We start from the raw sequence: 288,358 nt of genomic DNA, 5'->3' as shown, positions 1-288,358 counted from the left end.
TTTAATCATGGATCGGGTTGTGGTACTCAGCTGTGCGGGTATGGGCGGGTGTGGGCACACTGAAAAGAAATGATTTGGGGATTTATTTAAGTATAAGAATCCCTTATTGATCCCCAAAGTGAAATTCAATTGTCAGGCAGCTCATCAGTGTTCATTTACTTTTTAATATAAAATAAAAATGATTGTAAAAGTCTTTCATGCATATTTCTTTTCATTGGATGAGGTTGAAAAATAAAAGAATGAAAACAAAATTTTAATAAAATAAATTATTCTCACTGTGGCCAGAATTTATACAAAAAGAAGGCAGTCTACTCTTGTTCAAACTCAGACTGAAAAGTGGCACAATAGGACAACCACACAAATAACTGAAACTTGACCAAAAGTAAAAATAAAATAACAAAATTATAATTTTTCATATTTCACAAACCAAAAAAAGTCTTATTGAAATTCAATCTGAAAAGCGACAATGACAAAGAAAACAACAAATCTTTCTTTTTCCATCTAAAACCTTGGACTTTAGACTCAAATGTCAGTAGAACTGTATCCATATAAACCAACATGATAAAATTATTATAATAACTAATAATTTATTGACAGAGATCATTTTCCCCTCACTCGGTTTTTGTCCCTTCTGTGGGTGACGACTGAGAGACTGTGTGTGTGTTTTACTGCTGTTGTGTTGCCCAGTGTGTGTATTTTATTGGGTTTGCTTTTGTCATTGTGTGCATACATAATGTGATGCTGCTGCACCTGCTCTGCAGGAGCCCAGAGACAGTGCTCAGCCCAAGAACACGTCAAAAAGTCACACATACAGTGCAACTTCGATAGAGAGAATTGTGGTATTGAACAGAAACCCCCACAGGTGTAGCAGTGACCGAGGAGGGTCGGTTATTTCCTCGCAGCTCAGAAACGGACAACAGACTGTGAGCTGCTGTACGAGCGAATGAAGTGCTTTGGGAATGCAAAACAACGATGACAACCAATCACTGACGGAATAGGGTGGGCTTTAGGCTGCCCACCCAATCGCAAATAAGACCCAATAGTAGTGTAGTCTGTTATATTTTTCTATTGGATAAATGTTTTCCCTTAACTTTCTATTGGGTGGGCAAGACAGACATTTGGGTGGGCTGAGCGCAAGTACCGTTGCATCCCTAACTTCAATAGACTTTATTGTGAACACTCTAATGATAGCTAGGTCACATTTCAGTATTTTAAAGTAGAAAAACAACATGTAGCTCTGTAAACATATTTTTGCGTTGGCTTCATTTTAAGGTCCTTGCCTGTTAATATATAGGAAGGTCAGTGAGAATAAAGGTGGTAAACACAGCAGGAGGGGTACTGTTTGTGTACGAATGCAATAGGAACAGTAGTAGGTGCAGGAGTGGTAGTAGACATAACAGTAATAAAAGCAGGTGCAGTACTTGTATTAGTAGTTGTAATAGGGCTAGCAGTGCAGTTAAAGTGCTGGCAGAAACAGCAGTATAGCAGCAGTGTGGCTGTCTCAGTGGGAATGGCTAGACAGAGCAGCAGTATGGGAGGAGGAGTGACAGCAGAACAGGCAGTAGCAATAGCAGAATTATATGCGGTGTGGCTGAACGAAGCTGTGACTTCAGGATGTCATCAGTAATGAATGTAATTAGCTCGTCAATGCTACGTTAGATTCCAAAATTGATGTTATATCACAAATATGATTAACAGCTACCGCATAAGGGCACTGTACACACTATACTAAGAGGGGATTTTATTATTCAGTGTTCACCAGTTATAAAATATGCTGGTTGCATCTAAACTGGGACAAAACTCGCAACGTGCCACAGGTCTTATCATTTTATTTAACCCCATATTTAACATGTATTGACATTATTTAACCTTGTTTAACAACTGAGTAAGCCTGCTGAGATTAAAGCTATTTTTCCACAGAGACCTGGCTGAGAAAGCAGCATCGTGAGCTGCATGCACATGTGGAAAAGAAGCAGAAGCAGTAGTCATTTCACAACTATTAATGATATCTAGACTCCTGTGTGCTTTGTATATGTGTAGTTACAGAGCTGTGTCTGTCCAATTACATTACATAATAATATATTCTTATATCTTCACTTGCTACACAGTTAGATTGCTTGTTTTGATGTAACTGTAGCGTGATTTATACTTCTGGTGATGCTTCTGGCCTTGATTCATATTCAACTATTTCACCCAATAAAAATATTTGGAGGGAAACTGAATCCATAAAAAAAAAAAAAGTTGGATATTGATCAGACTGACTCTTCTCCCTACAGGGATTCAAGACTTTCCACTATAAGATCTGCTGCCCCTAAAGTCTTGTCTCAGAATTCACTGACTTTCCTATGAGTTATAACAATTTCAGTTCAGGCCAGTAATTAAACTAGATTCTGGGCACTTTCTTTGAAAAACCTACTCTGAGGGGTTCATTTGAATTAGCTGTAACTATAAAAGGAAAGAAACTCAATATGTGTTTAAGTGTTAGAATATTTTGCTGTTTTTCTTTCCATAGTACAATCCTTTCCAACAGGCAGTTGAAATCCTGAAGCTTCTTAAACCTACTAAAGTTACCAGGCAATAACAGCAAATCTACAGCCTGTGTTGTTGAGTGACTGGGGTGTTTTAATATGTGATTTCCGATTCAAACCAAAAAATTTACCAATTGAGGCTGCAGTTTTACGAGGCACAATCACTGCCCTCGTGTGAGTCCGATGGTTTTAAGTGGAATGATGTAAGGACTTCAGTTTGGAAACATGTTTCCATATTGAAGGATAGACAGGCTCTCCAGCTCTGATTAGAGATGTTGAGGTTAAAATTTCCTGATGTAGACTTTTCTGAAAGGATTTCCTGTCCTTCATCAGAGGTATTACTGGTGTTGGTATTACTTGCAGCCTGCAGCTTCAGGGGTCACTGTCTGTACAACTTAAAGCCAAACAATTATATTCTGCTAGAAGGAGCTGTTAACCCACTCACACAGAGTTTTCATTTCTTATGTTGTTTGTTTAGATGTTTGACCCTGTCAATAATACAACCATGCAAGGAACACTCATCCTTCCTGGCAGAAATTGTGTAACTGAGTCATTTTCGTGGGCTCCCTCACACAAACCTGCTTTTTCAGTTCAGCCACAAATATTCTATTGGATTAAGGTATTAAGATATTTCTGGACCAGTTACCCCCGACATCTTTATAAGCTCCTTGACTGGGATGTTTTTGAACCTGTTTGAACCAAATTATGTTAATCAGTGGGAGTCTGCACACATTTTTTTTTCCTGAATGACTGTATGTCTGTGTGGCCTTACTATGGTTATTTTTGTGTAATATAAATGAACATGGTACCTTCAAACTTTTTGCGATATTTTCCAAGGAAAAACCAGACTTGAGAAATACTTTCCATTTTTTTCTGAGGTCTTGGCTGACTTTTTAAATTTCTTATGATGTCAAGCAACAGATCAGCCGGTCTAAAGAGAGATGTTAAAATACAGATATAAATATACTGTGAAGTCAGTACATTAATTTCCTGATACTCTTCAGACCTATTCAGACTGTGATAAAATGCATACAAGCAGAAATTAATAATGATCTCTACTATTATTCTGAGATCTGAAGTTGTAGACACAAGGAATGTATACTGAAATGAAATTCATCAGATTGCATTCAGCGAAGGTGTAACTTGTGACCTTAACTGTGTCATCCACTTTTGCTTTAATAGTGTACATAGAAGCTGCACTCCCACATAGATGAATTTAATCATCATTTTCTGAAGTCAGCCCTCTGTATACCTTGGTGACTAGTTCTCTAATAGTTATAAATATATTAGTGCTCCCTCTCACAAATGTTTTTTTTTTTGGTGAAAAAATATAATAATATGATATTTAACATCTAGATTTATCTTCATAATTAAAATAAAATAGGATTATTCCTGGAGAAGTTTATAAAATTTGACTTTTACAAAGCTTTGTGAAAAGTGTCAGTCATAAAGACATAGATGCACAAAAACAAAGTAAAAACCCAAGATGAAAATGATGTAAAAGCTATAGCAAAGAGTGGCAACTGGTGCTAAACTGGGCTGGGGAGGCACAAGAGAAATGAACACATTTCTGTGCAATATTTACATCAGCCCAACTGAAGGCCCTCGGCAGTTAAGTGAAACCCTCCTACACATTGCAGGACCTAAAACCTTGTTTCCAAGGTGTCAACCCCACAGACATAACCTCTTGACTAGGGACGTGAATTCCCAACACTGACGCTGATTCGATACGTATCTCAATACTCTGCCAGTGATACGATGGATTAACAAGGCAGTGAAGCCCCCTGCCTGTACAACACGATATAATTCACCCCTGCAAATCACTGATGATTTGACTTAATACAATGTGATTCAGTTCAATACAATTTATGATGAGATTCAACTCAATACAAAGAATGTACAAGCCCACATCTGGTTTCTAAACAACATCACAATTCTTTTGTCCTCTCTCTTTCCTTGTGAAGGATGTATTTGATACTTGATTGTTTTCTATAAAGCAAACCAACTTAAAAAGAAGATGCAGTTCAATAGAGGGAATGCACAAACATCACTTCCCCCCTGGGCCACGCCCCTCTAAGTCAGACTGAGTGGCAAAAACAAACCGGCTCAACATGACGGAGCATAGCAGTAACTACAATGAGACCGGGAAAAATGTGGAATATAATATGAAATTAAAGACAACTGGACTCGACATGGATCCATACAAGCTACCAAACAACAAGTGGTCTACGAACACTGATATGTGGCCGGAAATCACGTATCCTGACATTTATATGAACCTGATTTAAACGCCGGGAAAATCCACAATGCAAAGGCTGAAAGCATACAAAAGCCAAAGAGTTGTTGACATCCTCGTCATCGTTAATCAGAGGATTACAGCTGGTGAGTGCTTTCAATTCAACATACTATTGTTTTTGAGGTTTTATGTCAGTGCAGATGTATTTTCTTAGCGGTGATTGCCAAGGTAAAGGCCCAGCAGTAGTGCTCACAGTTCACTACTGATTTACTGGAGTTGAACCCAAGTGAGTGGATGATCTACTTGTACTTTTGATACTTAAGTATAGTTAACATCACATACATGATACAACACAGCTACAACAGCTTTGTGCTAGAGTACCCCCTTATTTGGAAAACTAGGTTAGCCTCAGTTTAAGCTAGTTCACAAATCATGTAGAGCACAAGGTTCAGAATCACACAACTGAAGACAAAAACGTTTCAGTTCTGAAATATAGAACTAAATGACAGATGCTAACATTAAGAGCTTTACTAAGAAGAAACGGTAGCCAAAATGATGTGTAATTTAAGGTATGATTTTACGGAAGAATACAGCATAAATTAACATTACCTGACACAAATCCAGGTTTCGTTTCCTGGATTCCAGTTATTTCTCTGAATTGCAGCGATCCATCTGCTTCTTCTGTCTTTGGCTTTAGGTCACCGCTAAAATGATAGCTCAGAGTGCTTTTTAAATCTCTTCATGCAATCAATGGCACAACAGCTCTTCCCCATTTTTTAGACTGTTCTAAAGTTTTCGCAGTATTCAAGCCAAAGCCGCTACTCATCTCCCTCTTTCTGCCACTCAGTGGATGTAACTGCGGTGACTTCCGCTAGCGGTGACGTCACGTGCATACCCTCTATATGGTACAGACAGAGCATTGTTTTATTCTTAATAAACACTAAATCATATACAAAAAAATATTTTTTTTTCATTACATTTGTTTTAAATCTCATTCTCTACTTATACGATACATTTATTGATACAGCTTCTTTTTGGTCTCTTCATAAAAAAGGTAGGCTGAATATCTCCTCTTCACCTGTTGTCTCCTTCCCTCCACATTTGCTGTTTACTAACTGCGGCTGTGCCACCTGGCTCTCATATGTTTCAATAACAAAACACCAAAAGATCGTGATGATGCATTCAAGGCGCCTCGAAAACACAGGTGCAGAGGAGATGAATTATATAATAATCGATGTAACCATGGGTTTTACCGATGCAAACACACTAAGAAAGATACAGTGCGCATTTAGGCCGACAGTTGTATCCAATGCACACTGAAGCTACCAGTGCAGTGACATCGCAAACACCTGTCTCAGACCACCAGTTCAAACTGGTGAATCTCTCCATCCCTACTCTTGACTGCAAACCCCTGACTCAAATGGTGCTGATGGTCCTATGTAAAACACAGAGGTGGAGGCAACTAAATGATGAAATGTACTGGACAGGACTAAATATTGTTACCTCTGCCATTGGTAGCAAGTTAATTATCTGCTTTATGTTCATTCTGGAGTCCTGAAATAGGGGTGGACAATATGGCAAAAATATCATATCACAATTTTTAAATGTTAAAATGACAATCTCGATTTTATCACACTTCTTTACTACAGACGAACATCCATTCAATCTCATAGTCATATCTGTGGATAATTTAGAAAAGAAATTTGGCAGAAAAACCCTACATACCTAAATAAAAGACAGCAAGATGAAGTAATGTAAATAAAATTACACAATGAAATGCTCATTTAATTCATCATTGTTTTCATCAGTGAAGAGCCCTACAAAATGTCATGCCAGTTCATGATGTGTTTTTGAAAACCTGGGTCTGAAGGAAACATGAAATTATATTTTTGGGTCTTGAGCTAAAAAAGTTTAGTAACCACTGGATTGCTGAATTGGGAGTTGCTAAGTCAGTTTAATTAACACATATTTTGTCGTTGTTTCCTAAGATCTGCTAACTTTTTTGTTCAATAAGACTAATACTGTGGCCTTTAACTCTGTACTGGAATAATCCAGCAGAATAAAATGGTGAGCAGCATGTATAAAGTGTCACGCTTATGTGTAACCGGGAGTGTTTTGAAGATTTGGTCCTGTCCAGACTCTGTCCATCCATTAAAAGAGCTTGATCTGAATGGGTTGTGAAGGTGTTGAGCATGACACACAATTTTCCCTAAAGGATGATCCCCTGTGTTTTGCTGAAGCCTTGTCTCCTCGAATCCAACTCCGACACCCTTTCTGACAAAAATTATTTAACAGTCCTTCATTTTTAGTGCCGTGGGCTTTCTGTCTCAACTCCTCCTGTTAAGCAAAGCCTCAGTGTCAGGGGAGTTAGATTAAAATTCACTTTGCAGCAAGGATACAGGCGAGGATAAACCTGTCTAAACTGAGTTTACTCACCTTTTGATTTGCAGAATTGGGTTCTAACACTTTAGTCTGGCATAAGTCTTTATGGGAAATATTCAACAGACCAATTAAAACATTTATTATGCAGCTTGAATGAGGTACAGATCTTCATTTTCACATTTTCTTTTTGCAACTACAGTCATCTCATGTTGGCCAAGACACGGTTGGTAGAAAGGTTAGGGGTTAATCCTTTAAACTCTAACCCAGTGGTTCCCAACCTTTTTTAGCTCGTGACCCCATTTTAACATCACAAAGTTCTAGCATCCACAGACATTCAAAATGAAGACTTTTTTTTTTGCTAAAATTAATTTGTTTTTGATCATGTAACAGTTTGCTATACTATGTTGCGAATAAAAGTTAATTTTAGATGACATTTAGTCTATATAATGTTTATTATTATGGATGCAGGCAGAAAAACCAGGTGTAGATTACTGCACAAAGTGAGAATTTTATTTTCCTTGGTCAGGATATGTACAGTCAGTCCAGCTTGTATTTTCAAGGCTGACAGTTAATACTGAACAAACAAGAACTCAAACTATGAATTATGAAAGAGCTGCAGCATCTGAAACTAACCACAATGAACATTTGAAAGATAAACAGTCCCACAGTGCTTCACTTTCAGCTTCACAGTTTGTCATGTCTTTTATGGATTGTGATTGTCGCTGTCAACTCACCATATATTTTCTATTAGTAACTTTTTATTTTTGTCAATTACTAGAAATTTTAGGCGACCCCACGTGGGGTAGAGAAGAATAGAATACTCTTTATTATCATTGTAACATGCGACATGTACAACATTGGGTCCCAACTCCAAGGTTGAAAAACACTGCCCTAAGCCTAAAATGGTCCACCTAGACTTTTTTTTCTTATTTTGACTAACTAAAAGTTCAGAAAATATGCCGTGAGTGAGTCCGTTTGCTCATTTTTCCAGAGCACTTTTTTTCCCGGAGCTTTTAAAATCTAGCAATCATTTACAATTTACTGCATGTTATAACACTGCTAAAATGGCCTCTTCAACTTCTAGTACAGATGTGAGTGAAATGACTGTAATGACCCAATAAAGCCTATAAAGTGCAACCACTGGAATTTTTCCAATTGCACAGACAGTGAAAGAGTTACAGCCATCCAAACTGTTTACGTGCAGGGTGTGTCAGCAGTGACACATCAGGTTTTAAAGAGTTAAATCCTCCATCAAGTAGGCTTCAATATTTACTCAAAAATAGATGTGTTTCAGTCACTCAGACTACTTTATTTGAAGCAGCTTAATTTGCCTTTAATCTCTAAAGGTTTTCCCTGCAGTTTAAAACAGAACATTTTCCAGAATTCACTCGCTGTTTTTCATTACTATGGTAGTGATTTTCTGACAGGGTCCAGCATGGCAGGGTAAAAGAAAATGTGTTGTCTTCTTTAAATTGCCCTTTATTGGAGACTGATCACAGATTAAGTCACCACAGCACCTAAGGGTTTTCAATCCCTGTTATGGTCTATTTTTCCTAATAATGAATTAGAGGTCCTCTGTCATGATCAGATGTTTCTGAATACAGTGCATAGAAACACATAACAGCAGTTTACCTAGCAATTGCCAAAAAAAAAAAAAAAAAGTGAAATGAGAACTGATCTATTAGTATGACTCGGGCAAGAGCGGAATTGCTTCAGTCCATTTTTCATCTCTTTCTCAAGATATTAAATGATTCTGCCCCCTCTTGCAGGTAATTTTGATCCCTAATATGGAGGAGTCTATGACGGTCCTTATTTTTTAACTTGAACCTGTCGCAGAAAACCCATTAAAAGCACCACTTAACATTGCTGGAGTGTGGCGCTGTGACACCAGGTGTGACCTAAAAAAAGGTAGACGGCATAATTAGACACGGCAGATTCAGGTCGGAGAGGGCATCAGTCTCCGTTTCGCTCCCCTACAAATTAACGACAGAGTGGATGTATTCAAATAATGAATCCTTTCTCCCTGACGAAGTTAAAAGGAATGAGTTGCACAAGACCAGAGGAGAAAGTGGGAATCAGAGTGTTACAAAGAGCTTGAAAATCAGATGGTGTATGCCGACAGAGTAACATGGCTGGTTTTTTGAATATCAAGTGAAGGCTTTCTTTCTCTGATGAATACATATGGCCAGGGAGAAATGATGTATCCCTCCTTCCTGACTGCAATGATGATGCCCAATGAATGTGAAAGCAAAGCAGATGGTAGCCCACACATAGACCATGACTGTTGTCGCTGCTGATGGAAACGAAAGATGATAAATCTGAGCAATAATCATCCTTAAGGAAACAGGTACTTCGACCTTTTCTTCTAAACATGTCTGGATAGTTTGAGTTTTGATTTTCTGTCTTTTGCCACAAAAATCAAGACCCTTGAATCTTCACCTTTCACCACAAGCAAAAATGAACATATTCTCAGCTGTGAAGTGAAGAAGGTTTCCATTAATCTGTTGTGATTTTAATTTTCCTCTTTAATCTCATCATGGGATCCTCTGGAATTATGATTTAGGAACATTTCTATAAACATGTGACAACGTTTTTGAGGTTGTCTTAACCCTTTATAGAGCACTCATGGAAATTCTTTGAAATTCAAATTTTCAACCTTAGTGTGTTATTGGACATCATCATCTACCTCCTTGTCGGCTGGCGTGACAACAGTCTCCTCCTCTTGCTATAAAACATCCAAGCAGCACTTGCTAAAAAGTAAACACATGCAATAAAACAACTTTTATAAGGTCATGAACTGACAAAAAAATCACTAATATTCTCGATTTACAGCTTCAAAATGTCTATAAAATCTCTCTGAATCATGACATTTTGTTAGAAAAACCAACACGGTTCTTGACCTCACTGAGGCACGGGATTGGCTCTATATTTAATGTTTGCTGAAATTACCAAAAATAGTCACTTGCCCGATAAAATGATAAATTAATAATAATAATTCATAATTCTGATAAAAACACTAATAGTATAGATATAAAACCAATGACTGGACCTCTTTGAATATAACAAAACAGTGTTACCTATACAGTATACTTGCACCATTACACTGCACTAAATGTATCAATTCATAGGTGTAATATTATATCAAACCATCTTTTACTTGTATCATACGACGCTTAATTTTTCTTCTGTGGAATCTGAGATACCTGTTGCATGGTCTAGTACTTGAGTAAAATGTATTCAAACTCTCCAGTGTCTAAGATGTTTCACAAGGCAAGGATTTTATGTAAAACACACCTGTCTCATTCACCTGAATCACATAAGGTTGCAGAACAGAAGATCATCCCATATCCACTAATTAAGACCCCACAGATTTGTTCTATTTTAACTGGACAAATCTGAATTTTAAACAGCAGCGGTTAGTCAGAGCTCTGTCCATAGGAAGTTGGATAATGCATTGCTACATTACAAGAGTGGATTCGGGGCCATTTAAGGTAAAAGGGAAGATAAATGGCAATAGAGGAGCACAATTAAGAGGTTTTGCTTGTAAGCTTTTTGTTTAATTTGAGAAAATATCATGTTTTTCTCTTGAATTTAGAACTTCTATTTGATTTCCCCCCCTGAATACCAATCTGACTCATAGTTCCATTTTATGCTATTTTTTTAACACACTGTTGCACTTCAGACTTTATACTGTGTGAATATTATTGGTATCACCTCATTTTGTAAATATTAAACACAAATACCTTTTGTTTGAAATGTAAATAGTACCCCCTGCTACTTGCACAATGATGAAGTGTAGTGACTAGTGCGACTGTGTGGTATTCAAAGCCAGGTTTAGTCATCCATAAATCCATCTGGGTCGACTTGGTGAATCAATCCAGCTGCAAATCTGACCGATGTTAGGAATCCTTTTGGTAGCTGTGGTCCTTATCTAAGGCTGGTCTAGATACAGGGAAGAGGTTCAGTGTCTGTGAGCTCTGCTGGCATTGTTCCAGTCCATCGGCAAGGAGATCGGAGAGGCCCTCCTGTATCACTTCAGACACACAGTTGCATGCATTCAGATCTGCCTGAAAGACCAGTGAAGTATGTCAGAGGGGATAGACTGTGCCTGCAGGCCTATGAGATGTAAAATTCAAGAGATGCAGGCAGTTTGGTGGCTCAGCCCAGTTTAATCTTTCTGCTCAGTGCCCCTTGTTGAGTCGTGCATTTTTATTAAGTCCCAATGACAAGGAGTGAAGAACTGTGGCATGCATATTCAGAGCCAGAGACGCTTCTGTCTATCCTCCACCGAAACTAATTGTTACTGTGCCCATCCAAGCGCTACTGCCCTGATTCCCTGTGCATTCATGTAGTTTTACAGCAAAGCCGGCCTGCTGACAGGCTAAACTCTGTTACTTGGTAGATGCTGGTACTCAGGTATGACTCTGTTGCCACCACATTGAGAGGGATTGTGTCGAGCTAAGTGTTGATATACAACAAGGCTAGAGAAGGCATCAAGCACAAAGAGATTCACCATCTGACTCAAATGTGCACATGTTTGCACAGGGCAGCTGATTGGGAGGACGCAGAGGGAGCAGATGCTGTTCTGAAGAGACCCTGAACAGCATACAAAACACCTGCCTGCAATGACAGATCACCTGTGATCCTAGAGAGATACAGCAGGCGTTCAGCCACAGTTTGAGATGTCACAGGAGGTGGCTTTGGCTGACTTTTTCTGAGATAGATTTTTTTTTTCCTTTTTACAAAGGGATGAAAGATTGAGCATGACCTGTGGTTTAAAATAGCCCTTTGACAGTATCTGCGGCTCTAAGATGAATGGGAGGGATTGTGGTAGAAAAAAAAAAAATCATGCTGGTACACCTTTCTCTGTATACTATGACAACACTTTGTCATGTTTTTCATATAGGGGATTTGACTTTCACTTACTGCTTTTTTTTTCTACGTCTATTTGCAGGTAAGTCAGTCAACATGTCTCAGTCCTTGCACCTCTCAGTGTAGTACATAGTCAAGGCTGCCACCTTTTGTCTTGAAGGTTATTCACGAAGGGAAGTGTCACAGTCAATCAGATCCACACCATGCTCTCAGCATAGGTGACAGATCATTACAGTCCCTTACAATGGCACCTCACCATCCTTGTGCACACTACTTAATTAGGTAAAAACAAATTATGCGCTCAGAGCCGTTCACTGAGCAAGAGACAAACAAGATGAAGCATTGTGTCTTTGCTTTTTTTTCTCTTTTCCTTCTTGCTCTTTTCTTCTTGTATCTATTGTGTCTACTCCCCTTTGTTTCTGTTAAGCATGTCTGAGCTGCTTAGCACAACATCACCCACTGTGACACATAAAATTAAAACTGCTATGTTGATTATATACATGCAGAAGGTAAACACGGTAGAAAATGTGCACACGCCTCATGTGAAATCTTAAGAGACAGGAATTCAGCAAGCTTTTCCACTGGGATCTTTGTCCATTTTGGCTCAGTCGTATGACACAGTTGCTGTAGATTTTTTGGCAGCACATTCATGCACTGAACATCCTGTTCCACCTGATCCCAAAGGAGCTCTGTTCGGTTTAGATGTGGGGACTGAAGAGAAGTTACTGTCATTTTTCTGAAACATCTTCATACTGCAGGAAATCTCCATATGAATACAAGCAGACTAGATGTTACGACCAAGCTCTGTGGTTACCACTGCCTTATGTGAGGTTTGCTATTAATTTGAGCTGACATTATTCTTGTATGTATGGTTTGCACTTTTTCTGTATTCGTACATGTCTGTCTGGAGGAGCCAACACTAAATTAGGAGGATTTTTTTTTTTTTTAAGAAAAATATTCAGTGTATATATAGAGCGAAAGATAGAGAAATAGGAAAGTGCAGAAAGAACACTATGGCTGTAAGGTTTATTGAATTGAAAGGTGACACTGTACAGCAATTGTGCAGTCCCCTAGGGGTGATCAGGCCACTCACATTATTGATTAACCCCCTATCCCCCCTTTCCTTTCTCCTCCAAATCTCTCCAAAGCAGATTGCTAACGATCAAGATTTATCACATGGAATCCAATAATATTATCTCCACAAGGAAGCTATCAGAAGCCTTGCTGTGTGGATTAGCTAAGGTTGAGTTCATAAGAACCCTGCACTCAAGTGGGTAAAATGATTGCAGTCGACAAATTCAAGAGTACAGAGATTGAGCCATAGGGTCTGAGTGTAACCAACGCCTCATCTGTACCACATCTAAGAATAGAGATATTTATATAGAGAACAGCATACAATTTATGACAGATTCCTGAAGAATTTATTTAGGCCAGGCATTCAATGGTGTGACATGGTGGAGATGAGAGGGAGGAAAGCACAAAAGGGAGGTTGAGAGAAGCACAGCTCTACAGTCACAGTCATGCAGCTGTTGAGATAAGTATCTTAAATGCCAGTTTCATTATGTTAAGAGGCTACTCTGAGACACATCGTGCAAACATGTATAGAGCTATTTTCCACATCATCCCATCTAAATTTACCAAGATTGTGTTTTCATACTAAACGGTGGCCATTTCTGCCGCCCACAAGTGTGCCAGAGCTTTCTTGAGCTTGACAGCTTGAGGCTGAATTTGCAGAAAGATGGCACATGGCCTGATTGGGCTGTAGTTTGGACAGCTGCCCTGACAGACGCTCTGCAGCCCAGGTTTTGAGCAGGATGAAGGCCAAACGCTGTGCAAGCTTCCCTATAGGCCTGTCTGACAAAATTCTCCGCATATGGACGTCTGTCCTGATATTTAGCATATTTATTGTTTAGTTTGTGGCTCCAGAGCCTCAGACAATACCCTTGAACTTGCTAAATGTTGTTGTTTAATGCTCAAAATAGAAAACTTTATTGGATCTTGCAAGGTATTATTTGAAACCGCTATCATCATCAGTCTTGAAATTGTAATCAACATTGATTGAGGACATGGGTCTGTAATTATGTTACCTCCTACCTCCCTGGTTATAATATCCTTACTAATGGTGGCACAACATTGCCACGAAGTATCATTTATTCCTAGAGACACTTCCAACATGTCTCATACATCCTTTTGAAGGTAATCGAGTGCACAAGTTTGATTTAGATCTACAGGGGCAATCATCCTATTCACCTTCTGCAATCAAGGCTGTGTCATTTTTCTGGTTTGAAGGGAAGTGAAGTATGTAGTCTGCAGTCAGTGATGCCTGCAGCCTTTCGGCCCGGCATTACAGCAGCAGATATTAACAGGGTGCAAGGAACAATAACCCTTGGTATGAACTGTCAGCAGCACATTGAAAAAGAGCAAATGAGCCAACCATCAGTGTCACCGGAGGGCTTGGTGTGAGCATAAATACCCAACAGGAAACCCCATTGCTTAAACACCCTCGCACTATACTTTGGATAACTGGAGGCTCTTTTTTTTTTTTTTTTTTAACTTCTCTATTGATGGATTCCAGTCAGGACCATTGACATTTTTCAAAGTATGTTTTTAAAATGCTTACTGAGTAAGGTAAAGGCCAAATAGCAAGGTTCCACCAGGTAAGATGAATCAAAGCGCTGAGGTGCTGCCAGATGTTCTTTGGGAACATTAAGGAGCCGATCGGATTAGTGAGAAGAGCAGGTGGTCACCCAGATGTTTTAAGCATGTGTGTTGAGGTGGAGCCATAAGCCTCAGTGTCTTTGATTAAAAAGTCAGTAGTTATTTACTCAACACTCTTCAGATGGCTGGCAGTGCAGTCGCCCAGACTGTAAAATGGAAAATTTAAGTCAAGTCATATTTAGCTCTAAAGTGCCTTTAGCAGGCAGGCCAATCACAACATGTTTTGAAAGGGACATGTGCTGATAAAAAAAAACATAAAATACATAAAAGAGGAAAATCACAAATAGAGACAGAGTCATGGCCTGTTAGTGTGTGTATGTGTGAGTATCTTGGGTTTCTTCCAGTTTGTTATTTTAATCCACAGATAGCCATTACACTGTATCTGACATGGACAGATTAACCTTTATCACAGCTATCCGGCTGAATGGGCAAAGTTAGACAGCTCACCAATACAGAACAAGGAGAAAGGGCATTTAAAGTGCCGTTTCAAATACCACCATCCTGGTGATTAAGCCTTGCCTGTTGAGCCTCGCGGCTAGCCTTTTCAAATCAAGACGATGTTAGTTAAATATTTTTGCAGTCCTTTTCTTTCTACTTGTGTTAGTCTAAGAGTCTTTGTAAGCCCGCAGGACTCCAATGCAGCAGCAAAGCAGCTGTGAAGGTCAATCTCTTTGCAAGCAGGTTCTTTTTCATACAATATTCATCAAAGCCTAATTTCAAATGAAAGAGACATGACATGTCAGGCTTAAAATATAGAATGTCAGATATAAGAGAAGAACAAAGACTGCCTGTGGCATAGTTTATTTAGAATTACAGATGAATGAGATAAAATATTGTCTCACTAAACAATGCTTTATACCTACTGTTTGTCCTTCATGGACAGTTAACCTAGTCACTGGATCTGAACATTTCATTGGTTAGCCTTTTTGGACCTCTTTGAGCATAACCATAGTCTCCTTCCTATTGGCTCTGTTTTGGTGATAAGAGAATTGAGGCTTATTTTGCCGCTACTCTCTCTGGAAGTCTAAGAACATCTGTTAAATGTGTAAACTCTTAAGCCATGCTTGGACGGAATTAACTACACCTGTATTTGTATTCCCATCCATATCTAACATGCCAGCAATTTTTATAGTCACACCGGTACAAAATGCAATCCCCATTTTCACCCTCTCTTAAATACACAGTAAAAATAACCTCACATAAAACCAGACTTGGTTAAATTGACGTCCCTGAGGTTTTTTGGCAAACTTGCTCCCTCCCAAAGCATATGGTTAGGAGCCATCTGCTTCAAACTGCACCTGAAAGTAGAGTAGTACTCAGTTCACCCCAGATTAACAGTAGACCCAAGGACTTTTCTTGTTCTTTTTTGGTAAAGCTTCAGATTGCATTAATGGAAGTTTAATTTAATTGCATATTTAAGTATATTTTGGCTAATACGATGAAAGAAACATGAGCTTAGGAAGTAAAGGCTCATGAGAGACTGCAACTTAAATAATTCCTACTTGAGATCCAGTCATGTAGTGTAATACCACTAGTATTCTTAAAATAAATACACTTTATAACTTAAATTAATTCATTTTTATAGTCTGAATCAGAAAATATTACTTAGTATGAAAAAAAAACCAATAAAAAAATTGAAGGCTATGAATGTGTTGCCTTCCTGTCCACACGTGACATATGGAAGTAACATGGAGAAACAACTGGTCAAGTTGCATGTTAGATCGGACAATAAAATTAAATTACTGCTATTTATGCGCTATACTGTATCTATATTAAGCTGTATGAAAAGTGAATGAGTAAAAAAAAAAACACCTTTTCTGGTCTCTGGTTTCTGGATTTTTTTTTATTTTAAGACGATCAGTTGCAACAAAAAGCACTTTCAGACAGTGAAAACAAGGTGTTCTTTCATAGATCTGTAAACAGTTTTATTTTCGTCTTTGTTTACTGGTTTTCGCTCTAACTTGATGCTGCTGAAAATATAAAAGGTCAAGAAAATATTAGGTCTTCATCTTTTTTGCCAGACAAAACAATATGTTGCATTTGTGTTCACATTCACTGATAGATAATATCTGTTCATGTACATTTAGAGCTGAGTTCAGTCCACTTTATGTAAGCTCGTACTGTTACATGAAATAATATGACTGTAATTCATCCTTTTATGGCCATTGCTTTAATCCCCTTTGAGTGTGTTTTAAGGAGGAATTGATCCAACCATATACTTTAGATGTTTTAAACAAGTGCTATGATATACCCCAGCACTTCAGTTCTATATTTATGTCCATGTGCAGAAAATTCCAGCTGATTAGATGTTCAGTTGACATAGATGCTCATCAAAACTGTCATTAGTGACAAATGGAAATAGCCCTGCTGAATGTCCACTGATATTGAATAGAGACACTTTGCTGCAGGTTGAATTGATGCCCTCATCACCTTTACAGATGACTTGCTTCATGACATCAAGGTCAGCAGGTTTGCGTCCATTAACCAGGATGCACAGTGGCCTTTGAAAGATAAATGGTTTGTTTCTGAAATTATGATGACTGAAATGTTCAGCTCAACTAAATGGATATATAGAGGTAAGTGAATATTGAATTTTAGCCCATTATATTTTATCTACTCTTTCTTCTGCCAGATTAACATCAATAGCAAATAAATTAGATGAAGCTCACATTTTGAAAACATTTAATGGGACACCAACACAATCAATTCAAATAAAGAAGATGATCAGACATGAGGGATGATAAGAGTATAAAACAGATATATCAGGTCAGAAATGAAATATATTAAAATGCATACAAATTCTGAATTAATTTCAGTTGTTCAACAAGAGAAGTAGTTCACGTCAAAAATCACTAAATAAATTACTGAGACAAACCAGATTTTAAAGGCACACCTAAGACATATTGAAATAAAATTAGAGCAGTTGTTTGTCACTTTCTGTCAAGAGGCCAGAAGGATTAGTCTTCACATACAATAACACATTTGATTATTACTATTATTATCATTTCAAGGCAACAAGCAACAAAATCCTGCTAGAATAAATAAGAAAAGGTGATTGTTTCCACGACCTTAATATTTAAGTGTTTTTACATATTGGATTTTGTTAATATTTACTTTTGTCACTGATTCAATAGTGTAGAAAACAGGGTTTTGAGTGAATTTAGTGGAGAGATTAAAGGAGTGATATTTTGCTTTTTTAAATGGAATTATGCATTTTAAAACATTTCCCTGTGGTCTACATAAACTGTAAATGCTATGCTTGGGTCTGAATTATTCATTCATTCAACTCCACAGATCCATCCTCAACCTTATTTCTGAGTAATGACACCAGAAAGGTGGTTTTGAGCGCTGGCCCTTTAAATGTAAATGAGCCACTTCATGCCCCACCCCCTCCAGGTTGTTGACTGTGCTGCTCTGTCCTATTCAACCAACACCTGAACATTTAGGTAATCTGCTTAAAATTTTGACATATTTTCAGTATGGACTACAAAAAACGAAAAAAAAACTCGATCGCATTGTTTTTTACATGCGTAAGGAGGAATAAAAACACTGAGGAAAAAAAATCTTAACTAAGGTTCTTACAATTCATGCATGAAAGGGTAAAGAAGGAATTAAAACAGGTCGTAGAAATCCACTTGATTTTTACCAAAATGAATATAAAGATAGCTTTGCAGCACCTGGAGGATTCAAATTCAACCTTCATGAACTGTTAGGGTCCAAATACACAAATAAATGAACCAAAGAATAATAAAAGTGGGTTTAGTAAAACATGACCCCTTTAACACTTTGTGGAAGAGCTAAAAAAAATATGGAGTAGATTGTATTATTTAGTCTGTATTCATATTGCTGTATGTTAATACACAAAACATTATGTTTAATTTCTTGACACAACATTATCTGTCAATGCATTTAATGCTCATATTTAATAAACTTACAGTACATTTTGGAATCCTTGTCCTCACCTCAGAAGAAGCTGTCTTTATTCACAAAAATGTCTTTTAAGTAGATCATCATATTTTGTGTAAATGAAGAACTCATTCTGACTTTATATGGGACATTAAGGTACTTCCTATGGTAGTACTTACAGTCTGTAGTTGTAATTAATAGTAAAAATGGCACTTTTCAGTGATAATTAATAGTAAGATGTAAAATGTATGTTGCCTCAGCAGTTCTCTTCTAATGGCTTAATCATGCAAGAGAATGTATGATCCAAATCACCAAAGAAATATTAATTCACATGTATTTTTACACTTAAGGTTTGTGTGCCCATAGGTTGCCATTCCATAAAAAAAGTGATTACAAATGTTTAGCTATTTCAAGTCAGGTTAACTTGAAACATGTAGGAACATCTGTAATTGAGACGGTGGACGCCATTAAACTAAAAGGTCTTGATTTTATACACACTGAAGGTACAAGCTCTCGAGACTGCTGCTGTGTCCTAAAGACATCCTGCTTTGTCCTATTTTTGACTTTGCTGCCTACTTACTTTTTGAAAAAAAGAAAGAAAAAAAAGAAAGAACAAGAAAAAAAAATGTATTTGCCAACACACAAGGCATTAACAGAAGAACAACCACCTGCATCCTGCACCACAATAACATCACATGCCAGGGGGAAGTTGCATAATTGAGGCTTGGGTGACTCAGTGCCAATAGGAAATAGGGCCTAGAGGCTGTGTAGTGTTGGTTCAGGTCCCTGAGTTTGAGCAGATCAAAGTAGAGGCCGACTTAATGTGCTTGTGACTCAGTGTAGAACATCGCTCATTGATAAACATGATCTGCATTCACTGCCTTAGAAAATGTCAGAAATTGACCAGAGAGCTGACTCAGGAGCCCTGGCCACACAAAAACCAAGGTACTGAAAGGACACATAATCCATTTTAACACAGGGATTCAGAACCTGTGTATGTGGAATACAGAGAGCTCTTGCCTCTTTGGTTTCTTTTTTTATTTCCCATTACATTTCATTACCTTTCTGAGGCTGCTGATTCAAGAGTTCACATTGAGCAATGCTTAATGGCAAGAATAAAGACGGGAACAAAGACGGGACAGAGGAGCTATTCTTAAACCCATATTACACTTGCAGTTCTAAATTGTAGTAGTTTTGTGAAATGGCTGCACAGGAGACAGTGTGTCTGTTTGGGCATTACAGACAGCAATTTGCCTGTAAGTGGACACAGTGGAAGAAATAAATCTGATGTCCTTTAGAGCAGCAGTGTAAACTCCTCTGTCTGGGTTTTTATCCAGATAATGAATAGAATGACCTTATACCCTTTTTGTAACTTCACTTCCAAATGTACATTTTTTTTCTTTTGCTGTTCACAAGAAGTTGTTTACTGAGTGGAGGGTGAAGCGTGTTGTTTTGAGTGGTGCTAAACTGCAATGTTTACCCAAGATTTGCAGTCAGAAGTGTTTCTGTTTGTTTGCTTGGGCAACATTGCACAACATTAGCTCTGTGGTTATCACAGTGAGTCTGCAGAGTTCATTAATTGTTCCATACCAGAGGCCGTTGAATCACTTTGTCATTTTCTAATTTGGTGTGCCCTGTGTCACTGCTTTTAGCCATACTTCCCTATTTTGTTTTCCAAATCTAATTAGAGGTTTCAAAATGAACAAATGTAATGAATGACTCAAAATGGACCAACCGACAGAAAGAAAGTTACTTTGCTGGTGTATTCAATAGTACACACTGACTAGGTATTGACTGTTAACCACCCTTTTAAAAGCTGAAAATGAATCACAGTGTATCTCAGAACATAAATATACAATATGCAGGATGTACAAAACTGTTCTAAAGCATTAATATCTGTACTCCTTCTGTACTGCTAAATGCTTAATCAAAGCAACACTGATTACACACATATGCAAGATAACATTTCTGTCTCAACTGCCGTAACATTAAATCATTTCCAGTTCAGAAAACAATGTACATGTTTAGTTAAAGTATTGAAAGTACTGTAGTTATCTTTAATGAACACATTTACATTAATTACAGGTTTGCGACTGTCTTATCTGATCAGGAAAGCTGGTCTTGCTCACCACCCATCCACCACCCTTCCTCACCTTAATTTTCTGCATCACTACATAAAGTGCATAGTAGATCCTGCAGTGGCGCTGAATACAAGCTCTGTACATAAATTGTCAGGAACTTAAACAGGAGGTAGAAATGCGGGGGTGGGAGGGTGTCAAATTTTCAGACTACACACCTCTCACATCTCTGTCCTAATCAACGTATCGAAGGTAAAGACAGATGACCTGATGCTGTTTTGTTTCAGTATGGAAAAGTGATGCCAAAATATTGTGGTTATGAGAGCTACTGTGATGAACCATGGAGCAGTAGAGTCGTGTCAGATGGAATCATTGCAATCAGTAATTACAACTGTCAACACACATTTCATCCCCTAATATTTTTGAAAATACCTGTAATAAGCCATTGATACCAAAAATATTTTCTACAACCTGTGGCATACAAAGATAATCCAGGAGTTATGTTTTATTCTAATCTGCTGAAAGGTAATTAGAATATACTATAGTTTATATTTCTTCCTCCTCCTTTTCGAATATGCAAAATTCAGACTTGTACATACTTGAAGATAGATTCTGTTCCTTTAAATGATATTTTGTTTTTGTCTTAATTTGGTTTGTTTTGTTTTATTTTGTTTCTTTGCATGTTCTAAATAAATAAATAAATACATACATACATATATACATACGTACATACATACATATTTTTGACTTTGACTTTTGAACTTAGACTGTCCAATCAGGATCTAATGCAGCTTTTCCACTGCTGGTATCAGCTGGACTCACCTTGAGTCAGCATGACTTGACTTGCATTTCTATAGCAGGTGTAGTACTTGCTTAGCATGACTGGCTGTTGTAGCTAATGTAAAATAGATAGATAGATAGATAGATAGATAGATAGATAGATAGATAGATAGATAGATAGATAGATAGATAGATAGATAGATAGATAGATAGATAGATAGATAGATAGATAGATAGATAGATAGATAGATAGATAGATAGATAGATAGATAGATAGATAAAAACGTAATTGATAAACGATCTTCACAAAACAATGCCGGCACACCGCTCTTGTTTTGCTGACTTGTCTTTCTCCGTTGACATAACTGACAGGGAATCTGAAATGCTCCCAAATTGGAGACATTAGAGAAGATGGAGGGTCTTCCAACTCTGACTTTGTACCTGTGATGCTGCTCTGAGCTGCCATACTGGTTCACATCAGGATGTGTATGGTGTGTGTACTGCTTAGACATCCGTCCACCCTGCTCATACTGTGTGTGTTCCACGTCAAGGTTCGTGTGGAAACATAAGGTTAGTGTTTGTGTTCTTCACATAGGCTACATGTGTTTGTTCAGTACACCTCCGTATTGTATTGAAGGCCCCGAACCGAAACGGTACAAACGAGTGCACCGTTAGACCCCCAATAGATAGATAGACAGACAGACAGACACGACATATTATTTGTTAAATGTAGCATAAACTAATGTAGCATAAATTATTGTGATGTCATCTTCCATGTGACTGCAGCTATGAGTGAGGCAACAATGGAGGAGGCTTTAATATCTAACTGTAAGTTATAGTTTCTAAAATAACTTTTTTCAGGCAAGAATATAAGTATTTATACTTAATTTCTGTGGTTTGCTCATCAAAATAGAGCGTACTTGAAAATTTGCTCCAATATTCACTAACTTTGCTTGGTATCCCAGGTCTTGACATCGCAATGCTTTGCTCATTGATGCAGCAATAGCTCTGGCTCAATCTTTGATTTACAATGGCTTTATATTATGATCTTAGTATTGCCTTAGCCTGCTTAGAACCTTGGCAAATGTTGGTATTTCTGATCCCCGCTGCTATGCAGTGGAAATGCCACAGGTCAAATTTTAAAGAATCCAAGCAAAACATTTTTGAAGTAGCTTTGCACATATTTTGAGGTTATTAAATAATATAGTTTGATAAAATGTGATGTCTTGTGAGCTGTTATTTCTGTTCTTTGAGTTTCAGTATTTAAGTGGATCTGAAACCATTATTTACAGCATAGAGGAATGGTTACATTTTCATGCTTGTAAACTACTATATTTACAGGGTGGGGAAGCAAAATTTACAATATTTTGAGGCAGGGATTGAAAGACAGTGTATGACCAGTTAGTTTATTGAAAGTCATGAGAATTTAAATCTTCAAATCATATTTTACTGCATTTTTAATGGTCTTGTTTTCTACCTCAATTCAATTGCCATTTTTCTCATGGATTTGGTTGGATCCTTTAGGATTTTGGATTTGAGAGCTTTAGTAAAAGCTTTGGTACATTTTTTGTTGCTTCCTCCACTTCCAGACTTTCTCGTAATAGTTTTGCTCATAGTCATTCTCTTCTTTACATTATAAACAGTCTTTATGGACACTCCAACTATTTTTGAAATCTCCTTTGGTGTGACGAGTGCATTCAGCAAATCACACACTCTTTGACGTTTGCTTTCCTGATTACTCATATGGGCAAAAGTTTCTGAAAAGGTATGGATAATAGTGTTAGGTATGATTATGACATCAATATATGTTTGGTTTCAAAACAATTGATGTAGTGCCTGCTGAGAAAAAACAACTAAATGTTCATTGTAAATTTTGCTTCCCCACCCTGTAATAATACGTACTTGTAAAATCAAGACGATACAGTGCCAGAATGTGAATGTGCAGCTCTCTCCTCTTGGTCCAAATCAAATGCATTATATAAAGATACATGGACCTGATGCCGTTTCATACCATTTCAAGAGAAGCCACATCTGTGATTAGCCAGACTCTGCCTCACAGGGCAGCTTTTCTACAGCAGAACATTTCTCCAACAGAAATAGGTAGAACTTTTGTTTCCCCTCAGACCACTTGAATTACAATGCGCTGAAAGGTAATAATGGAATTCTTGCCCAAAGACACCAAAAGCACTTCAGCTTTAAATTTGGTGAGAATGGAGCTGATTTGTATTCATACCCTAATAATAATTCCCCCTCTTAAACACAAGCAGCTTGGTCTAGAAGTCTTTTTCTTGAGCATTTTAGGGTTAACCACCTGGCTGAGTACCTTGTTCAAGGACACATTGATGCTTGAAATTGAGAAGGCTCCACTTTGACTTTCCTTACCCAGATTTTTCTGTCTAGTTGCCCCATTGATAACTGTGACCCTCTGATCACAAGGTTTCTACTGCACAGCTGCCCTAATTTTAATAAAACATAATGTCTAAAATGATCCCCTACTGGGAGATAATCTAAAGCAAATTACCACTATCATCTCTATCAGTCTTAATGCGGTCTCATCCACACTACTGAGTGATATTATGGCTGTTGTTAAACGTTACAGTCATTAATGACAAGCCGTAACTCTCATTGTGCTGCTTTAGAACCGCAGTGATCGAACTAGATCATTTGTTATGCTCATCGGCTCATCAATCATTCACTTCCTAGAGCCATATAACATTGGCACAGGCTGACAAAGCTTCACACAAGCCACTATAACCTAGCACAAGAAAATGACTGACCGACTGACTGATACTACTTTGACATATCACCTGCCAATGTAGATTTACTACCTGACTTGAATATGTACTTGTTTATTTGCTGGTTAACTGGATGTCAAACCTACCAAGTCCGTGTTTACAAGGAGACTTCGTAGTTCACTGTGTATCTGACTGATCTACCTAGTATTTGACAAATGGGCCGCTTGACAGATTTACTGAATGGTTGAGCAACTGACTGACCAATAGTTTTACTAAGTGGCTGCTGGTTGACTTGCTTAGCCTACTGGATGCGGAGCAGATCAATTCCTAGGAGAGCAGAAGTTTCATCTAAACCCAATTGGCAGAGGGAACACTAATTACCACCACGAGTCACGGATACATGTTTTGGTCGGACGTCTCGATTTCTTGTTTCCTTCTGAATACTGATTACATTCCAATGCGAGAGGAGGCCTTCTCGCCGGCCTACAGATGAGACTAAAGCCTGTTTCTTTTGTTCCAACATCACAATCCTCAGAGAGCGCAAGGATGAAAGATAGATAGGAGGCAAAGTAATGGAGCTGTTGACTTTGTTGTAATTAAAGAAGACAATGACTGAAGTTGTTAATCAGGCAGATGAATGTCTCCCTCTCTTTCCTCTGTGTATGGATAGGAATGCTGCATGCACTAAGCTGATGAGAGAATTACAGGCCTCTCACTGTATTAAATAGGATCATGGAATGCTCACGTTTTATCGGGATTATACTCCTGAAAAAAAGATCAATACGTTCTTCTTTTTTATTTAATAAATTATCAACATTGCCATGGAACACTGAAAAGCAATCCTTTAAGTACGGTATATTTTCCTAATGCCTCCCCATAAACTTAAGAATAAACATATGCTGTTTGCTCCTTTGACATTTTTCTTCGGTCTGTGATCGATGTGTAACTGTGTAGTGATTAACTGTCAGGCATTTGCATGGTGTCCTTTCAGTCTTTCCCTCTACAGAGAGCGGACCTGAAGCCTTGTTAGTCAAAGATGGCTTAATTAGAGAGCAGTACCAGAGAGGGAGTGTGATGATTATGCATTTCGGTCGGTTCTACCTAGATTTACCTCTGTTTCTCACTCTTTATTTCTCCTTATTATTGATCTTTGTGCCCTTTCCAAGGCCAACATGGTTGTTTTGCCCCAACTTCACTTCCATATCAAGCGTTGTTGCATTCATTGGTGTGTTTGTGATGCTTGTATGAGACACATTTAAGATAATTGGATTTTTCACATTTCATGGAATTGACTGACGTGCATTCCCTTGTGTCAGTCAAAAAAAAAAAAAAAAAAAAAAATCACACATAATGCTTTGATTATGGGGTGCATTTGCAATGTCTCACAATGCTTATGCAATATCATAATGAATGTCAAAACATTTATTTCCCCCCAGAGTTGCATCAGTTTTTTGCCAAGATCCTTAATTGATGATAGGAGATGTGGACCACTGTGTAAAGTCTTATCCTAAAGATTCTCAATAGGCTTCAGTTCTGGATACTGTGATGGTCAATCCGTGTGTGAAAACATACTCTTGCGCTGCCCGAACCACGGTTTCATAGTTTGAGCCTGATGAATCCTGACACTGTTGTCATGACAAAAGAAAAAAAAAAAAAAAACCCACTGATGAAAAATCCTCATTCAATATATTCAGGTAATTGCTGACCTCATTTTATGGACTCAAAACGTTGCTGAACCTAGATCTGAATACCTGAAGCAACCCCAGATTATCACACTGTCCCTACAGGTTGTGCTGTTGGCACTAGGCATGATGGGTAATCACTTCAACTGCCTTTCTTCCCACCATGGCTATGGAACAGGGTCAGTCTGGACTCATCAGACCACTTGACCCTTTTCCACTGAAACACAATACAAACTTTATGCCCTCTAGTAAACTGGTGGTCGTTTACATTACTCACTGCATCAGTTGGGTTATATAACTATATTAATTACCACAATAATTATCCAGTGGAAGGCTATTACGTATTTATTCAGTTTAGTCCAGGTGAAAAGACACTGGATAGTTTGTTGATATGACTGGATTATATAGTACAGGAGGTCCTCGGGTTACAATGAGTTCCGTTCCTACGCTGGCGATGTAACCCAAATTTCTGCGTAAATCGGAATTAACCCTTTAATACCCCCTGAATACCCCCTAAATCTCTAAATAAATATCCAAATACACGTATTTCAGGCTTTGTCCTTAATAATGGTCGCCACGGTCGACCGACTGAAGCCTAAGGCTTCACCGAGGTTCGTCGGCATCTCGCCTTTTTCCGACCTTTTGATGATATCCAGCTTCGTTTCCATCGTAATGGTTTTCCTCTCGGCTGGACCAGCATCGCTAAAAGATCCTGCTTTCTTTTTTGGGGCCATGATGTGAAAAAGGAGGGTGAAAAAGGCGAGGATACCGAGAAAATTACGGAGCACAAACACAGACACTCTTCACTATGGGACTGGAGGCAAACTGGCGGACGAGACTCAGGCGTTGTAAAGTCGAAACAGCGTAGGTCGAGTACCGCGTAACCCGAGGACCTCCTGTATACTGTCTTGCTGTATAATCCATTTTTATAAAGTTATAAATCAATCAATCAAATAATCAAATTTTATTTATATAGCACCAACTCATCACAAAAAATATCTCCTGACACTTTACATATAGAGGTGGTCAAAGCCAGACTCTCAAGCCAAGATATGCAATAGAAATGAATACAACTGTGGCTGAGTGTCACAGGAGTACAGGATGCTCTGAGAGACAACTTCTATGCTTTTTATCAGTTACTCTGACAAAAAAAAAAAAGAAAAATATAGCAAAATTCCTTGCTCATCCTCAATGCCCCTACCCTTATAATGTACCAGGTAATGGCTGCTCATCCACAACTTGGCCTTATATATATATGTCAACGACAGCAGACCTGGCATTTGCAGAGGTCACACTGGACAGATATTTTACTGACAATGAGATTTTGCAGTGACAGTAAACCATTTGAAAATCCAATCATATTAATCCAATGTAATCTCTTATTCAACTGCTGATTTAATACAATGTGGGGCAACGGAAGAAAGAAAGGAATAAAGAAAGGAAGAAGGAAAGCTACATTTGTTTCTTTCCGAGAGTGAAATGGATAAAATGAGACATGTGGTGAGAGGGAGGTAGTGAAAAGGAGGGAGAGTGTAGGAGAGAGATGGAAATTGAGGAGATGCAGTGAATCAATGTGCTTGTCACATCTCCATCCCCTGGGATCCATGTTTTTTAATCTAATTAGCCAGCCGGGTCTTTGTGTTGCCTGTCTATCAGCAATGGCATCTCAAGGTCAGATCCTCCTTCAGAGGTCTGTAGAAACACCAGTCCTGTTGGTATTCAATTACAGCTTAGCCTCAGACTCTTACACTCTGCATCCGACCTGTCTGTTCAGCAAAGCATCCAGTGCAAACTCTCACTGTGGGTTTCTTATGCATTTCAGCTCCAAACATATACACACAGTCTGCTTCCACTCTGATTACGCTAATGCATACTCATTACAATTTAGAGGAATATTTTAGGGCTGCACAGAGCTCTGCATGTAAATCTCAATCAGTCAGTTGGTGAGTCAGTCAATTAGTCAAAGTATCATCTGCATGCATCTCTATCTACATAAATCTGTCTGTGTGTCTGTCTGGTATTGAATGCAGTGAACAAATTAACATCTGATCTGTTTGACAATGAAATTATCAATCACCAAGTTCAACTCAGGGGTCGTAAAAGCAGTGCGGTCTGTACGCATAGGCAGGAGAGTTCAGAGTCATAATAATACGCTAATAGCTGTACAGGTGTCAGGGCTGTTGAACTCACCAGAAGACAAGAAGAGGGGATTCAACGTCTTGAAAGAGAAATATCCATCCTCAGGTGGTTGAGTAGATCCTCTGTCACTTCAACAGGGCAGAAGTCAACTCCTCCGCTACTAGAATGTTGGAACATTGTCAGCTCTTCTCAGTGACGGTCAACAATTGCACCTGTGTTGTTTGATTCTGTGGTAGTGTTATTATTATTATTATTATTATTATTATCTTTTTTTTTTGTAATTCAAGTTTTTATTGGAGTTTTCACTTGGTACACAACAATCATACAATGTTGCTTAATGTTAACAAACAGGGCTTCTATACATACATGAAAAGTATCAATAATGTAACAAAGTGTGGAAGTTCTTAAGAAGAAAAAAAATTATAATAATAATAAAATAAAATAGATAAACACTAAAGGTAGTGGTTAAAACTGGTAGTGTTAATTTTGACCAAAACATTTTTTTGACACTTAGTTTTTATTAATTATTTATCATTTTGTCATACAGAACATACACTACATGAAAAACTAGATTATCGACCCCGTAAACGCCCGCCAACTTCAAAGATTCCCGGTAATTATCGTGAGTTTACAGAAAAGTTCAGCTGTGCCGGAAACTGCCGCAAACGGAGCCAACGGGGGAGGAGGAGCGGGGCGGGTGTGGGGGCGAGTGGGTGCGGGGGTTAACAGCTCGCAGAGGTGTGAACGACCCTCATTTACATTTGAATGTCACTGGTGCCTGCCATGTCCGACCACAGACACACATTGGATGTTTTTTTTTCTTTTTATAGCATCCCATTGAATGTTACCACAAAGGACAGCTCACATGTGATTGGTCATCTGTGCAGCATTATAATATGCCCCACCCATTAAAAATATTATTATTATTGTTATTATTATGTTTATTATTCAGATATTTATTTACATATTTATTTATTGTTGCAGGGTAATAATTCACATACTGAAAACATCACCACCAATATCAATTAAGAAAGAACACGACTGCCAAGATCATGTTAAAAAATAAAGACAAGCTTTAATAAAATGTAGAATGCAAAAAGCACACTTACATATTTAAGAAAACAGTGCCAACACTCTCAAATTAAACAAACTTAGAATGTCCACAGTCAGTTCAGTCAGATGTGCTGTCCTCACAACATGTGACTGTGCAGCTACAGCCACAAACAACAACACAGTAGAGTCCAAACAAGGCTTTCTGTTCTGAGCTGGAGCTTCTCCTTTACTTGACGTTTTCATTAACGTTTTTGTAACTGCAACATATAAAATACATCCGACTTAAATTACTAACAGACAGTTATTATTAATTACTCTGCACACGTAATGCACTCACATCATTAGCTTGAATAGCATAAACGTTAGCTTTATTACACGTTCACAGAACAGTTTCAATCAACCAACATCTAGAACCTAATGTTGTTTTCGGATATATACACTTACAAAGAAGAAAATTTTCCAAGGCACACAGTAGTAGAGCACACTTAGCGAACACGAGTTTTTCTGAACTTTAACTGCAGAGAAAAGAACGAACGGAAATATACGGCAAAGATCATCTCTAGCAAAAGAGCGCTCACTCTGTATACAACCTTAGCGCACAGCGAACACAAAGATCCTTAAGGAGAAGACATCTCACTCCTATCAATTCTTAAGCCAACTGCATTTTAACAGATTTTAACTGATTTATCTATTATCAACTTATTGTAACTTATGAAAGTAATTTATACAACGTATGAAATAAGTTTGATCTTTGACCTAAAAACATCACATCAGACAAGTGTTGGTGCCATCTTCTCTGAGGGTGGTCCAGTCCAGTCTTCTGTGGTGGTAGAACATGTGTTGGTTCTGCTGTAGTGTCTGTGGTGGTAGAACATGTGTTGGTTCTGCTGTAGTGTCTGTGGTGGTAGAATATGTGTTGGTTCTGCTGTAGTGTCTGTGGTGGTAGAACATGTGTTGGTTCTGCTGTAGTGTCTGTGGTGGTAGAACATGTGTTGGTTCTGCTGTAGTGTCTGTGGTGGTAGAACATGTGTTGGTTCTGCTGTAGTGTCTGTGGTGGTAGAACATGTGTTGGTTCTGCTGTAGTGTCTGTGGTGGTAGAACATGTGTTGGTTCTGCTGTAGTGTCTGTGGTGGTAGAACATGTGTTGGTTCTGCTGTAGTGTGTGTTAGAGTGCAGCTCAAATGTTAGAGAGCTCCAGACTCTGGAAGGATGGAGGTCTTACAGTCAACCTAGATGTCCCATCAGCAGTGCCATCTTCTTCATCAGACGTCATATCCATTGTGATCTCCCTCCATAAATCTCCTCCTTGTTGGCCAGTTCAGCCTCTTTTGCCTCCAGCTGCTGTACAGACAGAAGTACCATCAGTGCTGCACTGTGAGGCTAACAGTAGTAGGATGTGGTGTTTGTGATAGATTCAGATTAAACACAGATTCTTATAAATCTTACCATCTTTCTTCTCTGCTGTGGGCTGAAATGTTCATGGCTTCTGCCTGGACTGTTAGATCTGGTTGGCTGTATGTGTAGTTCCATTGGACTGTTTCTTTATGTCTTACAGGCCACTGGAATTAAAATATACAAGTTAGGAAGAGTAAAAAATAGATGCATAGGATTATAACAATAGAGAAACAAAACACAACAAACTATTAAAGTTACTTAATCAACAGGACTCCACTTTCTACTCCATTCAAGCCTGGACTTGCAGCTGGAGCTGCCATTAAATGAGCAGTCACCGCTTCACTGTGGGTGAGCTCAGTCTGAAAACCAAATAGAAATAGTTCAGAAAAAGCAGACATTAAAGGCATACATTTACTTCTATAGAGCAGAATGGATCCAGACTCTTTAAAATCTTACCTTTGCTCTGGTTCATACCATCTGTTGTTTCCTTCACTGTTTTGCAGACGGCGCACACCTTCCTAAAATAATACAAGACTAAGTCACTTTGAGGAACAAACACCTCCAGGTTCAAGCAGGTCAATGTGACAGATTCATGACTTTAATCAGTTTCACAAGTCAAACCACACTATCATACACTGTGCAATTAACTAAGAAAGTCACACTAAGATAAAATTCCCACCTAAGTAGCACACATGTAATAATTAATTGAATATATACTTACCACAATTTTTGGATTGTGCTCCAGCCTTTTTCTGGTTCTTGTCCACAGTCTGGTGGCTCATCCAGTGTCTGCCTGGTTCAAGTCAGTGAGTTGTTGTCTCACCTCCACTGTAAACTGCTGTGTCATGTACGACTCCATTTGCATTTGTATACCTCACTGCAGGACCATTTACATACGAAAACCTCACATAGCCCAAGGGGCTGGGGAGGGGTTACTGCCAAGGCTCTCTAACCAGAGGGGGGGAATTCACGGCAATTCCCGGCAGTTAGAGAGAATTTTCTGTGGTGATTTCAAATTCCCACCAGTAGGCGTTAATTTCAAGTTCCACAGCAATTTACAGGGACGTTAACTGACGAAAACCCCACTTTTCATGCAGTGGTAATAAAAAAACAATCGGCAACAGATAATAGTCACAATCTAATAGTAATGATAATTTAGGTTACAGTTACGAAATAGCAATTAAGTTACCTAATTAAATTTTAGAGCAGCAGTTTATATAGCATTTCACAGGACTATGAGACAAACCACCAATTAATTGTTTTTAAAGAAACTAATCCATTTGCCCCATCTTATTAAGTAAAGTTCAGCTTGCAGCCTCAGCATAAATGTTAACCTCTCCATTTTGTGAATTTCACCAACAGTTTTCAACCAGTCCTCCAGCACCGATGGATCAAGCTGAAACCATTTACAAGTGATTGTTTTTTTTTTTTGCTGCAGCACCAAAGATTTTTAGAAGGTATTTATCACTTATTGTCAAATCATCAGGAAGATCTCCTCCTGGGTTGCTGTAATTTAAAACCCCAAATCTGTTCTATTTTTATTCCAACATCTTTTCAAAAAGTAGTAATTGTTGTACAGGACCAAAAAATGTGGGTGTGGTTTGCCTCTGTGTCCCTGCAACTCCTCCAGTAGACCAAAACATTTTTTATTGTCATTTAGTCATCTGAGCAATTTCAAATTAGTGTGGTCAGTTGCTCAAAGTTTAGTACACATTATTCAATTAAATGCCATTGAAGATTGAAAAAAGGATGTTTTTAGATTCCACTTTTGAGGCAGGAAAAAAGGAGAAACTTTCAGTGTGAGCCACAGAGCATCCCCATTACCAGTCACCTAGCCCAGAAACCAGACACATCTGCGTGAGAGTAAACGTTCACTTCCACTGGCAGATCAGTCTGGCACTGCTCCCATTCAAACTGATTTCCACTGAGTCTTGACAGGTTAGAGCCAATCGCAACTATTTATCTGATATGGGGCAGGTCAGATGTGCTTTGATACGATGACAGGCTGCACCTGTGACTACTGCCGGTCCAGTTTTTGCCTGTGCTCATTGCTCTGTTTGGCTGTAGATTTAATTACATCAAGATATTTTGGTTTCAGTCTGTTGATGATGCCCCTGGAAAATCAAAAATAAACTCTTCTTCTCATTTCAGAGTTGGTCCCACGATGCTAAGCGATCACTAATCTGGTCCATGTGACAACTAGAGAGGTGAGTAGAGAAGAGCCACACACTGAGATTTACCTATGGGAATAAATAAAAGTATGTAACAGATTTTAATATTTCATTGTTTGCACTGATTATTCTGAATAATGCATCAGTAAAGGCTAACATACAGATGGACAGACATGGACACGGTGGATGCGTAGGTGTCCTTATATTTGTCACTGCGCTGTGCTGGGTCTGAAGCATATGGCTGTTGCTGCCCTCTTTTTGTGCTGTAGCATAATCAGTTATGAATTTGTGTTTCAGTGTATGAAAAATGTTTGCATACGAGTATGTGAAAAGTGTCATTGCATGAGACTCACACTCTGTGTGCACCTTGGCAGCACTGTTAAGTGTGCTTACCTGCAAGAATTCAAAATGACTCATCTGCAGATATTGCTCCAAGGACACATGTGGTTTGTTTTCCTTGACATCAGATGTAAAGTTTCTTCTCTTTCTCTCCGACATTGACACTATACAGTTTATGAGACATGTAGTAGTGTATGTAAGTTAATTTCCTGCAGGGTAGATTTGATGGGGCACATCCATCCTCCCTACAAGTTTTATGTCGATCTTTTTTCAAGTCGGTCATCCCTAACATTTTCATTTATTTCTTTTTTCTTGGTGAAGTACATATTTTATCATAGTTTTTGACATCAGGCTTTTATTTAGTTAATGCCTCTTTTTCATCAGTAAAATAAGGTCGCTGGTGAAAATTCAGGAAAGAAAATGAAATGAAATTGACACTGCTGGCACACCTGTGAACCCAGGGTCTCCTCCACACTTTGTCTTCTGTCATTCTTCTCTTAAGTGTTTGGATTGAAGAGGGGAGGTTGATTTTAATAGCAGCACATGTCATCACCCATACTCCCCCTCCTTAGAGAGAACACTTTGGAAAGTTGCCCTTCAGGGAGACCTGCTGTGTTAGGCAAGCAGGACCCTGATCCACCCCTCTCTGGAGGGGTCGATTGCTGGACCCTTTAGTGAGAACTATGCAGGATCCCCAGGCACCGTAGGGCTGTCCAGTCCTGTTGGGCCTGTTTACTGTTTGTTGTCTGGCTCACCAGGCAAATCCTTACTCAGCAACAGCCCAGGACATGCTTCGAGCCTTTCCCACTGGGCTGTGAACAAAATTCACCAGGTACATATTTTGTTAGGTGTGCCTCATGTTTAGTGTTTACGTCCTGAGTGAGGGCTCTAGGCAGAGGTTACTGCCTACGTTCCATCGTTTGTTGTATCTTGTGGTCAGCTTAGTTTGATGTAAGAGGTATCGAAAAGTTGCCCCGAACACATGAAATATGCAACAGAGTAGAATGTCTCGATAGAATAGAAACACACAAGGTTATATTATAACCTTGGTTTTCTTCATAGATTTCAGGCCACTCATGTTTTGATCAAACTGTCAGTAATTCCATGCCCACTTGTGGGCTTTCTAGCTAAACTGAGGAATGTGACTAGTGTCTAAAAGAAATACCTACAAGGGGTCATTCACCCAGTATATGAAATATGTCAGGGATTGGAGAAGCCGTCTCTTTACTAAGAGAACCAAGGTTATAACATCTGCTCTTTCAATCTGTCTTTAGTGTATAAATTAACCTCTGCAGCACTGATCTAGCCTCTACTGGCAGTGTTGAGATGACAGGGTTTGTGGATTCACCTTGTGCAACACAAGTGGTAATGGTAATGCTTCGTGTAGTGAAGCATTACTGTACTTTAAGGTGCATTAGATGAACTAAAGCATGGATAAATGAAAGATATCCTATTCTATCGATCTCAGAGGGCCAAGGAGAGCAGCCAAACATCAGCCCTGGCTCCAGTCTGGCCTGGCACATCGATTTTACAAGTACCTAATGCAATGTCCCCCATATCACTGCCAAGCATGAAATGCATCATAAAACAGTTGCATTGTGGAGGCATTTTCTGGCTCATAAAATAGCCAAACAGAGAGGAGCTCTGCCAGGCAGCTGCGACTGCTGGAGATGTGAGGTCTGTTGCTAAAAACACTGCTGCCCCTAACGCTGACAGGGTCAGTAAAGATCTGCTAAAGACTCAGAGATCAATGGATCAGGCGCTTAGTGGAGAAGCTCCATGATAAGAGACTGTAATCCCTGTGGGGAAATAATATTACCAGAGAGCAATAGCACTTACGGTACATAGACAGTATTAAATTCGTACAATGCAATCCGTTATACAAATAAAAATATTTTACTTGCGTAAGTAATAGATCTATAGATGAACAGAGAACAAAGAGACTCATCAGTGTGTCTTTCAGCCACCTTCCGAACCCTACAGTAGAAAATGATTGCAGCCATGTAAATAAGGTCAGAGGTTCAGTCCCTGGTGTAATTAATGTGTCTTTGAACAGCAGAGTGTCCTTGATCAAAGCACTGAACCTCACTGATATGAAATAAATAGCAATAATCTGTGTTTGTTAACATGGGCCGTATTCAGTCACACTCAGGCAAATTTGTGCTTTGTTAGGCAACCCTGCAGAGGAATCCTTATAGTCTATCAAAACCTAGAACATTTCTTCATTAAATACTCGATGACATTAAAACATTTTACTTCTCTCTTATCCTCTACCTCTTGCACATTCACTTAAAACACATACAGTAGACTCTTACAACAATAATTCATCTCTGTCATCATGTCTGATCATTTGTCAGTGTGTGGTCGTGTATGTGTATTGTGCAATGCCTCTGCCCGCTGCCTATATTTTCTATTTTCTTCTTTTTTTTCTGTTTTTGGGACATTTTTGTGTGTTGACCTTCAGGCAGTGAATTTGTACATCCAACCAATAACAGTGTTCTCAGCATGTGCAATCAAAACCATATAAAAACGCAGCAACTCTGGTTCTTTCTGCTCATCTCACTTAATCCTCCACTTTTATTGTGGTGCAGCTCTGTCTGAGAGACAAAATTGTGGGCAAAGCGCACTCTGACATTTGTCACGTGTCTCACAGATCTGTCTGTTGGACATAGACCGCAGACAGGATGAGGAAGTGTGTGCGTTATGTGTATGTCTTTCAAACACTCACCTACAGTTGTGTAGTAGTGTGTTTGTTTGTGTAGAACATAACTGCTGTAAAGCCATCCATCCACCCACCCACCCATTCATCCACCCACCCATCCATCCATCCATCCATTTTCTGAACCACTTAGGGCTTTTTTCACACTGCATACCCGAGTCTGTATCTGAGGACTTTGGACCCCAAAATCTGCTACTGGTGTATTGCAGTGTGAAAGTGATCCTTGCCCAAGAACGGATGCGGCCTAATCACCATGAGACCATAGATGGCACTTTTGTTGTCTCCTAAAAAAGCTTCGGATCCACGTGGCATGGGCTCACCTTAACCGACTGAACCACTCAGTGATATATCAAGGACAATGAAAGTCACTCTTCTTCACTTTGCCTCAAACTAGCTAACAGATAGAAAAGTAGTGCCTGTCTTGCTGCCATTGTAGACAAATGAACAGGACAGCCGCTCGGTTGATGATGCAAGGGTTTGTCTTCTTCTGACTTCCACATTTGTTGGATAGTGACAGAATTCCTTCCACATCGCCACCTACTGTTGTAACACCCACACATACTCGGGCGCAGACCGCGGTACATGCTTGTGAATGCAACATCTGCAGAAAAGGTGTGAGCGTATCCAAGTACAGCACAGATCCGGATACCCAGTGTGAAAACACCCTTAATCCACAAGACTGTCGCAGAAATGCTGGAGCCTATCTAAGCTACCAACAGGCGAAGGTGGGGCACATCCTGGATGTGTTACCAGTTTATCCCATTCTCACATTCAGACCTAAGGGTGAGAGATTACAAGGTACACCATGTCTTTGGACAGTGGAAGGAACCTAGAATACCTGGAGAGAACCCACTCAGAACATGCTGACACTGGAATGGAACCCTTCTTCCTGTGAGGTACCAGTGCTAACCACTGCACCGCCTCTAGCTTATATACTTATTTAAATGTAGGGATTGTGTTTGGAACCCTTAAAATCAATATAAGTTAATAATATATCCTTCTTACTGTTTTCTACTTAGTAGTATTTGCAGTAGCCAGTAGTAAATCATTTCTCTACACTGTGACATTCCTTTTCTTTCAGATGCAAAGCTTTATCTGATTGATGGGGGGCAACCAGGTAGTGACTTCATCTAAATGCTACAAGCATGGCCATGTTCACACATGACTGAATTTCTTAATTAGTGTCTCATTCAGATGCCTGTGCCTCTTTTCTCCACAGGATCAAAATCATTGTGTTATTACGAGTCAAACCATGGGGAGTGGGGGGGAGTGGGATATGTGTTTTGGTCTCTGAGCTCTCCAAAAGCTAGCAGCTCATGAAGTTTGTAAACACACAGAGCTGACAGATGTTGGTTATTTTAGGGGTGTGGGTTATAAAGACAACATTTACAGCTTATTGTAATCGCCACATGACTTGAAATCAAGAGGTAACATGGGACATGCTGCTTTTTTAGGGGGGTGTTTCCTCTGCAAAGCCCCTAAAACAGGTTTGATGACTGCAGAACTGGCTGGCTAACCGTGTGACAGAATAAGCATTAACCAGGATGAATATTAATATTCATTTTCCCAGCATTTGTGCTGAGACCTGAGCTTTCTTTTTTTAAAACATTCTTGCGTCCTCATTAATTTCTTATAGTATCTGAATATACCTAGAGCATGTATCTGTTCTTATTTGCAGAGAGCACTCTGCTTCAGCCATTTCACACATGACAACTTTTACTTTAAAAACCATACTTGCTTAAAATGGCCATGTAAAATAAATATAGTGAGTCCACAGGTAATATGTGCATTGCCGTCAATGAAATATTGAAAACCTTTTTAAGTATAAAATCGGCTGCTTTACCTGTGGGCTTTTACAGCCACAGTGATCCTGGTTGGCTGTCACAGCAGAGCAGCTAATGGAGATCACACACGCAACACTACACACATACTCTTCCTTTTGCTCTCTCTTTTAGAATGCCAAGCTCTCTCTCTTTCTCAGCAATTTCCGTTCTGCAACAGGCCTTTGCATTAAAAATAGAGCTTTATTTAGAGTATAACATTTCAGCCATTTAAGCTTCATAACATTTGTGCCGAGAAATACCATTGCCAACCATCTCATTAAATTGCATAAATATTTGTAGACTGTAATCTTTTCTTCATCAAATGTACAAAATCAAATGTACTGTATGTCAGCACTGCACCTTGATAACCTGTCTGTGAATGTCATATCAGGAGAGGACACAAAGTCCATTTTTGTCAAAGACTTGTCAAAGTCCTCCTTGAACATGCCAGAGTGCAGACGCTGCTGCCAGTCTCTACCATTATACCCTGCATATATTCTGCTGATGCAATGCTTGGTTGTCTTATGCAGGCTGAAAAATATTTTCCGCTTCATCAGATAGCTTGCCAGACTGCAGCACAGGAATAAATTCAACCGATCACTGGCAGGATTAAACAATTTACCATGTTAAATAAATGCCCTTGATTGATTATATTGTCAACTAGCATCTCTGATACATTGTTTTCATTGGTACAAGCTCATTGAACACATACGAATTCAATTGGCTTTCAACTGTGATATGAGGAAAATAATCACAGAAAGGATTCTGCAGTTTCTCTTAAAAAAAAGAGAGAAACCTCTTTGGAGTACTGCAGTTTAATCTGTATACCTCTCAGTGTTATTCACCTAAGTAATTTTTCACCTCAAAAAATTTTATGAAAAGGGTCACACAGTTTGTCTTAGAATTTAGTTGTAGCTAACCTGATCCACAACCAGTTTTCCCTTCAGCAGTGTGTACTACTACTGAATTTGAAACTTGCTTTTAATGATACAGTTCACCACTATGCACAACTTAATTAGAAAATTTAAAAGGTAAAATGGGAAAAGCCAAAACAGGAAAAAAAAAAAAAAAAACCTAGAAGGCAAGTATGTAGCAAGATATTCATCCAAAAGCATAATACTGTGAATTAAAAATAACCTGCCATGGAATGGACACCACATCTGTGTATTATGGTAAATCCTTCATGGGAACTCATACTTAGATGGGTGGAGAGGGTCAGGATTTTGTGGCTGAAACAGGAGCCTCCCTGTCTCTGAGGTAAGACAATCTGGCTGACCTCTGACCTCTTCAGTAAGGAGGCAGACATCGGGTCCATGTGGAGAGCAAATTACTCTTCCTGTCTGACGCCGGCATTGTCAAGATATCCTTGTGAGGAACATTCCATAAAAATAAATATTTTCAACAAGGACATATTAACAGGACTGTTTTTTTTTCCCCAGTATTTTATTGGGGTGGTATTTTTTCATGGCTTATCTAGCATGTAAACATCCCTATTAGGGTCAATAAACAAATTTATCTTCCATCTTCCAGAGATAGTCAGCTGTTCTAGTTCACCTAGGATCGGAGACATGATGAGGTCGTCCTTGGTCAGCGTGAGGTGTGGCAAGACAAACAGGCAAATGTTGGCTATGCAGAATGAAATAGGATGACAGAAAAAGACCAGAGGATTTGAATGGAAACTGGGTCACATTTTATATTATCAGAGGCTCTCATTGTAAAGATGAAACCATCGTTGAAATGTTTAATAATCTGAGGCAGAGGGGCAAAGAAATTCTATTAAATCCAGCATATAAACACAGTGTTTATGAAGAAACTAGGTCTATATAAGACCAGGGACACCTATGATGTGTACCAAAGCCAGAATCAAATGAGAACAATGTGTAATGCGACTGACAGAACAGAAGTAAACAATTGCATAGTACTGTAATAAATGATTGTTACAGCTTAATAATGTGTTTGGTTACAACCTGCAGTTTCATAAGACTGTGTGTAATACATTAAAGTCTTTTTCACACATTTCTAAGTATCACTTGGCACCTTGGTTGGCATCAGTAGTTGCAGAAAGCGTCATTTTGTGTATTTCATGCATATTAACGCACGACACCAAGCTGCTTTTTATACACCAATACCCATTAGTGTTCAAGTATAATAAATAGTAGTATTTCCTATTTAGTTTTGTAAGACACTAAGTCACAGAAAACAGTCCCGGGAGTGGATGGTGAGGAAGCAAGACACAGAAAGACCAAGAGATGCACTGCCCAGCTAGGTTAGCAAGACAGATGGAAACATGCACTGCAGCTTAACAGTACTGGTATTTTCTGATATCCAACTCGGAGAAGAAAGAACAAAAGGTTACAAGTTTCAAGTTTTTCCTTTGATTTACTGTCATTGTGTTTTATTTTGTTTGTTTTCATAAGCAGATATATATTCTGCTTTATGCTCTTGTAAAAATTATAAATGCAGTTTACATCTACTTTGACAGGAGGGGGAGGTGAGGTCCTTGCATAATTTGCAGAACACAACATAACTTACATACCAAGTGTCTAAGTCTACCTGACAGTGTCTCATATCTTAAATAGATCAGTATAATTATTATTGTTCTGCTAGATTTTTAGTATATGTGATATACACTGACAGCGAAATGGAAAAAGTAAACAACTGTGATGGAGGTTAATTTTCCTATTTTTATATTGTTTAAATATATGATCACCTGAGTAACTGATGTCATATTTGTTAGTTTGATTAACCTGATGTACTGAAAAACTTTCATTTTCTAGATCGCCAACATTACAAGCATCTAATAGTATGAAGTGACCCCCCCCACCCCAAAAAAAAAAAAACAAAAACAAAATTCTCTGACTTTAAGCTATTCTCATAATTCATTGTTGTGTGTTTTGTTTCTTACATTTGTCGACATAATTGTACAGTGGAGCGAGGGAACAAGTCAGACAATATTTTCCTAATAAGCCTCTCTATCAGCCAGAGGGAGCCGAATCTGCAGCGGAGGAGAGTTTACGTTTTTATCTGAGAAGCGCGTCTAATGACTCTTGGTATTTGCCCTGCGGCGTCAGAGCAAATGTACGCCTCCCAATTCAATTTCAAGCACACTAAGCACATTTCATTCAATGATAATACACATCAATAATCATTAGGGCGTGGTTTATTGCTAAATTATCATCTAAAATTGGAGGAAGCTTTTTGTTGTGTTGGGATGGGGTGTGTGAGAGAGAATAGGATTGTCATAATTAGGATTAGTAGTTATATAATTATATTTGTACCATGGAAATTTGGGTACCTGGTTTGCACGTCACATGCTTTGCCAAAAATTCTTCAGACTTACAGAACAGTCTTACCATATTTTAGTTTATGGTGGGTCCAGCTAGACAGCACTTGAACTCCAGATAAGCAGACAGAATAAAGTCTCATTGCACACTTTGAGTCCTGAATGAATGAACAGAAAATGAGATTAAAGCACAGGACAAAGATAAGAGGAGAAAAAATGCGGTTTAGGTAATTATATACCATTTACAATTGCTTTGCCTCCATCTTCATATCAGAGTTTCACTCAAATGTTTTTTTCAAATAATACAGGGAAATAAATGAATTTCTAATTTCTTGATAAAAGTGATTTGTATTACTGTTAACCCAGTCATTACATCTGCAGTTTTGACTGTGAATAACACTGTAGCTGAACAAGGGTCCTTACAGAACATAAAAAGTAAAGTGCAGTGAAGTGAAATCACAGTCATCATGTTGCTGTGTATGAAAACAGCATTCACTGTGGGTTAGAATCACACAATACACTATCGTATGCACTTTTTTACAGTTATACATTTTATTTAATGAGAAAACAGGCTTTTGTAAATCTTAATCTATGGAAATCTGCAATCTTTACAGAAGTAACTATTGATCGCAATTGTTATATCATTTCATTACATGTTGTTTGTCACATGACTTATAAATTCACTCTTTCCACTGAACTAGTTGAAAAACACTAACAGAAGAGTAGGGGAAAAAAATCGACATGCTTCATGCCGAGGTTTATCTCAGACAATTAGTTTAATAGTGTGGCTTTTTTTCTCTTTGAGTTAATTTTCACTACAAATGACATTGTAACTAATTGCAGGCAAGCGGATAATATTGATTTGTCCGTTTCAAGATTGGGATTGTTTGAAAAGTCTCTGGAGAAATGTTTGATGCCTTATCAAGATTTGAGCTTTATGGCTGAAAAAATTCCATTGTGCAGCGATGAAAGGGCAGCTAAATCTGTGAACTAAATAAATGGTGAGAAAGTGGCGTTAAAAAGAATGGGGTCTTAAAATGAGGGATTTTATACAGAAAAAAACCAGTAAATGCTTTAATTGTGTTGGGAGAAAGTAATCATTTCTTCAAGATGAACTCTTAAATCATACTCTTAAAGTGTAATTATCTTTCCTTTCTTTCATTTCATTTTCTCTTATTTTTATGTTTTATCAGATCTCACTGTTCACATAATTGTTCCGAGCCTGTTGTCTTACAACAGTGGATTGTGTCGTGGCTTTAAGCCTGAATAATGTTCTTGATGTATATGTGAAGCATTCTCTTATATCAAGACTCAAATACATGTGGCTCAAAGATCAAGGTTGACTGTGAAAATAATGACTCGTCTTTTATTTTTTTACTTCACTGATAAGACTAATCATCTCTGACAACATGGATAAACTCGACTACATATTACATATATACATGGATATATTCTTCTGCAGAAATAGAGGGGATCAAGCATTCCAAGCTGTGGCTCTGAGACTTTGGAATACCCTGCCACTGCATCTTAAACTCGACTGAGTTTTTTACAAAGCAACTGAAGACCTTCTTATTTAGGGTGGGTTCTATGAACAATGAATGAATGAATGAATTATTTTTTATTACTGTGTCTTGCATAAGAATATGCCCAGCCCTTTCATGGGCTTATAAGACACCAATAATATAAACCAAAGACCAAATGCCAGACAATAGGCACAATAGATATACAAGACAATGTACTGACCTATTTAAACAAACACATCTGCTTTTTCCAGGCTTTACAAAACAAATAAAGTTAATTTATATACATTTGAACTAAACAACCATGTCATCTTGTCATCATCAGTGCTCCAGAACATATCAGGGTTTCGGATAAACATCTCATTAAACAAAGAGGCTCTCAGTTCATCATATACAAAAGAAAAGGTGATTCATTTTCCACTTCCTCCAAATCACATAGTCCACAAAGTCTGTTTTCTTCTGGGATTTGGGTAAATCTCCCAGTTTCTAAAGCCAGGGGAAGGATTCCTGTACACAATTGAGCATTTACGGACTTATGGTTCCTGGTCAATCTTGCGCATATGACATAAAACTTTATTTTATATGTGTTTTTCAGTTGAATGTATGTCAAAGGATTCAAAGGAGTTTATTTGTCATTCCATCACAAAGAAAGAATGAAACTGGTTACTGAGGACCTGTATTAGCCATATCAATAGAATAAATAACTAATAAATAAATGAATACATTAAAATCGACTAAAACTAAGGCTAATTTTAAAAAAATAAGTAAAATGTACATCTAAAATTAAACTTTAAAATACCTACATAAAATAATGGCACGTATTTACAACTTAACCTAACCTATACACACTAGATGCTGAAGTACAGTGCAAACGGCAGAGTGAAGTGAAAGGTGCAAAGAGGCAGTGCAATAAGGTGCAGTTAGGTACTTGTGTATCTGTCCCCGTCTGCAGCTTCAGTTTAGCCAGGACCCCATTCACCTATTTTTCTTCAAAAGTAGACATTAGGTTAGCTCTGATCTTGTTAATGCTACATGAACATCTGGTTTTATATTTTTATGCCTGTGTATGTAACTGTGTGTTTTTATTGCCTATGTATTTTACTTCTGATTTTATTATAAATCACTTTGTAAAATCTTTCTGCAGAAAGTGCTGTATAAATACAGGATGGGGAAGCAAAATTTACAATATTTTGAGGCAGGGATTGAAAGACAGTGTATGACCAATTAGTTTATTGAAAGTCATGAGAATTTATTTGCCACAAGAAAACTGACATAATAGAAAATGTTTTTGTTCTATGTGTCCTCCTTCTTTCTCAATAACTGCCTTCACACACTTCCTGAAACTTGCGCAAGTGTTCCTCAAATATTCAGGTGACAACTTCTCCCATTCTTCTTTAATAGTATCTTCCAGACTTTCTTGTAATAGTTTTGCTCATAGTCATTCTCTTCTTTACATTATAAACAGTCTTTATGGACACTCCAACTATTTTTGAAATCTCCGTTGGTGTGACGAGTGCATTCAGCAAATCACACACTCTTTGACGTTTGCTTTCCTGATTACTCATATGGTCAAAAGTTTCTGAAAAGGTATGGATAATAGTGTTAGGTATGATTATGACATCAATATATGTTTGGTTTCAAAACAATTGACGTAGTGCCTGCTGAGAAAAAACAACAAAATGTTCATTGTAAATTTTGCTTCCCCACCCTGTAAACTTTTATTATTATTATTATTATTATTATTATTATTATTACACGAATTAACTCTATTACATACTATATATATGCATGGATAAACTCTATTTCTTGTGCTCGTACCAGACGCCTGCATTTTAATGAAATTATTCAAAAAGTGGCATTTCTTTGACATTACTGCAAATTATAAAGAAAAGAAATGAACATAAACAGATCTTGTGAATTAGTTTCAGGGATTACACAAAAGTGATACACAGGAGCAATAAAAGATACGCTCATATCAATACTGTTTATATTAGAAACAACAAATGCTTTGTAAAACTCTGCGGCTCTAAACACAGGCTTCATCAGCGGTCACAGCGGCAGATTTATGAATTAAGCATGGCAAGGTTACTGACCCTCATTTCCATGACTACTGTTCCTACTGGCAGCGGTTGCCCTCATTGGGTGGTGAGGGTGGGAGTGTGTGCGTGTTTCGCGACATAGTCATTCATCTCACTGGCACCTGTCAGCACCTGGCTGACCTACACCCATACAAACGTTTTAATGAGTGAATCCATAATATGGTCAACCTCTGCAAGGGCTGTTCAATACCAGTTCCTGATTGGACAGCAGTCATGGGACCTGTGGTAATTACCAGACTGTGGCCATTGTCAAAGAGGCCTTCATTGACAATGCATCAAATAAAGTTTATTTTCTAGAAGTCTACATAAATAAACCTACTTAACTCCATTATCACATAGTTATTACCTTGATTTTGTGGCAAGAAAATCTAATTATCTACTTTTTTGCCTCAGTGGGCTTGAAAATAGTGTATATAGTACAAGGATGAAGGATAAAACTGCTTTGGTTAAAACACTGGGGTTTGGTTTAAATATTAATAAACACTATGAGAGTTATTTTTTCTCTTAGACATTTTCTATATTGAACCAAGTCCTTGTGTCTTCCCCTAAATCTAAACATTAAAAATTGAATGATGTTTGCTGATACATTGAACAACTTATACTTAGGCCCAATCCCAATTCACCCCTTGGCCCTCCCTCTTACCCCTACCCCTTGGCTCTTGCACTTGTCACTACCCCTTGAAATGGAGTTGCAAGAGGTAGGGGTTGAAACATCCCCCCTATGAAATGAGACCACCCTTCACGACCTGTTACGTCATCAGCAGTCATCGATGCCGCTATAAACAGATTTGACAACTTTGTTTCTGAAATAATTCTCCATGCTGTCAGCAGCTGTAACTGTCTCTGTTGCATGGGCTTTGGTCATCTTTTTGTGGCTATCAACTATAAATTGCAGAAATGTGGTCTATAACATATTGAAACGGCATTAAACGGTCGATCAAATGATTGTTTTATGAAGAAAAAACGTATATTTGTGTGTTTCTTTCATTACACTGCTGCACTTTTTGGCTGTTTACCTCCATCTTGACAATGATTCAAACAGAATTATGGGACATTTCTCATACCCCTCCATTCATAGTGTGGTCCTGAAAAATTTCCGTTTCAAGGGCTATACAACCCTCCATCTTAGCGCCCCCCCCCAAAAAAAAAAAAAAAAAATCTAATTGAGGATAGGGACAACAGTACTCCTTCACATGCATGCGCAAAATAGAGGGGTAAGGGGGAGGGCCAAGGGGTGAATTGGGATTCAGTCATACCCTTGCATTCAGGAGCAACATTTTTGCGACTTTGAAATTGTGTTAATGAACAACTTAACATATTCTGAGAACACCATAAGTGATCCAAACAGTAGTTTATAACACAGTACATTAGCCATTGCAATTGATTTCCATATGAACATTATTTCCAGGGTTAAGTCCGGTGTTAAAATGAGTGTAATTGTGTTCATTTCACAAGCTAGAAAGTAGTGATGTCCCAATCTGGATTTTTTTGCTTCCGATCAGATCCAATTTTTTTTTGGATTAGTTTTGCCAATGCCGATCTGATACCAACTTTTTACCATGAAATTTTGATTTAATTTGGAGTCATTATTTATAGGTTATTATACTATTATTTTACTTGAGATCACAATTGGGTTGAATGTGGAACCTGAACTAAAACAAGTATGACACCTTTGACTCTTAATGACTTTAGTATAATTTTTGCACTTTCCAAATTCATACCGTGGGACAAATGAGAACTTTTGGCAGGCCGGTTTTAGCTGCAGGCCGTATGTTTGCCCCTGCTTTAGCGTGTCTATGCACAGGTCTGTCCAGGTATTATATGGGGGTGCATTCTGTGCCGTATGTTAGTGATGCACGGATCAGCGGGTTACTCGTCGGTCAGGTTGGGGTGGGTCAAAAGAATGTCAGTTTATTTGCGGAGCAGGTTGGGTCGGGCCAAATAATTCCACAAAAGCCCCATGGGTTGAAAACAACCTGACTATTGTACGTACCTCATAATGAGTACGCACAGATCTTAAAGTGAGAGTGAACTTATAGAGGCTTTACTAATTCCTCTAAGCCTCCCACCGTTGTGCAGCTTTTCCCTACCTTTGGAAACTTTGATTTGAGGGGGTAGGACGTTTGTTTACCCCCCTCAGAACCAGGCCCAGATCGGCCTGATCTCGTGACTAAATCCAATCTGATCTTCTAAAAAATGCCAGATCAGCAGCTGATACCGATCTGTAGATTGGATCGGGACATCCCCACTAGAAACATTTCCTTTTGTGTATTAAAAAAAGAGTACAGCACACAATAATGTAACACACTGCAGTTCAGGCTATAAAACATGCCTGTATGTGCGGGAATCAGTGACTGTAAAATGCTGGTGTCAGAGGACTAGCACTGAGTCACATTTCTACCTTATTTTTTTGTTTTGTCACAAATATTCCCACGTGTACCTGTTTTGTTCCTATCATGATGAAATCTGCGAGAGGTGAGGAAATTCAGTCAACTATTTGAGCCTAGTCAAAAAGGTTCTGGGGGACTGTGAAACATGCTGCTGCTTTGAGCTTTGGGCTGAAGTCATTTCAGAATTGTAATTTTCCTCTTTTCTCTGCAAGCAGGTTACCTATAACCACTCTGTCAGCTTTCTGAAAAATCCTCGGCAGGGGATTGCCAGCTATAAAGTGTGCATTAAACAGATCTATCATGGAGCCAGATCATTGGCTGGGACTGGCACTGGTGTCCAATAATAGAGTCTGCTTTCTCCAATTTCAAATGGCAGACAGGGAGATGGGGACAATAAACACACTTTACCTCTGCACATGCTCTCTCTCCGTCTGTCTGCAACCACTTTCTCTATTACAGTCAACCATCAGATCTATCCCTTTCACACCGGACACCGAAGGTTTTTTCATTTAGCCTAGCTATGATTACGTTTCCATTTGCTATTGTCATAAGAGGGAAAAAAATCATCAGAACTGTTCAGACTTGTTCTTTTATTGTGTCACTGCACTCACTCTAACCCCGCAACTGGGACTGATTTGCGTATGAATGTGTTTTTCTGTTTTAATTTTGTACCTAGAGAACATGAAATGGATCTGTGGTACATATAGGTGTGCTTCTTGAACCCAATGATGGATTTGCAGCAGGGAGGACAAAAGAAAAGGATTCTTCCTTTCAAGTGATAGAAGTGAGGCTGTTAGAGACAGGTTGCTCAGAGAGCTGTGGGATTATTCCAGTGTTTCATGTTAAACGTTATCATGGGCAGACAGACTGATGTGGGCTAAAACCAGAAATGCATCACAACACCTCACCAAGGTCAAGCACTTTCTCTCTGTCTCTTTGCCTCTCTCTCTGTCTGTCTCCTCCAGTCGTGAGGAGATTTGTTCAGGAAAAAGTGAGATGAAATGTCAAGAGCAGAGTGATTGCCTGGGAAAGGGAGATCCTAATTAACTCTCTCTAGTGGAGATCTCCCTATACCTCGCTCAAATCGCGTACGCCCGTATGAATCTTTCATCTCATCCTCCTTGCCTGGTCTCTGAGGACACGGCTCCGCTTGCAAAGCCAACTGAGGAACAGAGGGATACAACAAATGCAAAGGTCAAAAAATAAACAGTCCTGCTAAGAATGACACACTGTCTCCTGGGGACAGAGGCGAGCTGGAGGCCAACCCTTCCAGGACTAAACCCTAAAGCACAAGAAGTTCCACGGCAGAAGTGATATCAACTAATGGTCTGTCAGTGAAAAAAACAATATCGAACTAAGGGTTGCTTCCATGGTCGATGCTGTCTGTTTGTGTCCTTACTTTTTATGTAATTAGTAACAGACTTCGGTAAAGGAGTCCAACTGGAATTGTTTTGTGCTATATGGGTCACTTGTTTGAAATCACAGTATGTACTTATTTATTTTTTACGTTTATTTTATATGTTTAGGTGTCCTTTATGCTGGCTATTTGTAGTGTTGTAGTACTCAAGATTGGTCTTGGTCTCGAGACCGCTTTTTTATTGTCTTGGTCTCGTCTCGGTCTTGGGTGCATTTTTACTTGGTCTTGTTGTGGTCTCGGACTGTGCGGACTCAGGATTTTAAGACGAGACCGGTCGAGACCACCACTGTTAAGTTATTTGCTCATGCCACTGATAAGAGCGGAAAGGGATCTATTTCATAGCAACCAGTTATTGGTTGCTTGATTTGTTTCCCACGGTTCCTCAGCAACGGCTGCATACAGACACTACCCCCACCCCCACGCCCACCCCCTCCCTCGCGCATGCAGTGCAAGTGAAGGAAGACCAGGAGAAGGTGTTTACATGTCCAGTAGCAATGATGTCTGCAAACTTGTTAGTTATAAAGTTTGGTTTCCAAAACCACAAATAATACATCTGTAAAACGACATGCAAAACCAAACTGAACCAAAAACTGAGACAAAAAAATAAGGCATATATATTCATGGGTTTGTTTTGGATGGTGAAGACATTTGAGTGTTTTGTCATTGCATTTTATTCAGGCTTGGTATGTTACCATCATTTTAATGCTGTAATCCTGTGAATGAAACAGCTGCTGTTTGGTTGATAGATGCTGGATTTTTGACACAGAAAAATAAACTAAAAATTGAGATTTCCTGCATTGTGTTGCTTTGAAAAAAGTGCCGAGACTATTTGTCACCATTGTTGTTACTATAAATCAATCTTAAAAAAGAGAATTCTTACTTTGGTTACTCTTCTAATACGTTTTTATTGTATGTACGGTCTTGGTCTTGACTTGATCTCGACCCTTAAAAGTCTTGGTCTCGTCTTGGTCTTGGAACCCTCTGGTCTCAGAAATGTCTTGGTCTCAGATGGTGCAGTCTTGACTACAACATTAGCTATTTGTACAAAACTTCTGTTAAAACCTCTCATCTTGTAGTTTATTTAATACATCATAAGTGTTTAAATGCATTCATAAGCCTTTACATCCACAGGGAGATTGTGGGCAAACTATTAACTGAGCTCCAATGAAACTGCTTTTCACATGCATAAATTATACACTTGGCCTTAGACAGCTTATTATATGATTATATTTATTATTATATGATGTTACTTTGATAAACAGTGGACTGAATCTTTGTACAAAACCTGATATTAGTGGTGGATTCCAGAAACAGAACTGTTTATCCAGTTTTCTCAACTAGATAACTGATTTCAGAGAGGCACCTAAAATTAGCGCATCTTAAGCAGCTGAAGTGAATGACTATCATGTCTTAGTGGGATGAGCTTATCTCCATTGCTCATACATTAACCAAGACCAAATAAAAAATAAGAGCATTTACCAATAATGGCACTTCCGTGTTATGACAAACATAGTTAAGATTCTCAATTAAAACAAGTAAACTTCCAAGTAAACATCATTAGTAGAAAAAAGGAAGAAACCAGAAACTTTGCAGTTAAACAAACATCTCCTCTGGAAAAAAAAAATTAAGTATGAGTGGAGCAAATTGAAGCTTCTTTAAATATCAGAGATTCGGTGGATTTGTATGTAAAAAAAAAAAAAACACTGAGAACCGGGAGGTTTTGCATCTGTTGGAGGCCCACAGAGTCGGCCTCTCCAGGGGCTGATCATAGGCAGCCTCCTGCAGAGTGCACTGATCAAAGGAAACCAATTATATCTGTAACAGGAGCGACACCTTTCTGTAAGTGCACTGTAGATACTGACTGGTCTCTAACAGATTTTTTTTTCATTCTCTGCTCTCACATAATTTGTAATGTGCCACAGAGATATACCCTGTTCTTATTTGCATTTGTGTCAATCAATCAAATAGTCATCAATCAAATTTTATTTATATAGTGACAAATCATAACAAAATTTATCTCATGACATTTTACATTTAGAGATACTCAAAACCAGACTCTCAAGACATTTTACAGAACCCAACAGAATCCTCCAGGAGCAAACACTTCATCACTGATTAGTTCCTTTATCATTTTAAGTGATCATGCAATATAATTCATTTAGTAACATGCAAATCCTAAATCACGTATTATTATTCAGTCTAAACAGAGCCCTGTATTCATGTATGGTGCAGGCTTTTGACGAAACCAATCATGCATTAAATTGATGGAGCCCTTTGCTGCTCACAGCATATTGAAGAACGCCGTATCGATAAAGGTCAAGTGCTTCAGTGAAATGTACTGAGGTGCCAACAAGTCATCCATCAAACAAGACATGGATGTGGCATGCATGTGAAGGCAGGTTAGCCATAACCTCATCGGGGCTCAGGGTTGATGGACAGGAACCACAGAAATACCTGTAAATCCATCTGCATTATTCCTGTTATCCGTATTATTAATAATATGACTCTAGGTGTAGACATCATTATTATCTTGCAGACAATGCATTGAAAAAAGCTTTAGAATTCTTGTGGGTATGATATATTATTGATCTGCACATGGTTCAATGCACTGGCAACAAGTTAATACAGTCCTTTTTTAAAATCCTGCAGAGATGAATCATGATTAATGGAGCCATTTTGCCTTGCTCATGTTTTATACACATTAAGGCCAAATAAACTGTAAACCCTAGTAAATGCCTGCCCAGCTTCTGGTCTGAGGTAGCACTTGATTGAATGAGATACAGTCTGGAAAGAGCAGAGTCTTCCACTGATGTTTATCGAGGAGGATATTGAAAAGGGAATGGGTTCTGTATTATTTGATTTTCTGACTGAGCCAGATTTTTACCCTCTTGGTAAAATTGCATTTCCTGGAAGTGTGCATACTTTATCAAAATCTTGCCTTTCAATTTGTGTCAATGTCCATTTTTGAGGTGAGCAATATACATGCATTCGCAATAAATGAAATAAAAAGTCCAAATTACATCTTAACATATTTAAAACCAATGTGTTCATGGTTGCTTTACAAATTTATACACAGAGGCGGCTCAGGGTGATATATAACGGACCGTATATTATTCAAATAGAACTGCTGTTTGCTGAAAGCATCCTAATATGATATAGTGTTTGTTTACTGCCTGCTTATACTGTATATGTCTTCCACCGTCAAACTGCTTGTCGACAGGAATTGTGTCTTAAATTTAAATGCGAACATACTTTATCTGCTCTGATACTTTCCTTACAAACACACAGGTTAGGAGCAGTGTTTTCACATAATGATTGCTCTTGCATTGTGCTGATTATTGAATGACAGGAGTTATTTCCTGATAACAGGGCTTCCGCTGCTGATGTTAATGCAACACTTATGTGGAACAGTCCCTCTTTTTACTGTTGACATTTTTTAGAGGATTTTGTGAGCTTCAATCATCCTCTGCTGCATCCATCCAAGGCACAGAGTGGATTTTTTTTTTTTTTTTTTTTTTTTTTAGGTTTAACGCCACTAAAGTATAACAAAAAGACAACTTATAACAAGTAAAACAGAATGAAATATTACCTGAGTTACTTTGGTCGACTTTGTTTACCATTTTGCACACTCTATGCCTTAGATTAAGAAGTGAATATACTAAAATGTCAAAAAATGCAAACATCTTTTTTTTTTTTTTTTTTTTTACCATCTGCCAACACACCACACAGTACTTTTATGTTTGAGAAAACATACACTGCTTTAATGCTCAAGAAGAAAGGAAGAATCTGGGGCAGTTTTTTTTTTTTTTTTACTGTGGTTATCCTTTAATTTGGGGGTTTCCAGCTCTCCCCTCTTGTGTTTTCATTTTCTGAGTGAGATAACCTCTGCGATTGGGACTAACTGCAGACATAGATGCTTTGGCGTTATGCCTTAACCTGGTAAAAAGACTAGTTTAGATTCATTTCACTGTGGTATTTCCATTGGTAGATTAAAGAGCTGGACATCTGAGAACGTCACTAATTAAAATCCACAGATGAGCTGGACAAATGTGGGTGTAAGGAAGAGCGAATACTAAGATTTAATGTGACTAAAGTTCCATGGATCAAGGATGCACTACCATAGTGATGCACCATTTGCTCCCACATCTTTGCTTTGCTTTTTCATGCTTTTCGAGAAAAAGATATTGTCTCTTATTCACTGTGATACCAATAAATAATTCCTCTATAAAAAAAAAAAAAAAAAGTCAAATCCTATTCACGGCAGCATTAATCTCCTGGTGACATATCTTGATGCAGTATCTGAGTTTGAAATGTTTCATGATTTTAAAGCACTATTAGCTTTTTTCTTAAATATTCCACTTGATTTGTTTTAAAACAGTGGGATCATTTAGGTAGGTAAGCTTATTTACTGTCAAGTTTTACAGGTCTGCTTAGTAAATATCATAGAGGTGCATGGATAATCAACTCATTGATTAGTCAAATTAATAAGCAGAGTCAACATCTTGTCAACTAATTTTTATTTTAGGCAGGATGAGAATTAAGTTTTACTTTATACAGACGTGCTAATGGATATAGCTCTGTTTCTGCCTGAGAGCTGCATATGTGACGTAATGACTGAAAAGGTGTTTTAAGGGGCTATATGTAATATTTGTACTTTCAAATATTTAAAAAAAATGACCTAGATTTACATTATAGTGTTAAGAATAAAGTCATCGCTGGTACAGCTTAATTGTGCCAGTGATGTCAGTGTATTGGACTGTACAGCTATGCACTGAATCTATTCAAACCACTGGTCCAGCAAGTTCTCGTGACCACTAGAGGGAGTAGTGAGTCACTCTGCTGGTATTCCACAGTGAGGAAAACTAACACCACAGGGCATTTGACCAAATTACCAGAAAGTGACCAAATGGAATGAGAACTGCTAAGAAACAACTTTAAGAGTCAAAGAAAGTGACAAAGTGATAAAAGCTAGAAGCACTGTTGTTGTTTTCACCATTGGACACGGCTCTAAATGAAAAGAATAGAGTTCGATGCTGAAATTACAACATTTCTTCTTCGGGTAAGTTTGATTATGAGGCTTATGAAGGCTTAGAGTTATTATATGATGGTATTATCTTTGCTAAGTTCAAAGTTTGTTGTAATTTGTGGTTTTACTGTGGCTGTTTTCTGTCTATAAACAGAGCTAAGCAACATGAAATGCTATAATGTAAACTACTGACACAACATGTAAAATCTGAAACTTTCAAACTGCAAAATAAGCATCTTTGAGTTTTTGTTTGAAGAAGAAAACTTGGTGATGCAATAACAATGTGTAAAACAATGAGCTTTATATATTTAACCTATATAATGTATGTCTGAAGCAAGGTTATTATCGTTAACGAAAACTAACAAAATAACAAAAACTAGAACTGTAAAAACATTTTTGTTAACTGAAATAAATAAACACTATAATTAAAAGAAAAAAATGATAACTAACTGAAACTGTATTGTGTGCTTACAAAACTAACTAAAACTTCTAAAAAATTATGGCTAAAATTCCCTTAGTTTTCGTGTTTGTCAAAGTCGGATTGATACGAAATCAATTTATTTCCCTCAAGCAATTTTAGCTAGCGGCACCATACGACACTTCACAGTCCGTCACTTTTCGTCACTTGTGGCTTAGAGTCGTCCTCTGGTCCCCACTCTACCTGGAAACATGGAGACTAAAGTTGGGAGAAAGCAGCAGAGTCCTGTCTGGGATTTATTTGAATACGACGGAGAGGAAGATAAAAGATACGACAAGACTAAAATTAATACTAAAACTAAACTAAAACTAAGCATTTAGAAAAAATGAAAACGAATAAAAACTAGCAAACCTGCTCTAAAAACCAATTAAAACTAACTGAATTCGAGAAAAAAGTCAAAACTAAATAAAACTAAACTATAAGGAAAAATCCAAAACTATTAGAACCTTGGTCTGAAGGCTGCTGCTTTAGTCCTTACACATGGAGTGCATTATTCACATCAATAAGTAAATAAACACTTTTCCATAAATGTATAACTTTCCTTTTATCAAGTAATGGACTATCAACTGACATTATAATTTCTGTTGTACTGTTGTAAAATAGTTGCAAATGAACATTTTTAAAGTTACGTATGACTTTCATCACCAATTTTTCATCAAATCTGTAAAACCTGAGTCATGGCCTAAGTATTACAAATCCCTAAGTCTTTCTGCGATTACACACCTGAATCTCATCCCTCACGGTGAACAGTTTCAAAATGTACTCCACCACAAACTCAGGTGTTTTCGGAAATTTGTCGCAACGTCCATAGTGGGAAGTGGAGCTCCTCGTAGCTGCAGTAGCAAGAGGCAATGAAGCAGTTTCCGTGTTTGTTGCCACTGCGGTCATACATGCAGCTGCGTGGAAATCTGGAAAAAAAAAAAAAAAATGACGGTCTTGTTTAGGTTTCGGTATGGTATGTAAACAAATGGAGTGTTTGTGGTGGAGTACACTTCGAAGTTGTTCACCGTGAGGGGAGTGATTCTGGTGCATAATCACAGAAAGACTAACTGATTCGTGATACTAAGGCTATCACTAGGGTTTTACAGATCTGATGAAAAATTGGCGACGAACATCATACACAGCTTTAAGGAAAAAAAGCTGAAATGCAGTAGAAACAATCAGAGACGGATTACATGAAATGGTGAAATAGGTTGGTAAAATTATTATTAGAAAAAGGCTGTGGCTCCAACAATTTATATCTCATACCATTAACTCTTTTAACTGTTGGATAGAATTTTGCTCAAAAAAAATGGAATGCTGTTCGGTGGTAAGTCTCTGTGAAAATAACTATTACCAAAAAGACTGTAACTACTCTTAATGACACCTCCAGCAATGCAGTCCCAGTTATAATAGATACCACACTGCGTCTCCCTCAGTCTGAGCTGCCCTTTATAAAAGAGCATGCATAACTGTGTGCTGCTATGAGGTTAAACAGAAACATGAGGCTTAATAAAAGAAAACGCGGCTACAAAATGGGAGATTATGCCGTGTGTTTGTTTGATATGATTGAAATTCAGACCGTAGTCGTCAACCACACTTGTGCTGTTCCCATCCCTGATGTAATTCTGAATATTCCCTGTAAATGCACCGCTTTCGTCGTACTCATTATTTAAGTTATTTATTTATTATTTAAGTATGTTATTTAAGTATGTTATGTCACACTCATACTTAAGATGCCAGATGCGCACTACACATTTTCTTTACAGTCCACTATGACTCTTTGCGCAGAGTACACTACAGATTCCTGCTTGTCTTTAATAAATATTTAGTTGAAATGTTCTGATGTCAACCTTGTTTTTTTTAAAGTTATTTTTAGATTACAATCCTATTAACCTCAAACAAATCCCATTACACAATGATGGAGCGTTCTAATTGTGAATACAACAATCACAACTGACCCTGAGAGACACACAAAAACATCTCCCCAGTGGACATCTGTCCTACCCACTGGCTCTTTACTTTCCTTTACAAGAAAGGAGGTCTTATATTAATGAGTCCTGTGTATCCAGGATGCTTCAGGCCAACATTGACTTTTAGCTGTTTACTTGACCATGTTCCCCTGGAAAGCTGTCAAGCTAGACAACACTTTATGATTTCATTAAATGTTAACACTGGACTGCTGACGGACTTGATCTTGATCTGGCTGTGTTACAGCGTAAATTAGCAGTGAAGCTGGGTGCAGAGACAGGAAATGCAAATGTGGCAGTTTGTACAGCAGTGAGAAAAGTGAAGGGATCAGGACTATAGAATCTCTCAGTTCTGTGTTCCAAGTAGCAGGTGGCATTGTTTATTGTCTAAGATCCACAGTAACTAACTCAAAGCAAGTAAATCCAGTCATGTCAAAAGTTCCCCATATTTTGATGCTGCTGAAATAAATTGTTAGTGAAATGGAGTGTAACATCTACCCTCACAGTTAATGTTTCATTGCTTGTTAGATTCTGTGGGACATTTGGTTGTATTAATATGAACACAGTGTCTCTGTAAATATAGGATATATATGCATCTTATATCTTATGTAAAAACATTTACAAGTATTTAAACATGCCTTAAAAAGAGAACCTTCCCTGGCTATCATGTAGAATAGAATAGAATCTTTATTTTGTCGGTAGGGGTTCACACATGTAAATGTCAGGGTAGAGACTGCGATCTGGTAGGATCGGCGATTCTACCAGTAGAAACTCCGATCAGAGTCTCTACTGGTAGAAACTCCGATCCTGCCAGTAGAAACTCCGATCGGAGTCTCTACTGGTAGAGACTCTGATCCTACCTACCTAACCCTAACCCTAACCCCTAACCCACATCTGGACTTTTTAGTTAGTCTCAGCACGCTCACATAATATATAAATAATTTATGGAAAGCACCAAATATTAAAACCATTTGTGAAATATAAAATGACAACAATTTTCTCAAAACCTTTGGAATTTCAACATTAACTTTGCATTTGGCAATTCTATTGGTAAGATCAGAGTTTCTATCAGTAGAGACTCCGATCGGAGTTTCTACTGGCAGGATCGGAGTTTCTACCAGTAGAGACTACGATCGGAGTCTCTACTGGTAGAATCGCCGATCCTATTAGATCGCAGTCTCTACCCTGACATAAACATACACCATACACCAAAATTTGACTTCTACCTTTAACCCATCACTAGATCTTGCATCACACACTCTGCATGCTTGGAGCAGTGTGCTCACCATGTCAGGCACCCGGGGAGCAAATGGGGGTGAAACTACCACTGCCAGTCCAAGGAATCGAACCCCTGACCCTTCAATCACAAGCTGATTTCTTCAGCTGACTCCAGTCATCTAGGCCACGGCGTTTATGTAGTACAGTCTGATCAGTTTTTTCCCAAATATATCTTCTCCTTAGCGTCTCATTGGCTCTCTTCCACTTGTTCTACAGAGACAACACTGCACAACATTAGCTGCTGGTGGATTCAAAATAGAGGTGGCCAATGTCAACAAATGATTTCACACTCATAAGACAAACAGACTGTAACAGAACCTCCATGTGATGCCATGAGCATGTGTGATGGTTAAATGTTAAACTATTACTATCGAAAGTAGTAGTAGTTAACAAGGTCTCCAACTTTTATTTTGTTTGCAGAGTCTTTGTGTTGGTTTTGCTTTCACGGTGACTGCGGACTATGGGATTGAACCAAATGACCTGGATGGTTTAAGGTCTTATTTTCAGCACATATACATTTTGTTAATACTTCACTTTAATAATTATACATACAGCACAACAATATTTTTGCACACTTATTTATGTATAGTTCTTTTACTTATCATATTGATAATATTTGTCTAATACATATTGTAAGTGCTGTTCTGATTGTGTGTGTTGTATTGATCATTTCTTTACTGCTACTTTTTATATACTTGTACAGATCAAGTGTCACACACAACAGTTTCTCCTGGCATTAATAAACTATTCTGATTCTGATTGTAAATTATACATTGAAAAGGAAACATTGTGATTTACCCCTGTGGCTGAATCCTGCACTGCAACCATACAATCATCTGCTGTTAAAACGGTTTTCCTTGACATACCACTGTTATGAAAGAGACATCTGTAGAAATACTCAGCCTACTCCCAAATATTTGCTCCTTGTATTATGTTTCCAATGATGAAGGATTTGCAAAATAGTTTCCAGCCACCAGTATTAATATTCAGTGAGTCACTTTTTGCAGCTTTTCCACTGACAGTGTCAGCTCAACTCACCCTGATTCTGCATTGCTTCTTGCATTTCCATTATACAATACCCAGTTACCTTGGGTGAAGTTCCAAGTGAAGTGATGCGATACTAACATATGACATGAAACTATCACTGACTGGTTGATCCTGAATCATCACTGTGTAAATGCATTTATGCGTTATCGTGTCACATCAGGTATTTTTAAATAGCCAAGCCTAGCTCTGAAAATGTCAGAGCAAATTTTAAGAAGGCTCAATCTTGGTAAATCAACCACAAGTCCGAAATAATTAATTAAATAGAATTCCTCCTGCAGCTAGATTTAATACAACAAATACTAAAAATCACTTCTACAACTGATTTTGAAATCACAGTAAAGAAACAGCATTTTCCCTATGCTCAGACAGCATGGTATTGAAAGCATATTTTTTTGGTTGATCTGTTCACAGCCAAGCCCGCTGGCCTCGTTTGATGTCCCTCTGACACTATCTCCTATGCCACAGTCAGACAAACAGACTACATGACTAGGAAATCAACCAGGAGCTATTTTTCCCTATGATAACATCTGTATTCCGTTTTGTTAGCCATCACATTCAGCGGATTTGAAGTCTAAACAATTATATTCTCACCTGGAAGATGTTAAAATTATGCTTCAAGGCCAAAAAACTGGTTTGAAAATTACAAATTGCTCCTCCAGAGGCCATTGCTGTGTCATAAGTAGCTGCAGTTGCTTTGAAGATGACAATATGTTTATGGTGTGACTAGTTACACTTAGGGTATACTATAGCTGCAATGGAAACACAGTGTAATTGGTGACCATACCATGCAAAAACTAATCAAATTGGAGTGATTTCAACTGATACCATCAGTGGAAAAAATGGATTAGATCCATCCCTGCTGGAACCTTTATACACAAATGTTAAACCTACTACGGGTAAACATTTACTAACCTTTCCAATCTGTGATGTTCATACCAAATGCTAAGAAACGCTAATGAGAGCCCTGCAAATTGGTGAGTAAAGCAGTATCTCATCAGTCACTGCTGATTAGGATACCGTTTGCAATTCATTCTTAATTATTGAATGTCACTTCCTGTGGGGAGACGATTTCCTGCTGTATCAGAGTCTACACTTGAATTTAACCTGCGTAAACAGGGTAAATCAATGGCATCTCAGTCAGAGGTATTGGAATTCTTTTCTCTGTTACTCCCCAAACTTGTGATTAAATAAAATGTGTGTCTCATGCATACAAATCCCTTCTTGATCTGTATTAAATGCTACAAATACTGAAAAGATCAATTCTACAATTGGTTTTGAGGCCACAGTAAAGACACAGCATTTGCCCATGCTCAGACAGCAAGTTATTGAGAACATGTTTTTCTGGTTGATCTGTTCATAGCCAATCCCTCTGGCCTCCTTTGATGTCCCTTTGACACTATCTGCTATGCTGCAGTCAGACAAGCAGACTACATGACTAGCAAATCAACCAGGAGAGACTATTTTTTTCCTGTGATAACATCTCTGTGCTGCTTTGCTAGCCACTGCATTCAGCAGACGCTATTCAACACTCCATCCTATTCATTCACAAACCACAGAGGATAAGAGACAGACTGTGTGTGCGACACGTGCATGTGAATGGAGCTAAATATGAGACATTTGATTATCTGTTGAACATGTTGTTAGTGGGTTTGTTGACCATGTATTACAATAACAGTAAAGGTTGAACATGTATATGGTTGTGTTCTTTTTTTTAAGATTATTTCTGAGACTGGGAATTTGTCATTTGTTTATGTTGGTTGACTCGATTTGTAAGCTAATGGTACTAGGATAGATAGATAGATAGATAGATAGATAGATAGATAGATAGATAGATAGATAGATAGATAGATAGATAGATAGATAGATAGATAGATAGATAGATAGATAGATAGATAGATAGATAGTTTGTTGGGGTGTAATGGCACAGAAAAATTTTGATTCTATACATTATCGATATGTTTTCAGTACAGTGAAGGAGACCAATTTCATTTTTTTTTCAAAACTTAACAGGTAACCGATCTTCACAAAACAATGCCGGCACACCGCTCTTCTTTTGTCGTCTTGTCTCTCTCCGTTGACAGGGAATCCGAAATGCTCCCAAATCGGAGACGTTAGAGGAGATAGATAGATAGATAGATAGATAGATAGATAGATAGATAGATAGATTTACCATTTATACACATTCAGGTACATAGGAATTATTATGCACACGTCTTCCAGAGTGCGAGTATAAAGATTAAAAGATACAATCAAAAGTTACAGATATAAGCAGTATAAAAGTATACAAATATAAAGGCAGTGTAAAAATAATTAAGACAATTCCATTACATGGATTTAGGTGATAGAGTTAACTGTTTCCAATAGCAAAAGAAAGTCCAACAAAAACATACAAATACAATCGCATACAATCTTACAAACTGAACCTTAATATAGAAATTCAGAAATGAATACATGCTCAGACACATTATACTGAAAGAGAAAAATGGGAAATATTCAACTATTCAACTTTTGCTCTCAAGCAGCAAAGATCATCTGCAGGTCCAAAGGAGATGACAGAGGCCCTTGGTATCGCAGACTGAAACGAAATCAACTGATAACACAGTGCATGCTTCCAAACGCTGGCTGAAACATTTGAGGTGAAAGTGCAGTCTCTTCTTTCCTGGTAAATTCTAAACTGAAGGAAGTGTTGTTGCTTGGTCTGGACAGTGCTGACAGCACAGCTTGGATTTACAACTTGGAGATCCAAATTCTAAGAGCGAGAGAAAATATTTAACTTTTCAAAAAGGATGGCTTCAAACAGGATTTCAGTAATCATAGAGCAACAGCAGGATCCACACCCAGAGTCTCCCACAGGCATGTCTTAACCATCGCCAGACATTCACAAATACAAAAAAAAAAAAAAAAAGAGAGATCGTGGTTGATACAGATTTGTTTTTCATTTGGGCTCCATGACCCTGTCTTTCCCCTCTCTGCAGACCCTCTCTTTCAAACACATGTAAACTGTCTATCTCATCTCTAACCAACACTCATCCCTTTGTACACCCGCATGTTTATTCATGACATGACTCTCACTGTGGCACATCAAGAGGTTGCTGGAGGAAGAGTGGCAGGGTGCTGTGAATTTCCACGCTGACAACATGTCAAAGGCAGACATACACAAAGGAATAAAAAAATGCCCAAATTCAATTGCTGTACAACACTTGGGATCGTGATATAAAATGAGCACTCAAGGCATTATACTTGATATGTGCAGCGGCGGTACATACAAATCACCTCATCCAGGTGACGTCTGGAGCACAACACATTTCAGAGACGTACTGTTCTCTATAGCTGATTCACTGAGACAAGCCAACATAAAAAAAACAAGGCAGATCAAAGACACACACAGAAACATTGTCACATCCTGTAGACAAATATGGAGAACCTGGGACTCCAGTGCCTGTGGCAGTGCAAGCTATCTGTGGCTTAAAGCTATGAATCCTCACCTTAATTTTCCAAAGGAGGGCAAAGCAGGAGACAGAGAAACAGAGAGGAAAGACATGTGATGCACAGTGTGTGTTTCCACCTCCTGCCTCTGTGTTGGTCCTGTGCTTGAACATGAATAGCCAGGAAATAGCTCTTCTTCTCCGACGCTAATGGGGCCTAAGGTTAGGTATGCTGAATAAGTAATATAGGGAAAGTAACACCACTGTGGCTTGGGAGTGTCTTATAAGCTTCCATACATAATTCAGCCCAAAAAAGGGGAAAAGAGGCTCTTTTTTTCCTGCAGAAGGTGCTGTCAGGTTGTTGAATATTTTCCTCTTCAGCGAACTCCAGCAATGGCAAAAAGGAGAACTCTATTTTCTAACAAAGGCAAAGTTGGATTGTAAATTTCAATCTCTAAAAGAAGAGGGCACTTGGGGATAAAAGATAAAGAATCTGCCTGTGTGTGTGTGTGTGTGTGTGGGTGTGTGTGTGTATGTGTGTGTGTGTGTGTGTGTGTGTGAGTGGCGGGGGTGTTTTGGCTCCGAGGAGGACAGCCTGCTCTCTCAGTCTGATGTACTGCTACTGTATTGCTACTGAAGGATTTACAATAATGTCACAGCCAAGTCTCAAACTCCTGGGAAAAAAAAGAGAAATTTATGGTTATTGCAGAATCGTATTATTATACTGACATAAACATGTGCGCACAGACACACACATACATGCGCACACAAGTGAGATGTTGGAATTACTGTGCTTTGAGGCCTATTTGAATTTAGAGCATGTCTAATCTGTGTATCACCCAAAATATGAACCAGCTCCTTCACTGCCTTACAGAGCGGGCAGTTCTGCTGTGCAACAACACACACATACTCTTACACACTATTGCAAACTTTCAACACACACTCATGCACAAGAAGACATGGACGAATATCTAACAAATGCCTGTGAGCTCCCAGAGAAATGATTTGTTGAAAATCCTTCTGTTAATGGACTATAGATCTTAAAAATATTTGTACTGAGGCGTTGGGGTAACAGTGCTTCTCTGTGAAGAGGCCAAAGAAAGAGAAGAAAAGGCTTCAAACATCATCATCATTCACAGCCCTACAGTTAATTGGATCTTAATCCTTCCATCACACATCCATAATCCCCAGATCAAAATGCTTTTATAGGTCGAAGGCCTGGACTTCTGCACTGCAATAAAGTTAGTCGTGCAGTTAAGACCGGTGTCGTTGGCCTCTAAACTTTAAGGTCTAGCCCAGGTACGTATATTAAAGTACCAAAAATAAAGTGAGTAGTGTCTTGACATGACCCTGCAAGTCAAGACTACAGGCTGTGGGCTGATATTAAGTGATATTAAATCTTCTCTATGTCCTAACATTCGTCGTAAACATCCCTTCAGTCAACAGCGGAGAGTATCCTCAGCCGTGTTGGATCTCCTTCTCCCTCATGACCTACCAGAGAAACACATCCTCCATCAAACTTTGAGTAGCCTATTTTTAACATAAAATGGGCTCAGTGTTGCTAGAGGGATTTAGTGTGAAATTTACGCTTCATGTCATTCACAGGCCGTGAGCAGCCAGTCAGCAACTTTACAGCTGAGTAAATTCAGCACCTTGTTGCAACACACCAAATCGGAATTTGAATATGAGTGCACTGATACAGAATTTTTAGTAACGGGAGCAGGAATACACACACACACACACACACACACACATACATACACAACATGGGCAGTGTAGCGGTGCCCTACGGGATGTGGAATTTGGAGATGGTAATTTTTGGAAAGCCGATGGTGTGGCATCAAGTTTGTGATCATCAGAGCTTTCAGAACCTCAAATCACCATCCTTGGAATTATCTGTCTTTTCCACTTCTCAAAGGGCAAACTCAGCAGCCAATCACTGTGCCCGTGGTATTTTGGCACAAACATCAGATCCAAATTCAACGGCTCACACAAGCCACAGCAAGCGCCAAATGCTTAATTAACTTGATCAACTGATGTGAGCACCAGTAAAGAACTCAGCAATTCTAATGGTTTAATTTTAGCATCTCAATTTTGTTTTTTATGACCAATAAGAATGCATTATAAAAGTTTATGATTCAATTTAGACAAACCCGTACTGATAAAAGTGTTCTGAGGAAGTTTGTAAGTAGCTATTTAAGTGGTGTCTTTGTTGTAACTTGTGTTTACACTATAAACAACACTATTATTTTTTGTCTTGAAGCTAAAGCCTTACCAGACACCTCAACTTAACACATCAGCTTCCAAATTTTAAGTGTGTACTGATTTATAAAAATGAGATTTTTTTTTTTTTTTTAGTCTGTTGTTCTTAAACTTTCTAAAACATGACTTAAATCCTAGATCTGGGTGGCAAAAATTGGAAATATTAATGGTTAAATTAGGTTTAGATTAAAGTAAGTCAGTTTCTCTTTCCGCCAAGATAATAACGAACAAAAAACATGGATACCTGATAATGTGACTGTCTTTTTTTAGTTAAAAAGGATCCACAGTTTTCTGCCAAACGCCTGGCTCATATTTGGAGACAGGTGCCTGGTCTAAATAGGAACAAGTCAGCGCCACAGCTTCAAAGGTAATAAGATGTCATGTAGAAAATGCTGTCTGTCTGTTTGAGTTGTCTTCTATAAGTTTGTGAAGCTGCTGGATATTGTGGATAAGACTGAACTCTCAGTAAGGCCGCGTAAAATGTTATATATGCCTGCACAAAAATGTCATTACCCTCCTCTCAGCAAAGGAAGCATTTTTTTTTTATTTGATATACTTCTTTCACAGTAGCCCATGTAATTTATCTTTATTTTGCAGCTCTCTGTAACTTTCTTTGTCTACATTTTTATTGTTTCTGTATGTTTTATTCATCCTTGTGTAGGAAGACTGAATGTACATTGTTGTACATAGTTATCAGAATTGATCGACATCCTCATCTGAATTGCCATTTTCTCAGGGTTGCTATGGTAACAAGTTGTGTAACTTCCATAGTGGAACTTGTGACTACTGTGGAATATTAATTCGGTTTTGCAAGTCGTGTGCTTTAGGGAGATGGCATTTGGTTGAGGATGTGTGGGTTAATGAACAAACATATGGAACGTAAATGGAAAAAAACAGCAGACATAGTCCCCGTGGAAATGACAGAACTGATGCTCAACACGCTGATGACTCGTGGGATTCGCAGGGGGCTCAAATGTCTCTCAGCGCTGTGGAGGTTTACAGTAACAGAAACCATGGACAGACTCTGGCTGCCACTGTCTTTTTTTTTTTTCTAATACACAAGCATGGAGATACAATGAGGCATTAAATGGCAATAAAATCTCACTTCTTTCAACACAGTATGTCTGTGATCTATGATCATGGCACAGTCAGAAGAACTTTTAATCTATCTATGAATCTAATGCATATTCCGATATAACATGTAGAGTTAGGAGTTTTGTACTTATCGTGTACAACAAACTGATTTAGTATTTGATTTACAACATTTAAATCCTACAATATAAGCTTTCTAACATGTTTTATATTAACCCTTAGGGGTCCACAGTCACGGCCCCGTGACTGAATCACATGATGATTTCAACACATTGTAACGTCAGAAGTCGGTCACATAGACCGCTAGGGACAATTGCATTTCAAAGTGTGGACTTGAAACACTCTCCCACTTTTTATTTGATGCTGATAGAGCAAATACAACTGAAGATATCACGTTTTGAAACTGGAGCAAACAAACGATACAGCGATATAAAGCAAGCGGTATATTTCTTTCCACATCTTCGTCATTTTTTTGTCCTTTTTCAAAATGGAAAAAAAAAATGGCTGAATCTGTGGATTCTAATCCACAAATTGCATTAGTATTACAGGTGAGGGTGAGAATGACCCCACCTGAACCGGATGCGGAAACCAGCCTTTATGTCAAATATTTGAGTACAGTTTTAATTTATTACAATTTTAATTTTATATACATAATATTTGGAACCAATATTCACTTTTAAAGTCTTTGAAAAGGTTTGTTTAGCATCTTTATAATATTTAGACAAGAAATTATTTACATTTTTCAAATCAGATTTTATATTTTTTGTGTGTTTTTTGACCTTTTGTATTGATATAATAGGTTAAAGTGAAAAAAAAATATATATATATAGGTGGATGAGATAGATGAAGTTGTGCTGAAAAAAAAAAAGATACCAAACATGGGTATAGTAAACATTTCTTTATATAGTATATAAAGGCAAAAGCAAAAGTACTCAAAAATGTCCAAAATAGGCTTAGATCCCTTAGGGTTAATATGCGCAATTCCTGAATTTATATTTGATTTGTGCTTATCCATTACCATTATTATCATGAGGTATAAATTGAGATTAAATACAACTGGAGACGACAGATAGACATAACTTTCTAAATTAACTCATTGTTGCTGCTCATCTTCATGACAGATTAAAACATCAGGTATTATCTGCAGTATTTGTAGGGTTACATCTACTAGAAACAATGGGTTATCTAAGCATTAGCATTGGTCTGTAGTCATCTTTGCATGGTCATGTCTGAGTAAAACAAAGGTTGTGTGGACAGATTTTTAATTCTTTTTTTCTTTTTTAATAGAGGAAGAAAATATCTGTTTTGTAAAATATCCCTTGTTACTGTGAACAGGCCACTAATGCCCTGCAAAAATCAAAATCTTACCAAGTGTATTTTTCTCATTTCTAGTCAAAATATCTCATCACAGTTAAAATAAGACATAATCACCTAAAGAGTAACTTGTAAGTCAGATATAAAAATGTATTTTTCAACAATAGATCTTGAAAATCGTATTGCAAGAACATAATTTTCACTTGTTCTATTGGCAGATTTTTTTTCTGCTTAATTCAATATTTTTTTTGCTTAATTTAAGCAAAAAAAATCTGCCAGTGGAACAAGTGAAAATTATCTTGGTAAGATTTCTTGAAATAAGATTTTCAAGATCTGTTGTCTAAAAATAAGTTCTTATATCTCACAAGTTACTCTTTAGGTGATTATGTCTTATTGTAAGTGTGATGAGATATTTTGTCTAGAAATGAGAAAAATACACTTGGTAAGATTTAGATTTTTGCAGTGTGTGAGATATGTATGAGTATGTTTTCTGGTGTGTGACTGTATAAGGTGAATCAAAGCAGAGGTGACAGCTGGTTACAGTATGTCCAGTTATAATGACCATTGTTCAGTGTACTGTGCTGTAGACAGACTCAGTTGTTCAGTATTTGTTCCTCTGTGACTGTTATAGACTAAAACCGTTGAGTTTGTTATATCCTCTCCTAAAAGCACTTCAACTACTCATCAAACGTGTGCCCAGCTTTAGTGGTTTTAGTGATTCAAATGGAAATAAATGACATTAAAAGAAAAATCATATCAAGATAATTTCACATTTGGCCTGGTGATTCACTATGAATTGTAATCAGATTAATGAGCCCTTGAATTGACTGGAGAGGGTCTGTGGGGAATGGGGGTTGGGGGTTGGGAGGCAACGCTGTGGGCTGTAGAGTCCAGGTTATTGTTAGGAAAGTTATTGTTCCTCATGTCACATTGCTGTCGTCGTAAAAACAGTCAAAATCATTTTATTGGATTTTATATCATTGTCCTCCCTTTTCTGTGCTGGATTGGAACAAATCAAGAGTTTTATCTCTGTGCCAAAACAGTGGATTACTTTAGCCAAATTTCTAAAAAAAAAAAAATAAAATAAAAAAAAAAAGATTGAAAACAGAAAAAAAAGAGGAAAAATTACTAAAAAGAGAGAAAAAAAAGAGTCCCATTTTATTCTCCATGGAGGCCTAGCACTGCAGTTATCAATAGAGATCCCCTGTGGTTCACCTGGTAGAACTCGTACCACATGGGCTGAAACTGAACCAGGTCCCTGAGCTGCAGTCCAGTCCCATACTCTCTCCACAAAGCCCCTCTCTTCACCAGTCCAATAAAGACATAAAAATCCAAAGACTAACTTAATGACCTCTTTGATGTTTTTTGTGACATTAATTCATTAAGTAGATACGAAGCAAAAGCGTTGAAGGAGAAAACCTTTTGGCATCAATAAGTGAGTCACAAGGACTCCAGTTATGAACGTGTGGAAAATATGCAGGGATGAATTAGTGTAAAAAGTACATGTGTCACACTGACATTACCTCACGGCGTTGCTTCGTACATTCAAAAGCTTCCTCAGACCCTGTCTGACTAAGACGAATTAGAAAAGACCCGGTCATTGTCGGGTTAAAAGTCCCGGCCAGCTTCCAAGTTTCCCACGTCCCTGAAGCAATGCTCTGCTGACCCTTTGACTGACAGGCCAGGGAATGAGGGGCAGTACCTGGGAGCCTCACAAGCCAGGGATTGGATAAGAGCTCTCTGTGTGCATTCTAATAAGACACTGCCTTCCAGAGGAATTGGACTTACAGTAGTCCAAGGTTAATCTAGATGTCAACACCTGCTGAGTGTGCAGCTGATTGCTGTGGGGTGACATCCCCAATCTCCTCCATGGAAACTTAATGCGGCAGCTGATTCCAGCCACCTTCCAGGAGGAAGTGCAGAGGTTGGTATCTCACTGCTGTGCATGACTGTTCCTCCCGGCTTTTCGACTGCTGACCTGCTTACTGGTGTGCTGCTTTGCTGCTCCTTTGCTGTCTTCTCTGGCCACTGGACACACTTCCAACCACAGTTATGATAGTTTTACCAGCAATTTCTTTTTTTTTTTCTTTTCTTCTTTGAATGCTTTAAATTATTCAAGGCTACATTCTTACCACTCATTCTTACCAAGTTAATTCATAATTCATTATTATTCCATATTATATATTATACCCCATGTGCCTATTTGGTATAATAGGCTCATAGGGAATCATGGACATAAAAAGGTACACTATATTGCCAAAAGTATTCGCTCACCCATCCAAATAATCAGAATCAGGTGTTCCAATCACTTCCATGGCCACAGGTATATAAAATCAAGCACCTAGGCATGCAGACTGCTTTTACAAATATTTGTGAAAGAATGGGTCGCTCTCAGGAGCTCAGTGAATTCCAGCATGGAACTGTGATAGGATGCCACCTGTGCAACAAATCCAGTCGTGAAATTTCCTCGCTCCTAAATATTCCACAGTCAACTGTCAGCTGTATTATAAGAAAGTGGAAGTGTTTGGGAACAACAACAACTCAGCTACGAAGTGGTAGGCCTCGTAAACTGACGGAGCGGGGTCAGCGGATGCTGAGGCGCATAGTGCGAAGAGGTCACCAACCTTTTGCAGAGTCAATCGCTACAGACCTCCAAACTTCATGTGGCCTTCAGATTAGCTCAAGAACAGTGTGCAGAGAGCTTACCTTTGGGATGAATTAGAGTGGAGACTGAGAGCCAGGCCTTCTGTCCAACATCAGTGTGCGAACTCACAAATGCGCTTCTGGAAGAATGGTCAAAAATTCCCATGAACACACTCCTAAACCTTGTGGACAGCCTTCCCAGAAGAGTTGAAGCTGTTATAGCTGCAAAGGGTGGACCGACGTCATATTGAACCCCATAGACTAGGAATGGGATGTCATTGAAATTCATATGCGAGTCAAGGCAGGTGAGCAAATACTTTTGGCAATATAGTGTATGTAACAGTAATACTGCAATAATAATTGTCCAGGTAACAGCAGTTTGAGGTTCTAGCCATGAAATGCAACATAAATGTGGCTTTTTCTACTCTAATAAAATGGGCTAGGCAAAAGAGTATTTGATTTAATGTAATTTGTGTCCTGCTTAAGGGCAGAGTTTGTGATATTTCTGGTTTGTATTTGTTGACAGCACTGTTTTAAACATGTCCCCTCTTCTCAACTCAGTGAACGAGAAAGAGAGAATGGCAAGAGTGCCAATATGAGGACAAAAAGATATGGAATAGAACAATAAAAACATTATTCCCTAATTCTGTTGCAGTGGTTATGTTATAAGAAACACACCCATACTTTTGTAAAACTCTACGGGAATGTTCTAGAGGCAATATACATCTGAAAGAGGAGACCGGAGCTGCTTCGTTTTTATATTGTTCTGCCCACACATGCTGCACAATGCTGCTACTGGCTTTAAATACAAACACACTGGCCAAAGTCCATGCCCCCGTGGAGGCTCCAACCGCAGTAACACAGGAGGAAAATAGAAAATGCAGGCAGAGGGCGGGGTCTCTGTATTACATACACCACCACACACTGATGTAGGGTCCGGAGTGATAAGCGAAAGGGATTATTATTGGAATAGTTTTTATGCTTTTTGAGGAAAATGTTACATATTTTGTCTTTTACATATGAAAAAAATACCACGTTTTGGTGGATAAAGCAAGTAGTCCATGTGTTATTACCCACCTAGTGTCAGTTACAGCCCATTAAACAAACAAACTACAATAAAATACCTCTACCAATAAAAGTCCTATGAAATGCTTTCTACTTTCTTTCTTGCGGGAAGAAAGTTTTAAAGACTATTACACTCTAAACACAAATACCAAGCAAATAATCAGTGTCAGTTTGATTTCCTGGCAAGTTTTGTCGCCATACTACCACATCATGATCGCAATTCTTTAAGATCACCTCCAATCATCAGCGCATCACTTATAATAAAATAATTTGTAAGAATAATTCTGAAATTAATATGCGGCATGCAACAGTGGTAAATAGATTTTTAATATTGTACACACTGTTGCTTGTCAAGAGATGCGAAAACAGTTGAACCGTCATCAAGAGGAATCACCCACTTGACCCCTTAACAATTACTTTGACCAAACACCATATTTAGGTGGCACCTGAAGCTACAAAATCTCATTTCACTGGTAATTGTCACCCTTCCCCCCCAAACAGTGAAGTCACTTAACCCACAGAAACCTTCTGAATCCCACCCCCTCTTCTGCTGCTGTCACACTCTTCTTATCTAATCCTCCCCGCACACTACCTCTTTTGCATTTTGTCAAAATTCATTTATTTATTTATTTATTTTGTCTTCAGATCAACCTAATTAGAAGGAAGGCTTGTGGTGAAAATACGTCTTTATTGCTGTCATCATCAATATCACACTCCTTATCTGGGTCACTGCGCACTGATTGGCTGCATGGCAAATGGAGTGGAAATTTTCCATTTTGTTCGGAGCCTTTTATGTTTCCAATGTACGCCCACTGGGGAAACTACGTGCATATTCAGGGGGGTAAACAGCTAACAGGTCTCCTTCTCCCACAAACACCTTGCTGTAAAGAAAAAAAAAAGAGATGCAGAAATAGAAAATAGGCAAGATAAAGGTTAGCCTGTCTTCTGGGGACTGAAGACTCCATTCAATCACATTTGATAAGGAAGCCTTGGGGATTAGTCAAAGGCATTCTCTGTAGGTGGTGAAGAGGCAGCTCTGGGTTCAGGTACTTAAAAAAAAAAAAAAAAAAGAAAAAAAGAAAGAAAAAACACAGCAATAGTACCGCAGAAAAGATTACCATTTCTCTACTTATCACAAGGAAGAAACCATTTCTGATCAAACAGTGGTGAACAATTTTGCATTCAAGGTCAGTGCTTTTGATTGTTTGGACAAAAAAAAAACAAAAAAACGGTGAGGTATGGATTATATAATAATCTTCTGTATAGCCTCTCTCTTTGTTTGTACAAGCTTTTTTCTCACAAATGAGCTCATCTCCACGCAAAGGAATAGATGCAGACAACCCTCAGCCTCCTGTTTCCTGTACCTGGGTTCTCTACAAAGCCATCACAGTTTTCAATGAAGTTCAATACCGACACAGACTGACACAGCTGAATACAGGCTAGGATTATTTTGACAAAATAAGCCACAACATCTCCAGTGTGGAGAAGGAATCATTTCCTTGTAGTCACTTTGTGTTTTTAGACTTACAGTAGATGAGACTGGCTCAGATTCTCAGGTTGGAATACTTGGAGGTGAATTCACTTCTAAAAGCAATTTAGAAATGACCCCTTTTCTGTGTATGTTTGTATTGGTACTCAAATGGCCCGGCTGTGTGGCAGCACTTGATTCTGATAAGCAATACCAGATCCCTGTAAAGAGACATGTGCTAGAAAAACACCACATGCACCAAATGGAATTTCAATGGGAGGCTACAACACATGAACACTGGGCAGAAACTGTAATTTACCTCCAAATTCACAAAGTAAATAATACTTTAAATGTCAGTTTCTAGTGATGGATGCATATATTCTTTGTCAGTAATATGAATAATTTACATCACGCTGGTGTTGAGTACATTTGCATGTATTCATCATGCAATATTGAGTCTTCACCTCCTCCTGTGTTCTCTTTGGTGTTTTAATTAGTAACATATGTCAGTTCATTTATGGATGGAGTCGTCCTAGATCCGACTTTAATCTAATACTTTGTCAACTTCTTCTACTACAGGTATTTTCCTGACATTACTGCAAACCAGTTCTTTTTCTACTATACCTACTCCCTATACATCAAATTATATGGTTATATTAGCATTTTTCTGTGATTTCTTTGGGATTTCTAAATTAGAATTTCTTTCCTTATGATAATAACATAAGACTAACATCTGGAAGATTTGCGATGACAGTTCACCTAATAGGCTACAGAGATATCCTGTTCCATGTAACATAAATAAAGATTAGATATGCCCTCTCATGATTATATAAGTGTGGTATTGTGAGATGATAACCGATTAAATAGTATTTATGCACTGTAAGAGCCACACACATACTCTCCTGTATTCATGTTTTTCGTTCTTATCCCTGTAAAGCCTGAACCATTAAATTATTGAGAGAAAATTCCAGTTCTTTGAAACTGAAGCCTTTAATGGTCATTCTGAACAACCAAAAAATGTTTTTTTCAAATATCAATTTCCTTGTATGAGTTTCAGTTTTGTGTCATATTTGATGCATTGGGTCTCAATGCTCAAATATTATTATTTTTTGAACAAACTAAAGCATAATATAACACAGACATGTCTAACAAATTAGTAATTCCTTTTCAAAGTTCTGCGTCCTTCCTCATGAAAAACAGTCTTGCAGTGTCACTGGAAAGGCCTCTGGTGAACAAATTCCTCCCCCCTGGTGGATTATCTGTGTATTGCATGTTTCTAATTGTATACATCAGGTTTTTCAAGAAAAAAAATATCACACTGATCATGCAGAGGGCTTCAAAACTCATGTTCCAAATATGATATGTTTGCCATTAAAGGTTAAAGCACAACACCAATACAATCAATGGATCCTCATTTTGTATCTGTGAGTATTATTATCGGATAGCTGTAAGAGCAGAGATTAGTCTTACAATTAATTTCTTTATCTAGATAAACCAAATGCTGTGGGCTACTAGAATGATACATTATCTGTAGACAATACATGAATTATTTGTATAGGCTATAGTGTTTGGATTTCTTACTGTAATTCATGTGCATTAGTGATTTTTTTTTAATACTAATAGAAAGTATTTTTTAACAAATAAATATATAAGCAAATTGCAAGGATTTTCACTGACTTTACAATTTTTCCTTTTTGTGCCCTTTGTAATGCCTTTAGACATTCAACATTTAACTGAGACTTTCATATCTGGGTAAATCGGGCTGCCAAAAAGTCAGTTTCTTAATAAAACCTTAATGAAAAACAAAGACATTTTCTATGTGATGTTAAATAATGTATGTGAATTGTATGTATGTCATGTATGCAGGAGCGCTGCTACCAATTGTGGGCCTCATGATAGGTACAGGGTGGGGAAGCAAAATTTACAATATTTTGAGGCAGGGATTGAAAGACAGTGTATGACCAATTAGTTTATTGAAAGTCATGACAATTTATTTGCCACAAGAAAATTGACATAATAGAAAATGTTTTTATTCTATGTGTCCTCCTTCTTTCTCAGTAACTGCCTTCACACGCTTCCTGAAACTTGCGCAAGTGTTCCTCAAATATTCGGGTGACAACTTCTCCCATTCTTCTTTAATAGTATCTTCCAGACTTTCTCGTAATAGTTTTGCTCATAGTCATTCTCTTCTTTACATTATAAACAGTCTTTATGGACACTCCAACTATTTTTGAAATCTCCTTTGGTGTGACGAGTGCATTCAGCAAATCACACACTCTTTGACGTTTGCTTTCCTGATTACTCATATGGTCAAAAGTTTCTGAAAAGGTATGGATAATAGTATTAGGTATGATTATGACATAAATATATGTTTGGTTTCAAAACAACTGACGTAGTGCCTGCTGAGAAAAAACAACTAAATGTTCATTGTAAATTTTGCTTCCCCACCCTGTAAATGTTGTGGACCTTCATAAAATTCAGCATCTCGTTGATCTGTCGGAGTGAGGGGGGGTCATGCAGGTGGGGCTGTGGTCCACACATACAGTCACTTACGCTAGCATGAAACAAAACTGAAACTTAACATACTTTCAACGTCCTATTCCTGACTTCTATGCCTCTCTTATACAGGGGATCTTCACAACTTCTAGCCTGTATTCACTGAACCCCCTCCACTGATCTATGGGCCCCCCACAAATGCTGACCCCATAAATTTGTCATGTTTACCCCCCCCTTATCAGCGCCCCAGAATGTAAGTACTGACAGTGAGTCATGTAAAGCTATGAAAATTGGAATTGCAAATGTATAAACATGTTTTCTTTTAGTTGCTGTTAAACAAAATGCAAATCAGGACACAGCAATGTTTCTTTTCTTGACAAAAAAAAAAAAACAGAAGTGACAGGATTCTGATGGTGTTGACCTAGAATGCTTTAAGATTTCCTTTGAAATTTTCCTACAGATTTCCTTTGGCAAGAACCTCTAACTACAAATCATATAAAGTTAGAAACTTTCTGTATGGAGTTGGAATATATGTATGTGCTGCATCTGATGAAGTTCAAGTACATCTGTGCTGTTCCAATTTGTTCATCTTGATTCATGTTTCTTTCTATCAGTGCAGTTTGTACATGTACTATGATGTTTGATGTTAGGAAACAGAATTTTCATCTCGACCTGTAACTCAAAGTCAGTTTTTGAGCATGGTAGTTTTTAATGCATAGGTTTTTATGATTGAGTTGACCTGGTTTTAACCTTCGATATTTGAAATCTCACACCGCATGCATTGAAGGCTGTCAGATGGAGCTACAGTAATTGGTCGGTACATTTAACCGTGTTTACTTCTCTTTGACTGTGATGCTGTTTTTGTCTCCTCATTTTACATCTCTCAGACCTTTATTCTTTGCAGCCAGAGCACATCGAAAGCTGAGACTGGACACTTGAGACGCTCAATATGAAACCACAAATATGAGCATGCACACAAACCCTTAGAGAGAAAACCTAAACGCACAACACACGGTGTAATTGTAAATCAATAAACAATTACACAACTACCATCATAACACACTGTTTACTGACCTCAAATCCCTTGGTGGTGACTGTCTCCATTTTCCTACCATTTGTAAGAGGGCAGGTAAAACAATAATGGGATGGCTGTCGTCTAAAATGTGGACACTCGCCAAAGAAGCGTCAAGGTCTGCAGCGACTATAAATGTGGACATGTTTTATTTTTGTGTATTCACAGTCGCAAGAGTGTCAAATGTATTGCAGAACATATATTTATGCCTGATGCTGCAGTTTTTGGGAAGTTCTCACTTCCTGGTGTGCTGTGACATTGTTAAGCTGTTACCCCTCGGTGAGGACATGTACTGCACCGTGACCTTAAAGGATAATTCCACATTTTTTAAGTCTGTCTCAAATAGGAACCCATGTGAAAATCAAAGGGTTACTTAATAATTCCTCCTGTTCTTTTTTTTTTTTTTTTTGTATACTGTTGTTCATTAAGTTAGAATAATTTTGTTTTCAGACACATTCCTCTTTTTATTCCTGTTTATTCACATCAGTAATCACCTTTGACCAGGTACAATGATTCCATATTGAGTCCCAGTTACACTTTATCTATTAAGAATAAATCACATTGTCATCATCATTTCATGAGGAGAGGTAAAAATATTTTATTCCAACTTAATTGGCAACAGTGTGGTTTAAGATCCCTTTATAATGTGTTTTAAATGCAAGTGACTGGGACAAAATCCACAATCTTTGGTAATTGTGACTTAATGTGTGCATAAGAAGTGTAGAGACTTTTAAGTTTAACCCATAAAGACCCAGTGGTACTTTTGTGGCAGTTCCCAAATGAATTTTTTTCTCTATTTTAACCTTTCTTAAGTGATTTATCACAATTTATTGTAATATTATCTTCTGTTATGTTTTTTTTTTTTTTTTTTTCAGTTAAAATAATGTATTTTCCTATATTTAATTCACTGATTATGTAGGTGTTCATAAAACTCAGAGTAAATTCAATGGTTATTATGTCAAAACAATGAAAACAGAAGAAAAAAAGCCATTTTTTTCAGCAAAATATATCAAAAACAAATGTCTCCATCCACTGTTTTTGATCAAACTCGTGGTGAATCATTGTTGTCGAAGATGACGTTGTTTCCATGTTCACTACGGAGCCTCTGAACATCCAAATGGGTCATATCTGATGACATGAAAAGATGACAAACTGTATTTTACACCAATGATTTACATGTATTGATAGGATTAGTGGCTCTAGGGTTATTAAACTTTTAGATCAGTAGATGCTTTTGGTCAGAGGTGTATATTTGGGTCTATATGGGTTAAGCAATAAGAGTCAGACAAATCAATCTCTACCTCTGATTCATAATAAATAAAAAAAAAAAAAAAAAAGGTGAATTCTAGACTTGAAGGACTGTAACTTTAGACGATACCAGCTTAGTTTTACTAATTCATAACCATTGATGCCTCATAATATCTTCAAAAGTGCAATGTTCAATGTATTTTAGCATAAAAAGGACTACAAATTTTAGTTTTATCCACTTAAATCTCATTGGGAAGGAATCATTTAATGACCAGAACAGGAGAAATGATTTACATAAGCCAAAGCTGGCAAGTGATAAATGGTAAACCTGATTATACTACATAAATGAAAAGACGTCCAGCCATCCTGCTTAAGTACGTTTTAAAGAACCGCAATCCCTTCAAGCTCTTGAGCTGCTGATACGAAGTGAGTTCTCACTTCAGAAAACGGCAGACAACACAAACACACACTCAACTCACTCGGTTCAGTTTCCTGAGAGATGTAGATGAAGACAAAATTTTGTCAAATTCACACATCTTTATAAGACAAGACAAAATGGAAAAGGAGATCGTCTGATTGTTTGAAGACATTTTCTTAAGAGAGTCACATTAATACAAAGATCTATCATGGAATACCAGTATTTTATATACTGCAGTTGTTATACCACATTTTTATATTCTGTAACATGTACATGGTAATATGCCAACTTTGCTTCAAAAAGTGTTCAGTTAGTTCATCCAAGAAAAGAAAACAAAATCAAAACTTTGAAACAATATTCAACTCACCATGAAAGGATTACAATACCCTGCAAATGCTCACGGTCTGTGTCATAATGTCTTTAAGCGTTTATCTTTACCACAAGAGAATACACAAAAACTCAATGCTTTGGGTAACTCATTGGATTTGATTCTGACTTGTATATAAAATACTTGAAATAAATGGATGCTCATTAATGATTTACATAGTCCCAAGGGGAACAGAGACAACACTGTGGATACTGTGAGATTCAATGTCAAGATAATAAGGAAGAGTTTTACTCCAAAACGCTATATATCCAGATACAACATAAAATAAAACCGTTGCCTGAGGTTGATCATTCAGCGTGTGAAAAATCCACTGGATCCGCTCTGTAAAAATTAGATCATTTTGTCAACTTAATTATCAGCTATTCTTAAAAAGTGTTTGGTTTGTAGTTATTTTTTTTTTTGCCATTCAGAAATTTGAGAGATGTGTTTTTCAATCACATTTTGGAACGAAACTCTTCATGTTTTCCAGTTCATTATAAGAAACACAAAAATGGAACGCATAATACCACACAATTAGCTGATCCACTTCTGAGATTATCTTTAATGTACCAACAATAAATAAACACAAGTATCTACCTGCTTCAGTGGCTCCTCTCTGGTTGTCAAAGAAGAGGTTTTATCAAAGCAGTGGGTGTAAAAACCTCATTATCCCTAAAACATGCAAAGGCCACGGGTGCAAGGAAGAAAACAGTGACAGTGAGTCACATACAGCTAATAAAAAAAAAAAAAAATCAAATTGCAATAATTTTTTTTTTCTCTTTTAGTTGCTCTAAAATAAAATGCAAAGGACGAAGCAGTAATGTTTCTTTTCTCAGCAAATGAAGGAAGTGACAGGGAACTGATGGTGGCGACCTAGAATGCTTCACGTTACAGATTTCTTTAGGCACACACCAGCAACTAAAAACCATGTTTTCGTTAGAGTGGAAAAGCAGTTTCACACCAAAAAGCCTGAAAATGACACATCAGTTTCTCAAAGCGTGTGCATGTGTTTGAGGGGTGTGGTGTAAAGTATTACTTATCAATGCATTTTTCTTGCCATAAAAAAGCAAATGAACTGGAGAGTGAATATGAGGTTTCATCACCTCTTTGGGAAGTGTCATGTTGAAGCATGGCTCTGAGTCATCTCCCGCAATTCTCCACAGTCTTTGTGATTCGGTGTCAGCGAGCTATTGAGCCGTTTTTCACTGCCATTCACCATCACCACATTGACAACTTACCAATACTGACACAGGTAATTTCCCAAGAGAAATCTCCTCTAGATTAAGATGAAAACAAACACCATAGCTTTATACTTTAGCCACCCAGATCACAGTCAGAAAAGAACTAAAATAACTCCCAAAAAATAAGTTAACATAATTTTGACACATAGAATTTTACAATATGTACATTATCTTTAAATTAAAATAGATTTGTTGGTTGTCTGATTGGGTAGTCCTCTATAGAGCACTTCTCTTTTCAACCATCCAGTGTTATTCTACAGAGTCCCTGTTAGAGCTCAGTGGCAGCCAATCAGAGTGCAAGTAAGGCTTCCATCTTCAAGTCCCTGCCAATAGTTTGTTGGTGATGTCTTCGGACGGGGCCGAGCCCTTATCAACACGCATGGCGGACCCTTCAACACCTTGACGAAAAGAAATAAATATAAAATATATGTAATATTTCTATATATATTCATAAAACCAAACCCAGGATAGATTTAACTCTGATGTGTTCTCTCCATAATATAATCAAACTGTGGCCATTTTCCTATTGACAGTCCATATTACTTTCCCTTTTGTCTCCATTTTTATATGTTTTTGCAGTTTTCAAGGAAAAAAAAAAAGTCTTCTTCAAACCTGTACATCTTATACGCAAGTAAACAAAATGTAAAAGTGCGTGTTTTTGAATATGTTTTATCCACTATATCCAAAAAGTGTTGCAGGCACTTAAGTCCTTCCCAAACTTGTAGGTGTTTTTCGACAGTGGAGCAGGTTGGTTTGGTTATTCCTGGATTTCTGTGGGTCGGTCTGTCCGTATGTCTCTGTCGATCTGTCAGTCTGGCGAGGAACAGGCCATCCCGGACCGCTGCTAGCCCAGGATGTCCAGGTAGACTGGCGTGGCTTTTCCCATGGCGAACAGGACCTTCTGAATATCCTTAATGTTCAGTCGCTGCTGTGGTTCCCTCTGCCAGCAGCCCAGCATGATGTCATACACCTCCTTAGGACAAATCCGTGGCCTCTCCAGAACCCGACCCTGGGTTATGCACTCAATAACCTGCAGAGGAGAGGGCAGTGGAGTGAGACAGATGATTTTCACTGAGTGATTGCTTTGGTTTGTTCATAATGAGAAACCGGTGACGCTGAGCACACTGTCCTTTGAGGTTTGAACTAATGAAACCGAGATGAAAGAAATAAACCAAATGCATTCACTCTTAAATGCGTGCAATATTAGAAGGGAAACACGGTTTTCTGCTTTCCCAAAGCCAAAATAACAATAATATTAAACATCTGAGGGGCGGATATTTGGGATGCTGCTAACAAGGGGACAGAGCGTCTCAATGCTGGGCTGGTGCTCTAATTGCTGCAGTGACAACGACCAAAGTTCTTATTTGTTCTGCTGCTTCTGTCAATTCCAGGTCACTTAGCTTAGGAGAATAGCTCTTATTTTTGTGTAATGAGTGTAGTTTTTAACGCTGTCAAAACATGGAATAGCTTTAAAACTAGCATCTGTTTTTGTTTTGATGTAGAATATTGCCAACACAGCTGAAGAAGTGTAGAAAGTCCCCAAAGACATATCATGCTGTCATGCAATTTCGTGCTATTGCAGGCTAGCAGCAGAACAACACAGTGTCAGAACAAAGCATTTGATTATCTAATGCTATCTGAAAACTAATCTGTGGTAAAAACGTGTGATGTTAAACAAACCTCTGGGAAAACCCTGTGCTGTTGTTTAATCTGATACACCTGTTCACTGAGGTAAAGAACTCATTTCATTTAAATTTTTTTTCAGCCCATTGTGTTTGATGTCTTGCCACCAAATGATAATAGGCCTGACAGACAATGAGACCGAGGCATAGATGACGGAGAATTAGTTCTTCTAAAGACAAAAGCCTCTTTGGATCTTTTCCCAGAGCACAGATATTACCAAAAACCAAAAGTAAAGACTGCAGTTGTCATGACAACCACCCCTGACCAAATAGATGCAACACAATATTCTTGGAAGGACTATAACTAGAAGTGAATGTTGCTTATTTAACAACATTATGACATCCTAAGGAAGTCTTTTTCATAATATTTCTTATAAGTGAAAGGTTGTATATTATCCGGGTAACTCCATTTGCTGCACATCCCATTACACTTACACTGAATATTAGCATGATTCCCTTTGACATCACATATTCAGTCATCAAAATCAAAGCTAGCTTCACAGCTTTATGTCATACAGAGCAACAGGCTTTTCTTCATCTTTAACAAATGTAAATCCAAGGCGTGTCTATATATAAAAAGCTGATTAAAGTCCTGACCACTGGCCTTTCTTATCTAATACAGAGCAGTTGTTCTACTGCTTTTCCAGCCTCTTAATAGAAGTGATAGCTGCTGAAAAGCTGAATAATACAATTATTTCTCTTATATCACAGGAGAAATCTAGGGGACTGTGTGACCAAGTACATATACATGTCTTTGTGCAACTGGTGAAGTCTATAATGATAACTGACCCTTCTTACTGATGCCTATTTATAGCTATAATGAATAACTGTCATGATGAAATCAGTATAACTGGATAACAAGTTCAGCATTCAAGTCTAACACCTAAAAAACAAAATGACATTAGAGAAACAGATTATAGGTTTTCAGTTTTCTGCCTGTGACATCATACAGTCCTCATCTCATTACATTGTCAAAAACTTCTGGCAGCGTTGTTTAATCAGCTGAGTGTTTCATTTAGAGTGTTTCAAACTCGAGTTACATAGAAATGTGGAAATTTCAATTTGTGTCAAGCCCAAGAACGTATTGATGTTTCAATTGAAATAGTTATAAGTGTAATGCATGCCACATGCCAGGTTATTCTTTTAGGTCAATTTAATTTTCTCAATATGCTCGCTTTACAAGAGTAATCCTAATTGAATTTTATTGATTCAAAGCAGAGCCTCCAATGAAAAAACAAACCAATCATGGGTGTTATGTAATGCGCCATCTTGTCTGGTGGCAAAGCAGCATTAATTTATCACCTCGTTGGGCCAGTGTGTGTCTCAGACGGAAAAAAAGAAACAACACAAAGCAGTAGATTAAGATCCAAAATGGCAATGTTCATTTAAATATCCTGATAGAAAGCTCATTCTTTCACTTCAAATGAAGCAGAGCAGAGTGTTTTGCATGATGCTCAGTAGAAAAGCTGCTTATTCAGTTCAAGCGTAGTGGCTGGTTTTGTTTTTCGTCTTTCAACTCAGGATCAAATAAATACCTTGTGTTCAATAATAAATATATTTACCTATCCCTGTCCCATTTATGTTATGTGTGCATGTATACTACAAAATCGTACACCACCGAATAGCCTGGAGCTGCAATTTCCAATGGATGTACACTAAGCTTGCAGTGCAGATTCTACTGTAATACGGTTATACAGTACATCTACTATATATGCTATTTAAGGAAAAAAGATTAGCTTTAGGCTCTTTGTACCTCGTTGTTACCCAGCTGAAACCAGGGCTGCTTCCCATAGGTAAAAATCTCCCACAAGATTACACCAAAGCTCCAGACATCGCTTTCCGTGGAGAACTTCCTGTACATGATGCTCTCTGGGGGCATCCAGCGAATAGGCAGCATGGTATGCCCTCCAACCTGTCATCCAGCAGGGAAAAAAAGAAGAAAAGAAGAGAGGACAAATATTATTGCAAATGGAAATGTTGTAGCTAAAACAGAGATTAGAAAACAACCCTACTCCCAGGCGTCTGGGGATTAATGCGTCCTTGCATGTAACTGATACGATGGGCTTAGCACCACATGAATGTCTGCTGTGCTGTTGCATGTTGACACTGATGCAATGCAGAAAAATGCTGACTTATCTTGCACCTGCTCTGTATGTATAGGATTGCAGGATGTGGAATTCTTTACCTCCTCTTTATATGTTCTAGATGAAAAACTGCAATCTGCCATCCATTCTCAGCAGAAGTACTGGCATTAAGCAGAGGATCAGAGTCTCATAGCTTAGAACTGAATGTGTTCTAATCAGGTTTTAAATAAATCGGTTTCGACCGTGAGGTTAAGAAAAACTGATGAAAGCATCCGCATGGACCCTTATAGAAAAGAAGGCTGCTAATGTAAATGCTGTTTTTGATATAGTGAATATTTAAATTGGATTTTCATCTGGTCACAGTAGACACATATCACATGTAAACATTCGCATTCATAAGACAGTTTGTGTGAAGCAGGGTAACATTAGAGGCAAAGGAATCAACTGAAAGCTCTTTAATGTCTTTAAAGCAGCAGCAGCAAATGAAGTCTCTCTTGCTATAAATCCTCTGAGGCTGCATATTAATCGATTAAACAATCATCCATTAATCATCCTTGCTCTCAGCTTCCATTAGCAGGCATTGTTTTAAAATCTATTTCCCATTCATGTCAGTAGCTGTGCTTTAATTATGGCGGTGATGAACTGGACAAGACTGATGTCACAAAGAGGTGTGATGTATTGAAGGTTTCAGAATCCTTGAAAAGTGTTATTATTATTATAATTATTAGACATTATTGTGGGGCTTGTAGGTGGAAGACGAGTCCTCTTTTGAAGCAAAATGAAAATGCCACACAATGAAGTCGACACTACCACTACGATAAGCATGACAATTTAGCAAGAGAAGGTGTACGGTTTACATTTGTAGATATTTTATTTTTCATTCAAAACTTTTATTTTATTTTAAGAAAAACATCAGCTACAAATCGTGCAAAAACAATATTCTGTTGGCACATAATATAGCCTTGTCTTATCAACTAACCCCTAATTATACTTTTCATTCTGAGAGGTGACATACGCTAATTTGACTGGAGTTAATGAAATAACACTGAAAGCCACTATATAAAAAATGTGTATGTTCTAAATCTGTTTTATCTCACATTAATTTATGTCTCTTGCAATATTTATTGTCAGAACATTGTTTTGCTCTAACTGTCTTCCATTGCTGCCATTCACTTCTACTTTATCTGTTTCTTTTTTGGCCTTTGCTGTTATCTTGACATTTTTGTCAAGATAATTATTCAGTGGATTTATAAGCTCCTTTGAGGTTTTTTATCTCAAAGTCACTGGATATACTCCTGTAGTATATTAGACATGTATCTACCTTCCATCCATCACCTCAAACACTGATCCATCCATCTACCCATCCATCCCAGCTCTTATACTACGGTTAAGGATAAAAAAACAAAGTAAAAAAAAAAAATCAGATACACAGAGAATTAGCTCTAAACACTTCATTAAGGTACCCTCTCAGCTTGTTGCTGCTTTTACCATCACACGGTTTCTCCACACTGTACCTCTAGGCTATAATACAATCAGATCCATTTAATCATAATAAGCTCTTCTCCCAATTCCATTTACCATCTTCCACATCTGTGTGCCTTCAGCTGTGAATGCTGTGTGGCATTTTAAGTATCACAAAAAGAAAAAAAAAAACAAAACCTAAATTCTTCCTAATTACCTCCTAGTCCTGTAGTGCGCTCATTGCACATATCCTTTGAAAGTCAAACACAATCTCTGCATGTCAGCTTGATGCAGTAGATGAATCTTCTGGATGTTTTAAAGAAACATGAGATTTGTCAGTCTGCCAAAAGGCTGCTTCTTCCTGGGCATTTATTCAGAACGTCCTCTAGTTTGTGCATTACATCAAATTTACTCAGTGACTATGTAGTGTACTTGTTTGCATTTACTTGTCCTTTCTTGCTAAAATTCTCTTATGTACTTGGGGGGCTGAGGATTCAACAAAAGGAATGTATGGTCCAGATGGTTCAATGGATTTGGATAAATCTGAGAACCAATGATGGCTGTTTGAACAAAGGCTTCATAAATGGTTTATAAGCTCTGGTTTTACTTCCATTAGGTGGATGGAAAAGGAGGCAGTTACCTTTATATTGGATCAGTGCTATGATTCTTTACTCTGTTATTATATTCATTTCAGATTGGAATTTTGTGGCATTTTGGACCTCTGAGCTCCTGAGGGTAACAATTGGCTTGAGTCTCTGGAATAAGTCAATAACTAGCGTAGTATACACCACTACTGAGCAGTGATACTATGAAACCGTATGCCTTTCTCACATTTAACACAAATCAATATTTGTACACATGGCCTGGAGGTCAACAAGACCATTAAAGATAGTTTTCTGCAAAAACACCTACAGTAGATGCTGACTGGGAAACAGAATCACGATCCATTAACTTCTAAACTCTCTCTTTCTAAAGACTTTTGGCCTTTGTGGTGTTTCAGCAAAACAAACTGACACGCTTGGAAACATTTGATAGGAGTACACAAGTCAACAAAATGACACACTGATCTAGGAGTTTATGGATATTTACATACAGACAAAATTTTAGAAGTAAAGAACAGCCCTTAGCAATATTTGAAGAACCTGTTTATAGCACCTTATTTTTCAGATTGTGAGGACTATGCATCCAGATCAGGGATGTCAAACTCATTTTCTTCCACATTCAGCCCAATTTTATCTGAATTGGGACAGACCGGTAAAATAATAGCATGATAGCCAATAAATAATGACACCTCCAAATTGTTTTGGTGCAAAAAATAACATTCAATTATGCTAATATTTACATTTACAAACTATCCAAACAGAAAGGATGTGAATAACCTGAAAACATTGAAATTTGTTAAGAAATATAAGTACAATTTTATCAATATTATGCCTCGATTTATCATTTATACATATGCATTACAGATGAGAGCTACAAAGGCACAAAACATTTAGTCACAGGCAGAATATTGTTAAAATTGCCCTTAATTTTCTTTAGACATTTCAGGTTGTTGATAATTGTCAGGTTATTCACATTTTATTGTTAAAGGATAGTCTGTTAATATAAATATTTTCATAATTTAATGTTTTTGCACTAAATCAAAGAGAAAAAAATGGTGTTGTCACTATTTATAGGTTATTATGATATTATTTTTGAGTTCAGTGCCTTAACTTGCACTTTGCAAATTCATCCTGTGGGCCGGATTGGAAAGTTTTGGTGGGCCGGTTTTGGCCCCCGGGCCACATGTTTGACACCTGTGATCTAGACGAAAGAATCAGATAAGGTCCGCACAACCTGTGAGCTCCCAAAAAAATATTTTTTCACCACAGTAGTGACATTTTGGGCCACAGCCCTTCATCAGACATGGGACAGATCATGACACACAGCTGTTTATATAGAGTACTAATTGCAATGTCACATGACAGGTAATGCAAATTATCTCATGTTATCAGTACCTTTTAAATAAGTAGAAGTGTCTTTAAATAGATAAAAATTCATACAAGCACAGTAATCAAATTTTTTTAAAATTAATATACAGTGATCAGGTTACTTTAAGTTCATGCAAGTAAGACTGTGCGGACCTTATCTAATTCTTTCATCCACTGCACACCTTTAAGTAACTGGATGTGCATGTCATCACCTCTTTTCAAGGACTATGCATCTACTCAGAAATGGAGTTTAGATCACTATTATTTTTCTTTATTTTGTAGCCACGCTTAAGTTTAACATCAATTAGGTTTATCCATGTCAAAACCAAAAAGGAGAAGGGATCTGAGGAGCTTTTTTCACCACTCGGATCATCATTAGCAGTTAATAAGCTAAGCCATGTTAAACGTAAATCTGCTAAAATCACCAGTCAACTGGAAAACAGGTCGGCTGAGGTTAGTTAACCATGTTCGATATAATTAACCCTGGATTCAACAGTCAGCTTGTCAGCAGGAGTAAAGACTAAACAGGTTGAAATATCAAATTGAGAGACAGATTTCAGGCTATAGATCTAATTGTTAATCACTGGTGAACTGTTTTGTAGAAACACAGCAGCATGTCACAGGAAGAGGGGCTGATTAGGAAACAATGCATTTTCAGAGTTTTAGATGAAGTCACCATTATACAGAAAAATAGAGAAACATCAATGATTAGAATCTACAGCCCTGGAAAAAATTAAGAGACCACTGCAATTTCCTCTGAAATCAGCATGTGTGCATGTATGACAGCCATTCCATTCCTGTGTCTGTTGAATTCCAACACAAGCACACCTTATACTACTGAATAAACACCTGATCCATGTCTTATTTAAGAAGGAGAAGTATAAAAACCACTACTATGGCCATCACTATCTTCTTATAATAGGGAAAAACAGTGCTATTAGTACCACAAAAGTAATTGGAATCCAAAAATAACTATTGAAAACTACTGGACTTCTGCTCTGACAATGTTCCCAAACTCTGAGGACTGGCTTTTCTATCAGGATAATGCTCCTGGCCTCAGCTAGGTCAATAAAGGTGTGGATGACAGACCACCAGATGAAGACCCTGTCATGGCCAGCCCAATCTCCAGACCTGAACCCACTTTGAAAACTTCTGGAGGAAGATGAATGGTCACAAAGCATCGAACATTGCTGAGCTTTTTGAATTTCTCTGCCAGGAGCTGCATAAAGTCATCCAACAGCAATGGTGGAGAGCCAAGACACGTGAAAGCTGTTATTGAAAATCAGGGTTATTCCACCAAACACTGATGTCTGAACTTTTCTCAAGTTACAACATTAGTATTGGGTCATTACATGGCAATTCAACCAATGGTCCCCACATGACCCCCTCAGAAAATCCTGAAAAAATTCACACTTGTTCACCTACCAGATAAACAAACAAATCCAAAATTTTTATGTCATATCTGTAATAGTTTAGGAGATACAGCACTTTGAAAATTAATGTGTTTTTTTTTTTTTTTTTTAATTTTGCAAATTTGCTTTTCGGCCGACTTTGAGGAGCTATATCTCCTTAGGTATTCAAGCCACACTGCTGAAACTTACTGTCTGGGGTGAAATCCCCCTTAAAAGACCTTCATGTTTGGTCCATGAGGCCTTGAAATCAGGCAAAAAGGCTAATTCTTCAGCCTAATTTTGGGAATTCTATTCATAATCCTGAACAAACTTATTCATCATGGAGGAAAAATGTGTTGTTGGATTGATCTTAAAGGATGAATGTCACAGAAAGATTAGGCTGGCCAGCATCATAAATATTCTGGGAAATCTTAGCTACATTTATGTCATTGACCCTGGTGAAATTGGGTCAGCTGACCAGCTCCATCCAGTTTCCGAGAAGTCTCTACTACAGGCATCAACCTGAGCCAGTTCTGGGAAATCTATAATTATTCTATCTGAACCATCATGCAGTTCCACACCCTAGTTCAAATATCTCAAGTGTTATCATAACTTGTGCAATAATCAATGCCATTATACTATTAAAAATGCCATTTACACCTACGTTTGTGTACAATTTGAAGAAAATATAGTCATGCAGTAAAAAAAAAAAGAAAAAAATAGAACCAGTTCTTTTCCAAAGCTGAAATTTTGTGCACAACATCTTGAAACATATATGAAGACATGGTAAAAATTTCCAAATTTTCATTAACTGGCCACATGGTAATTTGGGTGCTCAAATAAAGAGTATTTTTGTGAAAAATTGAAATCGGCCCATTTTATTCATTGCCTCACAGCAACACTTTTCATTGAAATGTAGTCTTTTTGCAGTATATTGTTGCATCTTGACCATAAGAATCCATGCAAAAAAAAAATTAGGTCTCTACATTCATCCATTCTGGCACAGTGCAAGCCTGAAGAGAGAGGACATTTTGAAGAATTAGCCTTTTCGCCTGATTTCAAGGCCTTATGGACCAAACATGAAGGCACCTACAATTATTTTGATGCAAAATATGGTCTTTTCAGGGGGATTTCACCCTAGACAGTAAGTTTCAGCAGTGTGGCTTGAATACCTAAGGAGATATAGCTCCTCAAAGTTGGCCGAAAAGCAAATCTGCAAAAAAAAAAAAAAAAAAAAAAAAAAAAAAAAAAAAAAAAATTCAAAGGGCTGTATCTCCTAAACTATTACAGATATGACATAAAAAATTTGGATGTGTACGTTTATCTGGTAGGTGAACAAGTGTGAATTTTTTCAGAATTTTCTGAGGGGGTCATGTGGGGCACTTTCTGAAATCTGGTTGGTTTGGGATGGAATGACCCTATTATGTTGTTTAGAAATGAATATGAACTGTTTTGTTTTGTTTTTTTTTTCATTATTTGAGGTCTTCAAACACCTGCATTTTTTTGTTATTTTGACAATGTGTCGTGTTGTGGAAATATATGCTCTAAATAATAATATTTTTATTTGAAATTTGGGAGAAATGTTGTCGGTAGTTTAGAGAATAAAACAAAAATGTTAATTTTACTCAAACACATACCTATAAATGTTACAACCATTTTGCAGTGGTCTCTTATTTTTTTTCCAGAGCTGTATTTATGATCTTCAGTACATGTTAGAAAAAAAAAATCTGAACATCTTAGTTAATAAACACATCATTAAAAAATAAATGGGTCCATATTAATCAAATGTTAATCTGGAAGCCCATATTAATTAATTCTAACACACACGAGAAACTGATGAATCAAGTATGGATGCTGTAGGGCAGGTTGAGTTTTCCTGTGAATCAGCGTATGAGGTTATGGATCATCTGTACATTACTGACATACATTTTATGCAAACATCATTCATGCGTTAACTTAGCCGTACATTAGCCTGAGACAAGATGCAAATACTGACATGTACAGATGCACATTTTATTACTCTATATTTACACAAATCATTTTATTTTCCTTTAACCAAAGTCCAAAGAGATTTCTGAGCATAGATTCATTTTTCACTTCCATCCTGCTTCACATTAATACATTTACACACATTTACACCTCAGAGCCACCCAGTACAACCGCAGTCTCCTAATTCCACTGAGGGCTAAGAGCTCCACTTAACTACATCTCCAAGTAGAAGTTGTAAAGTCAGAAAAGAACACTTTTGTGTCGATTCTCTGAATCCTCCAGTTACAATTCTGCTTCTCTTACCTGCCCAAGGGCTTTCAAAGTATTAGCTGAATTTCAAAGACAAAAACAATCCTTTACCTCTTAATTTTTGAAACTCTTTCCTGCAAGCTAATTTTCTGGCTGAATTCCACCCAAAACAGTTATGATTCAACCCACATTTGGAGACAGTCAAGTGGGAGGACAGATAAAATAGTAATTAACATAAACATAAATTGAGGAAGTGTTTTTCAAAAATGGTGCGAGTCTTAACTGACAAATTCACCTTCAACCTAGTTTTCCAGGGTTCTACTGCAGGCGAACGGCCAAATGAACACTGACGTTTACCCCACCTGGTCTCATTCGACATGACACGCTGTACTATTGTACACAACATTAAGCCAATATTGATAGGGAGACCAGTTGCCCTCGTTGTGTAAAACCTCTGGGCCGAGCCATGCTAGGTGGGCTGAAAGTGAGGCGAAGGAGTTGGCGAGGGACTGTATACCAATCTGTCCCCCTGTGGAGCTTTACAAAGATTAAACAAAATTAATTAAGTTCCTGTTAGTCTAAATGACTTATCTGAGTCCACCCTGGCCATTGCACGCAAGGCTAAACCTCATCAGATGCATACTAATGATTCAACCACAGCTGTGGTAAGGGACATTAAAACTGGCTGACTCTTTGCTTCCCTAATGATTGCATGCGATCACCTTGGGTTTTTGTGACAAGGCCATAGCAATTATCTTGGAACATGGGGAAATAGGAAAAAAAAGAAGGCTGAACACATAATAAAAATAAAATAATTGCCCCTGTAATTATCCTCATCTTTCTCACTCAATGTCACGTCGAGAAGCTGGCAATGCTCTGCGGGGAGTGAGGAATGAGTCTGGGGCTTTTTTTTTGTTGCTGTGTAAACTGGATTAGTGCTCTGCCTGTCCCACCATGGCAGGGGAGTGATTGGATTAACGGCGTGGAGAGCACAGCAGCATGGCAGGGGGATAGATTACTGGCCCAGTTGGGCTCTTCGATGGGCGCTCCGTGGCCTGCAGGGAGCCCTGGGAGGCCCCAGACATCTTAAAGGGCCCTGATAACCATCTAGACACACTCTCTCTCCCTGCTCTAACCACACTGCTATCTCTGCTCTCCCAGCTCAAACAGCAGCAAACACAAGTTCACTTTTAGAGGCTATGATGTCCATTAGGTTCCTACCTGCTGCGCTGCTGCCAAGTGGAGATAAAGTGGTATCTACTCTAGCTGCTGCATGCCGGTGGGTGGTGAAAGTGTCTGAAGGTTTCAAAACATACACACCCACTAGACTATGGCTATCTTACAATTTTACATTTACATTTACATTTTTGGCATTCCACGGTGACTCCTGCTCTACAATAGGGGTTCAGTCACTTTCGGAGCCAAATTGTATTTATCCATATTTATAACGGGATTTCATGGCTTAAAAAGACGTAAAGAGGCACAGGTGAAAAGTGTGTATTTGGATTCATTTCTCAAATTTTTAGAATCAAGGCTTGATATCTCATCATCATAACTTACAAAAAGTGAGGCCGTACTTTTTTTTTTTTTTAATGATGTTCGATTATGTATCAAATAGACAAAGATGGATGTTGACACGGATTCAAGTCATTATTTGGTCATTGTCTGGTAATTATTATTTTGTTATTTACTTTCATTGCTGTCTTAAAATTCAGAGGTGGTCTTGGGGTGGGGTGGGGGGTGCACAGGGGAGACCCACACAATGTTACCATTTCATGTCAGAAAAGATATGTAATGTGTTAAAACTTTAATAAAGATATGTGTTTAAAAAAAAGTGTGTACTTGGTATCATAAAATTGGTATTTGAAGTCGCTACTGTCCTGAAATACAAATATATGAGGTGATTTCAGTGTATCTGACTTATGTGGAAAAATGCATTATGTAAGTACTCAGTTATAAAGGAACCACTTAGTTACAGAAGAAGATACTCACACAAATCACTCACCTTTTGGTTAAGCTTATACTATCTATCTGTATATTTATATATATATTATATTTCTTCACCTACAGCTTTCCTCATGGAGGATAAATACATACACGGATAAACACAGAAAACATGTTCAATTCCATATATTTTACTGATCTGTGCAATGTGTCAAAACATCTGCTCTTCTTAAGCAGCATTTTATTTAAATAAGATGAACTGTGATGGAGCTCATTTGCATTGCCTTAAATAAATAACCAGCTAAATCTACGAAATTGTGATGATGCAAAGATTTGCTGCTTTGAACATATTTTTGACAGGCTGTGAATATTCCTTCATGTAGAAAGAGGCAGCGACTCATTTTATGTACAACAGATACATTATTAGCGGTAGTGATTACTTCAGTCATCACTTTTGATAAATTATGCGGTGAACAGCGGGCTTGGCTTATATGGCTTTTATTTAATGGTACATAAATAAAAAAAATCCTGCACCTCTACAATAAATGCAAAACCTGCAGCTCTTGGGGCGTCTAAACTAAACCAGGACTTCCTTTGAGGTCAGTAGTAATACCAGGCTGATTTCTTAGATTTATTACTGATCATGGCAGACAGACAGTGTAGTAGCCTAGAAAAAAAACAACAAAAAAAACTCTAAGGAGTGAGACAGAGGAGCTTTTTTCTGCCTTCACACAGCAGTAATAAATATGGCCTGTGTACTCATTAGCACAAAGCTGTATACAGTTTTCAGGAGCTTGTGCTTGATAAATAATGCAGCAGAGAAGCTTCTGTTTGATCCTTGAAACAGTAGAAACCTGGGGACCATTTTTCTTCAAAGCAGAGCATTGCAGGTATGCAGAGGGTTCCTGGCAGAGTCCTACAGAACACCAAGTCCTTGAAACTGAGTCATTACAGTCGACTTTCCTTACAGTGCTTGACAGTCATTAGCCAGTAGCAAAATGAAGATCCTCTTTCTGAAAGCATTTCATTTTATCCCCATATACAGTATTATGAGACTAAATACCGTAATGATTGTTCTCTTCATTTACTCAACTATTAACTGGACGCTGATGCTTGTTTCTATTTCTCTGCTTCGCATTCAGACAATGTAACACTCAGCGAATTGAAGGAAAAAATCCTGCTGCTGCTGCTGCTAAATGAAAACAAGTAAACCTCCAGAGGAAAGCCTGAAGAATTTAATATTCTGTTGCAAAAACAGTATAAAACCTAAGCCTCTAAATTTTATCTTCTGACAAAAAAATGACATTCCACTGTTTATAATTTGGGTGTAATGGGATGTTTTGAAGCCATTTCTCTCCTTGTCTAGACAATACACAGGACCTGCTGCTTTTAAAGGGGCCAAACAGAAAACTTTAAGAACTTATATCATGTTTATCAGATAAAATGACATTTTCCTATTTGGGGTCCCTGGAGGACACGGGGGTAGTGATGGGTATTATTAAGAATGTATTGGTACTACTATTACCAATACTGCTTATTGATCTGGTACTTAAAAAAAAAAAGTGTGTGTGTGTATATATATATATATATATATATATAATTTATTTATTTATTTATTTTTTTGTATATATGCACGCATTTTTACAAAAAACAACAACAACACAAAAAAGCCCCCCCGCACATATCAATGAATTAACAGCAGTGTTTTTTCAACCTTGATGTCGGGACCTGGTCACCTGGAATTCAAATGGGGTCGCCTGAAATTTCTAGCAATTGATAAAAATTAAGAAAAATGTACTAATAAAAAGTATATGGAGAGTTGAAAGAGACAATCTCTATACATAACAGACACGACAAACTGTGAAGCTGAAACTGAAGCACTGTGGTACTGTTTATCTGTCAAATGTTCATTGTGGTCGGTTTCAGATGCTGCAGCTCTTTCATAATTCATAGTTTGAGTTCTTGTTTGTTCAGTATTATCAGCCTTGTAAATACAAACTGGACTGACTGTACATATCCTGACCAAGGAAAATAAAATTCTCACTTTGTGCAGTAATCTACACCTGGCTTTTCTGCCTCCGTCCATAATAATATACATTATATAGACTAAATGTCATCTAAAATTAATGTTTATTTGCAACATAGTACAGCAAACTATTACATGATCAAAAACAAAATTAATTTTAGCAAAAAAAATGTCTCTGTTCTGGGGTCGCCAGAAATTTGTGATGTTAAAATGGGGTCACGAGCCAAAAAAGGTTGGAAACCACGATTTACAGCAACACAGTCCTGACCACCATAAATTATTATGCTACAAATTAGTAATCGTCTATCAAATAAAACAGTGGTCCCCAACCCCCGGACCAGTACTGGTCCATGGATCATTTGGTACCGGGCCACATAGAAAAAAAATTGTGGCTGATATTAAAGCAATTTTTTCCATTAGTCTTGCGGAGATTTTATTTTGAAAAGCAACCGTTTCCGCCCTCGCCTCACAACAGCTAGACTCTGGTGCACCATTTCCTGAATCAGTAGTAACACAAGCTAAAGAAATGAGCCAAAAACAAAATTTACTGGAGAACTTTTTTGGGAAGAAACGAGGAAACGATGGTGCTGCAGAAGGATCACAGACTGCCTGCAAACAGAAAGCTGCATTTAGAAGGAAATACCATGATTCCTACATCAGTTACAGGTTCATCCCAACAGGTGACGCACAAGCACCTCAAAGCTGCTCCGACACATTCATCCATGTTTGAGACAACTTCAAACCTCTGTGCATTCTGGATTAAAGCCAAAGCAGAATATGCGGATATCGCCACAAAAGCCCTGAAAGTCCTTCTTCTGTTTCCAACCTCATATCTTTGTGTGTCTGGGTTTATATACAGAACACAATTGGACTGTGTGTCTCCCATCAGCCCCAGCTGGGACCGTCTAGTTGCAGGGAAACAAGTCCAGGGTTCCGACTGATTCTGCATTAGGGTGAGTTGATATTACACTGTAGAATAATTGTAATTGTCTGATATACAGTGTAAGTGTTTCAGATCACATGCTCTGAACTGATAAAGGTTTTTGTTATTGGAACCCCTGCACCTTTACCTGGTCCACAGAAAATTTTCATGCATGAAACTGGTCCGTAGTACAAAAAAGGTTGGGGACCACTGAAATAAAAGAAAGAAAAGTGTATGTAATGCAGAAAACAGCAAGGTCAGTCACTCACATCAGTCACCTCACTGAAGAAATTTTAACACAGGGTCCCAAACCTGGTCAAACACTTTGCCTCTGTCGTCATTATAATACCTTAGTCTTTCTAGACGTAGCGTGTTTGTTCCCCAAACCAAAGGTCAAACGTGGGCACTGAGTCTGTCTTCCACACTCTCAAGATCAACTTTTTAGCACCATACCAAACAAAACAGCAACTTTTTCATATTTATTGGCTGATGGTAAAGCGCTAGAAGCCCCAGTGATGGCAATGAGTGGATCTGGATCCTAGTGCTTCCCAAAAACCACTGAAAAACAATGAAAAATACTCTTCTGGAATGAGTAAAGTTTAGCGTCAAGTTAACGATTGATCTGGTACTTTTAACTTTATTCTTATTGGCTCTTTTTTTCTTTTTCTTTTTTTTTTTTTTTTAGATTAGGGTTAGGGTTCAATTATTGAACAGAATGATTTGCTCATTTGTAGTGTAGACCTATAAAATGAATATACACTGTTGCCCATATGTAGTAATAATATTGTGTTGAAATGATATGACAAAATGTGTTGATATAAAGGCTGCAGTGTTATGTAGTAATGTGGTGAATATTAGAGGAAATGTTCAGATCATTTACTTGGATAAAACACTGAAAATACTCAATAACTTGTAGAAGTAGTGCATTCTTAAGTAGAAGTATTCAAGTGTTGTAAAAGTTTTCCTCTGGCCATAATTGAATATATGACAGATTGACACTATTACCCATGAAGTTGCTATAATTTTGTTTTCAGACATATTCCTCTTTTTATTCCTATTTATACACATCAAAAATCAATAATTCATACTGAGTCCAAGTTGCACTTCATCTGTCAAGAATAAATCACATTCCGCTTATTTCATGAGAAGAGGTAAAAATATTTTATTCCAACTTCAACAGGTCATAATCAATATTCTTTATGGGAAAGTGTAACAGCATTTTTTTTAAACTAATAGCTATTAAAGGATATGAATTTGTTATGATATTATTGTGAAACATGTATCATAAATAATTATTTGGTGCACAAGAATTTTTTTCCTGGGCTGAAATACTCATCTTATTTATCCTGCAGCCACAGCATCACGATTTTATGTATACTTTGTATGTATATTTTCATGCCTTTGCAATTATTATTCCTATTTCTCTTGTGTGTTTTATACACCTAGTAACACAAACAGAAGGAAAGAAATAAAATATTCATCCATATGCACACATGAATCCATGTAAACATATGTATGCATACAAATATTTATACCTACGTACATACATACATACATATAAATGTGTAGTTTTTCATAACCAGGCCTAGTAATATGCAAGCATTGGGAAAAGGTCTGACTGAAATCATTATCATTCTTACTTGTATGTATTTCTTTACACACAACCACAATTGTATTGAGCAGCTCTACGCCAAATATGCGGTGACAGTATCTTTGCAGAGTGCTGGGAGAAACTTGTTTTGGTGGCATATTTACATTTATGGAGGTGAGACCTGGCATTAAAATGACTAAATCTCTGTTAAAGTTAAGGGCACAATACAGAGTGGAAAAAGTACTAGAAGTCAACACAAGCTATATATAACGCAGTGAATAGTACTGAACATGTGGCAATGAATCTGTTCTGCATTAAAGAGGATATGCAATACAAATACATCTGTCATTACACTGTAGGATAATTGGAGTTTAAAATAGACAGGTCATATGATAAAACAAAAGAAAGCCTCCATCCATCTGTCCTGTGCTTAGTTATGTGTCTAATTTAATCTTACCTTTGCACCATGAGTGTAGATTCACTTTTAGAGCTTTCACTGTCATTTACACTTTCCTAAACATGCATAATTCAGTGTTTCACCTTCTAAAGTCAGGAAAACAGGAAAACATCAGCTGATATATAGTGAGGCGGTGGTATAAAACACCTACATAGGATGCACTGATGCTGCTGCACGGATTCCGCAGTTGTCTCTTTTGAAACAACACAAAAAGCATATTCAGTGGAGGAGAAGCAGGAGGATTTGACAGATGGATGTGATTTAGGACAATATTCATCTTTTTTTTCTTGAAGTTGTTCCCTCCTGCTGTTGTAAAGTGTCTTGGGAGTCCCAGAGGGCAACAAGCGTCAATACGACTAGTCAGCGATGGGAGGATTGTGTTCTTGGCAGGGCGCTGCTATTTATAATCACTCAACACAGGGAAAGTGTCCAATACTGTTAGGAGCTCCTTATCTCTGGGCTCTGTCAATATTCCTCAGTGTAGGCGGGCAGCGATGCTATCACAAGGCACCAAACAGCAGTGTACAGCTTCACATAAGAATGCCACACACACAAACACACGCCACCTTGAATTCAAACTGACTCTGGTTGTGTATTTTTTTTTTTTCTACAAAACACATATCTGGTTGCCACCTATTCCAGCATGCAGACCTGCAAGATCCACCTTACTCGCCTCTTTTCACTGCAGAATGTGTCTACTGTAGGTGTGTGTGTGTTCTGAATCAGTAAATGATTCAATATATTATTCGGCCACTACCTAAAATTTCCTCAATAAATTCACCACTGACTTGAGCTGAAAGGACCAGCATTTGTTTGAAGAAGTCAGACTGACTCAGACTGGTTCACTTCTCCCTAATGCACTGTAGTACAACCAGAGCAAGGGTTGATAAATTAGTTCTTTTTAGTTGGTTGATATGCACACAAGCACCTGAGCGCACACAAAAACAAGGTCTACTTCAAAGACGTCTCAGTTCATACATGTTCATACATTTTTAAAAAGTGATTTATTGATTTTATTCGGGTTAATGATAGTATATGTGCACTCCTTTTCCCATGTCTGCCAATTTTGTACAGAGCAATTCCCTTTACTCAGCAGTTCCCCTCGCTGTTAAATCCACTGTTAACCTTGGGAGTGTGTATAGTATCCTCCTGTCTGATTTGATACACATGGAGTCACCAGCTGCTTCTTTTCACCTGTCAGTAACAAGTTTGTTCAAGAGAGCAGACTTAGCTCAGGGTTTCACCTCATTGCCCCCAGGTTCGACCCCCCTCCGCAGAGACACCCTGACCTGACAGCAGGAGCCTATGGCGCTGTGTCAAGGACAAGATCCCTCATCGGTTTCCCACTAGGAATATTGCCTTTGTGGGGTGTCTAGCCAAGCTGGAGTCTGTGCAGTGGGGGATGCAGGCTGTGTCCCTGCTGTGGGAGATGAACGCTTTTACCCTATTACACAACACTGTCTCACAGAAATTACATTCAACTGTAACTGCAAATAAGCTTTGTTATTAATCCAGCCTGCATTATGTTTGGTTCAATAATCCTATGTAATTTAGTATCAATTTTCAACTGGCAGTGACTGAAAGTGAGTAAATGAAAAATGTTTACTGAACATGTACTTCATTTCTCCAGAATATCTGCCAACTAATTTTAAAATATCAGCTGGTTTTGACGACAGCATCATTAAATTTTATGCTCAGGCACTTAAAGCACTTGGTTGGGTTTGAGGAAAGACACCAGTGTTAGCAAAGATGTGATACAAATAACTCCAAATGTATATTTAAGTATTTAGAACAAACAGTAGTCTTTTCCTAACCCTAACTGAAGTGTGGGTATTAACTAAATCTAAACATCTACAAGGGTTAGGATGTGAAACCCATTTTCTGGATGTTGTACCAGTAACCACATCACATTGCCTGGAATTCAAATGGGGTCACCTGAAATTTCTAGTAATTGATAAAAAAAAAAAGAAATAATAATAATAAAACATACTAATAAAAAAAATATATGTTGAGTTCAGAGACAATCACAATACATAAAGACATGACAAACTCTGAAACTGAAGCTGAAGCACTGTGGTACTGTTTATCTTTCAAATATTCAATGTGTCCAGTTTCAGATACTGCAGCTCTTTCTAATTCATAGTTTGAGTTATTGTTTGTTCAGTATTAATTTGCAGCCTCAACTGACTGTACATATCCTGACCAAGGAAAATAAAATCCTCACTTTGTGCAGTAATCTACACCTGGCTTTTCTGCCTCCGTCCATAATAATAGACATTATATAGACTAAATGTTGTCTAAAATTAACATTTATGTGCAACATAGTATAGCAAACTATTACATGATCAAAAACAAATTAATTTTAGCAAAAAACAAAAAAGTCTTCGTTTTGGATTTTTGGGGTCGCCAGAAATTTGTGATGTTAAAATGGGGTCACAAGCCAAAAAAGATTGAGAACCACTGCATAAACCCAAGAGGTGAAGCAAAAGGACTTGCAGATCTACCAATGAGCCAATAAAAGCAGGTACAGAATGTGTTTGTAGCAAAATGGGATGAGTCAATGTTCATTTTCTCTTTCTCTCTCTCTCTCTTTTTTTTTGTTTTTTACAAATGCAATTGGATTTACCATTTAGCTGCTGAAGAGACAGCGTTGCAGTAACCTACACACTCTCTAAACTCCCATATGACTGCACTATTTGTGATCCTTCCTGATTATTGAAACAGTTGCAGTACAAAACAGAGCCCACACAGCTCCTTGTTGCCCCATATTATATTTTTGCAACTGCCTTTTGACTGAGCAGTTACCTCACTGCAGTTATATTAGGCTTATAATTGCTCAAACAAGGCCGATCAACTGAACCATTTAATATTGGAGCGGAGTAGTATCTGCTAAATCAACTGTGACTTTTTTCTTTGGAGACAATTAGGTGAGCTGCTCTTTGGGCCAAAACCAGGAAACATGCTTTGTTTTATTTTGGTTTGTCCACAGAGACTTACTGCCAAGCACAGTTTGCTGATGCAAAGTCCACTTTAACTGGCTTTTTTACAGTACTGCAAACAAAATGATATAAAAAGTGCAATAACTCTAAGCTTTGCACAATAAATCAGTGGATTAAAACTTCTCAGAAACATAAATCTTGTCTTTAAACAGGTCTGCGCATGCCATGGATAGGGGTATAATAAAAACATTACCAGGAATCCCAAAGAGTTTAACTGCAGCTATATACGGTCTATTAGGACACATATTACCATTACAAAAATATTAGAAAAAAGTTCAAATTAACTAGATGAAGTGCCAAAAAATCCAAAAGAACTATGGGAAAGTCCTAAATATTTATTTATTTATACTGTTTATTAATAGTTTTCATCTTTCATAGTGTTTGATAAAAATTGCCAAGGGTCTGTTTAAAGTTGCCTTTGAAACAATCAAGTGGAAGATAATATGTGTATAACTATGTCAAGACACTAAAGTGATCAAATGTAATCCACACTTAATATTTACCTTAAAGACTCATTCTATAATTGATTGTAAATTATCTTAGTTTCGACATCAGAATTTGCTTTTAAAAAAGTTCTTACAATGTTTTCATTACCTAACACAGAACAATTACTAGAGATAATAACTTAAAGGTAGCTAAAATGAAACAGAATGAAAGTAGCTGAGAATAAAACAGTAACTATTGAGATGATCCAAAAAAGGAATGACATACACAGAGCATGCATGCATACCTCTATGAATAACAATAAAACTGCAGCAAGCAATATTCATTTATTCTGTCATGGCTACTGAGCTTTATCATAAAACTGCCAATGACTATACATTCAATTATTCCCCTCCACAAAGTGTTTATAATACATATTCATGGTTGCAAGTGGGGTATTTATATACCCTTGATGCTAAACCCACAATAAGCTTATTTCAGAGGGCGATTTCAGAAGTGTGTTTAATATTGTGTTAATTCCAGCACTTTCCCAAGTGCCTTACACAGTGCATATTTTTAATTGTGCTAAATAAGGATAAGCCTTCTATGGAGCTGCGAGATTGATTTCTGACAAACAAAAGGTTGAAATGAACATATGTTAATGTTGTTTAGTCTTAACAGCCTGCACTGTTGCTGGGCAGTGATCAGTAAACTTACAAAGAATTATGCAGTTTGTTTAATATAGCGAGTGATTTTTTTGTCCCTCATTGCTCAAATCACCGAGAGAACGATTAAAAAGCTTATATGTCATGTCCTTAATACACCATCAAATACAACCGAATCCTACAGTGGAAAGGTATCCATGCAATATTGTAAGAAATACATTCAGATTTTAATAATACACCCACTACGCAGATGGTGTGCTATGGAGGAACTAGAATTTCCTTACAAATTATTTCATACATGCAGAGCTGTTCACCCAGCAGGCAAGTACTTCATATCTGCTGGCGTTGCCCCCAGCAAAGTCCGAACTGGCCCAGCTGTCACACCGGGAGAACAGAATCAGGTGCACCTAATGTAATTTCACAAGTCAAGTCTGTTTAATATGACCAGATCTGTTTTAGCAATCACTCCATTTTACCCACTTATTTATTCACCGCAATGCAAAATTCCCCGGCCCAGCAGTTGCCGCTTGGTTTGTAGCGTTCGGAGTTGCTAATCGTGTTAAACAGTAGAGGGGACACGAATTGGAAGCTATATAAACAAGCCTCTGAGCACTAGGCTGGAGGCTCAGTAGACTCATCTCCATCTCCTACTGAACTGCTAAACCTCTCCATCCTTGCCTCAAAGTATTTGGGCTGGTGTGGGGGCCCGGGGCTGTTCCAAGGAGGGAGAGCAGTTAACTCTCTTTAGAAAAGAAAGATGGAAACAAAAACAAAAACACAGAAACAAAAACTGGCACAAGAGAGAACAACAGTTTCAGCCTTCAGAAATGTTTTTTTTTTTTTTTTTACTTTGCAGCCCCTGAGGATTTATTTGATGCTGGTTTGAACCCAATTACAAACTGAGTATGGAGAACAAACTTAAATGTACTTTTTGTGGTTTTTGCTAAGGCTTATGCCATCTCTAGTTTTAGTTAAATGTACAAAGAGATGCAAGGAGACAGCTAATCTAAAGGACCAAAAGTGAATTTGCATTGACATTTTTCCCTCTAGCACTAAAGTAAGGTGACAGGAAAACTTATCTGAAGTGTCAATGTAGTTGAAATCAATCTAAATTACTTTGGCACTCAGAGCTGTGAAATCCAGCCTGTTATCTGTGCCATCGAGAGGAGAAAAGTTTTAATAGCAAATGACAGCTAATACAAAGATGTTGGCACAGACTTACCCTGTAGTAGTCGCTGCTGTAAATGTCCCTGGACATGCCAAAGTCTCCGATCTTGACCAGCAGGCCGTTGCCCACCAGGCAATTGCGAGTCGCCAGATCTCTGTGGACAAAGTGCTGGGAGGCCAGGTAGACCATGCCTGAGGCTATCTGGGTGGCGATGTGCAGCATCTGGGAAAGGCCCAGCTCTCCGTTGGACTGCAGTGGCTGGCCGTCTACCAGGATCATGGCATCTGGGCCATGCGCTCTGGGTTACACAGAATAATGAAAAATTACTGATCTGAAGAGTTGAGGTACTGATATCACAATTTGTACAACAAATAAAACAATATGTAATTCAGTGCAGTATCTCATGTTTTACAGCTCTGATAAGTAGCACTTCTATATTCCAAATATAAAGAATATAGTGTGTACTTTAGAGTGACTGTGAGTGGAAACATGAACAAATTAGAATGATAGTAGTCCACCTTCTTCTCATTCGATGTGATCAAACAACACATGAACCACAAATTATGACTTATGTTCTTCCCTTTTTATCAGTTGGTGCCATTGATCAGTTTTTAACCCATAAAGACCCAGGGCTACTTTGAGGTTTCTGTAGACTTAACCTTCTTAAGTGATTTATCACAGTTTATTATCATATTATCCTCTATATTTTACATTTTTATTGTGAACATCATGGATTTTTCTGTATCTAATTTACTGATCATGTAGATTTTCATAAAAGGTCAGTTTAAAGTTGAAGTTATATCAAAAACTGTAGAAAAAGTTAGTTTTCTGGTAAATATATCAATAACTGAATATTAAAAAAGTGTGTCCATCCACTGTCATTGATCCAACTCAATGGGTTTTACTGGTGAATCAGTGTTGTAGAAGATGACGGTGTTTCCACGTTTACTACGGAGCCTCTGAACGTCCAAATGGGTCATATCTGATGACCATGAAAAGATGACAAACTGCATTTTGCGCCCATTATTTACATGTACGGATAGGATTAGGATATGGATGTTTGGGCCTTTATGGGTTAATTTAATTATTATAATTATATTCTAAGTATACAGTGTTGTGAAATGCTTGGAATTTGACCTACTTTAGTATAGGAAGGGGAAAAAATGCTATGCACATTTCCCAAATTGGATCACAGTTTGATGCTCTGATCAGAAGGTTCTACAGAAATTTTTTCTTTTTTTCAAAGACCCAAAGTGTAAAACCTATTCCCTTGTGTTCAATGGAGGAGTGTTTTGTAATCAGACAGACAAACAATACATGACTAATTACAACTGAAAATAAACCAAGCAGCTTGATTAGCAAAAAAAACTGCTAGGTGACCACAGTCTTATTAGTAGCTCTCTGATAATGAAGAAGAAAAAAAAAAATCTCTGGACTTTCTTGGATTATAGTAAGATTTTCTACTGCTACAGTCAGTAACGAGTTTTTACCAAGGCCAAGGGATTACTTCAAGGTACTGTAAATCATACAAAACCAGAACAAGTTCACGACAGGAGAGCTCCTTCCCTGCTTAGCATTTCTGGGTAACGATGAGGGAACTATTTCCTCAGAGAACTCCCTGCTGCTCTCATCTCCTTGCCGTCACTGTGATTACAGACATGGCACCATGCAGACTCACTGCAGCTCTTTCTGCCGCTTTTTTCATCTTTCAGTTTTAGTGCACTTTGAGTATTGTTTTCTTTAAGTGTTTGTACTAATCTAGCTCCACACTAGAAGGATAAGCAGTATTTTTTCTCTGTGTGTGTGTGTCTTTTTGTATCTCCACCTCTTTTTTTTTCCACACATATCCAGCTTGTGCTGAATGTTTTCAGGTCATTCAACGTTTATCTGAAGGTTGAACTGAACCTGCTCGTCAGATTCCCCATTCATTCTTATTGATTCCTTGCACATTTCATCTGTTAAATGTGACCAACAGGACCAACAGACCAAAAATCAGCCACGTCTTGCACCTTGGATGAAAGAATTTCATCATTCGCGACATTGCCTTTCATTTCAGGAATGATTTCCCAACAGAAAGTCTTCACGCACTCCTGAATCTACACACAGACACGCACTCACAAACTCAATCGTAACATGTCATCTTTTCAACTATTGCTCAGACTTCAAAACTAAGATAGACCACACACACACACACACACACACATGCACAGACACACACTTCTGCTGTCAACGCACTGGAAACAGCACACTTCTAACCCAGACTCCTCCTGTGCACACTGACATCAACTCTAGTGAAGCTTCCCATTACCAAAGCGCTCGCTGTACAAGCATTGTGTCGCTTTTGTTGAAGCTTATCAGAGGTCACTTCCCCCGGTACAGTCTGACATTACTGAACAAAAGCACTAAAGCACTTATGTTTGCTAACCCAAAAAACTGTGAAGTTGGACGGATGACGTAGGGGCGGGGCTGCGATCAAAAGAATTGATGTTCTCTTGGATTCACTCTAGATATCTTGCTGGAGTTCTACATTCATGCACTGTCAAACCTAAACATGACATTGAGTGAAAACTCTTGTAGTACAGATACACACAGTCATGTCTGCTTAATTAGCCTTTCAATCACTGACCTGAGGAATTTGTTGAGGTCTCCATGCTTCATGTATTCGAAAACCATGATCAGAGGGTCTCCGTCCACACACACGCCATAGAATTTAACGATATGGTCATGCTGCAGGTTGGTCAGCAGCTCTGCCTCTCTCTGGAAGTCCTTTCTTGCAGACAAGTTGGGATCTTTCAGCGTCTAAAAGGGAGAACAGCTGCACTGTTATAACAAAAGCAAAGTCGGATACTTCCGCCGAATATTTCTCTGAGTACGACATAATTGTTTGTCAGCAGCAGCGGTTGTAGTCCATACTGAAAATATGTCCAAACTTCAAGCCAATTACCTAAAATGTTCAGTTGTTGGTTGAATGGGACAGAGCAGCACAGCCAATAACCTGAAGGGGGTGGGGCATGAAGTGGCTCATTTGCATTTAAAGGGCCAGCGCTCAAAATGACCTTTCTGGTGTCATTACTCAGAAATAGGGTTGAAGATGGACCTGTGGAGTTGAATTAATGAAGAATTCAGACCCAAGCATAGAATTTACAGTTTATGTAGACCACAGGGAAATGTTTTAAAATGCACAATTCCTTTTTTTTTTTTTTTTTTTTTTTTAAAAAAAGCAAAATCCCTTTAAAGTTGTACAATCTCTTATCTAAGTTGAGTCGACTTTTCATCGTCTAATGTTACTTGAATCACATAAGATGAAGCTGTTGCTGATCTTTTTTTTTTTTTTTTAACTTGTCTTGTCCAGCATCATAAGAGCAGAATGATAGTCTGGCTGCCTTTTGGTGCTGAACAAATTTGCTTTGCCAAGAGAAACTTCATAAAGTATATGAAACTCCTCTTGATATTCTACTGTCTTTATTATGAGTTTTGTTAAACCACATTTCGATGCCAGAGCTGACATGAGGGTGGGGGGTGTGTGTGTGTGTGGGGGTGAAACAAGAAAGAAGAAGGTGGCGAAGACCCTCACAAGAAAATATCAACAATTCATTGTGTTGTTGATCATTTTTTACTGTTGCATTGAATATCAGTGGAGGCATTTTATATTTACTTGGCAATCTGGCATCTAAATGATTTGCGCACAAAATATTATAATCATGTTGTTTATCTCAATATAATACCACATCATGTATGAGTCCTGTTGTGACTGTTGTAATGAGGGGCATAGTTTGATGGATAGTGAAGAGAAAAGCGCTGGACTGATGGATTATAGTTTTGTGTGAATGTCAGTCTATATAGCGTAATGAGCTTTGGTGATTACTTAAACCGTGTGTGTGTGCGTGCGTGTGTGTGTGTGTGAGCATATGCATCAGTATATGAATATGGGTGTTATGTGAGCGTATATCACTCCAGACCTGACTTTTTATCCCAGTCTGGATCTGTATTATTATTTTACTACATATTTTTGCTTTTTAAATTACTTCTTATTGAAACAAACAAGAGACAGCTCAAAGAGGGCATCTTCCTCATTATACACTTCATAAAGTTACTTTCTACAGATGAAGATAAGATGCTTGGATGCAGTATTACTTTTGATCTGAAAAAAAAAAAAAACAAAACTTTTTGTGTGTCCTTATTGGTGAAGAAGACACCTTTATGGGCCCTATTTCTTATGATTTGTCAGTTCACCATTAAAGAAAGAACTAAGACTAAATAGACTGCAATCAATCCTAATGACTTTGGTGATCAAACTACTCATGTAGATGAGGAGCTTTATTGTGGTTCATTTATAACATTACCTTTAGCTAATTTATGGTCCATGTTTTTTTTTTCTTTTACTTTTTTTCTATTTCAAATTACAAACTCTGCTTGTCATATGCCCAGTTTTTTTTTTGCTCAACTAAAAGATGCACACAGTGACAGCTATTATATCTGTATTATTATAGTAAAAGTACCATCATTTACAAATAGGGCGTCATCAGTTTAAGCTACTTCTTTTTTATTATTTCCTAATTTGATTGGTATACTGTTTTTACATATCTCAAATCATTTAGGTATATTATACTGAATGCAGCAACTTAAAGGGTAGTACAATATTTATTCAGTGCAAATCTCTCGATACTTTTCCTCAATATATAATCTTTTAAGCCTGTAATATAATATGTCAATAATTCTCATCGTGCAATGTTGGATCAGCTCCGTCTCCATCCTACACCCACTGGCATCGCAAAAGAGAAGATAATAGAAAAATCAGTCACTTTTCTCCTCGTTACAGCAATCAAACTCTGTAAACATTAGAAACCGATTCTGGAAGTGCTCTGTTGTGTAATATTTCGAATATAATAAGTGGATGTGTATAAATATAACATTATCGGTCCCATAATACTGTTCAGTATTTTTGGGGATATAATCCCATGAGACAGACTGATCTGACTGGTAAAGGGGTCGAAATAACTACTTTAAACTTCTTTGAAGCGAAATACAGGTGTCAAATGAAGGTGCCAAGAAAAGAAAAATTAAGAAAAAAAAAAAAATTTAAAAAAGTAACATGTCTTAGTGTATATTGTATTTAGGGAGAGGAAGACTCTGGACACTTAAGAGGTTATGGTTAAGAAGAAAATACGACAAGCTGCTTCTTTTAATCACCTTGGCCTTGATTCCTACTTTCCCAGACTGCTGACGTTATTACAGATGGAAAGACCTTGGGATGGAAATACATTTACTATATGTTCTCTGCTTGCAGTCAACTCCTGGAGGTGGTTGAGATGTACGGCAGAGCAGGTAAAATGGCCATAAAATTCTATTACCAAATCAAACCGCACTCTTAAGGAAATGTTTCTTGTCTGGGCATCCTTCCAAAACAATACCTCCAAGTGCTCCGACTGCAATAAATTGAAAGAAAGCGCTGCAATGAATTTTCCCATTGTTGACCTTTAAGTGTATTCAGAGAGCCTCTTCCTTCTTTATCACAGGCAGGAACATGTTAAGATGCCTATTGAGCATTATGTAAAAAAAAAAGAAAGAAAAAAAACAACTTTAGAAAGCATATTTTTTTAGACATGTTTGAAAACACGATGACTTTTTGGATTAGTCCAGTTATATTGAGAAAAGGATGTGATAGCAAGACTCATACATCTTCAACTACCTCCTCGGTTTGTCAAGGTCAGGGTGTTTTCTTCTGTCTCCTTTTTTTTTTTTTGACTGAGTAGGTTTGCTGATTCTGCAACCTCTCATTCAGAATGACCCTGTTTAACATTCATACACTTCCTCATATTCACAATGGGGTCTGCCAAGAACAACTTAAAGTTTGGCGCTGGTGAATGCACTCATAGCTACAATGCAGGAGACATGGTTCAAAATGCATCAAGGTCTTTAAAATAAAACATCAGATTCATTTGGTCGTAACACTGACACATATTAAAAATGGAAAGCAAATTGATGGTTGATGGGTTTTTTTTATGAGAAAGTGTAGAAAGGCATGTTGTCATGATGTATTATGGGGGTAATATGTATAAGAGTGAAGAATGTGGTTCTGAATGCACTTCCAGATGTACAACGTTTATGCACAGATTAGCCAGAACATTATGACCAATGACAGGCAAAATTGGGGTGGCCATGGCTCAGGAGGTAGAGTGGGTCGTCCAAACACCAAAGGTAGCCAAAGGTCTCTCCTACTCATGTGCCGTTGTGTCCTTGGGCAAGACACTTCACCCACCTTGCCTCCAGTGTCACTCACACTGGAGTATGAATGCTTTGGGGGCCTTGAAAAGTGCTACAGAAATCTAATCTATTATTATTATTATTATTATTATTAGTAGTAGTAGTAGTAGTAGTAATAATAATAATAATAATAATAATAATAATAATAATAATAATAATAATAATAATAATAATTATTATTATTATTATTATTATTATTATAAAGTGGTGTTAATTTTAATCATCTCATTACTATGGAACCTGTCAGTGGTTGGCATATATTAGGCAGTAATGAACCTTGAACACCTCAAAGTTGATGTGTTCGGGGGAAAAAAATGGGTAAGAGTAGGGAACTGAGAAACTTCGACAAGTGAGAAATTGTGAAGGTCAAATCACTGAGTCAGAGCATCTCTAGAGCTTGTTGTTCATTCCCAATATAAAGTGGTTATTACCTTGAACAACAACCGGATCTCTGCCAATTGAGCATCTATGGGAGCAGAACATTATCAGCACCTGTCTAATATTGTGTAGGTTCCCCTTTAAAAAAAAACAAAAAAAAAACGCAGCTCTGACCCGAGGCCTGGACTCCTCTAGACCTCTGAAGGTGTGCTGTGTCTGGAATTCAAATGTGGTCGCCTGAAATTTCTAGTAATTGATTAAAAAAATAAAAAAAAATAAAAATAAAACATATTTTTAATGATTCAATATATACAGGGTGACACAAAAAAATGGTAACTTTTTAACAATCCAATAAAACCAAGAGTGATGGAAGAAAAATATTATATTCATAGTAATTGAAACCTTAAAACATGCCATTTAAGACATAATGATGGAATTTTCATTTTTAAAAAATTACAGGGTGACCCAAAAAATGGGAATTTTTGAAGTGCGTATTGGCAGACATGAGCAAGTGGCAGCACTGCGAGACAGTGACCTGGAGCAAGTAAACACACCCCCATTTTAGTAACCATTGGCGGCTGTGCGAGAATTGTTTGGTAACCGTGTGATTTCAAGATTCGGTAACGTTCCCTGGCCCCCTAGATCGCCAGATTTGTCCGTTTATGATTTTTTCTTGTGGGGCTATCCCAAGAGTAAAGTGTACATGACTCGACAAGAACTCTGGATGAGTTAAAACAGAGAATTCAGGATGAAATTCACAGTATCCCAGCTGAGATGTTGCAGCGGTCAATGAGGAATCTCAACAGCAGATTTCAAGAATGCATTCGAACAGGAGGACGCCATCTACAGGAAGTAATTTTTAAAAAATGAAAATTCCATCATTGTTTCTTAAATGGCATGTTTTAAGGTTTCAATTACTATGAATAAAATATTTTTCTTGCATCACTCTTGGTTTTATTGGATTGTTAAAAAGTTCCCGTTTTTTTGTGTCACCCTGTATTTCATTATAATTAAAACACCACACACTTCTCCTAATAAAAATCAAGTTCAAATAAAATGCAGGATATAATATCTGAGAGGGCATATCTTGATTGACCCGATCATGTGACCGCATGCGTTACTACGCTTCAACCTGCCTGGACACAGTCGCAGTCAAAAAAACGGACCGAACAGAGAACGGACAGATCTTTTCTGCCTCTGTCCATAATAATATACATTATGTTGCCTAAATATTGTTTAAAATTACAGTTTATGTGCCACATAGTATAGCAAACTATTACATGATCAAAAACAAATTAACTGTAGCAAAAAAAAAAAAAAAAAAAAGGCTCTGTTTTGAATGTCTGGGGTCGCCAGAAATTTGTGATGTTAAAATGGGTCACAAGATAAAAAAGGTTGGAAACCACTGTATAAGGACCAAGACGTTAGCATCAGATCCCTGAGAGGTGGACCTGCATGGATCAGATTTATTTGTCTCATGGCCTGAGATTGGGATGTCCAAGTTGAGGAGATGCTCTGATCCAGTCATCATTGTTACAATATGGTCCTGGTCAAAGTCCCTCAGTTCCTTATATCAGCTTTGAGGACTAAATGTTCACATGCTGCCTAATATCTCCAACCCAGTGAAATTTCCCATAGTAGTGAAATAATCAATATTATTACCACTTCTCCTGTCAGTGGTCATAATGTTATGGTTGCTCGGTGTATAGTTCCTGTTATGTGTCCAAGGGGTCATCAACTATATTTGTCTAAGGGCCAGAATTATTATATGACAACTCTGTAGGGGCTGGATTTTACAAGCTTCCCCATTTGAAACAACCTTTGTGGCAATTATAAGTATGGATTTTCTAAGATTGATTTTTTTTTAATGTATTTACAGTTTCAATCCTGATGTAATCTTTAGAAGTGCTTGGGTAGTATTTGTTGAATCTGCTTCTTTATTTCACATGCATTTGCTGCGGTATGCCATTTCTGGATTCTGACTGGTTTTGTAGCCATTCCTGATGGGTCATAAACTCACCTTTGAGTCAGGACTCGGAAAGTAAGTGCCAGTAAATGAGTGAAGTGCATGTAAAGTTGGACAGTAAATTGTGACTACACTCTGAAGTTAATCTGTCTCCTTTCTGCTAACTCACCACCACCTACTGAATCTGCACATTACAGATTTCTGAATTCCTGATGTGCTCTGAAATGAACTATATATTTCTCAGATACTGTACCATACATTGTAAGGTAGATTGCAGAGTTTACGAGGGGCTTACGAATGCACCATGTGCCTTTGTGCCGGGGACAGTTCGTTTTTATTAAATGTTCTGAAATACTTTGAAATAGACCTACTTTATTATAAGAAGAAAAAAAAAGTACCTATCCCAAATACTGGACCACATTTTGATGGGAAGCCTTTGTGGGCCATCATTGATGTGATGTGGTTTGACATAACCTACTTATGCTGCACACTGACACACATAATACACATGTGCTAAAGACATACCTTCACAGCCACCAGCATCTTGTCCTTGGTGGGACTGAGGTTGTAACACTCTGCCAGGAAAACTTTGCCAAACGCTCCTTCTCCCAGCTCCCTCTTCAGGATGATGTCTCTCCGCTTTATATGCTGGACAACTAAACCACAAATACACAAAGAAATACAGCAGAGGGACTTAAAATGGGGTTTTTAATTCTTTTTAATCACATAGTTCAGCTTTAGTAAACTCTTTCGACAAAATGTGATGTATACAGTATGTATTTGCATTTAATATACTTAGGATGAGTATATATTTTCATCACTTTATGATTACTTCATTGTTGTCTACTCCCCTCTTTAAAACAGAAAGCTCCACTTAACATTAGAGATACAAGAATTAATGAGGCAGATAATTTCTTTAGACTCGTTTCATCTAAAATGTGTGCCGAACAGCTGAGACGGGGCTTGTTTAAAGCCTGTGTTGCTATGACAACAGTATTTGTCTCAGCAGCCTGACAACTAAGTTCACAAGATCTGTTTACTTTGAATATTGAGATTACACATCATAAGCAGTTGATTAAGAGAGATTACAAGTTTACATGAAATGATTTTCTTTGTAGAGACATCTTTTCTTTGATATGGTTTAATAAGGAAAGCATTTGTTTTATTTGGATGAATGCATGGCAGTCGGTGCTATTAAAACATGAGCTGATCACTGATTCTGTGATGGACTGATCAGGCCTCTCATCGTCTCTAATAGTTTGCACTGACTTGTGAAGTTAACTTTATAACTTATACTGTGTGTTAGAAGAGAGCGTTGCATTTTTTGGTCAACTGTTTGATCTATTTTTGCTGTTTGTTTGTTTGTACTGCACTGTCAGATGCTATTAAGTGAATCTGTTTTTTATCCTTTTTAAGCCACTTCGCTGAAATGTGGATTTCAAAGTGAGGCGAGTACAATATAAGGAAAATGTGATGGAAACAAGTGCAACAGAGAAAGTGCACTTGGGTTGTATATGCTGCACTGTCGGTGAGGCTACATTGTTGTGTTTTAAATTCCAGTCAGGAGTTGCTAAAGACGCAGTGCCAAATATGTCATGATAAATTAAGGCTGTGTGTACAAAACGATGCACAAGACATCTAAAGCTCTCTGTCTGATGTAATGGTGAATATTTGAATATTTCTCCCAATATGAGGGTGATAGAGCTTCCGCCAAGCGCTGAAAAAAACCTTTTATAGAATACGCAATGTTGTCAGACTGCATAAAAAATGTTTTATCTAACTTTGAAGCTACTTTCAGGAGAATACAGGGAACATTATGGTTCAAGTGGTTTTAAATCTCCCCGAGCACAAATAAAATGAGAGACGACACCGGACCTGCAGAGATGCAAATGTCTTATCTGTACTTCTTGGTTTTACTGTTGCCACTGAAAAACAACAAAACAAAGGAGGACATTTTGTAATGAAAACAGAGCAGTAAAATGTCTCCTTCTTTGAAGAGGGAAGTGAAACATCCTGGGGTAAGTGAAAAAAAAAGCCCCTCTTTTTTATTTCTATTCTTTTCCCCACTGAAGTTGTATGCTATGATTTTGTGACTTTTAATTTTTTCCTGTTTTGTTTTTGGTAACATATACACCTTGCCTCAGTCTATCAAACAGGGATGCGATTTTCTGAATTTGTACACACATAAAGCATATTTAGACAAAATAAGAAGCCCATATGATGAAAGGTGGAGTCATATAGACCAGCTCTTTGAAATATGAAATGAATAATTAACACTCACACAAAGACCTAAACAGCCACAAGTGACCAAAAGCATCTAGTGATCTAAAATGTTCAACCATTTCACCCCTAATTCTATCAATACAAGTGAATAACTCCCATATGATTCATTTGGATATTCAAAGGCTCCATAGTCAATGTGAAAATGCCATCACCTTCTGCAAAATCTATTTATCAATAAAATCCATGTAGTTTAACAAATGACAGTGGATCTGGATGCCTGTTTTTACATTCAGCTATTCATATATTTTGTTGAAAATGTTTTTTTTTCAAATCAAATCAAGTCAAATTTTATTTATATTGCGCCAAATTATAACAAAAGTTATCTCATGACATATATAGAGCCGGTCGAAACCAGACTCTCAAGCCAATATGTGTATGTTTCACCAGTTTTGTTTTGTTTTGTTTTGTTTTTTTTACCAGTTTTCTCTGTTTTCATAATATTTATGTTATATCATAATATTTGAATGAAAAATGAAGACGATAAAATAATAGCAATAAACCTCTTAGGAAAAATTACATGTATAGAAACATTCATTTAAAAATCAAACCCAAAATAGTACTATGTCTTTAAGGGTAAGTAACAAGAAAAAAAAAAACTTAAATAGCACATAAACACAAATGCATAGTTAAATACAGAATTAAACTGCAATATTTAGTTGTACAAAAAAAGCATGGGAAAATAATTTAAGATAAAGAAGTCAAGTTACATTATGTAATATTATTGACCCAGAACAGACCACTAAGTACTCTATACGTTAAGGTAAATAAATGTCATGGTGTGTCAGGATCTGGTCCATACACAATTAAAGGCATGGAAACTGAAACGTTAAATAAAATCATTGAGTATTACTTTAAATTTCAACTAAAATCAACCTCCTGTGTTGACAGTGGCATCTGTTCCCCTTTCACTGGTTGTGAATAAAAAGAAAAATCCTATTTGACAATCACTAATTCACTGTTCACTTCTGCAGTTTCCTGTTTATTGGACAGCAGTGACTCGGTTGTCCTTGGACAGTTGAGTCATGTGTAAATATGTACAGAGGTGTAACGCTACAGCCTCCTCAGCACTCACTGTGATGCTGTAGAGACATAACAATGGCTCACAATGACGTACTTATTTTAGACTTCCTGGTCATTCTTTTCATCCTAATCATCCTCGAATGCATCACTAGTAGCAGAGTCAACTTCTAGGAACTTTATCCCTCCTCCATCTGTGTCTACTTTTTGTTCTTTAAAGTAAGACTTGGTAGTTAATACGTATAAAATACTTCCGCAACACAGAAGACTTTGAAGTAAAAGAACGACATCTGTAGCTTCAACGTGTGGCAGGATATAATGGTGTCTGATGCCTTTGCGCAGATACAGTATAAGGTTAACTCCAGCCCTCCTTTTAGAATTCATAGAAACTACATAAAGCAAGTCAGATGTGATTGGTAATAGCCTCATCATTTTCCACCCACTGCCGTCCACAGTTAGTTTCTCTAAACTTTCCTGCCTTGCTGCCACCAAATGTAGCTGCTCCATACAGCAGCCCTAGTGTCTTTACCCAAATGTGTGCACCAAATGGTGTAATCTCCAAGATAATTCCAGATTCCACGCAGCTTACCACTTCAGTCTGTCTGCTCCTCTGAGTGTTTTCAGCATTTTTCTTTTTTTAAGTTTTGGCATTTTGAAATCGCCAAGCCATGTGGTCGCAAATAGTGATTCATAAAAAAAACCTCAGTCCACTGGTGTCCCTGTCAGATGATGCCTTAACCGTTATTTCTGAAATCAGTGTTGAATATGAAGAAACGTCCCAGTTTTAAAGTAGATCAGAACTGAAGCGTCTGAAAAAACTGGCAGCCAGTTTGCAGAGTGAGAATCCCACCAGGGACACGAGCAGATCACTGCTGTCAAAGCGTCATCCTCTAAAAATCTGCTCTCCAAGAGCGTAGAAAAACATCCCTAAGTTGATACACATTATAATTCAAAATGTGTTTTTACAGGAATTCATAGGGCAAATGTCTCTGACACCCTCTCAGCTGACAACAGCAACATTTGGGAGTTTAAAGAGCTCCGATACATATCTAACATCTATTCCCCACTGATTTCTTCTTCGACTTCTCTACATTTGTTTTTTTTTTTTTTTAGTCTTTTTTTACTTTTACAGAAATATTAATAATCTTTCTCTTTCATTTGCACATCTTCATCGTTCATCATCATTCAAGGATCACTCTTGGCCTTACTATCGAATGTCTGTCATGCTGATGATCCAGCTATAGAAGCTTATTCTATTGTTGCACCCATCATTAAGTTGCTCTGGATGAGATCATTCAGTTAAATGTGAAAATGTGAAGGTTGTCATCTATCAGCAGCATGGACTCAGAGTTTAATGCATAATGCTAAAGCATTTTCCAAACTTTTCTCAGAAGTTAGAATTTGATTTTTATCTTGACTCTTACTTTATTTTCTCCTTCGCAGCGACGTGAGCTGATATTTCACTGGTAGATTTTTTTTTTATCTCACCTATGCAAGTTGGAAATCTGCATTTGTTTAATAATATTTTATCAGGTTCATCAGAATATCATAACTTCTATCTTTATCATTATGGAAATTAACTAAACAGAAATACACATATTGTTGAACTTGCCTCACTACTATTTTATACCCCACTTTCTGCTCCACATTGCACTCATCCAACACCTTTTGTCAGAGCTAAATGAGCTGTTAAGTTGCACTTTTACTCAAGGAATTAATTTGAAACTGGAAAAGACTTTTCTTTTTTTTTTTTTTTAGCTGCAAGAAGTGACCTTTCAATCACAAAATATTAGTCAAACCAAATATTAGAGATGTTCCTTTTGCATGTCAAATTGTGCCAAGAAAAAAAAAAAAACCTAATTTAATGTAACTGAGTAGAATAACCAATAAGCCGCCCCTCAGGCCTTACAAGCAGAACATCACATTTTCAAAGATGAATATCCCTGTAGACTTAAGATTGGCAAACCCATTTAGACTTTTTTTTTAGGCAGAGCCTCGCAGCACAGCTAGGGTAAACAGGCTGACACAATGGACCACATCCAATAATAGTGGATCCAAAGTAATGAATTCTGAATGTACCCTCATTATTATTTGCTTGATATTTCATTCGTCTTACCTCGGTATCACAGTGCTGACACTGTGTACAACGTTTTTAACATGTAAACAAAACAAAGCCACATACTAGTCTTGTATGTGTACCACCACAAATAAAAGTAAATGAGTTGTTTTGTGTGCATGTTATTTTCTGAATAGATTTTTCACATTTACTTTTTAATATAGTCATTTAATCGATAAGCGGCATTTAAACTCTACAGAAATCCAAATGCACAGGATATTCATTTCCAGCATTGACTAGTTGCCCCCTCCTCCTTCTTTCCGGGCTGTAAACATCCCAGATTTGTGTAATTTCAGCTCCTGAATATTGGCTAACCACCTTGTCGTCCTCACTGATGAGAATGAGCCAGCTATTACGGTGCAGGTCTATCAACAGTGGTGAGGACAAGTTACTTTAACCTTCCCTTTCCTCTGCAGGCGAACTCAGGCTGCATCCTGCAACCTATTTACCCAGAGTGGCATGCTGAAAAGTCTTGAGATTAAATCTCTATCCCACAGCTCAGCATCACTCATTTGTCCTGCCTCACCTGAGGCCTCAGTGCCAGCAAACATTCTCCCCGGAGGCCGAGAGACAGCGCAGCGCCGAGATTTACTCAGCTAGTCAGGTCAGGTGGCTAGGGGGAGCACAGATGTTTGGGAGGCTTTGTTCTGGACCTGTGTCTGCGTGTATGCAAGTGTTTCACCACAAATACCTGCCAAGTTTCCCTGGTGTGAGTATTTATGCATATCAGTGTGTATGTGCTTGTGTGTTTTTCTCTAACTACCTGCCAACTTTGTGGTTTCGTGTGTGAGTTTCTGCTTCTGTGTGTGTGTGTGTGTGTGTGTGTGTGTATGTGTGAGGATGCTTATGGGTATTTTTCCACCTGACATCTTTCCTGACAGTGTGTGGTGGGGTGATCGATGCATGTCTGCTGGTCATTGACAAGATGTCTTTTGTGGGGTGAAGTTTTAACTTTGAGAAGCAGCCAATCAATCAAAAATGTTGAGGTCATCCTGGGGAATTATCATTTCCTGAATTAGCTTTTGTGTTCAAGGTAAGAGGGAATTCAACAAATGTACTTAAAACATCTTCATTTTAACTTAAGGAAGGAGATATATGTTGTATTAATATTCCAAACTCTTAACAGTAAGTGGAATTCATGTGCCAGAACACACTCTGAGCTACCAAAACCAGCAACGAAGCAACATTATGTATCCACAGACTCTATCACTCATTGACTAAATTGCAAAACCCACTGTTTACACACATCTGTATTATGGAGTCAACTTCTCTTCTTTAAACGAAAACTCAGCCAGTCAAAATAATCGTCCCAACCTGCATCAGATTACTTCCTAGCTCTGTTCTTAGACAGAAAACATTCAAAGAAAAACTGCGAATCACTTCTGTTTTCTGTACGGTTTGTGTTGTCAGTAGCTGCACTACAGATCTGTTTGGAATCATCAAAACAAGGTCAGAACTGTCACAGTTTAGTCTGAACCGTGGATCAACAAACAGCGAACTTAGCAAAGATAATAACATCATATAATAACTTTATACCTTTGTAACCTTATAGTGTAGAGGAAAAGCTGCAAATCAAATCCAACTCCATTCTTTTCATTTAGAGCTGTGTCCAGTGGTGAAAACAACAACGGTGCTTCTAGCTTTTATCACTTTTTCATTGACTTTAACTTTAGATGTTGTTTCTTAGCCGTCCTCATCCCATCTCATCATTTTCTGACACTTTGGTCAAAGACCTCTTGGTGTTAGTTTTTTTATCACCATCAGAGATTGGCAGAGTGACTCACTCACTGAACCCTGCAGCCTGTCAGAGTGAATAGATTCAGGGCATACCTCTACAATCCAGTACATTGGCATCTTCGACATAAAGTCACACCTCTTCATTCTAAACACTAGGTCATTCTGTATTTTATATAAGTATACCATTATAGCCCCTTTAATACTTATTTTACTGAATAAAGCTTCACAGAAGAACAAAAAGAGGATTATAAAACCTCTGAAGTTCTGTAGAAATAGTGGCTTACAGAAAAAATAATTTCTTAATAATGTACATATAATGTAGCCTGTCCCCAAAAATAGCAGCGCAGGATGTTAATTCGTAGGTGGAAGGTACTCATCCAGAGGCACAGATAAAGCTTTCCTCCATTAAATTCACTGCAGCACCGGGGCTGTGCGTCTGCTGGCATCGTTGGACCACTGTGACATGAACACCACCGTTTACTGTTGACTCTCAGTGGGTATCTCCTCCTAACCTGCTGCTGCTGGATGAGTGCTGGCTCGTGTCTGTGCCGCTGCCTGGCCTTAGTGATACTGTGGCTGCTGTATGAATAACCAGCTCTATCAACACAAATTCCACCACCCATAACATCTTCCTGATTATAAGGCATATGCAGAAATATCTGTAAACAAAACAAGGTCCATGGACATGCAATAAGCAGTGTCATGTAAGGTACTTCCAAAGTGTAATCCATTACAGATGACTTATTACTGTGATTTAAGAGTAATTCATTAACTTATAATATTTCTGTCTCAGAATTGTAGTGCGTTACATGACTCCTGTATTACTATTGAGTTACATACAGACTCTCGTCATAAATGGCACATGCCCCCCCTCCAATACAACCAATACAAGAGATAGGAGAGCCTTGGGATGCATACATTTGCATCCCGAAGCACATGTGGACGGATAGCTCAATAAGTAACGCTACGGTCTACGACAGAGGTGTCAAACATGCGGCCCAGGGGCCAAATCCGGCCCACCAAAGGGTCCAGTCCGGCCCTTGGGATGAATTTGTGAAATGCAAAAATGACACTAAGATATTAACAATCCTTTTAGTTCAGGTTCCACATTCAGACCACTTCAATCTCAGGTAGGTCATAACAACCTATAAATACTCCCAAATTAACAATATTCTGCCTGTTATCAAATGTTGATGTAACACTGTGTGTAAATTTACATGTTTAAATAATAAGTCGAGGTATAATTTTGTTAAAATTGCACTAATTTTTCAAATGAAATTTCAGGTTTTTCAGGTTATTCACATCTTTTTTTGTAAAATGTAAATATTTCCATAATTTAATTGGGGTTTTTTGTACTAAAACAAAAAGAAAAACTTGGATTTGTCATTATTTATAGGTTATTAAGTCATTGTTTTACTGATCTGGCCCGCTTGAGATCAAATTGGGCTAAATATGACCCCTGAACCAAAATGAATTTGATTACCCTGGTCTACGATGTCTCAATCCCAGCAGGACCGCTTGCATTTTTTTCAACATTTTACATGTTCAAACAGGGGGCACAGCACCAAGGACGCTGGCAGATAAATCCACAATTGATAAAGCTGTCATTGCTGATCACAGGGATCATGCTATCTAGCTTCTTAAAGCAGGGTTAGGGTTAGTAATGAGCATACATCTATGTGGACAGTGGACTGTCTTCTGCCGTCTTCCCCCACTGGCTGAACACTCACAGGAAACAGAACTTTCCTGCTGCATTTTTGATTCCTTAAGGTCTCATGGTCCTGCTGTTTTGTTTGTTTTTTTCTATTTGAGCAATTAAATCATGGGGAAAAGTGTGTTGTAATGCAAGTAGTATTGAACATGTACAGAGTAAAATATTTATATAAAATGGATTTGTAATGTTTTAAATGATGTACATTATATATATATATATATATATATATATATATATAGATAGATAGATAGATAGATAGATAGATAGATAGATAGATAGATAGATAGATAGATAGATATAATATTTATGCATGGTATGATCGTTTTAAATTATGTATATTTTATAGTTCTTCTGCAATGTTGTGGAAGAGTCCAACCAGGGACTGGAGTTGAAAATTGGCACTAGCTATAAACTCTGTATGCAACACATCAGCTGTAAACTTGTAACTATGTTTGACTGCATTGTCCCTGTCAAATAAATACATAAATAAATGCCTTACACTACTGTGTTACAGCAAAAAGTAATCTGTTAATGTAATGCATTACTTTTGTAATACGTAACTCCCAACACTGTCAGTAAACTAACAGTGTGAGCACACTGAGATACTTTTGCATCTGAAAAACATGTAAGTCCTAGAAGAAAAATACAGTGTACATAAAGAGGCAAAGATGTGATTGATTTCCTTTTGACAATAGCTTCTCCCTAAGCACAACTGCAGTGTTATTGCTGGATTAAAGTTTAAGCATTAAGTACACTTAAGCGGTAAGTACTTCACACTTCCTGCTCAGGGGATGTTCTCCCCCTGATGTCTCGACTACCAATAGTTATATTAAATATCTTAGAGAAGTGCCACACTATTCACTCTGAGTACCCACACAGTACGGTATACAATGTTTTTTCTGGGAAAAAAAAAAGAGAAAAAAAGTCCCTTCAGAGTGTGTGCCTATTTATTGAGTGATGGGAATAAACTATGCATTAGGCTGCTGACCTGCCAACATTTATGAGGATGTGTTACTTTCACATTAAATTTTTATGAGAAGCTCTTTGGTCCACTTGCTGAAACCTGCCCACATGCTTACGTAATGCATATCATATTTGTAATAAAATGGCATGTTACATTATTAAACATGTTTTTTCGAAGTTGGTAGACAGGAAATGTAGAGAAATGGTTCAATTAAATGGCTTGTTTTCTGCTTTTCGCCACCTCTGCATATGTTCTGGAATGCAATTCATCATGTGTGCAAAAGGAACATTTTCATTTTCATTCATTTTGTTGTTTACTGCAGGATCTGTACAGTTGATTAAAACCTCAATCATATTTACACTTCTAACTCCATCTCACTACATCTATAGCTCTGACAGATTTTGAAGTGTCATGTAATTTAGGTTATCTATATAGTTTTTATTCAAGATTGCACCTGGAATCACATGCATCTTTTCCTTGCTCTGTTTTTCCCAGAATTTTCCATTTCACTCCCACGTGGATAGAGCTGAAAGAGCCTTTTTTTCAGTTTTAGCTTCTTGAGTTACAAATGAAACTAGGTTTTTTGAATTCACAACTGGCTAGCCTGTGGGGCTGTTCTGTTTCAAACTATAATTCATGAAATCATAGCCCTGGAACATGATAACAGCCTTTCAATCAATCTACTCTGCATTTCCATTTATTTGCTGAGTTTTCAAGCTGCCAAATTAGTCACTCCTTGTCTCTGCTGGAAACATTTCAAGCTTCAAAAACATCACCTTGAGCATAATTATGTCTCTATTACACCAAAAGCACAGGAGACAGAGTGGGGGTTTGTCCGAGCCTTGCCCACATGTGATATCACTAATAACATGGATATAATGAAAGGCTATGCGCTATACTCCAACATCAAAAGCTATTGTCTAATTTTGGCCAGCGGGATGTGACAAATCCGTAATTAAAATAGCAAGCCGAGTGATAAAACAAAGCCACTTGCTGGGAGACAGCGGATCCAACTAGATACAGATCTATCATTAGGCTAAAGAATTGTCCTTTGCCTTTCTGTCTTTATCTCCCTAATGCGGCTACATTTCCCCAGGATTGGCCTTTTCCAGCTTGGCGTGGAAAATAAAAAAAAGCTGATTCTAACCAATGTCCTAATCAGTCATGGCTCGGCTGTTTACCGCAGTCAAAGTCGAGGCCACCGGTTCATGGTTCATGATAAACCAATTTCATGATGTTTCTAAATTGGCATCAGAATGACAAGCGGGCTAACACTTTATTCCCAAAGCCCTCATCTCTCCCTCTTATTTACACTCACATGTATACAGGTCGCTGGTTCAACTAGAGGGCAACACAATTGGATGATGTTATTTTATATTTTAGCAGCAGCACCTCCACAGTCCACAGTCTGATGAACATTGTGTGCTCATTCTCCTCCTCCTTCCTCTCTGCAATTTTTACTCTTGTATGAGAAGACCTATTAAACCAGTAGTAGAATACATACTATATTTTGTCAGAATAGATTTTAAGTAAATTCTCAAATACTCATGAATATTACATTTGCAATGGCACACCGGAATCACTAGTGTGAGTTCTGCAGCAGGCGATTTCCCATTACATGCAGCTGTTTTAAATGAAGCCAACACAGCAGCACACTGCTCCTCCTCGCTGTTTTTGGAGCCGTTTTCAAAATGCGCAGTGGGGAACATTATAAATTACCCAAAAGACTGTTTGTGAATGCAGGTCATGAACCCCTGATGGACACAGGAAAGGTGGGTTTACATTTATGTATGCATGTGCTGGTGTGACTACAGGCAACAGGACTGAGGTGTGTATATGTGGGTGGGCATTTGAGGGATTTCTTTTTCTTCCTTCCTTTTCTTTCTTTTTTTTTTTTTTTTTTACATTATATGGAGATGAATCTGTTTCCTCAGTCACTTGTAGGGACTTTGCTGCTTCACAGTTCTGAATAATGTAAGTTAATAAATATAATGCTTAAGAGTTATTTTAAGTTTTTAGGATTGGATTAACCCATAAACACCCAAACAGCCACGGGCGACCAAAACCGTCTACTGATCTACACTGTTTAATACTTGTTGATCCTTTAATCTTTTCAATACATGTAAATAATTGGTCTAAAATGCATTTGGTCATCTTTTCATGGTCATCAGATATGACCCATTTGGATGTTCAGAGGCTCCGTAGTTAGAATAGAATAGAATAGAATAGAATAGAATAGAATAGAATAGAATAGAATAGAATAGAATAGAATTGTCTTTATTGTCATTGTAACATGAAACATATACAATGAAATTAAAAAGTGTCCATGGAGACACTGTCATCTTCTACAGCATTGATTAACCAGTAAAACCCATAGAGCTGGATCAATAACAGTGGATAGACACACTTGTTTTATGTTTAATTAATGATATATTTGCTGTAAAAGTACACTTTTTCTTGTTTTCCCTGTTTTTCATATAATAACCCTCAAATATAATCTCATCACGATGATTCAAGTACATAATCAGTAAATTAAATATAGAAAAATACCTGATTTTCACCAAAAAAAAGCTAAATATAGACGATAGTATTATGATACATGGTGATAAATGACTTAAGAAATGTTAAATATGGAGAAAAAGTCACTTGGGAACTTTCACAAAAGTCACACTGGGTCTTTATGGGTTAAAGCTAAGTGTACAATGAATGTAAGGCAATGTAATGTCTCCTAAACACATGGAAACCCACCGTGTATGTACGTTAGACACCCTGGCAGCAACCTATTCTCATGGATAAGAAGCTTTCAAGTAAATGAATGAATACATTATGGATTGGTGGCTGACCATCAATAAAGCAGCCACACTGTATCTGAGCCCAGGCTACAGCACAGCGCAGCTCTTTAGTTGACACTTGAAGCAGCAGAACAATCAACAATGGAAGCCTAGCAGGACGACGGGGACTCAGAGCCCTGAGGGGTGCCCAAGAGACCCCTGACTGAAGACAGCCATCAAATGAAGGAGGAGATATGTTAGGCAGAAAATATGACGGCCATGCTAACAGTGCACCTACAGGCATATACAATATAGACACCGATTTATTTTCAGATAGTCACTGCCATACACCTACACACATGCTGTAGATACACAGGTGGATATACAAGAACATAGTCATTTCCCTTCTTTGTGTGTGTCCTGGGGCTAAAGAATACATTCATATTCACTGAATGATCAGCAGAAGCAGAAGCCGTTTGGAGCCATTTTGTTTTTCTAGCCGATGGCAGAAAGCTGTGGCCATTATGACCTTGTGATGAATTCAAGGTTCATTTCCTCCTGTGGGTTTTTTTTTTTTTTTTTTCTTCATACACGCAAACAGAATGAAATTAAAAAGGTAACAGAAGCTGCATACTGAAAGAGAAAAATTTTAGTAAAGTTTACATCAGACAGTCATCTTTTAAATCCAGTTACCTAGAAAAGATCTGAGCTCAATTCTGGCTGCATAGTAACCAGGAGGAAGTTTCATTTGTGCCCACTGTCATTTATTCATTAGCTTGCAATCAGATCTCCTGTTCAAGGCATGAGATGTTATAAATCAGTCACTGGCTCGCCATTAACAATTCATGAAATTCATAATACATAAGATCTGTCATTTATTTATCACCTCTAAATGGGATTTCCTTCCTTCTTTCTGGCTCCAACTCAGACAGCAACTTCCATACCTTGACCATTGGCCATTTTGAAAGTGAGCCATGATGTAAACAATGCGTATCTAAGCCGAAAGGAAGCCATGTTAGCGGAGAAATGTCTGTTTTATAGCTGCATGCTGCCATTCCAATAGGAGAGTCTTTCTCTGACTAAATCCAGTAGGTCTGACTGGAAGGAAAGCAGCAGGTGCCAGGCTGCGGCTGGTTGCTGGCACAGTTGTTTTCTGCTGATTCTCTTGAGCAGTTGATGTAATTGTGAGTAATTAGGCCTTAAAGTGGTCTTGTCTTTCCCCAACCTGGAACATGAGTCCCAGGGGACAATGAAGGGGGGCTGTGAAACAACAGTAGCTGCTATACAGAAAGCTGCTTTTGTCTAAACAGAGCCTATATGAAGAACCTGGAAGTGTGCCACCAGATGCTAACACCATATGATCACAGTAGCTTTGTAGATGACACTAAATTATGCCATTGCCAGAGGGTTCTGGCACTTCTAATTATAAATATAAACAACAAATTACAATAGATGTCTCATAAAGACGTGGTGTTTGATTTCTGGCTCTCAGACCAGATGTTACACTCTCCTTAACATTACATACAACAAAATGTCGTCTGAGTTCACACACCATCAGTACACACATCTGCACACCAAACATTCCTTTTAGTTTGCAATCTCTTCCTTTTTTTTTTAAGCGTGATTTGCTTGAATATTTGTTCCAAAATTGATTCAGCAAATACCTTTTTGCTGCACATTCATACCGTAAATTGCTTGTTGCAATGTGATGAAGGCCACCTGTTCATGGGTAGGTGAGATGAGATCGCTGAATTAATCAACTCCCCCATAAAGCTATGATGGTCTACCTGCTGTGCTCCTTTAGTAGGCAAGTTAAATTCACAAAATGATTCACAGGAGAATTTTACAGGTACTTACGAGTAGTTGGCTTATTGCAGTTGTGTCCGTGTCTGAAATACTGGGGATTTTCCACGACGGGAATACGAGTCATTCCTATGACAACTGCATCTGGACCTGCATCCAGAGTACAAGGGGTTATAATCCCATGGTTGACATGGTGGAGAGGGCTGGCAGAGTCTTCCTCACCACTGATCACAGCTACTGGACCTGAAAGAAAACACAAAAAAAGATCCATTATCATTTCTTCAGTTTAGATGGACTCAATTCTTATATTAAATGCAGTGACAATATTCTCAACCACAACAAAATAATGAAAATAACATGAAATAGTACAAACAAGAATAGAGTCATTATTTGATACTTAATTTTTTTCAGTTATCAAATTCATTTATCATTATTTAAAAAGCATCTGAAAAGGACTCTAATTTATGAAAAAAATGTAAGGCTGTATATCCTTTAATTTGTAATTTGATTTGTATTTCTATTGTTTTTACTTTAGATTTTTATTTCAGTTATATCATATTTTCAATTCTTTTTTTTTTTCTTTTCTTTTTTTTTCTTCTTCCTGTGTATTGTTTATTTCCGGGGAGGTATTCACATAAGCCTTTTTTGGCTTCTATCCTCTCCTGCACAATTATATTACTCGTTTGAATGCTGTTTTTTTTCTCTCTCTCTTGCTGTTTATGATATGCAAATAAACAAACAAACAAAAAAAAAAAATACCATACTTTAAAAAAAAATGTGAATTAGTGTATTTATTGTTATTCTGTTAAAATGCATTTGCAAAATTTGTTACTAGATCAATATTATTTGATTAAAACATATATCTTTGTTGGTAGGTCCATACCTAAGTGTTTGGTAGCTGAATTTATAGCGTCATACAATATATTCCTGCCAATAAACTCCATAATTTTCCTTTCTTTAATCAAAATTCCAAAAGTCCCTGACACGATTTACTGTCAGCCAAGGTGATCCAGCTTAATGTACTATATAACTGGATGTCAAAGCCAAACAGAGCTTTGACAACCGCAATCTTCTGAGGGGAGGGATGAGTTGGAGGAAGGAAGAAAGTGAGATGGGACGGATTGCAAATAGCAAGTAAATGCAAAGTCAACACCCAGCAGTAGCAGATTCACTGAAGCAGTGACGGTGAATCTATTTGCCCACAGCGTCCTCACCTTGACAACACAGTAAATAGTAATGACGACTCAGCCATATCATTCAGCAATTTATTTACATTTGCTCTTATACAGGGGTATTCATACTTGAACGGAAGCTTTATTAGAGACGCATGCACCTACAACTATCTACCCAAGCACTGGGAAAACTGGAAGATCATGACTCTAAATCTCTGCTAAAACCTCTGACCCTACATTTCACTACAAGGCAAAAAAAAAAAAAAAAAAAATGTATTTGCTGAGTACCAGGGGATATAGCTTCAAACATCACTGCTCATGAAATAAAATAATTACATTGAATGTCATGATGAGCCATGAGTAAACGTTGTTAGAAAATGAAAAAAGAGATGCCTCAAAAGGATCCTAATATCATCTTCTGCTTTTTAATACAATATGAAATGGAACGGAAACCCATCTGATCATCATTCAGTGCTAGATCGATGAGGTCTCAGGGAATGGTTGGTATTGCTCCAAACCATAGCTCTAAAGATTACCAAAAAAAAAACCCTGTTTTTTAAAGAGTGAGGGGAAATTGGACTTCTTGACTTGAGAATATCCTAATGATTGCATTTATGTTACCTGAGTGATGAAAAGGCCCAACAGTCTCCGAGAGAGGTTTTATCATCTAAGATGTTGTCTGTGCACACAATAGAATTCAGGACATTTTCCTGTAACGTCTATCTCAGAGTCCATTAAACCGAATTTGATTTATTCCAGAGAACTGAGAGAGAAATGATCCAACTTTCCTCTATTTTTGCCATTCTTTTCATGTCTCATCCCCTCCATAACTTATAGTAATATGGTTCATACGGCAAGCAAATGCAGCCATGCCATCTGACTGGTCAATGACCCATTTTAAATGTGCAGACACTGTCATTTTTACTGGATTTAGTTCAGACCAAGCACTTCAGAGTAGTCTTTCAACTCTGATGTTTCCCAAGTAGCCATGTGAAATCAGAACTTTTATCAGATAAAAATTAAAAACACCATGATCCTGAACAAGAGATTCACGGCTTGAAATGTGTATTCCTGTCGTAAAATCATCTCTCCCTGGGCATAAAGCCCAGCCTCTTACACATCTGCACCACTTCTTAAAGATGTAATTTAGTATCATCAAAGGGTACAGCAGCTAAGACATCATTCATTTAACATGTTCAAAGAAAGAGACATATTGTACGGTACGTCTGCCCAGTGTTTCCCTCTAGAAATCGTTCAGATCAGTGTGGCGCATAAACCATGAGTCTTACTGCTCACATCACTCTATGTTTTACCAGTTAATTCATTTTTCCAGCCTACATTCATCTATGTTTGTGCATGGCATATGTCATCCCAACTGAAATTTCACCATGATTCTCTGGTGACACGTCCCAGCCGGTATTGCTCAATGTCCCTAAACATAACATTCTTCAGTCCCTGCCCATGGTGGTGCAGCAAATCTTTTATGTCTAGGTGCAGTTTGCAGGTGCATTAGCTAATTTAGCCAAATCAATTGATCAAGTGTGACATCTGCATCATCTGTTTCTTTGAGTTTAGAAGTCAATCTAATTTACTCTACAGGAGCAGAGACAGCACAGCCTTCCTCTACCGGGTTTTTAAAATGGACTCGTTCATTACATTGTCGGAGCGCAGGGCCAAATGATCCATCTGTGGACCAAGCCACAGGGATATAAACAAAAGAGCACTCAAACATTCGAAATAGCCACATTTCAGACACAAGCGTCCTTTTATATCTACATTTTGACGCCTCATAAGCATTATTGCACTGCAACCAAATCAAAACAGGGTTAACAATGCTGAAAAAAGGGAAGGTACTTAAATTAAATGCTCTTTGATTCACACTTTCTATTTATAACCTCCTGCTGTTATAGAATGGAGACCATCTCATGGCATCTGACTAACATTCACACATCCATATTTAGCAGCCAGTGGACTACCCGCAAGATCTGTTCATTACCAAGAAAGATAAAGGACATATGTTGCGCATACAGGCAAAATTGTCTAACTGGACAATCGCAGGAAAAGGCGACTGTATTCTGCCTATTATATAAAAGGTATGCCCATCCATCCATCCATCCATTGTTAGCAAAGTTATAATGGCCACACACATGCAATTCTCCGTGTCTGTGTTAAGATATAAAAAGGATATACAAGAAACGTGCAGCATCAAAAACAAAGGTTTCAAGAGAAAAAAAACAAAAAAAGACTAAATACTCACTGCATAGATGCCAATTAGTTTTAATTTGTTGTATTTTTATAATGCTCTGCACGTATGCCCTGTATTTTCTAGTTGTATATAAAGGAAAGAGACATAAATAAGCAGAAATAAATATGCATTCTCATTACAAACCTTCAAAAAATAAAGTTAAAGGTGGCGTGAGACTTTTGTACAATACTCTGGAGATTTATATGAAGTTGTCTGCATGTCTTTAAAAGTTTTGTCATGGAATATTCATTTTTACCCAGTTTGCTATTGTTGGAATATTAATTAATTTATACAACCATTGAATACTCTTATTGATAATTTATTCTGCATGTATACAGTCACGGAAAAAAAATATTAGACGACCCTTGTTTTCTTCAATTTCTAGTTCTATTTAATGTGTGGTACAACTAAAGGTACATTTGTTTGGACAAATATAATGATAACAACAAACATAGCTCATAAATATTTAATTTAAGAACTGATAGCCATTTTCCATGGTTTTCTTGATAATAACCAGAATCACTTCAGTTCTTATATCAATAGCTATAGCATTGTACTGCCAAAAACAATACTTTTAGCAATCCATGTTTTCTTTTCTGTCTAGTTTAGTCACACGATACACACAGGAGTTAGTACTTAATTGTTTTTGATGACTTTGATGGTCTAATAATTTTTTCCGCAACTGTATGCATTTAGAACATACACGTCTTGTGTGATATGAGAAACAATCACAATATAAACATGTATCTTAACAATTACCTGGCACAAAACTATTATTTTGAGCTGCTTTACTTTGTTTCTTTTTGGTGTAAAGGATAGAAGACATAAAATGGTGCTCATTGCAGTGGGAATTCATCACAGTGATGAGCAAAAAAACAAATAAATTTATGAACAAATAATAAAAAACATAAAGGAACAGCAACTAATATATTTGTAGCAGTTAAGGTGGTTAAATGTTCTGTTATGTTGCAGTGTATTTCAGTTCTTATTTCTCTAACCACATGGTTTCTTTTTGATAATAATTATTGTTGCAAATATAACACACCAGACTAAAACCAGCAGGGGTGTTTGTTTGTGGAGCCACCTGGCAGTTTGTGTATCTGTTTCTAAAATGCTGAAGGTGAGTATCAGGACAAGAAAAAAAAAAAAAAAGGCAGTGGGTGACTCCGTAGGGTTTTCCCTGTGGTGCATAAATTGTGCAGTGTGTGATTACTTCCGTTCTACCTCCTTGTGGTAATTATCGCACAGACTCCTTTCAAAGGTAGTTAATTAGGACTGAAATTAACTTGAGGACATGTGAAATGAACAAGAGAAACCAGGAAGGACAACTTATTGAAGGAAGGCCCTGATGCTTTGCAGTAGATTTAAAACAAATTCAATCCAATGATGGAAAGAAATAAAAACATACAGGGTGGGGAAGCAAAATTTACAATGAACATTTAGTTGTTTTTTCTCAGCAGGCACTACGTCAATTGTTTTGAAACCAAACATATATTGATGTCATAATCATGCCTAACACTATTATCCATACCTTTTCAGAAACTTTTGCCCATATGAGTAATCAGGAAAGCAAACGTCAAAGAGTGTGTGATTTGCTGAATGCACTCGTCACACCAAAGGAGATTTCAAAAATAGTTGGAGTGTCCATAAAGACTGTTTATAATGGAAAGAAGAGAATGACTATGAGCAAAACTATTACGAGAAAGTCTGGAAGATACTATTAAAGAAGAATGGGAGAAGTTGTCACCCGAATATTTGAGGAACACTTGCGCAAGTTTCAGGAAGCGTGTGAAGGCAGTTATTGAGAAAGAAGGAGGACACATAGAATAAAAACATTTTCTATTATGTCAATTTTCTTGTGGCAAATAAATTCTCATGACTTTCAATAAACTAATTTGTCATACACTGTCTTTCAATCCCTGCCTCAAAATATTGTAAATTTTGCTTCCCCACCCTGTACAATGTGAACCAATACATGCATCATATCACTGATGAGCAAAGACAAATACATAAATGTGTGCCTGAAGTTACCAAATTACCAAATTCACAACAGTGAGACATCCACTAAGTTTACAGGCACACTAATATTGAATTATTTTCCCCTAACTCCAAATAAGCTGCTTACCCAGCCAATGAAAATAACATTCATCTAATATTCCTGTTTGCATCCAGTCACCCATACCCCATTAAAAAGAAAGTTTTCCACTGGTGGCATACATTCCACTGTCTGAACTCAGCCTTCCTCTATTATTCCATTACTCCATTCACAAAAAGGGCCTTTTTCAGAATATCCAAGTGGAATAGGCTGTTTACATGACACCTGTCAAATTCAGAATAATAGGAAAATGTTAGTGTAATGAAAACATATTCATTGTCTCTGAACATCTTAAGCTTCTTAAACCGCTTAGGGTGCAGATACTGCTGTTAAACTAAGCACAGCAAGGGTGGCATTTGAGCTGTAATAAGGTCAATTAAAACCAAAAACCACTATAAAGTGAAGAAGCCTCGACGTGCCAGAGGTCTGATGATAAGTCTCCTCACTGCACAAAAGAAAGCAAGATAAGGCAAATTTATTTCTATAGCACCATTCATACACAAGGCAATTCCAAGTGTTTTACAAAGGCATAGAAACACATAAAACTACATAAAAATCAAGAATAAGAGACAGTTCAAACAAAAGCTGAAAAAAGCCTTTATTAAAATTTAAAAATTAACGTTAAATCAGTCAAAAGAGTTAATATTGTGAGTTGCAGTGCAGGTATTACAACTGAAAAAATACTCTAATCAAAGGCAGCTGTAAACAAATGAGTCTTTAACCTTGATTTAAACAGACTGATCTCATGAAATTGCGTTGTATGTCACGCCAGTTTTTATAGCATTTGGCATGCTATACATATGCATTTTCATCCTTTTGCGTGTTATTCAATGCCATTTGATCGCATGTCAATGTACGCCAGACCTCCGGTTTACATATCCCTAACCGCTAACCCTAACCGCTAATCGTGTGGTATTTTGCGTGGTATGAAAATACACATGGAAAGCTAATAATGCATACAGATAACACCCTAATTAGAAGTGGCGTGTTATCTGTACGCAATTCATGATATCACGTTGGATTTAAAAGAACTGAGAGTTTAATCGGACCTGCAGTTTTCTGGTAGTTTGTTCCAGATGTGTGGAACATACAAACTAAAAGTTGCTTCTCTCTGTTTAGTTCTGACTCTGGGAACAGAAAGCGAACATGTGCCAGAGGACCTGAGTGGTCTGGATGGTTCATATGGTAAAAGGAGGTCACTGATGGATTTGGACCTTGAACCATTCAGAGCTCTGTAACCTAATAAAAGTATTTTAAAGTCTATCCACTGAGAGACAGGAAGCCAGTGTGAAGACCTCAGAATTGGTGTGATGTGGTCAACTTTTTTGGTTCTAGCGAGGACTGGAGCAGCAGCATTTTGGATGAGCTGCAGTTGTTCGATGCACTTTTTAGTCAGACCTGTAAAGACACTGTTAGTCATCCAATCGACTGAAGATAAATGCATGAACCTGTTTTTCCAGGTCCTGCTGAGACATAAGTCCTTTAATCCTAGAGATATTCCTCAGGTGGCCGAAAACTGTCTTTGTAATGGTCTTAATGTGGTTTTGAAAGTGCAGGTCTGAATCCATGACTACACCCAGATGTCTGGCCTGACAGCTGGTTTTTAGTTATAATAATTAAAGCTTTGTGCTCACTCTTGATCGCTCTTCTTTTGGTCCAAAAACAACAACCTCTGTTTTGTCCGTGTTTAGCTGAAGGAAACTGTGGCACATCCATTCATTTATTTGCTCTATACATTTACCCGTGACCTGTATGGGACCATGATCACCTGATGACACTGAGATATACAGCTGTGTGTCATCGGCGTAGAAAATTTATATGAAGCTTTGTTCATAAATTGCCTCAACCTACTTTTTCAATGCACTCAGAGGCAATAATGATAGAGGAAAGTATAGTATAGTGCCTATATGGACACAAAGTATAAAGATATAAAGTGTTAACAGAAATTCTTTGTGTTTAATAATTGCTTTTTGTTTATTGTTATTTTAATGTATTTTTTGCTTGCATATAAAGGGAAATGATCAATTGAAAGTGTATAGAATCCCCAAAGAACACAGAGAAGAGTGGAACAAAAAAGGCTTTGGACTCTACTGACAATAGTGTAAAGTAAAAATGACAGTTTTCCTTAGTTCTTTTGAGAGAAAGTCAAAGGATTTTTTAATGGAAATGTGAAGCATGAATGAATGTAGCAAAATTTAATAAATTGCCAATGACATACTGAGTCTACAATTTCTTTGAGATGAGATATTCTTTTTGATTGTACAAGTCAAAGCCTTGTACTTACTTGGAAAATTAAGGCCTGAGATTCATGTAATTTTAACTACTTGCAGCGGCACAGGACAACTGCAAATCTTCACTAACCTTATTTCTCTTAGTATCCAAACAGTATAGCATCTGTACAGTCAGGCTCCTTCCCCCTCAGCTGATGCTGACCTAATACGGAAAACCTGGACAGCTCATATTTATGGTCCTCTGCAATGTAGGCTATAGACAATTTACAGTCGCGCCACACAGCTCAATGTGATCTCTCTTTATTGTGGTATAAACAATGCCGAACACAGAAGGGAAGGACAGTGGAGTCCAGACAGAAATAAACATGCATTTGAAATCTGCTGTAAACCTATCAGTCAGTGTACCTGAAGCCACTTGTATGTCCTCTAAAATCAAGCGTCTACACCACAGCGAGCATTATCTGCAATGACACAGCACTGAACCAATTACAGTTTGTGTAGCTATATCTCTGGGGTCTTGATGTTCAGAATGATAATAAAAGAAAACACTGAGATTGTTATTCTGACTCTGTTCCCACAGTGCCCTATCAGCTTTTATATCTTTGACTACACATTACCCTGTAAGCTCCCCGAAGACAGACAAAGCAATTTTACACAAGTCTAAAAAGTGATGGAAAATGACATCATCCAACAGCCGAGCAGTCCGGGGTCTACTCCTTGATTTATTAGCACAGCAGAGTCAAAATCTTTACTAAAACTGGGACCTGCATTTTATTACCTGTTATAAGCACAAACACAAATTGAAAACAAAGCATACAGCAATCTGAGAATATATTTAGAGCCATATAAGTCGGCGCTCTGTTTGTGGTTCCATTTTTCACCCACGGCAATGCAATCAGAAAGGGCCAAATGAAAAGCTTTTGGTGGCATTGTTACGGAAACTAGTTTGCATCATAAACTCAGCAGTAAAATCAACAGTGCACGCATACACACATACAGCACAAACATATGCACAGAGGCAGCAGCTCACTCAACGGTTATATTTCTTGTCATGGCATTAGAATATGAAACGATTCCCCAATGCCAGGCATCTGGTGGAGTTTGCATGTAAATCATAAAAGGAGAGCGAGAGCCATATTCAGTCACTGCAGCCCACAAACGGCTTGATGATTGTGCATATCAGTGCTACAAGTGAAGCATCTGCATGCTAATGTATCCCACCATCCTACTGGGAGGCAACAAGTGTTTAAGCAGCGGTGTTGATGGCCTGGTGCTGATGAGATATGATTTGTTCATGGTGATAAATTGAGACAGAATGTGTTTCATATTTGGCTAAGGGTTAACAGACTAAACTTAAAGTAGTTTAAAGTAAGCATTAAACAGCAGTGATTCCCTTATCAGGTACTTATAAATATTTATGACTGCCTGCATAGCTAGACAGACAGCTACTTCATTGTGCTCCCAAGAGAAAAAATGTTACACAGTCTGCACACGAAAGCACCAACAGTTCAGTGCACACAGACACACGGTGCAGACATGTGTGTAGCCGATTAGCTAAAGAGATAGCTGAAAACCTGTGGGCACAATCCAGCCCAAAGGAGATTTCTGAACTTGACTCAGAGATCAGCCAAATTGGACATAACTTAGAAATGCTTTGGGCCTGTGCAAAATACTAAGTGGACGCCATAGGAGCCAATAAACAATGCACTCTTTGCTGTAAGTGAGTCTGTATGACAATGAAAAACACCTCTGTTCCAAGAGTAAAACATGAGCCTCTTATAATGCTAAAAGGAAGCAGTGAAATAGCTGATTCATTTTTAATCAGTTTTTCCCAGCTGGTTAAGGTAACAGAGACAAGCACTCTATGTGGGCTTAAAATGAATTGGAGGCAGCACATTAAGGTCATTGTTAACCAGGTTTTGTGCACTTGGGCACACTGAGAATCGTTTCTGTAGAATCCATTGAGGCTCAGTTACAAACACACCCACAATAAGATTACTGACCACGCTGTGGGACATGAACAAATCTCCTGTCATTGAGCTTGTTTTTTTCACAGCCTCCCACATACTTGTACCCACTTTCCTTTCAGTTAGTGCTTCCATGATTACTTATTTACATCAATTGTCATATTTGTCACATTGTTGATTAAGTGCCTGTAAAACAATCACACCGATAATGATTAGAACATGAAATGCCACCGAAATGACAGCAATGGCAATTAATCAAATCTTAAATTCCTCTATCAGCATGTTATCGTCCAGTTACTGCTGTTTCATCATATCTTAGAACAGTTTCAAGACATCCATCGTTTATTTAATCTGTCCCGGCTCCCTCTGATGGTCCATGCCTCGTACATGTCCTCTTTCTTGTTTCTTGATTCTTTCTGTAACATCATTCTCAGTTGGAAGGTTCGGGATGAAACAGCTTTGTTAGCCTGGGAGGAAGTGGGAGGGATGGAAGAGGAAGAAGGCAGGGTGTCTCTGTGTGTGAGGGGGAGTAGGATTCTAATTACACAGCTGACACACATGGACACAAATCAACCTTCACACTCCCCTGCCTAATGCCATTGATTAGCCAGCATCATCTACTTTCTACTGTAGCTGTTACAGAGAAAGCACAAATGCCACTGAAGAGTGAAACAGACGTTATTTATTCATTAAAAAGTAAGATGATTGATTAATGTACTCTGCAGGGTACTGTAAATATGACTAAGCTTCTATACTTTCGGCGACATATCAACCAGTAAATCTGCGCTGAACAATCAGAGCTGGCACGGGGTCTGGTGTGCTGTATCTGTAAGGTGACACCAAAGTCAGGTGACTTCCATGTTCTGTTTTACCACCTCAAGGGTGTCACTTTCATAATAACAAGGTGTATTTATAGCCTCTGTTGTTTAGTTCAATTCTGCAGCGACAAATATAACACCGGAGACAGACCATGTCAGTCATGAATGTATAGACAGATGAGGAGATCTATCAAAGGACTGATGGTGATATGACTGTCAATTAAATTGAGAATAATCTCTCGCTCCTGTTTCACCTTGGTCTCCATCCATTACATGTCCACTGTATCTTTGACATATACTGCACTTTAGACTCCGGATGCTCTGTGGTAAGGTGCTACGGCGGCCAGGCAGACAGGCTTTTTAATATTTCAGTCAGACTCCCAGCAGACTGATGGCTTACAGGGGCAGCCATGCAGGGTGCACAGCCAAGGTTAGCTGTAACATCAACCTCTCTTCATTTGAACCTGAACGCTGTACTAGTACACCCACAGAAAGGATGCCTGTCTAGATTCTTTCCTTCCAGTGGTAGTTTTGTGTCATATAGTGCTTCAAATCTAATACAGAGCTGGTGGGGTTTATAGGATGCTTCTGTAAATGGTGCACTGTGTTTCCATGGCACCATAATATGCAGATTCAATTTGTCATGGTGCTGTAGCATGTGGGTAGCAATTAAAAGGATTAAGTTGAGTGTAAATGTAAGTGTTTTTCTTATTATTGTTATATAAGTGCCCCTATAGCGTCCATTTTTTTCCATGCAGAATACCCAAAAGTTAAAAAGTAAAGTTCTGAAAACAATATGAGCCATCTGACATTAAACCGCAAAAAACTTTATAAAGGATGGTTGGGGTTGTTATGGCAGAACATGGTGTCCCATTTCATACTGTGTATACAGGGTGGGGAAGCAAAATTTACAATATTTTGAGGCAGGGATTGAAAGACAGTGTATGACCAATTAGTTTATTGAAAGTCATGAGAATTTATTTGCCACAAGAAAATTGACATAATAGAAAATGTTTTTATTCTGTGTGTCCTCCTTCTTTCTCAATAACTGCCTTCACATGCTTCCTGAAACTTGCGCAAGTGTTCCTCAAATATTCGGGTGACAACTTCTCCCATTCTTCTTTAATAGTATCTTCCAGACTTTCTCGTAATAGTTTTGCTCATAGTCATTCTCTTCTTTCCATTATAAACAGTCTTTATGGACACTCCAACTATTTTTGAAATCTCTGGTGCGACGAGTGCATTCAGCAAATCACACACTCTTTGACGTTTGCTTTCCTGATTACTCATATGGGCAAAAGTTTCTGAAAAGGTATGGATAATAGTGTTAGGTATGATTATGACATCAATATATGTTTGGTTTCAAAACAATTGACGTAGTGCCTGCTGAGAAAAAACAACTGAATGTTCATTGTAAATTTTGCTTCCCCACCCTGTATATGTGACTTTTTTTTTCTTATTTTAGCCTCCTTTCTCCCAGCCCTTTTGCCACAACCTTGACCAAGTTGTCTTTATGCCTAAACCTGACATAACCGTAACCGTGTCATTGTCTCGCATTCTATTGGACATCCTGCACATTGGATACAAGGCATAAACACACTGCCCAAAAATACAATGCCAGAAACATCTAACACAGCAAAACCAGAGAAACTGTAAAAATACAGGCAGTGAGCAGGGTCTGCAGGTAAATTAATCATAACACACCTCAAGAGAAGAAAAAGTAATGGTCTATATGTAATTAGAAATAATATTACAATTAGGTATAATAGGAAAATGGTACATGTTTTGCCTGTAGACACAATTAAAACTATTAATATTGGACATTTTCTCAAATAATCATGATTAGAAAATTATGCACATTTATTCAGGTATTTTCTGTGTAATGACTTAGTGAAAAAGTGAAAAAGTAGCAACGATAACAATAATGTTCTCAAATTTTCAGGCCCATCGAATACAGTGACTGATTCAACTGTGTTTCTCCATATGGAGGCTTTCTCCAGCCAAGAACGTACCACAGAAGATGGTACATGAACATATAGGCATTTCAAATGAAACAAACATCAAAACTTCTCTGAGGGTGACTGCTGTGGGCGACACATTGTGAAACAGAACACATCATTACCCACAGCGTGCTGTCAGTCAGTGTCATGTGCATAGAGATGAAGTTGCTAAATTTAACTTTCCCCATAGTCCCTGTGAACACGTCCATGTCAATGCAAACTCAGAGGAGTGTGGACGTGAGGATGAGGAGGTGTTAGTGTCTGATTTTGACTCAAACTCATTTTGGGAGGTGCTGGTAGAGATGAAATGGAATTCAAAGGCTCCCAAATATGACATAAGGAGGATTGGTGGGACTGAATAAAGATGGCAAGAACAAAATACAAAAAAAAAGAAAAGCAAAGCTAGAAGAATGTAGGTCGTCTAATCTGGTTGGCTGTGACTTGGGGGCATCAAGAAAGAAGAGAAGCAAACCAACTAATGCAGCCAATTAAACTTCCCCTGCCCCCACACCACACCCCCATCCTCCTTTAGCAAACACTTCAAAGTGCTGCCATCAGCGCATGGCAATAAAGTGAATGAGCAGGCTGTAAATGGCTTGGATGCTGAGGATGCTGAGGCAGGGGACTTTCAAATGATGCTCATCATTCTGAAAAACAGTGTTCCCATGATATAAGAACAAAATGGGTGTCCAGCATCTTCAAACAGGAGGCAGCACACCCCACCAAGATTGAAGAAAAATTGCAACAAATAGAACAGACAGCTTTAGCTTTTTCAGTGAATGGACATTTCTGCTGATAGGCAATGGGGTCGATGGCTCTGTTTGTGGGTGCTATGAAAGGAAAGCTACATTATTAACGCTCTGTGTCAGAATGTCCTGGAAGAAAGAGCAATCTCCCAGCAGGAGCTCTGAAATGACACCCTCTCCTGACGACCCGTCTGACGACTAAATCTGAGAAAATACATAACTGGAGTATTTTTGTGAAATGGAGGAGAGGCCCAGTGTAAGCTGAGAACAGCCGGCTCCATGGGGGAAAGGCACAAGGAGAGATTTTTATTTTCCAGCTCCAGGTAACACTATTTCAAAGAACAGAATTGGGGCGTCTCATTACACAAAATACATTTCACACAAATCCCCTCCTTTACATAAAACCCCCAAGTTTTTTTTTCTCTTTCTTCTTTTTCTTGGTGTCCTTTCAGAAATATTCCTCTCTCTCCCTCTCTTTTTTCCTTCCAGAGCCCAGCTGTTTTGTGTCCTGCCGGGCATTCGCAACAGGACGATTTCCACACTGATCTGAACGCCATTTAAATAAACATCAACAGAAGATGTCAGAGGCAGGCTGTGAATAACACCAGAGGCTTATCCACTTCTGCAGCTTTAAAGAAGGAAGAGGAGCCATCCAGTTCCTCGTTTCTCTTTTTCTGTATGCTGTTTGAATAAGCAACATCCTGCCAAAAGCTTTGCAAGTGTCCACTTAATGTTAGCCAGAAAAGCCAGACCTTAGCTCCCAAAAGAGCTGGAGCCCTGCTCCTCTGGAAGAGTTTCTTATGATGTACACATTTTTTATAAATTTATTTATGACTTTTTTTTTTTTTTTAACCTCCCTGTAGGGTGAATGTCTGACTCTTGGTTCATTTTTATTGTGAAAATAAGCACAAGTGAGTCAGACACAAACTTGCATTAAATGCAATATATGAATATGAATTCTATATTCCTTTGTGATTTTTGACATTTTTCAGCTAGTTTGCATATTTATACATTTTCCTAAAGTATCATCTAAAGTGTAGCTGCCCATGGCTCAGGTAGGAAATAGTGCACATAAGGTAAACAGCTGTGACTTCTTAGTACTAAAAAAAGAGAGAAAAACATCTGTCTGGGGATTATCACTTGAAAAGAATATGTATGAAGATATATTTCTCATTAACCTTCTAAAATCAATCAAAAGCATCTGACTGCCAACTGAGGGACCCTCACACACCTGAAACCAACTGCCTCAACTCACAGACCCCTATCCCCACAGCTCTCTGTTCTCTCTTCTTTTGTATTTGCATTGCTAAGCTCTTGGCAGCGCTTGTCATTTTGTTTCATAAGTGATAGCAATTACTATTCCAGCGCTTTGGATCAAAGAGACACCAAAAGGAGGTTTTTTTAGACAGCAGAAAACGCCAAACACTGCCTCCCCTCTTCTGTTTACACTGATAGAGGCTGAGGCCTAGGAGGCAGAATGGACGTGACTGACAGAATGGGAATACACCTCCCATTTTTAATGTTAGAGGAGAGGAGAGAAGAGGAGAGGAGAGGATTGGCCTCCTGCTTCCTGTGCTTTAGTCTTATTACTGGTCCTTTTTCAAGCTGGAGGCTCTGAACTGAGCAACTAGGCCTTGACTTATACTAATGACCGTCTTAGAGCCATTCTTTTAGCTAAAATAACAAACACACAGACATTTATTCTGTCTGTGTTATCTACAGAACAGTTTAGTATGTTCCGACACAACAGCAGGCTTTTAAGATATCTTGATTTGCAGTCATGATTGGGTTATATATGTATTTGTAAAAGGCTGTTACATAAAGAAAGCAAATATGAAAGAATGAAAAAAAACATGATGACCTGATTTTAATGTATGAAGGCTATGTCAATGCCAAACTGTAAATAAATTAAAATCCTGTACACAGTGGCCTAGTTATTTTATATCAGCACAGCAGTGGTTTGGTTCGGAGACAATGCCTGTTGGTAAAATAATGAAAATTTTAAAAATCTTATTTCCATCTCCAGACTTTCAGGCCTTTTAAAAGCCAGACACCTGCAGGCGGCAGATATTAATTAGTGCATGATAAAGAGAAAAATCACATTTCATAAATCATCTGCATAGGGCTAAAACCAGCTACTCTAAAGGCGAACTCCACTGTGGTTTCTTGATCTAACATTTACATCCGTTAGCTGTGGTGTGTGGTTAACATTTTTTACCAGTAACCACATCTGACACAGTAACATTTTGTCCAATGTCTTGATTAGCTGGGGTTGTAATGCTCTTCCCTCGCAGCTTTTTTAATTCAGACACACACACGGGAGTGTATTAGCTTTATCTAAAAGCCAAACTTGCCTTGATGTAATATTGTTAATGGACAACATAAACCATATTCTGTTCTTGGATGTAGAGCCAGTGACTCTAAAAATATTCCTGGCTAATAGTCTTAAATGTAAATTGAAATGTTGTTGCCCTGGTCACAATACTTGTACTTGACTTGTGGAATTAATCTGCAGCATGGTGACAAGCCCGGTCCAACAATATGCTTCGCCTCCCATGTCGTCCCTGGACAATTCTCCCTGACACACAGAGGACAGCTTCCTGGCCCTTCTCATCTCACTGTAATGGAGGTCGGATGCTGCTTTTCCGCGTTTCTGCCCACATTAGCATCTCCAGTTAATTGGCACCATTTGTTCAATGGCATCGCTTGAGTTTGTAAATTACTTTTACAATTGTCACTAATTATCAACCTCGATGAGTGGAATTGGCGCAATTGGTCCCCAGTGGAGCAGAAACACAACAGGCGGAGGAAGGATTAAGACTCTAGGGGCAACAAGAGGAGCAGGCTAGCTGCGAAATACAGTAGTACTACACGCTAATCAACAGACGATTAAATATAGATGGTGCGACTGTAGCACTGTCTCTCCCTGCTGCATGTTTGATGAACTATGAGTGCACTTTGGCTGCATCCTCAAGAGAGAAAGTTTAAATTCAAGTTTGTTTTCTGCCTCATCTTCATTTGGAAGATAAACAGGGCTACTTGCTGATAAGCTGCTGCAGTGTCTCTTGCAAGACATCTGTACCAACCAATGCAAAACAGATACAGGATAAAACACAAAATGCATCAAAAAAGAATAACATTTCACCAGGTGGCAAGCCAATCCCCTGAATGGTCTTTATAAGAAGGAATAAAAAAGGGGGGAAAAAATCATCAGGTTGTTTTGTCCTGGAGCTTTTGCTGGATAGCCCCATGCTGACCTGTGAACAGAGTTTCTTCAAACCTGTCTGCAGGGCAAAATGGCACGGAGACAACGTCCAGCAGCAAATCAATAGCAGTGCTTTAGTTTCACTATGGGCCACTGTGCTTATCTGCAGCAGATGACAGACATGCACAGCACACAGAAACATTCAGTTCAAAGAAGTCTCATAATTGAGGATGGAGCAGTTATCTGAGAGACTGTTTTGTCTGTCTTGTCAGTATGAGCTAGACAGTCCAACCTCCTGAAAGGCCAGACAATTTGCGCTCCAAATGTCATGTTGTGAGAAGACAAACATGGCCTGGTGGAAGAAGGCCAGGAGGAGACAAAAGCTCAGGTTAAAGATGTGCCAGGCCTTATCATACAATTATTCTGCCAAAAAAAAAAACCTATGGAGAATATAAACAGTATATTAGCTGCTACACTTTGTCTTAATGGTATATGCAAATGATAAATACTCATCTGTTGCAATGCATTAATCACTGATTAAAAAAAAAATCATTATGCTCTTGTTTTGCATTTTTTCCCTTTTTTCATGGTGTGGAGGAAATTGGATTTTACTCTCTGGCACAGCAGCAGGATCAGATTGTGGCTGCAGTACCGTGGATCTTATCTTAGCTGCAGCATTGGTCCAAAACATATTGCTGCCCCTCTCTCAGTGGAAATAGGCTTCAGCGGTGCTTTACTGTTGACAGAGCAAAGGTACTGGACACATACATCAGCTGAGGTACACACACACATACACACACACGCACAAAAAAATCCTAAATCCTGTCACTATTCCTGCTTTCTTTCCCCCCCTTTCTTTGTACACATACATGTGTGCTTGTAGTACAAGGGGAATGGGGGGGGGGGGGGGGGGTTATGTGCTGAATATAAATCTAAAGGGCGCCTGCTCTCACATGACCTAGAAAATACCTACTGCTATGATCTCCGTGACGATGCTATTAAATCAGAGCACATTCCCCAGAGTTGGCATTAAATGAAGTACTATGCCCCCCACAACTTTGACCCCTACATGTGTAACATTCTACAGACATGAAGCAAACAAGACAAGTACTTTGTGCACCATGTATTTGCTAGGATGTACCTGACTCTTGAGTAATCTATGTTATGTGAACATTTCAACCTTACTTTTAATACTTCGTGTATATTTCTTGGTCTTAGGGCCTTAGTGTTAAGGGCTGCGTCTCTCAAAAGGCCAAAACAGCTCATGCAACCCATTTAACATGTTTGCCTTGATGAATATGGGCGTTTCTGCCAGAACACGCAAAATTATTGGGAAGAGCAGATGCACATATTTATTTAGCGTGGGAAATTTACCAAACCCGAAACTGATTACGACGGCTGATTTTGCATCTATATTTAGCACGTCTGAGGTTTTAACTGGCTCAGCTTCGCACAAAAATGGCTGCAGTTGTTGTGGCGAGGAGGCAGCATCCAAAGGCAACGAGAATTAATGACCTTCTTTTGGTTCAAACACGTTCTATATATGAAATCACCTGGTATTACAAAAGGCAACCAAAGGCAATGCAGACAACAAATCCTTTGTGCTCGCATCAACATTTTTGGAATGACGAAAGAAAAAATAATTAAGACATATTGCCTTCCCAGCAATGATGTTCTAGAACTTCGAGATGAACTAGGGGATGTTTTGGGGCCAGTCACAAGGACGAAGCATGCAATACCTTCTTTGACAAAACTCCTCGCCATGTTACATTTTTTGCATCTGGATCATTCCAGTGCACTGTTGCCATTAGTGCTGGCGTATCCCAGAGAAGTTTTTCCGCAGTCTCCATGATGACAACCGGCAGGGCACGCAACATCCTCATTTAAATAGGGCGTTCTCCAAGACTTTGCATCCCATCTACATCCAAGCAGCCACAGAGGACAGGACAGTCACGACAGACATTAGCTAAGAAACACAGCTGAGCCAGGCCAACAGAGCTCCCTTAACGCGTCCTCTTCTTTTTGCAAAATTTCACTCCTTTTCCTCCCTTTCTTTGTCTACCATTCTATCCCTGTGTTATAGCTCTCTCTTCTTTCCCTGCAACCCCTCCCCTCTCTATCATCACCATGTGTAAAGAACATGCTGTGTTCAGCGGATACAGTTGTGCTTTTAGCCTGTTTGTTTACCTCCTCATCACCATGCTCCACATGGAGTTTATCTCCCTGCTAGTTAGCCCAAACACAGATATATACTTGTTCTGGCAAGCAGCTGAAAATCACAGTTACAATTACAATACATTTAATAATATATATACAGAGAGTCTATGTATGTGTGAAATGAAAAAGAATATCTCCTGGTATGTTTGATATTCTTATTACAGTATGCTAAAACTCATGAATAGCACAAAATAAATGTAAATAGAAGTGCAAAATCAAGTGCGGTCTCTTGGCACAGGGGGATGCTGACTGCTTTCGGGAAATTTGTAAGATTTTGGTGACCAGAAGTAATCTGCAATCTTAGTGCCGCATTGAAAAGACTGAATAAGAAATAGAAGCGGCATAAATCATCATAGGGAAAAAAATGGAGGTTACATTCTTATTTCACTAGTGCTATGTCAAGGAATGCAATTTATCCACAAGAAGGGACAAGAGAAAGAAGATATCCAGCAGCTGTGGACAACATTACCTTCAAGCTACAAATCTAGTTGAGTATGTCTGCTGTGTACCAGAAAAAAATGAATATGTGCTGAATGAACCTTTTTCAAACTTTTCTGGAAAGACAGATAATAAGGAAATCACGCAACTCGTGTTATTTCAGAGAATTCTGCCTATTTTTGTCCTTGTATTCTGTCAATATAAATTTTCAGATAAAGAAACCGAAGCACATATTAATATTAAAACAAGCTCCACCACATAGTCACCTCTGAGCTTGGTTAATTTTAAAACTTGCATCAGCATTTGCATTTTCAGTAGGTAGCCACTTGCATAAATTCCAACTAAATGCTGTCTGCTGGGAGACAGCAAAACCCGAGTGCTCAGTAAACTCAAACAGCATTACTTCCTGCAGGTAATCTAGTTTTCCCAGTGTGCTCTCCACAAAAAGGTCAGAGGTCAGGGCCAGGGACAGTGCAGGGGATGAGCTAAGTATGTCTTGCTTCATTACACTTAGTCAATGTGACACAAGAAAGAAGTGCTTGAAAAGACCGCTTTGGATCAAATGGTGCAGTCAAAGGTAAATGGTGCTGTTGAGCTACCAAGATGTACAACCTGCGGAGGGTATTCAGTCATTATGGCACATATAAACACATAAAGTGACAATCTGCCAAGAGGGAGAGTGATTGTTGCGGTGACTCCGAGCACAAGAAGCAGCGTCGTGATACCATCTGGCCGCATCTAATCATCACCAACAACACCAGTGTAGCTGCTGTTCCCTTGCATCACAACTCTTAATGCACATTTGAACTCACACTTCTGGACTCATTACCTAGTGTTAAGGTGTCGCAGAGATGAAGAAGATAAAAAATGTAGTGACCCACAAGACTGTGACCTGTAAAATTGACATAATCTGCTGCCTTTGAGGAGCCAGTAATGACCTCTCGTCGCAGTGTGACACACTCTCCATCTTCATTTCACACCCTCTTAGAGCAGCACAGATGGCCTTGGCATTTCCTTAACAGCCTCTGAAGTCTTTCATAAGGCAGGCTGCAAGCTTGGTGCATCTCCTGTTGCTTGTTGGAGAATACTGAAAAATGCATGGAGATGACTGGAAGGTGTATTTGGCAAGTAGGCTAGAGCCGACTTCTTATTCACCACAGTCTTGCAAGGCGCTGACGTATCTATGGTGTGTATAGTTCTTAACTAAGTTTCTCACAGCAGCATTAACATAACGTGGTAACCATTTCCTTGCTCTTGTATTTATCCCCTATCTATTTTACATCATTGTGTACTAACAATGCTTTCCACGGGTTAATACACAGGTTAATGAGGTGGGACAAGGCCACTGTAAAATGCTACTAAACCAGCCATGCAAGATAATTTGTCTTGCCACAGAAGTGTCAGCTCCTGCAACTCCCTGCTCTTTAATTCATTCAAATGAATTTTGTTTTAATTGTTTTATCCTCAGTGCTCGCTAACTCCATTAGTGTGGAAGGGAGGGGAGACGTAGGGAGAGAGATTAAATGCGATGATAGAGAGACATTTGGAGAAAAGAGTAGAAGGGGAAGAGTCAGATGCAAATAGAGGAACACAAGAGAGTAAGATGCAGAAAGAGATTTGAGGAGATACACTTTGTGTATGGGTATGCTTCCATGAATAATTAATCCCTTAGTTGTGATTACACAACAATTATTCTCTAGAGCTAAAACTTTAACCACCCTTATGAAAGATGGAAGATTGTTCTCTATCTATAACACAGCATCTATGGTCTGCTGGTCCCAGAGGTGTGTTAATGCAAACTGGGGAGAGGCTGAGGGAAACACAGACCACTGGGAATAGAAGCAGATAGGAAGTGGGGCTGATGGAAGCACAGCTCTGTATCTGCTTGACCATGATGGATTCAGTCATAGTGGGCTGTTAGATGAGATAGCTATTTATGGTGGGTAGAGAAGAGCAGAGTGCACGGATGATGTATAAAATATAACATGGAATTGTAATAAATGGTCGGTTTAGCTTTCAACTATCAGTTAATTAAAAAAAAAAAAAAAAAAAAAACTTATAGGAACAATTGTAAATGATAAATTATAAAAAGCTGCATATTTACAGTACAGTGAATATAAATCAATATAATGTATACAACTGGGACTGTGTAAACCCTGTTATATTTTGATGTATCCACTGCTATTTCTTAGCATATACTGTATAGTAGAAGGCTACACTTATATGTTGTTATAGCTTAAATGAAATGCTGTACAGTACAGTGTGCTATAGTGTTACAGGATGGTAAGGATAATCTCCCTTCATGTTAAACATAGCAAAATATCATTTAGATGAAATATATGTGTGTATACTGTTACAGTTAGAATACAGCATGATGACATCTATTATAGTCCTGTCACACAGACATACGCTGTATTTCTACTATACTATGCTGTGTATGTCCTATATATGTCAGTGGTATCTATATCATAATACTGGAAGGTCTCAGAGCATCTTTGTGTGTGTGTGTGTGTGTGTGTGTGTGTGTGTGTCTGCACAGTTCTGAGAAACTGAAACGTTTTTAACTGGCCAGTTTGGTACCTACAGTTGAGGAATAGTCCCATCTCCACATTAAATAACTCGGCAAGTTAATAGGATCAATATTTTTGGAGATATTAGTCATTTTGGAATACAATAGCCTTACAATCACCTTCCTCTGTTGACTGGAAGCGCAGTACTGCGCTGCATGATGGAAAAGAAGTTAAAAACAGGAACAACACATTTACTAACTTCAGTCCCTAGATATTGGTATTAATATGACACATGGTTCCCCACAGGTCAATGCACAAGTCTTTTTATAATTAGTTTAAATGTGTCACTCCAGTGTATCCACTGTTTAATATTCATCAGTAATGCCACCACTGCACTTGTTGCATATATTATGTGTGTATGGCTGAAAACTGGATCCTGTAAAAAGACTACAATCCTAATTAAACAATGTGATACAATGTTATTATGATTACATTTGGATACACATCAGCATTGATTTTGCCAAAAAAGTCATAATATTACTAACAATAATAATTCTATTGTAATGGGTGGTATTTTTTTTATCTAGCAGTGTGAAAGAATCCTAATCCTGTGTAGGAGTGAACATGCGGCACCCTACATTTAGATGTTACATAATATGAGCTGTTTGCCGGACTGGTGGCTAAAATTCACACTGAATTAAATAGTTTTTAGAGGTGGCCTAAAAACCTCGACAACATGCTTCTTTATTTCAGTGTTGAAAAGAAATATTGGCAGATATTTTCTTAGAACCTGAAAATCACCTTAGCACCTCGAAGTGAACATTCTCTTGTGCAGTACAATAAACAAAGTATCACCCTTCACAGGCAGAAAATCCAAACTGGACCAGCGCCAAAACATTCTGGAAGGGAACAAAGGAGTGAAATGTTGAGCAGCACAAGCTAGGTTTATGACTGAGCTACACCTCTTCATTCAGCCTGTTTCTTAGGCAGGGTTTACAGTGCCATTTCCAGTCAGTTAGCTAGTTGCTGACTTTAAATTACAGCAGTTAGGTAGATAAGTTTCCCTGGTTCACAATTTGAGCCAGGCATCTCTAGTCTGCTTGCTCATATCTATTTTTTTTTTTTTTTTTATCCCATCGTGGCTTATTTAATGGTAAGAACAAGGGTAGCTCTTAGAAACTCCTACTGACACAGCATAGTCAACAGGGAACAGTCAGTGCTGTATTATAAGATATGGAAAATGCTGTCCAAACTTAGTTAGCAGTACTGTCTAGTGAGACTCTGTCCCTTGATGTTCATTAACTTGGAAGAAACTCATCAGCACTCTGCTGCATGAGTCTATTTCAAGGCCCCATGTAAATTACAGAAAACGCAATAATCATTAACAAAGTCCTCCAGGATTGGGAATATACTGTATGGTTGGGAGGTTGAATGAAAGTTCATGGCATAAAAAAACGTGTTTATGATAACTCTGAGCCGAGTTGATGCACAGAGAAATGTATATTATGGCGTGAATATATCTCCATCCACTACTTTCCAAACATAGCATTAATATTTTAAGCATTTAGTTCCAAAGATATTTTAATTCCAGTCAGACAGATTTAGCCAAAAAGTTAATTATGAAAAGAAAAATCCCTGTTTTTAGGCTCCTGTGAATGTGAATTACAGTGAAATCCAGGTACTTAAATTAAATATAGTCAACTGTCGATGGTTGACAAAAGACTGTGGGTGTACTGTGCAGGATAAATATTAGGAAATATGGAAATGAGCTAAATAAGGGTTTAAAAGAAACGTGTGAAAATTCCGAAATGATTAAATAATACTCAGCTGGGTTGGCATTGGAATAAAAGCACTGACATGTAGTGTATAAATTCATATTCAGGATTTATAATCAACTCAAGCACATAATAAAACAAACTGGAAAAAAATGCATAAGGCAGCTTATGAGGAATATTCCAATTCAGTTCTGACTAATACATGTAAATGCATGTGGAAGTTGTCCTGTGCAATTTAATGGACATATTGTTTTGCTTTGCTGAAAACACTTCTGCTTGTTAAATAGTTTACAGTGTAACTACATTTGTATTCATTATAAAACAAATGCAACTGCCTCTCACATAGCAAAAAGAGCAAACATGATACTTTCTGAACAGTTCCCCTTGGGGATGGAGCCAAATTGCTGCTGAGGTTCAAGAAGCTGCTGCAGAAAAGAACGGCTTCCACTATTTCCACTCCTACGGTCCTCTGTGCTCTGCCTTATCCAGATATCTTATCGATGCTATATTAAGCTACTGTTAAATTCAGAGGACTGAGGACAACCTTCTGAACTATTGATATCAAAGACTTAAAAAGGAAGAAGCTTCCAGTCAAAGTGCATCCAACAAGACCACTCTGCAAGCCTGCCCTTTTATTTAGAGTTACTTTGCAAAGTATGGTGCAGCAGAGCAGTGTATACATCTCAGTAGAAACATACCGATTGGACTGAAAGCACTTAGTTATTAGTGGTCTAGTACTGACAGTCCCAAGCCCATAATAAAATAAAACAAAAAATAGCTATTCTATTTGTACCAGGAACACCATGTCCAATGCAGCAACCCTGAGGCCACCCTCCACTCTATATCCATCCAGGGACAGAGAGAACCAATGAGTCCTTGTGAGGCCTCTCATGCAACTTTCAAGGAGGATAAATAAGTAAACAGCCCTTTTTTGTATTTTCATTTTCTTTACAAGGTGCAAAGAGACCTAAGGAAAGACATTGGAGCTCATGCCGTGGTGAAAAGGTTGCATGCAGCCACCAAACCCTTTTAGGGTTCACTAAAAGCATCGGCAGGGACATTAGCAGCAGAGTTATCGGAAAGACAACAGAATATGACGACAGATGATTTCTAAAATTGGTCGTCTTTTCTGGGAAGACATATGACAAAAACACTTAAAACAGGGGGGAAAGAAGCACTTCCTGGTGTGCCCATTGCTGTTTTCTTGGCAGTCCCCATCTGTCGTAGGCGTTCAGAGGAATAAATTAGAGCCAATTTAGATGGCTGGTACTGCGGCAACTGAGCAAAGGGTAAACAGATCTGTGCAGGAAAGACGAGAGGTTTGTGATCTGTGTATGTCCCTCTGTTTATGACATGTACTATGTATTAGTTTTATAACCTGTATGTCAAATGTTTAGAAATCCTCTTTGTGGATGAAAAAGTCAAGTTTGGCAGAGAGAAAGTTTTTTTGTTTTGTTTTTGTTTTAGAAAAGTGCTTATAAACACTCAAGAACGGAAGGAAAAAAAAAAAACATTAAGCACATGGTAGCACAGGTAGTGAATCAGTGTCATATGCACAGTAAAAAAAAATCTCCTGAAACATCTGTTCAGAGTGAGAAAAGCTGAGTATTTTTTAGCTCTAAAAAAAACATCCATCTGCACAAAATATGTCAGATTCAGATTCAGATACAGAAAACTTTGTTTATCCCATACGGGCAATTCATTTGCAGCTTACCACAGACATCAGCCCACCAAGGTTATAATCGTAAACAAAAACGAACGAAATGACGAAAACTAAAATTGAAAAAACATTTTCGTTAACTGAAATAAATAACAACTCTAATTAAAAGAAAAAAACGATAACTAACTGAAACTGTATTGTGAGCTAACAAAACTAACTAAAACGTATAAAAATTATGGATAAAATTCCCTTCGTTTTCATCTTTGTCAATTGATATCAAATTGATTTATTTGACTCCAGCCATTTTAGCTAGTGGCACCGTACGACACTTCACAGTCTGTCATGTCTGGTCACTGTGGTTTCCAGTGGTCTTCTGGTCCCCACTCTACCTGGAACATACAGACTAAAGCTGGGACAAAGCAGCACAGTCCTGTCTGGGATTTACTTTAGTGATGAGTGGGGTCGGGTTTTTTTTTTTTTTTGTGCACCATGTGTGTGCGTGTGAGTGACAGAGACAGAGTGGAGCTAAAGGACAGAGTCAGTGTTGAACTAGCATTCAGGTAAAGACTGGAGAGTTTATCACCATGAAAAGGCCTTCCAAGGCCTTAACTGCACAGTTTAGAAGAGGAGAGAAGAGGAGGAGGAAAACTAATCCAATTACAGAGGTATGGAACCTGTTAGAATGTTAAAAACGTTTGATGGTACTAGCTACAGCTAGCTGAACTGAACTGAAGCAAAGTTGGCTAATAATGGAACTGGAGATGATTAAGATATGAGATATCTGCTAAAGTGTGGTTTACTGCTGCTGAACTGGGTTATATATGTTTATAAGTGGTTTATATTCTATCTGGTTTAACTGCTGGTTAGTTGGTTTATGTATGCTTCTATCTGGTTTATATATGTTTCTATCTGGTGTACTGCTGGCTCCTTTGTGCATCTCCTCTCACGCTTTGCACATCTTCGCATTGTTTTCACGTGAGTGACGCTGTGTATGGATCACCCCCCCCAACCTGCTCTAGGGAATTCATACATTTGTACTGTACATGTGTTTGTGTCTCTGCTCAGTCAAAGAGCCGCCCTAACCCCACCCCCAAATAAAGTGTCCAGAGTAACCCGCTGATTTGCACCTCGCTAATTTCTTTGAATAGGATGGTGAGGAAGATAAAATATATGAAATAACTAAAACTAATACTAAAACTAAACTAAACTAAAACTAAGCATTCAGAAAAAAACGATAACTAATAAAAACTAACAAACCTGCTCTAAAAACTAATTAAAACTAACTGAATTAGAGAAAAAAAAAAGTCAAAACTAATTAAAACTAAACTATAATTAAAAATCCCAAACTATTACAGCCTTGCAGCCCACATCCAAAGTGCAATGTGACTAATATAAATAAATAAATAAATCAGTGCACAAATACAAGATCATTGAAAGCAACTACGAATAATGCATTTAAATAATCAACAATAAAAAATCAACTAATACTAATGCAGACTGGAAGACTAAAAGACCCTATTGGTTCTGCTAAAACAAAAACAAAAAAGTCACTTAAATGACTAAAATGGCTGCTGTCAGAGTTTAAAAGTGTGATAGCTGAAGGAATACTATTTTACTATCTGCCGGAATTTTTTCATGATTTAGAATTTTATCATTTTAACAGTTTTAATCAGGAACCAGGTGGATTGATGTGTCTAATAACAGCTGAGTGCTCTTCTACGGTTCCATTTACATCTTACTGTGCTGTGTAAATTCCGCTGCAATATACAATACAGTTCAGTTTGTTACATGATACATTGATTCAGTATGTTTGCAACCTAGAGGAAAATGTTAGCATTTTTTGGTATTCAACTTCTATCAGGGTGTTGTATGATGAAAACGATACTTTCATCAAAGCAGTAATACAATGAAGAAAATATGAAGCCAATTATATAAAGTGCTCTGCAAATGCACTCAGGATCAAGACAAACATAGGTATATAGACATTAATAATTGACTATATGACCACATTCAGCAAGAGACAACACGTTGCAATGAAATATTCAGTACAGAGCGGGGTGTTTGCGTGACGTTTGGATGGACGCTTAGTCGGAGTCTGTCTGTCTGTCCGTCTGTTTTGCGGACATGTCTTACAGCTTGGCGGCAGAGCTCACTCCAGCCACTCGAGGCCAAGTGAGGCAGTGATGCAGTAAATAGTGCCGTGTGTGTGTGTGTATGTGTGTGTGTGTGTGTGTGCGCGCGAGCTGATCATCCCCAGGCTGGGTTCAGGTAATGTAGCGGAGAGGAGGGTAAGCTACCCTGACACACACGCCTGGATCACCAAGGTTACACTGCTGCCGCCGGGTACAGTTTGTATGCGAGTGTGTGCATCAGCGTAGATGTGTTTGTGAACGTGTGTATCAGTATCTTGGTTAGTGCGCTTGGGGATTTATCTGCATGTTTATCAGTGCGTCAAAAAAAAAACAAAAAAAAAACATAAAAACTGTCTATTTTGATTCAGTCAAAATCTGAAAATGGAGTGGACTTTGCAGTTTCCTAGAAAGGATCCCTTGGGTTTGGTTATCGCTGCATGTTTTACCCATCAGTCAGAAACATCCCTACAGAAAATGTACACTCTAATGCTGCTTTTCCACTGACGCAGCTTAACTCGCCTCGACTCGGCACAGCTTGGCTTAGTTTTGGCACCAGCCTGTTGCATTTTCACTGCAGGTGTAGTACTCCCGGAGCGCAGCTGGTTGTCATAGTGATGCAGTGAAAATCAGAGTGACGCCATCTTTAGTGGGACTGCAGCTATGAGCTAGAATGGAGGAGGATGAAGCTTGAAAGTATGAGTTATAATTTATGATATGATATTAAATATTATATTAAGACTTTTTTAGGCACAAGTATAGCTGTTTATACTCTCACACTCACTACAGACTTATGCCCAGGTATATTAAGGCTTTACACCAGTGTTTTTCAACCTTGGGGTCAGGACTCGAAGTGGGGTCACCTGGAATTCAAATGGGGTTGGTTGAAATTCCTAGTCATTGATAAAAATAAAAACATACTAATAAAAAAATATATGGTGAGTTGAGACAATCCCAATACATAAAAGACATGACACACTGAAGCTGAAACTGAAGCACTGTGGTACTGTTTATCTTTCAGATGTTCATTGTGGTCGGTTTCAGATGCTGCAGCTCTTTCATAATTCATAGTTTGAGTTCTTGTTTGTTCAGTATTAATTGTCAGCCTTGTAAATCCAAGCTGGACTGACTGTACATATCCTGACCAAAGAAAATAAAATTCTCCCTTATTGCAGTAATCTACACCTGGCTTTTCTGCCTCCGTCCATAATAATATACATTATATAGACCAGTGGCGATTTCTCATAGACTGCAAGGGAAGCCCGGCTTCCCCTAAAATTACAAAAATTAAATGGTTAAATATGTACGGTTGTGTTGACATTTCATTGACTACAAATGTGTTAGAACACGTTCATCTTAAAGATGACTTCGTTCAGAATCAGCTTTATCACAGACCAACGGACCCGATGTTGTTCACTTCTCATACATTCCCGTTGTGCTGTTTTCTTATTTGATCTCTGCTCAGTGCATTTGTCCGTAGACTGCGGGCATCTATGGGCTTCAATGGGACTGAACGGAACAGTTTTTTTCATTGCGTCAAAACTGGACGGTAATTGGATAAATGTCAGGATGTTGTCCCGCCCCCGGACGCCGAGCGTCTCTGGGGGTGAATGGAGCTGTGGGCGGAGCTCGGCCGGGCTGGGCGCCAGAATCCCACGTGCTGATTGGAGGATCGGTCGAAAGGCTGAATCCCGTTTGATTGACAGCTGTTTTCAGATCTACTCCTTCACTGACACAGTTCAGTTTAATAACATCGCGCATTCTGCTGTGAAATCAAGAGAGAAACCACTGCGAAATTACTCGTTCATTTCTTGCACTGTAAATAAAACACACTCATTGCACTTCCTTGTTTCAATTTAACATAATTTCAGCATTTTCTTGTTTCAGTTACATAATTTAATCATTTCTTGTTCGAGTTTAATATCGTTTTGTAGATAATTAAATCAATCAAACTGTCGGCTAGGTCGGGGTGAAAGGAGCATCTCTAGTTTAAAAAGGCTGAAGTCTTACACCCACAACACAATGGGCCAAGGCAATCTAAGCACAGAGGACACTGGTCCAGTCCCTGGGAAAGACGCCTACTTGGTACAATAAGGTTACTGAGCATTTTCATAATTTTTTTTTTTTTTTATGTAAGCCGACAATGAGCTTCCCCTGTCTGAAAGACGAGCAGCCACCACTGATATAGACTAAATGTCATCTAAAATTAACGTTTATTCACAACATAGTGTAGTAAACTATTACATGATCAAAAACAAATTAATTTTAGTAAAAAACAAAAAAGTCTCCGTTTTGAATGTCTGGGGTCACCAGAAATTTGTGATGTTAAAATGGGGTCACGAGCCAAAAAAGGTTGAGAACCACTGCATTAATGCCTTGGTCTTATATTGGGGTTAGCATGCATATCTTCTCTTAAATGTGTCATGTGGAGGTATTTAATGGCATGTCATGGTAGATTGAAAACTGCAACCAGCTGAAATATCCTCAGCTACCCCTCCCAAAGAAAAAAAAAAAAGAATGTATAAAGCTTTCGCTAAAGCCAGTGTTTGGATTGAGTTATTGTTTTTTCAGTATTAATTCACAACCTTGTAAATACAAGATGGACTGACTGTACATATCTTGATCTGTCTGTCTGTCTGTCTGTCTGTCTGTCTGTCTGTCTGTCTGTCTATCTATCTATCTATCTATCTATCTATCTATCTATCTATCTATCTATCTATCTAAGGAAAATAAAATTCTCACTTTGTGCAGTAATCTCTACCTGGCTTTTCTGCCTCTGTCCATAATAATTTTCATTATATAGACTAAATGTCATCTAAAATTAACGTTTATTTGCAACAGAGTATAGCAAACTATTACATGATCAAAAACAAATTATTTTGGCAAAAAATGTCTCCATTTTGAATGTCCGGGGTCACCAGAAATTTGTGATGTTAAAATGGGATTACGAGCCAAAAAACATTGGGAATCACTGCTTTACACCATTGCACAAAAAGACAAAACAAAACAAAAACACGTACTGACAGGATTTACCAAAGGGATGAATTGGTGCAGTTACCTTCACACCTAACCAAATTATACATATATTTATATTCCATCTCAAAAGTCTGGGGAGGAGAAAATCTAAATGAGTAATGCAACATGACTCACTAAGGATACTGACTTTTGATTTACCGCTGATTGCACCCTTATTTAATACAAAAAAAAAAAAAAAAAAAAAAAACCTAGCATGTCACATTTGCGAATGGCAGGACCCTGACAGTTATGCACAGATGAAGTGCTGCTGAGAACAGAGAGCAGGGGGTAGACGAGCCAGAATTTTAGAGGAAGGTCTTATCAGAGCAGATCGACCAAAAAACAGGCTACATTTCTGCTGTATTGTTCCTGGTCCTTAGAGTATGATTGGGTAGAACCACTGATGTAACTTTACCAATTCACCAGGAGGAACAATAAGTAGTCGAACAGAGGATTTACTTTCAGATACAGTCATGAAGCATTATGCCTAAAAAGGTTGTTGGATGTTAATAAAATACAATGGCATTAAAATTTCCACAATTTTTCCTGGTTCGGTAGCAGATACAGATAGTGCGCAGTATTTCCCTTGTATTATTGATATTAAAAACAACTGAAAAATCACCCACTACATAGAATAAATATATCTACTGCTTGGGTTTGACCACAGTGTTGTGAATAATGGAAGTCAGAATTTAGTGTTATAGCAGATACAAATGTCACTTCACCCTGTACAGGGTGGGGAAGCAAAATTTACAATGAACATTTAGTTGTTTTTTCTCAGCAGGCACTACGTCAGTTGTTTTGAAACCAAACATATATTGATGTCATAATCATACCTAACACTATTATCCATACCTTTTCAGAAACTTTTGCCCATATGAGTAATCAGGAAAGCAAACGTCAAAGAGTGTGTGATTTGCTGAATGCACTCGTCACACCAAAGGAAATTTCAAAAATAGTTGGAGTGTCCATAAAGACTGTTTATAATGTAAAGAAGAGAATGACTATGAGCAAAACTATTACGAGAAAGTCTGGAAGATACTATTAAAGAAGAATGGGAGAAGTTGTCACCCAAATATTTGAGGAACACCTGCGCAAGTTTCAGGAAGCGTGTGAAGGCAGTTATTGAGAAAGAAGGAGGACACATAGAATAAAAACATTTTCTATTATGTCAATTTTCTTGTGGCAAATAAATTGTCATGACTTTCAATAAACTAATTGGTCATACACTGTCTTTCAATCCCTGCCTCAAAATATTGTAAATTTTGCTTCCCCACCCTGTATCTCTTTTCTGTGATGTACTTTGCTATCTTCTTTGACTTTCTTTGTGGATTACACCTTTTTTTCCCCTCCTGTAACCTATTTACCTCACAATGGTGATCTAGAAATGCCTTTCTGAGCTGGGTGGGCGATGTGGTTTTACAGTATTTTAGTCACTATGTTTGACCAGATAACACATCCACCGAGTCTTCCAGGTCTGATGTCTTCTGATGCCTCTTTTGGTCTGTGTTGCCATTTCCAGAATTAAATACATGTGTGAAACCATTGGTGTAGTGGTCCCTGGAGAAGTGGGTGTACTTTCCATTTTTGCCTTTTTTTATTTTTATTATTATTTTTTAAAAATATTTTTTTAAGTAGTCCAGAAAAACGCCTTGTTTTAGAAACAGTGACATATAAGACTTTTCTATTTAGTTTACTCAAAAATCCATCAGTAGTATTTGCTCATTATTATAAAATTATCATGACTTGATCAGGAGCAGTTTGTAGGTATTACTGGCCACACAAGCAGCTGCATGAATGTAAATGTATTCAACATGAGGCAAACATAGGATAAAGTTAGCGTTTCATAAAATTAGCCTTTCATAACATTAGCCTTTCATAAAATTAGCCTTTCATAACGTTAGCCTTTCATAAAATTAGCCTACTCACACAGTTTATCTAATGGTAATAACATCTGTTCTCCTCTAAATGTGCAGTCATATGTTCAGTAGTTTAAAACAGTGACTCATTCTGAAACCACCTTAAACTTACCTCAGAATTATGTATTCCATGAAAGTAGGTTCTCTTGATATGTGTAACTCATTTAAAAGACATTTATTCAGCCTTTCTCATTCACATTTCCAATAATCGCGCATCTTTCAATGAGACGTGCAGTGACCTGTCAGTCATCTGGGGTGGCATTGACACTGGGACCTGTCCAATCAGGTTCCAGAGGTGGCCAGCGCTAGTTAGCAATATTTTCTTTAGCATGACCGGCCCTACTCTAGCTCATCAGTCCTCATCCCTAAAGTTAACCAATCTAATCAGTGAAGGTAGTGAGTACTAGCCAATTAGAGGCCAAGTAGGGCGGGTCATGGCTTCACCATCCGAGAGGAAAACATGGGCAATTTGGCTACAGATACTACTGAATGGTACGCATCAGGGGGGATTTAGAAGTGGGTATACGCAATGACTGAAAAATAAGTAGGTATACCGCCGTACACCCTGGACTACACCTCTGCGTGAAACCTACACATTACAGTTGTGCTAGTGTTGTCGTAGATTCCCTGCGCCTTCATCAGGTGTATCTATGTTGAATCTGGCTCTGGGCACTACTGAAAACAAAACTGACCAGTCCTTTTAGCGCATTTTCTGTATCTTTTATGATGTGCAATGCCTTTGTGAATCTGACCCTACACCTGCAGTCAATTTATTAAGATTGCACTGATTTTAAAATTTGCTTCGACGTTTTTAGAGGCTGTCCTGCTTTGGCATCCCATGTTGTAACGTGATACCATCCCGATACCCTCAGAGGAAAAACTGTAAGTCACACTGTTAATTATGGCTAAATATGATAAAGTGTAGTCACCTTCACAGCCAACCTGCTGCCTGATCCCACTAACTCTGAATAATGTGACCCTGGCTCTTTGGTGTTTCAGCATTTATGGGTCAGTCATTTGCTTCAATCAGCATTTGCAAACTTTTAGTATTATTACCTTTACACACTGAGGGCAATGTGAACTGTATTCTTTTGTTTCAGATATTTTTTATTTTGAAGCTTTATCATAGTACAGGTTTGAAATCCCCCAGCTGGTACATTATGCTTCATTTTTAATATCAGCAAAACGCAACGAACACACATTCAGAAATAAACAGCATTGACAGAGTGAGAAAAGAGGAAGGAAGAAGAAAAGAAAGAAAAGAACAAAACAAAAAAAAACAAAAAAACAATTTAACATCTCATCCACCCCTCCCCATCCCCAGAGCCATTAAGATAGGTTGGTGTAGTGCTACGTTGTGGGCTACTGCTTATGCAGTGGGTCTGAACTGTATTCTTTCACCTATAGAATTATATATTAAAGAAGGATTGTTGTAGTAAAAGTAACAAATATCTTGAAAATATTCCACAGAAATGACAGCAAGTGATGGGAATACTACAGTGAAATATACATATATACTAAAAATAACACTTTCTTTAAAAAATAACTAAAAAAAAAAAACACCCTGCAAAGAGTTATTTCAAGAAGCATCCATCTTTAAGTTGTTGATTTATACGCAGCAGTCTTGCCTTCCTAACATAAATGTCAGTCAACACTGTTCTTCCATCATTTGTCAGCCCCTCTTGACGTTACCTTCGCCTTTTGTTTGTTCAGTGTATATTTGGAGTCAAAACTCTGTAGTGAAATGAAGCCATAAATAGTGCTTGTATCATCTGCTCCTTACATAAACAAATAGCAGCTGCCAGCAACTATTGTGGATGAGTCCCAGAAATACCCAGATTGAAGAGCGGTAATGATTACGCAGCCCTATCAGGACCTTCAGAATTAGCTAAAACTGGTTTCTATTTATATAATTCTCATCTTCTGGATGTACTGCTTCTGCACTCTAATGAATTCTCGCATCAAATGAGCAAATAATAAGGATTTAAATCAGATTTTTGATGATCTTGAGTTGTGTAGGAGAGCATCATAAAATACAATACAGTATAGTTAGTGCCGTTTTTTTTTTTTTTTGCATATTAATGGTATAAACTTGATAAAAGTTCAGATTCTGCTTTGACAATAACACTTTCAAATGTCAGGTACTGCACTTACGTTGAAAATAAATGGTGCCTCCAAAGAGAAATGAGTGACTTTTATCTGTTCTGAAGGGGCGATATTGAGAATACAGGTAAGGTGGGGAAATTATACACATTTTGCTCTATACCTACTGCACTTACAGCAGCAGGGGTGGGGTAATTTTCGACCAGAACATAGGATAAAATGACAGGAGAGCATAATACTTATTAGAGACATGCTGAGTGTCTTTTTCTAAAGAAGCATTATTGATTTCCTGCTGACAAAAATCTCTTTGAAAGACATTCAGAGCCCACTGGCGAGAATCACAATGTGAAAGATGAGCCTGCTGCTTAGGCTGCACGACGTTTTAGCTGGGAGGTAAGGTGACAACATATTGATCAGACCAACAGGTTATCTACAGTATGAGTCTATTTTAATGCACACACACATAGACAAAAAGATGCACACATTGAGGCATGGTATCTTTCATAAAACCATAATTACAACTATATAAAGTGAGCAGCAGTGAATCAGTCAGAGTCGTAAAGGCGCTGCAGCCAGTGGACATACCTGGGGGCCCTGGGATATTAGCAAATCAACCAAATGTAGTTCACGCACGTACACACAGACACACACACTCATACACGTACACACTCTGCAATCACATAAAGAAAAAAAAAAAAAAAAGAGTTTTTATTGGATACCCAGAAACGGTTGGTGATCAAACTCCAACAACCAAAAGAGCCACAGTGATTTAGTGGAGCAAAAATCCATTATGGCTCCATCCAAAGGTAATGACTTCTTCAGGCCTCCCAGCTGATTCTCGAAAACAACAGTGGGGGGAGGGAAATAAAACATACACACACACACATACACACACACTGGACAAATCAGGCCTTTGTAGAGAACACATGAGGTCCTGAAAGAGCTCACTCTTGACATCACCTCTCTTTAAGTCTTTTATACATTCAATCACTCACAATGACAGCGTCTCCAATAGTGTCTCCATTTAACATACCCAAAGTATAGTGGCGCCCTCAGTGCTGTCTACAAGGTGGTAAATTAAAAGAGGACTCACAACAGAGCAAGTATTGATTCTACCTATTGGTTAATCCATACAAAAAGACAGAAAGCTAAATTTTACAGCAACAATAAGATGTCAAAATGTAGACACAGTATTGAACGGTTATCTTCTAGGCTGCAGAACATGGTCCCATTGTACTGAATTTGGCTAAAACTGGGGGAAAAAAAAAAAGACTAAATTCATCATTCATCAGCTGTGGTAAATGCCCAACCAAGTAATTTGCTCATCCTTCAATATGCTTCAATTTACTTTGCTATTAGAGTAAAACAATTTATAAAAAAAATTGCACAAGGCAGCTAAGCTCATAATTACTTCATGAAAATCTGAATATAATTTTTTTTTTATGAGAAATGCTCTTCAGCCTGATGAGAAAAAAAATGCTGAAATTCCCCTGAGCCAAGTGGGTTTTCTTAACATATTTTTACAAGTGTTGCTTAGGAACCATGTGGTACTCGGTGAGATGGCCCTGCAGCGCGGTTTTTAAAAAATACCCCACAGTGTCCAAGAGAACTGTGGACCTTGCCATCAAGGAGATAAATTACCTTCTTCACTGCGTACTAAAACTGCATTTGAAGCACCCTTCTGCTAAGAGCTGAAATAACTCCTATGATAAAGTCAGGTGCTGTAAGTATTAAAACATTCTACGCTCTCAATCCTGCCAGCGTTATGGAGCAGAATCTCCTTTATTTAAGAGCAAATAAAAAAAAATAAGGCAGATCTGTGCAGGCCTCAGAGTGTTAAACTGAATCATATTGATTTTCTGATGATGCATAGTACCTTGGATTATGAATTAAATAAAGATCACTAAAAGCACCTTGCAGCTGTAGAGGAACATAAATATAAAATTGCTTTCTCGTAGTTAAATACAGTGTTGTCTGAAGAAGTTTTATAGATTTGTGTCTTGGAAGCAGCACCAATTAATTACTTTATTCAAACATTGTCAAACTAACTTAACCCTTTATTGGGCAAGTAACTATTTCTGGTCATTTCCACACTCCTGTTGATTTCCAGATATATTCATTATTTTTATATATTACCCCTCTATCCCATACTAAATTAAAAAATAATTTAGTTTCCTGCTGTGTCCACATATACCGCACCATGTTTCTTTTAAAACTCTTCTTCTTCGCTTGTTGTAACATCTGTCAAAGTCCATTTTTTTATTCACATGACTCTAGTTGTGGAAAAGGGTCTTTCCATAGCAGTTTTGTGTGATGTACCAATTTTGCTACGCCCAAAAAACACCTCTTGCCAGCACAAAAAGAGAGTTTTGGTGAAACTGTTGTTTTCCCATTAGGCAAATTTTTATGCACAAGTTATATTCACGTAATTTGAGGGAAAATGGAAAAGCGACTAGTGACAGCAACAGTTCCAGTGAGGACAGTGAGTCAACAATCTCAGGTCCAATGTGGTCTACAGGGTCTGTAGGGTCCACCTCTGCATGAACAGTGAGTGTACCTGCTTTGTTAGGTACCATGAAGTAATGGTACTAATGTAAGGAATGATGTTCAAAGGGAGAATGTGGATGTGTACAGGTGTCTGGATCAGCACTTATTTTGTTCTAATGATCTAAAAGTGATGTTCTTTTCACCTTACATGTGTTTTTCTTGTATTTTTTATATGTACTTGTATTTTTTTTTTTTTTTTTTTTTGCCACATATGAGTAAGGAACCAAATATGGTAACTTCATTGACCTTGATTTTCTACATAACAACAATTTTTTTTTAAAATTTCACCAAAGTAATAAAGTCTTGTTATGTCCTCTAATAATACAGTAGGGTTTAAGTTTGAATTTCAGAGTATTTCTATGAGTGCCCTATAAAGGGTTAATGTCAAACAGCTTTTAATTCATATTTTTTTTCATCATATTGCTTTAACTATAATTTATTTTTTATTATGTTTTAAAGCAATTTATTTCCTCTGCCATCTAATTTGTGCTCAGATTGTAAATTCTTATGACTTGCCATGACTTTACATGTAAATCCTCATTAAATGTCAGACTCATCTTTGATTAGAGCCAGCATTAGGCGACTGCATTAATGGCCACCCCCTAAATAATTACGGCAGTGTCCTTTACGGAGGTAACTAACAAACCTGTGAAGAAGCTAATTATGGGATGAAAGCGGATAATTCCATGTTATACTATGCTCATTTTGTATAACATGGAAGATTCATGGATTGAACTAATGGATCATCCTGGCGTCTTCTTAAAGATTTTGATGTAAATTAATCAAGACACAAATGCGCCAAACTGGCAGATACAGTATGTGGAGAAGTGAGCAGACTGATTTTCTATAAAGCCAGCAGAGAGCAAATGCATATGGAGGGGGATCATGAGCTGAAATCCATGCATCTTGTCATGATAGGACACAGGGATTTGTGTTGCATAAGTGATACAAACCACCAAACAAGATCACACGGCACTACCCAGCCCTACGAATGATAAGAGCTGTTGCTGGCAGGTGGGCAAACACTTAAACCTGAACCACAGGACTTGAGCCGTTAACATCTCCTTGCTGCATTGCTCTGCTCTCTGTTTCTAGACAAGCACGATGACAGCCTTTCCCTCTTGTACGACGCCGACGCCAGAGAGATAAGCTAAACCTGGAGCTGACCCAAAATGAAAGCTCAGCATGCACAAAAGCCATATTAATCCTATTGAATTCTTCAGCATGATCGACAGCACTGAGTCCACTAATTAATTCAGGATCCCTTTTGCAATCGCTCTGTATAGCAGACACGGAGAACCCATGAAGTGTATGTACAGTACATAGACCTTCTCTGCATGCTCACTGTTCTTTAGTATTGATTGAGTTGTCTCTTTGTATGCAAGTGACTGAGAGATTGGTAATCTATACGCTCTAGTAGAAGTCATCTATAGTAGGATGATGCAACACATGAGTGTGATGTCCTGCAATGCAGCAGCTTCTAAGATCATTAATTCTACCTTCCAAAGAGAATTTTTTTTTTTTTTTCTAAATGAGTCCTCTTGGGAATGAGAGAAAATCACAGCAGTGATTCACTAAACTCATAGTGGAAAGTAGGACTTCTACACTAGCTGTAGTACATTTTCTTTTTGGACAAAGGTTTTGAAGACAAGATTAGCTGGGGGAATGGATTCTGCACCATGATGCAACTGGCAGAAAAGCTGCAGAAAAACAAAGCTAACAGTCTGCCTGACTATCTGCCTGTCTGATTATTTTTGTAGACTTACCTTTCATACCGAATTTGGAGCGCCGGCCGTATTTGTTGATCAGAACAAAAAGGACGAGGAGAAGGACGCAAGCAAAGCCCGCCAAACCCACAGCAATGGAAACCTGAGAGAAATGAAATGCTGTGTCAGACTCAAGCAGTTATCACATCATAATCCCATCCAGATTTCTGATCACCTTAAATACTGAAAATCAGAGTTTAATCCTTAGATTGTGGCAACTGCTTTCTTGTAGATTATACCATCTTGGGAAAAAAAAAAGTTAAACACCTTTCCTGGCTGTGATATATTCAAGATGACAGGAAGTAATTTAAATATAATCCTCATCTACAGCCATATTTCTTCTCAGTGTGGTTTGGGGAAAATGCAGAAGTTAGTTTGTAGTCATGTGTCTGATAAAGCTGCTGCCCTTCATCATCATTATCACCAGCTATAAGCAGGGTGTGATTTGTTGGGGAGGGTGGGAGGGATCACCCCCACCCCCCCTCTCGTTTTTACATCCCTACTTCTGCTCAATGAATTTCATCCACGGGGGGGGGGGGGCAACCAGTCAATGGAAATAACAGCAGGTTGTGACAGTTTTCTTCCACCTATATCCTACATCACTGGCACTAACGTTCACCTGAACCAAACTGTTGGCAGTCTCAGAATTCACGAACGTCCCCATGCACTAGGGCACCGTGAAGGGGGGTAAACATGACATATTCATGGGGCCCAGCATTTGTGTGTCCAGTGGATACAGGTTAGAAGTTGTGAAAATTTCGTGTAAGATCCGCTGTATAATAGAGGAATAGAACCCAGGAGTTGGACATTGAAAGTATGTGAAGTTTCACTTTCGTTTCATGCCAGCATTAGTTACGTTGGTTATGGACTGCGCCCCCACGTATATAACTGCTGCTTCCCCCCCTCCGTCCGACCAAAAACAAAAAACATCCCCCCCTCTGGTTTTTGGACAAATTGGACCCTGGCTATAAGTGATCCAAACTGGACTAATATAAATAAAAGGAAAATAAATGCTTTAAATACTAAAATTACTAACATCAGCCTCTATTATCTGCTTCTTTTCATATGCTACAAATTTTTATTTGTCATACCTGTCATGTTATGTAATACAACACAGTGTGGCTACTCCCACATTAAAAATAAAACAAAAAATACAAATGAAAATAGCCAAAAGCCAAACATGTAGTTGATTATTTGCTGGTCAGCATTTTAGCAAAGTAAATGTCTAATTATATCTGAACAACCATATCTAAGGTAGTGAAGTTTGCATTAGACTTAAAGTGAATTAAGGGACTGAGGGAGAGTTTTTTTTTTTTTTTTTTTAATCTTTCTAAAACAAAAAATGCATAATATTACAACTAACAGAGACTATATTTTTGTGCTCACACATAAACACATAATCACACATGGTTCAGATCTGTGATACTCTGAGTAACTATACTATTTTTGTGGTGTGAAATAGTCCAAAATATGACTAGTTACTTTACATTGATTAATCCCAATGCTTTTCCACTTGCAATGATAAAAGTTCTAATCTAGGAATCATACTGTGTCTTTGACCTTTTACCAGACAAATATATATCATCTCTGTCCTTTACCACATGTAAAGCCACTTTTAGCCCCAATATTAAACAAAATTAACTGGGAACACTTAAAAATGTATGAGAGTGTGTTATTTAGCTCAATAATTGTAGCTGATAAAACCATTTGTTGCTAATTTATCCAGCAAAATCAAAAGTAAAAGCTAGAAATGAGCTTTTGTGTCCTGGTTTATGATCAAACACACAAAAAATAACAAGTGAAAGTGGTAAACAGTGACTGTATCAGTGTTAAATAATTGTGGACTATGCAGGAGGGGGCAATTTGGTAGGAACATGGCAGGGCTTAGAAACTAGTCAACACATTATTATTATTTGCTCTAAATCTTTTTTTTTTTTTTTAGTTTAAATCAATGTTTCACAGTAGATATTTAGTCTTGTTAAAGTAGCAAAAAGACATCAAACAACTGCTAATTATTCTAACAGTCGCTTGATTTCTCTTTATGTATCCCCATAAGCTGTGCCAGTGATCCAACATGGAACTGGAACTGTCACACCCCAATGGACTGCAGCCATTATTAACATTATTAATTATACCTGTATGTTTCCTGCAGTGCCATGTCAAAAAGCCTGCTGAGAAAAAAGCCCATTATTCATTGTAGTGTTAGCACCTCTATCAATTAACCTGCAGTGGAATAACTTGCCACCCTGTGTGTCAAAACCTAAACAAACAGCAACACCCACTGCATGATACAATAGCCTTTTTTATCATCATTTTGTCCATACAGCTTTTTTTTGTGGCATCGTTTTATATGTTGTAGTGTTTGCGCCTCAGTGCTGCCTGTCGGTACAGGGTTAAAAACAACCCCAAACAGGGTCCTTTTAATACAGAAAAAGCCGCCTGGATTTGTCTTGAAATGAAAAGCCAAGTCCAGGGGCAACAGCTGCTTCATCAACATCATTAAGAAGAAAGCTCACCCCGAATGTATCTTCGTCTGGTCGGCCTGAATCACCATCTGATAGCATTGAAAGGAAAAGGAACACAAAAACACAAGGCTGCATTAATAAGTGAATGTAACAAGAACTTCAAAGGCTGTGGTTTACTCTGGCAATCACTTAAAGTTAATGTGTAATAAACTGTGTGGTTTGCATTTCCTAATGGTAAGATTTCATTCTGTGCTCATGTCTGATCTGTGAAAAATATATTCAAGCACGCAGCTCAGGGAATATAGAAATAAAACAATTTTTCACTTTGCAGTCCTGCGATTCTAGTGCATGAATCTACTTTGCACTCAATTATCAAATTAAATTCCTAAGCAGTATAAATGTAACACTTTCCCGGGTTAATTCACAGACTAACAGTCTATAAGGTGACCTAATGAGGTCTCCACTCTAATATAAGTGAGAGACTATTTACAGGAGTTAGCTCCACAAGGCCACATTGTTTTATTTAATTTTACATTCGCAGTGATAGTTCCAAATGCCATTTAATGCTTTACTGCTTTGTGGGTAAATTAATAGAAACAAAGGTGCTTGTTCCATAATGTTTTTACTCCATGTTGGTATGGAATAACACTGCCTGGTCCATAGATGCATACATGTGCATAGTGCCAGAGAATTGGAGACAGGAAATCTATTAGTGCTATGACAGCTATGTATTTATTTTATGTACTTTCAGCCACATATTAAAGTAACAGGAAGAGAACAAAAAAAAACATAGGCACCTTTTTTTTTAATATCAAACTTGAACAAATGCATGCTAGTGCTTAGACAAAGACAGGGAACAATTAAAAAAAGCTACTCAGAATTATACACAGTTACATAAAAAGAAAAACAGAAAACAAGTTCAAACAGCCTGGAGCTCCCAGTGGTAAATTAGGTAAAATTAAATCAGCTTAAAAATGCACCAAACTAATTCAAACTTGATGTCTTTACTCCAAAAACTCTGGTCTAATCCTTCATAGACCTGGAGCCTATTTGATTAAGTTAGCAGAACGTTTCCTGATGTTAAAATTCTGCACATCACATACCAGTAGAAAACAAGAATTGAAGCAGACAGCGGTGGTTTAGGCAGTAAAGTAGGAGAGGACAGACACAGAGCCATGAAACGAAATGAACTGGTGTCAGGGAAACTCCAGTCTGAAGCCCCCAGCCAGGACATCAGAGAGTAATTGTGGGTAAATTAATGGCCACATGGTAGACTGGCTGCCACTGGCTCCGACCCACACACACACAGTAGTAGTGCATTACTCTGTGTGTGAGTGTGTTTGCCCTAACTACCATCTCACTGTCCCTCCTTTCCAGCCCTCCGCCCTCCCTCTTTCCCTCTCGTCTCTCCTCCCTCTGCCCTCCTCTCTCCTCAGCAGTGTTGGTATCAGTCAGCTTGTCAGTCTCCTTTCTACGGCTGAACTCCCTCACACCACATGCTATAATGTTTCACACTCTCATCACCTAAACACCTTTCTCTCACCTGCCTCAGTCCCTGAAGCTGTGTGAGAATGTGCGTAATGTGTGGCAGAACAAAGTCGTTGGCTGCCCGGTGCAGCTCGCCGCACATGCAGCGTCCATCCGTCTCCATCCCTGGCCCTGCTGCGGCTCCATAATCCATCGCTGATTAGAAAAAATTGCCTCATATGGAGATGGAGGAAGCCTCTGATGAAGGTCAGAGATCAGACCAGCCCACTTTGTTTGAGCCATCAACAATGAGCCTGCCAAGCCACACATCACACACACACCAGATTTACGACGCCGGGTGACAGCGAGTCAACGCAGCCAGTAGACCAGCTGTGTGACTATACTTATGGCTGTAAGAATAATCACACTTCACCAGCTAAGACGATGGGAAACTGGCTTGTGTATATATTTAAGGTGCAGTATTGTGCACTGAGTTGCTGATAAAGCTCCCTCAAAAATATTGCATTTTTCCTGTCCATTAAAGACCCAGCAGCCCCTGTAGTATAGAACAGCCAACATGAGCACGCATTAAAATGTATAAAGCTGAGGAAGGACATCACATTCCTCAAGCCTCCCAAATAAAGAAGGGGTTGTGATGTTTCTGGTAAATTCTATTCTCAATCTAATAGAGACCTAAATCTGACAGGGACAGTAATGCGGTATCAGCGTGAAAGAGGAGTGAAACAAGGATTCAGCAAACTGTAAATAAACCGAAAAATACGCTTTTTGACCCAGAGGTTTCCAATTTGACTGTCTTGCCTGGCAGGGGTGATCAAGCCAGAAAATTGATGTCTCAGCTCCTTCAAAAACCTTAGGTGCCCTTTAGCAAGGCATACAATATGATATATGCTTAGTAGTGAGTGCAGACGTCCTAGAGAGGAATTCTGCCAGGGTCCAGACAGCTAAGCTGCGATGCTAACAGTTTTATAACAAACTGATAGCAACACAAAGCCCACAAATTTCTCCATGGTTACGCTCTTAACCACAAATAAGAGTTGTATTTGTGTGTGTGTGTGTGTGTGTGTGTGTGTGTGTGTGTGTGTGTGTGGTGCTGCCAAACAAACATACAGGAAAATCAAACACAAAAATAAAAGCAGGGTTAAATTTCAAAATACAAATACTCACCTACTTCCACTAGATCTGCAAAAGAGAAGACAGTGAAAGTCATGCTATGTCAATAAATTGACACAAGGTATTAACCTTGGAATATTGACCATGGGGAGAAATTTGCCAGCCTTTGTGGGTTTATTTCCCCTCCCTGTGAACTCAGGATGAACTGCAAATGAACAATCTACCTGACTGAACTGTGGATGAACTCTGGCTGCTTTCCAGCCAGCAGGGATCAGCTCCACAACCTGTATCCTGTGAAGGCAGATTTTAATAAAAACTAAAAACCCCCAGTAGTTTTACTGCTTAGATTGGAACTTATATTTAATGCAACAGGTCATTTCAGGAGAAACTCAACAGGTCAAAGACCTGTTCTAATTGCAATGTTCATTCCCAAACAAGTAGGCCATTCTGACTCTGTGGAATTCAGGGAGTTACTCAGCTGTATTACTTCCTTTTTCTCTACTTTCATATTTTCCTAAAGCCCACATAAATGAGGATTGTGTTGAAATGGTACAACAAATCTTGGTAATCCTTATATAAATGTCATCTATATGGGTATATACTGGATTGAAAGCATGGGGATGTCCGATCTGTTAAAATAAGCTTATTAAACAAAAGTTCCAAAGCAAAAAGAAACACAAACCTTCATCAACTAAGCCCGGTTCAGGTTCCGTCAGGAAGTGACCATACACAGTCTTAGTGACCGTTCCCAGAGGGTTGCTGGCTTCCAAAGTGTAGTTGCCGTTGTTGATGTGTGTTGGGTTTTGAAAGGTGAGACATCCCTCCAGATAGTCCTGGTAAAAATCCATTTCAGTCCGGATGTACTTGTTCTGGATTATCTCCTTTTGCTTGTGGAACCAGCGTAGCTTGGGGTGGGGATAACCCCTGACTGTGAACTCAATGCAGGTATCATGGCGCTGCTCAGGTTCAGCAAGTCTCAGGATGACTGGAGGAACTGCAGAGAGAAAGCAAATAAACATGACTCATTAACACTTCAGGCATTTAGCTCGTCATCCATCTGGAGCATGAGAGCAAACGCAGAATCAGCTCTGGTTCCTAGATTAACCACAAATCTTTTCTTCTTCCCCTTCCACACTCGGTTGGCCTTATTTTATGTTATTACATTACTGGAAGAATTATGCAGACTTTCGTGTGTTTAGAAACTACCACAACCCTTGGGGTGATGAAAACCTTTCATAATTCTTTGGATAACCTCAAAAAAGCAGCAGCAGACTAAACTCAAAGCTGTTTTGATTTGTTCTGGGAAAGCTGACATTTAGAATGCAGGTTTCTTGCCTGGGAGTGGCAATGAGACTTTTTAGTTTTTGTTATATTTTGCAGTACGCAGGGCAGTGAAGAAAACAAACAGATCTCAGCAGCTCGTCTTGGCTGAAACCGACAGAGGAATGTCCTCTGCATGAGCAGCCACAGAACCTCTGTTTCCTGACATGTAGCAACGCACCTCTGAATCCACACCGTTGCCACACTGAGAGGCAATTTATCACTTTAATACCATCAGATACATTTCATAAACAATTCATCTACTGATTTGTCTTTGCGATGAGTCACTCTTGCAGCTACATCATCAAAAGGAAATATTTGGCAGACGGTATTACCTGGCAGTCTAACTCTGTCTCTCTGTCTGTTCTACATAGCAGGCACCCCCCCCCCCCCCCACACACACACCAAATCCAGATACCCACCTCCATCCCTTATACACATAGCACACCATTCCTTATCTCTTGAGACACCAACATGTGTGAATCCTATTTACAGCATATGACTACATAGCTGCATGGATATGTTTATGGTGTACGTCCATCTTTGCAGATCGTTTTAAGAACACTGCAGATGCCTTGATGAATCACCACCTGCAGTTTCACCCAGAGCCCCAATATGCTACTGAACAGTTCCTGATTTCTGGTTATATAATAACTTGGGTAAAGGTTATTTATGTAATTTTGTTAAATGCAAATTATTAAAGGTTTAACAGACACAAAATGCACATAATTACACAAATTCAGTCCTGGTGCTATACAGTGGAGATTATACACTTCAATATTCTTATTCTTGTTCTTATTCTTATTGAATGAAAATTGTTATTGGCCGACTATATTAGAGGCATAAGCCCAATTTGTGAGCAACATCTGAGGTATGAATTACTCATCAAATCCATACTTTAATCACATTTCACACAACTTAGCCCCATGTACTAAAGTTGAAATATTTTGGACCCTCTGATATGTGAACAGTTGCTTCCTTTGTCCAATTTGCAGGTCCAAACACTGTTTTAAATTTGAAAAATGTTGTTGTTTGTTCTCATTATAGTCTCTGATAGACTGTATTTGAGTCATTTAAAAATGATTGACAAATACAATGATAATAAAAACAAATGTCACTTAGAGCTCTAGTTATTATAACTGTCATTGATTGTGTATTAAGGGATAGCTCGTGTTTTCAAACCAAATAATCACCCAGTAAAAAGATGAATAAGCTATTTATTGGTGTTTGAAAGCTGTCACTTCATAAATTGCTTTGGTGATATTGTTTCTGCCAGACAATAGTGACAATGAAGTCATTCAATTGAACTAAAGGCTAAGGCATGTGTGTGTGTGAAAGTGTTGGTATGGGGGCGTGTGCAGAGCTGTGATTTTGAGCACAGGAAGAAAGCAAAAAGATGAAGTGAAGGCGGAATATAGAGAGAAAAGAAAAGCGAGGGGGAAAAAAAAATAAAAAAAAAGTTGGTGATGGACAGTTAGGGACCAATCCATTTTCTCTTCAGCATGGCTGTCAGCCTAGTCTGAGTCAATACAATACAAGTCATTACAGCGCTCCATACTGGTCCATAACAACATGGTGTTCTCGTGGCGCTCATACTGATGACAAGCTTTGATAACTACATGGTTTAGATCAGTGAGGACATTGAATGCAAGCTACTTGTGCAATGTTATCTGCTGGTAACACTGGTGGCATATTTCAAATGCCATGTTCAGGTCAGGATAGAGATAGGAGATCATGGCCACCGGTGACAAGGAAGGAAAGAGCTTTATGAGCCAGAACGGCTACATATTCCCCAAGGGCTCCTCCACACTGGGAATAATATTTTAACCTGTAAGAACCAGCACAGTGAGATTAGTCTCCAGAGGGGGAAGGGCAATTTCATAATTCCCTTAATAACAGGTCATAATTAGGGTTAAAACCTTGCTTTATCTGAACCTTACTCACGTAAAAGAACTACAAAACCCAGGTCACCTCCTTAATAGAGACTTTAACCAATACTAGTGCCTCTGATGGAGGGAACTGTGGAAGTCATGTGAGTCTGCAATGCTGCAGAGTGGCAGTTGTTCCAGAGAGCAGAGGAACAATGGATGTGCAGAATTTGCATTGTAGTTAATTACAGTTTCTCTTAAAAAAAAAAAAAAAAAAAAAGGGAACTCATCTTTGAATGCAGAGAATGTTACTTGACGGCTGGTAATTTGGCTGTCAATCAGATTACTCCCTAATCAGAGCAGCGGTTTAAGCTATTTTATGACATTTCCAGAGACAATAGCCTGCACAGGGGAGGAAATGTAATTACCATCAGAGCATGTGGTGAAAAATTAATAAGTTAATTTGCAGCACCAGCAGAGAGTGTCAACAGAAAAAAAATGCCTGAAGATGTACATCCATAGAGTGTCCGGGTAGAGGAAGCCCTGAAGACTAGATGTTGCAAAGTCAATCTGTCATTCTAGCGTGGTCCTTAGCAGCTCTGCTCCAGTAGGGAGTGTTTGAATTGGTGACAAATCTCTCCTGTCCTGTTGTGTGATGCATTGCAAACAGCCACAATAGATTATGCTTTACAACAGCAAGCTTGGTACAAAGAGTAAAATGTCAGACACCTTTGATAAATATTTCCTTTGAATACAGTCTGTTTCGAATCTGCCCAGAGCCATTCCACAGGGTAAACTTATGTAAGAGCAGAGGTATACACTGTAATTCAAGGTCTGGATATTAGGGAAACATGGGTTTCCGATGGTTACCAATCATTACTTTATCATTGCTGAGGGTTGTATTTTTTTTTTTTTTTTTTTTCTTATCTCTTTCCGCTCAGATCAAGGCTGTGCTTTCATGTGGGCTGGAGGGTATATTCTTGCTAATTGGCTACATCAGTTTCACTTGGTTTGTAACAGTGCAACACCTCATTGCATTCTAAATGTACCTGCATAATTTGGCTGTTCTGCTTGATAAAGGAGATTTTTTATCTTGTTGTAAATTATTCTCTTAGACTGTCAGTGTCATTAATACAAGATTTATTTCAGTCCCCAACATATTCTCTCAAGTCCATCAAAGCCATCATGAAAGCTGCTATCTAATGCAAGTGAAAACCACCAAGTATTCTGCCTCCCAGCATTCATTCTGTTCATCTGATACATTCTAAATAAATATTTTAGTGTGCAGCCAGCCTGCATGAATAATTGTTTCAAAGCTTTGGACAAGCCGTATCCAAAAGTAAGCACTGCAGCCAGTCTTGACCAAATTCATGTCATAAATCTGACGTAAACATAAAATCTGTTATTGCCTCATGAGATAATTTATGGAATTTAAGAAGACTGAGGCTATGCAATATGTCACAGAGCTTTCTCTGCTCCCCCTCATTGCAAACAGTTAATCAAAACAGCTGCAACTGTGTACCTTTGCAAAACTGGATGTAATATACCACCAATCTGCAATAGCAAATGAATTTTAGCTGAAACATAATTACTGCAATTACAGCCAGGAAGAAAGTCCAAATGGAAGGTCAGGCTTACACACAGAACACCACAGACCAGAGTTCAGATCCTGTGGCCCATGTCTGATTAGCCTCAGGCTACTGCAACATTTACAGAAGGATTATGAAAGGATCATAGCTTCAGTTGATACTGAAATATGTCAAATCTTAGGCTTCAAGTAACCGCTGACCTTTTCAGTATGTAAGTAAATCCAAAACAAAACATACTCTTCATTGTTTACTTGTTCACTGTTTCAAAAACTCCATCACTACAATGATAAAAAAAATGTAATGTATTTACTGGCTCAGTAATCACTGTTTTTATTTGCTCTACCTTATGTGAGCTCTTCACTATGGTCAGACACATTTACAGCAGCAATACTGTTGTGTTTAAAGCCGTGTCAGCTTTGTTTAGCCAGGAGACACAAGCCTAAAACCTGCAAAGCCAAACGTTGCCAGATTGTATGAATCTGCTGGGCCAAAGACAAGTTGACAGCCTCTAATGTGAATAAACCACAGCTCAGTGGTCGTCAACAGGATTTTATTCCATGCAATCACTACAGCAGCAGGGTTCACTGATTATCGCCCTTTTACAACAGAGCAACATAATTTTACAATTTGAGCATCCACAGTATCATGACAAGTGAGCAAAAAGTACTTAATAGCCTACCTAAAGCACTAAACTCTTCATGGATGTAATACAATAAATCACTGATACAATGGTGCATTTGTACCTCATGATGACACTATTAGCTCAAGCTCAGCCTCTGTGACCCACTGATACCTTAAGATAAATATGAAAGTATTAGTATTCGCCCACTCTACTGATCTTCTGTTTTGTCTTTTGTTGCTGTTGCCATAGTAACATTTTTCTACACTATGTACACACCTGGGGCCAAGCTCCCGGCTTTAGTATGTAAACAAAAGGCAAATCCTAATGTCACATCATTAACCTTAATAATATTCAACACAAACAGTAATTCAAATTAGAAAATGATTTAAACAAATTAGTTTATTATACGTAAATATTTAATGTCAACATACTTCTTCCCTTAACATAATACATTCAGGTAGAATGACTATTAAAACTTGATGATGTTTTCTTATTAATATGCAAATTTAAACAACAAGGTGCCCCAAGGTCAAAGCAGGTAATCCTACCTGTGATGTAACTAACACTGACGTGGACTAAATGTATGCACAAGATGACATGATCATAGCACCATACAATGAACTGTCAGTGCTGACTCTGTAGATTATACACAATATGTTTTCCTTTGCCTGATGTAGAGATTTATTCAGGTAAAAATCCAACTCACATTGCACGTTGAGCTGAATGGAGGAGTTGGTCATCCCCACAACATTCTCGGCGATGCAGGTCAGCTGAAAGTTGTTGTCATCTCGGCTGATGTTAGAGAGAGTCAGGTTAATAGAGTGGATGTTCGGCCAGTACACGTTAGACTGTGGAAAGAGAATAACAAACACAGCCTTTTTACTACTACTCATGTTTAGGTCTGTAATTTCCAAACTTATTTGATTTGATAGGGATAATGCAGGTTAACAGAACCCCAATACAGAACATGAAACCCACGTGCTGTGTGTTTATGGTGGGATCTAATTTTGTCTTGTTCCCTGTTAGGCTTTTACATAGACTGTATATCAAAATGTTCAGTTTATTTACTCATAAAACCATAACACAGTACAGATTCAGAAATACAATGAAATACATGTACATGAGTACATAGTACAATTAGCTAAAATGACTCCAGGTCTAGTGTGATTCAGAAAACCCGTAACCTTTATTGTAAAACATATTCTGTTATAATTTGGATTGTGTGTATACTCACTACAATAACAGAGTAGGTTTAGTGTGGGGTTGATTAAAATTAATTTGAAAAAAAAAAAACGTCTGGAACTATCATAAAAAACATGGCAGTACGGTGGATGTGGCATATTGTAAAATTGGCAGTAATTTAAAGTGAAACAGGTCTGACTGATTTATTACGTTTTAGCTTAAGGTAGCCATCTACTGTACAAAGCTCATTCTTTTCTCCTCGCCTTCACTTGGCTAGGTTCCCCAATATTTCACTCATCCTGATGAGCTACAGTTTCTGTCTGCCTTAAAACATCAAGCCTCAGGCTGCAGTAACTTTCATCTGTAAAGTCTCTGCGAGCATTAAAGACATAGATGACAAATACAGCCACACTGCAATTTTAGAAAATGGCTGTTCTTCTCTTTTTGCTGTTTATCTGTTGTTGTTATTTCTGACATCCCTAGGGCCCTTCTCAAGAAGACAGATTAGTTGTCTAGTCTGCTTACTTTGAGTCCAACCCATGCCTTTCAGTCTGCAATATGGGCCTCTTTACACAGAGGTAGATCACCATGGTGATGTGCTTTATGCTGCACAGCTAATCAGACAACCACAAAGTGGGTTACGTTCAGGTTCAGACTGGGTCATACTATCAGTCACCTGTACAATGGAGAAATAATTTCAATAATGTCATAGAACATCTCAGCTGCACTCAGTGAAAAATTCTGCAAACCTTGGATTTATAAACTCTATGGATGAGCCAAAATATGAGTCATATAAATATTTTTTATACAATTATTACATATAGCTCAATAACTATTTTAACCAACCAGGCACATAGACCATTTTGCTGTTCACCGACAAAGTGGGTGTTGTGGTGGATGATGAGTGTGGTTTGGTTTAAATATTAATAAATTCACGATGAGTTATATTTTTATTACATCTTTCTGGACTTTTTTCATATTAAACCAAACCTGCAGCTTCTTTTTTTAACACCAGCAATGTCAGTGTGTAAACCTAACCTTCATAAATACTTAAAAATTCTGCTGAAACCTAAATATAAAAATGATGAAATATTTATACATATGAAAACATACTATGGCCAAAAATCCAGGGACACATTACATCTATAGCTTACATTCATTCCCCTTTCCATCCTATTCCTGTTGATTTGATATATTATCATGATAAAAATGTTCAGTTAATAATTAGGCTGTCAAAACAAATGTCAAATCAATATTTCTTTAGTTTTATAGTTATAGGCTTTTTCCTCAAGAGCAAGAATGTGAGTTCTCTAGATTCCAGAAATCTAGAAAAATAAAAAAAATCCAAAAAGATTTCTAATGATAAAAAATGTAAAAATTTAATAAAAACTGTGATGCTTTTTGTAAGGATGTATGACAACGTAAACATTCCTGATCCTGGGGTTGATAGTAGCGGGCCTTATGGTAGCTGCCAGGATTATTCTGCGTAACTGGAAGAGCCCACATAGGCCAGACTTTACAGAGTGGCTTAAACTCATGACAGAGACTGCTGCCTTTGAAAACATGATTGCCAGGGTGAATGAAGTTTCAAATAAAAATAGTCAAATATGGCAAATGTTCATGGTTCATATTATGAGGGCAATATCTTAGAGAAAGTGTGGGAGGGGGGCTGGTGGGCAATATGTGTATATGTTTGTGTTTATGTACATGCTGTTAGTGTATGTATATGTGTGCATAAGAATTGTGGGTGCTGGGGGGGGGGGGGTTGCATCTGCCTTTTTAAGTTGTGGGTTGTTTTGTTTTTTGTTTTTCTTTTTGTCTTTCCTTTTTTTTTTCTTTCACTTTGTTTTTTTTTCCTTTTTGTAAATGTCTGAAAATATGATAAAATCAATAAAAACTTAAATGACAAAAAAGACAATGTAAACAAAACTAACCTGAAACATGAAATAAACATGCTTATTGTAATTATATTTATTACAATATGAAATTATAGATAGATAGATAGATAGATAGATAGATAGATAGATAGATAGATAGATAGATAGATAGATAGATAGATAGATAGATAGATAGATAGATAGATAGATAGATAGATAGATAGATAGATAGATTGATTGATTGATTGATTGATTTACAGGGTGGGGAAGCAAAATTTACAATATTTTGAGGCAGGGATTGAAAGACAGTGTATGACCAATTAGTTTATTGAAAGTCATGAGAATTTATTTGCCACAAGAAAATTGACATAATAGAAAATGTTTTTATTCTATGTGTCCTCCTTCTTTCTCAATAACTGCCTTCACACGCTTCCTGAAACTTGTGCAAGTGTTCCTCAAATATTCGGGTGACAACTTCTCCCATTCTTCTTTAATGGTATCTTCCGGACTTTCTTCTAATAGTTTTGCTCATAGTCATTCTCTTCTTTCCATTATAAACAGTCTTTATGGACACTCCAACTATTTTTGAAATCTCCTTTGGTGTGACGAGTGCATTCAGCAAATCACACACTCTTTGACATTTGCTTTCCTGATTACTCATATGGGCAAAAGTTTCTGAAAAGGTATGGATAATAGTGTTAGGTATGATTATGACATCAATATGTGTTTGGTTTCAAAACAACTGACGTAGTGCCTGCTGAGAAAAAACAACTAAATGTTCATTGTAAATTTTGCTTCCCCACCCTGTATATGTTAGGACATTTGTCATTACTGAAACATCAGAATTCCATGTGTCCCAGTACAGTTTTCTATATAAGGTAGTATACGGTCTCCCAGTTTAGAAGCTCTATAAGCAGCTAAAATGTCATAATATTGCTGTACAGGTATGAACAAATCTATATATGAGAAGTATTTTTTGATACACTTGATAATTATATGTATTAATGCATTGCAGAAATGTGCAATGGCAGTATTTGTTACGCTTACTGATTGCAGCTGTGTGTGTGTTTCAGTGTGTGCACTTGTCTGACCTGGTGTGTGTTGATGGAGTGGAGGGCACTAACAGTCCAGTCCACTTCAGGCAAGGGAGATCCGGTCCCATTGCAGATCACTGTCACATTGTCGCCCTCCGTCACCAACACACTGCTGTGGCTCACACTGATCTCTGGCAAGTCTGAAAAAGGCACACACACACACACACACACACACACACACACACACACACACACACACACGGAGAGGACGGTCATGTTAATACACGGCTGTCACTGCCAGTGTCTACATAGTTACACATCGAATCAATTAATCACTTTTCATTAATGTAATAAAATTAGTACAAAGGAGCAATGAGGAGCACATGCACACACACACACACATTAGATATGGGATGAGTCACCAGTGGGAGATAATACCGCAGAGCCTCTGTCAGAACCAACACACAGCTCCTCACATCAGATTCACCCTCTGAACTCTGTCACACCTCCTCCCCTCTCCCGCCTCAACTCCTCTTCCTACTCTTCTTCACTTTCCTATTTCACCTTTCACCCTTTCCTCCGCCTCCCCTGCTTTTCCTGTCTCCTCTCTCCATCCGTCAGCCATCCTTTTTTTTCACCCTCCACTGCTTTTTTTCCCCTCTCTGACACTCATGTATCATTCTCTGATGTCCCCCTCCTCCTCCCTTTCTAACTCTATCTCTCTCTCTGACTCTCTCATCTCTGCTGTTTGCCCTTATTTTTCATTTTTTCCCCTCTTATAAACACAGTTTCTTCCCCTCCTCTCCCGCCTCTTACCACAGTTGTGGATGTACATGTTGTGCAGTCGTATCTCTGATGCTCCGTTCCTGCAGTACAGCTGCTGTGTGTGGAGACCGGCTTCTCCCCTCTGCTGCCACAGCTGGATCCAGCGGATATCACAGCCGCAGTCAAACACCACACCATCCAGACGCCTTGAAACACAATTACAAAATGTCATCATCAGCAAACAGACTGCACAGCAACCTGAAGATACACACAGTTGTGAACATGTAGCTATTATCAAGGGAAAACAGAACATATGTGGCGCAATGATGTTCTCACAATGAAAATTAATATTGGAAATGATGTCAGTCAGGAAGAGTGGAAGCGATAACAGCCAAGTGTCGCAAAAACCAGCACATGAAAACAACTTAACCCTTTATCAGGCAAGTGACTATTTTTGGTCATTTCCATACGCATTACAAGACAGTAGTGGCTTTTCCATTGGACATCTGTGCAAAACTTTACCAATATTTACAAAATGTTGAAAAAACAGAAGTGCGTAATGTCAGTTTTTCCATTAAATCACAAATACGATGATTTGTTTATTATTTATTGCGAGATGAGACAAGAAATCATTCCATAAACATAGAGACAAACATAAATATCACATTGATTTACAGATATGTTCATTATTAATATTATATATTACCCCTCTATCCCATACTAAATTAAAAAAATGATTCAGTTTCCTGGTGTGTCCACACATACTGCACCATGTTTCTTTTAAAACTCTTCTTCTTCGCTTGTTGTAACATCTGTCAGCATCTGTTTTTTTTTTTTTTATTCATGTGACTCTAGTTGCAGAAAAAGGTCTTTCCATTGTAGTTTTGCGTGATATACCAATATCGCTATGCCCAAAAAACCATCTCTTGCCAGCACAAAAAATTTTCATCAAAAGACAAAAATTTTGGTGAAATTGTGATTTTTCCATTAGGCAAATTTTTATGCGCAACTTATATTCACGTAATTTGAGGGTCAATGGAAAAGCAACTAGTGACAGCAACAGTTACAGTGAGGACAGTGAGGCAACAATCTCAGGTCCAATGTGGTCTACAGGGTCTGTAAGGTCCACCTCTGCATGAACAGTGAGTGTACCTGCTTTGTTAGGTACCATGAAGTAATGGTACTAATGTAAAGAATGATGTTCAAAGGGAGAATGTGGATATTGACAGGCGTCTGGATCAGTACTTATGTTGGTCTAATGTTCTAAAAGACATGTTCTTTTCACCTTACATGTGTTTTTATTGTATTTTTTATATTTTCTTGTTTTTTGCCACTTATGGGAAAGGAACGAAATATGGTAACTTCAATGACTTTGACTGTCTGCATAACCGTAACAAATTTTGAAAAATTTCACAAAAGTAATAAAGTCTATTAGCTCCTCCAATAGCACACTAAGATTGAAAATTTGAATTCCAGAGTATTTCTGTAAGTGCCCTATAAAGGGTTGAGAATCATATTAAAATACATATAAATCATAACAACTCTGTTAAATGTACTGTGTAATTTCTGCCACTTGGGGTCTCTCAATCTAAACAATAATAAACGGTGGTGTCATGAAGTAGGATCATGGGACTTGTTTTCACTTCTACTGCAGATGAAAATCTGTTTGACCTGACTGGTATTTACAGATGAAAAACTGTATTAAATGTGATGCCAGTTACAGGTGACCAAACGCAAGAGACCATTACAGTTAAAATAAGTACTTGTTTCTCTGAATGTGAACATTGTAAGAAATATTTGACTTAATCTTAAGTCATATGAATTCAAAAGACTCAGAAGAAAATATACAATAGGCCACATCCAGTGTATATTTCAGTGTTGCATGTAGGTATATAGTTTAAATAATGAATGTCAGGAATTTGATTGGTGTAATTAATAAATGCCTTGTATATAATACCCTTATGCATTATACATGAGGATTTTTTTTTTTTACATTTCATTGCATTTTATATTAATTGGATCTATTCCAGCAGTCAACAGATATGAGGGAAAGTGCTGTCAAATGTGAGAAGGTCAGAGGTCAAAGCTTTGTTCAGGCCATCAGTCTGGAGTTGTATTAGCAGTAGGGAGGTATCATTAGGGTCTTCTGTGGATACAATTTATCCTCACATTGGTGTGTAGCGTAGAGCCACATTATTCAACACTGTATTCCACCGCTGCATTTTGCATATGTCCAATTTAGACACTGTGATTGGTCAAATTTGTCAAGATGAATGCCTGTCCAAATGTCCTTGACAGAGGTCAATAAGATATTGCAGAAAGCATGAATAATGTATGCCATGCTGTACGCAGTAATAAGAATAGATTCCCGCAGGTGGATCTCACTTATTATCATGTGCTCACTGGATCTGATGCTGTAGTTAGATTGCAGTCTTTTTAGTGTTCACTATACCTATAACTGATTACTCACAGTGCTTCAAAGAGGGACGTAGCACCATACCCATCACTTAAGACTTGCTTTTCTTCAATTACTGCTGTTACTTTGATTTGTATTGTTGGTTGATGATGGCAGAGTCAATTTTCTCTTGTTTTCTTCTTGATAGTTCAGTGTGTATTGTGCTAAAGCTAAACAAGGGAAAATCTATACATTTTACTCACTATTACCGTGGTCTCTGAAGCCCATATACCATTACTATAACTATTATGTTGTCTGCTTATTTCTGACAATTGAAAGTGTATGTCGGGATTTTTTTTTCTTCTCGCTTTAAATAGTTTATGAAGGAAAAGTCATTTTCTTCAGTTTATGACATTCAATATTCAGTGAAATCACACTACAAACTCACTGCATGAAAGAAATTGAGATAAAGTTAATGTGCAGAGAAATTAGACTAGGTTAGCATGTGGCCCATTTTATGTGTTGTATCTTCAGTTGCAGGTGGTTTTAATGCAATATTTTGATGAAACAACCCATGACAAGCTTGAATACTTCCATAATTATGATGTAGACATGAAAAGAATAGTTATGGGACATGAATGTAAACTAAATTCACCAGTGCACATGTGGTTTTCTGTTGAGTCAGTAAGTCATCATTAAAAAAGACATGTTTATTTAAGTTGTCTAATCTTAAATTTTCTTCAATTTTATATTCCAGCAGCCACAGTATAAAAAACAATGAAAGCGTTTCCGTGTTTGTTGCTGCTACGGCCATACTGCGGCTGCGTGGAATTCCCCAAAAAACACCTGAGTGATGGTTTCATTTAGGTGTCGGTTTGGTATGTAAACAAATGGAGTGTTTGTGTAGGAGTTGTTCACTGTGAGGGCAGTGATTCAGGTGCGTAATCACGGAACCACTAACAGATTTGCGATACTTAGGCTATCACTTGGGTTTTACAGATTTGATGAAAAATTGGTGACAAACGTCATGCGCAGCTTTAAAGATCACAATAGATCTACGAAGGCAAAAAAACATTTTGTAACAAGCAAAAATATTGGTAAAATTCTACTTTTTTTTTCTTAAGAAATTTCATGTTGTTCATGGTTGTTTAGCTTATTCACAGGCTAGTTTTTAAATGTAAACATTTTCATCATGTAATTTTCATTGTTCTTATGCTCTTATGCTTCAAATTGGACCATATGTGGTACCTCAGGGGTTCCCAAAGTGGGGTATGTGTACCCTCAGGGCTCCTTGAAAGAAGCCCAGGGGGTACATTAGAAAAATACATTAAATAAGTCATCATGTACTGAATACAAAATAAATAATGAGAATTAATGCAGAAATATAAAACACAATAAATACATTCATGTAACAGTTTTATTGCCAATTATCTTGTTTAAGCTTTGGTAACATTTTAAGAACATTTATATTTTATATGTTTAGAATTAGTTTATTTGAGTAGCTGAGTAATTATTTTTTGTTGATGAAATGTTTATTTAGTAATTAATGACCAATTTATTTATTTATTTTTTATATTTTGCTTTAAAAAATATTTTTTATATATTACAGTTAAGTATATGTTGTTTGTTTACAAAGTTTTGAAAATATAAACAGACACCTTTGGCACAGGAACAAATTTTGCCTAATTTTTTTCAATCAAGTTGGGGGTACTTGGCTGAAAAGTATATTTTAGGGGGTACTCCATGGTAAAAAAGTTTGAGAACCACTGTGGTACCTGAACTAAAATGAGTCCGCCCCCTTAATCGTTAATATTTTTGTACCTCATTAACTCACCCCACAGGCCAGATTGAACCCTTGGGTTGGACGGTTTTGACCACATGTTTGACCCCCCTGTTTTAGACCACCCAGACTGGCATAGGTTTTACAGTCCTACTATATATAGACAAGTTATGAGACAGCAGGGTAAAACAAAATAACTAAATAAAAAACTGACAGCTGGAAGTTGATAAATGTCTGGAGGAGAGCAGATTAGACTTTGAAAAGAACAAAACCAAACAGCAAAGCGACCTCAGATACAGAGAGCTAACAGCATGATGTTTCCTTGAAGCTGGCTAACGATCCACCTCACTCCTCCAGAGGAGAGGTAATGATCACCACCAGAGGCTGTTTTTTTGGGAAATGTACACACAGGTGCTTTGGCTGTGGAGCCGTGGATCACAAGCAACGATAAGCTATATTCTGCATTGTTGCTTGCGCACTTTGATCTCAGCTTGAATGCACTGTTTCCTCTCCTTATACCGTTGTCGGGTTTCTAAATCCTCCATGTTTAATAAATGGCTTTATTTGGCTTATTTTTATTTGTTTTTTTTGTTTTTTTTTCCAACCACAGTGCCACTGATCTTGGTTGTGACAGTGTGTTATTTTCTCAGGGGCTTTTTGTGGTAATTTAGAAAATCGATGTGTAGATAGTTGCTCCAGGTGCCGTGCTTGTCATACTATTAGACACATTTACAACATTATATCCAGATGTTGATGCATACAAATGAGCAGTAATGCTTTAGTAAACGTATCTAAATGCAGTCCACAGATATTTATGATTTCCTCCTATAATATATTACACCACACTGTATTTTATTGCCTTTTTAATCAGATCAGTCTGTTCATGTCTACACGTTTGATGCAAATTGCTGCTGTGTTCCTGCATCTGACTTCCCATACATTGTCAATCAAACAGTGTGGCTAGCACTGTCATTATCATTAAAATATGGAGAAGAGATAATCTTGCTGTCAATCCATCAAATTGGCTTCGAGAGACTTGAAGCAACTGAGTGACAACTTGACACCTATTCATAGCAAATGGGATGAATAAACAGATGTAGCCATGAACTGGGCTCATTTTATATTGCCTGTTTTGCTGCATCTGTGTTGTTCTGTTACTCGATCTTTGTCAGAAATGTCACGTTATGCTTCAAGTCCATTTCACCGCAAGGGTTTGAGAGATTACAGTTTTAAGGAAGAATAAAATCTATCAGTCAGGAGGAATAAATGCTAAAAAATGGTGACTTGACCCAACCGGCATCAAATTTAACACTCTTGTCGTCAGCAGGAGCTTTTACATTTTCCCCTGATCCTGCAAAATTTGCTAAACAGCTGCTTTTACTACACCGTGCTAAGTGTATATTATTGCTTCACCACAGTCCTGGTTGTTGCTGGACTGGCTCCATCATTCTCACACTGTATCTTCTGCTTATGTCATGGATAAAGCAGTACGCTGTGAATAAATAAATCACCATTTTGTCCTGTCGTTTCTTTTCTGTAAGGTTGCAGCCAGTCAGCGTCCCTGCAGGCTCTCTCTCTCTCTCTCTCTCTCTCTCTCTCTCTCTCTCTCTCTCTCTCTCTCTCTCTCTCTCTCTCTCTCTGCCTGACTTTTTTTTTTTTTTTTTCCCAGACCACTACAGCATAATTTGTCTCAGGAGTCAGACCTGACTTTGGCTTATCGACAACACCACCTGCACTGCAATCATGTAGAGGAGAGGGGACACCCGAGTCAGGTCAGGGAGAGCTCCGTCTTGGAAAAATGGACAAAGTGAGCAGCAGCTTAAGGCAATTTATTCTTCAGAGTCAAATATTTTAGCCAGGACACTTGAAATGGTTTTGGTGGTGATTTTTTTAAGTGCTGATGTTTTGAGGGGTACTTTGCGTGTTTGTTCATAATGATTTCGCAGAAAGTAAGATTGAGTGATATATCAAGCCGGCGCCAGAATAAAATGTTTCCACTGTACATTTCTGCAAACACATTTGTCACTGAGGGATCCATAAGTTTACTTAGCTTCTGTAGATGGAATGTGGCATAAATTAGGATTTTGTCAGCATAGGCATCCAGACTCTTGCAGGTTTTTAGGCTTAAATGATAAAAATCAGAAGTTATGGTTAGTAAAAGATTTTAGGCTGGTTTAAATATTACTACTTGCGAGTCATTTTTAACATGTTTTTTCTAAATGAAGCCAAATCGTGGTGTACTTTCTGAACTCAAAGTGTAAATTCAGAATATAAACCTTTAAAACTGCTGAATAAATATAGATGTGACTTCTGAGAGAGTAAAACCCTATAATGCTGACATACATAAGTAAGGGTTGGTTAATGTATGAAATGGTGGGTGAAATGTATTTTCAGTTTAGAAACACTGAAACTAAATTATCTGTGGTTTCCTTAAACACACAATGGCTAAATACACTGAATAAGTATTTACAGTATTACTTATTGACTGACTTATACTCATTGTAATACTTTTTAATATCAGGTTAGTACCGTTTTTTATACTTTTATCACAGGTTTTATTATGTGTATTATTTACTTAAGGATTTTTATGTATTTTTATTGACTATTTTATTATGTCTATAAGTGTTTAATCTGTGTGTTTTTTTAGAGGCCAATGCATTGTCATTTCATTTTTACATTACATCTATGATGGAAATGTTTAAATGACAAACAAGTGGTGCCAGGCACAACAACCCCCCCCCCCCCCCCCCACACACACACACACACACATGTTGTAGCTTAGTTTAGCATCAATCCAGCTGATGTCATCATGTCTATGTGTGTGCTGATGTCAGCATATCAGTTGCCTCTATTTTTGTGCCAAGTTTGAAGTAAATTGAAACAAAAATTATGTTTTTATAGACATGTCAAATTTTGTTCATTGTAAGTAAATGGGAAAAAATAAAAGATTTTAAAAATTCATAATTTTTTTTTACTTTAACCTAACTTTCCAAAAATATAGTGACATGTATTCTGGGTCACTGGCAATGTATAAACCCAATTTGGTATGAATTCAAGCAATAGTTTTGCTGCTAACTAAGAAACTAAACCAAAAACAACACCACTTACCTCCTTTTTTGGGGGGTGGGTTAATAAAGAATCTGAATCTAAATCTGAATAACTTAAACTTTCTGCTAAACTAACTTTTTCCATCACTTAGTTGACAGTGTTCATCATACATCATTTTTTATTCTATCCTTAACTAACGTGTTCTATTATGATTGTGGACATTACTTTATTGCAACGTGGGTTTTTTTTTTGTTTTTTTTAATGATTAAACCTGTCCTTCATGATACTGGTAATTTAATTTTTCAGATAGGCTGACCACTTTGGTAAAATTATTTTTCACTTTCACATCCAAGTATAAGAGCTGCCCAGCATCCAGAGAATTGTGTTTTGGCCTGCTCGGCTATGTTTGTACTGAAGGGATTTCACAGATTTGTTTTTTGCACATTTAAAGCATCAGATGGCAAAATCCAAAATGATTTAGAACACTGCAGCTGTCAAAAAGCGGCCATTTACAAATACTTTTCCTATCGTGAAACAGCAGCAGCAACATGTTTCATAAATTTCACTTACTTACAAATTCTAAATAAATCTGAATGCGCTATGTAGCGTCACATTATGACAACAACATGGTTACTACACCCATCAGGTATAATCTTTAAAATAAAATGACTGGGTTGAGTCTGCTCAACATTCAAAAGTCTATTGATTCTTCAGCATAATGTCATCCACAGATGCTAGCTGCATGATTGAAAGCTTTCCCTTTCAGCTGATTAAACAGCTACAGACATACATAGTCTGTAATTCAATGTGCTGTGCTTTTCTCAGCCAAGCAAAATTTCCTCTGGATAATAAAATCATTTCTGTCAACTAAGTGAGTTTATTGGTTGTCAGTTATTGCATGCATGTAATCCTGGCTATTGCTTTTCTCGCAGTATTGGAGTAGTATAATTAGAACACACTCACAAAATCAATCAAATCTGACTAATTACACTAGTAAACTGTAGTCTGGTCATCATATTCTAAGTCCACTCATTATATGGGCAGTTAAGTAGATTTAAGTTAAGTTGTTTAGTTTAGTTGAATGTGTGGTCAATTTGTGTAGTATATTTTGTGTAGCAAAATAGGATGACATATTCATTAAAGTCAGCATTCATCATTGAATGGTTTTTCAACACCATGTCTTCCAGCTCTTTTAAATAATTAGCATAACTATCTATAGTAAAAGCAGCTGCGCCCCCCCACCCCCCCCCCACCCACACACACACACACACACACACACACACACACACACACACACACACACACACAATTTCTGGGATTCAGGCTGATGACCTTTTAAAAGTCTAGGCTACTTTTGCCCCAAACCAGTCTTTTCTGCCACATTAGACATTTTAATACTCTCTTTTACTCTTGCAAGGCAGTCTTTGATGTTTTTTAAGACTCAGTGTAAATGTCATATATTTCAATAAGAGTTTGCCCCGAGTGCAATTTGGCTCTAATAAAATGAAGGTTAAAATTTGGTAATTTACCTGTCATATAACCCGTTCGGAAATGTAATGTTTAATTCATCCTAATCCACTGGCAGTCATATCAGAAGATTACAGGTTTGATCTATTCCTATTTCATCCATATTCAAAGAAAAAATCCATTTTGCAGTGAGAGGCGTAAATGTTTGACTTTGTGTCGGCCCCTGCTTCCCAGAGAACTGGGATTAAAGAAGTGCTAACAGAATAAAGGGATACGGGATGCACGTTGCCTCAGGCAGATTGCTTTAGTTGCTAAAGACGAGGAGAATATTTCCCTCTTTTTGTAGACCAGACGGAGTGAGCTTCCTCGAAGACGGTCGTATCGGTGACTGCCGCTAAGTCAGCTTCGAATAATCTCCAATAATATCACCCTGGAAGCCATAGCAGCAGATTTAGCATTTAGCCAGCCCTTCACCCTGCTTCTGTTCTCAGGCCTGTGATTGGCTGGGCTGTGCACCACACTGCAGCAGCTCCAGTCCTTTGGCTAAAGGGCACACAGACAAAGAGGCAGAGCCGATTATCTGTGTCTCATCCAGAGGCAGCACACAGCAGACTTCCATTGTACAGCTTCAATGTGACAGAGCCTTTTCACAGTAGCCATAAAAGACTTCAGATTATTGAGATTTCACTGATAGTATTAGCCATTGTTACTGATATTAAGATATTGCAAAGAGTGTGAAATATCTGTGCAACCAACCTGCAAAACAAAGCAACTGTTTTGCAGTTACACTTTACTCGGCTTATTAAGGAGTATTTGATAAGGAATAAAAACATACTTAATGTACATTGAGTGAGTTACAGAAGCTTCTTTTTCCTCTTCACTTTCCAATGATGTCTAATTATATAGAGGCGAATGACTGCGATCTCATTTGTGATGGTAATTGTGTAATTAAAAGCAAGATTTCACAAAGTGAATCATTTCATATGAGTCTGTAGTGGACTACATACTCCAGTGGGTAACCCTGCTGTATGTGAGGATCACAAGGAGGTTGTAACATTAAAGCAGCTGAATTAAAGGCCCAGCGCAATATATATATATATATATATATATATATATATATATATATATATATATATATATATATATATATATATATATGTATATAACATATATATATATATATATATATATATATATATATATATATATATATATATATAACATATAGATAGATAGATAGATAGATAGATAGATAGATAGATAGATAGATAGATAGATAGATAGATAGATTTTACAGCTAATTAGTTATCTTTGATAGAACTACACTTTTATTGATTTCCCACTTTTTTTTTTCTTAAAAACATTATCTACACAGGAGACAATATTCAGGGGGGGTAATGGTCCTGTGACATATGACATTAATGCCTTGGTCTTACATTGGGGTTAGCATGCATATCTTCTCTTAAATGTGTCATGTGGAGATATTTAATGGCATGTCATGGTACATTGAAAACTGCAACCAGCTGAAATATCCTCACCCCCCCCCCCCCCAAAAAAAAAGAAAGAAAATGTAAAAAGCCTTCGTTAAAGCCAGTGTTTGGATCGCTCTGTACTACTGTAGAAATATTGCAGAGGACCTCCTCCCTCTGCAGATATAAATGACTAATTTCAAACTACAGAAACTCTAATTTATTATTTTCATGTGATTGATGAAAATGTAATGACATACATGCACATCTGTGCAAATAGAGCCTTTGAAAACTTACACACTGCATCTTTAATAATAACCACTAATGCACACCCAACGGGCATTTTCACATTTAATTTTCAATTCTGAATCTCAAATCACTGAAAACAGTAGTCATTTATTGTTTTTGAAGGTCCTATGATGTAATTGCTGGCTTTAAACTACTTGTTAATTGCTTATCCAATGCAGGTCACTGTCATTGAGTGGTTGCTTTGAAATGGGTTCTCTTTCACTGTAAAAAAAAATTAAATACAATTACAGTGGCACCGCCTAAAGTGACTGAGATAACACAGTGTAGCGACAATGTCATGGCAAAGGCCTGTGCTCCCCTTTCGTCACATAAAACGGAAATTATTTCAGCCGGTTTGATCTTCCTCTATTTACATAATATCAGTATGGTTCAGCTGCACGGGTGGGAGCATTCCACTGATACTGCATTGTGCCTTATTCTAATAATTAAAAGCAATAAGCACCTGGTGAGCATGCTTCATTTGCCATGATTGAATGATTGGCACGTAGGAAGCTAATATGGTAAGGGCAGGCACATGAGGAGTGAAAACAGTAATGATGTCAGGGCCACGTCGCAGGCTCTGCCCATGATAGAATGACTCATTTCCTATTAGCAAGGCCTGATTCCACATGGCTTCCTTCTTGCATAACGCCCCAGCCCACGTCTGTGCCGCCACGCCACTCCAACTGACACCTCTTAACCAAACACACCAAATGGAATAGACATAAACCCTCACTCCTCATCAGCATTCACTAGGAACAACTGGCATCACCCTGGCCCTGCTTTTCATGTAGAACAACAAAGACACCATTTGTACGCATCTAAAATGGTTGCTTAAGAACAAATAGGATTGCACATCAGAGCAAATCGTGCTCTTTGAGCTGTGCTGGTGATGGGGAGGGACCTGCGCTACTTATTTGAGTTTGTTGTATGCAGTCTGTTTAGAAGTGCAAAATCATTAACCTGCTCCACCATGATGCTACTAAAGGACCTCTTTGGGCTAAAATGGCCCTGGTCATGCTCTCCTGCTGAAGTCTGAAATAAACATCCACTATGACATGGAAAACGGTCATTAACTTGGGTACCGTATTTATGTTTCTGAGGTTCTGCTTTTTAACATTAAGATACTTTATATGAAGACAGTATTATCAGTACTTCTGCACCACATTGCACTTCAGTTATGTTTTAGTTTTTAGTCATCAGAGGAAGAAGATGTTTTATTTGGGTGCTTCTATCGAACTGGTACCTAAATATTCAGACCAGATGTAGACTAATGTTATGAAGCAAGTTTGGAAGCACTTTGGGTCTATTTTAAAAATAAATACTTACTGAAATTAAAGAGCAACTATTTTTCAGATAAAACATATATTTATATTATTTTACATTATATTTAAATAATAATATAAAAATATGCAAGCATGCATGCATGCATAAAAATCCGCCTGTAACACGGTCAGAAGGACACAAAAATTACACGCTGCTATTTATTTATTCATTTTTTTATATTTCTTTATTCTCTCATAGGTACAGTTTGGGAATTGAACTAATTATGCAAGGCAGAGTGTTTCACAAAAATGGCCGCTGTCGCAAAATCATTCAAGATTTACATGTGTTTAAATGGGCAGGTTCTGCATGTAACACAAGTGGACACAATGGGTTACACACAAAACCTCAAATGAGACTGCCAATTCATGAAAAACCTGCATGTCTGGGTTAGAAAAACCACCATGATTGACACATTTAACACAGTGTCTTTATTTAAAGCGGTATATAAGACCATTCCAATCCATGTGTTCCAGATCAAATGCACTGACACCTAGGTAGCTTTTCATGTCCCACTTCTATTGTATCCTATTTTTGGCCCCGATATTTTAATAAAAAATCATTAATTTTGGGATGGATCAGAGTAAGAGTATAATTTTTTTGCATCATTAGGTACATCCTGGGGGGAGATATGTCTACATTTCTCTTTTATTAATGGGTCTAAAAAGCTGGCAAAGTGCCAGATACCAAACTGAACCCAGTTTCATAGAAGCACCCATTTATCAGTATATTATACATGTGGACATACAACACAGACACACTACATTTAACCCATCACTACCTGAACATACAGGCTAGTGATGGGTTAAACTGCAGAATAGGAGTAGTGGGTTGTCATGTCAGGTTAAATGCCTTTCCCAAGGGCACATCAGCAAATAATTTCTCTACTGGTCTGGGGAATCGAACCAGAGACCCTTCAGTCACAAAACCATCTCCAACCGTCAAGTCCCTCATTATGGGCTCACAAGAGGACATTTTAATAACATTACTATAATAAAACACAACTTGCAATGACTATTATTTGCAAAGTGATATCATGACTTACGTAAATATACACACCACTTTTAATTAGTGTGTTATCTTTATGCATTATAAGCTTTCCGCGTGTATGTTCATGCCGCATCAAATACCATACACTGAGGGTTAGGGTTAGGGTTAGGGCAGTGTTGTTCAACCTTTGGGTCGGGACCCCACATGGGGTCACCTGGAATTCAAATGGGGTTGCCTGAAATTTCTAGAAATTGATAAAAATAAAAACTTACTAATAAAAAATATATGGTGAGTTGAGAGAGACAATCACAATCCGTAAAAGACATGATAAGCCCTGAAGCTGAAACTGAAGCACTGTGGTACTGTTTATCTTTCAAATGTTCATTGTGGCTGGTTTAAGATGCTGCAGCTCTTTCATAATTCATAGTTTGAGTTATTGTTTTTTCAGTATTAATTTGCAGCCTGGACTGACTGTTCAAAGAAAATAGAATTCTCACTTTATGCAGTAATCTCAACCTGGCTTTTCTGCCTTTCTCCATAATTATTTACATTATATAGACCAAATGTGGACTAAAATTTAATTATAACATAGTATAGCAAACTATTACATGATCAAGAACAAATTAATTTTAGCAAAAAAAATGTTTCTGTTTTGAATGTCTGGGGTCGCCAGAAATTTGTGATGTTAAAGTGGGGTCACGAGCCAAAAAAGGTTGGGAAGCACTGGGTTAGGGGTTAGGGTTATGTGAACCAGAGATCTTGGCATAAATTGACGCGTGATCAAATGCTGTTTAATAACACACGAAAGGACAAAAATGCGTACGTATAGCATGCCAAATGCCATAAGAACTGGCATGGCATACATTGCAATTTCATGAGATCAGTCTCATTATTTGTTTGAGAGTAATTTTATCCTGTGGTATTGTTATTTTTACTTGGTTTAAGTAATTCAATCATTCATCCACCTCTGAATATATTATAATATATATGTATATGTTATACTGGATCGTATACTGGATAGGATAGATACAGCAGCAGCAAGATGAGAAGTTAACTACTAAAGCAGTTTCAACAAAAGCACAATTGGACAGCTGGTAAGACAACAAAAATATAAAAGTTTGACATTTTAGTGAAGAATGAAATTCACAACCCAATAACAGGCACAATGAGGGATTCAGAGCCCCATCTGCCTCTGATGAGAGCCCATAGTGAGATGACACTTGTGTAGTACTGGTATGGGGTCTGGTGTGTGAACTGCTTCCTACACAGGACGGATAAGAATAAGCACACTGTAATATCAGTGCATGCCGCATGTGCAAGGGAGTAAGATTTGCTCAGGATGTCACATAAGCTAAATGCACGAAATGCAAACTATAGTGTTGCAGGGTAAGCAGGGTTTTCCCTCCACGCTGCTGCTTGTAGTGTAACAGTAGCAGGACTATCCCAGATCAACATTGTGCCACGCTCTCTGTGGACCTGCCCTGCTTCTACCTCTGAAAATAGCACAATAAGGAGGCCTGCTTGAAATAGTGTTGTATCGCATCCTGCCATACCTCAGGTTTATAACCCACAAGGCACATGATCGCTCCCGTGCACAGTGAAGGTTCAAATGATGGACAGTGGTGATGGGCGTAATGATGTGTAAATTACAAGCGGGTCGACAAAGCAATGTTCTCCCTGGTGGTGAAAGAGCAAACTCATCTCACAAACACAATGATAGCTAAAATATTCATAACAAACAAGAAAATGGGGTCAGACTCTCTCCTCTTGCCAGGCCATTACATTTCCTTTGTGTGTGTTAATTAAGTCAACAAATGACTTATAAGATCACAGCCCCCACTCTACTGCCTATAGGTTCAGTCTTTTACATGGGCTCAGACAAATTAGAGGTTTTGTACAACAAAGACAGGAATTATAATGGTTTGCAGTGAAGACAATTTGTATTGAGGCAGATAGAGCACACAGAGCGATGATAAATTACTCTAATAAAATACAAACAAAAGCCAACGAGAGATCAGACGAGGGAAGAAGACTTACAGCTCGGAGAGTTGGAGGTGCTGGAAGAGCTGCCATGACAGAGTGGTGAGAGGGTTCTTTGACAAGTTTCTGTAAAGAGAAAAAAAAAACACAAAGATAAATGAATTATTTAAATTATTAAACATAAATCACTTTATGTCCTTTGATTGATATTATGCCCAGACTGTTTTGGAAGCATTTTAGTTTTTATGTTTGGTTTCAAAAACTCAATTAGAAAGTCTGTCTGTAGCCTAGGTCACTTTGTTTTTTTGTCTTTTTCATCCTCTGTGATGAAATACATTTATCAGATTCTTTTTTTGTCCTTTATAGTGTCCTGTCCATTATACAAATACACCACTATGTAACAGGGGGACAACAATGTATTTTATATTAAAAAAAATAAAATAAACAACCTCTATCTCCATCAAAATCTTATCTTTGGAATAAAATAAAATAAAGAGGCTTGGTAAATTGGTACAGAGGTCTGCATTAATGGATGAAAATAGGACAAAGTAATATTGACAAAGAAAAGGAAACAGGCGAGGCTGTGTGGCGCTTCAGGGCTCACCCAACTCAATAAAAGAAAGTTGACCGCTTTCAAGTCAAATAATTCAATGGACTTAAGGAACCCCTCAGGCTTAGGAAGCCACTAAATTCAATAGTAGATTGCCAGAGACTTACAAGTGATCTGACCAGAACCTTGAATTAGTTTAAATATGAACATCAGACATCAGTCTTTTGAGAAATACATCACTGAGGGCTTAACACAGTGTTTGTCATGAGGAACACAGTCAAATACCATTATCCCAGCCCGTGCAGCATCAACCTGCTGAATTACAGGATGAAAGTACAAGTGAAAGAGCAGCATCTTATCTGGTTATTTGTTTTCTGTCAGGTGCATGTGTGCAGTTTTACTTTACACTTTAATAATGCACTGTTTGAACCTTACTGTTGTAATACACAGGCTGATATCACTGCTCACAGGGGCACAAAGGAATAAACTATTTAGAAATGCTCGCTGAAATACACATGATACAGAATAGTAGAGAGGACTGGATGTAAAACCCAAATCAGAAAAAGCTGAAATGGTATTTTACATTAAAATTAAAAGTGTAATAAATCGTCTTTGACCTGTATTACACTGAAAACAATACAACTGGGAATTATTTGACATTTCACCTCATGAAGTGTTTTGGTTTTTCAAAAGAACCAAAATTGGACACTAAAGCAATTACTACTTTGTAATGTTGCCATTGATTTTCACAACACACCAAGTAAGGAGGCTTTTCAGGTATTACATTCTCCCATTCTTCTTGCAAACAAGGTTTAAATTGTGCAACAGTGTGGGGTTTTTGTGGTTGTGTTTTGTGTTTCAGTTGATATGCTACTCCTCTATTTTCCATTGGGGGCAAGTCTGGAGGGCATAAGGCCGGTCCAGCACCCACACCCTCTTTCTCCTCAGCCACGCCTTTGTAATGTTTGTACAACATTGTTTTGCATTGTCTCGTTGAACTATGCTTGGACGTTACAAATGAAATAACAGTGACCGGACAAAGCATGATATATGTTGTATTCATACTTTCTACAATGAAAATACAAGTCAAAATATGTTTTATTACTTCTCTCTTTTTGAATTTGCATTTTCCATACTCACAGCTTTTAGTTATTTGGTATTGTAAGGATGTAGATGTAGAACAGAGTATACCATTGTTTTTATATAAATATGTATGAATACTGTGACAGTACAAAAACAAATAGGTGTCAATTTGCATACATGGCTTATGATAAATCTATACATATATGGACATGTTCATATGCACACACTCGCCATAGTAGGTTAATTTGTAGAAGAGATCCTGTAACCAGAGGTGTCACCATGGCAACAGGCAGGTAAGGATGCTGCAGGTCTTTCTCACTTCCTGTGATATTACACCAGTGTCACTCATGCATTTTCAGACACACAGGAACACACAATAATACAGACACACAATGAAATGATATATTTACATAAAGTGACTCACACACACACACACACACACACACACATACACACACACACACATTAAAATGCTGTCACCTTGAAATGCGTGTGCGCTGGTATGAATACAGATTCTGTTAATACCAGGCATGTGTGTGAAAACATGTAGGAATCCTGCATGAAATTCCACCTCCCAAAGAAAACCTGTTGTCCCAAAGGGACTGTATTATACGCTGAGAGAATACATTACAGCGAGAGAGCAAGAGATAGAAAAGGTGGGCGAGTAAACAGCAGCTCGTTATGCGATATAGAGCACGGCTCAACGCTTACATCAAATCACAGACCTGAAAATAGCTGCACATTTAACTATAGATCTCTAAATAGACACACGTCAAATGACAAACCTAAAAATATACGCAATTTAAACCAAAGACTTACAAATATGCACACATTACACCACAGATCTCAGTAAAATAAGCAATTACGTGACACTCATGTCTTAATATGAAACCTTATATCTTTTAACAAAGTCTTGACAGAGTGTTACATGATGAATTAGACAGAGAGAAATGAAAATTAAACCATTCCTTATTTTAAAGGAGCCCTGAAGGTTTCTGACCATTGGAGCAAACCCTGAACAGCTCTCAATAGTAAGTAGTATGTTCAGTATTTTTTATTGATGGTAAAACTGATGAATATGGAGAGGAGAGGAGAGGAGAGGAGAGGAGAGGAGAGGAGAGGAGAGGAGAGGAGAGGAGAGGAGAGGAGAGGAGAGGAGAGGAGTTTTTTGTCTGGGCAGAGAGTGAGACCTCCTTCACATCTCTGGCAGGAAGTGTTCTGTTTTCAAAGGTCATCCTTCGCATCTCGACAAGAAATGTCAGCTAAAATTGGATTGGGGTGTGTGTGTGTGTGTGGGTGGGGGTAAATGAATTAATAAATATATAAACAAATCAACAAATAAGCCATCAAAGCCAATGAAATGCCAAAAGACAGGAGGTGAGGAGTGCCAAGAGCTGTGGAGAGGAGGGGCAATGATTATTAAATTAAAAAATTAGCAGTGTAGAAAATTAATCAATTTCGTAAGCCACATAGGCGGCTCTGTTTCCAGGCTTGGAAGGACATACAGTATTCTCTCATCTACTGAACACACACACACACACACACACACACACACACACACACACACACACACACACACACACACACAGACCACACAAATACATTTGACTAAACTGTAAAACAGGCAGAGCATCAGCAGCCACAAATCATCTCTGCTTTTCACACCAGTACTCATTTGAATAAGGAATTATAACTGTGAGATCGCATGAAATTTTCATTGGGTTGGGGTAAAAAATACTCCTTACACAGACGGATGTATCTAGGTGTTAATATTGATGGCAGCGTTAGCTCCCCAGCCAGGGGGCGATGATGTGAATGCTAAACTGAACCTGGGTGTTTGCTCCTATGCAGAGGAGGTGCGACTCCTCCCCCTGCTTCTTTAATAATTCTGTTTGGCACAGATGCCATTGGGAAGACTTGGCTACTCGAGAGGGTTGGCTAATTAGTGCAGCATCACTGGTAGCTACTGTCTGAGTGTGGGGGAGCTCTGCAGATTGACATTCAGGACCATGCAGGGGAGAACCAGACAGCCACTGAGCGAGGTGTCGCAACGGATCAGCAATATGGCTGTCATTAAATCTAGTCGTCATCTGTCACACCGAGGAGAAGCTGTTAATATTTGCTGCAGTGATCATAAATTGCTTTCTCTTTTTTTTTTTTGTTCATTTCACTGCAAGTTATAAAGCAATTTCATTTTTACAAATATCTCAAAAGCCTTTATGTTAGGTAATGTTGATGACGGTGCACTCCAAAAACACCTTTCACAATATGATGTCAAACTTTAAAATATCATAGGTGTCAATCTTAAGATGAAGTTGTTTTTCTTCAGCCTTGAGAATTTGACATTTTGGAGTAGGGTATTTTTTTTGTTGTTGATGTTTGTTTGTTTTTTTACATATGGCAGGCGTGTGCAGTTTATGAAAAAAAAAAAAAAAAGATACCTTAATAATATATACAAGTTATATCTATGCACAAATTAGAAACATGATGTAATTTCATAGGTTTTGGATAATACAGATCATTTCATATCTGCGGCTGATAAAGCACAAGTGCATTTGGGCCTAAAGTTAAATGCATTTTAATTCCACATCTGTGCTCATTATGTTGATCCAGTGACTAACACATCAAAGCCAGCACTGTTTATCACCAAAGGTATTCCCGAAATAAATACTTCCCCTCATTTGTTGATGCTGAACTAACTGCAACCTCAAAACTGTCCTTAATCAGTGAGGTCAGTATAAGAACTTACTCGACAGTAACAAATGTAAAGTTCCTGCTCCAGTAGTACAGCTGCCGTGCATCTATACCACTCCAGCCTCTGGAACCTCTGCATGTCTCAGCCTGATAATGCTCAAAACTTATTTCATGCCTTTCATTCCACTCACTGCAACTACGCAGCTCATGGTCTACTGGTTCAGTGCACTGTGACTCTCTATAGCTCAAATCCACTGCATGAATCCTGCTTCAGTGCACATAGTAATAGAGAACCACATGTATATGTTTATATGCATATCCAACCTGACCTGCAAGGCCTCAGTCAAAGGCTGAAAATGCATATGTACGATGTCTTACAATTAGTTTACTTTTTTCCCCTCACTGTCGATTTCACATAATACTGATTATTGTATACCTATAGTCCACACATATACATGTGTTTTGACTTTTTTCCTCTTTTATTCTCACAAAATCCTGCTGCCAAGATCATAACAATCCAACTCTGCCCCAAAGCCAAATCACACAGTACGACAACACATCAATGAAATAATGATGCAAATAGTGATGTTGCAAACCAAACACTACTTTCTCTCTTCACTTAAAAACTGCAGTTATTTAATATCTACATACATATAGGTTAACTCTCATGTTAGTGCCCCTGACCGCAGTGCTGTAGATCTGGGGTTAGTGTGCTATGTGTTTATGCTAATGCTAGGTAGGTGTGTATGTATTAGGAATGCGTAAAATACAGACACAGAATTTCCCTACAGAGATAATAAACCAAAGTAACTTTAATCTTTAACTTTTAACCCAGTGTTTTTCAACCTTGGGGTCGCTACCCCATGTGAGGTCACCTGGAATTTAAATGGGGTCGCCTGAAATTTCTAGTAATTGGTTAAAAAAAACAACAACAACAAAAAAAAAAGTTACCAATAAAAAATATGGTGAGTTGAGAGACGATCATAATACATAAAAGACATGACAAACTCTGAAGCTGAAACCTAAGCACTGTGGTACTGTTTATCTTTCAAACGTTCATTGTGGTCGGTTTCAGATGCTGCAGCTCTTTCATAATTCATATTTTTGAGTTATTGTTTGTTCAGTATTAATTTGCAGCCTTGTAAATGGGTCTATCCATATTAATCTGCATTACATTTTGGTGTCCCCATTATGTGGTAACATGTATTTTCCTGACCAAAGAAAATAAAATTCTCACTTTGTGCAGTAATCTACACCTGGCTTTTCTACCTCCATCCATAATAATATACATTATATAGACTAAATGTCATCTAAAATTAACGTTTAATTGCAACATAGTATAGCACTCTATTACATGATCAAAAACAAATTAATTTTAGCAAAAAACATGTCTCTGTTTTGAATGTCTGGGGTCGCCAGAAATTTGTGATGTTAAAATGGGGTCTTGAGCCAAAAAAGGTTGAGAACCACTGCTTTAACCTTTTATCTTTACCCTAAAAGAAGTTTTCCAAAAGGTTTGTTTTCAATGACACAAAACTGTGTTTATATGTTGAAGGTGAAAATACATAGAAATATCTGAGTAGGTGTGGGCTGTATGTGTGACCTTAAAAAATGAAAAGAAAAAAAAATTGTGTTGCTGTCGTGTGTTCACTCAATGTGACAGGGCTTCTGCATTTCAACTAGCAACACCAATCATTCAACGCTCTAAAACACCCTTATTTATTTTTTTAATGGCCTTGACCACTCTGCTTTCCAACTTTTCCATTCTTTTTTCACTATCACCAAGAAGCTACATTTTTAAGTTATGAAAAAAAATCATTTCATTGTCACAGACACACAATAAAGCACTAGTGCAAAATCTCGCTCAATCTCTGCTGCTTTATGACTCCAGTATCTTTATACATTGATGTTTTTAGACGTGTTGACTTTGCTCATGTTTGACACTCCAATATATACATACAGTATATGCACAACGCACACAGTAAATTCAACATAAGATCATGTATTGTTATGCATGGGATGATTTTTCATGGTACAAATATTATATCTGCCTGGATTTTTTAAGGGCTGCATCAAAGAGAAAAAATGTTTCTTTCTGCCAAATCAGTTATATAACCATCCAAAAAATGGCCAATTCCTTTTTTGGTTATGGTTGTGGTTGTTTGAGATACAGTATTCAAACCCAAAATGTCCACCCACCACTCAACATGACTTGTATGCAGAGCTGTAAGCACATCATACTGCTTTTTAGATTTGCATTTCACCATGGTTCAGGATATGGAGTGTAGGCTAATGTAATATATCACACCAGTAATGTCAGCCTCTGCAGGGTATATACTGGGTCGACTGTAAAGCTGTTGCAGTGACTCACATTGACCATTTTAAGGTCTATTTCAAAGTTTTATTGTTATTTTTTCCATCAATGCAGCAAATAAAAATCCCAAAATACAAAATCAATACATTTATAGAATTAAAGCAGTTAAATTAATGAACACTGTATTCACAAACTGAAGTTAATACACAGAAGCTTTGTCAAAGTAACCGTCACAGCCTTGCATTAACTGGTTTAAAAACACCTCTGCAGTCTGCATGAACACCCATCTGTGCAAACAATTTTCTTTCCCTAGTTTGGACCATGAAATTATAAAAAAAAACCCAAAACAAAACAGATGATTGTGGCTAACCTGACCTGAGGACACATCATGAGTGTAGAGACTGTCAGACTATTAAGTGACTGCCTCATTAGTTTACAGTAATTACCCAAATGTCTTAAAATCAATGAGGTAATGATTTATTAATGAAAATAAGTAGGGCATAATTAAGAATAGACTCATTTGCACAAAAAAAAAAAGTCCTTTCGCCTATTTCTCTCTAGTTAGAAATTCAGTGCATGTACTGAACAACAGGGTGCAGCATCAGTAACAATGTGTGTCAGTAAAAAATACAACTGAGGATCATGTCAGTAAATATTCTGGTTGTTCCCTTTGGGCCATTCTTTTAAGTATATATTTAGGAAGTCCGCAACAGAACCCCTCTCCATCTGGTCCCCCCTTTGTTAATTTTCTACAGTCATAACTTTTGTTTTTCTCTCCTTATATGCTTTTTACCCCTCAATTGTTCCACAATTCTCTACTTTTTAAAATTGATTTCCTAAACCCCCCCCCCTCCATTTTTATGGCTTGCCAGAGGGCGAGCATATTGGTCAGTTCGTATGTCTGTCTGTTTGTCTGTATGTGCTCTAGCTGTCACATTTTAAGCATTATTGATATCAAACCATGACCAAATGATTGTCCATATTCTCTTGTTGACCTGATTAGTTTTTACCAATAGTAAGCCAAAGTACAGCTGAGATATAGGCCAAAGTTCAAAAATGGATTTTTCGCAATGACTTCTGTCAAAGTCATCATATCGACTTCAAACCAAAGCCAAATTGTGCATTTTTCCATTCTGTATCTGATGGTATGCATCATGACATCATAAGGGTCACGTCCTCGTTAGCGCCCCGGGGTACATATTAGGGGGTCAGTAAACTCAGTTTTCTGAAATTTCAAATGGCTGTAATATCACCAATATTCATCCCATCATACCAAAATTTAACATGCTATATTTTTGTGCAAGTCCCTTCTCATATGCAAAATTTCACAATTCTAGCTTGCTATGGTAATGTATTTGAAATTTGTTTATCGTTCAGAATTTCCCTTCTGTTTGTTGTAGTGATTTCAAACTAATGCCAAATTATTGGATATTCAATTTTCTATCTATTACCTTCCACATTTGTCACATGTGTATATACAGATTATGAGTTATTGGCATCTAAAGTGACCAAGGCTCAAAGTGCCTAATTTTCATATTCAGGAAACGGCTTCTATCTTGAAAACTAAGACGAACATCGATTTACTTTGTATTATTGACTTATAGGAAGTCGGATATGATCTTTCATTTGGTACCAATTTTGTTGACTTTTGACAACCTTGAAAGGTTGAACTCAAGGTCATGATTTCCCATTTTTTGCCTGTAACTCCCTCAGTTTTGCATATAAAGAAAAATGACAAGTATCAGATTATAAAGCATGAAAATACAGGCCAAAGTTCTCTTTCAAAGGCCTCCAACAAACACTCTGCCTATGCTAGTTTCACTTGTTTATTTATTTATTTATTTTTACTCAACTATTTGCCTGAAAACCAATGATCATTGATATTTGTCCACAACATTATCAATTTCTACCAATACCTTTTATCTGGCTATTATTATTTTATTATTTTTTTGATTGGTTATTTATTTTTGTTTATTAGGATTTCTGTTAATATATTACAACTATTATCACTATTGTTAATGATAAGGATTTTTTAATCATCATTTGTTGCTGTTACCAATTCCTTTGTCTTTTTTCATTTCTCTCTCTCTCTCAAACACACACACACACACCAATGTATAATGATAAATATGTAATTAGTGTCTGTTTTTGTTTTGTCTTATTTGTTGTCATGTCTTTCACATGTTTTGCTATGTACTGCATCACTTAATAAAAAATAATAATCATAAAAAAGTATATATTTAGGAAGATGAAAGGCACTCCTGGTAGTAATATTTACATAAAATAGGGATCCAAAAGAGAAAACAGATTGGTTTAGCAACAATTCACAATGAGGATAAACTCCTCTTCAACTGTGTCAGAGTATATTTTAAATCACGATGCACCCAGCATGATAGTTTCTATGTAGTAATATTGAATAAGGAATTAGAATAAATGTTCCTAATCCTCCCTCAGTACAATCAATGGAATACAAAGCGAGAAAGCGAGTTCTATGAATTATGTTTGAGGCACCGTATGGAATTCGTTCAATTTAATTCAGCCAAGAAACTTCAAACAGCCACTACTTCATTATATTAGAGAATATTATTCGCCCCATTTCTGCATCGTGCATAGGTACAGTTGGCTCCGGGTAAGAGGGATAAAAATAGTCAGTTCTTTAATCTCTATCCTCCGGTTGTGGTATATATTTGTGTGCAGGTATTGTACTAATCTCACATCATATTTCCTCTCATCTGTCTTTACACCTGTTCACTGCTAGTCTACCCACATCAGCTGGTTAGACGACACAGGAGGTTCTATCAAAGTGCCCTTGAGCAAGCTGCATAAGTCTTAGCTGCTTAAACAAGCCTAAATGTTTCTGCAGAGTATAGGAGCAACTACGCGGTGTAGACGTGTGCAGAGAAGTGTGAAATAATGTGTTGCGTTAAAAAAAAAAAAAAAGCACACACACAAAGCTCAGTGAAACCTTCCTGTTAGCAAACCATTTCTTTTAATAAGTCTATTCACTCTGAGGAAAATTGCTACCTGAGTCATTTAATTTTTGGAAAATAGATGAACTTATCTCCTGTCCCATAACTATTCAGCAAACAAAAGCCAGCCAAAACTCATAACATTAATAACAGCCTGAAATATTTGTTACTTTCATTCCACTAGCAGCTGTGTATGACTAGGAATGATTACTTTTAATAAGGGCTTAATCCCGCTTTTGCAGTATCTTTTTTATCAGTCCCGCTATCAGCAGGATAACACCAACAAATTAGTAGTGGCATTGTTTGGCTGATTCTAATCTCTAAACAGCATTTTTGGAGGTTATTTTGTCATTAGTTGATGGGAGACTTTAGTAAGATGAATGAAAAGGGAGGTAATATCAGGAAAATGGAGGAGGTGAGAAGCCATTAAACAGATTATATGCAGGATCATGGTAAAGAAAGCTAGAATATCTGCAGAATATCATTAGAGGTTTTCATTTGCCAGTGTAATTAATGCACAGTATTGTTCCCTGAATTGCTGGTTACATGTGAGCAAACATTTGACGCAGAGACGGAAGCCTTTCAGCCACAATTCTGTTTATTCCTGCAGATAAGAATGGAGATGTTAATGGAGACTGAATAATGTAGTGAAAATTGTCATCAATCTCATGAGACAAACACAGACGGAAACTGCTGCTGGCCCCGGCAGCATTACCACAGGTAGTCCCCAACCTTTTTCTGCGGTAATTCTGACTGTGTTTGTTAATTACGAAGATGAAATATGATCCTCGGAAGAATAATGCGGTGGAATACTGTCATCCTTACTGAGAGGAAGGAAACAATAGGAAGCTGCTGTGGTGTTTTCCAATAGTGAGCTGGTTGGCGTTTCCCACTGAGAAAAGTTCAGCGCTTGTTCAGCTGAAGGTACACACTGCCAACCTGTTCTGGCCTGCTGCTTTATGAAATGCCTCTTGTTGAAATCGATAAAATGTTAGAGTTGATTAAAACACCAATAAAGACACCCGGGAGTATTTTTCTTCGGAAGACTGTGAGAAACACTTTTAGCTTCAAATGCTGGCTTTTCGGGACGCTTTCCAGAAAGAAGCAATGCACCAGACTGGGATTCTTGTAAATACATTCCATATTTGTTTCATACGTTGTAAGACATTATGGAAAAGTACTCTCATATGTGATCGAAAAGGCTTGGAGATTTTTTTTATTTTTAGCCTGCAGATAACAATAGTCTAGAAACTGAGCATGGCTGCATGTCTTTGGCACCCTTTCCCAAAACAGGGCTCTATAAATCCCTTAGTGTGAGTCTGACCAGCTGAATGTGTATTAGTTCTAATCCGGACGTTTTAGACAAGCAATCGAGGCATTCATGTGACTCAGACCTGCATCCAAATCCAGCGCTGCTTGGAGCAGACAGTCTGACCAGAGAGCAACACTGAGCTTCTGCTGCACCATTTTTTTTTTTTCTTCCAGTGTCCCGAGGAATGGATTGAACATTGTTTCAGTTAATTAAAACATTTGTACTGAACTACAGACCCAGGTCTTGTGTCTGTCTTTGCCACAGTGATTGTTTCTTCCAACCAATAACAACAACAGCCATGGGAACTGCAGGAAAATGGACACAACCCTTTTGAGCACCGAAGACTTGTGCAATCAAAGCGCTTATCATCTTGATACGGAGCAGGGGAATCCTGTCAGAGACTGCAGGGTGAACTATTGTAGACATTTCGGTTTTTACTGCAGTCCTGCTAAAAGTCGTGTACACTTCTCCAGGAGGAATAGCTTGACAGAATTAAATTTTGTTTACTTTTGCTATCAGGGGCTGCAGGGAGGGGTCTGGAAATGGATTTAGAGGTTTTATTGTGTCGCAGAAAACTAAAAAAAAAAAAGGAAAAAAAGCACAGTGGGCCACATTTATTAAAAAAGTGGCACTGTGGAAACTGTTGGCATGATCCTCTCTTAAATACAAATGCATCAAGGATGAAGGAACAACCTGGATCTCCTGTTAAAATAATGTAAATATTGTGTCTTGAGGATGATGCATTTGGTTCATAAATACACCATGACTCCTATCTACATGAATAACAGACTCAAATGCAGGTAATGTTACACGCATTTATTTTCTATAATACCTAGTTCTACAGTACGATTCCACATCTCTGCAATATACTGTACAACTATCAGGTTTTTTTAATTTGTTGTTGTTTTGTTTTTTTCTTCACCTTCCTCTCGTGTTGTATTTATTCATTTTTCTTTTAGTGTGTCTTTTCTACCTGGACCCTGAATCTAATTGATTTATCCACCAAGAGCTTTATTTCCTTTCCTGCTCTCTGCCATGTGGAAAAGAATATCAAAGCTTTTGAGATTACTGCTCATTTTAGATTTGTTTACATCAACAATAAATTAGCAGCAACTTTATTTATGGTTATTTTAATCTACTGTGAGGAGATGGATGCATGCATTCACTATTAATGCTCATGCTTAGCTGTTTCTATGGGGATGTGATGCCAGCACCAGTAGAATAGCACTGCCAACAGAGCATAGTGCCAACACTAGTAATGGAGAAGCTTTCATTTATTTCAAGGAAGCCTTACTTCTATGGCTTTAGTGTAGCTTTGCCTCACAGTGACCATCTGAACATACTCTGCATGGACTGGTTACTGTGGAAACCAGAAAACCAATGGCTAATGCTGAAATACATTGTTCTTTATTAAATTACATATGATAAAAACATTTCCCTGGTATTATGTATTGCCTGACAGACAGATACACGATACAAGCATAACATAAATAAAATGCTCCACATATAAAGGGTATGGTTCACATTTTCTTGTCACTGTAACTCTTTTTATTCAAAGCACTCACAAGACTTTCTATATTAGAGTGTTCCCGGTGAAGCTAGAAAGCTTATTTGTGTCTAGTGAAAGCATCTGTTCAGTGCACACTATATAGGATGTCCAAACAGCTTGTTAACGGTATATAACATGCAAGAGCTAGACAGTTAGGAAAACAGCGACCCACGGTGTCAAGTGAGTGTGTTTTAGCGCCTTCAAGTATTTTAACAATCTGATGCATAAAATGAGGCCTGTCTTCCTCTTTCATTAAAAGAGAAAAAGAAGAAAAAATGAATTGAATCTGAACAGCAGTTTCTCCTTGACAGCTCAAAAACATTGCCCTCAAGGACACTCAACTTTCCAATGCCCCACTTACTAACACAACAACAATGCAAATTTATGGAAATGCAGGTAAGGATGTGGGGAATGAAGATTTACTGCCTAAGCATCTTTACATAATGTGTTGTTATCTTGAAGTGATAGCTTGCCAACTACACCTTGACACCTACATACAGAACACTGAGATGTATGGGGGAAGCTGAGGTCAAGAATTCAAGGACTGGGGTCAAAGGTCACCCATGCATGAAATGAGTGACAAATGAAAATGGCAAAATAATGGGCTATTAATCAAATGATTCGAAATTAAATCACCGCCAGAGGCAAAAGAAAGACAGGAAAATGAGCTATAATGTAAATTATTTCAAGTGGGACAATATTTCTAGAATTCTATTTAAACGTAATAATCATATTAATCCAACAGGAGACATTTTCTAAAATTCACCAAGGAACTGCATCAAAATGAATAATATTCCAGAGGCAGTCAATTGGAAGTAATTACTTGACCAACTCCCACAATAATGCTGGGAATTGCTCATAAAAGCATAATAAGAGCAGATTAAAGTGGTGGAAATAACTTGGCATTCTAGTTAAATTACAGCCTGCCTGTTGCCAAAAGAAATACAAATAAGAGGTTTTTAAAGACCTTCTGCAGCACATGGTGAAAATAATATTACGCATTATACTATGCAATACAAACGTCAAGTGCCTCCTCAAAGAAGTGAGGGCATTTATTCAGATTCATTTTTGAAAAAAACATAATTCTTAATGTTGTTAATGGTCAGTAAAGGTTTAGGGAGCAGCAGCTGTTTGTCGGCTCAACCCGTGTCTAACATGTGCGCAGCCAGAAGCCTCTGCAGAGGGAGCGAGCACCAGGGCTGTGAGCTGAATGACAATGATAAATTCAGGTGGATGGACCTCGTGTTTCAAAAACATAACCCTAGCAGGTGACATCCAAATCATTTTCGTTCTCGCCAGCAGAAATGAGCAGAGCGACATTCAGAACATGAAAAACAGCTCTGCCGCCCAGCCGGGGAGATTCCTCCCAGCTCGGTTACAGCTGGCTCTGCTCAGTGGGCTGCACGTTGGGCCGCCTCCCTGCCATTAGCCACGAGGATCCATTTATCCTTTCATCACACTAAACTCCGGCAACAATAACACCATCACCTTGCCATGCATCACACACCAAGGTGGATGTGGCCAAGTGGCCTATCCCCAGCGTTTCCAGTAATGAGTAATCGCTTAAAGTAAGGAAGTTGAGATAATCAGCTCAGTTGTACAGGGTCTAAACTCCACCTGAGCACAACAGGAGAAAAGAAGGGCAGATAACAGAGGGACGTGAGAAGAAAGGAAATGACAGTAATGACATCTACTTTGTGGAAATTCAGCATTTTGGGGCAGCTGTTCAACTTTTTAGTTTTACATCTGAGACAGAGTGACATTTAGAAACATTTTGGAGAGCTTATTTTGTGTGTTACTTCATGTTACCTGTTAACTGTTATTATCTCTTCAGAAATACTCTGACATCTCATATAAATGCTTTACCATTTCATCAAAAATGACTCAGCAGATCCTTCTGCAAACAGCTCAAACAATAATGGCAGATGATGAACAAAATGCAGAGGACAAGATGTGAAACTGGACCATAAAGAGTAACACCAGTATTAACATTACAACATTAAGTATGTATTTGATTCTGTTAAACCTAAACCCACTATGGATGAAGAGGCAGTTTCATCCTCTTGCTACTTTTCCAGAATTTATATCACAAGTAATTGAGCATGACTCTAACCACTGATCCAGTCTGCTTTGGTAAATGCTTATTTTTGCACCTCATCCTTATTTGTTATGTTTCCTTTTTATCATTCATATTTACAAAGGCATGTTGTTTTCTCAATCTTAAAGGGGGGCTGTGCACTCAAAAGCGTGGAGCAGAATGCCAGATTGCAAATAAAATATATCAATTTACTGAGGCAAGAGTGATCGCATCATACTATGAACTATTAATTTCCATTATGGTAAACTGTTCAGTGAATGAAAGCAAACAGCTGAGTGAGTGTAGATGTGACATCAGAAATATAATGTTCTCTGACTAGTTATTATGGATTGTGAAACACTTTCAGTTGTTGAGTATACTATATAACTATTAAACTGCATAACTTACCTCTTCAGTTGACCAGTTCAATACATTGGTCAGACGTATCATTCAGTTTGGTTGTGAAAAATATTTTACTAATGCCATTACTCAACTATCTACTCAAAATTCACCTTTTTAGAATTGCTTTTAAGCTGATGTGTGTTACCGTTAGTGTGTGCTACATGTGTGACTGGTGACTCCATTGTACATGTTTTATGTATTCTTTACTCTGATGAATGTTATATGTTCTTTTCTGTTCCAACTTGTTTTAACTCATGTAAAGCATTTTTGAGTATCTTGAAAAGTACTATGCAAATGAAATGTATTATATACATTCTTTTTAGTTTGTCAGGATTTGCAAACTTTCCAAATACAAAAAAAAGCTACTTTTTCTAGTTTGGGAAGTGCTGACTGAAGACTGGTGACCACTTTTTAAATTTTTTTCCCACCAAGAACTTATGTTTAAACATAAGGAAACAGAAACAGAGTTACAGACAAATGGAAGCTTAAAAATCAAACTGCTGTGTCTCCCATGTTGCAGCGTGGGCAGTCTGCCAGTCGTCTAAGCTGATCCAAAGCTAACTTGTAATCCCCAACCAGGGGTCTGTGTGGTGGAGGGAGGTGGCGGGTGGGGGCTGACAGGGCCACCAGGTTGCTACTTTGCTCCTGTAGCTGTCTCCCAGCTGAGAAGGTGTTGAGGTGGTTATTCGGTAACAGCAGCCTGGGTCTGCCTGGATGATTGCCACTGCTGCACAGCAGCTCTCAGCATCTCCCAGCATCCCCTCTGCCGTAGCTGTCATACACAGCCACCTGGGGCTGCCATCTTGACTTGTTTTGACGAGGCTGGCTGAGCAAAAGGAGGAGCAGGGGCAGATGGTAGTGTTAAACTGGCAGGGGTGACGTGGCTGGCATCGAGCCGGGCATCCCTGTACATCTCAGACAGCAGGAAGCCACCTTGACCCAGCCGGGGCTGCCAGATCTTAATTCCCATCACCCCACTGGAGATAGAGGACCGAAGGCCATGTAGATCCAGGCCCTAGTGAAGACAACTCAGACAGCCCAGCCTCCCAGCACCCCCTGGGTTATTGACCAGCACTCTGCCAAACAACCTAATGGAGATGATTTTGTGGGTCTTGGCTAAGTTCAGATCCTATGGCACTAAAATGGAACAACCTGATGACTATGAGCTTCCAAATGAGCTGCTTGATGACATAAAATTATGTCTGAAAAAGTGTTAAGAGAATAATTTGATTGACCTATAAGCCACTGTGTGTAAAACCTATAGTTTAATAACCCTTGGTGTAATTTGCCCTCAGCAAACGCAGTTAATAAATATTTCAAAGAGGCGGGTTCAAAATCACATTTGTGCCTGCTCCCCTCTGGGGTCAACAATGAAATAATAAAAATAGGCCAATTAGATGGAAGGGACATTCAATATTTAACACTCCCTGATGTATTTACCCATAATAGTCTTAAAGTGACCTATTGCTCCACTTATATCATGCTGTGTTGTTGCTGTGTTTGTTTTTTCTTCTTCCTCTTTCCCTTCGGGTGAAGGGGTAAGCCATAACAGAGCTTTCACGGTGCAAAAAAGAAGATGGTTAAAAAAAACGTGGATTAATGTGTTGAGCGTCTATAGGATTAGTCAAAAGAGCACGGAAGCAGACGGCCTCAAGCTGTGCGGAAGGAAGTGCAAAGCTGGTGTGTGCTATCACACAAGAACACCATTCAAACCGGAGGCCAGAGCAAAACTTCTCCAGTCTGAGTTAGCCAGTTAGTCAACAGTGAAGCCAGCAGAAGTATTGCCAGTGTTTTACTCACCGCTGACATGACTTAATTAAAGTAGCATAGCCTTTCTTTAACTCCTTTCAATTTAATTGGATCATTAGCAGAACAGATTTAATTACAGCCATGGCCCAATGTTTTGCATTAAATTTATACCTGGTTGAATATTAAAAGTTGAACCAAAATAAAGCAATTCCTCAAAGAGACGCAAAAAGGACTAATCATCACAAGTCTTAACTGAGCGTTCTGTTAAATGCTAAATGCACGGAAATACACAAAAAGAATCCCAGTACACTACTACTACTGATGGACCACTTAACACAAAACAAACATTCTGAAAACAGACTGAAACTACACTGCAAAAAATGCCCTTTTACAAATAAGCTTAAAAATTGTAAATCTGGTCAAATTGGCTTATACTGAGCAAAAAAATCTGCCAGTGGGGTTAAAAAAAAATTCTTGGCTAGAATTCTTAAAACAAGCAAAAAAGTCTATCAACTAAAAAACCATAGCGTGCCTTAAAACTAGACAAAAATGCTAGAATTTTAGCAAACAGTGCTTAGTACGAGAAAAAAAATCACGCTCATTTCAGACAGAATTACTTTAAATGAGGAATTTTAGTCTCTGAGCCAGATATAAGAAAAAAGTTTAAAAAAAAAAATTCTTAAATAAGCATTTGATTGAGCTGAAATGCCCGCTTCAACTGGGAAATCAATTCCAGGTCTTCCACATTGAAGTCCGATGCATTACCTACTGAGCTAAACACCTACTGTGGGGTCATGTGACCAATTAGCTCCTCCTTGTTGAGGTGATATGGGTGTCCATGTTACAGTGACTAAGGAACCACCTCTCAAACAAACTGATATTAATCCATAACCGTACATCCTATCTCCAAAATTCTTGCAGGTGAGACTTGCGGAGTCTTGTGAATGTATGGATGTATAATATGTGGGGAAAAAAGTCAGAACTGAATATGCAGTGACTGTGGGAATGTGGAGTTTGTCAAACATGTTAGTGGCAGAAACTTAACATGGGAGTGAATGAGACAAAAAAAACTGGGCTTTGGTTTCATGTCTCTACAAGATTCCTACTGACCGTAAGAATTTTTCAGTCATTTTTCAAATTAGTCAAGTGTCATGTTAAACTGTGTTATCATTTTTGTCATGTTTTAAGCCTGTAAATAACAATAAATGGTTAAAAAAATTAGTTAGTTGCTGTCATTTCTTAATATTTTTAAATTGAGAAGTTGTGCAGGGAAAAAAATCTGGATCCTTTGCTGAGATAATTTGCAAAATATTGCCATACCTTGTTAGTAGTAAAATGCGGCTTGATATTAGCTGGAAAATCTTATTTAAAAAAAAGTTGTATATATATTTAAATAACAATATTTTTCTTATGTAAAAATTTCTTGGCAAGCTTTTTTTCTACTTAGATGAAAAATAAGACAATTGTTCTAAAAATAAGGCTTTTTTTTTTTTTTCACTTTCTTAGAAATCATTTTTTGCAGTGTAGAAAAAAAGGGAAAATATTTTTGAAAAGTGAAATAAATAGCAAATATCTGATTTGGACTGTGATGATGACAGTATGTGATGTGTGCAGCACAGCACACTAATGGTGACATTTATGAGTGAAAGGCTCCACTGATTATCAAAGGGTTGAGCGAGTCTTAAGCTGTGATTGCTAACATCACTTCAGAGTGTGGAGAGAGTCAGCGAGTTAGCATCTTTGAAAATTATCACTTGAGCTGTGTCATTTTTCTGTGAAATGTAACAGCTATTTTGAAAATCAACAGCTATTTAGACTGTAAAACCCTTTTAGTGGATATTCAATAATGCATATACCCTCTGCTGACTTTGAGCAAATGCTTTATTTGATTGTATTTCAGATTTTTCCATGTTAATATCACAGTCACACTGCTAAACAAAGACACTTGAAGGACATATTAGAAAAACTCAGATAGCAATTAATCTATTAGGGATGTAGGACTGCAATTATTATTTTTTTTCATCATTGAATCATATTTTGATCTGAAAAACATCAAGATTTAGTGAAAAATGTGGTGTTCCTCAAATTCAATTCAACAGAAGATGGGAATAAAAAAATCTGATGTCTGAAAATATTACAATATTATCAATGGAACAGTTACATTCAAATCGCATCTCAGTCTACCTCAATTAGTCAGTTTAAATTTAGGCTTAGGACATACTTGATTCAACAAATATAAATATTTCTCATACATACACTCTCCCACCCTTACACACACTTACACATACTTTTTCTTGTATTCTCTATATATTCTTGTACTTTGTATATTATTGTTTTATTCCTATTGTCATTCTTTAAGATAATGCTGTAATGAGATGAGATTAATTTTATAAGCCCCACAGGGTTTTCTGATCTCACCTGCACAATTTGTTTCTTTGTTTGTCCTAATGGTTGATTTGTTGTTGTGGAAAATAAATAAATAAATAAATTCATACATACATAAATGAAGGTGCAGAAGATTTGCAAAGATACTCAACGAAGAATCTGCAGCTAATTTTGGATCTTTTTGTTAAACTACGCTTTTCAACAAGTAAACAGATAAACATGTACATAAATATATATTTCATACATACATAAATTACAATGAAATCTACAGTTGAAATTTTCCAAAGAGAACTGTTGAGCTCCTGACTAACAGCCTGCACAGCTTATTGCATCCATCTTATCAGTCTCCCAGGACAAACAGAAGGGGAAAGGAAGTATTTCCTTTTTTCACATTATCAAAGTCTGTCTCCTTTATCTGTCTCTGTCACAGAGAAATCAGCCCACTACCACACTCACACAGCGTCAGTGTGTGAGAGGCCGGAGGCTCCATCCAGAGGCCAAACGGCAGAGCCACAGGGCTGGGGAGAGAATGCCCAATCCTCTCCCCTAGTGGCACAGTAAATAGCAATCTGCACAGTTGAAATCCTCATCCTCTTGTCCAAACACATCTGAGAGTGCCTCGCTAGTGTCATTTGATTGACAGCCCCTGTGTCGGAGGGCTTGGCACTGTGTACACCGAATGTCAGAGCGAGGCCAGACAACTGTCTGTCAGCGCACAGGTTGCAGAGTGAGTGGCGAGTGATGTGGGAGGAGAGACGAGGGTGGATGTGAGCGGAGGGAAGGGAGGCCAGGGCAAAGTGCTGCCTCAGGAATCACAGAACCTCATCTGGCCTACGGGATTTGGCTGCCTCGGAGAAGAGCTGCTGCTGCTCCAGCTTTTAGTCTCAGGCACTGACAGACACACTGCTGGTGATCGCTGTGAGAGAGTAGCATGATGACACTGCATGTTCGACCCCTACACCGCAACTTGAAAGCACTCCAGCATCTTGGCTAAGAGGACAGCAGGCCACAGACAGGCTCCCGCACATCGCCTAAAACCAATCCTTCACCTTGATGAAAGCAGCTATTTTTAGCCGCTCCGTCAGCTCAAGTAAAGAAAATGTTGTCTCGCCTCAATCATCCTTTTGCCTTTAGTTGTTCAACACTCAAGAGATCAAAAGCGACATCAAAAACGAGAAGACAGCAAGGTGAGGATGCGGTGAACTGTTGGTGGGAGGTTTGAACATGAGGTGGTAGGAGAAGGCTCAGTGTTACGGATACTATCGATCCAGCTACGCCACTTGACATGGCATCCCTTGAGACTGAATGTCCTGTACAGCAGATTAACTGAAGCCATTATTCCTGTGGCTCACCACGACCCACATCCACCCACCACTCTCTCAGAACCAGCACAGCCGTCATAACGCATTAGGCTCTACTAGACTGCTGTGATTATGGATGTAAAGATCGCCCGCATAGCCTGACTACTCTTTGTCTCTTTGAATGGGCCTTGAGGTGAAAGCCTCCTTTTCCCTTAGTGGTGCTTTCATGCCTAATTTCTCTGTCTCTTGCTCTCTCACCATCATTATCTGCTGTGGCCTCAAGTCTGAATCGCTCCCTGTCTGTCCACTGTCTTCTTTTGCACCCACTTCCTTTTTTCTTTATATTTTCAGCTTGGCTTCAGCCAGTCACTGTCTGGCATTAAACCACACTTCTTCTTTCGGAGCTTTCCTCTCATTAACTGAGACTTGGAATCCTGTATCAACATTTCAGTGTCAAATGACCATTTGTCAAAGGAGGACAGCACATTATGGGCAATGCATTATTTCCCAATATTCATGCAAAATATACCGGGGCTTTTCATAACGATGCATCACACCCACATCAATTTACCAGGACGTTGACTGAGTGAAGTAAGAAAAGTAATTAAAACCCAAAGCAACACGAACGAATACACACTTAAAGACAAACTGGCAGTTCACTTGCATTTAGTAAAAGAACCACAAAGGCACATTCACAGATTTCTGACCACTGGGAAGACGAAAAATACCCGGCACTGAGCCATTGTTCATATGGTTGTAGCTTTCAACAGCCACTAGAAAGAGAGGAAAAGTGTTTCATTGTAAATAACGTTTCTTTCTCACTCGACCACAGAGAGATTTTTGCCGCAACAGCTTCTTCTAGAGACCAGAAATGGCTCTGCACCATTTCAGACGGGGCAGACAATACAGAATTGGCATGATGAGATGTTGCACATATTATTTTAGAGGGTAGTTGAGATCAAACAGACAATGACAGGACAGCAGACAGCAGAAATTTACATCATGAGAAGCCTCTTGCACATGCAGATGACAAGTATCATTTGAGCTTTATGAAACACTATGGGCATGTCTTTTCATAAGCCAGCAGCCAGAATACAAACTATTCTAAGGAGCCATTTTGACAGAGCATCGGTGCCCTTCACCAGCGTCCTTCATGTGTCATATTCTGGGCTGAAATCCCTTAACGCCGTTCTATCTCTCTCTTCTTGAAAGCTCATTCTAAATATACAGTCAATACAACTGGTGTCGACCCAGAGCATGAGTTGATGCACTCCATTCATAGCCAGCGAATGTCCCAGTGGTCAAGACGTAGCAGATAGTCTGGTGGTGAGCAGCGGAGCGTTTCTCCTTGCAGTCCACATAGGCAGTAGAAACCACACTCCATGACACCACTATCAGACAGCAACCCTGCATGTTTGTGTTTACAGTGAGATTAGCCACACACTCTCTAGCACTCAAGCATGGGGATGTAATGTAAATTTAAGCTCAGCATGAATTTATGAATGTGCTGCTTCAATCCCAACTGCTATTCTGCTCCGCCAAACATAGAATTTAGGATAGAAGTCTTACTGTATGCCCTACCTGACCAGAGTGCCTAATGTTGGATGTGTTCACTGTGTGTGTGTTTTTGTATTCTTTTTCTTTTTTCTTTTATGTTTTTTTTTTTTTTTTTTTTTACATCTATTGTTGAAGTTTCAAACAGCAGCTAATTGAATACCCTCCCCACTCTCTCAACTGGGGCTGCTGGAATCTCAAAAAATCTGAAAATACTAATCCTAACTTTCCAAAACACGTGCTTGGTTTATCCATTCTAGGCTTTTTGGTTTAGCAAATAAACATTCAAACATTCCACGCTCAAGAATTGTAGGTGAGCATAATGTTCTCTAATGAAGCGACCCACTATAAAATGGAAAAAAGAAGTCTTTTCTGATCTACACTTAAAAAAAAACAGTGGTACAGCACAGTGGATTCAGAGGAGGGGGCTCTTTCCTTTAGTGGGTCTGTCTAACATGAGAAAAACAATTCTTATTTTCATGCAGTTATACATGGATGAAAAGTATTGAAAGAATAATGAATATTCTGTTCCTTTCCCTCAGATCCTCCTGCATCTTTAATATGCTGTCCCCTCTGCATGGAATGTCCTGTAAACCTAAATCTATCTGAACTCGTTACAACAGGTGAATTTAAAGCTATTTTAAAGGAGTGTACAATCAGTGAGCTTGGTCAATGTAACTGTTGCTCAAATGATTGTTTTGTCACTATCAATTGTAAGTTTTGTATTATGTTGATAATGTCTTGTCTTGTCAGAAATTGTGTGTTATGCTGCTTTTCTTGGCCAGGTCACTCTTGAAAAAGAGATTTACAATCTCAAAGAGGTTTTTTTTACCTGGTTAAATAAAGGATATATATATATATATATATATATATATATATATATATATATATATATATATATATATATATATATATATATATATGTGTGTGTGTGTGTGTGTGTGTGTATATACATATATATATATATATATATATATGTATATATATATATATATATATATATATATATATATATATATATATGTATATGTGTGTGGGTGTGGGTGGGTGGGTGGGTGTATATCTTGCACAATGAGTCTGTAAGTTACAAATTCATGTATCAAAAGGCTTTTTTTTTCTACTCTCATTGTAAAATCGGTGAAAGTGTCTCCAGATTAGGGATAGGAAGGTCAAGCAGTCTACTTTATCAAACATCAGTTTAGTTTATAATACTGATGCAGCAGCTGCATGTCCCATCATGTGTTTCCCATATTTAATAGTGATTTCATGTGGTGCATCGTGGGTGGTGAGGTTTTGAAAAATGGCGGAGGCGATCTACTACGAAGTCTAACATTAGAAGGAGATCCTGAAGTACCCTTCACCCCCCCAATCAGCTATATCCCACAGTCACATGGCTTCAGCCCTGGCAGAGCAAAGCAGCAGGCCGGCCTGTGGGTGGGAATCAGGTCCATGAAACCTTTACCCACAGAGCAACGCCAACTTCCAATTTAACACACTAGGAAAGCAGGAATGCGCCCACACAGAGTGTAGTGGGCAGGATCTGTTATAGTGTGATTGTATCTGAATAACTGTTGATTCAAGGATGGATACTGCAATGTAAGGCAAATGTGTGCACCCTGCCTGCATGCTGTATATAGCATTTATTTTACTTCACAGCATATATATGCATTATCTGAAGTAAATGGAAGCTCAGAGCAATGTAGAGATGTAGAGTGCTGGCCTCCAAAGGGTACAGCATGAGTGTGGGAGGAACTCCTCCCCCAGAGCAATGCTAAATTAAGACAGGAAAGGATGGGAAGAAGTAAACAGCTGCTATGCATTTCTTCAAGGATCAAAAGTCATGCAACAACTCCCACAAAAGCTAAATATTGAAGGTAGCCCACATTAACGGATTCATCATTAATGCTTTGCAAACACAACTGAATAGTTATTTTAGTAAACTACTACAATATCATAACTGGAAATAAGGAGCAATGGAAATAATTTCCTCTTGGGAAAGTAGTGGTAAAGATTAGAGTTGTAGTAATTGTAGTTTTTTATCGTAATTAAGGCTCTTCTGTTCCATTACATTACCTTTGTTAATGGAGGCTGTTCCATTAATGAATCACACTAATGGATTGTGATTTTAGGAATTGCAATTACCTTCTTCACAGTGATATTAATGTGTGATCCTAACCAAAAAACACTTGTTTTAAAAGCTGCACCCTAACTTAGGTAAGGCTGGTTTGAGAAGGTCTGTACTGTTGCCTGAGAATGTGTTGTATCGTGAACTGGTCTGTTCAATCTTAAGTCACAAATGAGCATAAACACTCAGACATACCCAGTTCCAGATAGAAATAGCTCCAGTAACAGCAGGTACATTACTTGTAATGAGTAATTTATTCTTTTCAGAGAAGATAAACTCAGTGTGGGTGCACTCTCTAACAGCACCCTGCTTCATTTTCATATTGTTATATATACTCACCCTAAGAGCTCCTCAGTAAAACTGAGCATCTATGGGAAAAGCTGCCTCATTACACCCTCACATATTTCACTAACTTGTTTGTGTTTCAAATGGCAATTCTCCAAACTGGGTACAATCCATGCTTCTATCTACAAGGCTATTTCAGCCTCACTTTTATCATACAAGAGAGTTATCACCTGATTAAAAGTTTTTGATGCATCTGCACACACATTTCATTTAAGACCAGGAGAAAATACTATAGAAAAAAATAAATTGTGGCTGCAAAACTTTTCAGAAGGTCACGAGTTCAGTCCTTTCCACAGCTGATGTGTCAAAGCAGCACTATGTTAGTCTGAGACACACACATCCTCACACATCATACTGTATTCTGTCTACATTCACAGAGAAAGAGCAATAGCTAAGTGCCTCAAGTGTGAATATAAGATGCTTGACACAGACTGTATATCAGGGTTTAGCATTAATTTACACCTTGGAGATCACTGCACTATTTTTATGTGCCTCTGGATGCACCAAGCAAAACATTATCAAGACTGCTGGTGTCATCTGGATGACTGTTTCATCTCAGTCAGCTGCCTCCTAAAGTGAACAGGCCACCTTACAACCCCAAGGAGTATCTCCATAAATACGTAAAAGAGGAAGTCTATTTTAAAGAAATGTTGGGGGTAAAAAAGCAAAGCCATTAAAAGTCTCGACAAGGTAAACAGAGAATAATCTGACTTCTAATTAAAGGTGGTCTCGGGCTAGCTGACCAGCTGACCCGAGTATGAAAGTGACATTTAGGGAAAAAGAAAAAATGTAGGCAAGAAGATTTAATGAGTGAGAGTCTCTCCACTTCCTTCTCCCGGTGGGGAGTGACCTTTCAGACTCCCCGGTGACAACGTTCCCTCCAGATTTATTGGGCCTCTCCCTCAGCAGCAGTGGAATAAAGAGAAGAGTTGCCTTACCATCCAGACTCTGACCTTTAATTTGACACAGGCGGGGACAAGCACGACGCACAACGCCTGGGCCGCCAGCAGCATCAAATAGAAAACTGGACCCAACAGTGGCAGAAATGAGTTGAAAGCCCAAGACCTTGTTGTGGAGCCTTTGTTGATGGACTTCATTTCCACTGGGTGCTTTGTGTGTAGGATGTATGTGTGAGAGGAATGTCATTGAAGGAGAGCATGAACAGTAGGTCAGACACACGGAACTATCAAAGAGGATCAGCAGAACAGGAAGTGATTAAATTGGCACAGACAGGTCTCCACCTAACCAGCAGCTAGCTATTGTCTTAAAGTGTTAATCAGAAGTACAACTCACTCTGCCCCTGGGCGAAGAGGAAGTCAGAGCTCTTACAGGGAAGAGGAAATGCCTGTATCTGCGTTATTGGCAAGAGTTACACAGGAAGAAACCAGATATGCTTAAGCCAGAATAAAATACTGAATTTGAGGGGAGATGACTGGTTTACAAACCTGGAACCCCTTCAAAGAGTACTTACCATTTCAGCAATACTTTTTATGAAGCCCATATCTATGATGCAATACAACACAACATTAACATTCTAGTAATGTGTTATAATGATCAAATAGTACTGTATAATCATAGCTATAAGCACCCAAGATTATTCCCAAAGCTTTCTGACAACTATCATAACATATCATTAAGCCAACATTTTCATGAATTATGAACAAAATTAAAATCTAATTTGTTTTTTATCATCAAATACTTGAAATTTGTTACACACTGTACATAGTTTTGTGTGTAGTTCTTGACTTAAATAAAGTAAAACATTTTAAACTGATTAATTAAAGACCACCTATTAGTGGACTTATAATGCCATTGCAACACAATATAAAAACAATAATATGAATAGTGAATTAAACTGGAACACTTTACAACAATTAAAGTGAATAGTGTGTGAAAAATAAAGTAGTGACAACTTACCTTATTAATTCCTTATGAAAACTGTATGTCATGATTATTGTATGCACCGTAATCTATAAATATGGAATTAAAATTCATATTGGCATAATAATGTGTTATGATTACTGTTGTACAGCATAATAATAATAATAATAATAATAATAATAATAATAATAATAATAATAATAATAATAATAATAATAATAATGGATTGGATTTCTATAGTGCATTTTCAAGGTACCCAGCGGGACCAATCTGCACCAAATGGCCCCTCTGACCACCACCAAACACATACATACACGTTCATAACCAAGGTGGGTGACGTGTCTTGCCCAAAGACACAATGGCACATGACTAGGACAGAGTGGGATTCGAACCACCAACCCTTAAAACTATGAATATGCAGCACAAATGTGCATATGTATGTTCAGTTGCTCCCTTGTCTGAAACCTTGCTAAATGTTTCTTCTATTTGCCGGTAAACTCTTATAGAAGAGATTTTTTAAATTTCAATGAGTCTTTCCTGGGTTGAATTAAAAAATAATAATCATAAATTAGAATGCATTTGATGTATTTTTCATGATGAGGTTCATAATGTATTATAGACTGGGGTTTCAAAGAATGCGCTACAGTATTACTCTAAAATCACAACTTATTCTTTTTATCCTGTATTTTGACATGTACTTCATTTCATAGATCAAAACAAGTTAAATGATTATTAATACTTTACATAATATTTTTGTATATGCATAATGTACAGCTAAACTGACTTTTTTTTTTTTTTTTAAGTGAGCCTTTTTAAATGCAGGTTTTTTTGTCCAGCCTTGTCCACAGCTGTACATCTCAGATTCAGAGCCAGTACTCCTGTGTGCTTTTCCTAAATGGGGGCGTGTTGACCACGATGCACTGCGGGCAGTATACTGACTATGAATAACTACCATATAACCCCACTTCAGACGATCCAAACTATTCCTTTAACCTGTCAAAACTCAATCCTACATAACATGACCTCCTTTCAGTGGTAAGCCTCCTCTGCCTGCAGAGCAAGGTCATATCACAGCTTCTCAGATGCTTGTAACGTCAAGCATGGCTGATGCTGAAATGGACAGGCGAACAATGAGCAAAAAACAATAGCGATTTAATAATAATGAAGCAATAACCCTGTGCAGTTCTACTGCCACATTGAGATTATACAATGAATCCCAGTAAAATATCACGCCACAGCTGTAAATCCCATATGATAACTCAGACTTAAAAATGTCTTCTTCAATTCAAAGGATGTATAAATCCAGTATAATAACAAAATATAGAACATTATCTGAATAAGTGAATATCTAGTTATAACATAGAATTACACATAAAATAAGATATTATTGTAATTAATTAATTATCATGATAAGAAGATATTATCACATTTATTGATCTTTGTATTTGTAGTAAATATTTAAAGTGCATATAAATATTATAGTTTATATTAAAAACGGTTGATTATGCAAATCTGATTGTGTGTGAGGTGACTAAAAAAGGGAATATGAATGGTTTGTATGGATGTTTTGTGTTATTTGTGTAGAAAAAAAAAGGGTGCTAACAAAGCAAAGGAAGCGGACTTTATTTAATTATTAGTTTGTAAAAAGGGGTGGGAGTCAATAAGTTATACTTCTGCCCACTCCTTTTTGAGTGCAGAAAAATTTTGTTGACCATGTTGTATGGTTCTGTGTTATCTAATGATTCTATGGGCTCGAAATAAAACTACACTACTACTACTACTACTACTACTACTACTACTACTAACAGACCAGTACAGTGGCAATATGTAAAGACATGCAGCACAAACCCTCAGTGGCACCAGGTGTGTATGTGTGTGTGAGTAATCTCAATAAAGACCAGTCTGAGCGAGATTAAAGCTTTCATACCGTTATTTCTACCTAACTACACATCATAAGAACGCTTGCCCTTTGATGCTGCAGATGTAGAAACCCCATTTCTGACACAATGACTTAGACAACGGATCACAGGTTCCACACACCTGCAGAAATGCTGAAACAAAGCAGTTACAAAAACACATTCTGCTAGTGAGAAATAATCAGATCGCAAGACTGACTCTGCTTCCCTGTTATTGGTTAATGTAACAATGACAAAAAAAAGCTAAGTTTGCTTGTATTTGTCAAAACCCACCAAAGCTTAAAATGATATACGTACAGACACACTTGATGAATAATGTCATTTGGGCTCATTGAGCTGAACCTCAATCTTTTTCTATTATTTTGTCATATACTAACATTATTTATTAGTTAAATGTGAGTAAAGCATTTTTTCTGTATAATTATGAACAAATACAGGAACAGATCTACAGACAAAAAAAGGGAACACAACTAGCATCAAAAATGATGTTACCTCTATTCATTTACACTAAAATATCTTCATTTTTCCCTTGTCTAATCTTTCTCCTGTCCCGCCAGTGATGCAAAAGGTTATTCAAGTGACAAAAATGACATTCCTTGTAGTGGACACTGGTGTCATTGTTACTCTTACACTGTTGGAACACACACTGCCCAGTGCCATCATCTTACTGGTTACAGGCCAGAGTTTTGGGCTCCAGACACAGTGCTGAACCAGTCATATAACTCTGGCTAGGCATGGCTGAAATAATTGGCTGAGGTCATGTTCAGCAACTCGGAGGACAGCTAGATGTGGGTGAAGGATAAAGTTGGGATCAGTTTTAAGTGAGGGGAAGTATATTCTCCAACACAACACCTGAACTGGCAGCTGTCCATCAAACCGAAGCAGAACCCCCCTAAACACCCCCCCCACCAAGCCAGCTAAGACATAAAGGAATGTCTGATTGATGATTGAGACATGAACCTCTCAGAGTAGAAAATCTTCTTTGACATCTGTTTACTCAGCTCTCACACATATTTGCAAAACTAAATAGGTTTGACTCAGGCACAGATGTTGGACACGCATTGAAATATTGCTGCTGCTTGCAAAGTCGAAAATCTCAGCAGCCGGCTGCAGAGGTAACGGTGAACCCACTGGCTCTGGGTATGGTCATTTTCTGCAACGACAGTGCAAAATATTACTGATGGTTCTTTTAATGTCCCCTTATGGTACTTAAGAGATTCTGTTTAATCAGTTTCTCCAGCCACAACAATTGGTGAAATGGGATTTGCTGCTGAATCACTGGTGCCACTGAGACAACATGGTAATGTGTTTACTTGATCAGTTGAGTCCATTATGGACCGCAGATGTCCCACAGAGATATATCTAAATTGCTTTGCATGAAACAAGTTTGAATGTTAAAATTAATAAAATTAGTTGTGCTGAATTATGGTTAATAATTTTAAACACAAGTGTAAAGTTAAACGCATTCACTGCCTCCTGCGAAAAAAAAAAAAAAAAAAATGTTAGCCAATTTTTGAGCATACTGTTGAGATTTTTAGCTCTAGCACAGTCTTCCCAGAATAAATAAATAGACACAAAACACATTTACAAAATAATTAGAATAATTACAGTATTTCCATATTTTCTCAAATAATTATTTCCTCCATCAAAATACCATACATAGCTGGTATGTTTATTTTAAGGGTCTTCAAAAAAAATTTAATTAAATTTTTTAGTTTATAGATGCAGAATTATTGTTTATGGCATTTTTCTGCCTGAGTGTTGCATATGTTAAGTCTGACAAGGTGTTTTTAAAAATAAATGGTGTACTTATGGTTCAATCACTCCTTGGTTATTATTATTATTATTATTATTATTAGCGATTGGGAAGGGGCACATGCTACAAATGATGTTGGAACTTATCATCTTAACTCAGCAGGACCTGGGCTTGGTGGTACAAAATCTCATTTTGATACGATAATGTTTTCAATAAATGTACAACACAGCTTTTTTCTACAAATACAACACTTTATTTATTTTACAAAAATGAAAAATCATCTACTGTTTCAGTACATAGAAATTGTTCCATTGCACATAAAACTGAACATAAGATAGAAGTTTGATTTGATTTTTATCATGAAACTCTGCATTAGACATGGAACCATTTGACACCGATGCTAAGACCTTCCGGGTTTATGTGTACGTCAACATCACACACTGAAGTACCGTAGATGAGACAGTAGGACTGTGCACGACTCTACAGAAGTAATTTCCTCCACGACAGCATCTGATTCCATATGTTATTAGTGAACATAGATGAAGAATGTAATATAGGTAATATATGATATAGATGAACTGTTATTGGCCTCATACACTCTTGCTTCTTGCCCATCTCTGTCGTTCATGATCATTTTCATGAGGTCATTCAGTTTACAGGAGGCAGTGACCTCTGGCTCCGACTGCACAGTAGAATCTCATCTCCTTCAAAAGCTCATTTTCTCGTAATAACAGGACATTTTGAGAAAACTAGCTTTGTTATCTGAAGATAATGAGATAATCAACCTGTTATCACAAGAAAACAAACTGTAATTTCCGTGGTTGTGTTTGCAGCAAGTTATTAGGATGTAGCAGTTCAACTGATGTGTAATAAAACCAGCTTAAAGTTATGATGTCTCTGTTGCAGTGAATCCACAGCAGTTTCTGCAGTTATGATCTCCATCAGACATGAGGAGTGATATGCATAAATTCAATGTGTGCATAAACGTTATCTAGACCAGGGGTTCCTAAACTTTTGAACTCCCACAATAACAGTGCCAGAGACTGGAGGGAGAACTATCCCCAAAGTGACTGAAACATTAAAAAAAAAAAAATGTGCACACAGGAGTCACACAATGATACCAGTGTTTCCTATTCCCATGCACAGGTCGGCCACTTTCTGTCCTACTTATTCAATAAGTAGACCTACTAAGTGTAAAAAAAAATCCCTTCACACGCTGATCTTCTGATGACCCCAGGAAGGTGTGGTGTCATGTACAATCTTTACCCTCATATTATATTTCTGCTTCCAGTGTTTTTGCACATATGCACTGCGTGGGTAAATCTGGTACAGCACACAGCATGCTGGTTTTACACCCATGTTATTTTTACCCCCATTACCTGTGTAGTTTTGAAAATCCAAATAAAGTGAAATTTACTATAATAAATTCTAAATAAACAGGGTTAATTCAGTACAGCAGGTTTCACTACTGGATGTTTACATTGAAAATAATGCGGTTGCACATGCCCGACAGTTTGGAGCATGTGCATAATGCTAAGGGGGTAAAAACAATACAGGGGTAAAAACTGTACAACAGCACGGAACGAGCGCAGCTTCTTATTGAAAATAGTGGGTCTATTATACACTGAACAAAAATATAAATGCACGACTTTTGTTTTTGCTCCCATTTTTCATGAGCTGAACGCAAAGATCTAAAACTTTTTCTATGTACACAAAAGGCCTATTTCTCTCAAATATTGTTCATAAATTTGTCTAAATCTGTGTTAGTGAGCACTTCTCCTTTGTCCTTTGCTGAGATAATCCATCCACCTCACAGGTGTGGCATATCAAGATGCTGATTAGACAGCAGGATTATTGCACAGGTGTGACTTAGGCTGGCCACAATAAAAGGCCACTCTAAAATGTGCACTTTTACTGTATTGGGTGGTCAAGGGGGGTCAGAAAACCAGTCAGTATTTGGTGTGACCACCATTTTCCTCGCACAGTCTTCTTCATGAATTCTCTGAAACAGTTTTGGAGATGGCTTATGGTAGAGAAATGAACATTCAATTCACAGGCAAAAACTCTGGTGGAGATTCCTGAAGTCAGCATACCAATTGCATATTCCCTCAAAACTTGTGACATCTGTGGTATTGTGCTGTGTGATAAAACTGCACATTTTAGAGTGGCTTTTTATTGTGGCCAGCCTAAGGCACACCTGTGCAAAAATCATGCTGTCTAATCAGCATCTTGATATGCCACACCTGTGAGGTGGATGAATTATCTCAGCAAAGAAGAAGTGTTCACTAACACAAATTTAGACAGATTTGTGAACAATATTTGAGAGAAATAAACCTTGTGTGTACACAGAAAAAGTTTTAGATCTTTCAGTTCAGCTCATGAAAAATGGGAGCAAAAACAAAAGTCGTGCATTTATATTTTTGTTCAGTATATATTACACATATGTATAATAAGTGTAATGCAACAGTGATGATTTTTTTTTTATTAAATGGTGTGGCGGCAAGGAACCTTAGCAGCAGAAATGTTCGATACTGTTTCATATTTGCTGCATTGCATTGTGGGTACTTGACATTTTACTCATTGTGTTCTGTTTTATGTTTAAGGGTTCAAGGTGGGGTTGTGTTAATGTTTATTTACATTAATGTGTTGGTTTAACAACGTTCATATGCCCCCTCTTTTTGTTTATTTTTATTTTTATTAATGTGACACCATTAGTGAAGCCTGCAGGCTGAACAATGCCTTACCTGTTTGTTGCTGTAGGGCTGTTGTTCATGCCTTAGTAAAGAAACCTTTGCTCTTTTAAAGTAGAAGCTCTTCCTATGCATCTTGAAACTCTCTATATCAGTAACCTTCTTTCAGAGTACCGGTGCAACAATATTTCCCTTACTCAGTCATAACCACCTCAGGGATCACATTAAGAAGTTTCTGAAAATCATCATGTGACCTCAACTTTGGGAACCTCTGATTTTGATTCTGATTTCTGTAGCAACTAATTTAAACTGAAATTAGAGATCTACTTTTAGTTTTCTCATGATAATCAATCAATCAATCCAATTTATATCATTTATATAGCACTAACAAAAGTTACCTCATGACACTTTACACTTAGAGCTGGTCTAAACCAGACTCATAATAAGCCAATTCACAGACATCCAACAGAATCCTCCAGGATCAAACCCTTGGTGACAGTGGAGAGGAAATCATAAATTAACCCATTATCAGAAAAAAAATCAGTCTGTTATCTCAAGATAAAGAAATAATTGACATTATCATTATAAGAGGAACTTTGATGTATGTAACAAAGAAATTTCCTTGTGATCTTGAACTACATGCATTAACAAATGGATTAATAATTAACAATAAAGCATGACTATTCTATCATTGCTTGGGGCTTCAAAAGAAAATTGTAATTTCTTGATAAGCACATTGGTAGTGTGTGAGTGTTGATTTATTTTTCATTTCATACTGGTATGTTAGACCCATTAATTACAGCCTTAATTCTATGTGACCGATAGTAGCATATGAGTTATTTTAAGTGTTTCAGGTTTGGTGTGGGTAGTCAGATATGAGGTTATTGGTATTAGCTACACCTCCTCTGTGCACCTATTCTTGTAATATCCTGCTGATTAGGACTATGGTCTACTGTAATTAGGTTTATTTTGTGTTAGAATAAAGCACAGTGAGCCCATAGAGGTCACCTAATAATGGCAGTACTAATGCTGAAACTACGTGAGGCTACAGAAAAAAAACACACACTGAACAGAGCTGACTTTGTACATTTCTTTGTTTATAATAAACCAGGCTACCAGGATAAATGGCCTCCTTTGTGCTTGTGCATGATATATTTGTTTACTTTCTTTTTCAGCAAATATGATGTTAAGAATTTCTCTGCTTTTGATTGAATTCTTGTTACATTACACCAATAAAAGATTGAAAAGGAAACTGCACAGCAAATATCAAGGCAAATGAAATCACTGCATCATTTCATATACTACAAATTGTGAAAAAAATATGTGTACTATATGTAGTATGAGACAGAATATGGGAATGATCTAAAAAAAAGCTGATTGTAGTTGGGTTGGGTTCTTATTACAGTAATGAGGTTTGTGTCGTGTGGGATCAGCGATGTCTTTACTGTGTCTGAAATAGCTTCTTTTGCGAGAAAGTGGCTTTAATTCTCTTCACAAAGGAGCAACCGGTTGAGCGTCTGTTCGCAGGGCTTTAAGCAGACCTGCCTGACACAGACATCAATGAGGTTGGCCTTCTAAGGCTAGCTCTAAGCATAATAATTAATCTTATTTGACATCATCATCCTCAGTGTCACCTAGCAACTGTCCAACTGCATTAACAAGACCACAACAGAGGCCTGTCAGTGACTCTCTGTGGTGGAGTTTTTTACTGTAGGTTCCAATGCAAAAATATCTCTGCATTGAAGTAGTGAGAATATAGTGAAGGCTACATGCACTAAGCCTAATTTGGTGTTTCAGAATCTGCAGAAAAGTGTTTACCAGCTTTCAGCCTTAAACACACAGTATGTCATTTTTCCTACTAGGGCTGTTGCAATTAAAACAACACTAAAACATAAGTAGTTTGATGATGAAGCAGTGGGGGATTATGGGAGTTGTTGATTTCAACGCTACTAGTGAAAACTGTCTTTTATTCAGATTCTAGTTCAATAAAAATATATTAATTGGCATTTATGTTTATGCTTATGTTATTTCATTTAATTCTACTCGCAAGTAACATTAATAATAATCTTTGATGCCTTTGACAGACCACCAGAAAAAATAAGCAATTAGATTAGTAATGTTTTAAAAAAAACAAACAAAATATAAACAAACAAAATGTGAATAATGTGTGTTTCTATAAACTGGTTTGAAGCAAATAAATAGGCTGTCACCAGCTCAGAAGGTTGTGTTATAAGCTATGTTATAAATATAAATATTAAGTAGAAGAAGCAGAACATTGTTTATCCAGGAGATTACCGCAAGTCCTGTGAGTTCAGTTTTTTTTGTCCAAATGTATTTAATTTCATTTCTCATAATGCATATTAACTCGTTTTTGAACAAAGAAAACCCACCCCAATGACGTGTAATTTTTATTTTTATTTTACTTTATTTTATTTTTGTAACTTTTTATAAAGAACTGAGAAAATTGAAGATTGTTGTTATTTATTTTTCACTTAAAAATGCACTTAAAATTCATTAGTGGAAATGGGTCTATTGATTAAAAGAACATATTTCTCTGAATTTGAAGGTTGTTGGACACACTTGATGTAATGTAACACACAAATCAATAATATGTAGCACAGGTCTTGTTGTTTTTAGTTGTTTTAGTGCAGAAAGGTTACATACTAAATGTATGAGTATACTGTCAAATACTAAACTGACTAATGTATTACAACATACTTGAACTTTTCTGGAAAGACCGTTTGGTTTTTACTGAGGTCATTTTTTGTGAATCACTTATTGGAAATCTGAAGTTTTTCACTATCAACACATCACAAAAAAAAAGAGTAAAAACAAACAAATAAATGAATAAAACATTTGCTGAAGTGTTTTTACTGAAGGGAAAGTGAAAGTGAGAAATTTAACCACCACAAAAAGTAGATGAACAACATCTAGTTCAGTTAGTGGTTTATGCAAAAGAACATCGAAACATTGTGTAACCAGTAATATACACCCATACAATACAGCAGTTATGCTATAAAAGGCAGCGTTTACTAAAGTTCGATAATCTGACTGGATTTCTCCGTCTTACTAACAGACAAAATTAGGCTGTTAAATCACATATATTGCTTTCCATCAAATAACAATGTTGTGAACCACCACTTACTGACTGTCTCATACACACAGATAGAAACGAACACACACATAGAGCAAACGGCACAGATTCAACCCTCACAACAGTCATCTGCAGAAGAAAAGAGGGACAAAACTGTCTCTCAGTCAACAACTGGAAACTGCAAATGGCAGTGTGTTCAGGTAAAAGGCTGTGACTGAGTTCCTCACTGTGTTTACTCCTAGAAAATTGGGGAATAACAGGCTGTCATATGGTGACACATCAGCCTTTGTTAAAGAAATTACTTTGCTCTTCACACGGCTCTCTGATGTTCGCCCTCCTGGACAAATTGTTCATTTGGTGACTGCAGACTAGATGGAACTGCGTCTTCGGCATGTTGCTTTACCAAAGCAAAAAGAAGCGTGGCAGATAGGAATCCAATTATCCAAGTCAAATAATGGATGTCTCATTTAAGATGGGCGGCTGTCGCAGCAGTAATGGCAGAGCCACAATTTTCCTGAAGCCAGTCTCTATCAGCTGCATCATCTTCTGCTCAACACTAACTCATCTACAGCCATATAGTACTAGAAGCTGTCAAGTATTATAGATCATAATAAATCTTTGGAAGGCAGAGGATGCACGGTTGTCAAGGAATATTTACTCACATGTAGCGTAGGTGTGGGTTCTGGGCGAAAGCTCGAGGCTGGATCACCTTCAGGTTGCAATTCATGATTGTTCTGAAATGAAAAGCGGTTAAACATGAGTGAAACTGTGATCTGACCAGCAGAGTAAAGACATTTCTGTTCTGTCTGGCATGGGGTCATTCTGTTCATATTGTTGTGTGCTTGACCATTTCTGTTCCTTGCTATTGTTTTTACCTCCACCAAGGAACAACAGAGATTATGTTTTCATCGGGGTCGGTCTGTCTGTCTGTCTGTCTGTTAGCATGATTTCCCAAAAAGTTATGGACAGATTTTCAGGAAATTTTCAGAAAATGTTGATACTGACACAAGGGAGTGGGGGGGGGGGGGCTGATCTGCCTTGGCGGAGGTCTGTGCTCTTTTCTAATTTGAAATTTAGGTATTTTCTATGGAAGCTTTTCTTCTTTTCTTATATAAATAGTAGTTTTGAAATTATATACTGCCCATACTGAATGTTTTGTCATGTGATTAAAATATATAAGTGATACAAAAAAAGCTTTAATAGGATTGCGATCGCCGTAAGAACAGAACAAAATCGTGATCATGTACTGGTAGAAAACATTTCAAGAACAGATAGGGAAAACCAGTTTTCATCTTTTTGTCTGTACCAAGTCAGAATGGTTCTCTATTCAAATTATTCTTTTAACTTGAGTCTTCTTGTGTACAGCCTGGAGCACACACTGAAATAGAAATTCACTTTGAAGCACCATTTGGTGAGAGATTTATGAACTTGTGTGTCTTTACAGAAAGCGGGTGAAACCTCTTATTACAGCATGCATTCCTCGTTGTGTTAGCATCTATTGAGTGTAATAACTGTGAAATTAAACTAATACTCATTTTGCGAGGGGACCCCATGGAATCATGTCAAGAAGTCCTGGAATTCCCAGTGCCCCATTGGGAACCAGGGTGTTCAACGACAATGGTAATGACTTCTAATCTTGTAATCACAGATGGTGCTCTCCAAAGAAGTCATTGAAATCAGCAGTGAGCACCTCATAATGCAGTGTGCTGATTACACCCAGAGTTTGATGCCAGATACCTTCTTAAATCTAATCACACGCGCTATATCACCTCTAAAGGTGCTCCACAGAGTTTAGTGGGCTTTAAACTTTTACCATGTTTCCCAGAAAAACTGTGGTTCACAATTTCGAGGTGAGTAAATTCAATAAGCAGTCAAAGATAACTAAGAGATTTTTTTTTTTTTTTGCTAATCATTGCTCACACACACATTAAAAAAACATTTCTGCAGATTCTTATGGCTTGAGTTACATTTAGTGTGAGATCTGAACATTGTCTTTAAAGCTCACAAAGCCTTCGCTATTCTAATTTAGTTCAGAATCTCTGAGTTATTTCACCACACCACACAAATAGTAAGTGAAAAATTACAGCACGTTACCAAAACATATTTTACTTGATTACTTATTTGAGTAAAAGACAGTTATTTGAAAAATAATTCCATTACTTCTCTATCTTCATCTGAAAATGTAGTTTGTTGAAAATTTGAAAATTTGAAAACCCCTCTTCAAAACTACAGGGAACATGTGACAGTGATACGGAGAAGTATAAGGTATGTTAAAGGGGTCATATTTTGCTGAACCCACTTTTATTAGTATTTGGTTCATTTATTTGTGTATTTGAACCCTAACAGTTCATAAAGTTTAAATTTGAACCTTCCAGGTGCTGCAAAGATATCTTTATATTCATTTTGGCAAAAATCAAGTGGATTTCTAGAACCCAATTCCTTTCCAACACAACACAGTTCAATTCTTTCTTAATTTTTTTGCATCTATAACTAGTTACATCATAACATTTGCACTTATAAGGTCAAGACTTCCGATTATCATTTCTCAGAGTACGTCATAATTGTTTGTCAGCAGCAGTCGTTGTAGTCCATACTGAAAAACGGAAAGAACAGCGCTGTCAACAACCTGGAGGGGGTGGAGCATGGAGTGTCTCATTTGCATTTAAAGGCCCAGCGCTCAAAATGACCTTTCTGGTGTCATAACTCAGAAATAGGTTTGAAGATAGACCTGTGGAGTTTAATTAATAAAGAACCCAAGCATAGCATTTACAGTTTATGCAGACCACAGGAAAATGTTTTAAAATGCATAATTCCATTTAAAAAAAAAAAAAGCTAAATATCACTCCATTAAGATAATACTAGGTAAATGCCTAAATATAATTAGGAGGAAATTAAATTGGCTAATCATTGCCCTTAACTCTGTAATGATCTTCAGCAAAGCATATGGTTTGTGTTTGTGTTATTAAAAAAAAAAAAAAGGAGAAAAGAAAACTTCTAGAGACTACCAGAAAAAGTCTGCTTGGAGTCAATACAATCTACTTCTTATTCTGGGCAGAAATATACAATTATTGTGTTCTGTGTCCAGATGAATTAAATATTGCATCGTTATTCAGTTATTCAAACAGAGATGAATAAGCTTAAATATAAAAATGAGGCACTCTAAGCTGCCCTCGAATAACTGTGGTTCAGTCGTCCCTCCACACTATCAGCCCCACAAGGCAGTATCACACAAGGTAACAACGTTCCCTGGGAAGGCCCGACTGCAGGCAGGGAGGAGCCGGTGTCCCCAGACAAGGCAGCAGGAGAGAGGTGGTGGTAATGAGAAAAATGCTAATTTAGTGGTGGAGATATTGCTGTTGGCCTCCCTGATGAGGGATCAAGGGGATCAGGGGAGAGGCCAGTTCTGACTTTGGAGGGCAAAAGAGAATACCATTCTCTGCGAAAAGGAAAAAATAAAGAGGAAGAGGAGGTTGGGAGGCAGGAGCTAAGAGAGGAGTGGTGGGGGACGACAGGAATGTAAAGGATGTGGCCTCACAGTACAGGATAGCCAAGCAGAAAAGGAGCGTGACATTGCTTTAAGAAGTGAAGAGATGGGAATGCAGAAAAAAAAATCACAACGTTACAGCAGGGACCTCTAATTCAATTTTCTCTGCTGCTTTTTAGCATTATTTGATCAGCGGCTAAGCAAAACGAAGAGAATGTTCCATTGGTGTGTGACTATCAAGAATTAAAAGCTGGTTTAAACATCAGCTTGTGTTAGGATCCGAAACAGACTCTTCACTCCCTTTTCTCTCAGTGAAACCCGACTAACACCTTGTCATCTCCTTAGAGTATTAGCTCGGATTGTGTCACATTCATAGATGTATCGGACATTAAATCCTGATGCTTTGCTGGTGTTTTGTGCAGCTGCAGCTACTTGTGTTCTAAGAAGAGCTAGTGCTTTCATCTCTGAGAGGAAATCTTTGACCTCTGTGCAGTAAGTAGACAGGCAACCTGATGGAAAACAGGGATTAACAGTAGTATAGGGTGCACTGTCCTTTTTAAAATGTGCAACACGTAATGTGCAAACACAGTAAAGGGTCTGTCACTGGTTCCACCCCCACCCCTTTCCCTTTTCCCATCCCCACAACCACCACCACTACCACTAGATAACAGAATACACACTCACAGTCTCTGTAGTCCAGTGTAGAGCTCCATATCGACATCTCTGAGAGTCTGCAATCCTGTCCAGTTCTCTATGTGTCTGTAAACAGAAACAAAGGGAATGGTAAATGTGAGGTTCCTGGACAAGGAAAAAAGGAAAAGTAACCAAAAACACCATGGAAGATATTTATTTTTTTCAGTCCGAAGTTGAAAATAACTGGCTCTGTGTTGTCAAAGGTTTTGAATCCATATTCATTTAAACTGCAATTATTGGAAATGCTCTGACAGAGCCCTCTCCGCTGCCCTCTGATAGATTTAATTGCCATGAGGCGGCTTCTGGAGCTTAATCTATCTGAGGGGGAAGTGTGAGGGGGAACAAAACAAATAAATACACCACATGATTTTCTGTAATGAGGTTGGGTCTTGACTAGATGCACAACACAGAGACAGAAAGTGGTTTAACAGTGGTTTATTGTCAGACAGTTTGACATGGTGTAGTGGATCGGAGCGGTCTCAGAAGATCAGAAGGCATAGGTAAGCACAGGACAGGAGGAAAATGGAGAGTGGAGCATGGTTTAACCGTGAGGTAAATTGAGAGAGACGGTCCATCACCGGGATCAGGTAGAGGAGGATAAGACCGGGTAGCACAGATGTTGAGTGAAGGTAAATAGAGGACTGAAGGTAGGAAGTTGGTGCACAAGTGGTCGAGAAAACACACTGAGTCAGGAGCGAGTGGAAAGATTTATCAGTGATGGTTATTGATATGCAGTTACTGTCTACCATACACTGGAAGACTCTGATAACATACTGAAAATACGTGAAAGAGACTAAAGGGTGAGCGACTTCTATCTAAAGACTTAAAATTTTACAGGTTCACTTACTATAAGACTGCAACTAGTTTCCTTATGAGTCATGTTTGTTTTTTAAGTCTTTCTGCCTCTTTTTATTTTTTTGAGTGAGTAAAATAAAATTTAGAGTTTGGACCATATTCTTTGAGGTTTGGATCCTTGAGTCCGAAGAAGTGATTAAAAAAAAGTTACTAGAGCTGTTGAAAAGTATTGAAATGACCAGTGATCAGTGATCAGAGATGATCAGTGGTGCCTGTAGGGGGGGATAAAAGCACTTTAATCATTTAACAACACAGGAAGGACAAAATACAGCAAAACATGTTTGAGTGAATTACTGTCTGCACATCATCATCATCTGCAACACTAACATAAATATTTGTACATATGTATATATCCTAGATTGCCCTGTATATATCCTAATTTCTTACCTCATTCTCCAAAGGGGAGGCAGGGGGTATTGTTTTTGGTTAATTTTTGTTTGTTTCTTTGTTTGCTAACATTCTAGCAGCAAAACTATTGGTTGAATTCATACTAAATTGGGTTTGTAGATTGCCAGTGACCCAGAATAGAAATCATTACATTTTGAGGAAAGTAGGTTAAAGTTCAATTTTTTTAATGAATTTTTAAAATCTTTTTTCTTCTCCAAATTATTTATAATGGTCGAAATTTCAAATGTCTATAAAAAATATCAATTTTGTTTCAATTTACTTCAAAACATGACACATATATAAAAGCAACTGATATGCTGACATCAACACACACACAGACATGATGACATCAGCTGGATCGATGCCAGAATAAGCTACATTACATGCAAGGGGCGGGGTTTGTTGTGCCTGGCACCACTTGTTGTACATATTTCTCATGTGTAGTATAGAGTTAGCTTTAGTATGTTTCAGTCGTTTTTGTAGTACTTAGTAGCATATGTATATTTAATATTTTATCCTTTTCTTTTTGCACATGCCTACATTTTCAGTATTTGCTTAATATTTTTTATACAGCCTTACACACTGAGCTGCTAAACTGATTTTCCTTGTTCCTGTGACAGTGACAATAAAGATCTATTCTATTCTATTCTATTCTATTCTATTCTATTCTAGAGGGTAGAATAGGCTATTCTATTCTATCCTATCCTATTCTATTCTATTCTATTCTATTCTATTCTATTCTATTCTATTCTATTCTATTCTATTCTATAAATCATCAACATCATGACTGGATTTTGTTGCTTTTTTTTTTTTTCTCGCATTTTGTGCCTGTGAGTGCACATTTACTTGTTGTTGACTATGTTCTAGTGACTGTTTGCGTGAGCCAAGGCTTGAAACTTATGATTATATCAAACTGGTATGTTTTTGTCAACATTAAGAAAGAAAAAACGGAGAATTAAGACAATTCAGACAGGAGTGCACCTCATGTTTTTATTCCAATAGAATGTGCAACATTGAAATTGCTTGAATAGCCATATCTGGCCAGCTTCAGGCAGCGCACGAAACAAAAACACCAGAAAGGGAGAACAGGTTGGCAACCAAGAAATAGATACAAAAAGGTAACTTAGCAGGTAAGGATCAGACAAAAAAAAAAGTCAGGCTGGCAGGGTTCTGTACCTGAAGGTCATTCAGGATTTTTGTCAAAACAGACAGGGATTAGGCAGACGACAGATCGGGAGTGAAAAAAGTAATAAAACACCTGACAAGAGACCGAAACCTAGGGACAAACTGTGATTACTGTAAGTATTGGCAGGATAATACGGCTGTGTTTGTTGTGCTGGTTCAAAACAACCTGACAAAGGTGAGTAGTGGAGAGCTGGATTTCATGCTGAGGCTGATTGCAGATGGGAGGCAAGTGAGTGGAAACAGGAGGAGTTTGAAACCTGTAAATCAGCAAATCCTCCAAAACTGAATGACCAAATATGTCATCTGTCATCTATCTCACACAACCCATACTAGCTTCTGTAGGATTTGTGCCAATACAGGCATCTGGACAAATTAGACAAAATGGTGGGCAGCGAGACGAATGATGCAAAACTACCAGAGATTATGTTTAACCCATAAAGACCCAGGGCTACTGTTGTGTCAGTTCCCAAATGAATTTTTACCTCTGCCAAGGAGGTTTTCATTGGGGTTTGTCTGTTTGTTTGTTTGTCTGTTTGGAAGATAACTGAAAAAGTTATGGACAGATTTGGATGAAATTTTCAGGAAATGTTGATACTGGCACAAGGAACAAATGGTAAAATTTTATTGGTGGTTGGGGTGGGGGGGGGCTGATCTGCCTTGGCGGTGGTCTGCGCTCTCCGAGTGCTTTTCTAGTTCTCTCTAACCTTTCTTAAGCGATTTATCACCATTTATTGTATATCATCCTCTGTATTTTGCAATTTTCAGTGTAAATCATGTATTTTTCCTTATATTTAATTAGCTGATCATGTATATGTTCATGAAAACTCAGAGTAAACACAAAGGTTATAATATCAAAACACAGAAAACGTTTTGTTTTGGGTTTTTTTTGCCGGGACTGCTACCTGGAGATGTATTAAAAAAAGAAGACAAATACCTCTTTAAAATTCTTGTAATTGCTTCCAAAAAGGCCATTGCAAGGAACTGGCTCAAAACTGATGCACCCCATGAGGATCAGTGGCTATAACAGAGGAAATCTGCTCTATGGAAAAATTGACTTATTACCTACAGCTCAAGGAACATATCTTCATAAAGCGCTGGAGAAAATGGCTGGACTATAAACAAAACAATGCATAATTACTACTGTGTGTCGTTTAAATATTTTGTGCTCAACCAGTGACCCCTAGTTTCTGTGTTCTGTTGGCTGTAGATATAACAAATAAAAAAAACACAGAAAACTGCAGAGAAAGTGACTTTTTCAGCAATTCTATCAATAACTGTCCATAAAACAAGTGTCTCCATCCACTGTCATTGATCCAATTCCAAGGATTTTTACTGGTGAATCAATGTTGTAGAAGATGACGGTATTTCCACGTTCACTACGGAGCCTCTGAACATCCAAATGCATCACATCTGATGACCATGAAAAAATGACAAACTGTATTTTACACCAATTATTTACATGTATTGATAGGATTAGTGGATCAACTGTTAGTAAATCTTTTTTGGTTGCCAGTGGATGTTTGGGTCTTTATGGGTTAAATGTAATAAACCTCCAGTGCTTTTACACTGCAGTCATGCCAGGGTTGTAGTTTGGTTCAGAAATAATATAACACATGGTAATCACTGTGCACGTAGTAGTAACAGGCATGTGGTTATGGTTCAGACTTGGGTTAAGGTTTGGAAAAAGATCATGGTAAGAGTTAAAGTAAGAATGCTACATGTTTATATTTAACCCTGTAAAGCCTGGACCATTAAATCACTGACAGAAAATTCCAGTTCTTTGAAACTGGAGCCTTTATTGGTTCTTCTGAACAACCCCAAAAAATGTTTTTTCAATTATCAATTTCCATGAATGAGTTTCAATTTTGTATCATATTTGATACATCGGGTCTCAATGCTTAAATATTATTTTTGAACAAACAAAAACATAATATAACACAAACATGTCTAACAAATTGGTAATTCCTTTTGAAAATTGGTAAAGTTCTGCCTCGTTCCTCATTAATAACAATCTTGTCATGTCACTGGAAAGGCCTCTGGTAGACGAATTCCTCCCCCCTAGTGGATTATCTGTGTATTGCATGTATGTAATTGTATATGTCAGGTTTTTCAAGAAAAAAAAATATCACACTGATCCTGTAGAGGGCTTCAAAACTCATGTATTAAATATGATACGTTTGGTGTTATAGGGTTAATAGGAAAACAATGTGTAATAACGTTCTCTTCAAGGATAAAACAGAACATGGACACTGGGTCTGTTCTGTTAGATCCACCCTGTCCTCCTTCCACTAAGAGCTTGACCCTATATAATAAAGTCAGCAAATCAGACTCCACCTTGTCTACTCCGGCTTGTTTGAAGTACTCTGCCAGAAGAAGAGTTAACATTTCCATTGAGCAATGTCAGGATTGTCATTTTCCTGTCTTCCATTATGTGCTATCACTTTGAAAGGAAAGAACCACAACCTCCAGGCTCAAAATGGTAGGTTTTGACATAGCCACACTACTCTTTATGTGCCATTTTATTTCACAGGGACCTCATTTTTATACTATTGCAAACTTCCTCATGCTTACATGTTCCATCAGAACAACTTCCCTCCATATACTATTTTGCAAATGCACTGTCACGGCATCCTGCATTCAGCACCGCCCAAGAACTAGCCAAATATCCCAGATACAGTAAGTTTTATCCCTATTCCAGAGTGATAGTGGAGGGTGCTAGAAGTATCTATAGCACCAGCACAGTACTAAAAAAGTGTGGAGATATGTCTGAGAATGTTAGATGACATTGTGTCTAATCGTCACAATATACCACTTCTTAAAACACATTTTCATAGACTTGCCTTTATGTGAAATTGTCCCTTCTTATTGTGGAATATTTAATTTTACCCTGTTTTGGTTATTCATTTATATTGTCATACATGATGTTCTTTTATTTCACGCCTTCATTTTTGCATTAATTTGACACATCGTGTTGCGTTATTTCTGCCCTCTCTACTTCGAAAGACTCATATTTATTCGGAGTGTCATGTTTATGCGTTTGCCGTACATATCTCTTTTATTCTGTTGTTTTCTGTTTTAGTGTCGTTGTTTGCATCTTGTATTCTGCTGTTGTGCCCTTCTGCTTTGTCTGTCAAAGCACTTTGTAAACTCAGTTTTTAAAGGTGCTACATAAATAAAGTTATTATTATTATTATTATTATTATTATTATTATTATTATTATTATTATTATTATTATTACTCATAAACTGGAGTTCACGACTGTTACCTGCTAAACCACAGGACATTGCTGTGGGTCATATTAACCCATACAGACCTAAACATCCACCACTGAACAAAATCATCTACTGATCAAAAATGTTTAATACCTGTTGATCCACTAATCTTATCAATACACGTAGATAACTGGTGTAAAATGCAGTTTGTCATCTTTTCATGGTGATCAGATATGACCCATTAGGACGTTCAGAGACTCCGTAGTTACCGTGGAAACACCATCATTTTCTACAACATTGATTTACCGGTAAAATTCATGGAGTTGGATCAAAGACAGTGGATGGAGACACTTGGTTTATGTTCAGTGAATGATAGATTTAACTAAAAAAAAGTCATGTTTTCTTCAGTTTTCTCTGTTTTTGATATAATTACCCTCAACTTTGGTCTGAGCTTTAGTTAACATCTACATGTTCAGTAAATTAAATAGAGGAAAATACCTGATTTTCACTGAAAAAAAAGTAAAACAGTGGTTAATATTATAAAAGGTGCTGATAAAGTATGATAAATTAATTAAGGAAGGTTAAATGTAGTATACTGACATAAAAGTAGCACTAGGTCTTTATGGGTTAAGCAGGATGGCCAAATGCCCTGTGAACACATTTATCTAGAGCACAAACCTGATGGATCATGACAAATATCACTAAAACAGCTCTGAACTGGTAGAATAAAAGACCTGAGGCTGGTGCCTGTAGAAAGCAGAACATCTGTAAATTATTTGTTTATAATGGTTTGAAAATGAAATAGGAAACACACATAGGGCACACCACTTTCAATTAAGCCACTGTAATGAGGAGCTGTTGTAGAGGATATGGCAAAGTCTTTATTGCTTTGTTTTGGAAAAAGGAAAATGATTAAAACGCTAAGGGGAACTTCATCCTAAATGTCAAATTTCAAATCAATGCCGTGGACCTAACAATCTTCAAGACAAGCACCTACAGAGGTTTATTACACGGCAGGCTGATGGTTTGCAGAGTAGCAGGCAGTAAACTTCCATGTACATATCCTGTCCTATTCATAGAACAGCCTCACAGCATCAGCCTGAGCTCTGAAACACACTTGCACTTCTTTGCGCGGTGTGACTTTTGTGATCAGATAACACTTTCTATTTCATGACAAGAGCAGCTTGCAATACGCTGTAGCAAAAGTTGTACTCCGGTGCCATATCTTTTGCCTTTGGTCTATCTGGCTTATGACGACACAGCATGGGAGACATTCTGTTTATTTGAGGACTGCGCTGCAGGGTGCGTCACCTGCTATGGTGGTAAAATGTAAACAGCACCAGTAGAACCACATCATGCATGACTCAAATGTTGGCTCCTGATTCGCCATTTCCTCTAAAATGGCTGGCAGGTGGGAGACGTTAAGGCTAAGAAAACATTAGTGAATCTGTTTCATTCTATTTTATTTTGCACTAAATGAGTTGGAAGGTTCTGACTCCATCAGGAAGCTCTACCTAATTTCCAATAATATATTTTAAGTGCTGCCAGTGTTAACAGCGTTATGCAATCCCACGCATACCGTCACTCATTCATTACCAAAAACCTAAAATAACAGAAGAACAAGACAGCAAGATGCATGTATGTATGTCAGCTGTAGCTCCTTTGTACAAACACTAACATGGCTGATGTTGAGATCAGTGTTGGAATGGAAACAACTGATTCTGTGGGCAGGGAGCTGAGTCATTAATGTGACCAGGCTAGCAGACATGACGGAATCCCTTGGCTCTGCTCATTCAGACTACCAATGTGTTACCCCAGCAACAGAGAAAATCCACAAACTGGGGCCTGATGTTCAATGTAACCTCAGGGTTTGGATGAAACCTTAAAGCTTAAAATCTAATGTTAAGTAAACACTAAGTAAACATTAGGGACACTGGAGTTATCAATGTCCAATGCAAACCTACAAGGACAACATTAGTATTGTCCATATGTGATTTATTCTTGATACATGAAGTGTAAGTAGTGATTACTGATGTTTTTAAAAAATGAACAAAAAGAGGAATGTGTCTGAAAATGAAATTATTCCAACTTTATGGGCATTCCTGTATTTGGCCTTTGTAATACAACCCAACTTTGGCTCTGGAAACACTATGTACCAGTGGTGATTTCTCATAGACTGCAAGGGAAGCCTGGTTTTCCCTAAAATTACAAAAATTAAATGGTTAAATATGTACGGTTGTGTTGACATTTCATTGACTACAAATGTGTTAGAACACGTTCATCTCACAGACGAGTTCGTTCAGAATCAGCTTTATCACATATCAGCAGACTCGATAATGTTCACTTCTCATACATTCCTGTTGCGCTGTTTTCTCATACGATCTATGGTCAGTGCATTTGCCCGTAGACGCTCAGTGTCCATGCACTTCAATGGGACTGAGTGGAACAGTTTTTTTTTCATTGTCTCAAAACTGGATGGTAATTGGATAAATGCCACGATGTTGTCCCGCCCCCGGACGCTTGGCGTCTCTGGGGGTGAATGGAGCTGTGGGCGGAGCTCAGCTGGGCTGGACACTAGGCTTCCATGTGCTGATGAGAGGATCAGTTGAAAGGCTGAATCCCATTTGATTGACAGCTATTTTGAGATCTACTCCTTCACTGACAGTTCAGTTTAATACCGTCGTGCATTCTGCTGTGAAATCAAGAGAGAAACCACTACGAAATTACTCGTTCATTTCTTGCACTGTAAATAAAACAGACTCATTGTACTTTATTGTTTCAATTTAACATAATTTCAACGTTTTCTTGTTTACTTGGTACGTTAAGGTCACTGACCATTTTCTTAAAAAGGAACGGAGGGCTGAATTTATGTTTAAATAACTTGACCATTTTTTTTATGTAAGCCAACAATGAGCTTCCCCTCTCTGAAAGACGAGCAGCCGCTGCTGGTATGTACTATATAACTAGACTAGTATATTTTGCTATAATTCAATTGTTGAGGAGTTGATTTCATTGCAAACATATTCCAATGTGCAAAGAACAGATTTTACATAACAATATTGTGCTGAAATGCTACAAAACTAAAATATCTTATGAGAATAACTTTAGCTCAGTCATGTATTATCAGAGAGTAAACATTCTTTTAATAGATGAAAGTATAAATACATACAATTTAGTATTAACTAAATATTACAATATTATATAATATTATATTTAGGTGGTCAAATATAAATGAGAACATGACACTGAATGTTAATGTTCTAATCCCTACATACCAACCATAAATAAATAAACTGTGATACAGATATAGAAACATTAAATATATATCTAAAGGCTGCAATGTTCTCCACCAGTATTTATCTAAAAACCTTCAGTTTTTATAAGTGCTGTATTTAACAAATGTGAAGAAACCTATATGTATTACTTGCTTTTTTTCCAATGCAAGAACAAAATTTAACATCTCTTGAAAATTGTGATCTCCCTGATTTCTATGCAAAGGGCTTGAGTTGGAAATTCTAAACGCCTCATGCCAGTGCCTCTGCTCCATATGGAATCACAGGAGTGCCAAAATTAAAAGGAAATAAATGTGGAAATAAAAAGAGAATCAAAAAAAGAAATTTGGAAATAAAGAGAATCAATAAAAGAAAATTGGAAATAAAAAGAGAATCAATAAAAGAAATGTGGAAATAAAAAGAGAATCAATAAAAGAAATTTGGAAATAAAAGGAGAATCAATAAAATAATTTTGGAAATAAAAAGAGAATCAATAAAAGAAATTTGGAAATAAAAAGAGAATCAATACAAGAATCAATAATAAATATACAAATGCAGTCATATCATTGCTTTTGCTTATTCCATTTTGACATTGTCTTTTCCATTTGCGTTTTGACATTGTCTTTTCCATTTACGTTTTGACATTGTCTTTTCCATTTACGTTTTGACATTGTCTTTTCCATTTGCGTTTTGTCATTGCTTTTACCTGATGGCTCAAGCTGTCAATCAAATGGCTGTGGGCGGGTCTTTCTGTCCAGGATAACTAGTCGATACCTGATCAGACGATTCCGGTTTGACAGTGGCTATGTTTATGTGTTAGCTCTCAGTGCGGGAGACCAGAAGTAGCGTCACGGACAAGACGTAGACACACATACACATTTATCTGTAGTAAAAAGAGGGAAAGTTAAATATGGTTGACGTGGACAAATTGAGAAGAGGCGTTCAACGAGAATTATTAGCAATTGCTCGGTATGTGGAGGAAAATTTTCCAACAGACTATATTTTAAGGTTGGTGGAAGATGTAATGGAAAGTCTTGGAGAAATATCTGCACTGACGAATGCAGACATGGTCCTAGTTGACACATGTGTATGTGTGTCTATGTCCTGTCCGTGACGCTACTTCTGGTCTCCCGCGCTGAGAGCTAACACATAAACATAGCCACTGTCAAGCCGGAATCGTCTGATCAGGTATCGACTAGTTATCCTGGACAGAAAGACCCGCCCACAGCCATTTGATTGACAGCTTGAGCCATCAGGTAAAAGAAATGACAATAAGCAAATGGAAAAGACAATGTCAAAACGCAAATGGAAAAGACAATGTCAAAATGGAATAAGCAAAAGCAATGATATGACTGCATTTGTATATTTTTTATTATTGATTCTTGTATTGATTCTCTTTTTATTTCCAAATTTCTTTTATTGATTCTCCTTTTATTTCCAAATTTCTTTTATTGATTCTCTTTTTATTTCCACATTTCTTTTATTGATTCTCTTTTATTGATTCTCTTTTTATTTCCAAATTTATTTTATTGATTCTCTTTTTATTTCCACATTTCTTTTATTGATTCTCTTTTTATTTCCACATTTCTTTTATTGATTCTCTTTTTATTTCTACATTTATTTCCTTTTAATTTTGGCACTCCTGTGATTCCATAGCTCTACAGTGGTTAAACTGTATATCTGAGTATTTACATTTAGACTTAAAGTTTATATTTAAGTCTTATTTAGACCTATGTTAAAACCTTCTGCATGTACAGTTAATGTACAATTATTTGCAAATTTAATATAACACTCATAATTGTGCTCGTTGATGTGTAATCACCTAAACACAAGAACTGATGCTTTTCACTAAACGAGCTATTCACATCTAACAAATCGTCTTCCACCATCTTTCAACCATCAAAAATCCAATGAATAATTTTACACTTTAAAATTATTATTGTGTTGAGTCAGATGTTTGTACATCAGCCATTATTTGAGTTCTGTTAAAACTGTTGAGTCTCATAATTGTCCTATTAATAATGATTCAGACAAGCATGACGCCTGTTCATACAGGTTTCCTATCTTTTATTAATATTTATCTTGTGCCTCATCCACACAAATGGAGATATTTTGCAGAACGGATATTTTTCTCTACATGTGGGCCAGTGTTTGGTCACACAAATATTTTTTTATATCCGCGTGTTTGGGGAAAATAGAGACATTGGACAACAATAACATCGCACCTCATTTTGTGAATGTGTGTTATTGCTTTGTGTAATGAACACGAACCTGAAACAATGTGTCCTGCTGTAAAAATCAGTGTATGACCTGCAGTAGATTGAGGTCAGAACAGATATTTTTGAGATGGACCAGATTGGCGTTATGGCAAACTCCACATAATCTAAAGTAGTTTTTCTCAAATGGGGTACATGTACCCCCAGGACATTGGAAGGAGCCCAGGGGGTACTTGAAATTTTTTGGGAAAAATACATTAACCCATAAAGACCTGAACAACCACTGGTGACCAAAATCATGTACCAATATAAAATGTTTAATGACTTCTGATTCATTAAACCTATTAATCCATGTAAATAATTGGTGTAAAATTCAGTTTGTCATTTTTTCATGGTCATATGACCCATTTGGACGTTTAGAGGCTCTGTAGTGAACGTTGAAACACTGTCATCTCCTACAACATTGATTCATCAGTAAAACCCATGGAGTTTAATAAATGACAGTGGATGGAGAAACTTGGTTTATGTTCAGTTAGTGACAAATTTTGTTGAAAAAGTCAGATTTTCTTCATTTTTCTCTTTTTCTGATATTATGACAATTAACTTTTATCTGAGCGTTTATGATCATGATTAGTCAATAAAATTTTGGGGTACAGATTTTTATTGAAGAAATGCAAATTACAGAGGATAATACTATAATAACTGGTGATAAATTGCTTTAAAAAAGTGAAAGAAAAATTAATTTGGGAACTGCCAGGAAAAGTAACACTGGGTCTTTATGGGTTAAATAAGTCATCATGTACTGAATACAAAAAAATAATAAGAATTAATGCTGAAATATAAAACACAATTTATACATTCATACAGTATAATAAAATTGACACCCCTGACCTTATTTCATTTCAATATTGTAAAAACTTGTAGGCCCCTCCTAAGTTTTGGTAACATTTTAAGAACATTTCTATTTTATATTATTCAAGATGGGTTTATTTGAGTAATTAAGTAATTATTTTTTGTGGATGAAAAGTTCATTTATTCATTAATGACCGATTAATTTATTTTTGTTAGCAATGAATGGGGCACTTTTCAGTTTATATTTTGCACACCAAATTTACTTATAAAGATGTGTTATTTTTAATATTTTATAGTTAGATATATGTTGTTTGTTTACAAGATTTTGAAAATAAAAACACACTTTTGGCATGGGAACACATTTTTTTTTCCTAATTTTTTCAATCAAAAATGCTGAAGCGAGAGTTGGGGGTACTTTGTGAAAGCATATATATTGAAGGGGGTATTCAAGTGTAAATAGTTTGAGAACCACTGATCTGAAGGATACAGTTAAAAAAAAAAAAAAAAAACACACACACAAAGGTCAATCCAGTATCATCCATGGTGTCCACAGTTTCAAGTCCACCACAAAAAATGTTTTAGCTCAGTGTTTGTACCACTTTGTAGTTTCTGCATTGTCATATTATATTATATTTGGTAAAATAAAGGTTGTGCAGAAATAACTTTTCTTAAAAACTATCTGTTTAGAAAAATATCTGTGTTCATGTGCAAAGGGCATCAGACCTCCATATTGCTTAGAATGGATAAGTGATGCACCAGCTCCATTATAGCTGCTGTGCTGTTCATATGAGCATGCACTACTTAACAAATTATACCCTATAATTACACCCAGATTATCACAGTGAATTAAGAATCACATTTAGCTGTTTGCAACCATGAACGTGCTGAAAATGTTCCTTTATCTAAGGTTTTTATTTGGACGTTTTTTGAAAGCTAACTTGATCCACACAAAAAGTTTCATGTTGTCAAGTTTATATTCAAACAGGAATTTGTGATCCTCTGTAATTAAACACACAAGGCAATATGGCCGCCTCACATCAATAGGACTTGATTTCATTGATTGTGTACTCTAGTAACATACTAATGCAGTGTTGTGATATGAAAAAGTATAATTTATGTGAACACAAAATGTTTTAATTTGCAGTGTCGCTTGATGCTCTGTGATATAATTTAGCACTATCCCCATTTTCATCAGCTGCTGTCAACAAACTGCACAGTGGAAGCAGGCAACACCTCCCTGCGGACCTGAGCACGTTGTCTGCTCAGAGCCTCTGATTGTCCGCGGCACATTGAATATGCATGTGGATTACACTGCTGTGAAAAGATGGATATGAATAACAAAGATGATATGATGATACAGGACCATTCAATCTTTGTCCTGTTATTCCTAGATCCTTGGAGGATGCACAAATCAAATGGTACAAAAATAAAAAATCAACATCATTTGGGAAGTAATAGAGTTGCTCACATTTTACATTTCAGACTTTCAAGTAGACACTCTCATCTTTATGATGAGTGAGACAGCATAATAATTTAGAGTCATTACTTTGTCAAAATGAATATTATATGGCAGTAAAAAGATTTAAGCAAAGCAAAAAAGGGAGGATTTTACTGTTCTTGACAGCATTATGACTATAGTCTCTCTCTGGTCCATCTGTAAGCCCTCATTTTCTTAACAGTATTTTTTTTAAAGTGCTTTCTGAATCACGTTTTCAAATGTAATCATGTGACCATTTTTAATTGATTATGATACAGCAAAATAAGAAAAAACTACACATGGAAATTCAGCTTGTTAGGCCTATGAGATTACCGCCTCCTTTAGAGAATGGCTTTAGAAAATGGCCTCCAACAAAGTACAATCTGAACCGAGTAGCAGGGTGGTTGAGTGCTTGAGGAGAACACCCTGGAACCAAACAGGAACAGATTCGATCCCAGCAACAGCCATCTGTTGTGTTGAAGTGGCCCTGGGCTACACACTGAACCCCTACCTGCTATCTTGTTCTTAGCCTCAGTGAAAATGAGCAACAGGAAACAACACTGCTTATTCATTTCTTAATAGGTGAACACGGCAAAACAGTAGAGCGAGCAAATTTTAACATAATTGTAGGAGATCATGTAAGCTGCTTGACACTGGCGACTGCTATTGATGTATGGAAGTGGATTAATGATTCAAGTATTGAAGGAGACAAAGATAAATTTGCAGTAAATGTGCAGATGAGGGAACATAAAAAAGGCAAGGACATGTTTTGCTGCTTGTGTGTTCTTTTAGTTAGTTTCCCCTCTGAGCAATGCATAGTGATGAAACTTGAAAATAAAGCACCATCACAGTAGACACCAATGTGCTCTCAACATTTATCTAAAATATTTTAAATGTTGCTAATATGAACACATGTACTGTGAAAGATCAATTAAAAACATGAACAGTATATTGTCATGGTATAATATGTATCAGTAACATGCACTTTGGAGTCATGAGGTGCATTTCCATAGACATATTTAATGTGTATGTTAGGAATTTGCACAGGAAAATGTTTATAGAAACAGAAAATGTGCTTGATTAAAGTGATTTTTTTTTGGCAATTTTGCACAGAATAGTAAAGGCATATAGTGTTTTTCAACCACGGGATCGGGACCCCACGTGGGGTCGCCTGGAATTCAAATGGGATCACCTGAAATTTCTAGTAATTGATAAAAATAATTAAATAAAAACTTACAAATAAAAATATATGGTGAGTTGAGAGAGACAATTACAATACATCAAAGACATGACAAACTTTGAAGCTGAAACTGAAGCACTGTGGGACTGTTTATCTGTCAAATGTTCATTGTGAACAGTTTCAGATGCTGCAGCTCTTTCATAATTCATAGTTTGAGTTGTTTGTTCAGTATTAATTGTCAGCCTTGTAAATCCAAGCTGGACTGACTGTACATATCCTGGCCAAGGAAAATAAAATTCTCAGTTTGTGCAGTAATCTACACCTGGCTTTTCTGCCTCTGTCCATAATAATATACATTATATAGACTAAATGTCATCTAAAATTAATGTGTATTTGCAACATAGTATAGCAAACTATTACATGATCAAAAACAAATTAATTTAAGGAAATAAAAAATGTCTCCATTTTGAATGTCTGGGGTCGCCTGAAATTTGTGATGTTAAAATGGGGTCATGAGCCAAAAAGGTTAGGAACCACTGGTATAGAGGGAATGGAAATATATTTATTGGATTCATTCTGACATAGCACCCTTTTAAGTCACATATTTGATAAACTGACTGATCAGTTGTTTGCTGTGTCTTGGAGTCTGGTACAAAATGTACAGTGGATTGAAAGTGAAGACCAAATTATTTATCTGTTTCATCCGCAAAAAAAAAAAAAATCTTAAGAGTTCAAATAGCAACAGAATGCTCTACTTCTACTCTATTTATAAGAGTTAAATTTAATGTAACCTGCACTGACATGTGAAAATGACACAGTGACTTATTTCCTCCAAATAAGTTTAGGGATTTGCATATAATTCATATTGTCATTTTTGAGATTATTTGCTTAAATTTGATTGACATTTTGTGGAAACACAGCTATGATCACCAATCGGCAAATGACGTCCAATAGTCACTTTCCATTCTAAACTATTATTCTCTTTTTTATTGACCCTCAAATTACGCACATATAACTTGCCCATAAAAATTTGCCTAATGGAAAAATGACAATTTCACCAAACTCTTGTTTTTCGATGAAAAGTTTTTGCATTGGCAAGAGGTGGTTTAGCTAAATTGGTATATCAGACAAAACTGCACTGGAAAGACCTTTTTCCACAATGAGAGTCACGTGAATAAAAAAACAAACAAACAAACAAAAAAAAAATAATGTTGATGGATGATGTGAACGCATCAGGAAACTGAATCTTTTTTTTTTAATTTAGCATGGAATAGAGAGGTAATATATAATAATAATAATGAATATATCCGGGGTGCGATTTGTTGGGGGGGTCGACCCCCCCCTCTGGTTTTTATATCCCTACTTCTGATCAATGTATTTCATTCTTGGGGGGGACAACCAGCCAATTGAAATAACAGGCAGGTTATAACAGTTTTCTTACACCTATGTCCTACTTTACTTGTGCTAACGTTCACCTGAACCAAACTGTCGGCAGTCTCAGAATTCACGAACATTCCCATGCACTGAGGTGCTGTAAAGGGGGGATAAACATGACAAATTCATGGGCCCCAGCATTTATGGGGGGTCCATAGAGCAGTGGAGGGGGTCCAGTGGATACAGGTTAGAAGCTGTGAAATTTTCATGTATGATCCACTGTATAATACAGGAATAGAACCCAGGAGTTGGACGTTGAAAGTATGTAAAGTTTCACTTTCTTTTTGCACCAGTGTTAGTATCTGACAAAAAAACAAACAAAAAAACCCCCAAAACATCCCCACCTCTGTTTTTTTGACAAATCAAACTTTGAATATATCTGTAAATCAATGTGATATTTATGTTCGTCACCATGTTTATGGAATGACTTCTCGTGTCATCTTGCAATAATAAACAAATCATCGCGTTTGTGATTTCATGGAAAAACCGACATTACACACTTCTGTTTTTTCAACATTTAGTATGGGTAAAGTTTTGTGCATATGTCTAAAGGAAAAGCCACTATTGGATGGTTAGGTTTTTGGGTAATTTACCAAAATGACACATAAAAGTGAGAAAATGCCTTTTTTTCCAAAGTAAAATGATTCTCATCTATCTATCTATCTATCTATCTATCTATCTATCTATCTATCTATCTATCTATCTATCTATCTATCTATCTATCTATCTATCTATCTATCTATCTATCTATCTATCTATCAATCTATCAATCTATCTATCTATCGATCTATCTCAATGTCGTGCTGTTTTGTTCGTATGGCTCAGGGACATGTTCACAACACAGGATACATAACCTACTAGTTTTATTGTTTATGGGTTTCTGCTCGATTATATGTGAAACCATACTCCATATAGCTTCTTCAGTTGCCAACTGAAGGACACCATGGCTGAACAAGCAACAATTATAGTGAAAACAATCAATAGATGAAGATTAGCTACTAAGCTGCAGACAAGTTGCCACATAAAGATATATGTGCTGAGATGAATATGTGATTTTGATGCTGCACTATCACTAAATGTTTCCCACGAGTGAGGCATGTGGTAACATCAGAACAAGATTCATATGGCTCCCAGTAGCCTTAGATGTCAAATAGCTTCTGTTTGGTGGTAATCTCTTATGATTCTAGCCATTGTTTTCAATACCACTGTCTGGCTGTGATTTACGACTTTGTTGGGATGATCTACAGTGCTCATGCCGCTGCCTTAATGGGAAAATGTTTAATAAAATAGAATGTCTCTGGTGTGTTCCTGGGATATTGATCTACATTCTGCCTCCCTCCCTGTTTTTATAGAGGCACAGCACTCTCCTACAGCCCAAACACTTGAGAGTGGGCATGCAGTGGTGAAGTAGCACTCCTCTAGATTAAAGCACATGCCTAACATCAATCAGATAACCAGTTTTTCTTTGTGTTTTTCTTTTTTTATGCATGACACGCAAGTGGTTCGAGCCGCCTTGTAAAGATGAGGACAAAGAAAGATACAAGGAAAGGACAAAGAAGAACGAAGCAATGATGGGAAACGGGAATAAGGAAGATGTTTTGCACAACATTCACCGCAAATGGTAAACAGTGACAAGTTATCCTCCAAACCGATCATGACGCACATTTGGCAGTCACAGCTTGGAAATGGGAATGGAGTATTACGACCTCCTCGGTTTCACTCCCTGAGACAAACCCATGTCTGTTACCTCTATGCAAATGCAATCACATGCACAGGCAGACAGATGTACAGGCTTGCCTTCTAATGTATGAGACTATGAAATTATATCCACCTTCCATCTGTTGGCCAGAGTCAGATTTATAAAATGGCCTCCAACAACAGTATTAATATACAAAGCCAACTGTGCTGTTTTTTTCACCTTTATTTCTCCAGGGGCTGTGACTGTCTTAGTTTTCCAACAGCGACACAGACTGTTCCACACTGAGATTCTTTGCTGTAAACCCAGATTCCATTGAGGAAGGTTGTGTTGTTTTATGGCAGTTGAATGTAATGCTTCTGATTCAACCATCTTTACAAAAGCATCCCACAAATGTCTCTGCTCACTAAAAACACAAATACATTCCAAGTCTATTTTTGTATGACGATAGCGTAACAAAATTCCATACATTTATGGCAATGACAGTCAAGCATTGAAAAATGCCTTGACATCTGTTTCATCTGTTTGAGCGCATGCATCATTCAGTAGCTGTCTAACATAATGTTACATAAACACATTGTTTCCCATTAATTACCCTGACTCCACAGTATAATTTGTCCTGCTACAGTCTTATCATAATAAACTGAGCACATTTGTACATTTCACAAGAACACATCAAAGTCAGCAGCTGAAAATTAAAACTGAATATTTGATTAAAATACAAAGTCTATTAAACAAAAAGAACCACCGTTAAAGCCAAGTTATCAGTACTGATGTTGAATATATATATATATATATATATATATATATATATATATATATATATATATATATATATTTTTTTTTTTTTTTTTTTTTTTTTTTTTTTTTTTTACAATATCTAGTGCTAAAGGTTTGTAAAACTGCACAGATGAGACATGCAAGAACAATGCCACAACAGCACAGAGCATCTGGTCAAAGTAAAACCCTCTGTTTATACACAGTCATGTAATATCACTACACAGTCATAATGATAAGGATGATGAAATGCAATTACAAAATAATTACAGGGGTGAATGTATTTTCATATTTGGCAATTAAAGCAGATGAAAAGAAGCCATTTAACGTCATAGCAGATTTATTTATGATGGCGCATCATAAGACGGGGTTTCTGACTAACTTTAATTTCCAATTTTATCCCTGTGTTGATTATAGGATACACAAGGAACACACATGATCAGTGAGTCTTAAAAATAAAATAGACAATATTTGATTTTTATTTCCTATTAGCGGGAAACAAATGGAACCATTGCTCTTCTCTGCACTTTTACTGAAAAAAATATGAAAAGCAGACAAATTGTGACAATTTGTCTCAATTACATTATCGATATAAAAGTGACAGGCAAAATTGGCCAAATTATAGCTATATTAAAATGATTCTCCTGCACAGAAACCACAGTTTCAACACAAAGAGCAGTTTTTCTAGCAGCTACAACTGAAAATCCATGGGGACAGACAAATGGAGAGAGGGGAAGGGAAGGAGGGGTCCGGGTCTAACAAAGAGACTTTGGTTCAATACCAAAGCAAAATGAAAAAATAGCAGAAATGAAATTTCAATTGATGGTTTTAGCTATCAGAGGTTTCCCAGGGACCGATCCTCTGGGGGAGGGATGGCCTGAATTATAGTCCAATCAGACAAACAGTTGCTGCTACTAAGTGTTGGTCTCTGTGGATTTGGTCATTATTCAGGCTACAACACTACAGATTAAAGAGCACTACAAAGTAGTTAGTGGGTAGTTACTGTACTTTGATCATAGTACAAAATAAATGATGCCTACTTACAAATGACCTCTACACTCTTTAGTTTACAAATGCATCTCTTTTCACATCTATAATTATTATTTTATATGTTTAGTCATTATCTCACTACAGCTGTCAGTGTAAACCTCTTTTTATTCAGTGTTGTCCTTTATCTAAGCTTAACATTATCAACTTAATTTGTCTATTAATTTTGTTGCACTTGTATGGCACTTGTATATTCAGAACCCTATGGCCTTTAGGTTATGTAAGCAGCCTGCAGAATTGTGTATGTGCAAATCAGAGGTCAGTCATGTACTGAGAGTTTCATTTTCATCAATCAGCTGTGAAAACCATGTTTATAATGTGTGTCTATTGTCTATTATGTGGAAATAATGAGCTGTGAAGCCTCAATACAAAGATTCATCAAAAATGTGGCTGAATATACAAAAGCTGAACTGTATTCTGTGTCTAAATCTAAACTCTAAATGCAGCTCCATGCAAATTGAAATAACCGTCAGCGACTTTAACATTCAGTTTACTCCTTCAGTACGTGAGAGAGCTGCGCTGTTATGAAGCCATGCCAGAACCATCAGCTCACAGTGTTTTAACGCTGCTAATATCACCCCAGACAGGATGCAGTCCCGCAGTACCCCCAAGACTGTTCTGTGTCACCAGTTTGCCGATGTAGCCTTGAGTGGAAACTACCTAAGCCTCTGAGTGTCATCGCTCGCTACAGGCTCAGCCAATCCGCAGCAGAGATTTGGCAGAGCTAAACGTCGCGGGAGCATTGGTCCGTGCTCTGAAAGGTATCAACGCTTCGCACATGACTAAGCTCAAGCATTTCTGTCCAAAATGAAAATGACTATAATTAGCGTGCCATTTTGCCAAGTGTCATCAGGCTATGATCCTCTCTGGATTCAGCTGATGCCATGCTGGAGTTGCTCGACAGTTGCTGAGAAAGCAATGGATCTGCATCAACACTTTACACCTCCATCTCTGTGGGATAATAAGCAGCGTACATCAACACTGTCAACCTGCTGGTATTACACTGTTAAATACTGTGAATCTTCAGTACAGGTCATTTTCAGATAGAGCCCTTTAAGTGTTTCACTGGTACACGACTAAGGTTGTGTATAACATTTATCAGAGTCTGTGGACTGTTAAGGTTTGTTTTTAGAACACCTGAAAGGTTAAAGAACATCATAAAGACCCAAACATCCACTGGTGATTACAACCATCTACTGATCTAAACTGTTTAATACCTGTTTATCCACTAATCCTATCATTACATGTAAATAATTAGTGTAAAAGGCAGTTTGTCATCTTTTCATGGTCATCAGATATGACCCATTTGGATGTTCAGAGGCTCTGTTGTGAACGTGGAAACACCGTCATCTTCTACAACATTGATTCAACAGTAAAAACTCATGGAGTTAGATTAATGACAGTGGATGGAGACACTTGTTTTATGTTCAACTAGAAAAGCACTCGGAGAGCACAGACGTTCACCAAGGCAGATCAGTCCCCCCCAACCCCTCACCCCACCCCACCACACCACCACCAAAATTTAATTTAATAATTTGTTCCTTGTGCCAGTATCAACATTTCCTGAAAATTTCATCCAAATCTGTCCATAACTTTTTGAGTTATCTTGCCAACAGACAAACAAACAAACAAGCAAACTCAGAAGAAAACATAACCTCCGCCGTTCCTTAGCAGAGGTAATTATTGATATATTTTGCTGAAAAAGTTACTTTTTCTTCAGTTTTCTTTGTTTTGCTATATTAATCTTTGAATTCATTGAGTTTTCATGAACATCTAAATAAATATAGGAAATTAAATATAGGAAAATACATGATTTTCAGTGAAAAATGCAAAATACAGAGGGCAATCTTATAATAAATGGTGATAAATTATGTTACGAAAGGTTTTATTTATTTGTTTTATAAGGTCTTATTATGACAGGGAAAATTTTATTTGGGAACTGCCAGAAAACGTAGCACTTGGTCTTTATGGGTTAAACTGGGGACAGCAGAATAACCATTTAACACAGCATCAAATTTTTTTAAAGAAGTTGAGCAAAACACCCAAAATTTTAACAATATAACCATCAAACACAAAGCAATGTTAGTACTGTGATGTTTATGGTCTTCTCCTGTAAATGGTCCATTGCTAAAATTACTGCTTGGTGCCGAGCAACTTGCAAATAGTGACTTCTTTTTTTTTTTTTTTTTTTTTTTTTTTTTTTACAAAGCCATGCTTGCTGAAAATAGCTGCCTGTTGTGTGTGGGAACATGACTTGTGAAAGAGGTGAATAAATGACCACAAGAGTAAAGCCAAAAACATGCTAAAATTACTGCCTCGTACTTCACTACACCTCCACAATTCACTCAAGTTGAATTCAGTGCTTTGTATTGTTCATGTGTTGAGTCACTGATAGAACACACAGTTAAAACCATAACAGCACACACTTTAAATGCGGACGTCGTATAAAGGAAACTCTGAAATGTAGATGCATTACACACATCTTCCACTCACCTGCACATAAGTGTCACCAATTCACTATCTGAGAAAATGTGAAATGTGGTCACAAAACACCTAGATAAAGTGATTATGAGTGGGCTGTTAGTCATTCGCATTCCACATTCATTTTATGTAGCCTTAAAAGTGGGATCTATTTGTAGAAAATACAAATAATATTGATGATTGCAGATTCAGTATAACAATTCAATCGTTCTTCCAGTTCCTCAGGACAAAGTCATTACATCTAGAGAGAGTGATGATCCAGAGGACAGTTCAAAGAAACAAGATGCTTCACTGGAGAGTGCATCAATGTCACATGGTTTCTCCACTATCCCAAAGTCACCTAAGTAAAAGACTGGATCCATTTTTGTCCAGCCACACATCCTCTGAACATTGACATTAAAATGACATTTCCCAGACCCATAGATCAGGAGAAAATGGACATTGATTGGGGTCTATCTCTGCTGCACCAATGTACTCTCAAGATCTTACAGCACATATCTAGTCTGAAGAAGGTATAAAGGAGCATGAAACTAAAGCGACCTGTAATTACGATAAAATCACATTAGGTACCTGTAAGATGTGTAAGTTTATTTTATTTAGGTGTTTTTAATGTAGTTTCATCCATTTTCTCAATCCTTCCGATTACACCCACTGTCATGTTACAGGGTACATTCCAACATATTTGAGAAAGCAGCATCTTTGGTTGCACTATTATTGATAAACTAAATACTCCGGCATCTCCTACAATTTCACCACTAAGACATACCAAATCCTGCACAGTGAACCTTTAATCTGAGTTATTTTCTTTGGTAAATTTACATGTCACATATTACTCATTTGGAAAATGTAAAATAGCTCATTTTCAGCTCCTGTTGGTGATTAATTTGATAGCTCACTGACACAAGTGTGTGTTTGACTGTTGCCTGGTGAAATTCTACAACACCGTCTGTTTGAATCTTTGAACCAAAGATAAAACAATCTGAAGAATTCAGGAGCTGTCTATTATGGATGTGAACAAGGGGAATCATAGATGAAACACAGCAGAGCTTTGTTTCACATTTACATCTGGATGACAGAAAAGGGGGAGCAAGTTAATAAATGAACAAAAAACTGACAGGAACAAGAAAATCGGGATGTAGGAGCGGATAGGACATTATTTTAGACCAACAAAACACAGTAATGCTAGGAGTTATGTTCAAGCCTACTGATCATGGAAATCAAGATAGTGGAGGGCAGATCTTCCTATTCACAGCTACCAGAAAACCTTAGCAAGGTTCTGAAGGCTTTCTGCTGCTGTCAGCAGTTGGACCCAGCTCTTCTTAGAGCTCTACTATCCTGCTGAGCATGATAATGTTTAATCAAATAAGTGATCGTATAGCTCTGGACTTCTGCCAGAAGTGCCATACTGCATTCAAATCTGAGGGACCTTTAGCACAGAGATATGCACTGTACTTAAAATATATCTGGTCACATGCATAATTACTGGCGTGATTTACATTTGATCCTCCATCCTCTGCACTTGTTTTGACACAGTGAAAAATCAGCAAATATAATACACATGGTCTCCTTTTGCATTATAGAAACTGTTTGTAGCATAGTTTAACAGGATAGGATGGAAGAGAGGGCATGGATGGAGAATAGAATAGAATAAAATAGAATAGAATAGAATAGAATAGAATAGAATAGAATAGAATAGAATAGAATCTGGTATGCAGGTTAAGATGGAACAGACAGATAGGATATGAATGTTTCTCACAAATGTGTCATTTCAATATTCCTTCATAGATATGTCAATATGAAGATTATTTAGTTTTAAGCACGTATTTGGACATTTGAAGGAACACAATGATGCTATAGAATGAGAAAAAAATAAAAACAATTTTCATTTGAAACTAGATGATTACTGAGCTCACTGTTATGTCTATATTGTAGTAAAACAGAGAAAGTAAATACAAGAAAGGGCCTTTTGCCTTTTTCGCTGGCACTACAGGGTTCACCTGGGGCGGCCGTGGCTCAGGAGGTAGAGCGGGTCGTCCAGTAACCAAAGTGGTTCAAATCCTGCTCTGTCCTAGTCATGTGCTGTTGTGTCCTTAGGCAAGACACTTCATCCTCCTTGCCTACAGTGCTGCTACTCACACTGGTGTATGAATACATATGAATGTTTGGTGGTGGTCGGAGGGGGCCATAGGTGCGAATTGGCAGCCACACTTCTGTCAGTCTGCCCCAGGGCAGCTGTGGATACAAATGTAGTTTAAATGTAGTTTAAATGTAGTTTGTAGTTTATTTGTAAATTTAGGTAATGACAAAACTTGGGTGGAGTTAAGATAAAATAGGTTTAAAATGCAAATTGACTACAAATTGTCTGCAAAGACTGGATTAAAACTGATAATGTATGTATTAATATTAAACCAACCCCAACTAACCTTCAATCTAAACTCTGCTTTGATGAAAAAGTCCAAAAGAATTCCTCCGCTGAGCCACTGGTAAAGTACATTGAGGTTATACTGTATATCAGTAATGCTATGGCAAACCCTTTGTGTCTGACAGGACAGGATAGAATATCATAATTACTTTCCGCTATTACAGTCTAAAAGGGAGAGTGAGAAGGAAATAAAAGAGTAGATTCAATGACTACCACTTGTAGATAATTAACCAGAAATAAAGAGTCAGAGATGAGAATAGACATATTGTGCGCCGAGCTGCTTTTAAGGGGTTTTGATTACAGATTATGATGGCATCTGGAGTGAACGGTACTGTACATGACAGGCAGCAGATCTGAAATTGCCTGCACCTCCTGCTGCCGCTGCTGTTCATCTCCAGTAACACTGAATAGAGACACCTCTCTGACGGCTCGTGGTCCACAGTGGGATAACTCAAGTCCTGGCAGAGTCCACGGCTTACAGCGTGAGGGGTGGATTAAATGTTCTGCGCACGTCCTTCATGGAGCTCGTCTCCTCCAATTTCAGGATATGATAAATCTGCAGCTGAGGGGCATTTCTCCTGGAGAATTCAATTAGGTAAGAAAAGAGAAGAGGATCACAGAGATATTAGAGGTCTGATCGGAGAGCTCCTCAGCCCTCCCAGTAATGAACCGCTCCGTTCCTCCACCGTGACTAGATTGATTTGACTAGCCAAGCTCAGAGTTCATCTTCTCTCTAAAGTCACTCTCAAAAGGCTGGGTGTCATTGTCGAGGGGAGAAGTTTGAAATTTAGAACGGGATTGAAATATGACTGAAGGATTGGATTAAGGGGCAGGAGAGTGAAGTGCTTGTATTCTCCAGACACCTGCCAACGTGTTGAGATAACCTTTAAGGAAGTTTGTGATCTTTTCAAACCTGGCAGACTTGACAAACACTTGGGACCCCACCCCTGATCAATAACTCGGCTCTGTAATTGCTTCACGTCTGGATTATCTGTTAAATGTACTCTGAATGCCCTGTCTCTGCTCTCTGTCTGTGCAGAGGGGATTTATTTGCGTGTACAAGTCAGTGGCACCATGTGTCTTCAGTCATTTCTTGATAAGCATTCGCCTCATGTCCACATTCTCCATCTAAAGTTAAGATCAGTTCACAGTCTTGAAAGTGAGTCTGAAGGATGTACCTAATAGTGCGGATAGTATAATTACCTTTAATAGTATCTGATAAGAATCTCTATTATGAGATTATGTTACAAAGGCACAACTATTATTACCACTATTAAGTATGAAAGGCAGAATCTTCCTATAGGTTAAAGCCTTAACATCGCTGATATTTATCTCAATTTATCGTCAGTCCCGGGATGAAACTGGTGTAATGACAAATAATATTTCAGCCCTTTCAGCATGTAACACTCAAAGTTACCCTTTTCTTCAATAGCATCTGGTTTTCCCCAGGAGGTACACAAAAGAAGCCTCACTGCGTTGATGACAGCTAACATCCACTTACAAACCTGAATGGTTCAACAAACATTTTAAGCCCCTGCTATTATCTGTTGCAAAAAGCTTATCTGTGCAGCTAGAATTAAACTTTTCTCTGAGGTTGTACTGATTTAACTTGTTTCTTTACATTTTCAATTTCAAGCAACCTTGGACAACCTTGCTTTGTCCTATAAAACATTTAAGGATCTTTTCAGTTCTCTGTTAATTTTCTTTTTTTTCCTTTTTTTTTTTTGTTAGTTCTTCAACACCCATTGTGTTTGATTGTCTGAAAGTGTTGACCTTTGACCTTCTTATAAGTGATTGTTTTGGTGATCCTGACATATAATTTACCACTGTGTTTGTATTCTGTGGTTTATACTGATGTAAAACACACAGTACAAATTAATTTACAATGAAGGGGTTTTTACTTTCCACATCCTTAACCAAATTGCACTCATCCCAACGGACTATTATTAATTCACTAAAATATCATAATTTTCTAAGTTCTTGGTAAGAGACAACAGATCATAACACATTATTTTCAGAACTACATGATGGTAACACTTTGTCATTGCTTGTACACTTAAAACAAAGATGTAGCAGTAATTCTGATTTGTGACAAATCAAAACATTTATTAAATCGTAGGAGGAAATCCTAAAATACAGAACACATGGATTAAATTAAGAGTCAAAATATTTATACAACCAGATCAGAACTGGAAAGATGATCTAATTTTAAATGACCAGTTTAACAGCGTTGTACATTTTATAATTTGTGAGTTTGGAAAATCACATTATTCAGTATGAGGTACAAAGATAAGGACTCTGTACCAAACAGAATAAGGGAAACCAGCTGTTTGGAGGAATTTAAGATTAAAATGAAATCACGGCTAAAATCCACACAATCTTTTACTCATCACACATAACTGCAGCTACTTGAAATATAGTTTTCAATGTAATAGTCATCTTTCTGTTATTGCTATTGTGAGATATTTGCCATTGTTTTTAGGGCCTATATTGTTATTGGGTTTTTTTGTTTGTTTTTTTTTTTAACTCTCTGGGGATGTTATCTGTCTATACTGTGGAGTATAGATGTAAATTACCTTGTAGCTAACTCTGGTACAGCTAATAGCTCTGCACTGTCCCGGTCAAATAAATAAGTAAATCAATAAGTGTCAAAAACTGCATTTCCTTGAATGGTTGGCTCCAAAAGTGAGTCAATCCCCTTATGTTAACATGTCCAGGAAAAAAAAAAAGCTATTTTGGGATCTTATGCTAATTCGTTTTCTAATGGGAGGGAATTTTTAAACATGATGAAACTCAAAATGATCCATATCTGAGGTCATGGCTGCAGTGACTGAGAAGTTGTTGGTTCTGTCTGTGTTTTCTGTGCTGTATAGGTGCTTGGACTTTATTTTATTTATTTTTTTTCCTGATATCTCTAACAAGACCGTCAAAGGATTCTGTCATGAAGTTTACCTATAATTAAATGTAATACTTGTTAGTATACCTCAGCTACTTTAGTTAATGTCAGCACTCACTCTGTACTGAATTACCTGTTCTGTCAGCTGACTATACCAGCTAGGTAGGCCTTATATTGATCATGTAGCTGAATTTGCTTCTTGGGTTGAACATCATTTTCTAAATTATCTAAGTATTTTCACTAATTAGCCTCGTCTTGGTAAGTTTCCTCAGCTCCATTTTGTGGTCCAAAAACAGACACATCTAGCACCAAAAGTCCAAATTGGTGATGATCAAAGTGACCAAAATGACACTTCACCACAGGGGAAATCTCGGAGGCACATTTTATATATAAAGTTAAGATGACCCTGGTGACATCAAGAGGGAATTTTTCTCAAGAGTTTCTTCAAAACCAGTATGTTCTGTTTCCACAGACTGAATAACTCTCCCACAGCTCTGACTTTTACATGTACAGCCTGTGAATAGTCCCTTGAACAGATCAGTGTGTTATACTTATTGCTGCTAACAATGTTTTACCCATTTTTTGGCTAAAAGGATAGTAACTTTGGTTCTCATTTCAACAGGTGATAGCAATGAATATGTGTATTAGATGGTGCCTGCCAATAAAAGAGCAAAAAACTGTAGAAATATAGGCTACTTATCAACATGACAGACTCCATAAAAGGGGATCCTTTTATCGCTATTAACAGCTCATTATTATTTGCATGTGATTACACACTAATGAAAACATAATTATGAATATTACACTTTTTTCTTCATTTTCTTCATATTTCCTATTAGATCAACCTTAAATGTCAAGTGTGGTAGATTTAGGTGTATATTAACTGCAGAAATGGAATACAATATAATATTCATGCAATGTTATAATTATTGTATAATCAAGTAAAATAGGAATTGTGGGATTTTTTTAACCATAAAATTAGCAGTTTATATTTATGGAGGCAGCAGGTCACCTTCAGCAGAGTCTGTTATAATACAGTGTATATTTTTGCAGTAGCTCCAGGTACAGTTGTTGTCTCTTTTTTGTTTTTTATAGCAGGTGTAATCCTGTGTTAAAGTGAAATACCATAACCTAACATGTTCGAGTGTGAACCAGAATTAATAATCCCTTAATTAAAAAGCCTAGAGCAGACACAACAAACACTGGCTCTAGCAGTTTTCTGTGTTTTGTTTTTGTTTTTCACCCATCATGTGGAAGACTGGGGTGTTATATTCAGGTGGTTGTCATCTGTAACTTTGCTGTTAAATGTCCCTCAATATTACACACTGTGTTTAAATTCTACAGGCTGAACATATACTAAATGTAACTGGAATCTTAAGAGATATTCTGTGTCTGATGTCTCATTTCAGATGCGCTAATGAAATTTTCTACATCTCTTGTGGGAATGACCTGGCCATCTGGCTGCGTCAAAAGAAACAAAATGTCCCCTGCTGTATGACCCTTTACAAAAGAGGCTAGAAAAATACAATATATGCATATAAGTGGTGAGATGAATGGTTTCTCACATCCCATGAGCCCCTTGTTCTATCCAGATATCTATTGTATTTGATATATTTAATATAATTTCTATTTTTAATCCCAATGATGGGAAAATTGCATTGAACAGACAGAATTATTATTTTGTTTCCCATTAATTACTTATACATGATATAGTGGCATACAGACCTGTAATTAATATATATCTGAATTATTCAGTATGAAAAAGGTATCTCCTTATATACAAGAAATAAATGATATAATATATCAAAGTAATTAACTTTAAAAAGAATATTAGTGCTTTTTTATTCCAGTCGACCTCTTTCTGTTGATGTGAATCAACTTTGTGTCAGCAGCATCTGCTCTTGACACTTTTATTTTCTCCTCAGGGGTGAGAAAATCATCTCAGCATGAAGGCTTGTGTTTCATGATGCAAACTTTAAAAGTAAATGCTGTGTGTGTGTGATAAATGTTCCCAGACTACATGACGTCTATGTATGATTTTTTTTTTTTCTGTTTGATGGAGGAGATGAAGATGTGTGTCAGAGGATAATATAAATAGGCTGTGTGTGTAAAAAGGTGATTTAAGAGTCTTGAGGCTTTCAGAAGTGTCAGGGACTAGGTAAAGATTGCCAGGAGCTTGTCTTAAAGTTAACCGAACCAAAATTAATATACAACCCTAAACCCAAATAAATGGGATGCTGAATAAAATGTGAATAAAAAAAACAGAATACACTGATTTGTAAATCTCACAAACCCATATTTTATTCACAGCAAAACACAGTAAGCATATCAAATGTTTAGACTAAATAAATGAGCCATTTTAAGAAAAAAATTTGGTATATTGAATTTGACACCAATATGTCGCCAAAATGGGACAGGGGCAACATGAGGTTGGAAAAGTAACACTAGAATCTAAACACTGACATGATGCAGAGATATGCAATCATCTAGAATCATATACAGTATCACTGGCATAGTTTATCATCGCAACATGATTTAATAAACATCTCTCATTTCTCAGATATCTCAGCTAAAGCTAATCCTCCTAATACAATTTCACAAGATCTATACAAACACATGAATTTCTATATAACACTATAATACTCTTTCTAATTGATCATGGATACAGCACAATAAATAATATATAAAGTGTTATCTTTTAATCCATTTGTAGTCTATGCATGCAATCTGTGCTTTGTTCCCTGAAGGTGCTGTGACAATATTAGTTTCATTATGGACGTGTCAATAAAGCAAGTCAATCTGACGTCAAAATGAAAAATAAAACCGAGAGTGATCTTTCATTTAAGACATGTGCCATCATTCATGCATTATTCGGTTTACGTTGCTATTGTAAAAAATGTATGTTCTGTCCAAGTGATTTACTTTGAGTTTTCTACTTGAAACAAGCCATGAAGAAGAATGGCTGGGATTTTTCTTTTGGGTATATTTTACAATGTGGTACAGGTTAAGTGCTAGATTGGTTCAAGTGGAAGAAGGTTTGTTTGGATCTGTGCAGCACTTGATGACTCCCTCTCCTCAAACGCAGCAAGTGAAGTTCACCCTTTCCCCTTTTTACCCTTTACCTACACTGTTTTTTGGTGTGTTATGGAGTAGAAGGGCAAAAGGATCACAGTAATGGGAAGAAACAACTCATAAGATTCTCCTGGCTCACATTAATTTGAGTATAAATATGCGACAGTGTATTAACCTGAAGCATGTGACTTGTTTTCCTGTAAATACCAGGAATCAGGCTTCAGGGAAATCAAAGTAAAAGGTTAAGTTAAACCGTGTGTGTGACACTTCTCCACCTGAGTCTTCACACTAATTAGAGCTACCAATAAATTAGCATTTCGGTGTTGACGAAGGACTTTAATAGAAAGAATTTTACACCTGCAACAAAGGAACGAGGCTCACAGCTGGAATTAGATTCAGCCGCAGTGATATTTAACCAGGTGTCAAAATAACACAGTGCTATTTTTGTGAGAGCACCGACTCTGGTTAACAGGGCTGACAGTGAGTGAATGTGTCCTGTTTTTGGTGTAGGAGGAGAAATGTCAAGACAAAACAGTCATTTCCTTAAAAGATCAAAGATTATATTTTTGTTCAAAGGCTCAGATTTATTCAGTATTTCACCTTGAGGAGAGATGATTAGGATCCAGACTAAAGCTACAATTCTGAGTACAGTTGTGGACCCTTTTGGAGTCATGTTCTTCAACAAAGCTGTATTGAATATAAACTAATGGACTAGTAGACTAATGGATGAACCTGCCAACCTTTAATCTAGCAGTCTTCACCTGTGGACGCTAGCACTGTGTAGAACTATACACACTACTCTCTACTATGATGAAAACCAACACAAAAAAGTGAACTCCTGATAACAACCTACAGATAAGGATGACAGAGGAGATGCAGTTAACACCGTCAAGGTTTGACACCTTTCATTATTGCACAATAAACACAATAAAGACACACTTCTCCAATTCGATCGTTCGGTTCAATAAACATCTACAGAAATGCAGGTTCTTGTTAAATTCCACCAAAATGTGTTTTCTTGTTTCCTGTGCGAGATGTGAAAAGCAATAACATCTACCTCTTATATACTACAATGCTCACACAAGTGTATAGTGTCAACCAATTACCAGCAAGAGAAAAGATAGAACTGAGGGGAGACTGAGCTCAAGGTTGTTGAATATTTGATTTGTTTGCTATTTCTCTTCCTGCCTCCATTTAACTAACCACTTCCCTGTCCCACCAACATTTTCTCTCTGTCTTGATGCACACATGCATGAGTTTTCCAGCCTGTTCCTTATCCATGCAGGCAGACAAGGTAACCTGAGGACGTCCTGTCACCTCATCAGTCTACCGCAAGACGTAAAACCTTGGCAGTTTGGCTGTCACTGGTGTGTGTTTTACCGGTCGACATGAATACACATGAAACAGAGTCCTAGTGTGCATTATAATTGCAAAAGGCAATGTCTGTTTTAGAAAAAGAATAATCCACTAGCAAACATTTAGGAAAAAATAATATTGTTAAGGCACTGCAGTTGAGGCCAAATCTGCATCACACAGATACAGGATCCATCCAATCACTGATGCTCCCACTGCCTCCATTCTAACATAACCAGAGGGGAACAAGTTGCTCTTTCCACTAACAATAAACACATTAGTGATGCTTGACAGGTGATGGCTTCCTCTGGAATAAGAAACCTCCACAGTTCACAATGTCAAACGTAGACAGCTGCTGCCGCAAGTCACTTTTCTTGACTGACGTGCCAGACAGTTTCTCCATCAAAGCCTTGTCAAAGCTGCAATACTAGTTTTCCACACAGAGGATAATTTTTTGCCAAAATACCAAACTAAATTAGTTTGTCTCTGTAAGGTTCCACTCCTGCTGATAATACATGCGCTGGTTGTTGTTGTTTATTCTTGTTGACTCTGTTGACATTGACTCATATAATGTGGGGACCTTGTGCGATTAATAAATTATACACCAACCTCTGAAGTGCATAAAATATGGGATGATGAAATTTCTTGAAATCCTCTGTGCCCTGATTATAGTTGCATAAGGTCAAAATTTGTCAAAAGTTTGCCTGTCTTTGACTTAGTAATGCAACATTTCGCAAAGGAAGTGCTTCATTGATATTTCTTGGGATTTTCCTTCACTATCTGCTCTTAAAAATGAAAGGGAATGAATACTAGATGCTGTGTTAGTGACCTCTGTCTGGGAAAATTCTGCTGAGACTCGATATTTTAATTTATGGATTCACATCACTGACAATTTCAGTCATTAATGCAAATGACTCATGTCCCCTGGTAACGTTAATCATGTAAAAGACAAGCCAATTTAGTCTAAAAATCCATATGAACTTCCTTCTGTTGAAGTCTGTGCTTTCACAATCCCTGGAAAATGTCTCAGTCATGAACCACAGCAACAAAAATCTGACCAATGAGCTTCACTTGTCCAACGCTCACTCTGCCGTTCCACTTTATATATTTGTATGCAACAGAGTAACTGCTACAATCCCCAGATTATCAACACAAATATTACAATAGCATATGCAAATATACTCATCTCCTTGGAAACCCTTCCTGTATTATCGGTAACATTTTATCACATAAAAATGAATTAATATTTTCTGTCCTAGCTGTCCACTATGACAGAGGCTGGAGTCTATCCCTGCTGACAACAGCTACAGGCAGGGTACACCCTGAATAGGTCACAAGTTCACTGCACGGCTGACATATAGAAACAACGTTCAATGACACACCTAGGGGCAATTTAGAAAATTAACCTTTTAACCTGCATGTCTTGGGAATGTGGCAGGAAGCCAGACAACATGGAGACAACCCACAGAGACACTGAAAACATAAAAACTTCACAGAACTGAAGTCAAAACCAGCATAGTCTATCTCTGAGTGCTAACCTTAACAGGATTCCTACGGGTTTCTGCAAGTTAAATTTAAGACTATTTAAAACTCGGGCTGCACGATACTGGAAAAAAACTGACATTGCGACTTTTTTTTAACCCTGCGATATATGTTGCGATATGAAAAAATACTCAAAGGGATATAATAGCTGTGTGGTGCTGACGTAAATGGTCAAACAAATTAGTCGTGTTTCCTCTCGTTGCGGCAACAGGTGCAAGGCACTGTCCACACCGAACATGTGTTTCAGTATCATCCTTCTTGTAGCTGAAATAATTCCAGATAACTGACGTTGCTTTTCTTTTTGGCACCAAGTCTTTGTTTTCAGCAATTTTCTCTTGTTCGTTGCTCATTTTTCAATGTTGTCAGTGAAGTGTCAGTCATGTGCAGGGGCGTGGTCTGCTTCAGCAAACGGATTAAGAACCTTTGTGATTGGTGGATGGCTGTGCGCAGTGTGTGTCAGGTACCCTTGAAATTACATGAGAACGCATTGTGTTCATTTGCCTCCTACATCGCAGCACCTGTAATGTGACTACTATGCACATGTACATTGCAAGGACAAAGCTCTAACGATATATTGTGCAGCTCTGTTTAGAACAGAATTTAATATGCATTTCACAGCCTATTTCATGGTCACAATGGCAAACACTCCGAACTCCTAGAATTTATTTATTCCAACGCCTTGATTCCCATCGTTCCGAGTCATTCCTCACAAAGTTAGCAATAATTGGTTCCTAATTTCAAAACAAATTGTTGGGTTGGAACAGGTGGAACTAATTAGACTAATGTTACTTTCTTTGCAGCTTGGACATTTAACAGACACATTTAAACTCAATAGTGAACAAGTTTATGGCAACATGACTTAAGACCTAGCATAGCAAATTTAATACCTTTTAAAGACTTTTTTAAGGTATTAAAAGCAGATTTGTAAATTCAAGACTTTTAAGACTTTTTTAGCCCCCGTGGAAACCCTGCCTTACACACCTGCATTAGATCAGAACTGTGAATAAGGCCTGATCATCTTGAATGACCCCGCCCACCCTCTATGGTCCGAGTTCATGCTGCTTCAGTCTGGTCGCAGATACATCCTAACCTGTAGCAGGACCAGTAGGCACAAGAGGAGAGCCAACAGATATTCAAAATATTTTATTCTTTCACTTTTAAACTCTAACAGCAGTCATTTTTATGAGATTTTTTAATATTAACAGAACCAACAGGGACTTTTAGTCTTTTAGCCTGCATTGGTATTTATGGTATTTATTGATTATTTATTGTTGATCATTTATTTGTAGTTGCCTTCCAATGATCTTGTATTTGCACATGAACTCTTCTTTGTCACATTGCACTTTGAATGTTGACCGATGTCTGTGGTAAGCTGCAAATGAGTTACCCGTATGGGATAAATAAAGTTTTCTGAATCTGAATCGCTCTTTTATTCCTACTGTTATTAGGCTCCTGAATAGTGAATAGTATGTGATTTGTGTTTTCTTTTTATTGTATCTGTCCTTTATTTTTGATGTGTGTACTGCTGGCTGTACAATAATTTGCCCCTAGGGGATAATAAAGTACCTTGAACCATGAACTATTGTACAGCACTAAAGTTTTTACAAAATGTAAAAAATGAGCAATCAGTTGCTTCTTTAAATCTGTGGAGTCTTGTGATGTAGAGCAGGTCTACATAGGGAAGGTGAAGGCTGGGAATGGATGGGCCACTTTGTCCTTCAGCATCTTTAAATACCCAGATTTTACATTGCTTTTGTAGGCATGTTTATTATAGAAACCATCATGACAAAGGTCCCCTAACCTTGACAAAGTGCTTAATTTAACTCAAACCACAACCCCATTCTAGAAATTATTCCTGTGGGTTGGATCAGAGGGTGGGATAATTAACCTACATAGCTGTTGAGGTGGGAGGACTATGTTTTAAATACGGCATCATGCTGCAAGATCAACCGGTGACAACAATGATTGGATGCTGGTTGTCATAGTAACAGAGTAAGCTTTAGTGGGACACGAGACTTCAAGGTAACACAGCTATCAGAAATAGCTACTGTCCAGGCAGGTGATGGAAAGATTTGTAAGGCGTCTGAACCCGAGCCAACCAAAGACAACTGAAATCAGACTGCGTAAGATTTGGCTTTTCATGAGCTGTCTCATACCGCAGTGTTTCATCTACAGGGAAAAAATGACAAATAATGAAGTCAGAGTGAGTTTGGGAGACATCTGTACACAAACAACCATCCAAAAGAACTATATGTGTGCTTTTTTTGTCCCTGTATTCCTAAAACCTAGATTAATTTCAACAAATCAGTTTTAGGTATTGGCTCACTAGTAGTATGTGACATATAGGCCCCATCCCAATTCACCCCTTAGCCCTCCCCCTTACCCCTACCCCTTGGCCCTTGCACTTGACACTACTGACTGAAATGGAGCTCCAAGGGTTAGGGGTTGAAACATTCACCTATGAAATGGGACAACCCTTCGCAGCCTGTTGCGTCATCAGCAGTCATTAATGCTGCTATTAACAGATGCAAAAACTTTGTTTCCAGAAGTATTCATCACGCCGTCAGTAGCTGTAAACATCTCTGTTGCATGGGCTTTGGTCATCTTTTTGTGGCTATCAACTATAAACTGCAAAAATGTGATCTATAACACATTGAAACGGCATTTAACGGTCGATCAAATGATTAAGTTATGTATGAAGAAAATACGTACATTGTGTTTCTTTCATCCAAGGTTATTATCATTTACGAAAACTAACGAAATGACGAAAACTAGAATTGTAAAAACATTTTCGTTAACTGAAATAAATTAAAACTAGAATTAAAAGAAAAAAAAGATAACTAACTGGAACTGTATTGTGTGCTTACAAAACTAAATAAAACGTATAAAAATTATGGATAAAATTCCCTTCGCTTTCGTCTTTGTCAATGTCGGATTGATACGAAATCGATTTATTTCCCTCAACCAATTTTAGCTGCTGGCACCATATGATATTTAACGGTCCGTCATTTCTCGTCACTTGTTGTATAGAGTCAACTTTTCATTCTCACTCTACCTGGAAACATGCAGACTAAAGTTGGGAGAAAGCAGCAGAGTCCTGTACGGGATTTATTTGAATACGACGGTAAGGAAGATAAAAGATTTTAAAAAAACTAAAACTAAACTAAAACTAAGCATTTCAACCAAAACGAAAACTAATAAAAACTAGCAAACCTGCTCTAAAAACTAATTAAAACTAACTGAATTAGAGAAAAAAAAACATCAAAACAAAATAAAACTAAACTATAATGAAAAATCCTAAACTATTATAACCTTGCTTTCATTACACTGCTGCACTTTTAATGTGTTTATCTCCATCTTGCCAATGATTCGAACACAATTATGGGAAATTTCTCCTACCGCTCCGTTCATAGTGTGGTCCTGAAAAATCTCCGTTTCGAGAGCCAAACAGCCCACCGCCTTCGCCCTTCACCTCCGTCTAATTAAGAATCGGGACAACGCTACCCCTTCACGTGTACGCGCAAAACAGAGGGGTAGGGGTAAGGAGGAGGGCCAAGGGGTCAATTGGGATTCAGCCATACTGTTATGTCTGATGTGTATCTGTGTTAACTGGGGTGAACTTCATCTATCAAAGTGAAAACTAAATAATAACTGGAAATATAATTATGACATACATGCCCTGAAGACTGCTTTTACTGAATATGTTTCTCATATAATTATCTATTATATCACATTCACTTTTTTAATAGGCTCTATTGTATTTATCTGAACATATATTGCTGCAGGTTATATGCATATATTTCAGGCAAGGAAATTCAATATACTTTATGCATATATTACATTTGTGTAATGGCAGTGAGGGTAATATGAGACCTATGACTTAACTAAGAGAGCATGTTAGATGAAGGACATATGCAAGGCTTTGATTCAGCAAGAGTGAGAGTTATATCATGTAGTGCTTACAAAGATGAGGTTTTTTTTTTTTTTTTTCCATGAAGTAAGATGGAGAGTGACTATGCTATTCTGACTGGAGTACCAAGGTCATTGCATTGACACAGAGCTGGTAGGAAGGAGAGCTAAGTCCCAGTGGACCATTTACTTTTAATGTGTTCTCATCTGCCTTCACACAAGTTTCTGTCGGGGTCTTAAAAACCCTCCTGGTGCTCTCAACTGCCGTACAGCCACCTAGAGTCACTGGCTCGCTGAGAATGATCGGTGAGTGCGACTGAATGGCCTGCCAGGTCTATAATGTTTTGATGTAGTACAATACGCACCAGCAGTCCACAGAATACACTGAATACAGATATCAGGCCATCTGAGGTGATCAATAAATAGAGGCTGTTGTGTTTTTCAGGGTCAGCAAACACACACACATGTATCTGTTTTCTGAGAAATATGAATGTGCCGTGGTACTTTATCCTGCTCTTACAGCTGATGGTGCTGGCGGTTCAATCTAAACAGCCTGGATTGTGGAGACATTAATTCATGATGAGTGTTTACCATCCAAACATCAGTGCACATATTGCCTCAAAGAGATCTCACCCGCTTGTACAAATAGATAACTGATGGACGGACGAGGACAGGAAAGGGCAGTTCAGCATGCTTTTATCTGGATAATGTGCTGAATAAAGAAATGTCAAAAGCTGCATTTTCAGTTTTCTAAATAAGTGTTTTTCTTGTTCAGACCTGAAAGTGGATGTGCCCTTCTGAGGAAAATGTTAAAATTAACAATAAAGATAATAATAATAATAATATCTTAGTGGAGTATATTCTAGAACTTGAGAAGAATGGGGTATGAAGAAATCACTAGAATGTAAGATCCTGTTGAAAAATAAGCATTTGCTCTTTCAAACGGGAGGAGACAATAGCAATGAATAGCATCCATCATTATGCAGACCGTGTAGGAGAACATGGCTGAACCTAAGTGAGAACTGAGAGAGCTGCATTATTCACACAGCGCTGCCTGTCATCGCTGACATGGAGGACAGTGGGGTGACTCATCCTACTTGATAATACATGATGATTGATGTTTTTTTAGATGAAAAACATACAAAATGAATGCTAATAGGGGGGTTTATTAGGGGCTGGGGGAGTAAAAAGTAAGCTGGGGTTTTATGTCTGAGGTATCTGCTGGAGGTCTATCAGCTGAGATAGACGCTGTGGAGGTCAAATGTAAACCCTCACCTGGCAAAGCGTTCACTCTGAGGAAATTAATAGTGTTCGTGAGAGGTGGGCCGACAAAAAAAAACACACCAAGTAGAGGAGATGTGAAGAGATCGACTGAGAGTGTTTCTAAGCCGGCGCCATCACACAGATTCCTCACGCTAATATGAATCACCTATCAATATCATACAGAAAGGGGAATTAGCTGTAATGCTTCTTCAGTGTGACTTCACTAAGCCTACAGTTACCATGTTTAAACGTGATTATCTGTAATAAACCCTCAGTAAAGCTTATGCTACCTGATTAAAACTAAAACTGTCTGCCTTGTGTTCACCAGCAGATATCTAACGTCAGCAGGTGCTCAGTAATTGTTGCTTATTTGTGAGCAGTGCCGTAACACACTATAAATAAAAAAGGCAATGCATGTAAACAGATGTAAATTGATTAACTATGCGCAACAAGAACATTTCGGTCGGATTTATTTTGTTTTTCATATAAGCATGTAACAAATTGGAGTTAAAATAGGTAGATATATTATTTTTTCTGCTCCCTTCCATCTCCTAAATTTGACATGATAAACTGTTGCCCACAGTAGCGACACTGATTCATAATCTGCTGTATAAAAGAAGAAGCTCAACTAAATGTCAACAGAAAGCCTCTGGAATGCCACTGCAAGGCTTTAAAGGGTTTTTCTAATCCTGGCTGAAACAGCAGAGCCTTCAGTATTTTTCACCCCTCAATCCTCAATGCATCTTTTGATTGTTAAAAGGGGGGGGGGTAGGTGCTTCATTAGTATGCATCTTTAAGGCGCAAGGGCTGCCTGCAGATGCAGGAGTTGAGGTGGTGGGGGCGTGGGAGAAGCTGGGTCAGTCACATGGCCGGGACTTCTCACAGCATCCCTGCATGCGGAGGATCTGAACGAACCGCCGCTCTCTCCTCCTAATTCTCAGATGGCAGCCATGACCTACTTTCCACAAAGACAGGCTCATGCAAACTTGATGATATGCTTATAACAGAGGAGCCCATCGTGCACTGCCTGAGGTGAGCCTCGCAATGCAGAGGCGGCAGGGGGTCTGCATGGCGACGTGCAACTGGCAAGACGTGTGTTAGCAACTCCATCCTGGGTGGTTAAACAACGTTAGCGGTGGTGGCACTGACACAGCATGAGACTGGAGATACAATATGGGTTTTAAGAGTTGTCATGATCACCTGAACCCCATAGCCACTTCACTTCCAAGTCATTTTACAGCCAAAGACAGCTTAGTAATTAATTTATGAATCCAAAAAGGTCTCCAATGAAACTACAGTGGCAGCCATCAAGAATATCTTTGCTGCTTCTTTCTTGCAACAAGTTTGAACTTGCACAGCAGCCATTCTTCTTTAAAATAAAGGCTGCGACAGTGGCTGAGTAGGCAACATATTCTAATCTAGTGTTCTGCTGCTTCATACCATTCTGAGCAGCTACTAAACTCAGTAAAACAGGGCTAGATATCACAGCTTAATACATCAAATGCGCCATTCCAATTATCTCATTTGCTTTTTCTTTGAACTTACATTTACTCCAAATTACACAGTGTCACATGCTGCTTAGGTTCAGACATTACATTTAAGAACATGCGATAAGTAGAACTGCAGCCTTACAGTGGTGAGTATATGATGTTTTATTTTTGGATTCTATGTTGCTATCAAAGAAATATTCCAAGCAGATGTCAGAGAGGTGTAAAGCTCTGAGGCATTTTTTCATAAGCAGCAAACTGAGGCTAAGTGACGTTTACATATAGTTTGTGCTTTCAGATGATACAACCCACAGAAAACTGCAGATCACACAACGAAAACCCAACAGGCATGTAAAAACATCTCACCCTAAAGAATAAAAAAAAAAACAATAATATAAAAAGGAAATATCTAGGTGACTGAAACAATGAATGAAGATGACAAACAGATACAGGTGAGCTGGGCATCACAAACACAGACATCAAAACCTCGCACAACAGAAAAGAGAACAAAGACAAAGACAGAACAAGAGGGAGGTGTTGAGGAAAGGAAAAAAACATATAGTATAATATTAAAGTATGGTAGCGCAGAGGTAAGAGTGCTTCGGTGACAGGAAAGGTGTGTATGTGGTCTGAGTATTACACCACCCTGTACATCCAACTCACAAGCCAGATTAGACGGCTAAACAAAACCCTTTGGCTTGGTTCTGCTGGCTGGGCTCAAAAAAGCTCCGAACCTGCCAATAATGTTATTTTCCCAAAAGATATTAATCAAACAATATCACTCCAGTAGATCAAAATTCTAAAGTCCAATATACGAGCGCGTTTCCAATAAACAAGATACAAAGAAAAATACTTCATTTCTGTAGATAAGATGCCAATAATTCTCCCATTGTGTATAGTCCTGCTCACAGTTTTGCACTTGTAACAGTTTCATTCCCAAACAGACCTTCAGAGTTGGAGCTATAAACACACTATACAGTATGGTTAGCAAAAGAAGTTTCTCTACACAATGGTGAATGCATTTTCCATTGACAGTCATGTACACTTGCATTCCAGTGTTAAATGCATGAGCTAAAGGAGAACAGGGTTTTCGTGCTGTGGGTTCATCTCCAATAACTTCGCAGTGACTCACTTGAGAAGGAAGTGATCACTGTACTTAACAGTTTTGGTGCAATACTGGGCAAATGAAGCTATTAATTCCAATTCAAAAGACTTATGTAATGATTATAAGGGAGATATTTTAAGCTGGATTTGATTTAGATGTTGGCCACAATCGCACACATATGTGGGCTGCTCTGGAGTTTTAAGAGGGAGAGAAAACACTGATTTTATGTAATGCTGTAATGCTCCATGTCTGAACCAGGGGACACTTTGCAGCCCACACAAGTCACCTAAGCAGACCTTGGAAACGTTTCTGTTTAAAACAGGTTTTTTTGGCAGCATCAGCTAGTTGGCAGGTTTCATATAAAAAATCTGTGGTTGAAGGTATCCAAAGATCAATAATCCTAAAGCGGAGCTGAGCTGTTTTAAAATTTGAGGGGAAGAAAACTCCTTAAACAACTTTTTAAAGAAGTGGTTGATACTCATATTGACCCTGAGTTTCCAGCAAATTCTTGAATGTGATGGCAGGTGAAACAGTGTTCCGTTGTTGCTGGATGGTTTTAACAGCTTTGTTTTTCTTGTGTTCTTTCCCAGTGCATCTCAAAATAACATACCCTGTACTGTCAGACCCTTTGTTTTGGTAATGCAAAAAAGAAGTCCAAAACTAGAAAGCAATTTATTTTCTATGCCCTTAGCTTATTTTGTTTGCTGTGTATGTTCAGTTAAATCTGGAATATTTAAACAAGGTGACATTTTTTTTTATAAGTAATCAATTAATCTGATAAAAGCAAAATAAATAAAAAAAAACACAATGATGCTTTTTAAAACACAGTTAAAACCCTTACAAATATGAAGACAGAATTTATAGGCAGCGGGATCAAGATTTTAACGATATTAAATGGTAAACTTCAAGCAGTGTTTGGCAAAGGGTATAGACAGTAAACCATTTTAGAGTGAGGAACCCTCAGTTTGTTTGCAGATAAACAGATGGCAGTTTTACAAGTCTATATAAATCTCTTTGACTGAAGAAAGAGTTGACATTAAAGAAGCCAAGACTACAATAGTTTTGGAAAAGCCTCTGCTTTTCAAAGGCAAATAAAGGACTACCAATCTGAACTGACATTGAAGGAATACTATCTGCAAATGACTGCCGTAGGAGCACAAATACCATAATGAGATGCAATGAATGAAATCATGTACAAAACTATGTAGGTGGACAAATGTAAGCATGTATGCATGTATGTATATATGTATGTATGCACATGTAGGTGGCTGGAACATTCAAGCTATTCACATCAGATAATACCGCATAATCAGAGTAACATTTTCCACCTGTCTCTTACGAAATTCGTTTTTTTCCTCGCTGTTCAGTTTGTGACTGCATTAAATTGTAGGAGCTGAAATGAATGATTCACTTCAAAGCAGAGGTAAAAAGGTTTGCACAGTGGTGAAGCTGTTTTCTAAATGCAGGTTAGAAACATTTACCAATTGACAGCACAGTAATGACTATACAGATGGTGGTACTTGTGCATCTCCGTACAAAAAGGCTCTCGACGGTACAAAAAAAGATGAAAACAAAATGAGGCCAAACGTCATCACCAGAGGTGGAAACGCTGATTGGATTCTGCAAACAAACCCACACCTGCAGTCAGAGCGAGACTTACGCAAAACCTGTCAAATGCCTCAGCTGCTCTCAGAGAACCGTTTTTTTCTTCAAGTATCACAGCAAGGCCTTATCTTATCCTCTTCAAACAGTGATGCCTCTTGTGATGAATCTCTAATGTGAGAGAACTGGAAAACTATTATCTGGACTTGGCAGTTTTCTCTAGCTGGCCAATCCTCCCACAGTTCCCGCTAGGAGCCCCCGCTCTAGTTTTCTATCTCTACAAATTGTCCCCATCTCTTTCTTTTTCTTTTGTGATGAATGAAATAGCCTTCTTGTTAGTGAAACATATGAGTCTGACACCTTACAAAGAGAAGGGGGAAAAAACGATTTGCACTGGGTAAGGTTTCAACATGTGTATATACAAATTTGTCATGGAAATGCTGTTTGTCCACATTGTGAAAAACAGAACATTTCATTCATATGTTGATTTGAGACAATTTCCCCTATACATAGTGCATCCAGTCATTACCTTTGATCATACAAGGGACTGCAGTATACTCACTGAAACCACACATTGCTATATATAGAACACATAGACAACCATTAGGCCTTATGTAATCTGTACATATAATAAATCATCACGGCCTGCCTGTATAAATTCAGATGTGTAAGCTGATGTGACATTGGGCGGCATTGTGTCTGATAAGCTGTCATTGAGCTGCTGCTGGAGTTGGTGGTGGTGGCGGGTGGGTGGGTGGGTGGAGGATGTTGTCTATGCTGAGCAGCTAGAAATCAACCAGGCTGCTGGCGAGGGGCCATGAAATGCACAATTAGTCCTGGGTCAGTTGCATTAGGATTTCTCAAAGGCAAAAAGGCAATCAATGCATGACGATGTTGTGGTGAAAAAGGATTTTATACTTCGAAGTACAATTTCAGGGGTAGATTGGTTCACTGTTAATCACACTATTTAAAAAAAAAAAAAAAAGTGTTATATGGCTGTGTACGTTAATGGAACAGGTTGTCCGAAGAGGAAATGGTCACTGGTGGTTCACTGTAGGGTCACGGTAATCGTTAACAGCGTGACCTGACCTCTGACCTTTGATCCCCTATGGCTGCACTTTGCTTAATGGCATTGACATTAAAATCACGCTTATTGTGTGGATGTTGTGACTAATAGTGTTCCTGATAAAACAGTCACGTCCATGACTTCAGTGCTGTAAAGAGCACTGTATAGAGGGTACCAGGCTACCCTCTAGTGGCATAAGAACGCGATGAACCATGTCACAAAATAAGTTGTTGTCTCCCTCAAATGGATAAAGGGTAAACGGGATACCAAAAGGATGGAAGGAAAAGTCCTTTGTGGCTTAAGGAGGCGGAGGGAGCCGTGAGGGGAATTCCAGTGCTTTTTTATTTTTAAGGGTGGTGGGGGGTGGGGGGGGTGTTTATTTTATATGCAAATCAGCCTCATCGACACCAGAGGTCTTATTTTAAGGCCTGTGTGTGTGTTTTTTTCTGACTTTTCAAGAAAGAAACCTTTGATGTTGGCAGGAAAGGATCGATGCCTAGGAGAGAGAAAGAAAGGAGGGGGGAGGGAGGGGAGGATGCAGGATGAAAATGTACTTCTGAGGGTGTGTGGGTGTGTGGGTGAGGAGGGGTTGTGCCGTCATCACTGCTCCTCTGTTTTTAAAGCACATCCTTTATGAATCCGTGTTGTTCTAAAACACTGAACCCAGTGCGTCCTAATACTAAACATATCCTCGGGTGAGGGGGGGGGGGGGGGTAAAAATGTCACAAGTCACGTTTCCAACACCCTCTAAAGCCCCGCGTCATACGAATATAATAAAGTTTGAGGGGACGCGTCTTGGTCTCCGAGGACGCAGGCTGAAATGTAACTGGTTGACCTTACTGCACCATTTCTTTCTGTTTCATTTAGCACAATCTGTTGGAACAGTTGCTGTGCATCAGGATGGAATCATGTGAATGGGTAATCTGAGGTTCTCCGCAACATCCTCCTGCCGTTTGGCCATGTAGGCCTGCGGTGCCGCTGCGGAGGAGCAACTTTATGGGGACACAAAAGGGGGAAAAAAAAAAAAAAATCCCCAGGGTTTCAACATCAAGTAGTTAGTTACCACGTCTAGGCTTGTGAGGGATCTGTCTAATTACGCGCAAGATGGATACAAGATATGCGCATTTATCCTCCATTATCTATCAGTAAATATGTACCACACAGAGCCACTTATCAGACTGATAGAAGTGCAAAAAGTGACATATCCCCGAATTAAAGCTATCAACCAACAAGTCTGATCGGTAGAATAAAAGCAACAGACACCAGCAAATCATAGACGCGTTAAAGGGGATGTGATGAATTAATGATCACAAAAAAAAAAAAAAAAAAAAAAACGCACGGCGCATCCGCATTTACTTACATTGAGGAGATGTTTTTGAATAACTCAGCTATGTCAACACTGGTCCCATTGTTCCCAGTATCTTGCAGGGCCAGTAAAGGGAAAAACCTGCCGTTGTCGGACTTATTGCAATAGATCTCTGTTTGAGAGCAGCTGCAGGTCGGTGGGCAGTCCAGCATGGAGCTCAGATAGTCCTGGAAAATACTCATCAGAAACAGAACCCTCCACCAGCAAATCCGGATCGAATGAAACCATAGATCCATGTCTCCGGGTAGAAGATGAAGACGTCCTGATGTCCTCTGGGTTAGAACAGAACCGGAGTGGAGGAGTAGGAGGAAGGGAGGAAGGAAGGAAGGTGGAGGATGGTGGTGCGTCTGTACAGAGGATGCTCTATGTGTGAGCGTTTCTGCCGTGGATGGATGCTGTAGTGTCCTTGCGCGTCAGAGACCGGGTGAAAAAAGGAAGGAAGAAAAAAAAAAAAAGAAAGAAAAGACGCAAAAAAATAAACGGAAATCAAAAATAAGAAAGCGAATTTCTGTAAGGTTCCAGTCGCCTTTTCAGCCTAAAATTCATGGTGTTTCCCCCGGAATGCTGCGCTGCTGCTGCTGATGTCGTCGTCTCTCTCCAAGCAGGACCAGGACGACTGGCTGAAGAGGAGAGAGATACAAAATGAGAAGTTGGAGCATCAAGTCCCTCCTACCGGCTACAGTCATACTGACACCTGCAGAAACTGCATGCGATAAACAGTGATTACAGCTCCACTGATCATATGAGGATGGCGCGACAAGTGTGAACAAAGGACATTTTATCATTAGCCTTTAGGAAATTACAAACGAGACTAAAACAGACGGGTTATTCTGCAAAAATATTACAGATACAGCATATGCCTGGAGATAAATAATTTAGAGCAGCGTCTGTAAAACATTCAGTAAGCTCCAATATGATGAAATGCGCAATTTAGATGAGGTCTGAGCAGAAGATTCTGACCATAATAGTCTTTTTTTTTTTTCTCCAGGCATGTTATGACCAAGATTTTCAATATGGATGCACTGATATAATAATTTAATACTTGATTTTAGATTCCGTTTGAGTCGCCCGTTTAATTGATTGTTATGACGAATCTAATTTTCATCATAGCTAGATCTAAAAAAAGAAAAAAAGAAAATTCTCATTAAAAACATCTTCCAAGTTCACTGGTTAACATATGAAATTGAGCACCTCTGGCTTCTTTGGCATCAATATTTGGCCATAGTAAGTCCTTAACCCATAAAGACCTAGTGCTGCTTTTGTGGCTGTTCACAAATTACTTTTTCTCTATTTTTAATCTGATTTATCACCATTTATTCTAATATGCTCAGTATTTTTTGCATTCTTAACCCACAAAGACCCAAACAGCCACTGGCTACCAAAACCATCTACTGATCTAAACTGTTTAATACCTGTTGATCCACTAATCCTATTAATCCATGTAAATAATTGGTGTAAAATGCAGTTTGTCATCTTTTCATGGTCATCCGATATGACCCATTTGGATGTTCAGAGGCTCCGTAGTGAACATGGAAACACCATCATCTTCTAGAACATTGATTCACCAGTAAAACTCATGGAGTTGGATCAATGGAAGTGGATGGAGACACTTGGTTTATGTTCAGTTAATGAGAGATTTGCCTGAAAAAGTCACTTTTTCTTCAGTTTTCTCTGTTTTGATATAATAACCTTTGAATTTACTATGAATTTTAATGAACATCTACATGATCAGTAAATTAAATACAGGAAAATACATGATTTACACTGGAAAAAACTCAAACTAAAGAGGATAATATTATAATGAATGGTGATAAATCACCTAAGAGATTAAATAAAGAGAAACATTTATTTGGGAACTGACATAAAAGTAGCACTGGGTCTTTATGGGTTAATTGAAAATTAGGTATTTTCCTGTATTTAATTTACTGATTATGACTGATGTCCATAAAAGCTCAAATTAAAATTGTATGGTTTTTTTATGTCAGAAACAGAGAAAATGGAGGAAAAAGTTATTTCTTCAGTAAAAGATATCGTTAACTGAGCATAAAACAATCATCTCCATCCACTGTCATTGATCCAACTCCATGGGTTTTACTGGTGAATCAATGTTGTAGAAGACGACAGTGTTTCCATGTTCAGTACGGAGCCTCTGAACGTCCCAGTGGGTCATATCTAATGACCATGAAAAGATGAATAAGTGCATTTAACACCAATTATTTACATGTATTGATAGGATTAATGGATCAACAGTTATTTAACTTTTTATTTCAGAGTCTTCATGATTTAACTTCAATGAAAATGCATTTGATTCAATTCGAAAATGGGGTTTAATGTAAGAAATAAAACATAATATCTCTGTTTTGTCTCCCATCCTCATGTTCTGACAATGAGAGAAGTGCAGCATCACTTGCTTGTGGATTGAAAATGATTTGTTATATGTACAAATATATATTTATCTATACATGTCTGATGCATCAGATTAAGTTGATGTTATCCCTCCTCGGGTTTTTTATCAAAAAGAGCCCTGCAAAACACCCTTATAGGCAATTGCATGTATGCTTTCATGTTCTGCTTCAGTATGTTAACCCTTTCATACATAATGGTCACTACAGTGGACAGTTATTCTCCAGCTGTTTTCTTGTTTATTCATGGTTTTTGTTATTTTAGTTCCATATCAGCCAGCACAGTGGACGCTTATGCACCATCCCATACACTGACATTCATACCATTACTGTAACATTGCTGTTCTTGATAAACCTGATCTGCAGTAACATGTTTAAGTGTAAATCAATTGTTATTTGTTAGAAAAAAAAGTTGTGTTTTTTTTTGTTGTTTTTTTTTGCATATTATCTCCATGAAAAGAGTAATAATTAGCATTAGAATATGTTAAAATGTGAGAAAACGTCCGATTTTATATCATTGTTTTAATATCAATTTCTGATATTGGGTTTTAAACACGTTTTACTTCAAAAATTATTGGACATTTTGTAACTCCATGGAAAAAAAGCAACTTGATCACATTGGGTTTTTTTCATGCCTATCAAGGAATAAAAACACTCAAAAAAAAAAATCCTAACTAAGGTTTTCATAATTAATGCATGAAAGGGTTAAGACAGTTTATTGGTGCAGAAGCTTTTTATTTCTATCAAAATCTGAACTGATCTGATGTGCACATGTTTTGCTATTTGTAACATCTTAAGTTTTTATACAGGTTTTACTCTATGTGAATATACAGAGCATGATCCCACCGCTCTGTTCTCTCTCCAAGTATCTCTCCTGTCTGCTTATGTAAAATGAGTGCTTGACTTCACTGAGAGCAGAGGATTGAACAACTTCTCCAAGCACATTCATTCTACTTCTGATAGAAATGAAGATAATAGTATCTGAATTCCAATAAAATATGAAACAGTGAACAGAGACGGTGCATTGGACTCATGGGAGTGGATACCTGAGTCAGCATGGTATGTGCGTGTGTATGTGTATGTGCTATCTACTGCCCTTCAAACATCTTTATTCAGTATCTATTCGTCTTATTCTGTTATCTAATTGCGTCTGAATAAATTCATTTTCTTGTTTTTTTTGTAGTTGATAATTTTCTTTAAGTTATTCTGTCAGATTTCATCTAGTGGAGGCCTAAAATTCTGTTTGAAATGTCCGTCTTTCTTGTTCTGAAAGCTTTTTTTTATGCAGAGAGCTGACTCATAACAGTCACCTGTCATAGTCCCTCTGGCCTAATCTGAGATGAAGTTTCAATTTTCGTAAAACTAAACAGATATGAAAACCCTTCGAGAATTACCTTTTCAAGTGTCATCGCTTGAAGCTCTATTGGAATGTCATCGGTTGGTTCAAATGCCACCTGGTCTCCTGATCCCATTCTGAAGTTTTATTTGTCCTTGTCTTTGATTCGTTTTATAAATGAACTTTGAAAAACTCATGAGAGATCTTATCGAGTGCATGACAGCTTTCTGTCTCCAATCAAATGAGAATGAGTGGAGCCGCCACTCTCTTGTTCTGTTTAACTTCTAGGAACCATCAGTGGGTTTCAAAAGTTCCCAGGCTATCTTCACTTACCTCTTCAATCAGGTTGCCATCACAGTGGCAGTCACACATCAGAAGATCTCTCACTGGGAAAGCAGATGTAACGCCAAAACATCTGGTGTGGTTTGACTCATGGTACACCAGAGGCCAGAGGTGATCCGATGCTAAATAACAGCTAACTGACTCAGTGAAACAGTAAACGCTTTCAAGTATTGACTCATTTTGTGGTCTTATTAGCAAAACATATAAACTACAACTTCTGTGGAGCTGTCTGTCAGGAAAAAATGCACTTTATTAACTGAACCGAAACTCTAAATGTCTGATTTGGCAGCAGACAAGCCAATTGTACTGACCTCTCACAGCCTGATATAGCAGACATCAAACCTTCTATGTGACCTGAAATTTTACAAATGGAAAAAAAAAAAAAAAAAGATAGACCACACCACTTATTAGAAGGTCCAATAAAACAGATAAGACCAGAGGGATTCCTGGGAAAATTTAGTGACTCCATAGTTTTCGAGGGAAGTTCAGTGTAAGCCATCTATGGTCTTACAACTTTAACCTATAAAGACCCAGTACTACTTTTGTGTCAGGTCCCAAATGGAATTTTCTCTATTTCTAACCTTTCTTAAGAGATTTATCACAATTATAATAATAATTTCCTCTGTATTTTGCATTGTATCAGTATAAATCAGGTATTTTCCTATATTTAATTCAGTGATCATGTAGATGTTCATAAAAGCTCAGATTAAAGTTGAGGGTTATTATATCAAAAACAGAGAAATCTGCAGAAAAAGGGACTTTTTCAGTCAAATATATCATTAACTGAACATAAACCCAGTGTGTCCATCCACTGTCATTGATCCAACTCCATGGGTTTTCAATGTTGTAGAAGATGACAGTGTTTCCATGTTCACTACGGAGCCTCTGAAGGTCCAAATGGGTCATATCTGATGACCACGAAAAGATTATAAACTGCATTTTACACCAATTATTTACATGTATTGATAGGATAAGTGGATCAACAGGTATTAAACAGTTTAGATTGGTTGATACTTCTGGTCGGTGATGGATGTTTGTGTCTTTATGGGTTAAGATACTTCCATATTGGCTACATTTTGGAGTTTAGGTCCTTACCTTCAGCCTGTATGTGCAGAATTTATTGTAAGAAAGTGATTGAGAGAAATAATTATGTACCTTACTGTAGCGTTATTATCAAAAGAAGAAAAAAAAAATTATATTATTGGATTACCATGAGCCAAGCCTCCCTCTTACCTGTTACAAATTAATCACTTTTCACCTTTTGATGACTGTCAGCCATTTCCTATCCGTGTTTGCTGTAAGAAAACCCTCCCTTTATTTCTGTAACTACTCAGCTGGTCTGTTAGAATCAATCAGGCACACCCAATGTAAGTGTACAGCCTTCAAAGCATATAGCAGAACATGAAGGGCTTCATAAGCAGAGCATGGAGTTGCTGAGGACTAATTAAGCAGAAGGAGTGGTGTTCTATCTTTCCAAACTTAGCGACTTAAAAGATGACGCACCCTCAGATCTCTCGTACACCAGAAAGGGGGAGCAATAGGAAAGTGTGCATTTTAGAACCAGAGCACATTGAAAGTTTAGCAGAAGTGTTCTTCTAGTTACCGGCTTTCCCAACAAACGGCTTCTGTAATACAATGTCTCTTCACAGTCCTAAAAGAAGATGTTTGAGGGTTAGCTATGCTTTGTTAATTCTGGTTGAAGATACTTTCATTAGTTGCCCGTTTTTAAATATACCTCAACTGTGATATGCCCTAATAAGATCCTACAAATTGGTGTTTCAGGTGGTTATATTTGGGATCATTTGCATCACGTTCCAGGTCAGAGTCGATGGGTAATGTTTATTGGGGTTTCTGAGAGGGAATACTGAATTAGTTTGTAGTAGTTATGTGAAAAATGAAAGTCACAGCAGAGCCCTCAGAGTAAGTGCTCATCAGTAAGTCAAGTAGTGGAATTTATATGCACATATGGTGTTTCAACATGAGTTTCCAAAGTTGAGATTGGGTTTTACAAGAGTATATTCCTTCTTTATTTTATCTTCCTTATATGGTGTTATTAATTGGACTCCGAGACTCCGACTGATATAAACTTATAATGAAAATGGGTTTAAAAAATACCCAAATTGTGTCTCTAAAGGCAAATTTATTTTTCTTCGCAACCTGTAACACATCAGATTAAACAACGGTTTCTGCTTATCAGCGCACATTTTGATAAACGGTTAATAGAAACATGTAATGCAGATTTTGTTTCCTTTAAGCAGAGCTGCTCTGCTGTCAAACAAATTTAAATAGCTGGGCTGATTTTAATTTAGGCTTACTGCTGCCTAAGTATGTGCAGCTGTATTTGGGAAAAATAAGCAAAAGAGTGAAGATGTCCTCAGAGTACTTGTGCATGTGCAGGCATTGTCTTTGAAGGGGATAAAAGACAAAAAAGTGCAATTACAGCTGGTGTCTCAGTCCCAGTAGGAAGTTGTTTTATTGAGATAAAAAGGAGAACTGGCATGATGTGTATCACGGAGGCAGTGTCATATTAACTGAGGAGATCAATGCTGAGAATCTGAGAAGGATAAGCAAAAGGAAAGTGTTATCTGTTTTGATGACTCCGCTGCTAACGGCATGGTATTTATCCGGCAGCGGCTCATGGAGCTCCACAGTCAAGTATAGAAGATGACCGTTGGACTGAGATGCTCCCAGAACTGATAATTGGACACATCCTGTGGCTGAAAGGATTTTGAACTTCCCTCAATAATCACATAAAAAGAAGCCAGTGTGATTACAAAAACAAAGGAAGAAAGAAAATAAGTGAAAGACAAAAAATTATCACATAATACATTGTGATTTGCATCAAAAGGAAGTAGGACACATCTGGTGAAGTTCAATTTTCTGTCACTTTTGATGTTAAATGATCAAGATCATAGTTTGTTTAAACTGATTAAAGAACCCATTTGCCTGTGTGCTTCTCAAGACTAATGGACAAACTCATCACATTCAATCACTGCACAGTCTAACCTATACACGTGGAAGGGAGGAAGGTCTTTTAATACTTCAGCTGCAGGAGAAGTTCATAATTCATATCTTACTTTTTAGCAATATCAGTATCTGAAATTCTTTATTCATTCAGTTCAGTATTTGTTTCCTCACAATAACTCTATCTCGCCCAATTAAATTACAATAAAGCAGATGCACCCTCAATGAAGCAGCATGATCATCCATATAAAGAAGATCTCTACAACACTTCTTCTCTTTATTCTCTGTTTGAAAGAAAGATCGTGTCAATATTTCTTTTGAAGAGTTAGACCTTTGTCCTCTTCTACCAGATGAGAGAGTGAAGAAGTGATTAATGCTTCTGAAAATTTGAAAAGAGCTACAAGAGAAATTGTTGAGTTTTCAAAGAGAGGTAAAAAAAAGAAAAGAAAAGAGAAATATAAAGAGCTGATTGTAAGATCTAGAGAAAAAAGCTTGAGAGAGACATGGTGGAATGGATGTTTCTTTACCTGACGTCGCTCTCCTTCCTCATCAGCTCTGCAGAGGATGCAGCCCAACAGTCTTGAAACCCAATAGACCCCATGTCGCCCTGACACATCTCCTATAGTTTCTTTGTTTTTGCATGCATTCAGCTGCTGTCAGTCAAAATGCTACAGTCAATTAGTCAAGGGGCATTACACACTGTCATCCTGACCTGAGATTTACACCCCTCAGTGGCTGTGTCATGCAGGAGGAGGATGTAATCCCTTCACACTGATGACAGTTCATGTTTCTTAACGGATATGATGGTTTTATGATTTTAATCTGTGGTTTTATATTATTTAATACTATTACACTGAATAGATTCACATGAATCATCTACATAGCAGTGCTACATGGTGCGTCTGACACATTCACATAGATAGACTATATTTGTTCATCCGCCAAAAATAACAGTCGCCTTTAATATTATTCATATTAAACAGAGAAAGCAAGGACAGAATCACCTGGAAATCAGTATCAATGATGAATTAACAGCTGGTTGTCTGGAAAAAGTCTTGTTTTTTTGTTGTTTTTTTTCTATAAATGGTTAGATGAAATGAATTGGGGAAAAAAGACACATGGTGTTGCATATGACTCATGTTGGTAGCAAATGCTAGTGTCTGTATTAACATTACTAAGTCTAACTTTTTGTCCATCAGCATTAGTGCACACCTCCATGGTATACAAGGGGTGGAGATACATGTAAAGATTATATTTTATTACAAAAGGGAAGTGGACTTTGTCTGTGTGTCTCAGGCATCACACAAAATCCGGAGAGAGCTGACTTGCTGCAGTTTGGCAAACTTCTGTATTTTTGGACAAGGAAGAGACTTGTGGAAACGACAAATTGACAGGACCAGTGTTTTAGAGATATTAGTAATTTTGGAATACAGTGGCCTCCCAATGGCCAATCACGTTGCTATGCCCAGAATCATGGAATCATCAGTGAAGTGGGTTTACTAGTAACAGATAAACTATGGGGCCATGTTGCCATGGTGTCAAATTTCATGTGCAGACACAGACATGCCAGTTGAGAGGTTATTCAACTGAAAATGCCTGTGGAACTTACCAAGAAAGTAAAGAAAATAAAGGAATGAACTGTATCAGAGGATCTAGAACCTATGGGTCAACATGCTAGTATTATATTATATTATATTATATTATATTATATTATATTATATTATATTATATTATATTATATTATATTATATTATATTAGATTAGATTATATTAGATTAGATTAGATTAGATTAGATGATACTTTATTGATCTTACAACAGAGAAATTCAGTGGTCAAGGCAACAACAAAGATAAAGTGCAAGAATGTGTATGCATAAAAAGTTACAGCAAAAAAAAAAAAAAAAAAAAAATCAACAGATGATACAAAAATGTACAAATATTAAATAGTAGGAAGTAATCAAACTATAGGCCATATACATATTTACATAAGAAGTAGAGTTGCAGTATGTCTGCCTGTACAGATCAGTGACACAAAAAAGCTACAGTGTTGTGTTGTGAAGATTAAAGTTTAAAAGTAATGTTTTCCAGTGGTTTCTGAACTGCTATTTTGAGGCCAGCAATTTGTGATTTGACCATTCACACGTTTGCAAAATTGATGGAAAAAAGGGGTGGAATTAGGGGGGGGGGTCAAAGTTGTCAGAGGTGAGCTAATGCTAAATACTAGCTAACCAACTCTATGAAACAGTAATCAGGCATGGGGTAACAAAGTTATTTTGTAGTTTTGTTAGTGGAACATATAAACTACAACTTCAGCGGAGCTGTCAAGAATAATATATATAATAAATACATTTTATTTATTTCCAGATGTTTGATTTGGCAGCAGACAAGTCAGCTGTTGTACTGACCTGTCACAGCCTGATATAGCAGACATCAAAAATTCTATTTGACCTGAATTTTTTTAAATAGAAAAAAAAAAACAAAAAGATAGACCACATCACTTATTAGAAAATCCATTAAAACAGATAAGACCAGAGTCATTCCTGGGAAAAATTGTTGACTTAATAGTTTTAGAGAGAAGTTCAGTGTAGGCCAGAGCATTTTGGAGTGACCACTGTGACCATCTGTGGTCTTACATTTATAAGATACTTCCACACTGGCTTCATTTTGGAGCCGAGGTCCTTGCCTTTAGCTTGTACACATAGGATTCTATCACTTATAGAAAGAAAGTGATTGAGAGAAATGGTTATGGGCCTTAATGTAGTGTAATTACCAAAAGAAAAATTGGTCTGTAAGTGTTAGACAGTTACAGATTATATTATTGGATCACCAAACGGTCTGGCCAATGAACGCACTGATGCAGCAATCACTGTCTGGAAAATTCACAGTAAGCGCGTTGGCATATTGATGATGTTGCAAGGACTGTAGCTGCTTTATAGTCCACTCTGCCCAACTGTGTATTGATTTGCACTCTTTTGTTCATATTGTGGACATGTCCAAGTACATTCAGTCTTAATATCAACAAAAAAACAGATGAGGGGTGAGTCTTGGTGCATGTTCAGACAATGTGCTGCGTTTGAACAAGAGTATTTTCGTTTTGGCAGAACACGTCCAACATGAGTAACTCCAGAGAATTTACAGACTTGATTCACTAGATGCTGTCTATAGTGGAAATGTGAAAATGTTTACTACTGGGGGCAGTTCAGATTCAGATTTATTTGTCATTTCAGCATATAAAATACACAGAAATGAAACACTGTAGTCAGGTCCCAATTGTCAGCAGCATTTAGTAAATATTATAAAATGCACCCCCCCCCCCCCCCCCCCCCCCCCCCTTTTAAAAAGTTACCCATAAATAACTAAAATTATTATTTTCTAAAGTGCACAGCAGTAAAGTTCATACTTTAACTATATATCATGAATGTATTATTTA

General features: G+C 37.7%; 1 protein-coding gene across 3 annotated transcripts; it reads right to left on the bottom strand.

The window, feature by feature from the left end:
* Window positions 1-77,324: 77,324 nt before the first annotated feature.
* Window positions 77,325-278,492, bottom strand: ntrk3b (neurotrophic tyrosine kinase, receptor, type 3b). 3 transcript variants are annotated; one of them, XM_030129404.1, is made up of 17 exons: window positions 277,879-278,492; window positions 232,721-232,795; window positions 229,215-229,286; window positions 192,864-192,932; window positions 178,118-178,272; window positions 177,359-177,501; window positions 173,915-174,056; window positions 168,492-168,803; window positions 167,864-167,878; window positions 165,263-165,300; window positions 162,747-162,849; window positions 124,243-124,431; window positions 110,309-110,439; window positions 103,802-103,974; window positions 101,230-101,473; window positions 81,590-81,748; window positions 77,325-79,184 (listed from the first exon to the last, which is right to left on the bottom strand). In XM_030129404.1, the coding sequence occupies exons 1-17, from the start codon at window positions 278,118-278,120 to the stop codon at window positions 78,999-79,001; spliced, it is 2,448 nt and encodes an 815-aa protein (XP_029985264.1). In that variant the 5' UTR covers window positions 278,121-278,492; the 3' UTR covers window positions 77,325-78,998. The 3 variants fall into 3 exon arrangements, with proteins under 3 accessions (XP_029985264.1, XP_029985271.1, XP_029985275.1); XM_030129411.1 differs by having other exon boundaries at window positions 162,756-162,849; XM_030129415.1 differs by lacking the exon at window positions 167,864-167,878 and having other exon boundaries at window positions 78,999-79,184.
* Between the last annotated feature and the right edge of the window lie 9,866 nt (window positions 278,493-288,358).

Source organism: Sphaeramia orbicularis, chromosome 3 (assembly GCF_902148855.1).
Source record: "Sphaeramia orbicularis chromosome 3, fSphaOr1.1, whole genome shotgun sequence".
In the NCBI taxonomy this organism is placed as follows: domain Eukaryota; kingdom Metazoa; phylum Chordata; class Actinopteri; order Kurtiformes; family Apogonidae; genus Sphaeramia; species Sphaeramia orbicularis.
Note: the sequence above shows the minus strand (reverse complement) of the source record. Positions and strands in the feature narration are given on the sequence as shown.

What these genes read in the sequence shown, in the direction of transcription:
- ntrk3b (XM_030129404.1), bottom strand. Translation starts at nt 278,120, where the DNA reads ATGGATCTATGGTTTCATTCGATCCGGATTTGCTGGTGGAGGGTTCTG. An exon ending in CTCCAAATTCGGTATGAAAG is followed by an intron (nt 124,432 to 162,746) that starts GTAAGTCTACAA and finishes GTTTTCTTTCAG; the next exon opens with GTCCAGTAGCTGTGATCAGT. An exon ending in TTCAGCTGGGTAACAACGAG is followed by an intron (nt 79,185 to 81,589) that starts GTACAAAGAGCC and finishes TCTCCTCTGCAG; the next exon opens with GTTATTGAGTGCATAACCCA.